This window comes from Adelges cooleyi, unplaced genomic scaffold (assembly GCF_023614345.1).
Source record: "Adelges cooleyi isolate 19-005CV unplaced genomic scaffold, UGA_ACOO_1.1 ACOO_flye_CR_arks_rails_tigmint_CR_PRNA_30, whole genome shotgun sequence".
Classification (NCBI taxonomy): domain Eukaryota; kingdom Metazoa; phylum Arthropoda; class Insecta; order Hemiptera; family Adelgidae; genus Adelges; species Adelges cooleyi.
This window is the reverse complement of record NW_026095971.1, coordinates 5041396-5259741: the sequence shown is the minus strand read 5'-3', so window position 1 is coordinate 5259741 and position 218346 is coordinate 5041396. Positions and strand designations below refer to the sequence as shown.

At 29.9% G+C, this 218346-nt stretch overlaps 18 protein-coding genes and 1 non-coding gene across 32 annotated transcripts; 8 read left to right on the top strand and 11 right to left on the bottom strand.

Moving 5' to 3' along the window:
- Positions 1 to 1833: 1833 nt before the first annotated feature.
- Positions 1834 to 10414, top strand: LOC126839064 (protein phosphatase 1 regulatory subunit 14B). Its single transcript, XM_050574009.1, has 5 exons — positions 1834 to 2192; positions 2271 to 2542; positions 8921 to 9019; positions 9092 to 9130; positions 9415 to 10414. The coding sequence occupies exons 2-5, from the start codon at positions 2294 to 2296 to the stop codon at positions 9454 to 9456; spliced, it is 429 nt and encodes a 142-aa protein (XP_050429966.1). The 5' UTR covers positions 1834 to 2192; positions 2271 to 2293; the 3' UTR covers positions 9457 to 10414.
- On the top strand, positions 7977 to 8048 carry Trnap-agg (transfer RNA proline (anticodon AGG)). Its single transcript has one exon. It is a non-coding gene; the product is annotated as a tRNA-Pro (tRNA).
- A 975-nt stretch (positions 10415 to 11389) lies between the features above and the next one.
- On the bottom strand, positions 11390 to 14050 carry LOC126839063 (myosin-2 essential light chain-like). 2 transcript variants are annotated; one of them, XM_050574008.1, is made up of 5 exons: positions 13840 to 14050; positions 13657 to 13684; positions 13195 to 13335; positions 11862 to 12026; positions 11396 to 11782 (listed from the first exon to the last, which is right to left on the bottom strand). In XM_050574008.1, the coding sequence occupies exons 1-5, from the start codon at positions 13849 to 13851 to the stop codon at positions 11676 to 11678; spliced, it is 453 nt and encodes a 150-aa protein (XP_050429965.1). In that variant the 5' UTR covers positions 13852 to 14050; the 3' UTR covers positions 11396 to 11675. The 2 variants fall into 2 exon arrangements, with proteins under 2 accessions (XP_050429964.1, XP_050429965.1); XM_050574007.1 differs by lacking the exons at positions 13657 to 13684; positions 13840 to 14050 and adding an exon at positions 13395 to 13570 and having other exon boundaries at positions 11390 to 11782.
- A 1167-nt stretch (positions 14051 to 15217) lies between these two features.
- Positions 15218 to 18302, bottom strand: LOC126839056 (ankyrin-1-like). The gene is made up of 2 exons (XM_050573995.1): positions 18068 to 18302; positions 15218 to 17344 (listed from the first exon to the last, which is right to left on the bottom strand). The coding sequence occupies exons 1-2, from the start codon at positions 18095 to 18097 to the stop codon at positions 15566 to 15568; spliced, it is 1809 nt and encodes a 602-aa protein (XP_050429952.1). The 5' UTR covers positions 18098 to 18302; the 3' UTR covers positions 15218 to 15565.
- A 1620-nt stretch (positions 18303 to 19922) lies between these two features.
- LOC126839058 (myelin expression factor 2) lies at positions 19923 to 30928 on the top strand. Of its 3 annotated transcripts, none has more exons than XM_050574000.1 (12): positions 19923 to 20092; positions 20259 to 20403; positions 21481 to 21635; positions 21708 to 21935; positions 22663 to 22816; positions 22913 to 23062; positions 24711 to 24845; positions 24907 to 25041; positions 25523 to 25627; positions 25815 to 26006; positions 27650 to 27713; positions 30819 to 30928. In XM_050574000.1, exons 2-11 carry the CDS (start codon positions 20262 to 20264, stop codon positions 27703 to 27705), a joined length of 1452 nt encoding a protein of 483 aa, XP_050429957.1. In that variant the 5' UTR covers positions 19923 to 20092; positions 20259 to 20261; the 3' UTR covers positions 27706 to 27713; positions 30819 to 30928. The 3 variants fall into 3 exon arrangements, with proteins under 3 accessions (XP_050429957.1, XP_050429956.1, XP_050429955.1); XM_050573999.1 differs by lacking the exon at positions 30819 to 30928 and adding an exon at positions 28118 to 28157; XM_050573998.1 differs by lacking the exon at positions 30819 to 30928 and having other exon boundaries at positions 27650 to 28157.
- On the top strand, positions 28372 to 36849 carry LOC126839062 (uncharacterized). 2 transcript variants are annotated; one of them, XM_050574005.1, is made up of 6 exons: positions 28372 to 30092; positions 30155 to 30541; positions 32223 to 32501; positions 32562 to 32633; positions 34009 to 34098; positions 36460 to 36849. In XM_050574005.1, exons 1-6 carry the CDS (start codon positions 29952 to 29954, stop codon positions 36517 to 36519), a joined length of 1029 nt encoding a protein of 342 aa, XP_050429962.1. In that variant the 5' UTR covers positions 28372 to 29951; the 3' UTR covers positions 36520 to 36849. The 2 variants fall into 2 exon arrangements, with proteins under 2 accessions (XP_050429962.1, XP_050429961.1); XM_050574004.1 differs by having other exon boundaries at positions 30144 to 30541; positions 36460 to 36848.
- A 3380-nt stretch (positions 36850 to 40229) lies between these two features.
- On the bottom strand, positions 40230 to 41957 carry LOC126838482 (heme oxygenase 1). The gene is made up of 2 exons (XM_050572965.1): positions 41697 to 41957; positions 40230 to 41014 (listed from the first exon to the last, which is right to left on the bottom strand). Exons 1-2 carry the CDS (start codon positions 41845 to 41847, stop codon positions 40383 to 40385), a joined length of 783 nt encoding a protein of 260 aa, XP_050428922.1. The 5' UTR covers positions 41848 to 41957; the 3' UTR covers positions 40230 to 40382.
- A 1505-nt stretch (positions 41958 to 43462) lies between these two features.
- Positions 43463 to 68456, top strand: LOC126838023 (WD repeat and FYVE domain-containing protein 3). 2 transcript variants are annotated; one of them, XM_050572102.1, is made up of 50 exons: positions 43463 to 43526; positions 43607 to 43744; positions 44837 to 45053; positions 45117 to 45365; positions 45662 to 46007; positions 46096 to 46282; positions 46897 to 47063; positions 47136 to 47597; positions 47693 to 47860; positions 47992 to 48329; positions 48404 to 48552; positions 49169 to 49313; positions 50411 to 50566; positions 50629 to 51160; positions 51247 to 51465; positions 51525 to 51697; positions 51816 to 52044; positions 52104 to 52240; positions 52324 to 52507; positions 52573 to 52841; positions 52909 to 53150; positions 53610 to 53822; positions 53940 to 54157; positions 54266 to 54456; positions 54517 to 54665; positions 54737 to 55100; positions 55174 to 55580; positions 56030 to 56122; positions 56201 to 56354; positions 57495 to 57662; positions 57722 to 58032; positions 58094 to 58214; positions 58276 to 58450; positions 58633 to 58787; positions 58859 to 59103; positions 59186 to 59302; positions 59851 to 59989; positions 61028 to 61239; positions 63086 to 63218; positions 63310 to 63463; positions 63543 to 63777; positions 63841 to 64073; positions 64142 to 64395; positions 64740 to 64973; positions 65083 to 65274; positions 65380 to 65714; positions 66302 to 66519; positions 66594 to 66705; positions 66772 to 66969; positions 67106 to 68456. In XM_050572102.1, exons 3-50 carry the CDS (start codon positions 44841 to 44843, stop codon positions 67209 to 67211), a joined length of 10401 nt encoding a protein of 3466 aa, XP_050428059.1. In that variant the 5' UTR covers positions 43463 to 43526; positions 43607 to 43744; positions 44837 to 44840; the 3' UTR covers positions 67212 to 68456. The 2 variants fall into 2 exon arrangements, with proteins under 2 accessions (XP_050428059.1, XP_050428058.1); XM_050572101.1 differs by having other exon boundaries at positions 43499 to 43744.
- A 3903-nt stretch (positions 68457 to 72359) lies between these two features.
- Positions 72360 to 74233, bottom strand: LOC126838357 (ATP-dependent (S)-NAD(P)H-hydrate dehydratase). 3 transcript variants are annotated; one of them, XM_050572714.1, is made up of 2 exons: positions 74082 to 74233; positions 72360 to 73452 (listed from the first exon to the last, which is right to left on the bottom strand). In XM_050572714.1, exon 2 carries the CDS (start codon positions 73436 to 73438, stop codon positions 72518 to 72520), a length of 921 nt encoding a protein of 306 aa, XP_050428671.1. In that variant the 5' UTR covers positions 73439 to 73452; positions 74082 to 74233; the 3' UTR covers positions 72360 to 72517. The 3 variants fall into 3 exon arrangements, with proteins under 3 accessions (XP_050428671.1, XP_050428672.1, XP_050428673.1); XM_050572715.1 differs by having other exon boundaries at positions 72360 to 73448; XM_050572716.1 differs by lacking the exon at positions 74082 to 74233 and having other exon boundaries at positions 72360 to 73125; positions 73266 to 73412.
- A 10974-nt stretch (positions 74234 to 85207) lies between these two features.
- Positions 85208 to 86242, bottom strand: LOC126839336 (golgin subfamily A member 6-like protein 22). Its single transcript, XM_050574613.1, has 2 exons — positions 86141 to 86242; positions 85208 to 86059 (listed from the first exon to the last, which is right to left on the bottom strand). The coding sequence occupies exons 1-2, from the start codon at positions 86207 to 86209 to the stop codon at positions 85208 to 85210; spliced, it is 921 nt and encodes a 306-aa protein (XP_050430570.1). The 5' UTR covers positions 86210 to 86242.
- Positions 86243 to 99629: 13387 nt separating this feature from the next.
- Positions 99630 to 100509, bottom strand: LOC126838403 (cytochrome b-c1 complex subunit 7). The gene is made up of 4 exons (XM_050572795.1): positions 100368 to 100509; positions 100255 to 100302; positions 100016 to 100182; positions 99630 to 99952 (listed from the first exon to the last, which is right to left on the bottom strand). Exons 1-4 carry the CDS (start codon positions 100396 to 100398, stop codon positions 99869 to 99871), a joined length of 330 nt encoding a protein of 109 aa, XP_050428752.1. The 5' UTR covers positions 100399 to 100509; the 3' UTR covers positions 99630 to 99868.
- Positions 100510 to 102319: 1810 nt separating this feature from the next.
- LOC126838331 (anaphase-promoting complex subunit 10) lies at positions 102320 to 103479 on the top strand. 2 transcript variants are annotated; one of them, XM_050572671.1, is made up of 3 exons: positions 102320 to 102748; positions 102813 to 103050; positions 103116 to 103239. In XM_050572671.1, the coding sequence occupies exons 1-3, from the start codon at positions 102622 to 102624 to the stop codon at positions 103183 to 103185; spliced, it is 435 nt and encodes a 144-aa protein (XP_050428628.1). In that variant the 5' UTR covers positions 102320 to 102621; the 3' UTR covers positions 103186 to 103239. The 2 variants fall into 2 exon arrangements, with proteins under 2 accessions (XP_050428628.1, XP_050428627.1); XM_050572670.1 differs by having other exon boundaries at positions 102327 to 102748; positions 102813 to 103479.
- An 874-nt stretch (positions 103480 to 104353) lies between these two features.
- LOC126838329 (BTB/POZ domain-containing protein 17-like) lies at positions 104354 to 110574 on the bottom strand. The gene is made up of 9 exons (XM_050572669.1): positions 110268 to 110574; positions 110068 to 110208; positions 109809 to 109988; positions 109615 to 109734; positions 107375 to 107449; positions 107170 to 107300; positions 106868 to 107106; positions 105032 to 105225; positions 104354 to 104965 (listed from the first exon to the last, which is right to left on the bottom strand). Exons 1-9 carry the CDS (start codon positions 110328 to 110330, stop codon positions 104507 to 104509), a joined length of 1602 nt encoding a protein of 533 aa, XP_050428626.1. The 5' UTR covers positions 110331 to 110574; the 3' UTR covers positions 104354 to 104506.
- A 1774-nt stretch (positions 110575 to 112348) lies between these two features.
- On the bottom strand, positions 112349 to 115781 carry LOC126838328 (uncharacterized). Its single transcript, XM_050572668.1, has 5 exons — positions 115619 to 115781; positions 114419 to 114654; positions 114003 to 114352; positions 113763 to 113932; positions 112349 to 112716 (listed from the first exon to the last, which is right to left on the bottom strand). Exons 2-5 carry the CDS (start codon positions 114623 to 114625, stop codon positions 112568 to 112570), a joined length of 876 nt encoding a protein of 291 aa, XP_050428625.1. The 5' UTR covers positions 114626 to 114654; positions 115619 to 115781; the 3' UTR covers positions 112349 to 112567.
- Positions 115782 to 116463: 682 nt separating this feature from the next.
- LOC126838202 (ras association domain-containing protein 4) lies at positions 116464 to 120327 on the top strand. The gene is made up of 10 exons (XM_050572402.1): positions 116464 to 116755; positions 116832 to 116926; positions 118408 to 118550; positions 118613 to 118688; positions 118750 to 118881; positions 118940 to 119080; positions 119209 to 119480; positions 119547 to 119779; positions 119864 to 120083; positions 120146 to 120327. Exons 1-10 carry the CDS (start codon positions 116716 to 116718, stop codon positions 120204 to 120206), a joined length of 1413 nt encoding a protein of 470 aa, XP_050428359.1. The 5' UTR covers positions 116464 to 116715; the 3' UTR covers positions 120207 to 120327.
- Positions 120328 to 123666: 3339 nt separating this feature from the next.
- On the bottom strand, positions 123667 to 144679 carry LOC126838018 (tyrosine-protein phosphatase non-receptor type 9-like). Of its 2 annotated transcripts, none has more exons than XM_050572093.1 (11): positions 144364 to 144679; positions 144017 to 144250; positions 143855 to 143944; positions 142613 to 142753; positions 128159 to 128293; positions 127904 to 128092; positions 127453 to 127552; positions 127150 to 127342; positions 124749 to 125142; positions 124473 to 124680; positions 123667 to 124402 (listed from the first exon to the last, which is right to left on the bottom strand). In XM_050572093.1, the coding sequence occupies exons 1-11, from the start codon at positions 144403 to 144405 to the stop codon at positions 124176 to 124178; spliced, it is 1953 nt and encodes a 650-aa protein (XP_050428050.1). In that variant the 5' UTR covers positions 144406 to 144679; the 3' UTR covers positions 123667 to 124175. The 2 variants fall into 2 exon arrangements, with proteins under 2 accessions (XP_050428050.1, XP_050428049.1); XM_050572092.1 differs by having other exon boundaries at positions 123668 to 124402; positions 127150 to 127345.
- Positions 144680 to 147308: 2629 nt separating this feature from the next.
- Positions 147309 to 150165, bottom strand: LOC126838260 (nuclear pore complex protein Nup93). Its single transcript, XM_050572552.1, has one exon. The coding sequence runs from the start codon at positions 149846 to 149848 to the stop codon at positions 147431 to 147433; it is 2418 nt and encodes an 805-aa protein (XP_050428509.1). The 5' UTR covers positions 149849 to 150165; the 3' UTR covers positions 147309 to 147430.
- A 214-nt stretch (positions 150166 to 150379) lies between these two features.
- LOC126838344 (bifunctional 3'-5' exonuclease/ATP-dependent helicase WRN-like) lies at positions 150380 to 156098 on the top strand. Of its 4 annotated transcripts, none has more exons than XM_050572696.1 (15): positions 150380 to 150473; positions 150809 to 150928; positions 151006 to 151149; positions 151251 to 151486; positions 151545 to 151652; positions 151720 to 151913; positions 152010 to 152147; positions 152853 to 153189; positions 153270 to 153490; positions 153558 to 153684; positions 153774 to 153848; positions 154059 to 154188; positions 154271 to 154412; positions 155417 to 155540; positions 155610 to 156097. In XM_050572696.1, exons 2-15 carry the CDS (start codon positions 150821 to 150823, stop codon positions 155887 to 155889), a joined length of 2364 nt encoding a protein of 787 aa, XP_050428653.1. In that variant the 5' UTR covers positions 150380 to 150473; positions 150809 to 150820; the 3' UTR covers positions 155890 to 156097. The 4 variants fall into 4 exon arrangements, with proteins under 4 accessions (XP_050428653.1, XP_050428651.1, XP_050428650.1 ...); XM_050572694.1 differs by having other exon boundaries at positions 150414 to 150688; positions 155610 to 156098; XM_050572697.1 differs by having other exon boundaries at positions 150434 to 150536; positions 155610 to 156098.
- Positions 156099 to 157182: 1084 nt separating this feature from the next.
- Positions 157183 to 200194, bottom strand: LOC126839114 (spectrin beta chain, non-erythrocytic 1). Of its 2 annotated transcripts, XM_050574173.1 has the most exons (60): positions 199627 to 200194; positions 177130 to 177287; positions 176897 to 177064; positions 176223 to 176339; positions 176052 to 176160; positions 175822 to 175986; positions 175626 to 175738; positions 175361 to 175548; positions 175063 to 175288; positions 174659 to 175003; positions 174372 to 174589; positions 174126 to 174303; positions 173855 to 174046; positions 173559 to 173771; positions 173164 to 173367; positions 172874 to 173099; positions 172498 to 172751; positions 172239 to 172429; positions 171955 to 172175; positions 171665 to 171888; positions 171320 to 171595; positions 171124 to 171263; positions 170792 to 171062; positions 170324 to 170718; positions 169973 to 170258; positions 169667 to 169885; positions 169395 to 169588; positions 169224 to 169326; positions 168778 to 169155; positions 168515 to 168688; positions 168243 to 168443; positions 168007 to 168187; positions 167518 to 167946; positions 167266 to 167453; positions 167001 to 167197; positions 166162 to 166921; positions 165824 to 166087; positions 165459 to 165743; positions 165138 to 165394; positions 164871 to 165057; positions 164588 to 164788; positions 164292 to 164522; positions 164039 to 164233; positions 163792 to 163971; positions 163552 to 163734; positions 163291 to 163481; positions 163048 to 163216; positions 162870 to 162989; positions 162594 to 162776; positions 162410 to 162532; positions 162251 to 162339; positions 161446 to 161553; positions 160987 to 161063; positions 160690 to 160914; positions 160488 to 160626; positions 160070 to 160208; positions 159807 to 159999; positions 159608 to 159724; positions 159456 to 159545; positions 157183 to 158362 (listed from the first exon to the last, which is right to left on the bottom strand). In XM_050574173.1, the coding sequence occupies exons 2-60, from the start codon at positions 177247 to 177249 to the stop codon at positions 158157 to 158159; spliced, it is 12216 nt and encodes a 4071-aa protein (XP_050430130.1). In that variant the 5' UTR covers positions 177250 to 177287; positions 199627 to 200194; the 3' UTR covers positions 157183 to 158156. The 2 variants fall into 2 exon arrangements, with proteins under 2 accessions (XP_050430130.1, XP_050430131.1); XM_050574174.1 differs by lacking the exon at positions 161446 to 161553.
- Positions 200195 to 218346: the final 18152 nt, after the last annotated feature.

Genomic DNA, 218346 nt, shown 5'->3' with positions numbered 1-218346 from the left:
ACAAAAATGTATTTTATAAAATGATTATATACAATTATTAAGTTTATTTTTAAAAGTTATTATCAGCAGTAATAAACATATAATATTAATCATTTGTTGAATAAAAACTAATAGTGTACATATTATTAACACAACGGATTTCATACAAGTTATTTTAATATTAAAGTTAAAAACAATTGTACATTATTAAAGAAAAATACTAAATTAATATAATCAAGTTTATAAAAAATGTTTACTAAATTATTTCCACTTGGCTTATAGTTTTTAAATTTTGAACATAGTTGGAAAAATAACAAAATATAGGTAGAACATTACAAATAATTATGGTATAAATCTACTTTACCGGGCACCTTTTTTTCCGATTTTTCTTTTAAATCGACAGTACTTTTAATGTGATTACGAATATGTAAAAAAATTTGCGCCGCTCGCACTTAGTTTGGAAGTTACAGACTTTTAAAGTTCGCCGAAATCGACATACGTGCGCGCCCGGCACCGCACGTCTACCCGCGCCCGCTGGGTACTTCGTCCGTCGATCGCCGCTCGATTATCATCGGATTCCTCGTCTACCTGCCTCTCGCCCGTCGTGGCCCTTTTTTTTTGCAAACATAATTTCATCACGCTAATATTTGACTTGGTTGGGATTTTGCTATAGCGAATAATGAACAATTTTTGACTCGCCTATGCACATTTTTGAGACTTGAGGATGACTTAGTAGTAAATATTAATGTTTTATCGCGCCCCGCTAATATTATAAAGTATTACGGGCTAATACATGTTAATAATTTTTTATAATTTGGTTATTCATTTATATTTTATAATTCTACCTAATACATATTAATACAAAATAAATATATAATGCTGTTTTTCTACAAATTCTAATGAAAATTGTAGGACACACACACATACATGGTTTTATTTATATATATAGATAATAAAAATAGAAATAATTAATCAGATAAAAAAATCCAATTTATATAGATGGCCTATGGGATATAACATAAGCTTAATGGGTGGAAAATATACACATTTGCCAATAAGCTAAAATTGTACTTTTTTTTAATTTTTATATCGGTATTTTTCTCATTCTAACACTCTTCTTCTGAGTTTTTAATAACAAATTCTAAGTCAATAAAAAGTAAAAACCTTTATCAAATACTTTTTAATTTTATATATAATATATACATGGATCATTCATTCCGATACTCATGAAAATGCACACAAAGTAACAATGTTTAATAACTTTATTTGTTTTATATTTAAAATATATTTGTAATTTAATTGAAATACATGAAAGCAAGTTACAATATTATTCAATTAATATCGTTGCAACATAAATATTTTTTTTACCTATGTATTATATTAATAAATAAGTATCAAAAATATAAAAATGTATAATTATTTATAATAATAGAGTAAAAGTATTTAGAAACATAATAATTATTAATAATAGCATGAGTTAACAATAAATCCTGTGAGTAAATTGAAATGTTTACAATGAACATAGTAACAGTGTTTACTATACAATAGGAGTTTTAATAAAAATATATTATTTTCTACAAAGTTACTCTGTTTTTATTTTTATTGACATACAATTTGGAAATTACATTTTTTGCTATTACTCCGTTAGAATACGTGGTGTCGGCCGCACAACATACACAATATAATCGTACATTTTACATAAATATTGTACATGTTGGTATCTCTTCGGGTGGCTGTTTGTCGAGTGGCGGCTCCGTGTCGATTTTCGGTGGCTGTTTGTCGAGTGGCTCCGTGTCGTGCTCCCGTTCGGACCCTCTCTACTATTAGTCCATTTATTTAAAGGTCTATGGGCGGAAGTATCCAGTTTCCAATTGCGTATCACTATTATGCTAGCATACCTATATATTACTTTGTCATGATTCGTGGATCGAGCTCCCAACGCTTAACGTTTCAATAATCAGTTTTGACATATGTTTGATAACGGGAACGGTTCTTTATTTGGGTTTTAATCTTCTAAGTTCCTAGTCAATGCTAATTCTAAATATTAATTATTATTACATTTTTACTTTATCGATTGTTTTGAGTTTGACTTCTTTCTCCCAAAAAATACAATTATTAATTGTATTTTATATACGCCAAGTTAAATATATACTTCGAGTTTTAGATATCGTTGTATGCATGTCGTATGAGTAAAACTAAAAACAATTTTAATTGTAAGCAAATTTTTTTATTTTTTTTAATAATTATTCTATAATTATTTAAATAATCTAACTCAATTTTGGTGTTAATAGAATATCGAATCTTTCTAATAACTATGGAGTGCAGTTTAGCTTCATCATATACTAATGGCAACAGCAAACCATCAAGTCAGATACAGGAAAATAGAAGTCCAACAAAATCAGGTCTACATGTAAACTTTACTGAAAAAGTTGAAGTAAAGGAAAAGCGAGAAAAATTTTTGACAGCAAAGTACGGTGCCCACCAAATGAGCTTGATTAGGAAACGATTAAACGTTGAAATGTGGCTGTTAGAAGAGCTTCAAAATCTTTATGATATGCCAAAAGTAAGTAAATATTAATCTTCAATTAACAATACACAATATGCCCTTCGTGGTCCATTTTTTTCCCGGACTTCCAGAGCCTGCTACCACAGTGCTACGTGGCAGATATCTCGCGCTACAATTTTGACGAAATCGCTAACCGGGATGGGTATGCTGTCGCCAAAGAGAAGGTATGACCGACTTCTTCTTCAGATGATTTCTCGACCGGCAAGTGGCAAACTAATTGAATAGTGAATCAGCGACAGTGAGCGCTAAACAAGCTGACGCTTTACCCACTCGACCACCCGACCTCTTATTTCTAATATTAAGTGAACGTTACACCCCCGAATTTCTAGCGTAAAACTTATAACTTCAAAAATAAGTCCGACCCCCAAAATGTCAAAAATGTTGAAAAAAGCAACGGAACTAAATTGCATTTGTTCCGCGATTTTAAATATTTTTAGCTAGCTTTTATTTTCATTGTGTATGATTTTGCTTTAAAACCTTCACAGGCTGAGTAGAATACATTATGCGTTGCCAAGTTTCACTTAATATTAGAAATAAAAGGATGGGTGGCCGAGTGGGTAAAATGTCAGCTTGTTTAGTGCTCACTGTCGCTGATTCGCCATTTGACATTCAATTATATTTGCCACTTGCCGGTCGAGAAATCATCTGGAGAAAAAGAGCTGTTATTCCCCTTTTCGGCGACGGCCAACCCGTCACGGTTAGCGATTTCGTCAAAATACAATCTCACTGTTGCAGGCGGCAGTGATTGTCGTTTGGGGGCTTCAAGTCCTGCTAAGCTACATGATATTGAATATTATAAAATATAAATATAGAACTCGAGCGTAATTTAATATTCCGTATTGTACAAAAATAGTGGTAATAGAAAAACACCACTCCAATTGCCTAAACCATAATTTAATATCTCTCTTTTGCAAATTTAATTAACAAACCTACACAATACATATTAAAAATTTGTCTGCAAATTATTTATGTGGGTAAATGAGGACTGAAGTACTAATATTTTTTCTATTATATAGACATTTATTTTGTTATTTGAAAAATTTATTTTTACAAAAAATAGTTCTTGATGAAATTAATTTTATTACACATTGTGTAAATCAAGTGACCTCTGTGAGTTCTTCATATAATTCATATGTACAATGTTAATGAAATGTGTTGTATATAGTGCATATATGATGTAGCTTGTATGATTCATCAACAAATTTAAACAAAGCAAATAAATTTTGTTCAAGCTATTTTCGTAACTTAGTATCGCAGTTTACATTTCATTCTAGACTGTAATAAAATTGTTTTGTACTTTTTGTAACCCAAGGAACTCAAAATATTTTTGGACATTTTTTTACTTGTGTTTCATGCATATTGACTTAAGTTCATAGTTTTTTGAAGACGTGTTTTTATTCATATCATTGTTTAATTCCTATTTTAAAGTTTTGTATCTGTGTGTGACTTATAGACGCAACTAGACCTACATTTTAGAGGGTGCTAAAATTATGTATACCTGACTAAACATAATTATTATCTTCAAACCATTAGATATAAAATAATATTTTTGAAAACAAAAGTATTCTAAAATAAAAAAAATTGAACAGTTATGTACTTATAAAAATTTTATGAGTAAAATTGAAGGATTGGGTTTTGAATTTTTATTTGTGCTAATTTTGAGTCTGGGGATGCCCCTTAGCACCCCACTACTCACTAGTTGCGCCTATGGTGTATGTCCATATATCACCATATTTCAATAAAAATTTAAACCCAGAATAATATTTCCCAAATAAATGACATACCATTATTTTATTTTATTGCTATGGCGGCGAACTTCTGACCCTCTTTTCCAAAAAATGTTTGGCTATTTTCGCGAATAATAATGCATTTTATCTTTATACAAATAAATTATTTAGACTTAATATAATTCATTACTTTAAAGATTTTGGTACTTTGCAATAGCAAATAAAGAATGTATAGCTTATATTATTTTGTCACCTTTAGAAATTATATGGCATTGGTTTGATTTTATTATGAGTTCATTTTTAACAATAGTTTTATGGTCTTGAGCATTGTAGCGTTGTAGATTTTAATATTTCTTTGTACACGCTCAATGACAAAGTCATAAAATACATTAAAATAAGAAGCATAGCTTCAAAAGAATATGGTGCTGATTATAACTATACCATATCGATATCTGGTTTAGTATCATTATATTTTATCAATGTCAATACAATTTACACTTAATTTCTACCTAACCATATATGCATTACATAACAATTTTTACGAAAAAATGTATAATGGTGTTTTTAGGAGAAAAGCTACAGCCCTCCCCAAATTTAGTATATAATATTTATATACTAATATAAATCATTAATGACAATTCAGTATGTCACTTATTGATTTTTAGTAAATCAAAGGTTCAAGGACTCAGAAATGAAATCCTGGCCATGCTGTTAAATAACTCGTCATTTTGCCCTAGGCAATAACTAGTATAGTTTAAAATATAGTATAGATTACTGTTTTTAGCTTTAACGATTTTTAAAATGTTTTAATATTAAATTGTTTATTGATCGTACCGAAAACTTAATGTATATAACAGATAAAGTGTTCATGAAAAACATAGTAATTAATAACATTTGGTATTTAATGAGTGGTTTCTCTATATTACGCACAAAAGTTCTAAGTAATGTGTAAATATAGCTATGGCAAGTAACACAGTTTTTTTTAAGAAGAATATATGGCAGATAGGCAAAAGTGTAAAAATACATAATAATAATAATAGGCTAACGATGTACGTCGTCTGATATATTTTGTCTCTGACTATTTTGTATCTGACTTATGAGCATGTTATGTTTAGTCAAAAATTATATTATTAAAAATAAAATAAAGCCTCGCGCATTAATGTTATATTTTTAAAACTAGAAGTAGGACCATAAAAATAAAATACAAATTCACAAAACTGCTATTCTAGCTATAGTTAAAGTCTTAATTCTTAACTATCATTTTTGATATATCTTGTAGACATTTAATATATTTGTTATAAAATGTATTGATAGGTCAAAACTAAATAAGAAAATTTAAAACATTAAACAACTTTAATGAATTTAATTACAAGGAACGAACTTTTTTTAATGAAAATCGGCTTTCTACATAACATAGTAAAGTAGCCGAAGAACTCGAATCCCTTTATAGAATTGAAATTAGACCATCCTACTATTTGTTCGAAATTTTGTCCTGATTTTTGGTCCAAAGTAAACCGAAATGGCATTTAATTACACCAAAAATTATTAAAATTAAAAGTAATACCTCGAAGTTTATAAAAATTAATCGGTAAATTAATTAATATGGACGAAATTTATTATAAACCTGTTTTGTTTTTAAATATTGGCCCTACTCTAGGCCACTATGTCGGTACTTTTCAAAAGTAAGTAAGTTTAATTTCTGAATCTTGATTGATTTTTGAACAACTAGAGACCATGTATATCTTTGAAGCTAAAAAAATGACTTTTGTTTTTACATTTTAAAGTTAGTAATTTTGACGTTTTTCTCGAAATCGACTTTTCTGACAAGAAGCCCTTTTCGAGATGCTTTCCACGTCATTTTTAGTGTTACTCATTTCCACGATTTATGATAATATTGTCTTATTTTGTGCTTATTACATGTCAATTATGAGAGCAGGTTGTTAAAATACAATTTTTATACATAAAATGTATTTATGTCTATGAGCAAACTACAAAATTGTGGTATATTGTCGTGCCAATGTGGAAATACAGGCGATATAAGGAAAGACTCCTCCAAATTTCATTTATTGCCCCATGTCTCTACCCCCCACGTGGCCATGTAAACACATAACTTGCCTTCGCATTCTACGCGCAGTTAGGTGAAATAATTTTAAGGAAAACAATAAAAATTCTAGTAATGAAACTTTGCTACATTTATGGAAGTATCAGTGTGCTTAGCGACCGTAATAATTGTTCTTATTTTTTGGACGATTTTGGTGAGAAAGGGTATAAGTCAAATTTTACGAGTTTCCAGGAGACAAAAAAAACTTAATAATTATTGCTCAGAAGTAAATATATTATCAAAAATAATTTTTATAATTTATATTAAATGTAATATTTTTACTTATAAAATTACAATGTCAAATATACTAAGAATTGACCTCTAGACATTTTATTCATTTTTTTTACTCTTGAGTTCTTAAACAATTTTGAACTTCTGTTAAACCGCCAGACCTTTAATTTTCATATTTAATGCATTATGCTGATAGTTACATTCTAAACGTAGACTACAGTACGTTATTATCAAATAATGGCATAGTCGGTGATTTCTGAACAAATTAAAATTCAACCAATATCAAGACATAAAACATACTACGTTTGATAAAGTTTTTTTATAGCCTATAGGTATCTACACTACAACAGACATTCGATATTTTAGCCTACTGACCTCTAGACATACGTTCTCTTTTAAACCATTGCTTACTAAACCCTTAAGTAAGCAACACCGGACACTTGATTTTTAACCGTCTGATTTTATACATTTCTTTTAATCTAATTAATCTAATGGTGCAAGGAGCACCAGCCACTCGAATTTTTATAGGTACATAGATCGTTTCTGATCTGACTGATAGCTAGACACACTACAGTTAATCAGCTAGCTTGGAAAATATTTTCTTAAACCTAGGTATGAATTCTGATAGCTAGATATAACTAGGTACTATGAATTATAACGACATTACTTTAAGACACAATGCGTTGGCCCAACACCCCCCTCGGAACCGCTGTGCACTGACTTCCACAGACTTACACTACAGTTAATCAGCACTTAGCATGCAAAATACTTTTTCGAAACTAGGTATGAATTCTGATTACTAGATACAACCTATGGGTACCATAAATTATAACGACAGTACAGGGAATCTGTGACCTACCCGCCCGACTCAGGGGCCTGGGGGCGGAGCCCCCAACTGTAGCGAAGCTCTAGTATTTTTAAGGCGATTGGGTACCGGCCTTAATTAAGAAGTTGTACGTAGGCAATTTCTGGTTTTTCTCTGTTACGCGCTATCGTTGTGTGCGTAGTAAATGAACATTAGTGTGAGTGTTGTTATCTTACACCTCCCGTTCATTGTTGAAGGTGACTCGTACGCACACGCACAAGTCGGTTTAAACGGCTACTGTTAAGGATTCGTACAATTTTATGCTGCAAAACTACTAATTTTCCTTCAATCAGTCCGATCGTTGTATTAATGCGATAAAACTTCTGAAAATAAACTTAAGTTCAGCGTGAAGTCTACTTAAGATCGGCCAGGCCACTTTTTCAGTTTCATTTAATAGTATTTTTTAAACACTACTACAAGATTTAACATTTTTCAAGAAATTTGATTAATTTTTGTTAATGATTTGTTCATTTAAGTGATATCAATATCACCGATGTAAGACGGAGTGGCTCGTTGGTCTAGGGGTATGATTTTCGCTTAGGGTGCGAGAGGTCCCGGGTTCAAATCCCGGACGAGCCCGTTTTTTTTGCTTATAATTATTATTTTGTAGTTCTTTTAAAATATATGATCATCGATCTACCAATAAATAAAAAAAAAATAAGTAGGCGGTATCAAAAATACAGCCATACGTTTTTAACGTAAATATGTCAGAACTCAGAAATAATAATTGGGAGCGTTAAAAAAAACTCAACTGTCAGCTTAAGTTATCTATTGTAAGATATAGTTATTTTACTTATAATGTACCGGCTTTAAACCTCCCTCTAAAAGATACGGAAAATTATCTTATTTTTTTACATTATGATTTCAACTATTTTTATTACTGTAGTCGTTTTTTCGACTTTTCTATGAAATGTTACCTCTTGTTTTGTTTTTCTAAGCGTTTTTACGAAGAACCCAATTTGAAATTTACATATTTTATGTAAATTTGTTCAGCTTTCTGAAAAAAATATTAGAAAAATTCCGAAATTTTGGGCAACACGATAAAACTAACTTTTTATATTATAAATTCAATTTTAATGCCTTTCTATTATTTTTTTCAATATATTCGTAATTAAATGGAGAATATGCTATGATTTTTTTATTCTTTTAAAAATGATTTAGGATAGTTTTTTTAACAATGTATCAAATATTTTCATCTATTTTAGTCCATAGAACTAGCAATTTCTTAATTTTTATCTAGTGAGTATCAACATTTATTTGTTTTTTGTATGCTGATAATTTTCGTATAAAAGATTTTGTTTTTTTAAGACATTTTTATTGAACCAAAAATACCTAAAATATTAAACTATATGATCTAAAATCTAAAATCCCTTATAGTTATACATAGCTATATATATATATATATAAATTTTAAATCTGAAATCATAATCATATTCTATTTTTGATTTTAGAGAGATCCAGCAGTTGAAGGGATCGAATGTGAAGTTGAAGTTGATATTGATGATTTATTAGATATGGAAGATGATTGTCAACGAACAAAATTCCTTGAAGTATTTCAGTTTAACTATTAAATTACATAATTTGTAATATCAATATTATTATACTAAATTTTTTTTTTCTAGGAGTTATTATCAGCAGCAAAGTCAAAGGATAATATCAAAGTATGTTATTAATTATTATAAATTTCAAACAATGTTTATTTTGTTTTTTAAGCAAAATAACTGATTGACCACTTAACATTTTTCATAAAATTAAACGTACACAAAACATAATAATTTTTATTATCAACTATCCTAATTTGTTGTATGTATGTCTTTATCAGTTACATGTTTAATTGTACTTCATTAACAAGAATATAACAATTTATTATAAGTAATAAGTTTTTGTTATATATTATAACTTATAAGTAATTAAACATTCTTGCACATTTTTTTTCTTTTTAAAGATCTTCATTAACAACTTGTTGGAGAAAATCAAGACTTTATAAATGATTTTAGACGGAATTCAAATAATTAATCCGTCCACTCCTAGCTTATAACTGCCAAGCAAGATTTGTCGCAACTACCATTAAAACTGCATAGCATACATTTTAAAAAATAATCTTATTAGTCATAAGTTAGTTTAAGTATTCAAATTTTTCCTATTTAAATATTTTATGTAAGATATATATAACTGTAGTTTATACACTTGGATTTTAGGATTTACTCTTAAATTAATTATTGTTTAACAAATATTTTGTAATTTGTAATTATAGGATTAATTTGTTTTTAATACGTTTAATTTTTAAAGTACCACATAATGATTCTGCTTCATAATTTAGTATTTATTATCTTGATAAATTATTACTATAGTCACAACGTACCACATTATCAGTTTAAAGGCTGACTCTTTTAAGAAGTTTTTTAATTAAATTTCTTACCAATAAATAAAATGTACTATAGAATAGAAAAACAAATGTATACCAATTAGGAGTACTATTTTGCCAACATAAAGCCTGCATGTTTAATTTTCAGTAAAATAAAATATTTATTCACATAACAACAACAAGTGTTGCCTATCTATATAATATATAACTTAATTTATGATGTCTCTATTTACTAAAAATGAATTAGCTTACGTATTAGAAATAAATATTATATGTATAGTTTATATGAATCACAAGTACAAACGCTAATACTAATATATATACTCTGGAAACTTTAAGAAGTTACCTGCGCGTCGGACCAAAACTCATCAGCTGCCACCTAGGTCGTATTTGTATGTACAGTAGGCATTGCCAAACTATGACAATGTTGCAAGGTGGAAACCAGTCGTCGCAGACTCAATGAGGCACCTTCTTAAAGTGTCCGGAGTATATATATATATGCAAGGTGATCAACTTATCATGAACCACTCAATATCTCATAGGGTTTAATAAGAAATTACAATAGAAAGTAAATACAAAATGTGCAAAAAAATGTGAAAAATTGAGATCACATTGTATAAAAAAAATATGAAAACAAAAAATTGTATTTCTTGTTAAACCCAGTGAGATATTGAGTGGATCACCCTGTATATATATATATATATATATATATATTATATACATATTTGTTTTTTTTATTATTATTTCAATATTATGTCTAAGCATTTTAAATGTGAATTTAAAAGCCCCAATGATACAAAAAGAATGTAAGTCCTAATGAATTTTCAGGGCTGTGTCTATTAGCTACCTTGAACAGTTATGGGAACTACCATTATTTTAATGCTGTACATGAAAGTAAATATAAAATATTTTTAGATTATTTTCACAATAGTTCAAATTTAAGTTGTATTAAAGTTTTAAATTAAAACTGCTTTTTATTTTGATAGAATTGTATTATTTTAAATGTACAAGACGTTATTTAGTAATCTGCAAATATAATAACAAAAAGAAAATTTTTTTTGTAATTGGTTGAAATTAATTTTAATGAATCGTGTAATTTACACTACATTTTTAGTTATTTTAGTAAAATTAATTGGATTTGTTCTTAATATATTTACAATGTTATTTAAATTCCAAAATGTACAGACTTAATTGATTTTGGTGTCATAATTAAAAAATTTTAGCTTTTAAGTAAGATCTTACTTAAGGTGTACTTAAATAGTCCGTGTCAAAACAGTGACATAACAAGATAATAATATATTCTCTTTCTCCAATAATAATGTGTTTTTCTTTGTTATTCAAAGTACATAAAAAGGTGCTTTATTGAAATACCTTAAACAATAATTGAATTTGAAGCTCAATGATGTTGATATTACTCTTGAATTATTATATCAACATAATTTATAGGGTTTTCAGCTGTTATCAAAAATTATATAATTAAGTTAGAACTTAAAAAATGTACAAGATAATATTAAAATATGTTATTTATTAATTAATGAATATGGCATAATAATTTTGATTAGTAAATAATATATAATAAAAAATAAGTACTCATACAAATATAATAAATATATAGTAAAATAATAGAGAATGGTAGTTAGAAAAAAGAATAATACTCAATACGATCAGTCATTTTAAATGCATACGCAAGGTAATTATTAAGTTAAATAATAATAAAAAAATTGTTAAAAAGTTTAAGCATAATATGTTTGTTGGTTTGTTTTAAATAGTATCACAATTATAGTTCTTTTTTTATTAACTAAATATTGAATACATAATTAATAAGCATTTAAATCCAGAAATTATCCAGACATAACCATATTGACAAATTCTTCATAAGACACATTGCCTTGGGAATCTTCCTGTCCAGCCAATAATTGTTCTACTTCATCATCTGTTAACTTTTCACCTAATAAATAATATATTATTAATATGTTATCTAAATTATGTTATTACAATGAGTTAATTAATTTAAACATTGAAATTACCTAAACTAGTGAGTAGGTGTCGCAATTCGGCCGATGAAATGTATCCATTCCCATCTTTATCGAAATGACGTAATCCTTCGTTAAAATCATCAGCAGTGTTTGATGAACGATTTTTGGAAATTGCTTGGTAAATGGGTAAAAACACTTCAAATGTTATTCTTTCATCTGAAAACAAAGATGTTTTTATGAATTTCCAGTTTATACATTTTGAAACACAACTGCTTAATGAGGATATGCCCGATTAGTTTTATTTTTTATTTTAATGTGCTATCATTAAACAATATTACAGCACAACAATTATACAACTATTAACAATAAATAATAATACAATTTACATGATTTTAAAACAAAACATAATTAAATAGAAAAAGTAGCTTTAGAAAGGAAGGATATTAAGAGGATGATAACGGAAGGACAACGAGAGTTTAAAAGAAAAGAGGGATCAAGGGAGGAATAGCCGAGAGTACAGAAATAGGAAAGTTCACTTTTTCTGTTGGAGTATAGAGTAGGACAGCCAAGGGAATAAGGTTAAATTTTAACCTGATTAGTTAAAGATGTTAGAAACTAAATTCAAGATGAGCGTAAACATTTTAGATTCAAACAAAATATGTTTTATGATCAAAACTTATATATTGTCTGAAAATTAATTTGTAATCTTTCACTAACTTGGCGTATTTAAAAATAAAAGGACTAAAGCTAGTTGCTGTTCTTTAACAAAATATAAAATATTTATGCTTGATTCATTAAATTTTAATTAACCCTATATCATTAACTTAAATTTCTCTTTTATAAATTATTATGTTTTTAAAATTTTAATTAAACACTTAAATTGGTTTATACAAATAAATAGCTTTTAAACATTGCAATAACTGAGATGTATTTTCAAATTATAGTATATAGATGAGTCATTGTCATGTCTGATTAAATTTATTTTTGTGCCTAGCTGAGGTGTTCACATAGAATGTGTTTAACCGTTAGGGATCTTTGCAGTGTTTACACTTTCAATGGTTTTTTTCTTCCTAATATGGTTATGTCTTTATTTTTAATTTAGTGTGTTAAATTTGTAGGTATAATGTAGTATCCAGTGATAAAAAAAATATATAAACAACACCTATTAAATATTTATATTTAATATACTTCAAGTCAAGTCTAACATGAAAAAGAAAAAAAAAACCATGTCAGTAAAAAACTAGAAACAAGTGGCCTACAATGTCAAAGTGCTCAACATCCAGGCCACTTAAGACCAGCTAATACTAATTGAATTTTTCTTAGACATACATTTTGAAAAATTAATATACCATAATGTTCTAGTAGGTAAATTATTAATACATACCTGCTTTATGCTGTTGTGTAAATTTATTAACATCCGATTCAGTTGGATTTTGACCAAGAGCTCGTAAAGCATTTCCAATTTGTGATATATGTATTTTGTTGTCTCCTCGTATATCAAACAACTGGAATGCTTCTTGCATTTCTATAATAAAGAAAAGTAACCATTAAAAAGTCATACTAATTTAAAGGAATTTATGTTACCTTCCATAGAAGTGATAACTTTTACAGCATCATAGTTATAAGAATACATTTTTATAAATTTATATCATAAAATAATAATTTTTCCTTTATTACAAGAATAAGATTGAACAAAAGCAATTGCTTGTTGCAACCTTGTTTATAAATATTTTTTCCCTTTTCCTATCACGAGGACAGGTTCTTTAATAGAGCCAAATAAGGTTATGAGATTGTAAATTTTGCAACTGCAAGTAATGTCCCCAGACACTAATATGTATTTACTCACCTGATAAATGTTCATCTGAATATGTTGCCTAGAAAAAGACAAAAGTTACGAATATTTCAAAGGATATACATAAATCTATCAAATATAATTATGTATGTAATTAATTAAAAAGTGCTTTTTAATGTATTTTTTAAATAAATATATATGTTTTGTTAATAAGTTATATAAATATTTGACACTTACTGTTTTACTCATTATGAAATACTCTATCTGTTATTCTTTCATAAACTAAATTTCAATTTATATGGCACGAGTTGATTAAAACTTAAAAGTAATTTGGTTATTACTATATATTGTTGTAGTGTTCCACCTATTACTAATGAGTAATGAATGTGACTCGTCACGACTCACGAGTGTTGCCTTTATTTTATGTTATTCTCATGAGTTATGACCTGTGAATTCTGTGATAACAATGATAACATGTTTCGCGTACGTTAAATCCACCTTGGTCATTGGTGCGTCATTATTCTATGGTGCACACTTGCTACTTGTTCGTACTTCGTGACACGCGACTTATATCTATATCCATCCTCAATACCAATATTATTTATTTACTCATATTCAAAACGGGCCATACCCCAAGGTACACTTGTATAATTTAAGAAATGCCACGTAATAAAAACTTTATAACTCAATAATTAATAAAACAACATATTTGTAGAAGGGAGGAATTTTAAACTTTCGAAATATTTAGTAGCCATAGAGGGCGTAGATAAATATAAATTTAATAATAGAGAGAATCAATATTTACCTATAAACCCTTTTAAGGCCTATATAATTTGATCAAATATCAGGTCAATTTTACCTATTATGAAGACCAAAAACTATTAATATTTTATGAATATGCAAGGTCTACTGTCTATGGTAGATGTATTTCTATAGGAAAGCTATATACCTACTATTATAAATTAGTGACAGGAAAACAATATAATAAGTATCTTATAATAAGTACTAATGTTTAACTGTTTACATCAATTGTACTACTGTTTTTTTTTTTGTAAAATAGTTAAGTTTGTTTTATTAAATTATTATGTGGGCTAAAAATGCACAATAAATTCACCAACATATTATAAAAAAAATGTATACTACAAAATATAAAAATATTTATAAATCTTAAATAGCTATCAGGTACTATTTGATGACAAGATTAAAATGTATGCGTATTTACTTTAGTTGCTCATGAATTAAGAATTAATAAAATCTACTTAACTAAGTTTAAATTAAAATATTTAATTTTGATTTAAAGTGTGTATAAGCAGTTTAACATATACACCAAATTTTAAAAAAATGATCTCCTAAATGGTAAAATCTGATGGTTTTAAAACATTTTTACAGGACAAAACAATAATATTAATTGCTAAAATTTATAAACGATGCTTAACACTAATTCACTTCCATTACATTGTAAAAAATCATTTATCAACTTTAATATGTAATAAAATATTGTAGCTTTTGATAAGTAAATAAACACGTTTAAAAATAATGTCTTATAATTTTAATCATTTGATTTTTTTTTTTTAATTTTCATATAAAATAATGAATATTAAAATAATATCCTGTAATCTAGCTATCAAGTATACAAAAAAAAAAAAATTATATAATAATATTAATCAAAAAATTTCACCACATAAATATTAGTTAATTTATTTACTTATATTAGTAATTTAAAAATAAAAAATGTTATTTAAAGTTTTGTTTTAAAATAAATTACTCATTATTTATAAAGTTGTTTGCTTCTGGTCGAATAATAGTTTACATTTATAATAACTTATGGTAAATCATTTAAAATAACAATATATTAATAACATACTACATCTTGGTCCAGATACTCGTACAGTTACCAAGTTGATAATCATTGTGAAAAATAGAGTTTTGTGAAAGTGATGTCTAACTTATCATTCTGGTTGCGTCAATTTATAGTTGTCTTGTGTAACAGTTCATACATTTCTTGATTCCCAATCTTGGATGCCGTGTGTAATAATATATTACTTATGTCGTTGGTGCACTCCATATCTGAACCTCGATCTATTAAATTACGTACTAATTCTACATTACCTTTTTCAATAGCATAATGAAGTGTTGTATAACCTTCTTCATCAATCAAATCTTCCCATTTGTCTATATAATTCAATAAGTATTGGGCAATGTCACAGAAGCCTAGACGTGTTGCATATCCAACTAAACTTATTAAAGACGAAGTAGGTGGGGTATTATGTTTCACAAACAGTTTTAAAACATCTAAAGATCCAGAAAAACCAATTACCTTGAACCAAAACACCTGATCATTTAATATTTCACTGCTGGTTTTTTCAATTATTAATTGAAGGATATCAATGTTACCAGAACGTAAAGCCACATGATAGACATCACTATCAACACTGTATTTACATGTATCTAGAAGATACTTGACAAGTTCTGTATTAGAACTAAGAATAGCATTATGTATAGGTAACATATTATTTTTGTTTCGACAATTCATGTTTAATCTATTGGAATATAATAATTTTACAACTTTAACTGCACCACGTAAACAGGCAAGGTGAATGGGTAAATCATTATCTTTATTTGGAATATTTATATCAGCTCCATTTTTAAGTAAAACATCTACCATTTCTTCATTTCCATTGCATGCTGCATAATGCAATGGTGTATTACATTGCATAGTTAAAGCATTAACGTCAACAAAATACTTCAATAACTCTTTTACAACTGAATGACGATCATGTTTGGCTGCGAAGTGTAATGGTGTTACTTTGCTATTAGTTTTTTTATTTGGTCTAGAACCAGCAATTAACAAAATTTTCACCATTTCGCAATGACCTTGGTATGCAGCATAATGTAAAGCAGTTAGTCCATTTTCATCACTCCTATGGACATCCGATTCCAATTGAACAAATATGTTAACAGCATTTATACTTCCAGAAATTACTGCATGATGTAAAGGAGTCATTCCTTCACGAGTTACACCATTTTTATCCACACCGATATTTACCAGCTTCTTAATAAGCTCCACAGAACCTTTAAATAAAGCAGCGTAATGTAAAGCATTCCATTTCTTAATATCTGTATGTGAAGGGCAAATACCACTTTCGGCCAATAGCCAACTTTGTTCTGTTTTGTTGTTATGAATAGCTAACATCAGAGGACTTAAACAATCTGTAGTAAATGTTTTATTAACATCAGCACCATAATTAATTAACGTTTTCAAAATTATTGGAGTAGCTATTAGTGTGGCATAAACTAATGGTGTACCTAATGAATTGGATGTTGCTTCCAAGTCAATAAAAGGATGTTCACACAAGGACTTAACAATATTTAAGTTATTTGACTTAATGGCCATATGAAGTGCTGTAAAACCAGTATTAGTGAACACATTGACATTGATCGTTGGAAGTTTTAGCAAAAATTGTGCCAAATGAAGATTGCCTGTTTCAATTGATAGATGTAAGGGTGTATAACCTTTTTGTAGTTTATTCACTTTACTATATAATGACATATAGTCATCAACTTTACTATTAGAACACTTTTCATTATTAAAATGTATTTCAAATAATGAATCAAACGCAGGTGATTTTTTTTCACTATTTCGCTTTTGGGACATTTTGAAATACCTTTGTTTGGACTTCTTAGTACTGAAATTTGTTGATGCTACATTAAAATATTCATAGTTATGTACTGACATATTCACCTGCAATTCAAATATTATTTATTTGTAATGTACATATGTTAATAAACTTCACATTTTAACTTACTACAATTTTTTCTCTTCATAATACATTTTAAATGAGTAAAAGATAAAGATATTTTTATTAGGTAGTAATGATCAGATATAACAAAACTAACTGAGTAAGGACCAATATATTTTCTGTTATATATTTTGTAAAAAAGAAATTTTTCAACCAAATTCTTTTATTTAATTTTCTAAGCTAGTACTTAAATTTTATTTTCATTAATTGGCCATTATACATAAAATATACATATTTTTTAACTCTTTTCAAAATTTAAAAATTTAGTTGATTTAATCCTGCTGCTCACACTAAACTAAAGAATTACTACTTATTAAGCCTTTTTTTGCATTAAAGCCCCATTGTTGCCTCAGAAGAGGAATATCTGTATACTTATATTTATAATTAAATAGTTTGTACAATTCATTGTGTTTGGATCAATCACATTGCTCTAAAAAAAGGGTTCATAGAACCAATAATAAGTTATTATACGAATATACTCGAAAAATCTACTCATCCAATTAAAACGTCCCTTATTTAATGTTCTCAAATAAGTGGCATACATAATATACTTATTATACTTAAAATTGACCAAAATAACATATATTATACTAAAATAAATATAGATAATAAAATAATTATGCATACTAATATCATAAAATGGCGTTGTTTTATATTATACTTACTTTAGTATTGACTATACGAGACATTGTCATTAGTTATAATATTAAATGTAGATATATATATAATACGATATTTGAGTAATTTATAAACAAAAATACATTAATACATAACTATTTACCGAATTTTAAATTTCGTTTTCAATTAAGTGATTGTTAAACATAAAAATAACTATTGCGTAATAAATAAATTAAATAATGAATCCACTCGATGTCTTTTAGACTTGTAACGGTATCCCGATTCGACAGATTTTACTGTTTGAGTCAAGGCCGTTATTGTTATTATTTTTTTTTTATTAATCTTGGATTTTCCAATATTGATAATATGTTTGATATTTTTATATGCGTGTATAATAATAAACTAATGATAATGATACCGTAATAATAATACCTAATCAAAATATTTTTATTTATATATTTATTATATATAATTTATAAACGCCCAAAAGAGCTCAGTACAATGACCAATAATGAATATTTAAAAACAATTAGTTATTAGTACTACAAATTATAAATAGTAAGGAGTAAAATTAAATTTATATATATATGTATTGCAAAAACTACCTATCTATGATTAACTTTTAACACAGGTTTTAGCCAAGTTGAGCTACCATTATAATAAATTTAACTTTTTCAAACAAAAAAACTCAAAAGTAAAAAACATAATGAACATATCACAAAACAACGTTCGTTACAACATTGTTGATTATTTCAAAAATAACTAGACATGCTAGACAAAATGCCTGATTAAAATTCAATGTAAAATCATAAAATAAGATGAATTATAGTTGTATTTAAAAAAAATAGTTGAGTGTTGTTTTATAGTGGAATTTTTTATTTTTTTTAATTCTACTTAAACATATTATACGTTCATAGTTTCAAAAAAGATCGGGGGGGGGACCTATCTCCCCATATTATTCTATGCAATTACGCCACTGATAAAGACGGATAATTAATCCTAGACTATTTTTAGAGATTCTTGCACTATTTTGACACTAGAATAACTGCTACCCGGATAACAATATAACGAATTTTATTGAATTTTATATGCAGTAACAATATAAAGTATATAGTAATATAGCTCTATGAGACAATGCATTTTTTTTTATGGTTATTTTTATAAAATAATAAGAAAGAAACGTTATTCCTGATTAGTTATTGTATAATATTATTTGTTATTTTTAGTTTTGTAATTTATTATAATTCGTGATAACCATCTTTTAGAATATTCATAAAATAATATTGAGATTCATCATCAGTTTCTAAAGACAAGGCCTTGTCGTTGTAACCAAAGAGTTCATTATTTGGTTACATGGTAGTTAGGAAATCCGTGGATCTTTAATGCAGTGGTTTCCCTGTTGCCTTCTGCATCCTCCAGCCGTTGACCATGACCATCTGATGTGGTTCATCCGCCTTTTCAAGGTAGTTTCCTACCTTGAGGACAAGAGATTGCCCCACTCTACGCAGCTCATCCGCCCCTAAGGCCGTTGGCTTTGTAGAGGTGTCTCCTTATCCCGGGAGACTTTCGGTGTTCCTATTAATCGCTTTTTACGATAGGGGGAACAGCCCGTGGCCTTATTCTAACCCGAGAGCCACACAGGCATATTGAGATTCTATAATAATTATTTATAATAAGTCTTATTAAGAATATTTTAAAGTAAAATAACTGTTTTATAATAATAATAAAATGTTTTTTTTAAACAGATTTTTATTTAAGTTTAAATTTGGTAGTTATTTCCCGCTTAATATAATATACCGTGGTACTACTATCAATAATTATAAACCATGGCAAACAAAATGACGCTTGGTATCTCTATCTCTCTCTTTCTAGTTTTTACATTCTGTCGACTGTCTAGTGTCTAATCCAAATCAAACCAAACATTACAATTTACATTCAATTTTCAAGTCGGGTCAGTCTCAGTTTGTTATGTTTTGGATAACAAACTTTTGAAATAATTAAATTATTTCGTTGGCGAATTTTTTTATGTTAATTGTAATTTCTTTGTAATTTCAAATTATTTAAATCATTCTGTAAGTTTTATACCAATTTGAAAAATAATAATTTGTACCTATCTAACATGTTTTTGTGTACACACCTAAATATACATAAAAATACATTGTGATCATACATTTTTATATTTATTATGGAAGTCTTTTAATTAATATATTCAATTATGTTGAATTTCTGTTTTTGTAGTTAATGATGAGATTGGGAGATAGAAACCGCGATCGGAGTCGTAGCCCACTTCGATCAAGAAAAAGTGGGTGTAAAAAAGTGTTTGTATCTAACATACCATATGAATTTAAATGGAAAGAATTAAAAGAACTCTTCAGAAAAGAAGGTAATTAATTAATTTTAAGTAAAAACTTTGGTCTATATTTACTTAATCAGACCTCCCTTTTTTTTAACCAAATTTTGATGTTTTTACGCTGAATAGGTATGGTAATAGTTTAGAAGTTATAATAGCTTCTGGAATTTAAGAAATTTTCATTGCACAGTTAAGGTACACATTGCAGTGTACCTAAAAGGTTTATCTGCACGCATTTCTCTACCGCACTCCACCTTCCATCCTACTCTTTAACTTTTAGTTTAAAAAGTAATTGTCTAAATCTGGTTATCAACTAGTCAACATTTTCAGCAAATTATTCTTAACAAAATGGCTATCTTTAATTAAAAAAAAAAAAAATTTTAAAAAGTAAAATAGTTTTGCAAAAAAAAACTTGGTGCTTTTAGCGCAAATTAATATAAATTAATTTTAAAAACAAATTCTTAAAATTATTCACTATAACAAAAGTTATTTCATTTGTCAAATCATTGTGGCCCTGTATACATATTTTTATTTGACAGGTTTACTATAAAAAAAAAAATTACTCGTTTAAAAATTTATCGAATTATTGATACTATCGTGTGTTCGTAATATTTCTTATTCGTGCTTCTTCCCTCATAGTGGTATAGTATGAATTATACTATACTTTACTAATTAAAATAATAGTTATTATAATAGTGTTTATTGTTTTTACTATAAAAACACACAGTATGATTTGGTAATGTAGCTGACTCTGTATGCAGTTGGAGAGTTGTGACGGTCACTCAAAGGCCTAGGCGCAGGCCTCTAGAGGTAAAGGGATGCGCAGAGGTGACGAGTTTTCGTCAACTTAGCAGAATTATCTTAAACCGAATATCTTGTACCGATTATAATCTATTTCGTATAGTGTTTTATTTTTACATTTTCATCAAAATTATTTTACTTAGGGTACATAGCTTTATAGTGTAGAAATATTTAATGCTTCTAAGATTTTGAAGTGGCTTAAATAGTATTTCTTTTTTTTTGTCAAAATTTGGATTTTCGGATTTCCATCACTAATAAATATTTTGAAACTTAAGTGCGTAATTGATTTTATTTTTATAAATATTTAAGTTGGTGACGTTTCCTTTGTGGTGGTTTACACGGATGAAAAGGACAAATCTAGAGGCTGTGGTACAGTTGAATTTGACAGGGCAGATTCTGCTCAAAAGGCAATAGATAAAATGCATCGATTTGATATAAATGGAAGAAAACTAGTTGTTAAAGAGGTTATTTCTTAAAGCATAAATTTGATTTATTTAATAGTAAGACAAATGAATAAAAAAATGTTTTTAATATAGGATGATATTGAACGAGATAAAAGTGGAAGACCTTTACCAAACGGACCCCGAAGTGGTGTAGGTGGAGGCGGTGGTGGTGGAGGAACTAGTGGTGACAGCAGGGTTAATAACAGAATGTTGTCAGCACCTGATGATTTTCAATGGGATAATACATACGGACTATCACCACAATTTTTAGAATCGCTCAATATTCGTGGACCATTGATTAATCGAATATTTGTTGCAAATGTAAGTATTTATAAATACTTAAGTATCCTATATTTTATTCAAATTACTTAAAATTATCTAGTCAAAAGTTAAATTAAAAAAAAAAAGTAAAAATAAACCTATAAATTTAGTTAACCCTCCGGTGGACGCGCTTTTTTTATTATCATAAAAAAACAATGGGATAACAAGCACTCGGTGTTGCCACGCGCCCGCCGAATGGTTAAGTATTTTAATCGGGGCTCATCAGTTATTGCTTGACTTCTATTCTATTTCAACTCTTACCTATACATGACATGGATTTAGATAGCTCTATACAACATTTATTTTAAAGTATAACGTACATTAAATATACCAAAGATTAGTTTAGTAGTCTAAGCATTGAACTGGCAATTAGGAGGTTCATTACATTTATTTTTTTAAGTGTAATTTCATTAAAATAAATTGAAAAGTAATTCAGGCAGTAATTATTGGTTCAACGATTCTAATACTTTATTTAAGTTGCTTGAAGTATGTGTTTAGGTCTGATGTGGCCCCAAACCTATAATTTTATAATGATATATATATAATACTTTATCTGTATTACATAAAATAGGGTTGTATGGGTACTTTGGGGATTTTAAGTACAAATGACGTGTGATATCTTATTTTTTTCACTTCTTAAAATTCTTTTATCTACTCCAGACTATTTTTTATTATTTGCTGATTATAATAAATTACACTACATGAATTTGTTTAAACTTATTTTTAGCTTGACTTCAAGGTTGATGAAAAAAAATTAAAAGAAATATTTAAGTTAGCTGGGCGTGTATTAGAGGTTGAGATATTTTCTGATAAAGAAGGAAAAAGTAAAGGTTATGGAATAGTCGAATATAACCATCCAGTTGAAGCTGTTCAAGCAATTTGTATCCTATTTTATTACTTAAAATTAATAATTTATGCATAATTATAGTTAATATTTGTAAAAGTGTTTTATTATTTCTTAACTATTGAGTACAAAGCTATGTTTAACAATCAGTTTTTGTATGACCGACCAATGTCTATACGACTTGATCGTACAGACAAAGATCCATTGGCACGACTTCCAGAAGGCCTTAAGTCAATAGGAATGGGTTTGGGCGCTGGAGGAACACCATTACATGATGTTGAAAGTAAGAAATTAACAAGTTCATTTTTTTATTTTTACATGATAATTATTTAATAATAATTAAGAGTATACCTTACTTAATTAAAAAATGGTGATAATGTTATTCTTTAATAATAGAGTCTGTCATTAGCGCTGACGGTGACGAAATTGTTGCCAAAATACAAATACTCATAGAGTGTATTATTTTATGGTTAAGGATTTAAATATTAATTTCTTTAATAAGGTTATTATTTGTATTATGATGAACCTTACTAATATTTCGAGACTTATGTATCTAGATAAACCCAAGGTATTTAGGGTTGTCGCTGTGTTGTATTATTCTTTATTCCAGTTTATGTGCAGACTTCTTTCTGCTTCACGATTCTTCAGGTAAAATGTGTATACTTGCATTTTCGACGGGTTTGGTGTTAGTCAGTTCTTTTGGTTGTGTATTGTATTGTGTAAGATCTTTTAGGGTCTTTCTTCAAACATCTTGCCTTGCGCTGTTAATGCCAAGTCGTCTGCATATATGCTATGTCATGTTGCTGTTCCTATAGGTTGGTCGTTGGTGTAGACATTAAACAACATTGGTGCCAGTAGGCTCCCCTGAGAGAGACCATTTTTGTTTTCTCCATTTGCTCTTACCATTTAGTGACACGTAATACCGTTATCCTTCAGCAACATTTCTATAATTTCTGTTATAGTCATTTGTCTTTTCGTAGATTTTCTTTCAAAAGATAGCATGGTTTACCACATCTTATGCAGCAGTGAGATCGACAAAAACTGCTCTGGTTATTTCCCCTTTTTAAATCCGTCCTCTATATATTGCGTAATATTCAGTTCTTGGCTGGTGCATGATAGCCCACTCTGAAACTAGCTTGTTCATGGATAATTTGTCATTCTGTTCATGACATGTCTTTCAAACAGTTTGTATAGTTGGCAAATAAGTGAAATAGGCCAGTAACTTTTGCTTCTGCAGGATCTTTACCAGGTTTAAGCAATGCCATATAACCTATGCTTCTCTCCATTTTTTCGGTATTCTTCGCATTTTATAGTATGTCATCCACACCAGCCTTCTTCTATTAAGGTTTGTAATTACATTTTCTACTTTAGTATCAAATTTAGTCATTAATGTGTTCATTTCATCAGACAGGTTTCTCTTATCTAATCTTTTTTGATTCTTTAATTGTGTGTTTTGTCTTCCCATAATAGTAATAAATAATAATGTTACTTTTGTATTATAAATAATATTATATACAGCAGTAACATTCCCATGTTTTTGTTGATAAAATATTAATGGTTGCAGTAGTCTGCGAAAAGGTGAACCGCTGTTAAACAACCACCACCTATTCCTATACCATCAAGGCACTGCTGCAACCGTTTATACTATAGTCTTAAGCACATCATGCGCGGAATCTATCATATTTCTTCTATGCTTAATTCACGTTGGAAATCGAATCGCCTTGCCTGCTAGCGTTACATACTATATATACGTTGCATACCTTGTCTGCATACCATAAATGCTAGGTGACAACTTTAAGTACGATATTATAACAATAAAACATTATGTGACAAAGCAAAAACTGTAAAGATTTAATCAATATCTTTCATTGTATACCATTAAACCTAATGTGCTAATTATAAGTTAAAATTTAACATATTTATGTTTTTAGGAAATCTTCCATCAAATAACAATTCTCCAGTTCAACCTCAGTCTATAAATACACCAGTAAATACGTCTGCGTTGGCTATGCTTAGTGGTTTAAGTGCTGATAGACTTGGAATTGAAACACAAAATCGACGATCTTGTAAGTCTAAGGACGTTAATCAAATAAAGTTATAATACCCCCTTTTTTTTATAATATATAGTTGGTGGCGTGAACGGACTGGGTTCTTTGAGTGCCAATGATTTAGGTATTGGAACAGGATCCCTAGGGACACCTTTTGGACCTGCCCTCAACACAAGTGGAACTGGACCTTTAAATAGCTCTTCTTTACATCAAAGTGACTATATTATATCAGTTATATATTATATTAAAAATATAATTTAATTGACAAACTTTTAATGTATTGAAAGTAATATAATATTGAAAAATAAACAGTAGTATCAAACTATTTGATCTGGATCATATTTTTATAAGACAGTATTTTTAATACACTGCTGAGTTGTTCAATAAAAAAATTAGATGAATTTGATGAACATATTTTTATCAAAAAGTATTAATACAAACTTTAGTGTTCCTGAAGAGGATCTTGCAGATTTAATTATACACTTTCGTAAATTTAAAGTTTATTGTTAAATAAATATATTTACAATATTGAAACCTTCACAAAATGAGTCAATATTATTAAAAATGATTAAAATTTTATTTTTTACTTTTAATTATTAAAAACTCAAATGTTGGTATTAAGATTTATTAGTTCCAATATAAAATAAATTAACTTATTCCTTTTTTAATATGATAATTGTAATATTTTTGCTTAGGTGCTCTAGGAGGTCGTGATTATGATTCTCTATCAGTATCACTAGGTGTTAGAGGTTCAGGTGGTGGAGGTGGTTCTTATGGTGCAGATTTCCGGTCTGGATTAGGTGAAGTATTATTTTTGAAAAATATATTAAATTTAAAATTTGCATGTAATTAGGTAAATTGAAGGTTTTTATATTAAAGCCAAATATGTTTTATGTTTGCTTAATGAGTTTTATTTTTTCTGTTCTGCATCTGACCCTTAAAAGTACACAAAAACTAACTAAGTATAATGTGATTTTTTTTTTCCAGGAGGAGGAGACATTGGAATGGGGCCAAAAAAATCTGACACCATTATGGTAAAAAATTTACCACCAAATACAACATGGCAAAATTTAAAAGATTATTTCCGGGACTGTGGAGACATCAAATTTGCTGAAGTTGGCAGCAAAGGGTTTGGAATTATCCGGTTTGCTTCTGAGTGGGATGCTGAAAGAGCTATAAGTATCCTTTTATGAACAGAAAATTCAAGTATTTATTAGGAAATTAAATTTTACTATATAGCTCTGCTTTAGTTTTCAAATTATACAAATAATTAAATAATTCTTTATATAAATAAAAAAATGTTAAATCTATAATTACACTATAAAATTAGTACTAAATAATATACCCGGTTCGGCTTTAGCCATCTTCAGATTATATACAAATTTAAACCTTTTTTTTTTTTAAGTCTAATTTTACGTATCGCAGTATTAATTTTTTTATTTTTATGCAGCATAACCTGAAGATAGCTTAAACTCAAACTGGTAGTTACAATATGATAAATACTTTAGGCTAATAGTGATTTTATTTAATAATTTTACATTGAACTTTTATTTATATATTCAAAAAGAATAATTTTATAAATAAAAATAACCAAATAAAAGTAATAAATATGTATGGTGCTGGCACTATACATTTTAGAACTCTGTGCCAACCTTACATTGAAAGTCAACTAATATAAACACTAAAAGTTATGAGTACTGTTTCCAGTTTTGCTTATAACACTGCGATTTACAGGAATTCACTAAGTTTTTCTGTTAACACTAAATTGGTTTATGTACAATCCAAAACCCGTACAAAATCGTAGGTGATAACTTGTTATATCTGTGACTTGTGTCTAAAAGGGCCAATCTCACTTTTTGCAACTTTCGGAAAATGAGCTTTGAAGTTTTTATTTTTCATTAGGCTCTATGTTAATTTTTTTACCAAACTCTTCATGAGTAATTCATTTTTTGGCCTCAGAGTGATTTTTTCACAGTATATAAAGGATGTTTCAATTTTTGCATTTAGCGGACTAACTCGCGTTTATGCCCAAAATTGACATTGGCCCTTTTGACCCAAGCCATAGATATATGCAGTGTATAGTTAGTTAAGATTTATACACCATAACTTACAGACTACTGTTATTCTAAATAAGGAGTATGTATATTACTGTTGTGGAAATACAATAGTAATTTTAGTAGCATTTAGATGCTATCATAAAAAAGGCAGGAAATATAGTAGAAGGACACTAATAATTTGTTTTTATTTCTAATAACTGGCATTATCATAACCAACAGTTTAATGAAATTATTTTTTTAAATATTAGCTGTTGGCTGATTTGTTTACACATAGCTACTTGAAAATTAAATATCAATGTGCAATTTTCTTTTAAAAATAAAATACAATTTGATTAATATATTTGATTGCCCCACTCTAAATCTACCTTCAGTCCAATTTTCAAATCTTAAGTCCTAACACTAGGTTTGTAAACGTTTTCAAGGGAACCTTTTTTCTAGTAAAAAAGATTTATGATATTTTTTTAGTCAATCAATTTTTATCAATATTTTTATTAATTTTTTATAATATCCCTTGCAATATTGGAACTCAATTTTTGGCTCAATAAGGTATCTCTAAAGTACTATTTCTGATTTATGCACATGTTACATGAAAAAATCGGTTTAACAGTTTAAGAGATATCCTGGGTATAGACACAAACCGCAAACATCATTATTTTTACAATACTAATTCAACTCTTTATCAAATCTAAAAATTATTAAATGTTACCTTTTCTTTTTGTAAGTAAAAATATAGTGTCTTTTATTTTTCTTTAACAAACTTTTCAGCTTTAAAACATTTGTCAAGATTTGATGGACATATTATTGAAGTAATATACTTCTAACTGCTAGTGTAAGTAACTTTTATTAAACTTCTTCGAATAAAGATACCACCATCATAATAGTGCAAAACATATTGTTTGTAGAATTGGTTTATTCAATATTTATTGTAACGTAATTATTGTTCATCCGTCAGTAATAAGAGTTAGGTAAACAAAATACTACTCCAGCAGCTTAATGACTGTGTGTTTGTGTTTTAGACCTCAGTACTAATAGTATTTGTATAACTTGCTCGGAGATTATAAGACACTTATTTGTCATTTTATTCTTGGTCTATTTTTTATAATTTGATTTTATTGTGTTTGAGAGTCAATATATTTTTCCATTGCACCTTCATAACTTGAGTTAATAATTGAAATAGTTTGTAACATTTATCTTTTTCTCATAGTGTGTACTCTTTTTTTTTCTTTTTTTTAGTGGTGTGAGAATAAATTACATGATCAGATTTTTTAAATCATTGCATTGTTGTTTTATATTTTGAATTATGTTCAACTTTCCTCTACCTTCTATTCTCTATTTCCAACAATAATTGTAGTTTAATGTGGCTTATGACTATGTCTGTATATTGTTAATAGGAATTAACTATATGGTATTATTAATTGTGTTATTAAACTATCACAAGGCAAATCGAAAACAAATATTTTTGTTGATATTCTGTTAAATATTTATAGGGCTGGTTAAAATTGAGCAGTTGTTATATAAGTGTTGAAAGTCAATGTCTTCAATATCTGTACTTGGATTTCAAAGATTGTTCAATTTTTATTATTTTTTTTTTTTGTTAATTTTCTCGCAAATACAAGATGTTTACATATATGGCTGTTGCTTAAGGGTGTTTTACAATATATTTTTATGAAAATAGTTATGGAAATTCTGTAATGTATTTGATCCAAGCTCGAAAGCACATATCTAAACTTATTCTAGTATATTGTAAATATTTGTGTTGATAATAAGTAATTAATAGTTTATTATATGTATATATTTATATCTACATTTTTACTTTATAACCTTAAATATTATTATTTAATTAACATTCATTTAAAAAGAATGCTTTATAATTTATTTCTGTACTACATCTTTAAAACGTTTGAACCAGTAAAAAGTTACACAACGACTTAAGAATTATCTTCAAAAGCCAACTTAAAAGTCCTCTTAGAATTTTTACTGATTTCAATACATTATCCAATAAAATCGCGGTTTTGTACAATATGTTAACTTTGAATACGCACTGTAAATAACTAGTTTGAAATAATGACTGGTTTTATGGGCGCCCTTCAACATCACGAACAGATGATACCATTGAACTTGTTCGAGAAAAAAATTTAAAACAGTGGACGACTGACTGTCAGAGAAATAGCCAATAACCTTGGCTATCAATTGGTTCTTGTCATTCGATTCTAACAGATGAAATGGGTATGAAAAGATTATATGCAAAATAGGTGTCAAAGCTGTTAACAGTTAACGGACTGAATGGAACATCACATTGAAATGTGTTTGGAACCAAAAATATCTAGTTGCTAATGAACCAAATTTGATCACACCACCATATTCACTTGACTTGGCCCTTTGCGCCTTTTTTGTTTTCTAGACTAAATATTACACTCAAAGGTCAAAGATTTGAAGACGTTAATGAGATACTTAAAGAATCGTGGTTTTTGTACATGTTATTTTTTAATACGTTATACGCGCTGTAAATAACTAGTTTGAGATAATAACTTTGGTTGTATACTAGAGTACTGGACATTATGTTTATTTTATTTCTATATAATTAGATCTGTTATAACATTAATAGTTAATCGGTTTGAATTTTAGTCTGGGTATTTTTTGAACACACCTCTTATACAAACTTTTGTCTATAAGAGCTATTTTCTTGTGTTAAAAATATATATTCACGCTTATAATTTTTGAAATATGCACATGGTATTTTTAAAAACTTAACCTATACTTAATTTATTCAAGTATTATAAAATACCTGAAAATACACATAATTTACTTACAATAAAAAACATTTTTTTATTTATTTCAATAAACAAAAAAAACCTTTGATACATGTTCAATATTTTAACTCACAATATCCCTGTCTCATTAATATTCTATACTGGTATGTGGAACAATAGATTTCTTATTTATACGTCAGAACCCTTTATAACATATAATTATGAATTGTGTTTATATTGATTGAAAGTTTAACACTTAAAAAAAAAAAAAGTATTGGTTGAACCATTAAATTCTACTGGCATTGTTTTATCTTAAAATGTCGAGTTGCTTCAGTGCTTTTTTTAAAAAGCAGTCATGGAATTTACATTTCTTGGTAGAATTCAAGTATTTATTTGTGTTAGGCCTTCTCTCGCTGTCTTCTAATTGTATTTTTTTGTTAATTTGGAGTTTACAAAAAGTAAGTTTTTCTATTCGTAAGGAGTGTTTTACAAGTACATTATTTTTTAAGTTTATTTTCAGAGTTATTTAGTTGAAGACTTATTAACAACTATCAAAGCAGTTTTAACAGCTGTCAGTTTGATGTTGTATTTTTTGTCTTGTGCCTACAACAGACACTCAATACATTCATGTTTTGGAAAATGTTCGGAAGTTTTGTCCTACAACAAAAACGCCTATTATTTGAAAATGTCATCTGTGTGGATCATAACTGCTATGCATATGTTTTGGTTGGTTGTGTTTTTTATATGGTCAATCACGACTCGAGGGCCTGTTCTTAATTTATTACTGCAGCTTCAAGACTTTATTTGCCTTGTCTTCGAAATGCAATTTTACGTAATATTGTTGCTGATAAAATCTTCACTTGAAATGATCATTCATAAGATATCTAACTTTTGTCGTATGATCAAGGTATGATTTTATGTATCAAATCAAAATTTTACAGTTTTTATATTAATTGCTAATTTAGTAATAACAATAATTGACATTATGTCATCAAAATAAGGTAAAAATGTGCAGAGTAATATTTTTACAAATAATACCAATTGTAAAAAATGTGAGTTTTTCAAACATTAAAATTAATTATACATTCTTATGGCTGATATAATTTCTAAGTTTGTTTTGAATTTAGCAAAAACGACATCATTTCTCATAGATATATAATTGATCGATATCACTTTCTTTTTAGCTACAATCGACTATTTGAATTATTGCTTAAGGGACATCAAATTGGTGGAACTATCAACGCGGGAAAATAACATTTTTTGAAAATATATTTATACTGGACAAAACGCCAAGTACGAACCAACCGCTATTTTATTTGAAAATTACACAGCATTTTTTTTACAATAAAAATAATGTTCTCAAATTTTTTAAGCTTTTTTTTCGATTATTTTGGTCATTGTTGTAAAAAGTATTTTTAGTTTCCTCTTGCCACTTTTTTTTATCATTGATTTATAGTATCTATTTATAGAAAAATTATCAAATTTCGGACAACACGAATAAACCAACTTTATAGATTACAAACTCAATTTTAATGACTTTCTGTTACGCGAAAAAAAAATTAACTTTTTCAGAAAGCTGAGATTATTTTACATAGGTAAGCAACTAATTTTTTTTATGGCCGAAGATACTATAAAAAAAATAATTAAAATGAACAGTAAAGAAAAAAACTATAAATACTTTATACGACAATGGATAAAATAATCCAAAAAAAATTGTGAATATTCTTTTCATTGTAACACATACGGGTAAGTTTAAAAAGTAGTGGGGGCGGGGGGGTATTCCAAACGTTCTTTCGGATTTGGCGTTTTGACCCATGCAATGGTATTCTTTTATAATATTGTACTATTTTACTACTGTGACCGGGGCTTAATAAATTGTCTATAATGTACATTTATTATAAGACTGGCCAATACCAATGCTCCTTTGTGAATTACTCCTATGATTGTTATATTTTTAATAAATTTACGTATTTTTGCTTGGTAGGATAAATTTACTTTAAATATCTTTATCCTCATATTCATATATCAGACTTATTTTCTGACATTTTTAATATTCTTGTATAGAGAATCGGAATTTGCTAATGTGGCAAATGTTAATACATTTTTTGAATGAAAAGCTTTCAAATTAAGTTAAAAGTGATTGATTGTATAATTTTTAGATCTACTTCATTTATTTACACTTACAATTTTCTACACTATTTTTTACCATATCCCTAAGTCTGTTTTGTTAATGATATTAGTTGTTTTTTTTGTTTTAATTATCTTTTTAAAAATCAAAATTAATAGATTTATTATGTTATACGCACATTCTATAAAAATATTACAGTCGCATAATATGGGCAACTTTTTTTATTGATTATGTCAGATTTTTTCACAAGCCATTAATTTTTTTAGCAAAAAACACTATACATTTTATTCATTTGCTAAATGACGGTATTTTTAATGTAACTAGTGAATTACCATATGTTAATTTTTTGAATGGGGAAATTTAATCCTTAGCGTATTTTTAAACCTTATTTAAATCTAACACCTATGTATAGATTATAATAATTATTATTTGTGTACATTATTTATGTAACGTTATGCAGGAAAACAAAATTGGTACAAAATATCTTTTGCCCAACTACTTTGCTAATTACTTAGAGGATGCCAGACTCTTGCATATGGAAATATTTGATATTATGATTAAAGCCAACCAAATTTATGGACTTCATTCTTTTGTCATTATTATTAAATCAAGAATTTTGTTTACAATGAATGTATACTTCTATATAACAAGTTCTAACTCAATGGAACTCATGGAGAGTATAGCAGCATTTCAGCGAATTGCATTGCTGTGTTATTGCAGTGAACTTATAAAAAGAAATGTAAGATACATTTTTATACATAATTATATAATAAAAAGTAAATACAAAAATAAATTTCAGGAAAAAAAAATCAAAAGTGGAATAAATGAAATGGACGTCTATTTTTCACACGGAAAGTATTATAATCATCAGGTAATAGAAGAGTACCTAGGAAGAAAACGCATTTTGTATTATTAATTTTTAGAAATTTAGTCAGTATTACTAAAGAAATATGTATGAAAACTAAAATAATAGTTGAAAAACAATTAAAATTTTTAAACAAACTGGCCTTGTTGACCATTAGCTATATAAGCTATATTTTAGTCTCCCTTTTTCTAAAACCTTTTTTTACTAACTTAATCTATAAGAATTCTGTTATAGACCGATTTGTTTTTGAGCCATTTTTCTCCATATTCTGCTTTCTTGCTTTAATTAACTCCTAACACTCTCATCCACTATAACTACATCATCAGCGAACAATAGGCGCTATGATAAATTTTTCTGGATGTCCTTACTAATTACAAAATTCATCTATTGCTAACGATAACAAGTATGGGTTTAACGCCGACACTTACTAAACACTTATTCTAATTTCTAACTGTAAATTCCTCCACACTCATAACACTAGTTTTCACTTCGTCATACATATTCTTTATTATTGAAAAAAAAAATTAATAAATGTATAATATATTCAATAAATTATATTCATATTATTAATAATTTTAGTACAACATTAAATAGTATTACTATTTACTAGTTAGGGGTATAAGAATAAATAATCTTAATTCAATATTTTCCGATAAACTTTGAGTCATATTTAATATCAATTAAATATCCACACATAATGACAATTGTCTTACAATTAATTTAGACGCGTAGCTAAAACGGAGCCTAGTGAGAAGTGGACCGTTCCTATGTGATATTATTCTTGCCAAATATCATAAATTATTAAAAAAAGGTAGAAAATTATTTTTTCATGTATGGGGGTTTTTGGTTTTTAAATATATAATTTGTATGTTTAGTCAAAACAAAGACTTTCAAATTCTGGCTTTCTCTCAAAACGATATATTTAAATTTGTTTTCAAAAATAAGTTAGATTGAGTGCACATTAACTGAAAGGACAAAAGGGTTTTGTTTTACTTTTTATGTGTTGTACGATATTTTATAGGTAACACATAATATGCATAATTAATAATTTCGCTAAAAAAAAAGCCCCATAACTAAACGCAATATTAAGGGTGGTAAGTTCTAACCTAGGTATTCATTTATGGATTTTATTCGTTTACTACTTTATGAAAATATTCTGGATTCGAATCTGAATTATAAAATAATTATAATGAGAACTGATGTTATATATGAATCAGTTTAAATTATACAGCCTATATATACTGTTATTTTTATCTATATATTTATAATCACAACATAATTTATTTATTTTCTATGGATTTTAACTTAATTTGCCATTTGGTTTTTCATTTAATCATGGGCTATCACTTGCGTGTAGGTTTAATTGTGTATTATATTTTAGAGGCTTTTGTTCAATTATCAAGTGGCTAAATTGAACTTTGATTTGGAAGCTTGTGAAATGTTTCCTATTAATTTAGAAACATTTTTATCTGTAAGTATACTTATATATTTTTACAACCTTCCCATCTTAGCATCAATACGAAGATGATATTTTTAGTATACATGGTATTTAAAATTATATTCCAGGTTAGTAGCGAGATAAATCGTTTTATTGAACTTTGTAGGTACATTTTATTGTTGCTATTTTGATTAATTTAAAATTTAACATAATCGCTCTACCCTTTAGGTTATAAATAAATATTTAATTTATTAATTTTAATTAAAAAAATTACATCATTTATTGAACTCGTAAACCATTAATATCGATATGTTACTTAAAATGTCCAAATTATAAGTTTTTTCAAAATTAGAAAATCAAATTTTTATACATATTCTTTGGTAGTTAAGGATAGTATTATGAACACTATTATATCCCCTATTTGTTAGATTAGGCAATCTTTTCGAAATTTGAATTTAAAGTAAAAAAATGATAGGTATGTTTTTATTAGTATAATCATGGCGATATAAGATTATCAGACCCTTACAATGCTCTTTTAACTTTTCTTCTATACTAAACAAAGCTTCATAGTATGGTAGTCTTAGAGCAAAAATATCTAGCTATTATTAAATCGAAGAAGATAACATTTTTATTAAAAATTCTTATACTTTTTTTAATATATTCATTATTTAGGTAACTTGATGCTGAAAAAGTTTTTTTTTCACATTTAACAGTGAAACATACTTCTAAGAAATATAAAAAAAAAAAATTATATTATTGTTTCTAAAAAATTGTTCCGTTTCGTATACATTATTAACACTACTCTATAGTAAAACGTATTCTGCGTACTCAGAATTTTACGCTACAAAATTGGAGATTCGATGGGTCGAGAAATATTATGGTAAGGTTATATTTGCAACTCAAATGACTTAGATAGCATCTTAGTACCCATCATTAAGTATCTACTCTTAAAACTTACAAAAAGGAATCTGACAAAACTTGAAACAGTAGATAACAAAAGAAATGTTTCCTTTCACGGGAGTTAATTGATTAAAGTAGGTACCTTTTGGTTTTATATGGCGAATCGTAAGAGGTATTGTCTGTTAAAAATTAAAAGGTATGTTTTATGTTATGAATCTTTAAATAAACTAAAACAATAGCTAATAGGTTGGATTATCATTTCTTAAATTTGGAAGTATTTTTTGATTAAAACGAATATATTAAATTAAGATAATTTCATATCTGATATCATTAATTTCAAAAACATTTTACTATGACTAATGTAAATTAAATTATATTAATAAAAAACCTAATAAATAGTAAACCCTTAGTTAATTGGGTGAACTACAGTTGTAGACCAGTCACATTGACCTGAGGGTAAGAAATGTACGACAGTTGCACTTTGTTAAAGCGTGACCGAAAATTACGCGACTAACAAAAGGTTAAAAGTAGTATGGACTTTTTTTAAGGGGCCTCTACACTAGCTTTTATTTTGATATATATATCTACGAGTATGTATATTTTTATATTTATAACCCATGTAGGATCTATTTTTGTACAAAAACATGTTTTTACTTAAAACCTACTGTTCCTAAGAATACTCTGATTTAAGTTTAGAAAAAATATTTGAATTGTTCAAAACATTTTCAACGTATCAATTGTGGTATAATTTGAAAAATTATTTTTTGTTAATTAATTATTTCAGTTTAAAAAATTTTTAAATTGCAGTTTTTTACATTGGAATAATTAATTAGTGTAACGGCCCTAGTGATTGGCACTACCCCAATTTTTGGCAATATTTTTTTTTATATGATATAAAATATCAAGATATTTTATACCATTAAAATACATTTTTTGTACAAAATGTATTGAAAAAAAATGTAAAATATGTAAAAAAATTCTGTAAAATTGCCAAAGACTGGATTATATAGTGCCAATCACTGGTGCCGTTACCCTAACTAAAAATAATTTTAAAATTGTGCCACGATCGATGCCTGAAAAATGTTCTGAAGAATTTAAATATTTTTTTCAACTTAATTCGAAGTATATTCTTAGGAACAGTGCGTAAAATGAGTGGTTTTCAACCAAAAATACGCAGGTGTAGAGGTCCCTTTACTGAAATAATATAGTCGTATGTACATAAAAATACCTGTTTTTTAGTTTCAATAAGTTAAAGCATAAAGACTAAAGCACAATTATTTAATATCATAACTTAATGTTGTTCTGTCATCCTTAGGGCTTAGACGATTGTGCAAAGTTTCAATTGGATCTTGACAACATAGCTATTTGTTGTATTATCCTAAATTTACAATAACCATTATATAAAATAGTATTTTTTAATTAAAATGCGCGTAGTTGTAAATGAATTCGTCTAATGTTGTTTTCATGGCTAAATTATTTTTATATATTTTTCAGATTTTAATTACTACTGCAAGTTATTTATTATTATTTAGTCAACTTAATTTAACTTTATAATTTAATGAATTGTTTATTTTTATGAAAAATTGTTCAAAGAATAATAAAACTTCAAGTACAATTTTTAGTTACTATTGTAAACCTGTTTTTGGATATTATATAATAAATATGCATAATAAACATGGGTACATGATGTTTTTCTTTGTTAGTTAACCAGTGGCGTAGATACGATTTTTTTTTTTGGGGGGAGGGTTAAAGTAGTGTTGGTGTTATTGAACACCGTTATCGCTGTTTTTGACGATTTTGTAATTGATTTTAGAAGTGTAAACACTCGGATAATTTCTATAATTATATTATATATGTAATTTATATTTGTATTATTTACCTATTGTCTTGCCTTAACCAATAAAAAAATGTATAATACAGGTACATGCGAGTCTATTTATACTATATAAGAGCGGTAATGTGTAAAAGACAAAACGCATTACTCTCAATAAGTTATGCTCCTATTAAAATAAAAATACCTTATTATAAAAAGGATTTTGGCTTCTATACGAAGAAAAAAAAATGGAACCAAAATTGCACCTCTGTAGTTAATTATTTACCTATGGCGGTGAGTAGTCGTTTTGCATTTAAATAACATTTGGTTTTCACTTTTCGTGACTGTTGATTTGTACGAGCGTGAAAAAAATCTAAAACTTATGAGAAACATTTGAGGAACACTTGGACTTTAAATAACATTCTAATTTATTATACAACAAATAGTCGTTTTAAAATAATATACATATAAGTGTAGAACTCGCATGCTTACTAGATGCAAGCTAATTCAAGTTTGATTCCCTCATGATGCATTTTATTTAAAAATGATCAGTGATTTTTAAGTTTTGAATCCGCATTATACATGGGCCTTATGTAATAAGGCCTTACGTAAGTAATTATACCAAATTAAACTACAAATAAATAAAAATATGTTTTTTCATTATTATTAGTAGGTACTAATTGTTTTTGGAAAAATCTGTATATATTATTATATCAATATTATAAGGTTATAATTCCTACCAAGATGGCGGAAAGTGGCTGCTTCAATCTTCTCTATTGGTGGCATGAACAGTTAGCAATCTAGTTTATTATATATATTGATGTGGAATATGGACTAATCTAATTGATAACAAATAATCAAAGTTACTATATCATAAATGATAATAAAAAATGTGTTTTCTCACTTATTGATATTGATGTAAAATCATTAGAATTATACTTTGTGTCCGTTAAAATTAATAACACAAAAAATTTTAATTGTAGGTTGTATCTACTTTTCACCAAATTTTCCATTTTCTCTGTATAGTAAATATTTTTCTATTTTAGATAATCTAATTTCTTCTCCCCCAAATGATGATTTTCTACTTTTCGGTGATTTTAAATGGCCAAATTTAAATAAAGCATCATTATAAATGCTAACTTAAACCTATCCTCTCCTGAATCTATTTTTTTTTGAAAATAGCATTACGTAATCTATTTTAAATAAATACAATCTTCAATAGCTATGGTTCAATACTTGATCTTATATTATCCGATATCTTATATTATCCAATTCTAATTCTCATTTTATATCTTTAAATAAGGATGCTATAGTTCCTGTAGATAATTATCATCCTTCTATTAATGTCAGTTTTACACACCCTCTCCCCTATCTTTTTCCGAAAAATCCTATGACTAGTATAAGGGTGATTATAATAATATTTTATCTTTCCTAGGTTCAATTAACTGGATCGAATTTTTCAAAATTACTAATAATATTACAATCATTGCTAATGAATTTTATTCGTTCCTATTCTATACTATTAACACTTTATACCTAAATAAAAAATACTTCCAATTTAAATTTCCTTGTTGGTTTTCTAAAATCTTAATAAATCTAATTAAATTACCAAAATTCTATCTTGAAGTTGTCAAACTTGTACGATGATTATTTAAAATTGTCTGCCACGCGTGATTTTGGTGTGAAATAAACAAGTCTAGACCGTAGAAAAACTAATTTTTCAAAAAAACTTTATTATTCACTTTAAAAATTAAATCAAAGTTAAAAAAAATATATTTTTAAATGTTAAATTTTATTTTTGGCAATAAAAAAAAAATAATAATAAAATTGTAAACATATAATATGCAGATTATAGTTTTCTACAAAATATTAGTTTTTACATTTTTTCAGTATTGAAACTTTTTGAGTTATGATAAGAAAATCTAAATACTTTTGCTGAATATTGGTTTTTTGACTTGGGTTGGGGGAAATATTTTAAAATTTTTTTTTCGGGGGTTGGCGAGGGGACCTAGCCGAGAAAAAATGTAACGCGTTTTGAAAACTATATGTGGTACGGTCGAGCGTGAGTGGTACCGGGTTCAAATCCGGCTCCCTCTCAACACTTTTTGGATTTTTTTCAACTTTTATGGTAATTTATATTGCAAGAAGTCTAAAAACTTATAAAATATTTATATTTTATTACTACAGAATACATTTTTACCCTTAAAAGTACTTGATAACCTACATTGCATTTGGTTTTTCGTCATTTATTATACTTCTCGTACTGATGATTGAATAACAATTTTGTTTGTATAATTGCACTATTTCAACAAACTGATGTTGTTTATACTGATTTTGGGAAAGCCTTTGATAGAGTAAACCACGCTTAATTAATCAATAAATTACAGATAATTGGCTTTGCCTATCCCCTGATATCATAGTTTAACTCTATCCTAGGTCATCGAACCCAATTTGTTAAATATAAAAATGTTATATCAACACCTATTTAATTTATTTATAAAGATGCCGTGTCCTCCATTACACACTCCAACATTCTATTATTTGCTGACGATGCAAAAATGTACAAATCTATTACTTTCCTTGATGATATTAAACTCCTTGAAAGTGATTTAGCTGCATTTAGCGAACGATGCATTTCAAATGGCCTTTCATTGAATATCGACACATGTCAAATTGTAACTTACTCTAAAAAGCACAATCCCTCACATTTTAATTATCTATGTGACATTAACTTACATCGTTCCGCCTTGATTAAAGATTTAGGGATTTTATTTCATTCTAAACTATTTTTCAATGCCCATGTATCAGCGATAAAAAATAATGCCTTAGTTGTATTTGGTATGATAAGAAGAAACTGTTCCGATTTTCAAATGTCTATATACCTCACTAGTCCGTTCCTTATTAGAATACGCTCCATCAATTTGGGACCACAACAATGCAGGACTTAATGATCAACTTGAAAAAGTACAAAATAAATTCCTTAGATTTATGTCATAAATGTAATATTCCAAGAACTCCTCACACTGGTTACGAAAACATTTTAAAATTGTGTTAAACTTAAAAACTTTAAAAATACATAGAAATGTATCATACATCACCTTTCTCTCCAAATTGCTGAATAACGAGATTGATGATTCATTTTTATTAAGTCAATTAAATTTAAAAGTTAATAACCACTACTTTCGCAACAATAATTTATTTTATATTCTTCATTCTTCTAAAAAGCATACGTCAAACAACCCAATTAATATTTTAATGTCTTCGGGAAATAGTAAATTATTTAAACAAACATTGTATGTATTATTATTGTTATATCTTATTATTTTAAATTATATTATATTATTGTTATTTATACAAATATATTGTGAATTGGACATTTGTCCGTATTAATAAATAAATTAATTAATATAATATCATCAATCTATCACTTTTATTTTATATTAATTTATAAATAATATACTGTACATACAAATTTACCATTTACACACAACTAAATTGTTGTGTAATTTTTCTTTAAATAAACTCTATTAAACATTTTTGTTTTAAATTAGTCTTTAAATTCACCAATAAAGATCATAAATTATATAAACATATGTCATATTAATTAAAATAACACCATAAGAAATGTTTTTGAAACTTTCCATAACAAAATTATAAAAATAAAAATCCCAATAACAAACATTAACCTCATTAATAAAACTTCAGTAGGAATTTTAACTTCTTTTACTAATTTGTTATTTAATAAATAAACCATTTTACTTTCTTTTAACAGCCTAAGTTTTGTTTCATCATCCAGTTTATCAGCCAATTCATTCATCGATTTTTTAAGTTCACATTTTGCTTCCTTTACATTAATATCAAAGTAAAATGCTTCTGATCCCTTTCCATCTGAAAAAGCCATTCTTTGTTTTGCCATTAACACTTGACCGCCAGACAATATTCCCATGTACATGTGGTAAATAAAAGGTGACAATAATGTGTGACTTTCTTTTTCTAACTGCTGCAAGTAGTTTAAATATTCTTCTGTAGCTTTAGTTTTTGTTAATGCTTTTAGCCATTTTTCACCTAAATAGTGGCGCAAACTGCTTTCAAATCGTTCAGTACGGAATAACCCATTAATTTTGGAAAATGTATGAAGATTGTGATTGTCTTCTTTTTTCATTGCAATTTCTAGGTAGCGATATACAACATAAAATCGACGTAATCCTTCCACCCATACCTTGCTATCTGTCATGCCTAAAAATTAAAAACATGACTACCATTTATATTTTAATACTTATTTTTAAAAAATAAATACACACATTATAAATGAATAAAGGTAAGGAACTATAAACTTAATACAATTTAGTGTTTTTATTTATAACGATGTGACAAACATAATTTTCAAAGTAGAATACATCTAATGTTTCAATTAACAAATTGGCCATTGAATACTAAAAAAATGAGTTAGATATTAATTTGTAATATACAAAGGACACAACAAACTACAGAAATGTATGATATCTCATTTTAAAGGGAACGCTGAATGTCTTTCATATCAATTGACACGTGTCATTTCCCAATAATCGATATTCTCAGTGGATGCTATGGCGCTACAAATTTTTACAAATAAATTGTGATTAGTTTAGACTTAAAAAGCTCTAGAAGATGAATGAAATAAAATCTAAAAACTAAGATTTTGGTGATGTTTTAAAGTCGATAAAATTATCAACAATTGCAGATGTTTAAATATTTATTATAAATAATTATTTTCTTTATCAAACAGCTCTAATGATGTGAAACGTAATTTTTTTTGTATACTATCTTATAGAATTTTTTACACCGATTACGAATCTGAATCTATAATAATATATCCTTAATCTATTTATATATACATGAATTTAAGTGATACAAGTAATGCAAGAAAATAATTATTTACCTATTGTCAATTTTGCATTAATTAAAGCATCACTAATGCGGTGTTCTTTTCTTGTTTCCCTCCTCATCCGTTCAGTAAAATTAACTTCTACAGAGTATGACTTATTTTTGTTGCAACTATTCTCTTCAACATTTGTTAAGGGCACCGACATGATTTTTCAATTATTTTTTTAAATTTTGGTAGCTAGGAAATAAAAAATTTACATAATTTATAATTTATTTGTGAGTAACTGACCATAATACGCATTGTATTATCAGTAATTCGATTAAAAAAAAAATCTTATTATCAGCTGTTATCATTGATGCATGGAATTTAAAAACGTGGGTTACCCCCTTTATAGCGGGCTTTTTAAATTCACCTTGGGGGCTATCTATCATAAAATAGTGAAAATAATTGTCACGTGCGCTACAAAGCGCTGCATAAATTATCATTTAAATATTTGATTGCTTCGCTAAAACTGCTATCTATTATTAATAATAACTATTAAAATAAATGCAATCGTTCTTGGATAGCGTATTCTACCACATTATAGATTCAAGGTTTCATTTATCCGTTTCAATTAGATACTTATAGATATTCTATTTTAAAATTATCATGGGGACTGAGGAGTGTAAATGTTGTTTGATGTTTTTTTGAACTTTGTCTTCAGAAATTGTGTAAATTAACACGTCATAGCCCATAACGATACACTTTATAGTTAATTTTGTCCGATTGTAAAAGAAACGGATTCTTAAAATTCGAAAAACTGAAGCCATAATTCCGGATGCGTTTTCTACCCCCTCTGGATAAAGGATAATTAAATGCACGTTCAATGGCGTTTTAACTTCTGTTCTCGGCAATTTATACCAGGAAAAGGTTTTATCGGATTTTATTTTAATGGAAACGTATCGACTATCGTCACATACAAAACCAATAAACAAATGGAGTTTAATTAATTTGCCGTGGCTTTGGGTGCGGGAAATTAAGACTACCGTGAACCGTCGAATAATTATTTAGTCAAAACTGTGTCCTTAAAAACTTCTTCATCAGTAATTCCTTCTTGATCGCCTGCGCAAATTAACACGAATCATGTCAGCGCCCCATAGGTCATAACGAGCCCATACCTGGCCGGACAAATTCCCGCAGGCCGCGTCCTACGGTCAACATGAGGAGGAAATAAGGGAAGTCCTCCTTGTTATATATATATATATTGCTATATATATATATATATTATATATATATATATTGCTATATATATATAGTAGCTACCCCATCTCAAACCGAGTTAAAAAAAAAAACTGCAATGATAACTGATAAAGCTGTATCGGGGAAACTCATACAAATCTACAACACCGCCTACGGGCTTATATACATTTTATAGACACCGAACCTAGTCACAAAGTAAATTAATTTAATAGAGATCACAATCATAATATTATAATTTATAAGCTATTAAAAACAGGCACTTGCTAACTTTAGCGGGGGCCTACATTTTGTTTAACCAAATGTGAAATTACTTATGTATGAGTCATAAATAATAAGAACAGTATAGTTATTTTAATCATAAGTTTAACTATAATAGTATTATAATTAATAGTATACTATTCTGAGTATTCTGTTCCAAAAGAGAATAATATACTATTATAGCGCAGAACTATAACGCATTCGGCGTTACTATCGGCAGCTCCGGGTAAAATAAATATACGTTGCTAGCTTCAAACTGACCTTCATTTTATTGATTATTTAGTTGATACTCGATAAAGGCGTTTTGATAAGAAAGTCCATAATAATATAACATACTACATTATAATAGTATTATTGAAATGATATCAAATAGGGTAGTACAAAATAGTATGTGTACTTTAAAGCTTACTAACTGCATTGTAGTTAAGTACAATACATGTTTATATCTAATGTCAGTATTGTCCTAGGTACCATTACAATATTTTTGATTTCATAATAGCAGAATATGCGCTGTTTGGCTTCAAGAAAATACAAATTATATTGTAAAAGCAAAATGTAAATTTAACATAAAAGCCTCTAATCTTAAGGATCAGTACACACTACAGGTATGACTTTTTTATAACCACTTATCTACTTATATTAATTATCTACTATTTTGTTTTAATACTAAGTATTTGTATTTGTTCAAGTTCTCTATTAGTATAAAAACATACAAACTTTGATTATTACTTATTCCAATCCCATATTCAGAGTTGGTAAAAAAATTCAGTGGGTATATTTAGTTTTGCGTTTAAAAAATGTTAGGTATTTGCCCAAAAATGTTTTATTGGATATTATGTGTATTTACAAAAAATCTTTACTAGGTTTAAAATATAACCATTTTGGTAACTGCTTACATTCGTAGTGTGAAATAGGGGCAAAGTGTGGTCAAGTAGAAAATAGTAGTAGTAGTCACATATAATTCCCAGCTCAACTTTCAGTTGCTAGTTTTTTTTTTTTTGGAGCATACAATGTACTTCATAAATATATTTCACCTACTCACAACAAAGTATATGTAAATTATTATCTAATATAAGAAATCAATATCAATATTTAAATATTTATATTCATTCAAAGTATTTAATTATTGAAAAAATGAACGTGATGACCGCTGTATAGCTGTTGGCCGCCTAAAATATGTGGCGATTAATCACTGAAATTTATGCCACCGGTTGCAGCAACTTATTATTTTTAGGAGGCCATACAACCGCTGGCGGCCGTGTATTATATCCCATTGTATTGTAATTTGATATCATTTTGATGGCGCTGTTGTAAAGATTTATACAACTGTACATAGGGGAGAAAAAAAATGTTGACTAAAACTATATGATAGTTATATAGCTGCTATATGATTATTGTTTCCCGTTATTAATGTCCAAATAATAAAAAATATTTGGGCTTTGGAACGGTATTTTTAGACCTCTTTTCAGATGATAACACTTTGTATGTTTCATGAAGTCAACCAAATATTATTGACAGCAGTGTAATAATAAACAACAGTACAGCTGGCTCTGGCTGTACAGTGGTCAATGTATTAAAATTATTATCTTTAGATTGTCAAATGTACAAACTGTGTGTTAAATGCAGTTTGCTTACTTTTATTATATTTTATTTAATAATTAAAATGCTGTTAACTTGGTAATTTTGGTTTTACTTAGGAAAATGAATATCATGCGAAAACTGCGTGGTAGCAATACTGCTCCTTCTGCAAGTAGTGATAATACTCATCCATTTGAAGATGATTCTAGTCAACATACAGCACTTGGTTTAATGCATTTAAAGAAACTATTTACAGATTATATTCATACATCACACATGCTTACTGATAAAGAACGTAATACTAAATTATATACTATGATTCCTTTATTTTGCAAGGTGAGTATACTAAATTGAAAATTACATTTTTTTTTTTATATATTATTTATTACATTTTTGTAGGTGTTTGGTAGAAGTCCTTGTGCAGAAATTATTGAAAAGTTTTGTGATATTAACAGTTGGTGTTCAGAAACATCTGCCCTAATGGTTGCAGAAATTCGCCATCGTGCATCAAATCAGTCAACAGAGACTGCTAGTAAAGCTATTGCAAGCTTTTTAGAAATTGAAAATTGTGAAGAATCTAGTAATGGATGGATGCTTTTATCTACATTAAATTTATTAGCAGCTGCTAACCAGCCGTCTATTATTAAAGTATCTATTGTTTTTTCTACAATATATTTTAGAGAATATATTTTAAAAAATTATTAAAATTTGAATGTAGTATTATATTTACACACCTTGCAGTTACTTCCATTTGATTATCTTGACTGGTTCACCAACGTTTTGGAACATTTGCATGTTCCATCTTCAGGGCTCTTGTTCAATGTAGCTTGTACCACGTTCTCTCGTTGACCGTTCAGTCTAAGATAATCAAATGAGAGTAACCGTTAGGTGAGTAAATAGTATAAATATTTATTTTAGTTACTTATCTCAATATAACTTTTTAGATAATGGTATCAGCTTCTCTGCCATCAACATTAGTCAAATGTTTGTATCTATTTTTTGATTTACCACCTCTTGAAAATGAAGATCAAAAAACTGAACAAAGTGATTTTACTCCAAAAGAACGGCGAATTTTGTTACAAAAAATATTTGTTCAAATATTGGTTAGATTATGTAGTAATCCTTTGCCAGCTGAAGAACTCGCAGCTAAAGATGATTTATCGTTATTATTTTCTGCTATTACAAGCTCTTGTCCAACTTATAACGCAACCTGGAGAAAGTCATCAGCTGAAGTTTTAATTACTATTTCACAACATGGACTTACACCTAAAGTGATACAATATATTCATGGTTTGTTTTGAAATATATTAATATAATTTAAATTTACATCGTCTTACATATTTAATTAATTATATTTTTAAAATACATTTCTCATTAGGTAAAAATTGTATTGAATTGTGTGTGGATAATTTAAGACAGAGTTCGGATTTGAGTCCATTAGAAATTGTTGATATGTTTGTAACTGTTTCTTATTTTTTAAAAGACTCATCTGATGTGGCTCAAGTGTTACTTGATGATTTCAACACAGCAAATGGTTATTCTTTTTTATCTGATTTTCTTTTAAGGTAATATATACACATATTTTAACTCATAAATATTTATAATAATTTAAACTGTTGTTAGTTAAAGTAGATTTTATATCTTTATTATAAACACAGCCGTAAATTTGAATAAATCTGATTGTTAGTAAATTATCAATACTTTAAATTTAACTATGTTTTCAAACCCAGCAACGGAAAAAATTTTAACTGCCTGGTTTTAAATTTCCAACTTTCATCTTGACTAGCTATTTTACTCTTTTTCTTCATGTTTATTATCTACTTCTCCTTATAAAATGAAAATGAGGCTTAAATAGTAACCCTTTCATTTTTTTTTTAATAAAATCCGTGATGGTTTATCCAAAATTGATACTATACCAATGACGGTGAATGCTAATAAACAAATGACACTCAATCATAAGCATTCTCTCTCTCTGTGTAGATGACTGTCTGAAAAGAAAAACTTTCATCATCTTCTGAAACTACTAAACTTAGGCATTTTAATCCTATTGCTGGACACAAAAAAACCCTATAATAATGATAATAGTTCTATCTAATGTTTAGTTCAGTACATATACTTAAAAAATTATGTTTTTATGGATTTAAGTTAACTATTTTTAGTTTTAAAATTTACCGTGTAGTTTAGAGAATGACGAAAGCAACGAAGCTCAAGAAGCAATGAGAAATTTAGTTTTAATTATCGCATCACTTTCAATGAGTGGCTATAGTGAATTAAAACCGGATCCAGATAACACAGATTCCAGGTTTCAACATTTAGGATTTACAATACCACAACCTAAGGGACCAGGTAAATTTTACCTAACAAATTTTTACCTATTATGTTATTAATTAACCTATAAATTATATTAATCTGAATTAGGTCAAAGTGTCCGTAACATAAGTGCATTTAGTGTTCTTCAAAATACATTCATTTGTTCAGAATCTAGTGTACTTTGTTGTACGATCCTTGATGCTATATCAAATGTGTATCATTCGGACAATGCTAACTATTTCATACTGGGACCACAGAATACATTACCCCAGTTTGCTGAGCACATCCATTTGAAAAACCAGCTAATACAAGAAAATTTTTTTAAATTGATAGAATTCATTGTTTTTCAATTGAATTTTGTGCCTGTTAAAGAACTAGTGTCAATGGCCCAAATTTTAAAAACATTTGGTTCTACAGAATGTACTAAAATCTGTTTGCAAACATTACTAAATATTTTAAAACATAATAGTTCATTTAAAGATGTGTACAGAGATGTTGGTATACTAGAAGGACTTTCAAATAATTTAAGAAACTACACCCAAGATTATATTTCTGACTGTGAAACAAAAGGTAGTAATCAAATCTTATTATATAATTAATTTTAGTTATAATATTGTTTAAATATTTAACATATAACATTTCAATATTCTTATTGTTATTTCTAGATGAAAAACATGATAGTGATTTGAAACGTGTTATCAATTTAACATCAGAGTGCCTAGTTAACATTATAATGTCTTCTCAAAAAAATTGTAAAGTTTTTAAGGAATGTGGAGGGGCCCATGTATTATATGTTATTCTTGAATATACATCTACTCGTCAATATGCTTTAGGTATTTTTTCAACAAATCTTCTTTTAATTTATTTATATATCTTTAATAAGTTATAAGAATAATAATACCTAGTTATCTCTATTTCTAATGTAAACTATAAAAAAAGATAAATAATGCAAATTAATTTTTAGCAATATTACGAGAAATGATACTGAGTACTGGCGGGGAAGAAGAAATTTCTTCTCTTTTGGGTATTCTACACTCAAGAAATAACTCGTGTATACCGTTGAAATCGAGTATTTTGAAGTTATTTTTAAACTGCATGAAAGAGAGCCATCGTACTAGAACAATATTTCGTAAGGTAGATGGTTTTGTCTATGCTATAAGTGCATTGGTATCAATGGAAGGATGGTTTATGGATGAAAACCCAGTTGACCAAGAAGCTTTAAAATTTGCTTTTACAATTTTCAATACAATCACTATTGCTATGCGATTCGAACCAGCAAATGCTAAGTACTTCCATCAAGAAGTAAGTTCCCTTATTATGATATAAAAAAAAATTTAACTAATTTATGAATTTTTAATTTTATTTGTGTAACTTAGATTTGTTTAACAAGCTTATGTGACACATTGCGTTTACTTGGATGTTTTTCTAATGAAACTCAGTTGGATGATTATATTGATGTTATAACCACGTCATTAGAAGATAATATTTTTCATAATATTTTCACAGGCAACATAAGTAATCCTGTGTAAGTTATTACAATGCTTATAAAATACAATTATATTGTTTTTGTAAAAACAATAATATTGAAGTAACTAATACACAAATAAACATTCTTTTCTTAATATACATATTTAATATACTGGGTGATTTTTTTAACGCCCTACACTAATTTACTCTTAAAATTGCAATTTGATAAAAGATTAAAATGTTAAAATTGTCTAATATTATATTATAGAGGAAGAGGAGTGGCCGAGTGGGTAAGGCGGCAGTGTGTTAGCGCTCACTGTCGCCGGTTCGAAACTCGGTCACGGGCGCTTTGTTTGCCGGGCGATCGTCCGGTGAAAAGGAACCGCCATCCCCCTCTCGGGTGACGGATTGACGACCCGTCCCGTATAGCATATTTGTCAAGAAACCATCTCATGATGGCAGCGATTAAGCTTTCATGGCCCGTTAAGCTACATGATGATGATTATATTATATCTGATATAATAAACAAAACTGGTGTAGATCATTAAAAGAATCGCCCAGTATTACCCAGTAGTAAACTAATAAAAAATTAAATATTTAAATGATATTTTATATTTACAAATATAATTAAAAGATTATAATCATAGCACTTCTATGCATATTATATTTTTCAGAATAACAGATCATGTTCCTAAGTTTTTATCTTATGCATGTTTAATGATGCGAATGCTTTATGATGTAGCACTTGATTTATATGATAAACCAAATATTACAACTATTGTATCATTCAAGTCACCAGCTCATAGGCGGTATAGTGAGGTAAGATTTGAATGCTAATATATTTATAAACTATATTTAACACATTAAAACTATTATTATAATTGTATTTGGATGTTAGTGTGGTCCTTATTTAAACTTATTTTTTGTACCCAACACTCAGTTTCTTTATTATATTTTAGAAGATGAGAATGTAAAATTTTAACTTAACTAAATTATGATAAAACATGCCCCAGGCCTCCAATATACCATGATTTATATTATATTTAGTGCTATAGTAGTTTAATAAAATTAAAATAAGTAATTAAAATTAAAATTTTGTTGGATATAACTTTATTATCACCTATATAAAACTTTAAAAAATATTCTAGGATTTCAAAATTTATCAGCTATTTTTATTTTATTGACGTCCCAATAAAATGATGTATCCAACAAAATTGTGTTATAAATACGGGTCATTCCATGCTAAATCACCTAATGTGGTGCGAGTGGATTTTTGAAATGCCTCAAATTTACATATTCTATGCAGATAGTTCCATAAAATCAGAAAAGTGAAGAAAAACATTTTTTTACATTTTTTTTGGACTTAGTTGATGTTATATTCCGAAAATTTGTTGTGAAAACATCTTAAGTTCACGATCAAGTTACTTAATGACTAATTATGATATCGTAATGGAACTTTCACTAAACAATTTTAATATTTTATAGAAGTGTCCTTTTTCATAATTTACTTGAACAATTTTTTTTTTAAATATTTAAGTACTTAAAACTGAAAAATAAATTCAAAATTTTATGAATTTCATTCAATTTTTTTACTGACTTCAGGTCAAAATTTCAAAACCTTTTTTTTTATTCTGATACATCATACTCTACTTGTTTGATCCTAAATTTATCCTCTAACCTGGCATCACTCGTCACATAAACCTTTTTAAACCATTAGGTTGGTTATGCAATTTATATTTTGATGTATTTGGTGATAGAGATGCTATATTCTGGCGCTAGCTAGATTTGCTACATTCGTCAAAACATAGTTGCTCTCCTGGGGAACTCTATGTATATTATGCTTTAATAAAAAAAAGCCAATTTATATATTGTCTTATAAACATAGTTAAATATGTAATATATTTTATTATCTACAGGTAGCAACAAAACCTTTAGATTGTCAAAATAATAATCGACGTGCAATACAACTTAATTTAGTTCCTTCAGCACCAGAACCAGTTATAGTTCATGCTGGTGTTATTATAGCTATGTTACAACTATTACCATCAATTTATAATCCATCAGTACCTAAGGTATAACATTATTAATAAATTTGTTTATATTTTAAAATAATACAAATTTTATTGTTATCTAGCTATCACTTACATTACAAGTTTATATTGGTGAAGTAATTCGATCTCTTGTACGTGGGGAAAGAAATCAACAACTATTATGTGATGCTGGATTTCCTACTACTGTACTTAAAGTAGGCCGCATAGCTTTATTGGAGGAAACACATCCACTTCATACAGTTTTTCAGTATATGCTTGAACGTTTGGCCATTCAACTATTAGAACCAAAAGATTTAAGAGAATTTTTGAGACTTGGAGAACCACTTTGTAGTGTACCACTTGATTTATTGGATTGTTGGATAAGTCATGGCAGTAAAAAACCAGGTGGTACAGTTCCTCTTAGTCGAGTAAAAACTCTTGTTTCTATGACAACCCCAAGAGATCCTTGTATGTTTACATTACCACCATTTTTTGAAATGGATTTATCTTCTGAGGGGTTTGGATGCTTATTTTTACCCAGTATAGCTCCTCAATCACCAATTAGTGGCCCTTCAGTTGTTAATGTTGCTACACTCACTACACCTGATATGAATGTAATCGGTGGGATTGGAACTGGTAAATGTTCTTCAATAACTTTTATTATATGATTTATGTTAAGTTTTTAATACTACAATATGTGTTATAATTATTATTATTTTTAGGTGATCGCATGTTTCCCCCACAGAGTGGGCTTAGTTACTCAGCATGGTTATGTGTAGAAAAGTTTTCAGAACCAAGAATGGATCCACATCCTGTTCGTCTACTTACATTAATACGAAATATTCAAAACACAAGGGATCACTTAGTTTGTTTGGCTATAGTATTATCAGCTCGTGATCGTGCACTTACTATATCCACTCAAGAGACTCCAATAACAATGAGTATAAATTTTAAAATACAATGCCAAATTTGAATTTAATAAAAAAAAAAAAAATTTCAGCCAATGCTGATTGGGAACCCGAAGTCATGGGTGATTCATGTGCCAGAATATGGTATCCAGATCTTGTACAAGAAGGTCAATGGCATCATATTGTGATAGTCTTAAATAGAGCCGTATTAAAAAACTCATCGTTTTCATTGTACATGGATGGTCAGCATATCCATACTCAGAAGGTACATACTTGTAAAATAAATTATGTAAACATTTAAAAATGTTTAATATAATATTAGTTCCTTTATAAAATAAATTTAAATCATTCTAAAACTTTATGTGTGTTGTTGTTTTCATTAGTTGCATTATATATCTCAAAATCCAGGAGGAGGAGCGGCTAACTTGACTATTGCATCATCTGTCTATGGTTACATTGGGACACCTCCAATTTGGCGAAAGTCTTCCAAGCTCACGTGGAAGCAAGGACCCTGTTGTTTATTAGAAGAAGTATTAAATCCGCATGCCATAAAAATTTTGTATCAGCTGGGCCCTCACTATTTTGGTAGCTTACAAGCACCAGATATTAAAGGTTAAAATATTCTCAATTTTATGTTTTTTGTATAATAATATCAATTTTTTAATTTAAAGACTTGGAACATGCTGGACCATTAGTATCTGAAGAAAAAATTATTTTTGGATTGAATGCAAGAGCAGTTTCTCAATTAACGTTGGCAAAAATACGTAAAATATATAGCAGAGTGGATAGCAAATCAATAGCTAAACAAGTAATTTAATATTATAACTTCATTTTTATCCAGTTTTTTATTTTTATTTTGTAAATTTGATCAAATAAAATATTGTATTTTAGCTTGGGATGTCAACTCATGAAAATGCAACTCCTATCCGTATTATGCATAACACTTCAGGCCATTTAGCTGGTTCTGCTAGAAGTTTAGGTGGTGTCGTTTTAGGTTATTTAGGGGTTCGCACATTTTATCCACGTCCAGTTTTGAAATTAATTGACAACATTGGAGGTTGTTCTGTATTATTAGGTAAAATGCATACTTATGTTTAAAATTTAGGTGTATAATTATATCATTACATCATTGGTGATTAGGACTTATTGCTATGGCAAGAGATATGGAAAGCTTATATGCTGCTGTAAAAGCTTTAAGTGGAGTTCTCCAGTTGAATGCAACAGCTAAAAAAGAGATGGAACGTAAACGTGGATATCAACTCTTAGCATTATGTTTGCGCAGACATAAGCATAATTTGAATGCTCACATCTTACACATCATATTAGATTTAGTTATAACAACACAAAATGTAGAAGCTCCTAGTATTCCAGATCCAATTGCATTCAATGATTTGATTTGTGAACTAAATGTTAGTGTAATGTAAATCAAAACTTAAATTAGAATTGTAATTATTTTATTGAATTTTACTTTTGTAGCTTTGGCAAGAAGTTCCATCTGGACTTCTAAGATCACTTCTTGAACAATTGTTTGAGTTAGTGTCAGATTCAAATGAGAAAAAAAATAATTTAGTAATTCTGAGAAACATGGAAATAGTACGTAAAATGGTAAATTTTTTACCAATTGTTTATAGTTCTTCACCTCCGTCTACTGTAGAAGTTCATTTTTCCTTTCTTGGAGCACTTCTGGAAAAACATCCTTTAACAGATGATTTATTGTGGTGAGTGCAAAATAATTAATAATTTATTGAGGCCTAAATCAATAGACACAAGTGGCACTAAAATTTGATTTTTTAATTTTTGAAGTCGTGCCTTATTAATCTAATCTAGTTTAATTTAGGTTATGTAAACTGTACTTGTACAGATAATTATTAAATTAAATTTGAATTATTTATAATACGAAGAAATAAAAATAAAAATTGATGTATTATAAATTTAAATACATTTTATCAATTTGCTCTCTAATTAAAATGTTTAGCGTATACGTAAAACGGAGTGCTTTTCATAGTACCTTGAAATAATGGTTGTATAATAATTGTGAAATATTAATTTACAGATGTATGAATAAACATTTAACTTTTAAAAGGGATTTAACGAAATACTTGCTTATTACAAAACGAATGTTTTTAATAATCTTTTAAAAAACACAGATATAACTAATATTAGTTTTTAATTTTAAGCTTTGGCCAATACATAGTGTTTACTTTAAACACTGGCTTGAATACTGAAACTAATCTTGAAGTAATACAATTTGAAGACAAATTTAAGACTATGGAAAACTTTGCTGATTTAACAAATGAAGAAAAAACTATAACTCTTATCTTATTAAGGAATCGATGTCTGCAGCTAATGCATTCTCTTTTATTTACAAATAAAAATCTAGTATGCACTGGGTATGTATTAATAAGATCATTGGTATTTATAGTTTACAATTTTACTTAGTTTTTAAGTTTCCTACAAACAGGGTTTTTATTTTGAAACTTATGTATTAACAACATTTTTTATTTTAGATTTTGTGAAGATTTTGTACGTATATTAGGATTTGATTGGGTGCTACTTTTTATGCAATCTAATATACACAGTTCATCAGTAATATGGGCTTATAAAATTCTTGCAACTTTGTGTTCTATTCCAACATTAATAATAAAATTTAGAGAAGCGTCTAGTAATGGAGGTTGGTTATTTAATACTGAAATCATACAAAATAACCGTGCAAATTTGATGCTAAGTAAGTATTACCATTTTAAAATATGTATAGAGATAAAGTTAGTCTTCAAATGCATTTTATAGTTGATATAAGTCTATAATTTGTTTATTAAACAACCCTGTGTTTTAGATTATCAACTTTCTCCTAGTATTCAGAAAAGTAATAAAGAGGTATTTAATAAAATGGAAGCTTTAAATATTCCTGGCTTTCAGCACTTATCTTGGTTTCTCATACATCATACTGAACTTCCAGAACTTTATTATTTTTTATTGGCTCTTATGTTAGGACAGCCTATTAAGATATTACCAAAAGAAAAAAAAGTATGTATTTTTGTAAAAAAAAAATTTGATTTCAGTTACAATATTTTAATTTATTTCCAGTTAAATTTGGATGGTATTTGGAATTTTATGTTTGGTGTACCTATGAGCCAATCACTTTCGGCAGTTAGTGATCGTATTATATTATGCCCTGAAGCTGTTACTGCAATATTGTTTACTGTAAGATTACTTTTAAATCAAGAAAACAGAGAGTAAGGTTTTTATTCATTGTAATGTATATATTTATTTTTAATGCATTGATTTTATTCAAATTTGTTTGTAGAATGAAATATGCATATTGGTTGGAAGATCATCCTGTTACTATAATCCAATTTCTTTTCTATCTTTACCACAACCTTTCAGATTGGATGCCAGCATTTATGACTTCTGAAATTTTACATTCATTAAGTGCAACACTTTTTCCATTTTCAAATCCAAATTTAAGCGAGCCAACTACACCAAATGATGACTGTTTTGTCAAAACACCAGAAGGATCACCATCTTCAACAGCCATAAAGGAACAACAGTCATTAACTTTGCACCCATCAAGGAAATTTGTAATTGACTTTTTAAGAGTTATTGTTGTTGATTCCTTATTATTACCAGTCAGTAGTAAATCATTACCTCCTTTAGATTTAGTACTTGATGTGAGTTAACATTTAGCTTACTTTATAACTTATATCATACAGATAATTAATTTAAATAGTAACTACCTTGTAGGCTTCTCCAGAAGGTGCTTCATCTTCACAAGTATCAAAGTATCAAACCGAACTCTTATCAACACTAATGGATCATTTATTAGCTGCTGATATAATGATTGGAGAACAAGCAGCAGTTTCTACAGTGCCTGGTGGTTGTACACAAAATATCCCTCAAAATGTATGCTACTTAACTTGTCGTGTTGTTGACAAACTTTGGCAGGGTGTTTTGATAAAAGACGCACATGAAGTATTCGATTTTATAATGAAATTGATTGTTCAAGCTAAACGACGACCGTGTTCTGTACCAATGGAAGGATTTTATCACTGTCTCAATAGAACAACATTGTTTTTATTGTCAAGAAATACTGATTCTATTGCATCACAAATGCCTGTATTAGAAGCTTTGCATAAACTTACTACCCACAGGTATGTTATAACTAGGACTTCCTATTTCACGTAAAATTAATCATGAGCTTTTGAGACCCATGACTGAAAATTGTCTGTGGATATATAATTTTATTCATGTGATCACGTGATCATGTTTTCATGTATTCGCGTATTTGTTTATAACAACATATAATAGACAAATAAAATATAATTTTTGTTTTCAAATAACTATATATATTTAAACAATAACAAGAAACAATTTTATTTTATTACAAAAAAATAATTTTTTATGTGATAAAGTATTCAAGTGAATAATATTAATATACGAGATCACGTGAATTTCATACAACAAATTCTCGTGAATGCTTCATACAAATTTGATTTTACTTTTATTCACGTGATCACGTTTGTATTAATTCATGTACATAACCGAGACCCCTAGTTATAACATATTATTCATGCATTTTAATAACTATTTTTATTTACAGAACTTTGGTATTTGGTGCTGGAAACCATGAACTGGATTTTGTTGGTTGTCTCATATATTGTTTACTACAGTTGACTTCTGATATGAAAATAATGTAAAAAAAAAATTTTTACTTTTATAGATAAATAATTAAATAAATAAAGAATATTAAGTTTAATTATTTTTTGAATAGTCTGGATACTAATGCAAAAACAACTTGGCATATAAATCCAAATCAAGCAGAAGTTGAAGAACAAACAACCAAACAAGGACAAAATTTAATGGCAGTAGCAGCCAAACGAGTTTGGGAGGAATTGTATATATCCAAAAAACCAGCTATTGAAGAAGTAATTTATTTCATTTCACGTGTGTATTAAGGGGATTGCATGTGGTCGGTTTTTCAGTCAAAACACATAATTTTTATCCCATTGGACAGGCCGAACCAGAGATCCGATAATCAATCTAAAAACAGATTTTAATTCACCATGAAGTTTACTTAAGATCGGTCAGGGTACTTTTTCCATTTTTTAATTTTAACCCTTTCCAAATTTGATTTTAAAATTTTATATAATGTTCAAACGTGTTTTATACAAAGTAGGAATAAGATATCAAAAAAGTACGCTGACCAATCTTAAGTAAACTTCATGACAAATTAAAATCTGTTTTCAGATTACTAATCGGATCACTGGTTCAGCCTGTGCGATGGAACAAAAAATGTATATTATATCAACTAAAATGGCTTTTACTCATAGACAAAATTATTTAAATTAAAAATAGTACCATGAAGCTTATAGAAATTAACCAAGAAATTAATTGATGTGGTCAAAATTTATTTAAACCACTGTTTTCTTAAATATTGCCTATATAAAACTCCTTAAAACCAACCGCATCAATCCCCTTAAATGACCATCATAATTAGGTCTATAATTTACACAATCCTACAATGAGTACTCAAAGACTATAAATTGTAGGGTATTAATCAGGGTTGGGGTGTATTATAATCAGATGTATAATTGATGTATTTCACATATTGTACTTTGTGTATTATACCTATGGAATTATAGTTTATACATTTTATACAGTAATATTTTAAGATATGCGGTAAAAACGTATTTTGGTTTTAACTTGGGTAGGATATAAATTGATATAATTTGATTGTTTTATTGATAAAATTAAAAAGAAAGTAGTGACTGGTTATAACATGGGATATCTGTAAAAAAAAAAAAAAGCCATTAAACATTATTATTAATTGATAGTTCATAATTGATAGTATCAATAAGTACATACAGCATCATACTTTTATAGAACTGCTATATTTTCTGTAGTTGGATTAAAAATTACTATAAAAAGCATGTCATGTTAATAAACATTGTTATTACCAATCCCCAACTCAAGCTTTGACTCTTTAGTCAGCCCAACTAGTAATGTTCCTAAGCATATAATATTGTTGTATTTTTTATGTCTTAAAAGTCTAATAAATGTTTCAGGTATTTAAAATTCCATTGCCCATGTCACCAAATAATAAAGCTCCAGATTTACATTCAGTCCGTGAGCTTATTTATGAAATTGCTCAAAAACATTGGTTGACTTATATAGATATGGAAAAAAAATCATTGTATAAAATGCCTTGGGAATTACAGACACAAATACAATCGGTATGTTAATTTAAAAAATAATAATTATTGATTTATTTTATTGCAACGTTTTTTTATAGAAAATACAAAAAGTCACTGGTGGTCTAACAAGATTAGCATCAAGGGGTAAAGTGCTTAAACGTGATGAAAGTCGTTGGCAAAGTGGAAGTCTTTCTAGTATTTCAACTCCTCTATCTAGAATTACAAAACAAGAATGGTCTACATGGGCTGGTCATGGGTTAAATGCAGTTTGTGATCTTGTCTCTATGCAAGTAGCCCGACAGAGTCAGCATCAATCTTTTACATTGCGTTATATTTTGGATCAGTGGTATTTAGTAGAACAAGAACTAACAAGAGAACGGGGTCTGTGGGGACCATTTACTCCTTGCAAGTAAGCTTATTTATTACTCTCCAATTGATTTTGTTGTAAAATTGAAAATGTATTCTTTTAGATTGGATAAATGGGTTTTAGACATGACAGAAGGTCCGTGTAGAATGCGTAAGAAAATGGTAAAAAACCAACAGTTTTATATTCATTATCCATATCGACCAGAGCTAGAGTCAGGAGACAATGTAATTAAAGTTTTTAAGCAAAAAATATGAATAAAAAATACTAAAATAATTATAATTTTAGAAAGGACTAAAGTATCGAGTAGCTACAAGTTATGATAGCAAGGAGTTTTGTCAAAAATATAAACTAACTACGCTTATAGACATGGAGAATTTAGCACCACAATTGAATGAGAACGATCAGCAAACCACACTGGATCAAGATATTTTTGACATTGATAAGAACTTGGACGATAATGGTAAATATAAAATAAATAGTTTTTTCCTTAACAGCTTAGTCATTGTTATAAAATAATTCATTATTTATGTAATATACATAATTTAAAAACATTTTAATTTGATTTTTATTAATTTGTAATTAACATTTTTAAAAACAAGTAAAAATGTTTATTAGTTAAATTTATTGACTTTTCTTGTATAGATTTACCATTTAAAGGACTCAAACGAGTTGTAAGACGATCAACATCTGAACCAGATGAAGGGATAGATGACAATGACATAGAAACTGGAAATGAGGATCAGTCACCTCCTGACGACAATCACACAATAATTCGACTTTTAGAACCAAATGAAAAAGTTTGTTTGATAATTTGTGTTTCAAATTTTATTTTTTTAAATTCTTATGTGAGTGATTTAAAATTATTCAGATAAGTCATATGTTCAGATGTGCAAGAATTCAAGGGTTAGATACTTACGAAGGAATGCTATTATTTGGCAAAGAACATGTATACATTGTAGATGGATTTACTTTACTTAAAACTAGAGAAATCAGAGATATTGATACTCTCTTACCAAATTCATATGAACCATTATTACCAAGCCCTGGAAATGGTAGTCCAACTCGTGTTCGAACGAAAAAACAAAGTTCTAAGTTTTCTTATGATGACATACGGTATACAATAATTTAAATTTTATAAAATTGAATTTTTATTTGTTTACTATTGTTGTTAAATATATGAATGTATATGTTACAGAGAAGTGCACAAACGAAGATATCTATTACAACCAATTGCAGTAGAACTGTTTTCTGCTGATGGACGTAATCATTTATTAGCTCTTCCTAGAAAACTGAGAAATAAAGTTTTTAATAGGTAACTAATACAGTTTGAGTATGAGTGGATACAGCGATAGTGTATTGTATTCACTGTCACTGGTTCGATACACAGACACGGGCAACTCTATTTCCTGATTAATAAGTCAGCTATAAAAAAAAGAGTCTTCTCTATGAGTACAGACTTGTTGTTACCTGTTCTAGGTAACAACAAAAAATGAGTCAAATGAGTAACATTTACCCTTCACTGCACAATAAATGGAACAATTGTATTTATTATTTATATCTGCTCATGCTATACATCTTTGATGCACAATGTTCCATATTTGGTACAATTCTTTAATTAGCATTTTCCATGAAGCCAAATTTAAAAAAAAATTTATTTTTATTTTTTTTAGTAGTATTAAGTACATTTATAGCATATGGTTAAAAAAAAAAATTCATGCAGTGAAGGGTTAAGAAATCTCCCGTGAAAGGAAAGTGATAATAGCCCTAAAAAAGTTGCTAAAGTTTAAAACAAAAAAAAATTAACTTTGAAATTTGTTAATTAATATTCCTTAAATAATTATTTAATTAATTAATTTATAGATTTATGGCATATTCAACATCAATAGCAGATAATGCTCATCAATCTGTTGCTGGACAAAAGAGAACAGCTAATGTTGAACAAAGTACAAGTCTTCTTTCAAATCTTATGGGAGAAACAACAGTTACTCAAAGATGGGTGGTAAGTTTATGTACTATAAATAATGTGAAGTTTTTTTATTATTATTTTTATTTGTTGAACTTCAAGAATTGGTCATTAACCCCTATAATCTATTCAACTTAAGAATGAACTAGTGCAAAAACTAAAACTCCTTACTTCTGGGTGCGTCAGCCAGTAGGTTTAGTTACTGCACTGGTTCATTCTTAAGTTCAATCGAGTATAGTTGTACTATAACAACTTTTAAACATATATGTACATTTTTAAGAATACCAATTTTTCATGCTAAATCAAGGGTTAGCATTTGTAATTTATAAATCTTTCTGAATATATAAACCATATAAATATGACATTACTTTGTCCATAATTTCATTTTATAATTGTTAAATATTTATATTTTATTAGTCGCTCAGTGGTAAAACATGGGGACAGTAGCGATATGCCAGGGTTTAAATCCCGTCCAAGCGCAAAAAGTTTTTAACACATTTTCAATTATTTTTTAAGATAAGTTATGTTTTTTGGGCTCAGTGTAGCATAAAAAATTGTAATATTAATTTGTTTTAGTTTTTTAAAAAAATGTAAGGTATTTGTTCAGTGATGACTGATAACAATCTTAATATTTTTCAGTCAACTAATAAAGTTCAGTATAGAATTTACTAAATGCCATGATTCAATACAATTAAATAGGATAAAATACATTTAATCCCGAAGGGCAAACGTCCTTAATATAAAGTACAAGATATAGTCTAATTATATGTTCTACTACCAATCTATCAAATTAATATCTATAAAATTTAAATTAGATTCAAATGAATCAAAATTAATTCAATTATTTTTTAAATTACTTATTTATTTAAAATTAAATACATTTTAATCACATATTTAATTTTTCTATTGGAACGGTATAGTTTTATCAAAAATCCTCCATCAACTAATCCTTTAAACACTGCTGCAAGAAAGTCTAAATATTCAACTTTAAATGATCTTCAAAGTCATCATTTTGTATATTATTTAAACAAAATAAATAAAAACTGTATTTATTTTTTGCTATATCTGTTACAGAAAGGTGAAATATCAAATTTTCAATACTTGATGCACTTGAATACATTGGCTGGCCGAAGTTATAATGATCTCATGCAATATCCAGTATTTCCATGGATACTCAATGACTATGAGTCTGATAATCTAGATTTTTCTAACCCATTCATTTTTAGAGACTTTTCTAAACCAATGGGTGCTCAGTGCCCTCAAAGACTTGAGCAATTTCTTAAAAGGTATTACAACATTAAAGATGATTAAGCTTTATAAGGCATTATAATAACTTGTTTTACAATTAAGGTGTTATTAGGGTCCTTTGATAATGAATCTATAACCAAAGATTCTGTTTAAAAATTGTATGCTAACATTATCTAATTACATGTTCTTACTATAAGATTAAAATTAACAAAAAATAGTGTAGAGAAGTGCAAAAGGTTAAAGTTTGGATGGTAGTATAAAAATACTACCATCTGCTTGACAAATAACCTAACCTGCATAAATGATGTATTTTCATTTATTTAAGAGGACATTGCAGTCAAATATTTCAAAATAGTAAACACTGATTCAGACTTCCTGTAGTACTCGGAAACTTTTAATCATTGAATAAATCTAAAGATACCCAAAGAAAGCTTAGAATGTCTATTATGTGTGTATAGAGTCATATTTTCAACAAAAACAAACTGTTACTTATAGTACATTCAACAAGAATTTTTACTTTTTTCAAAAGTTCATAGAACAAATGTCAATAAAGTTATTGAATAAAACTCGCTATAGGCACTTATAAAAAGTTCTATGACTAATAGCATTCAAGTATTATTAAAAGTTTGAAAAGATGAAAAAAAATTTAAATCACCGTCAAGGATGCTGTGATAATCTGAAAAATAAATTAACTACCAAAAAAAAATCCCAATTGCTAATAATTACATATCACAATTTAATCTTTAAAATAAGAATTTTAAAAAAATGTCTGGTACCGATGGCTGGCGGCCATCGCCGAGTGTATACATTTGATATGCAAACAGGAAAACCAAGGGAATGAAATAAAAATTTGAAAAAATTAGAGAAATATTTTTTCAACATTTGGAACCAAATGTTGGCCATTCAACCCCACGACAAACTTAAGGACCACCCTAATGTATACATTTATTTTCACTTATGATTAACCTCTCTCAAAAATTTATTGAAATCAGTGGCTCTGATATGATATAATCCCCTTGCTTAGATAAGAGACAAGTTCTTTTGTGAACAATTGAAATCAATAAAATTGACATAGGAATTAGAAAATAAACTATTTGTCTGTAATAAATTTAAAAAAAATTGCACTGTGTTAATGTTCAATAGAGTATTCTAAATATTTTCAACATAATCCACTTTACATGTTAATTACATAACTAAACATAAATGTTTGTCTGTATACATATGACATGTATAGAACGTTTATTAAACATAAATATTGCAAATATAGTACTATTATTAATAATTTTAATTTTCTTATGAACTCAAATAATAAAATTTAATTTTTATCTCGATAATATGAGTATAACAAATTAAATTTAACACATCTATAATTTCAGCAATTGACAAAAAAAAAAAATTCTAATAAATTCTTATTATATTTAATATTTAGTAACAAAATTTTATCTTAGAGGGTACTTGTTACATTCAAATAACAACATGCATATTTTAACTACCTATTTAATAGTTGCACTTAATGACAATTAAAATTGATCTTTACCAGTTTTGAATAAATGGTTTTAGAGGTATTGGCATTTAAAATTTAGGCGAGGAAGGAAGTGCTAGTGAGTAGAGCGTGGCTATAAATAACATTATAGTCATTCTCACCTCTTAATATTGCCTTTTAAAAAAACATTTTTAACTTAAATATTAAATATAATAAGAATTTTATTTGAAACTTTTTAGCTAAAACAGTTGTTTCAAAGAAAAAATTACCGTAACATGAAATTTAAATAACCCTGTATATAATATGTAGTGTGTTATTATGTGAGAAAATACTACCATATACTACAATTTTAGACTTAACAGTCTTGTTTTGTTAATTGTATTTATTTTTTTACTTTTAAGATATCGTGAATGGGATGATCCACATGGTGAAACTCCACCATACCATTACGGTACTCATTATTCATCAGCAATGATAGTGTGCTCATATTTAGTTCGAATGGAACCATTTACTCAGCATTTTCTCAGACTACAAGTATGTTTCATTACTATTTCTTGATTATATTTTTAAAATTCTTTTTATTACATGTTTATTTTGATACCAAGTACTAAAATTTTTTTTTTAGGGTGGACATTTTGATTTAGCTGATCGTATGTTCAATAGTGTTCGAGAAGCTTGGTTATCAGCTTCCAAAACTAACATGGCTGATGTTAAAGAACTCATACCAGAATTTTTTTACCTTCCAGAATTTTTCATTAACTACAATAACTTTGATCTCGGTATTATTGTTAAATTGTTGTTTTAGATTTTTTTTTTTTTTATTAGTTTATTAATATAATAATTTAACTAAACTATAAGGATGCAAACAAAATGGAGTACAGTTGAATGATGTAGTGTTACCACCATGGGCCAAAGATGATCCTCATGAGTTTATCAGAATACACAGAGCAGCACTTGAATCTGAATATGTTTCTCAGCACCTTCACGAATGGATTGATTTAATATTTGGGTATAAGCAATCAGGCCAGCCCGCTGTACAAGCTTGCAACTTATTTCATCATTTATTTTATGAAGGAAATGTTGATATCTATAGGTAAATTTTATTAAAAAATCTTAAGTTGACATATTTTATTAATAATTATAATTTTTTTTTTAGCATTGACGATCCATTAAAAAAGAATGCAACCATTGGCTTTATTAATAATTTTGGCCAGATTCCTAAGCAACTTTTTAAAAAACCTCATCCGAGCAAAAAACAACCAAACAACCGTTCATCAATGCTTGATGCTGCCAATCCTATTTTAAGTTCAAGCACTAATTTACCCATTGGAGATAAACTTTTCTTTTATCACTTGGACAATCTTAAACCTTCATTACAGCCAATTAAAGGTTATTTTTTGTTTACAAATATATTGACGCATATCATTTTATTTTTGATATTCTGTTTTGGGTTTTAGAACTTAAAGGCCCTGTTGGTCAAATTCTTCAAGCAGAGAAAAATATATTGGCTGTTGAGCAAAACAAAGCATTAATGCCACCAAGTTTTAATAAAACAGTCACGTGGGGTTTTGCAGATCATAGTTTAAGATTGGCTCAATATGAAACTGATAAACCAATTATAATTTGTGAAATTTCAAGTCAGTCACCTGGTGAAATCGTAACATGTGTTTGCCCTACAGCCAAGACTGTTATCACTGCTGGTACTAGTACTGTGAGTAATATATATATTTATATATAAAATTAAAAAAAAAAAATTTTTTTTTGAGATGGTTCATATATGGTCATATTATGAGAAGAGATGAGGCAGAGACAGTGAAAGGTGTTATGAAAATGAATGTAGAGAGAAAGAAAGGAAGAGGAAGATTGATGAAAAGATGGAAACTCTGAGTGAGTGATATAAAAATAGCTAAGGTAATTTAACGAAATTTAGAAGATTGAGCTCTTTGAAGGTGTAAAACTAGGGTGGCCCCTATGAAGTTGGGAGTGTAAAGCGAAGATAAAGAAGGAGAAAAAGATAATTATAAAATATAATTTTAATAGTTCATTATTTTCTAGGTATTAACTGTTTGGGAATTAGATTTGAATGGAAAGTCTTTAAAAATTGTTGATAATTTATATGGTCATACTGAAGCAGTAACTTGTTTGGCTGCAAGTGATACATATAATATTGTTGTTTCTGGTAGTAGAGATTGTACCGCAATAGTATGGGACCTGTCAACAAAAGCATTTGTTAGACAATTGAAAAAACACAGTGCTCCAGTCGCAGCTATTGCAATTAACAATTCTACAGTTAGTAAAAGTTATTCTTCTTAGTTTAATAAAATATTCTAAATTTAGTTTAATTTAATAACTATTGATTAAAATATAAGAAACAATTATAAGATTTATGTAAAATTAGGGCCAAATAGCTTCATGTGCTGGAACTATGCTTCATGTTTACACTATTAATGGTGAAGAATTAGCTAATGTTGATACAAGTGTAGGACGTGCTGATCGAATGCAGCAGATATTATGTGTAGCTTTTTCACAAGCTCTTGATTGGGATCCACAAAATGTTATAATTACAGGATCATCTGATGGTGTAGTTAGGGTAAATTTATAGTTTTAACTAATAAATTATTTTTAACCTTTTTTTATATATATAGTTTAAATTATTATATTATAACATTAATTATTACCTGAGTTTATTATTTAGATGTGGTCTATGGAATATGTACAAGTTCCTAAAACTACCTTTGACTCGTTATCAAAAGAATTATCAGCATCCAAAGAAAGTATTGGTGATAAGAGTAAAGATATAAGAGAAAGAGGAATTTTAAAAACGCGACCAATTGGTGTGCAAAGACTTGTTAAGCAAATGAGTGTATCTTCAGAAACCATTAATGAACAAGGATCTATTATAAAAAGTGGATCTGAAAGTAGTTTATCAGAACAAGAACCCAAAACTCCTATAAAAAAAATAGTAGAAAAAACTATTTTTGCTAATGAAAATGATTCAAAACCTCCAGTACCAGTAATGAGGAAAAAAAAGTAAGTTTTTAGTATGCATGGTAAATAAAAAAATTAAATTATCACCCAGATATTTATTTAGACAATTTGTAGCCTTGCAAATGCTGAGTATGCATATTGAATATAATATGTAAATACATATCTAAATAAATTAAGAATTTTATGAACAATACATTTTTATACAAACTTTAGACTAAAATAATATTAGTTACTGACAATATTAATTTTTTTAAATTTTAATTGTAATTTTCATACAACAATTTTCTTTCTGTTATTTACTCAATTTCAATATTGAACATTTTTAAGAACTAAAAATTGTATGGTTAATATTTTAGCAATACTTTGTTCCCTTTGTTGATACATAAGTGTTCCCAACTAACCGAACATATCTTTGTTACTAAATGTACAGTGCTCATCTAGGCACTAGCAGCTGCACTAGACGCAGTTTAAACACAACATAGTAAAAATAGGCTATCTGCATGGTTATTTGTGGGGATTGGGATGGACAATGTCTGTACACAATGTGCGGAAATTGAGCCCGATACCTGTTGTACAAAGTTTGGCGCCTTTTACACTGCAACATAATATTTGTTTTCCTTTAAATTTAGAGCATTAAAACCAAATCCACTACTCAGAAAATCTGAATGCAACCCATCAAGTTCATCTGATGAACCTAATGCACAGCAAAATTCTTTACCAATTAGTGACACTGCTTTAAGGTTAAGCAAGAGTGAGACTAATCTCATAGAATCTTTTGTTATTGTTGATCAAGATGATACAAGTCAAAAAGCTATTTCTGTCAGTCCATTATGTAGTCTCAGAGAGGGTAAAATAAAAATATCTTATTAAATGAACATTGCATTTAATTATAGTACATTGTATATATATTTTTATGTATAGGTTTTCAATGGCAGCGCCAACTAGTATTTCGCAGTAAATTAACTATGCATACTGCATATGATCGTAAAGACAACACAGAACCTGCTTCAATAACTTGCATTTCTATTTCTAAGTAAGTTCTCCATTGTTTCAAACTACTTATAATATCTGTTAATTATATTTTTGTTTAATACACTAGAGATCATCGAACAGTATATATTGGTGATGCAAGAGGGAGAGTGTTTACGTGGAATGTTGTAGAACAACCTGGCAAAGGTGTAGCAGATCATTGGCTTAAAGATGAAGGTTCAGAACAATGTAATTTATGTGAAGTTAAATTTTCACTGTATGAAAGACGACATCATTGCCGCAACTGTGGACAATTATTTTGCTCAAAGTAATTTAGGTGTTTATTAACTAAATATAAAACTAATTTTAAAAGTTAAAAATTAAATATGTTTAAAACAATAGATACATATATTATAACTTTATTTTGTTATAAATTTAAAAAACAATATTTTATATTTTTTAAGATGTAGCAAGTATGAATCTGAAATATCAAGATTGCGAATACTGAAACCCGTGCGAGTGTGCAAGCCATGTCACACCTCATTGCAGCCTGCCAAACACAGTTCCTAATGAGTAAGTTGTAATTTACATATAACCAAAAAAAACATTACCTTTTGTAAAAATGTTTAGCATAAGTGCTGCGATGTCATTCCAACAATTTAAAACATTATCTAAAATGTTTTAACCCACCCAACTTCTAGTCTATATTAATATTTCAGCTTAAAATATTGTATGAAATATATTTATTACTTAAGTGCATTATTAGTGTAGTTATAATTTAATAAGTGTTACCTTGTTTTTATCACAGCTTGACAATAATTTTAGTATTATAGTAAAAATCATTCAAATTAGGTACTCTAAAATATAGATACTCAATTAGTCTAATCCTTTATAGTGAATGTATCAAAAGTTAATCTTATTGTAAAATAGTATAATAATCGTAAACTGATTCTACCTTTTTTAAATAACGTACCGGTTACGGGAAGTATATTTATTTTTTTACATAACAATGTGTGTTGTGTGTAATAAATAAAAAAAATTATGTAATTAATTAACTAAACAAAAAGATATAAATAACTGATGTTTTGAAATATATTTAATTTCAGTGTATACTTTTTTATCCTAGTTTTTTATTATTTTTTGTACATTGTATTGTTAAATCATACACAAGTTCTTTTATAGACTACCTATAACAATTTTTATCAATTGTTTTACTCAAATTTTTTTTTTAAATAGAAAAATATTTTACTTATGATGTACCTATACATGTCAACACACCCTCGAAACTAGTATTATGAAATTTATAAAAATTGTATGTGTTGCTTTTTTATTTTTTTACCACTGTTCATTTAATATTAATGTTTTATCATTTTGATTCAATATTAATAACTTTAGTTTTTATTAGTAATATATTATATTATTTACCCTTCAAGTATTAAATGTAATATTTTGTTGTATTTAATATCAGATTTTGTTAATCTCTCTAAAGTCATTTTACTATTTCAAATGTTAAAATATTGTTATAGTAGTATATTACATAGTAAGGTAATAAATAATAGTGTGTGTACTCAGGTCAGATTGGCAACCCTTTCCATAATTAATATAAAATAAATTGTTCTTGTTCACTACCAAAATTATATCGGTTACAGTTCTTAGTTATACAAAATAAATATTTATTTTATGTTCATTTTCATGGGTGTCATATAAACATCTACTCAGTATTATTATTGATAGGTTACTTACTTGTTTTGTGTTAAAGTTAACTAATACATCAATTTATGTACCAACATCCAAATGTTCATTATTTATTTATAATGTATAGGTTTAATACTACATAATAGGGTTGTACTTATTTTAAACTTTTTTTTTCTTTTTTTTTTTTGCCTAGTACTCCCTATATTTTTTTTTATGAAATTTTGCATTTACAATTTATTTTGACAATTATATATATATATATATATCCCTATATTTTATTATTACATATAACAAATACATATTACAAAACTCAGCTATGCCAAATTTTAACTATTATAACACCTACCTTTATCATACCTATCATAGTACTTCATTAGCCAAATAACAGAAAATAAGAACTTTGTTGCATATAATTTTATAAGGACTTAAATAAAAGGTAAGAAAATCAATGTCATTGATATCATGATTTGTTTGAAAAATATAAAAGTAATATTAAATCCCAAAAATAAAAAATACAATTTTTGTTTATACTAATTTACTATTATTTTAATTCAGGATAAGTAATTTATTGATAACTCTTAATTCGGTGTTACGGTGCAGTGATGTCAGGCAAAAAGTCATCATTACACCGATCAAACGTATAAATTAATATCTATTATTTTATATTTTTACCTCGTGATTTAAACAAAATTCTTGTACTCTATGGTATTAATTAATATGAAGTTCCAGAAAAAATATTCCATTGTTTCTGTACAAAACCTGAAGCTTGTTGGGAATGATTAGTAAGAATCACTCATTTTTCCCTCTGCATTAAAAAAATGTAAATTTTTATAAATAATTTACAATACGCTCAAATTATCATAATGTCAAATTAATTATTTTGCCTTTAATTTTAGTACCAATAAAATAATATTTAATACAATTTAGGTGTTAAATAAATAAATGCGTTTTGCGTATTGACCGGGAGTGGCTATGGCTAATTTAATGCTAGTTCGGTCGCCGGGGTGCACGGAATTTCAGCCATGCATTCGGGGTTGATAGTATGGGTCGCCGCTAAAAATCCCGGGTGGTCATCCATCCGGGATCAAGCAGCAACGGACACAGCTTAACCTCAAGTGCCACGCGGCATCTGAGGTGTCCACTGCGTCACACCTCCCGATAGGTGTTAAAAAATTTTGCTGAACGTGTTCTTATCATTAAATTCTGCTAAAAGTTGGCGTACTCAAGTTTAAAAGGTAATAAAGAAATTAATAGAACACTATATAAAAAAAAAAGAGCACTCTAGCCGCCACTAAATTATACATAATTCAGTGTTCAAATTAGAAAAAATTAAAGCAGGGGAGGTTTCTATTTAAATAAAAAAGAGCCTACCCGACATTTTATATCCCTAAAAAACTACCACTTATAGTAGAGATATGCTACAATTTCTGAAAAAGTAGTTAGGGTACTTAATCCTCCCACAATTCGAGCACTATGTACATCTTTTAAATGTAAATATAAATAAATAAAATTAAGTTGGTTACTTTTTATTATATAACTTTAGATACAATTAGTTTAGACTTTAGTTTATTAAATTATGATCAAATATTTTTTTTTAACATTAAATTATTAATATGGTTATTAATCTGTATGGTTTATATTATATTACTTGTTAACATAATTGTTGTCTAAAGTATCTTCTTGCATACGTTTGATTGGATAAATATTGCGAATAAAAATATTAATTGTAATATAATTATTATAAACTATAGGTTGTGCATATTACTTCATTTTGTAGTTTCGGAAATGTATTAATTATTATATCCATATTGGAATTCAAATTATAAAAACATATTATTATTATTAGCTTAAAAATATGTTACAAAAACGTTTCATTTTTAGAATGAGATGTTGTGTCATTATATGTATAATGTATGTAAATGGTACATTTTATAGTTTAATCAGAATAGTTTTCATTGACTGACAATATAAAAAATAAAAGTATTAAATATTATTTGTCAACTGTGTACTCAGTTTTAGTCTAGATTTAAACTTATAATAAACAATTATGTAATTAAATAGCTGTCCGGTCTTTCTTGAGAAAATAATGATTGGGCAGCTATTTAAATATTTATATAACGTTTGGACAACTGTCACCGCCAGTAACAATAATTTTTCCAAGGGTCATAATTAAACGGCGGATTTTATGCACTTTGAAATGGTATTTTTAACAAAAATATCATACAGCAAATCTTAAAAAAAATTAAGGAATCGAATAAGCTCAGCATATCGAAACTTGCTTATTTTATGCACTTAATATGCAAATTGCATATTTCTAAAAAGACAGAATTACGCGTATTGGGTGTGAAAATAAGTGATCTAAACAATTAATAAGGATCTTATAAAACAATAGCATGTCCTGATTGGTGTTCTAGATAGCACGTGAGTGGCAAAAGTGGCTTTAATGTCATTTTCAGAAAATCACAATTTGACAGTGGTTTTCTATGTTTCTTTGTGTGCTGAATGTGGGGATAAAATGTTTTAAAATGGACGTGAATAAAAATAAAAATTTCTCAATATATTTTGTACAAAGTAAAATTTAGAGTGTAGACAAAGGCTATTGCGTTCAATTATTTTAATTTGTGGTCGACAATGTACTAATCTAATAATTTTTTCTAAACTTACGATGACTCATCAGTCATCACTGTTAACTGAAAGTCTAAACTCGATACTGTTTCTGTCATTCTCTCAATTTTCACTTATTTTTACGGTGCTAGGTACTTTTCGTAAGACGCGTCGTTGCATTCTTATGGGTACAAGTACAGACTTGTAACTTGTTTCGTGGCTGGCCTACTATTGCGTAACAAAGGGAATTGTCAAAATGTAAACTATGACTTGGCGTTAATGTAGATACATATTTTGCTCTTTCAAATTTTTAGTCCACTTAATTTAAGACTAGCCACTCTGTCGATGAGAGTATAAGCATCTGACGATTACAGTGAACCAAATCAATGTAGCGATTTGGATGTGTTGCGTTCTGACCAGTGATTGATAAGGAGTCAACAGTCTACACTCTCTGAATTCAACTGGGGGCTCGGTGAAAAACCAAAGAGTCGACGGCGAAGGAGCGCTGGGCTTTTGGTAGCCAGTAATCCAGGTCTATGACCTGGAACTCGACCGGAGGCGGCAGACTAGCAACTTCCTCACTTGGCAACGCCTGGTGGCTCGGGCGGTAAGATACCCTGAAAATCCAGGCCTCGTCCAGGATACGTGTGACGAGAGAAATCTCATAGGCGGAGTAGGAGTTAAACCCGCTTTAGAACGTGCCATACGATGCCCTTAATATCCACCAATTTACATTACTATTTCAAGAAGTTCTATACTTCATACGAAGTATCGAACACCCCAATAAACTGCAAACACTGTTGTCTTATTTAACATTTTGCCCCTAATGTGGGGTTACCTCCTTATGTACATATTTTATTGTAAATTGCTTTAAAAATACATATTGTAAAAAAAAATATAATCTTATTCTTATATCCTAGTATTCTCCAAGCAAAAAAAATATGATCAAATGATCTCCGTGTTATTCTTACAATAAACTAATTGAATACTTTTTTTTATAAATAGATCCTATTTTCCCCTACTTAGACTAAACTTTAAAAAACTAAAGAACAACCTTCTACACAGCATAGGTGATTATATAGTATATTCAGTGTTCAACTCAGCAATAATAATTGGGTATATACGTCATAGTTATAATTAAAATTAGGTATACAAATTTAAAACAAATATTATTACCTTTATTGCCCGTTTATGAATTTGACACAAATTTCTATCGTTTTTTGGATTTCATATTAGTTTTAACACAATGAAATGCAGAAATATAGGTAACTGCCAATTGTTACATTAGTGTTTACTATATATAGTATATTTTTAATCAACTTAAATAATAAACAATATGAATATTTAAATCATACAAATTTAATCAACTATACAATGTATTAATTAAATTTAATATAATATATTATTTAAATTGCAAATGGAAAAGTTGAATAGGTATTTTTAAAATTTAAATCAAGTACATAATTAGATATTTTTGTTACAAATTTTCCAATAAAATGTTGAACTAGTTAAAATTTAGATAGATTTATTCCTAAAAACCATTAATATCTTTAAGTTAATTTTATTCTATTATCACTTTATTTAAACAAATCTTGAAAAGCTGTAGGTATATGTTTAATAATATCTGTTGTTATCATATGTCTTTGTTTTAATTCAAACGTAACTTTATTAGAATGCTTAGTGAGTGAACTCGCTGCATAGGAAGCAAGTACTTCTGGACTTAAATTGTTGACATAATCATAATTTTCTACTTTTGTAGCCCAGTACGCAAAAGTACCCATGCTTCCAGCCAAAATGTCCCCTTGACCACCACATCGTCTTGCTGAACCTTGTTGACCATTAACTACGGCTCCTTTGTCATCAGCTATTATGTCTTTTTCACCTTTTAACACTATTACATATTTCCCATTTAGTTTGTTTATTATAGCTTTTACATTATCTTGGGTTGGTTTATATAATTCATGTCCAATTAATCTTTTTGATAATTTACTAAACTCTACTACATTGGGTGTAAGGTATATATGACCATTATAGTTTTTAAAACTTTCCGGTTCAACTAGGTTTAAAGATTCTGCATCAACTATAATAGGTAAATGTATGTCATTCATATCTGCATCACCACTTACATGTTGAAAAATTTGTCTTACTGACTCATGAGCAATAGGGTCATTGCCAAGCCCTGGGCCTACAACAAGTGAATGTAGTTTTTTTAGCCATGGTTTAATCTTTTCAACAGCATTTGGGCTGTCTAGATATGGTAAGACAATAAGCTCTGGTGAAAACGATTTAATGACAGGTGCTGCAGATTTATAACAAAATACATACACAAGGTCTGCTCCGGTTCGTAATGCACTAATAGCTGCATAGTAAGGAGCACCAGTATACTCTTCACATCCACCAATTATTCCTATTCGTCCATTTTGCCCTTTATGGAGATTTTGAGATAGAGGGGGTATCAAAGATTTGCATTTTTTAATAAGGTGTTCATGAATATTCATATCAGCAAATCTATCTAAGCGGCAAACACAAAATAGTAACAATAATTAGTTAATACAGGTAATAACTCTTACAAATTTATCTTATTTAAAAAAGTAATAATATATTCAAAAAAATTGTCATATCTAACTATTTCATGTCATTTAGCTATTTGATGTTCTATGTAAAGACTGTAATACTTTTAGTATGTAATCTATAAAGAAATATCAGAAAAATATTAAATAGGATTTTTATTATTACTACAATTCTTTGCAATATTCATTATTTAACTATAATTTGTATATAATCAATAACAACTCATCTATAGAACTACCTCTTTTTTAGTGTATTAAAATTTGCCCCTATACCATATCTTTTTAATACATAATATAAACCCTGAAGTAATGGATAGAATAAATAACAATTGTTGAATGTACATTTATGTGGTTATCTATGATAAAGCTCATTACTTAAGTTTAAAATTACCAATACACAAGAATTTAAGATTTACAAATTATAAGGGATAGATAAATGTAAATCTTCACACAAAAATGGTAGGAATAAAGGATAAAAATGCTTAAAAATTTGAGCAACATCTGTCTTGCTGATTTACACAAACATACGAATTTAGCAAATTACTATCGAGTAATTAAAACCAACACTTACATGGTATATTTTATTTAAAGAGTTGTAAAATAATCTCAATTTATAAATTATAAAAAATATAATTTACGAATAACGAATAACGATTAGCGACCATTTGGAAAGTGATTAGTGTTAATGTTATCATAGAAGGTACCACTACCGATGGTAGGAACTACCTACCATTCAATACAATAATTAATGGTTACACCGCAAAACGTCGCCCGACAAAACGTCGCCGGACAAAAAATCGACAAAACGTCGCCGGATAAAAAATCGACAAAACGCCGCCGGACTAAACGCTGCCCGTAAAAAGACCGCCTCCCAGTAATGCCAACACTAACAATATGTGTATATAATATACGATTATTAATGGTGCTAGTTGTGCTGCCAGCATGACATATTATTAAGGAGTAAATAGTAATCATCCATCTCATTTGACCATATTAATTTTTAAATATTTATTATTATGGTTAAATGACATTTTATAATTGAATTTTGAAAGAAAGAGCTTTTTGAAAATTAATGTGTAGCAAAAAAAAAAAAAAAAATAGAAAACACTGATCAAATACTTGTACCTCTTTTAATGTTTATTACAAATCAATGGTTATACAAATTTATAGTGACTTGGAAAATGAAACCAAAACTAATGCAATAAAATTAAACTTTTTTTCTTTTTTGAAGCCACACCACTTTTACAACGAACGAACCAATTTAGGTATACCTAATATAAAAACAATCTAATGTATTTTTCATAGACAATTTTTAATTAAAATAAACTGAAGAACTAAATTAATCCGTGCTCGCGACTTCCATCAGACTTTGTTTATTAAGAAAAAAAATACTTAAAAGTATACAAAAAACGGCAGGTCTTATGTGAATAATAACAACTATTAAAGTCTTATAAATAAAGTCTTCATCTGTTGTCTTTGCAGAACCACAAAGAATATGGACCGAAAGGTTAATAACAATTAAACGACGGCTATTATATTCCAATTCTCCATTGAAAAAAGAATATACGTTGAGATGCAGTGGCGCTAAAATCGTTTTAAGACGAAAACATCACATCTAAGTCACGTGTGTTGTCCGAAACGTTAAAGGATGATCGAATTAACCCCTTAGATAATTCCCTTTAGGGATACTATAGTCCCCTAAAAAACAAAATATTTATAAAATTGAAAATTTATAATAAGAGCTAAAACAAATTACGATTATATTCCAAATGTTTACTTATTAATACTTATTTTGACTTAATCTACCACAAACCAGGCAAATTTTACTACACTCGATAAAAAAATGCAATCATTTAAATAAAAATCGCGTTTGATTTAATACAATCATCATTTGGTATTGGCCCTATACATTTTTTCATTACTATCAACAAGTTTTAATAAACTGACACATTATTTATACACTTGATAAAACATTTAACATGTTAATTAATATTACATACCTACACTTTATAGTAATATACCTACTACTAATTTGTTTGCAAATCACTAATGCAATCATGTGAGATATTCCATATACCGATTACCGAGTACAATTAAATAGTACCTAACCAGTTGTACTGTAAGTATAAATGGCACTACTATACAACATATAAATAAGCATAATACAGGGTGATCCAACTAACGTAAGACACTCATTTTCCCTGAAAATATAAATATTTTGAAAACAATTTTTTTCCTAAACCCTTAGGTACATATTTTACTACATTTTTTAATATTTTAAAACATTTTATCGCCAATCCTTATAAGCCAAAAAAGGGGATTTTTGGTTTTTTTAAATGGCAACATATGTTTTTAATTACATAAGTTTGTAGACAAAAAATTTAAAAATGTGTTAGCGTTAATTTTTTTTATTTTTATTAAACTGTTCATTAGTTATGACTATGTTAAGATACTACATTTCCTCTTAATAATAATCATATTTCTTCGGTTTGTCCAAAACCGGTAGCACATCAAATTCATATTTATGTTCGCATTGTCCAATTGGCGATAACATTCTAACAACTAGGAATTCACTATAAAATATTTTGAAATAGACAAAGGTTCTTATCTACAGATTACTTAGATTATAGGTTATTTATTATATCTGATTATGGTACAGAGTACGGTAACATGTCAAATTATTTGTACGCAATGTAATAAAACTACTCGTCTTTGTAGTAACGATTGAAAATAATATGAAATACAGTCAAAAACTCAAATCTTTATAAAGTCATAACAAATGAACAAATAAATGAAAATTCAAAACTCAAACGCTAACATAATTTTTAATTTTTTGTCTACTAACTTATGTAATTAAAAACATATGTTGCCATTAAAAAAAACAAAAATCCCCCATTTTGGCTTATAAGGATTCGTGATAAAAATTTTCAAAATATTGAAAAATGTAGTAAAATATGTACCTAAAAGTTTAGGAAAAAAATTGTTTTCAAAATATTTATATTTTCAGAGAAAATGAGTGTCTTACGTTAGTTGGATCACCCTGTATAAAAACTTCTATGAAACTTTTGTGTGTATATTTTTTTTAAATTGCTCAATTTTACTGCCTTACCTTATAAAACAAAAATACTACACTTTACTATTATTGTCTTTGTTGTTTATTTACACGAATAAATAGGTAGCAAAGATGAGTATCAGTGATCCCTGGATTCAGAGTGACGGACAATCTCAATAAAGACTTTAGCCTAGTTACACTTAGCCTAAGTAATAGCATCATATTTTGATTTACAAATCGATCAAGTAGTGCAGGTATGTGTATAAATAAACACGGTTACTATATTTAACCCTTTTTTTTAATGACTTAAGTGGTACACTCTGAACTATGCAAAATATAACACCTAAATTATTCCATTTGAACGGCGCAATTTGTAGTGTTAATTACATATTCGAGATCATCTCGTCGATGATCTTTTCAATGGCAAAAACATATTGATAAATGAACCCCTTTCAGACAAGTTGGTTAATAGATGTAGTATTATACCTTGCCTGTCAAAGTGATTTTAAAACGCCTACAATAGAAAAGATAAAGGACAATATTACTTGTGAACAACTAGGCGTTGTTGTTATATTTCGGTGAGTATTGTGCAAACGATGAATCACCAACATTGTCCGATAGATTTTTTTTTCGCAAGCAATCCAAATGTGTGTTTAAAATATTGTCATAGCACGTCAAGTTTTTGAGAAAATAAATTTTTAAATCGACAAAAACCCCTAAAAACCCGCTATTTCAAAAATGAAAATTGTTCTCATCAAATTAAACCGCTATAAAAAAAAAAAAACATGAGATAATAAACACCCCATAAAACTTATAGCATGGATCCTTGACGGCTTACAACCCTGAAGTTACTAAAAAAATAAATATAAAATAAAATACATTGACAAAAGTAAATATTTTTTGGTTTTTTGAGTTGAGCCTTCTGTCTATTAGCGTTATCCAGGAGACAACACATGGAGTTTGACTGATTAGTCTCCCAAAACATGTGTGTGCTTGTGTACACTGTTTATAAATGGTCAAAAAAATGTTTTTCAATTTTAATAATTTTTAAAAATAATTAAAATAGTGTCAAAATTTAATAGTTGCTGGTAAAAATTAAAATTAAACCGATTTCACATAGTCAAATCTGCTAATTTTTTTTGTTGATGTTTGATAATCTGCTCCCGTAAAAAATGGTTCTTTTTCCAATGTTTTTTTTACATGGTTTTGTTGCATTGCTTCGTATTTTTATGTAGGTATCTGACTGTATGCCCAGAAGAGTGCCAACAAGAATAAAAATATTCGGATGTCCTGGGTGAAACAATGCATTTAATTTTGCATGAAAACTTTCACAACTGTTAGTTGTCCGATTAGTGTTTGCTGACAAATCACACCAAATTTTTAAGGGGAAACTGTCCAACTTCATTGTCAATGTAATTATCTAAAATGTAATCTGTGAAACTGTCAATTCAAATCACATCACATGGTTCACCATCAAATCTTCCGTGAAACATTCAACTATGTCATTTTCGTTTGAAAATGGAAACCCGAAAAAGTACTTGAGATATCTACTTTTCTCCGAATTAGACTTATGTTCTTTAGACAGACCCAACTTCTGAATTTTTCGCCACCAGCTTTATTTTACCAACACCATTTTTCGGGACTCAATTCAATATAGTCCGTCCAAATTCCCTACTAATAATAGCAAAGGACACTATGCTTACGATCTTATCTACGTAATAAAATCAAACATATTAAGATAATAAACAGGACTCAATTCAAATAACTAAAAGTAGGATGGACTCAATTTGATGTTATCCGTTTAGACGATCGTTTTTTCTCAAAAAAAAAATTGTTTTCCAAAAATTAAAATAAGTATTTTTTTAAGGTAAATAACGGCTATCACAGTGTGTCCGTTCTACAAATAATTTTCAATAATATACGGTAATTTTGCGTTCCCATAGGCGGCGGCACGTGACGGGACGCCCGGCTGGGACAACGGAACGGGGCAGGCGGTCGGCGCGACCAGGCCGCGGCGCGCGCGGAAAGCTCACCAGCCCGTCGCGGCGGCAATATACTATTATCAAAAGATTTCATCGATTATTTAAAAAAAAAATGATCTATACTTATTCTCCTAAGATATCTAATAACGACCGAAAAATAACTTTCATTTTCAAATCACATAATTTATTTTTTTACACAGCATGACAATATTAGATAGGTTATAACAATACAAATTCATTTAATACATATTAATAAATTTTACATTTTAACAAAGTTTGAAGTACAACATCACACAGTCACAAGTACAACATAATTAAATGATTGAAAATAATTATATACAAAACATAAAAACACAAAATTATTTATATCTTAAAATATTATACAAGGTTAACATGTGTACAAGAAAAAGGATTACACAATGAATTTATATTCAAAGTGTAATCCTTTTTACGATATTTACATATTAATGTATATAAATATCACTACAAAATAAATACATGGTTATCAAATATTTTACGTTTACCACCACGCCGTAAACAAATATAAAGTTGGTGGTAGCTACCCATATGGAATTTATTTCGCCTTGCCGCCGCACTTTCCACTCAGTTTGTGGTTGCTTTTGGTCAAAGCGTCAACTTCGTTTTGTAGTGTTTGGACTTTATTCGTTAACATTTCCGCTTTTCTGTTATGAACTTTTTTTTCGGAGTCCATCTTTTTGCGAAGCTCAGTTTCGGCGGCGAAACGTTTTGCTTTCAGAACGAAAATCTATCAAAGAAAAGAAAAATTCAGGATGGAATCTCCTTCGTTCGTTCGAGCCCTACCGGAGCCGGTGTAAATTTCTACTTACCAATTTATCTTTCATAAAAATTTGCGCATCTTTTTGCTTCGACGTTTGTTGCATCTTAGCTAATTGTTCTCTTAGTTCAGCAATGGTAGCCGTGCAAGAGGCATGTGGGTCGACGGGTTTGTGCATTTTAAACGGCGGTGGAAGCGAATAATCCGGTCCACCGTCGTCGGATCTGCAAACATGAGAAAAACCAAATAATTTTTATAATAATTTTCAGAGTTAATCATCAACCGACCTTCCACGTTTTCCAGACAACGCTGGCTTCGCTTCAGCGAGGTGTCCCTCGAAGGACTTGAAGTCACTCATTTTTATTATAGGTAAAAATGAAAAAACAAAGGATACACAATTTATATATTATGCGAATAAATTATGATATGTGAAAACACAACCAAGACTAACGGAGTTGCTTAATATGTAACAAACCGTGGTTCCTAAGACACCGGCGCCTTGACGATCCGAATAATGACAATAATTCGATTACAATAATTATCAATATATACAAAATATACATCTAATCGTAGGTCTTTGGATATTTCACACAAACTATTTAAATGTTGTACTGTTTTATTTAAATTAAAGCTGTTATCAATAGTTGAACGTGAAAATAAATCAATATGAAATGTATCGACTAATTCCATACCTCTAATCATAGGAGAATTTCGAATAGTACATATTAAAAAGTATTTTGTTGTCTAAATATTATACATGGCGTTGCATCTGGGCCAGGACACATCATGTTTTAAAATTTAAGCGGTTTAGATTTTCTAAAAAAAACTATTTTAACAGCATTGGACCAAAGCGATTATAAACTAAATATTATGGGAGATTATAATATCACCTAATAAAAACAAATTTTAAATTTACATGAGTGCACGAGATTGCCAATGACATAAAAATGATTATTATATACAGCAGAAACATTTTATTTAGTCCATAACCTCTCAGTTCAGCAACACTTTATTTAGTCCATAACCTCTCAGTTCAGCAACACTGCTCTTTTATTTGTATTATGACTTGACACTTGGCCAGTTTATTTATTACTTTATTCATTGAAATATCGATTAAAGAATAAAATTAGCAAAATTTAATTAAAAAACTTACCTCCATCAACACCTGAAAGGTGACAAGTAATTTTTTGAATATATAAAAACTTCTATGAAACTTTTGTGTGTATATTTTTTTTAAATTGCTCAATTTTATTGCCTTACCTTATAAAACAAAAATACTACACTTTACTGTTATTGTCTTTGTTGTTTATTTACACGAATAAATAGTTAGCAAAGATGAGTATCAGTGATCCCTGGATCCAGAGTGACGGACAATCTCAATAAAGACTTTAGCCTAGTTACACTTAGCCTAAGTAACAGCATCATATTTTGATTTACAAATCGATCAAGTAGTGCAGGTATGTGTATAAATAAACACGGTTACTATATTTAACCCTTTTTTTTAATGACTTAAGTGGTACACTCTGAACTGTGCAAAATATAACACCTAAATTATTCCATTTGAACAGCGCAATTTGTAGTGTTAATTACATATTCGAGATCATCGCGTCGATGATCTTTTCAATGGCAAAACCATATTGATAAATGAACCCCTTTCAGACAAGTTGGTTAATAGATGTAGTATTATACCTTGCCTGTCAAAGTGATTTTAAAACGCCTACAATAGAAAAGATAAAGGACAATATTACTTGTGAATAACTAAGCGTTGTTGGTGTATTTGGGTGAGTTTTGTGCAAACGATGAAACACCAACATTGTCCGATAATTTTTTTTTTCGCAATCCAAATGTGTGTTTAAAATATTGCCATAGCACGTCAAGTTTTGAGAAAATAAATTTAAAAATCGACAAAAACCCTTAAAAACCCGCCATTTCAAAAATGAAAATTGTTCTCATCAAATTGAACCACTATAAAAAAAAACATGAGATAATAAACACCCCATAAGACTTATAGCATGGATCTTTGACGGCTTACAACCCTGAAGTTACTAAAAAAAAATATAAAATAAAATACATTGACCAAAAGTATATATTTTTTGGTTTTTTGAGTTGAGCCTTCAGTCTATTAGCGTTATCCAGGAGACAACACATGGAGTTTGACTGATTAGTCTCCCAAAACATGTGTGTGCTTGTGTACACTGTTTATAAATGGTCAAAAAAATTTTTTTCAATTTTAATAATTTTTAAAAATAATTAAAATAATGTCAAAATTAAAAATAGTTGCTGGTAAAAATTAAAATTAAACCGATTTCACATAGTCAAATCTGCTAATTTTTTTTGTTGATGTTTGATAATCTGCTCCCGTAAAAAATGGTTCTTTTTCCAATGTTTTTTTTACATGGTTTTGTTGCATTGCTTCGTATTTTTATGTAGGTATCTGACTGTATGCCCAGAAGAGTGCCAACAAGAATAAAAATATTCGGATGTCCTGGGTGAAACAATGCATTTAATTTTGCATGAAAACTTTCACAACTGTTAGTTGTCCGATTAGTGTTTGCTGACAAATCACACCAAATTTTTAAGGGGAAACTGTCCAACTTCATTGTCAATGTAATCATCTAAAATTTAATCTGTGAAACTGTCAATTCAAATCACATCACATGGTTCACCATCAAATCTCCCGTGAAACATTCAACTATGTCATTTTCGTTTGAAAATGGCAATCCAAAAAAGTACTTGAGTTATCTACTTTTCTCCGAATTAGACTTATATTCCTTAGACAGACCCAACTTCTGAATTTTTCGACACCAGCTTTACTTTACCAACACCATTTTTCAGGACTCAATTCAATATAGTCCGTCCAAATTCCCTACTATAATAGCAAAGGAGACTACGCTTACGATCTTATCTACGTAATAAAATCAAACATATTAAGATAATAAACTGGACTCAATTCAAATAACTAAAAGTAGGATGGATTCAATTCGATGTTATCCGTTTAGACGATCGTTTGCTCTCAAAAAAAAAATTGTTTTTCAAAAATAAAAATTTAGTTTTTTTTAAGGTAAATAACGGCTATCACAGTGTGTCCGTTTTACAAATAATTGTCAATAATATACGGTCATTTTGCGTTCCCATAGGCGGTGGCACGTGGCGGGACGCCCGGCTGGGACAACGCGACGGGGCAGGCGGTCGGCGCGCGCGGAAAGCTCGCCAGCCCGTCGCGGCGGCAATATACTATTATCAAAAGATTTCATCGATTATTTAAAAAAAAAATGATCTGCCGCCGTTACATACAGTTAAAGGATTATTTTTAATCAAATTAAATAATTTGTGCAAAAATCGTTGAGGGCTCGGTCGATTTTTTTTTTTTTTTAGATACCAATCGAGTAATGATAATTGTATAGAAATTATAATTTAAAAAAAAATACCCTTCAAAGCGCTCTGTTTTTTTTTTTTTTGGTAGGTGGGCGCACTTTTGTTTAACACAACCGTCGAACCGTTTGATTTATTATCGTTGGACTGTTTGAATTTTGAATTTCAATACTTTTGGAAATTCAGCATAAAAAAATTTCCACGTGCTAAAAAAAAAAAATATATATATATTTCAATTAATCGCTTCTGTCTAAAAGCGGGTTTGATATATATTTTTAATGATTGATATACAAAAAAAAAAAAAAAATACTGATAAAATGTTCCAAAGCTTATTGAAAAAACAATAATTGTATCAAAATGATATACAGGGTGATCGATTTAACGACAGACAAACGTTTTCTTGAAAACGACTTAAGCTGTTGGTGCTCTTGAGCCGGATAACTGCTGAAACTCAATTATTTAAAAATAATCTTCTACCTTTTGGAATACTAACAATATTCCTTACCCAAATTGTTGACTGGCCGATTATCAGTTTTACAAAGTACCTAATTATTGTCCAGCGCAATATATACATGTAGTTAGTTAGATGTGTTGCATTTTCTGTCATTTTCAACGAAACAAAAACGTTGGAAAAATCATTAAGTATTGCTTAATCATTGAGTAATTATTTTATTAAAAATGAATATATTTTTAGGATACCTGTTGATTTTAATTTGAATAATGTGCACAGTTTTACATTTTTATTTTGGTGTTTTTTCTTGGTTTTTTTAATGGGAAGGGGTAAAATTTTTAAAATGTTCACTTAATGTAATACCTTTCAGGTAGGATTTTTGAACCGTAGACTCGCAGACTTTCTAATTGCATTGGTCGGTAGACAAACGATGACTAGCCTGGATATTCCCTCGGGAACTGCTATATCGGTTTAATGAGGGTTCAAGAGACACTGGGCAAAGTTCCAACAAGGGATAAAATATTGAAAATTGCCATTCCACGGCCGTCGACATTAACCGGAAAGGCCGGGATTTTGACCCAAAGCCAAACATTTATTCTTCTCAAAGCAGAAAACGAACGTTTACAAGTTACAAAAATGGAAATTGATAAATAACATTGAATAATAAAATAATCGACTCTGCAAAAACCTTATGGTTTTTTTGTGTTAAACATTTTTATAAGCAGATGTGTTAATACATAAACAGTACGACCCTCTAAGCTTCCCCTCCTTAATTGCACCTATGTTTATATCTAATAATTAATACATTAATACAATATATAATATCTACCTACACATTAACTATGATATTAATTAATCTTATTATCTATCATGTTATGTAAACTGAAATCTTCAATAATAAATAGTCATATTCGACCGTCGAGCTAACATTTTACCTCCTATTAATTGCTATGCAGTAATAATTAGGCATATTTTTTTTTTTGTACAATAATACTCATAAATTATAATGTACGGTAGGCCCCGTGCAAGAACTTCTCAATAATAACAAGTATATACAGTTATACATGGTTTATTTAACACATTTTTACATTGGTATTTTTAGAATATTTTTACATTTTTATAAGCTGTACATTGAATAAATAAAAAACACAATCTTAACGAAATTCTTGTGGCCGTTTTTTTTCTTCAAATATGTCATCGTTGAAACGTCCGCCGCCGCTGGGGCGGATTTCCACGAGTCTGCCGCATAGATCCGGCTGAACGAGCGGTGGCACGGGCCGGGTTGACTGCGAGGTCATCGGTGATGTCTGGCAGCATACACCCGCAACTCCGGGAACTTCCGCCGTGGCGTCCGCCGAAACCACACGTAGTCTACGACCGTATGGCTGAAAAAAAAATCGTTTATCATCAGTTACGCACTCTATTGTCGAGACCATTGATAACCAGTTTTTTCTCATCAACCACGAGGACGCGGACGACGTTTGGTTCCAGCATGACGGCGCCACGACGGACGTTCCGCACGAACGGCTCGAGGGCACGTGTTTATCTCTCGCAGAGGTCACGTTAATCGGCCCAGCCAGACGTTTTCCGGAGATGCGCAGGTCTATGTCGCCGCAATCGCCGGATGCCCTCAAAGTCGACACGACCCAAGCCATCGTGCTCAAGCTCAGCCGGATCCGTGCGGGGGCAGAGTCGTTGAAAATCCACCTGTCGCATCCCCGTGCCACCGTGCGAAGCCGCGGCCGACGTTTGAACCATGTCATATTTCATAAGCAACTGGCCTTTCAAACAGATCAAGAATTTCGTTAAAATCGTCACAAACATATTAATACTATGGATAACTTAAAGCTTGACATCGTCGACGCCCAAAAGCAGTGTGCTCGTCCGAGTGCGAGCAACCGAGTGCGAACAACCGGTTGTCAATTGGTTGGTCTATGATTACATAACTCAACGCTCACTGAAATCATCAAGGGGTAGTAGTTAGATTAATTGCGAGGCGTGTGTTATAGTCCCTAAAAAAAAAAAACTGCTATTATTTGTATTTTCACTTACCGCCTTTATTGGCCATCTGCACGTTCCTAGGGCGGCGGCGGGGACCATTTTCGAGCTGGTACAATGCCGTTTGGGTGCAATTTAAGCGATGCGTTTTTTTCCCTAATTTGAACTTTAAATCGTTTAGCTCGTCTGTCTTTATCTCCATCTCGCCCAAGTGTGCCGATTCTCTTTTTTTCATTTCTTTCTGCAGTACTTGGTATTTGTTTACTATGTCGTTGTACTTTGACTCAAGATTCTCTTTTTCTTCCTGCAGTTTTTCCAATTTGTTTAATATTTCGTCGTAGTTGGATTGTAGCTTTTCATTTGCTCCCTGCAGCTTTTGCCATATCGATTCTAACATTTTTTTTTCTCCCTGCAGCTTTTGAAATATCGATTCTAGCAATTCTTTTTCGCCCCGCAGCTTTTGAATTTGGTTTAGTATGTCTGCGTTATTTGATTCTAGCTTATCATTTTCTCCCTGCAGCTTTTGACACATCGATTCTAGCTTTTCTTTTTCCGCTTGTAGCTTTTGACACATCGATTCTAGCTTTTCTTTTTCCGCCAGTAGCATTTGAATTTGGTTTACTACGTCGTCATAACTTGATTCTAGATTTTCTTTTTTTGCCTGCAGGTTTTGACGTATCGATTCGAGCTTTTCGTTTTCATGCTGCAGCATTCGCATTTTGTTTACTACATCATTGTAACTTGACTGTAGCTTATCTTTTTCTTCATGCAGCTTTCTCATTGCGTCATTGCTATTTGAAAGCACTCGCGCCCATTCGTTGTTTAAGTTGTCGATTTCTCTTGCGTGCTCACGACGCAATCTCTCATACTCCGCGGCGTACTTTGCGGCGCATTTCCTCTGTTTATAGTTATAATTATTATTATTATTTAAGGAAGCACCGAGGCATTAGGGTAGGTTTACTGGACTGTCGATACTTACATTGTAATAGAGAAAACCAGCGCCGGTCACGACGCCGCCCGCTAATGCCGCCGCAATGTATTCATACATCCTTTAAAGACTTCGGTAAACTTGGAATGACTTGGAATGACTTGGAATGACTTGGAATGACTTGAAATGACTTGGATTGACTCGTAACAACAAAAAATACTTTCGCGTTGCGTGTCTGTTCGACGTCTGGTGAAACATTAGTTGTTTACTCGAGGTCGCTAACAAGTAATATTAATACTGAAATCGGCCAGCACAAAAGCCTAATAACTAAAAGCCTAACAACAGCTGTTATTACCTACACAGGTGCATATTGCTGTCGACCGAGTAATTAGTGCTGAACCGATGGATTTACGATTGGAAAAATAGACACATACCGTAGACACAAGCTGTAGCACATATTATATCAAACCCTTCGACTAGCATATACATGCATTTGTCGTCCCCTGAGATCTTTCCTTTGTCCGTGGCTCGACACCGTCGAGTGGGGCCAGTAAGACAACATTTTGTAGGCAACATTAAGCAACATCAGGCCGAGGCCCTGAGACCGGCGGAAGACGCGAAACTAGCAGGGTACGTCGTGGTTAAGCGCAGTAGTTTTAGTGGCAAATCGCGGCGCTAACAACCGCTGTTTCTTCGCGCGCCTGGCATCGTCGGACAGACCGTGATCTCGTGGATCTAACGAGGGATCGAGCGGCCTTCGATGCGCCCTAGCGGCTGAGAAATCCGGGAAAACTCCCATTTTCATTTGAAAATTAGTAATTTTCAGGCTTTGTTATTTTGCATAGCAACGGCCGCCGGCGGCCGGGTAAGTTTTTTGGTTTTGGCGGGTTTTCGGTCAAGGAGTGGATTTTTATGCCATTTTGACGTCGGCGACCTGTCTGAATCGCGCCAGAACCTTAATGTAAAGGGCTGGTGACCCTAAGACAAAGGGTAATGGCGAAAAATCGCGTTTATTGTTAGTGGGGCCGTAACATATGGGGTACAATCGACCATTACCGTACATGTTTTCTCAAAAAAAAAAAATGAAAAACCCTATCACCACTAAGTCTTACAACATAAAACCGTCGTAGTCTTTGCCCTTAAGTACTTGAAGGTTTTTTGGATTTTGAGCGACGATAGGTACGGGTTTTTTGTGACGTTTTTTTTTTAGGGCAAAGTCGTTTCGACGGCCAACTCATTTTTTTTTTTTTGACATCACCGAGAAACGCTGTCACGTCTTGTCACGGCTTTATATAATAGTACACAGTGCTTTGGTGTCGTTAAACGCCCTTTTACCGGTACGGGGTGCCGGTCGACGGGGAGTTTTTTTTGTTTTGTCGAGCTCACGAGTACTTAAAACCTATGTCCATATCTGTTATCTTTGCCGGTGTGTTAGGCTGATCGGATCACTGTAGTTATTCTTATAAAGAGAAAGAAAAAATTGTGTAATATAAATCCGCTGACGATAATAGATTTTTTTTTTGTCTAGAAGCCGATAGGTCAAGTTAAATTGATTTTTTTTGAGGCTTCAAATGTTTCTAACCGTTGAAATATAAATTAAAAAATTAAAAAAATACAAAATAGGTAGTTTTGTCTGACTCGATTCGAACCCGAAACCTCTTGATTATTAGTTCAAAGTGTTAACCGTTACGCCACTAAGACATACTTACTTTAATGGGTAATTGTTTGGGTATTTAACGTGGAACCGTTTAACTTCACTCAAAAAAAGTTGACATAAACAAATTTTAAAAAAATATTGAAGTCATTAATCGAGAGGAGTTTGCATACTTACACACGGACAGAAGAAATATATATATATATTAATATATATATATATATATACTTAATGACGTCAGCACTGTGAACGACCCCTGCCATAAGACATGTCCATGTAAAAAAAAAAAAAATGCAGTCAGAACGATTGAACGTGGTAACTAATAAAACGAACCCCAATCAGAGGGTGGACAAGTAATATAACAAAAATAATTTGACAAAATTGAACTTTTTCTTATTTATTTTCAAGTAAATGCATAAATGTCGCGGGTACGCCGTCTTTAGGTCAGAGAATTCGGTCAAGGTGGCTTTAAACTAGAATATTATGAGATAGGACAAACTAACAAAATATAATATATTTAAAACACTGACAAGATAAGAGTGCACTCTATATTCGAGAGATTAAACAAACAATATAATGTATTCCGAATGCACGACTCGGTCATGATCTGCCCTTATCTAACTTTTGTAGACCTTTATTTTATGGTCTCGCCCCATTCCGGTTTAATATTTTCCGGATCGTTTCTTTTTTTTACGATGCTATCAATATACCTGTTTATCCCTCCTTCTCTCTCTCTCTCTCTCTCCAGCTCATTTGCTTCCACGTACAAAATGACAATATTTTAGGTATAATATTTTTAAAAAAAACTGAACTGAAAAATGTCCGTTATATGGGTTGGAATGCAGTATTGTCCAGTATTGATTCGTTGTCTAATTTGCTTTGGTCGTTCATACCAAACGATACCTATTCAAATAGATATATGAATTATGACTATATAATATGAAAACATTTTCGAATATTGATTTAGCAGGCACGTCGTCGACCCTAATTACTGTTGTAAAAAATTCCTAACCCGTGCTGCCCGACAAATCCCATTAGAGAACCCCAAAAGGATTTATTATCCGGTACACGGCTGGATGTAGACACTTTAGCTGCTTTTACTATTCCGAACACGACTCGAATAAATAGGATTTTTGTCTTTGGAAAAAGGCAAATTTGGATTTTCTTCAAATTGCGAATATAAATGTTATTTATTTTTATGTTTTACATCATTTATTATACTTCTCGTACAGATGATTGAATCACACATTTGTTTTGTATAATTGCACTATTTTAGAATTCAACCTGTAAAGTTGTAGGACTATTAATACACGTTAATGATTAATTACACTTATGACATATTACTGACATATTATGACTATTACATAGTAAAAAAAAATGTTGTTTTACTCGTTTACTAGTTTTTTAAATTCAAATGTTACAATTTTTATTTAAATCGCCAAAAGCCGCGAACAAAAAATAACCTATTTTGGTTGTGCTGGAATACACTTATTTGCTTATTTGCTCGGTTGGGTTTTAGTGAGTTCTGTGTATACAATCTGTCCAATTTCTCCAGCGCATGTGCGAGTGTGTGTTCCACTTCACTGAAAGTTTTCCCCTGCGCAGTTGTCGCTAAATCGTCGGCATTCAGGAAACGACGAGTAGTTCCCATAATGGTCTGGTCATTTGTATAGACATTAAAAAGTATTGGTTATGAAATGTATTAAAAAAAACATTTTTGGGTTTTTAAAAAGCTCGGAATTTTGACAGCTGATTAAAAGCTATCCGAATAGAATAAATAATAATAATGGCTTTTTAAATCATTGTTAGGTATTATTGGTTGTTATTTATTATTATATAACAGAATTCAGTTTTACGTTATTCTTATAACAGTATTCAGTTTTTCGTTATTCTTATAACAGTATTCAGTTTTTCGTTATTCGTCATCACGTCTCAGCAACATACTCGATTTTGTGAAACATGATGTCACTTAAATTGTATGCGGCCGGCGGATTTGTGGCGGGGTTCGGTTGTGCCTACCTGGTTGACTATTGCTGCTCTCGGTGGTTACAATCCGTACGTATGAATTTCAAAAATATTTCATTGTCATACTTAGGGAAACGGTCGCACACACAACTCCGCTTGTCCAGGGCCAGCTGACAATCTTTACGTGTTAAGGTAAGCGTCCATATGTCCGCATCGGACGGGTCGTATCAATCGGATGTGCAATTTTTCCAGTATTGGCTATAGCACACTAAAATCCGTCCGATGCGGACTTGTGGACGCGCACCTTTAAGGCCGGGTGCAAGAAAACGATTATCTATTGAGTTTTTGGGCATACGTAAACCGCGCCTCGTTTATAATTTGGTTTAAAAAACGTATGTGTAAACTGCGCCCGAGTTTTTATCAAGTGGAAAAAGGTTAGTACCTACATGTAAGCTGCGTCCAGCTTCTCGTCATCGGTATGAAATGCAAACAGCGTCCGAATCAATACAATCACGGGAATATTAACATTTTAGGGTTTCTACCACTTTTACCAAATTGCATAAATTGCCATGACGAGGTTTCTTGTCAGCATGTGGAATTAGCATTGATAATGAGGACGGCAGATATCCGAGTGTTTTAGCACTCGCTCGCTATTTGGCCTCGGATAAACATACATGGATGTCGCTTTCATTTAACACAATCGTACATTATTATTATAATGTATATATATATAAGTTTAATACAATATAATACAGGGTGGGCCACGGAAATAGGGACAAAAATAGATGGGTTTTTCTCAACATTGAATGGGAGTAGGCAGGTCTAGATAAGCTCATTCGATCCGTCAGATGTCATTTAGTTATCACTATAGCGCAGTGGAGTGTCGTTCACCGTGTGTTTGCGTACGACGCGTTTGTGAAAAACAATGAATCGATAGTTAAGGTGCAGCGTGCCCCCGCTGCCAACGAATAGGGTCAAAAATAGATAGACATAACTCAGTATATTTTAGATGTACAAACATTTTATTAATATTTTATGATATGTAAATGAGTGCCATTTCATTTTTTAAAAATTACATCAGACATATGACGGCCATCTTCTTTATAGCATGAAACAAGTCCGACGTTGAAATAAAGCCCGAATGCACGCCTTTTCACGCCTGTAAAAAACTAGATATTAGGCATTTAACAGGAGTCCCTTCTCACCCGACAACACACGAATCTCCCGCTCAACTCATGTTGGGTCATTCGACACAAACACTATTTGATTTATTAATACCAAACACCAACGAAGTAGTTATTAATAATCAAGTAACACAAATAAAAAACGGGGGTAAAAGAGACTTAAATTTAGATAAGGAGGATGGTGTGTTAGTTAAAGATTACAGAAAAACAGGTGAAAATTGGCAGAAGGGTACAATTACTGATAATATTAGTCATAATACTCATAAAGTAGTTTTAAATGATGGTTCTGACTAAGGCACAATGATAAGATATGACCACACGGCCAAAAAGAAAATGAGTTGTCTCCTGCTTTTAATTATTCAGACACGCCTAGTGTTGACCAAACAAACTCCATGCAACATATGGTGCAATTGTCTACCATACGCCAGTGCTACACCGGCACAACTTGTCATTCGTGTAATTTGGGTTTCATAACAAACATCAGCGAATATTATTATTTATATTAATCTAACTGTGTATAACAATGTCCATAATAAAAATAAGGAATAGGAGAGGAGAAATGTGACCGCCTTGGGGAACTCCAGAGGTAGTAGGAAAACGTGAGGATAGATGGTCGTTTACTTTAACTTGTTGACATCTGTTTGACAGGTAAGAGCTAAACCAGGATCGAAGAGGATCAGAGATGCCTATGGATTTAAGTTTAGAAATAAGGATTGAATGGTTAACAGAGTCGAACACCTTACTAAAATCAGTATATATATATATAACGTCTACTTGAAGGCCAATTTCCGTAGATTTTATTAAGTTAGATAGAAAACAAATCTAATTAGTGTCAGTCGACCTGCCAGATAAAAAACCATGTCGATTGGAGTCTAAGGTATTTTTAAATGTCTGTGCGAAAGTGGACATTATGAGTTTTTCTAAAAGCTTAGGAATTGGAACGATTTTTGCTTTTGGTCTGTAATTAGATACTATAGATTTGCCCCGGTTTTAAAATAATAGACACATTCTTTTAGGCCGACCGCGTCTACGCATGATACCTGTTGCTCCAATTGCGAAATATTAATATAACTTATATACTACTCTAATTAATACTAAATATTTCAGGGGTTCATAACAGTGTATCTGAGTATTTTATAAATTTTTTAATGATATCTAAGCCCGACGACGAAAGAGTGACACGTTTGCGAATTATTTAGTAGATTATTATAGTGTGAAGAAGTCAGTATCCACCTGAAATATGGCTCAAGCATCAGAAGAGCCATTTTTAACCATCAATGCATGCGAGTCATTCCATACCCATTTTAGTTCTAGTTTTTAAACAACTCATCCAAATATTTTTATGTTTTTAGAAAAATTAAAAGCAATTTTAATAGAAACATACCTACATTAAATTAAATAGTATAAATGAACCTTAACTTCACTCGATAAGAACTCGGGCGCAGTTAACATGTAACCTTTTTACACTTGATAAAAACTCGGTCGCAGTTTACATATTGTATGATTTTGTGTTTACCTGTGCCTTGGGCGCAGTTTACAATCGCCGATAAGAGATAAGTGAGATAATTATAGATAAGACCATATTATTAAAGATTTATTTTTCGGATCTAATTACAAAAAATGTATCTACTATTTGGTATAATAAAACAATAGTACAAATATTATGTTTAATTTTAAATAGGAATTCCAAAAAGTAAATATGAAGAGTTTATTACATTTTATTTTATTAGCAGAAGTAACAAAAAACTCTAAACGTATTTTATTATAGGTACTACCTATACTTACGACTTCAATATTTCTAATTAAATAACACATTATACTGATAGGAGTCGATTACTTGTATATTTTCCTCATAAACTTATGTATGCGAACAGGGATGTTCTTAGAATATAAGAACATTAATATTGATAGTTAATTTTCTTCTTTATACTTAGTCAGCCAAGGTAAACGGCCGTAAACCACGTCCAGAAAGTAATCATAATAATTACAACATACAATTTTACTTAAATTATTTCTATATATATTTTTTTTACATCCTAAACTTTTCTGGTACACTGATCAATATAATTACCGTGAAGTAATATAGGACTAGAAGTGGAATAACGGTACAATAGGAGCTACTTTGTTTTGTTATTTGATAGTTAGCAAACTAGGTATAGGTATAGGATTTGTATATTTTACCTTCTATGTACTTGTCTATTTTGCATGATTTTTCGAACCATAATTCATAAGGAGATTTGCTTACTTGACCCGAATCACCTGTGCGTTTTAACACAAACATTGCTAAGTTAACTGCCTCTGCCCACAATGATTTTGGAAAATTCTTGGAATAGATTTGTAATAGAAGAAAAACAAGGGGGAAGTGGCGGTGAATGGCTATTTTAAATATTTATAAATTATTCTCTTAATCGGGGCGTGTATGTGTGTATATTTACTACAAGAACTCACTTCCTGCCTCTAGACTTACTATTACACAGTGTTATAATATTGTATATAGTACATATCTTGTCGTGTTTTCTAAAAGGTTTGTTCGGTCGCTTCGCGACTTATTGAGCTTACAATTTTATTATATTTTTTCAACTAATTATACATGTGTTATTATTTATGTTAACCTAGGATGATAACCAAAACGCTAAGGCAACCTTACCAAACACACATTACGCTGAAGCTTCTGTAGAAAGTTTGGAACAGTCTTCTGAATATAAGGTAAGTCTCTTCTTCTTCTTGTTAGTAACATTGTTATTTTATGAATTAGCTGAAAATAATGTTATCATCTTTTAATAAACAAATGCAATGATACAGTGCCTATTTACATTTCCCCCTTTTTTTACAATCCATAAATGCTTATAAGCTAACTTCCTAACCTAACCTAACCTAACGATTGTACGCCCCAAAAGCTGTAGTAGTCTATTACAGTTGTAATAAAAAAAAAAAATATGCCAAAACTGGAGTAGAGAAATATTAAACCTCGAGTTGTTACTCTACTGATTTACAAAGTTGTACTGATGATTAAATACAATTTTTTTTTATATAATTGCAATATTTTAGAATTCAACCTGTAAAGTTGTAGGACTAAATAATACTGAAATATAATGTAAATTAATTTTTCATGATACATATTATAATTTGGTTTGAGAAAATTATGAAAATTAATAATTATCATTGATATACGTCTAAAATATGTTACCTCATTACATTTCATTAAGTTAATAACCGTTAGTACCAAAGTAACATGAGTAATATTGTACGATCTCCGGCGTTGACTCGACGGTCAACTGAATCAAAAATAGGTGATCAACTAATTTTGAGTCTTCCGTCTTGTTCGAATCAATGAATCGTTTTTAACCCTTAACTGGGCAATGTATATTTTTGGATACTTATAAGGTAGCGCAACAACAAGATGATCAACTATATTTAAATATCGATATTTTTATTAAGAATCGATATCATCTCATGCAGGCTGCACTAGGAATGGGCGTACGTACAGTTCGAGTTTATTGATTATTTAATATCGATACAATCATCCAGTTGCAATATAATGTTAATAACATTATATTTTATACTTATCGATATTTAGATACATCGTTATAGTTTTATCAATATCAATAAAAATATATCAATCTATCTGGGCAGTGGCGTCAATTTTTATGGGCTGGTCAAATTTTCGATACATAAGGCCGTAAATTATCTGTTTTTTATGCAACTACCTACATTAACTTACCCTATAATAAACCGTCTGAACTGACTACCAAGTATAATAGGTATGAAGATTTATAATACTTGTATTATTACTGTTTTGAATCTAAGTGTTTTGGAAAAAATATTTATATTTGTAAAAATGTTGCCCCACCCTAAGAAAAACTGAAATGTCGCCCCTGTATCTGGGTCATTATTATCATGTAGGTCATGCTTAATAAAAATGGAATAAATAAAAATATGAATTTCAATAATAATAGTGTTTATATAATGAAGCTATATCATATGTCCTAAACTGAGATATTATATCCCTACCTACAATTATTAGACAGCTTTAGTTGTAGATGAAATAACACATTGGATATAATGTATTCCAAATTTGTGAGTTGATATATCACAGTGACACACCGAAAACGGCCAATTTTGCTGTGTAAAATCCTCCATTAGAGCAGAGGTTCTAGAAGTGGGTCCAGAAGCAAGAGCGTCAACTTCCCAAAATAATCTTTGATAATCTTGTACACTATGTTTTTAAAAAAAATGTAATTCTTTGAATTACTTGTTTTTCTTTTGATATTATGGAATTTTAACAAATTAAAAATCATTTTTGAAATATATTTTGGCGGTAATACGAGTAATAAATTGTTTTTGTCTGTAAATTCTTATATACATAATATTTTACGTGTTGTGCTAACGTATACATATTGTACATTAACTTATAATAATAATTTAAAAAAACATAAAGGATTACTAAAAAATAGTAGCCACACATTTTCATAGGCCCTAGGCACAGTGCCTATGCGCCAATACGGCCTGTACATAAGGGCCCCAGACCTCTCTGATACCTTCGCTTGTGGGGGCACTGGTATTTGGTGTCATATTGTCATGATATGGATATATAGTAGTAAACCACAAATAAAATACGTAGGCATAGAATGGGATGTACTTTGGACAACCATTGGTTACGGACATTATTATGTCCAAATAACTGAAATTCGGATTTTTTCTTGGACAACCTATACCCGCCGGAGACATCCTCAGAATAATCAAAGAATGACAGACATATTGCTTACAAGATTTTATGTAAAAAGACGGAATTCCGTCGCTTTAAATGTTAATAATAGAGTTTTTTTTAAAGAAAATTATCGGTGTACATTGAAATACTTAAACGAAAATTATTTTCAATAATATTATAAATCGTCAATATCCCATTATTTCTGTATGTATTAAATTCGCAACGGTTACAGACTATTTTTGGAGATTTATTAGGTTTCTAGTCAAAACAAACACCTTCCTTCGCCACCCCATAACCCTTCTGTTGTCCATTCGATTGGACGCCTCAGTCAGCGGTGGCTTTAAATTTTTGTTTTGTTTATAAGAAGATAAGTTATACAGAATGTACCTAACACCCAGTGACAACTGAATATTAAAAACTCATCACTACAAACAAATATTTTCGAGGGCTTAATTTCTAAACTCTACATATTATTATTTCAAAAATAATTTGTTGATTTATCTATTAAATAAAATAAAAATGCTGCGCTACCTAATAACAATATTAAACTTTTATTCAAACAAACACCAATCATTTTTGGGTACTTCTTTGCACGTTCTGTATACTATGTACAACATACATACCTACTTAAATTTTTGTGTATATAGTAGCTCAAAAGGGATGAATGGGGTTGCCTAGTAATACCAAAGAGTTACTGTAGTGTCAAATGTGTAATGTATGTATAATGTTGATAATTTGAAAACTTAAATAATTTAAAAAAGTTCCTTTTTCGGTTATCATTAGTACTAAAACTAGAATTGCCTCACCGGTGCAACAAACAGTTAACTAAACAAAATACAAAATAAAATTCACACACAACAAATTAACTTAATTTCTGGCCAAGGGTGTAGCGAAGTCATTGTTCCCAAGTCCATTCGGCCGACTGACTTAACAAAAACAAAATGTACACGCACAAGAACTAATTAGTCATTTTTTTTCCCCTTACTTTTTAATTTTCTCAATGTTCTTATGTTAAAATTTTAAAACTAATATATACGCAAAAATGGGAATACTTTTAAATGAATATATTTATAAAAAAAAATGCAATGGATACAAAAAGTGGTTAAATGTTATTTCATATTTTTTTTTAGAACCGCCATTGTTAAGACCATTTTTTAATAAATAATAATATAATTTTACTTAATACTAATAAAGAATAACAAATATACGAAGTAAAACAGGGCTGTGTATACTTTCGTACCTAAGAAGGTATATTTGGCAGGTAATTCATCCGGCGCGGCAACTTTAAAACATTAACTTCCATTTTGTACCTATACACTTAGCAATACGTACTAAAAAATATATAGATTATAGGTGATACCTACACGCATTTATAAAATAAACAAAGATAACAGTTCAATAATAGGTAAACAGTTTTCTAGAGATAATAAAATATCGTTTTTTTGGTGGTGAAAAATATACGTTCGGACTTTTTGTCTCTTTCAAAATGCCATCTGGAAATATTTTTTAAAAACAGCCTCGTTTGAGTCGTTAGCTAATAATTACTCCTTAATAATATGTCATGCTGGCAGCACAACTAACACCATTAATAATCGTATATTGTATACAAGTATTGTTAGTGTTGGCACTACTGAGAGGCGGTTTTTTTAGGGGTGGCGTTTTGTCCGGCGGCGTTTTGTCGATTTTTTATCCGGCGACGTTTTGTCGATTTTTTGTCCGGCGACGTTTTGTCGGGCGACCTTTTGTCGTGTTTCCATAATTAATACAAATAATATTAACAAGGTGGATTTAAAAGGTGTCAACCATAGACCTATATAATATTGTGGCGGCCCCACATACAGCACTGTAGCGGATGTATGGCCACGAGGCGCCACAGCTAGCGCAACCTAGCTGTCGGCATCGATACCGCCTCAACACATGGTCAGATCGCCCACCAGATCTCGGTAGTTGTGACGAACCGTAGCGAACTTCTCGCATGTGATCAAAGTCACCCAAAGCGCACATATAAATACGCACACGACAACTACCGACCAATGTCTTCGGACACCGGCCGGACAACCTTTTGCCTGCATCCGCCACAATATATTCTATAAAGATTTATAGGTCTATGGTGTCAACAATTTTCTTATCAGTTGACCTAAACAATACACCAGTTAAAATCACCACCAGGAGCGCTGTCGACCCGATGAGGGCTCAAATTGTATTATGATTTATGTACATACATCGGATTAATGAAATAACTAAATAATTAATAATCGAATATTAAATTTTGTTTCATATAAAAAAATATTTCATCCACCCGAGGTATACACAATGTTTAATCTCTAAGTATAAAATAATTCGGTCCACAAGAAAAAAGTTATCGTCTGTACTCTACAGACACAAAAAAAAACATAATTATAAAACCAATAATAATATTCTAGTTATGGATAAAATTAATGATAATGAAATAATTTCAAAAGTTGGTTGTTTGGAACACAAACATGATTTGACTAAGTACATTATTAAATTATATTTAAGCACAAGAATGATATTTGCTCGTAAAAGATACAATGAACAAGTATCACATAAAAAAAGATTTTAAAAAACGTCAAGATTAATTTAAAATAAACAAAACAACTGTAAAATAATTTTTAAATTTTACCTTATAAGCTAATACCTACTATACTAAATAATTAAATTTGTTAAATAATTGTATTATCGATAAAATTTGTCCACGTGTCAGCAGTCACACGCACGACGCCATCAATTAGTAACTGTTTTATGTCTCCTGATTTGTAGGTTTTAAGCTAATACTCTGTTTTAAATTTATCTAACTTTTTTCTTATAATCCTACACATCTTAGTAATGATTTTACAATGTGCCCAAACCTTTTCATGACCTCGTAGTTGAGTTGGACCTTTGTTTCTTGCCGTTGCTGTTGTTGTTAATATCAACAGCATCTATGATTGTTATATATTATTTGTTCTTATTATGTAATCTTTTTTTTAATAATGCATAGCAACTGATTTATGTACATACATCGGATTAATGAAATAACTAAATAATTAATAATCGAATATTAAATTTTGTTTCATATAAAAAAATATTTCATCCACCCGAGGTATACACAATGTTTAATCTCTAAGTATAAAATAATTCGGTCCACAAGAAAAAAGTTATCGTCTGTACTCTACAGACACAAAAAAAAACATAATTATAAAACCAATAATAATATTCTAGTTATGGATAAAATTAATGATAATGAAATAATTTCAAAAGTTGGTTGTTTGGAACACAAACATGATTTGACTAAGTACATTATTAAATTATATTTAAGCACAAGAATGATATTTGCTCGTAAAAGATACAATGAACAAGTATCACATAAAAAAAGATTTTAAAAAACGTCAAGATTAATTTAAAATAAACAAAACAACTGTAAAATAATTTTTAAATTTTACCTTATAAGCTAATACCTACTATACTAAATAATTAAATTTGTTAAATAATTGTATTATCGATAAAATTTGTCCACGTGTCAGCAGTCACACGCACGACGCCATCAATTAGTAACTGTTTTATGTCTCCTGATTTGTAGGTTTTAAGCTAATACTCTGTTTTAAATTTATCTAACTTTTTTCTTATAATCCTACACATCTTAGTAATGATTTTACAATGTGCCCAAACCTTTTCATGACCTCGTAGTTGAGTTGGACCTTTGTTTCTTGCCGTTGCTGTTGTTGTTAATATCAACAGCATCTATGATTGTTATATATTATTTGTTCCATTTCAAACCTCTGGATGGCATAATGCATAGTTGTGATAAGTAATTCTTTTAAGAATTTATTAGATATTAGACACCTAACACCTTATCACCTTCTGCACACATTTAAGAAATGAGTTAGTAGTATTATTTCAAAACATTGTTTCTGTAAATTTAGGAAAAATGAACTATTTTTCTATTAATTTACTCACACTAATCCCGGCACTGACAAAAATTATGCAATTACCTATTTTAGTGTTATAATAATAAACTAAAAAATGAAATCTATTATAAACAAATTTTACTGTAATTAATTTCAGTAGGTTTTACAAGCATTTGATATTAAAATGAAAACTAAATATAATATTCAAAATGAAAATATTAATAACACTAATCAACATAGACAAAATATTTTGATAACAATTTTCATATTCAATAAAAGGAAATTTATAATACAAGTTTATGTAGACATTACTTTTATTTAAATATTACACAAGACTATAGGTTTTTATAAAACATTCTTCTAATAATAATTTTTTTCCCAATATTCTTTTTCTTCCCTTTCCTTAATGACTTCTTCTAAATAAGGTTGCAAATAACGGTCATCCTATGTAAATATTAATGGGTATTTTAGTTATACTAAAAATATTATAATATTGACTAGCCTTACTTCTTCAAATTTGGTCCATTCCTCCTTGGGTAGTTGAATTTTTTGCAACTCAAGTTGCATTGCACGTATTAATCTAAATGTACGTTCATCAAATTTTTTTGTGGGAATTCTTCTTAAAGCTTCTTTAACATCTTCATTTTCTTGAAGGATATCATCATGGTGCAAACCTAATGTGATAATAAGAAATAAAATGTCAGTGTGGAAAAAAAACTACTTTAAAAGAATACAAAGCGTCCTACCATATTTGTTGAAACCAGATAGGTTATATGCCCAACGTCGAATTCCCACTAAAAATTATAATACATATATTATAAGTGGCCAACTATCTGATAATATAATAACTTATTCTTACCGTTAGACGCAATAGCTTTGAATACAGACATTTTAAATTACTAAAATGAAATTAAGAGGATTTAATAAAAAAAATAAATGAAAATCTAATCAATGTCCAATGGATCAATTTTGCAGTTTGTACTATATCTTAGATCTAATCTCATTAAAATGACCTTCGAGCTATATCATATTCAGCAGCCAGTGCTGCCATCCATAGACAAAAAAAGATAACTTTAAAGGTTAAAAAACCAGGGTGGGTAATATTTCTTCCACACATTTTTTCTTCCAATGAACATTTGTTCCAAAAATTTTGTGGTACAAAAGTTTATGGGGATAAAAGATGTGTGGAATAAAATGTTATATGTGTTATAATAATATGTTGTTTTAACAACTTGACAATTTGGAACAGATATTCTATAGGTAATAATACAGGTAGTAAAATATTAGTACTATATTATATCATAGATTAAATGTATTTAATCTATGATATAATATATTACTACTGAATACTTATTTGAAACTCATTATTAATTTTAATGAAATATCCGTCTGAAATAAAAGTTATTGAAATGTTTTGTTGTCTAGCTAACATGATAATTCTTTTGTTTTACTTGAGTGAGTGACTTGTGTTTAGGGGGAGGAAGGCAGCGAAAATTTAAAACAATTTCCATCGCCACTGATGTCAACAATATTTTTGCAATCTATAAAATTGAACTTCTTACTCTCTTACTTACGCCATGGCGCGTCACTTATAAAGTTGATACATTCATTTTATTGAATTTAATAATTTATATTTTACTTTCTAACTTGTCATTCTTTAAAAATTCAAAAACAGAAGTTTTACCCCAGAATAAAAAAAGAAGTACAATTAAGTATAAAAAATTACAAGCATCTATTACATTTTTTTTATTCTGATCACTGTACAAAACTAGAAAGACAAACAAAATGTCTATGTTTAAAATACTATTAAGTGTAATTTAGCGTAGTATTAAATAATTATAAAACAAAGAAATAGTATTTAAATGATAAATATAATATTTAATAATAAAAACAATTAAAAACTTTTGCATCAACAACAAAAATTCAGTAAAAAGACGAGAATACCAAATAGACATTATCAAAATAAATTAACAGCATTAAAATGTGTAGGTATAAAAAATCAATGGTAACGATAACTTGCAACAATTTATACCCTCATATCTTTATTACATCCTGTCTTTGCCCACTTCTAAGTATTTCCCTAACTACAAGATTTGTATTTCCCACGGTCTTATATAAGACCGTGGTATTTCCTATTATTATTATTGGTTTTTCACATGTAGACTCAACTACTTATAGTTTTGTCAATGCACAAAAAAATGTATACCTAATACACACACTCGGTCCTGCGATTAATTTGAGTCCACGAGCTCACATAACTTAGGGGAGTAATTTCCGTTATATGCTATGAATATTTTTAATCTATTATTATGACAATTTATAATTTAATGTATTTAATCTTTAGTATAGAAATTGTTTTAAAAAATTACAAAAATCGAGTGTTTTTGTCTATAAATAAATTATAATATACTTAATCTATAGACAGGACCGGTTTTGGAAGAGATGAGGAGGTGATCCCACGCTTTAATCCGAACAAATATGTTAAAATTTAAATTTAAAGCGAAATTGATTGACAAAATAATTAAATACATATCCTTGAATGCTTTACAACTTCGCATAACACAATGATAAATAATAATTAAATATGATTTATTTATTATATATTTCCATTTGGTGTATTGTCATATATATATATAAATTATTATTATTCCATGTCATTTCAATTTTTATTCCGTGGATAACCTAACAACTCTATCTATCCTTTCTAACGTTGTTCATAACGCGGCAGTATTGGCGGGGTGTGTGGGAGGCGCAGTCCATATCTTTTATGTCTATGATAATTTCAAGCATCACTGTTGTAGTTCGAGTGGCGTCACCGGTCACCTTATCTGATATCTCCTCTACATCGTGCCTACAGCGCTCAACTAATTATATACTTATCTATGGCTCAACGTTAATTAAAGTTATAATTTGTTAATTTCCGTAAACGGTTCTGCAACTGTAAACTGATAACAATGGAGCAATTGACTGACGTTTCTTTTAAGGCCGTCGATTAAATTTTAGAAATATAATTTGGAAATTGGAGTGAAGTAAAAGCATGTTACTACTTGAATCTTCATAATAATTTATGCTTCTGAGGTCATACTAGTGGGTCATATTTTTGTAACAAGAAAATGGCAACCCCCAACAATAACAATACTTCAGATGAAGAAAAAATCGACCCAACGAAAGACGTTCGATGTGGACTTGTGCGTGAAGTTGGAAGTCAAGCAATTTGGAGTTTATCTTCTTGTAAACCCGGTCAGTATTCCAAGCATTACTAATATGTTTACGGTATTTATTGATTTGCGTTGTAATGGTTTAGGTTTTGGCGTAGATCAGTTAAGAGATGATTGTATGGAAACTTATTGGCAGTCAGACGGTCAACTACCACATTTAGTTAATATTCAGTTTAGACGTAAAACAGTAGTACGTGACATATGTATTTATATTGACTACAGGTTAGATGAAAGTTACACACCTGGTCGTATATCTGTACGTGCTGGTACAAATTTTAATGACTTACAAGAAGTTGAAGTAGTTGAACTCAACGAACCTTATGGGTGGGTAAGAATTATGACTAAAGACATCAATGACATGCCATTGAAAACATATATGCTTCAAATAGCTGTTATAACAAATCATCAAAATGGACGAGACACTCACATGAGACAAATAAAAGTACATTCACCTGTTGAAAGAAGGGACCTTCTTATTGGTAATTTCAGTACAGTTGAAATGAGGCAGTATACGATAATTAAATAATTTCTCAAGTTTTTTATTTGTATATAACTTTAGTTTTTAAGACTTGTAAATAGTAAACAAAGAATTTATTATTTGATCTTCAAGTTAAAATAAAATTATGTAAAATAATTAAGTTATAATGAAGTACAGTAAAAAAAAACAATGTATTAAATATTGAAAAATCAAACTCATAGTTGTATGCAGTTCACATATTGACAGATAACTAATATAATTAGGGATAAATCTAAGGAAGTTCTGTTTTTCTGTTATTAAAAAAATGTACCAAAAAAAGCTACATCATGCGATGACTTTATGGTGTAGCATTTTTTCCATTTCCCGATTCCAAAGTCAGTATGGATACTTATAATGCATAATTCCAAATAAATCTTGTGTCCTGAAAATAATTAGATTCTCAAGTCTAAAACTGAATTGTTTTGGAAAGTAGAAAAGTTATATTTTATACCAAATATTTTTTAAAGCTAGTTTCATTTTTATTTCTACCTAAAATATGGAATTTTCTTTACACAACCTTAGTAGACAGTAAATGTACAAATAACCAAACAGGTATTAATAATCGACTCTACAACTTAGTTGGTCATGATCACTCGTCATTTTGGATTACAGAGTATTAATAAAAAGCTTTATGAAGTCTGCAAATTAAACTAAATTCAGTCACAAGTTCATTTTTGCAGATACTGGAAATTCATTTTTATATAACATTAATTTAACGATTTACTTTAATGTTACACATATTAATGTAGTTTTTAAATTTTCTAGTACTGGCCAATTTAGATTTTAGGATACTTCACTTACAACACCTTATAATTGTATGGTATAATTTCGGAAACAGCTTAATAATTATCTCATGTAATGCCATTACTGCCCACTCCTAGTAAATAGTTTTCTGATAGTTTTGCAATCCGGGACGAGTCTCTGAGGAGTGGGGGGGGGGAGGGTAACGGCTCATTTTTATGGATGGTTGCCTACCCAACTAACAGAACTGCAGACCGAGTGTCAGTTAAACTGTTGACAGTGAGCACAAACACACTTCTGCCCTAACCACTCGAAAGGTATCGTATATTATATAATATATTAATCGTATATAATAATTCTAACTCATAATTTAAATGAAACAGTCTTTATTTTTAATATATTACAAATATTGAAAAAAGAAAATTAGGACTTCTAAAGATTTAAACTACAACTAAATAGTATTTATAATAAAATATAATTATCACAGATATTTAAAAATAAATGATATAAAGTCAAATGTTACTAAAAATGTACATGTTGAATTCTGGTACCAATATGAGTATCTGTCAAACCGGATACAATTGGTGTAATAATAACATGAAACTTTAATGGTATAGGACGACCAGGCATATAATATGAGACATTAGTGTCATTTACATGTATCATTTCTTCGTCAGTCGTAAGAGAATTAATGGCTTCAAAATTCATTAAATCGTCTATTGTTATCATATTTTGGCTATTGTCAAATGATGCAACTTTTTGTACAACAGTAACAACATGGGGAATTTTATTTTGGACAGCATATACTAAAATAGCAACTCTAACATGCCGTGAAATTTTTCCAATTTCATCACTTGGCAATTTCAACTTGACAGTAGCACGAACAGTCTTAATTATAACTTCGGGTAACTCTACAGATCCACGCCATGTTATCAACAATGACTTTCCAAAACATATTCCTTTTAAGTATAATTCAATTTCCTAGTAACAAATTTATTTAATAATTATTGATATTGCAGTATTCTTTTTTTTAACAACGATACTTACCCACATAGATTCTTCATTTTGTTCTTGTTCACGATCAAAAAGATTATTAGATGTAACAATATCACGTTTAATAGACTGATAGTTTAGAATAGTTTTTGTCCGAACTCTGAACGAATTGCCCCAACGTTCACTTGTATACAACCTTGGTGTACATTCAAGCACATGGTCTCCAAAAGTAGCATTCAATTTTTTTTCTAAAATGTTTAATTTATTAATAAAAATATGTTCGCTGTTAGCAAACTATAGAGTGTGTAATGATTTGATCATGAAACATATGTTTGTCATAAATCTATTAAGAGGGCGTCGCACCGGTGATTTTCAATAGTAATAACATGTTTACGCAAACTGAAAATAACTCGCTTAATTTTGGTTTAAGAGTAAAATCACCAATTATAAAATTAAAAGAGAACAATATTCCGGAGGGAACCACGGTGCATTTAAAAAAAGAAAAATTGTTTTTTGAAAAGTTAGTCATTTAAAAATGTTAAAATAGTCGTTATTTCTAAACGATTTATTGAGCATTATACTTGGAATGAAAAAAACGCACCGTGGTGCCCTCCGGAATATTGTTCCCTTTTAATTTTATAATGGGTGCTTTTACACTAAAACCAAAATTAAGCGAGTTATTTTAAGTCTGCTTAAACATGTAGAGATGAAAAGACATTTTTAAATCGCTTTCAAGTATGCTGTGATAGTCCGAAAAATAAACTAACAACCAAAATAGAGTCCTAGTTATTGAACTAATAATTATACATCACAGTCTAACCATTAAATTAAGATTTTGTAAAAAATTGCCTGTACTTTACTCCTTAAAAATGGATGGTGCGACGCCCTCTTAAAGATTACAAATTTAAGGTATACCTATAAACTTTACAAAATCTTACTTATAAAATATTATACACATTTATATTAGAACCCGACAGAGATTGGGTTTGTGTGATAAACATGATACCTTGTAGAGATAAGGTATCATGTTTATCACACAAATAATGTTATTTACAAAATAATGTAAATTAGCATCGAGACTATATAAATTAAAAATAATTTGTATTTATTATTTTGATGCATTTATTTTTGTTTTTTTCCTTATTTTGTATCAATTGAAGAATTCATACCTAAATAGGTACTATATTTACTATGTAAAATAAAAACTTTATTATCTAATATAACAAATAAAATCGTACACCTATTATTTTGTTATATATAAGTTGCTAATTTTTTTTCTATATTATTGCCTTGTTTATTATTATTATTATTTCTATTCATCATCATGTAGCTTAACGGGCTATGAAGGCCCAACGCTGCCATCATGAGATGGTTTCTTGACGAATTCGCTTCCGGGACGGGTCGTCAATCCGTCGCCGGAGAGGGGATGGCGGTTCCTTTTTACCGGACGATTGCTCACCCAGCAAACAGAGCGCCTGTGACCGAGTGTCGAACCGGCGACAGTGAGCGCTAACACACTGCCGCCTTACCCACTCGGCCACTCCTCCTCCTATTATTTCTATTAATTTAAATATTTTCTTTAGTATAGTGAACATTAATTATTAAGTAAAACTTCTATTAAATTATTATTAATAGTTAATACTATTTGAATATTTGAATATTAACTATTTCGAAAATTTCCCATCACTAATGTTTCAAAATAATCAAAAGTTGTAATATCAGTTTAGTGAATTCTTGTTTTTGAAAATTAAGTGATTTAATTATCCAAAGTCAACGTAGTTAATAAGTTAGGTTCATTCATCAAATTTAATAATTATTTATTATTTATGTATATCCCCTAAATATTTAAAATAAATATATAATAAATAATAATATACACACTTAACATACCATACTTTACCAAAGTATACTCCATTGCTGCTGCCATCTTGTCAACAAAAAAATCTTTATTTTGTTTGACGATAGATAGCATCAAGAGCTGTGCCATTTGTCTAGGAAGTATCATTGGATACCTTATATAAGACATAACATGTTCAGTTAGAGAGCTCATATAATCATCAATTGCATCAGGATCATTACATTCAATTTGTTTTTCAGCTGATTGATAGTTCAACCAAGATGCAACACACCTAAAAATAATTAAAATAATTGCTTATTTTCTTCATAAAATAATTAATAGTTATTATACTAACCCAAAAAGTTGCATTTCGTCATGTACAACAACATCTGATTGCTGTAATAGACCTACTAAAACATCACACTGAAATGTATTGAAACATTTTGTACACGAGTCAAGATTCCACTTGATATAATTTCTACAAGCCTATATTTTTATTAAAATTAATTATTATTCTTTGTTTACATCTTCATAAAAACAGCAATACATTTTTGCCTCACTTTAAGTAGTTTATTCCATGGACTCTTTATATTCATGCATTCACTATCTTGCCAAATTTTACAATAGTATGAAGCCTAAAACCAACAATATTATTATTTTAATTATATATTATGAACTGTGTCCGTTCAATAAAAATGAAATAAAAAACTGTCCACAAAGATTGTAGCATCAAATAATAAAACTGATCTAAATTCTTCTAAGAGAAACCCTAATTATATTATATATCAAAGTACAATTCAAATTTCTCGTGGTTTTTATTCAATACTTATTAGTTTTATAAATCATCATGTATGACTTCATTATATGTTTCTGTTGGTAGTTATTGAGATTCAGAAGCTGTCATTTCGGATGATTAGTGTGTAGATGAATATTTAGCAGTTTTAAGAATACAAATAAGCAGGCTTTTCTTATTTGATATTTCTTCATAAAATTATTGGCAGGATTTATTGCCTTAAATAATTTTAATGACTAAAGTCACTTTTAAAGTATTGATCACTAAAGGATTTTTTCCAATAACTATTCATTAATGAAAATATTGTCTCCACAGTAGCATTGGATCCAGGAATTTCGAATGTAAACCCTACATCTAAAGAAAAATGGATATCAAATTTTAAATTATTTTCAAAAAATAACATTGATATTCTATGTTTTTAAAAGTTGTATTTAAATGACTAAATCTCAATACCTACCAACAGAATATATAATGAAGTCATACATGATGATTTATAAAATTATAAGTATTGAATAATAACCACGAGAAATTTGAAATGTACTTTGATATATAATATAATTAACTTATCATAGGGTCATTCCACGTGAAATTACTTAATGTGTGTGCGACTATAGTTCAAAAATGTTTGAAAATATATTATTTTGAGGTTCTTAATGACAAAAAAAAAATTTTTTTTGGGCCTAGGTGATTTGATTTTTAAAAATTGTTTTCCAAAAATACCTCATGTTCCCGACTCAGTAATTTCACCACCGATAGTGTTATCAACATGAAACCTGCACAGTTAAAATTTTAACTATATTTTGAAAAAACATTTTTTTGCAGCATTTAGCCTTAAAGGATTGTTAAGGTACATTAAGACGAGTATAAATGAACATAGTAAAAAAGCCAGTACAGTGGAGATGGGGAAGTCACGGGTCTACAGGAAGTATTATAATTTATAACTGAATGTGATAAAATCACTTTAAAATAAACGCTTTGATGCGAATCTGTGGATAAACCAGTATAGTCCAAACCAACCACAGAATAAACCAGCTCAGCAAGAAAGTATTATACATAAGTGAGTAATTAAGGGAAGTCCAGTGTGTTCACATATAAAAATACAAATATCGATAAAATCATTGTACCTAATGACAATTATGTGCTTAAAAATTAATTTTTTATATTGGGAGGGATACAATTAAGATTAATCTTCTGTCTATAAAAATGTATTACCTTAGTATCCCATATACCGTAATTAACAATATAATGAAAATGTTTTCATTATCTGTTGAGTGTCGATTATGTAATTTTTCATTTTTTGGGGGGTTTTTCCTTAATAAAAAAAGTTTGACAACAGATTATAGAGAAAATTGTATATGTTTTAGTTCCCTTATATACCTTTGGTCTAATTTTCAGACCTAAATCCCTAAAACTGCTCAAGAAGGAAAAATATGTACATTTTTTGGATGTTTTTCTAGATTTTGAAGGAGAAGGGGTTAATTTTTTTGAATTTTTGGCCCAATAAAGTATCTTATAGGTAAAAATTTCTGGTCTACTGAGTAGTTACACGAAGAAATCGGTTCAGTGGCTTACAAAATATTGTGGGTCCACAAAAAAAAAAAACCACATTGTAAATACAATACCATCTCAGCTCCACATCAAAGCTAAAAGAATATTAATACATAATTTATGTTTGACATATTTTAGTACGTCTATTTAATTTTTTAATAATTAAAGACATTATAGAAGGGGGAGGATAAAAGTGATAAATTGGTGATGGTTATAATTTTGAATAAATTGCAAACCTAAACTACAATGTAATGCAGATGGGACTTTTTTTTAGGTGGAAGTGGCCAACGTCATATTTGCAATACTACGGGGATTGAACACAGTACCTTATGTGCACCGAGTTTGACATCTTATGCAACTGGGCATCACATGTAGACATGTATTTTTAAAATACATATAAGTTGTTGTTTAAAAACATTAAAAATTTGGTTTTCAGAAATAAATACATCTAATACATACACTGATAGTAGTGGGTTGATTTAACGATAGAACGTACTGAAACCATGTGACAAGTTGACCTTGATCAGCAGCATCAGCTATATGGTCACACATATACTCTACACAGAGTGAAGTAAGATCCTATAACAAGACAATTAACAACATTGATGTATTTGTGACATTTTAACAAATATATACCTTATAAAAATATATACCTTAACATTATATTTGTCAGCTAACACTAACATTGGCATAATATTTGACTGTTCAAGTGTTATTACACCAGTATAAAAGTATTGTAAGAAAACAGGGAATACTTCAATACACTGTGGTACCTCTTGCAATTCTATGACTTCTTGATAAGAGTCACTCCATTTTGTATTCATAAGCATAGTCTGAAAAATATTAACTTATTTTTAACAATTTATCCTATAAAAGCAAGACGTGTATAAGACTATTATAGCTATTTATTACCTCAAACACATCACTGGATATGCATAACATAAAACGATGAGCAGGATATGGTATTCCTCCGACTACTAGTGTAATGTCATTTAATAATTTGTTTTCATAGACGTGTTGTATTTTTTTTAGTAAAGTATTTGAGTTATCGTTCTAAACATATAATCAGGCAATTATAAAACTAAAATCTTTCACAACAAACTTTTACTCACAATGTTTGGCATTGCATATGAATGATCCATTTCACATTCAACTGACATTCTTCGACGCTTCATACCCAAAAAAACCAAAAGAAATTGTGGAAACACGAACAATAAGTCAGTATTTTTTTTGTCTTAAGCCCTATTCATTTGTATTTAATATAAACATTAAACATCTTACGGGTCTAATTTTTAAACCACGAATACGTGATCTGAAGTCTGAACAGTAAACACCAATTGCAAATGCCTAACATTATCTTGTATAGTAATATCACGGAATAGATAAAACCCCGGGGTTAAATGGGCATTCGGTCATAGGTTCCTAAATGATAACAAGTTACTACTTTGGTTTCGACGGTCCCGCTCTACCTTGCCCATCGTGATACTTTTTTTTTTTTTTCTAGGTTATAACCAAGTTATACCAATTGACGAATACTCAATATATTGAGTTCGGGAACCTATGGCCGCTTATCGATTAAATGGCTGCCTAATGAGCAATAAAAAGTGACCACAAAATAGCTACTCTTCGGACAGGCTTTTCACTTTTGGCGCTCTTTATCAATAAACTGCTTCACAGCCATAGACCTATAAAGATAGGTCTATGTTCACAGCAGACTGTTTTATTTTTCATAATGATAATATGTAAAAATATTTTACCTCCATTAATTTAATTAAATACTATAAATTATATATAAACGTACATAGTGTAACATAACTATTTAATATAACTACTATTAAATAAGCAATTCGTTGAAAAATATTTACATGCCAACCACAATAATAATAAACAATTATTTGTACTTTGATGTATTAATTTACCAGTTATAAGTTACCCATAATGAACACATCATAATGAAAATATTTTCAAATCCCGTCAACTGTTAATTCACTCACACTTAGAAACATAAAAATTGACTACGGTCAAATTGTAATTTTTCCTTTTGTTTTGGTTTTGGTTTTTCATAAATAAAATAAGTTTGTCTACTGCTGATATTATTATAGAGGAAATGGTTTATGTTATAGCCCCATTTTAGATCTATTCGGTCAAATTTCAGACTTTAGGTCCTACAACTTAACATAAAAAAGCAAAAGAAAGAAAAAGTATCCCCCCCTTTCTAAGTAATTTATTTATTTATTTAAATTTCTTACTCCATAGTGGCAATTACAAAAGGCAATAATAGAAGGTAACAAACAGAAAATATTAACAGTGTTTAACAAAATGTGTACATAAGTATATGAAAAGAATTACAAAAAATAATTTTTAAACAATTTGAACATAGAATCATAAAATACATAAAAACCGATTATTTATTAATAATCCTCATACCTCTGTAATGAGGTGATACATAACCATAATTAGTGGAATGTTCAATGATGGGGGAACGAAAAATATTGTTTTCAATCTAGTATTGTAGCATGGTACAGCAAATTTAATAAACTGAGCAATTCTGGGGAATTTATTAGCCAATACACCAATTTATAAATAACTATAAGGCATAACGCCTATTTCTTCTGATAAATAATGATGGAAAGTAAAAGTTCAAATGACATTTAAATTAAGCCTAATAATTACATTTATTTTGGATTTGTTGAATTCTATTAATCAAGGTGACTTGTGTGCCATGTTGGGCTACATACTAGACAACCGTATTCTAATATTGACTTAACTAGAGAATAAAATATAATAATACAGTGTTCTAAAAACTATTGAATCATTAAAACTTGACTAATTTCTACAAACAAACCCTAATATATTTTTTTTGTTTGTCAACATTATTGGCTAAAAATACATTACTGTAAAAAAACAATATCTTCTCAGCTCTACAGCAAAGTTAAAATTTTTTTTTTTTTTAATTTGCATGATTTTAGACTTGAAAATCTCAGGCCTATTAAAAAAATATTCTAAGAAGAAAATGTGACTTATAAAGGGCCTTTAATTTTAAGATAACATAGGGTCTCATTAGTTGTAGCACCAGCAGTGTGTTTAAGGTATACAATATGTATAGAAGTAGAAGACCTAACAAAAAGAATAAATAATGAGTTATATACACACATAATTAATAGTTTAATGTAGAGTAATTAAATTTATTTAACATTTTTTTTTTCTATTTACAATAATATTTTGAAATAATTACATTTAAAATAAATTTAAGTATAAGTATTTTAGTGTAAGTAATACCTTAATACCAAATACTCGAGATTTAACATAACTTAATAAATAATATTTAAATAATACATTTGAACAAGCAAAATAATTAAAAACAATTAAACATGTATATTAAGCTAATTACATAACACTTTTTTTTTTTATCTTAATAAGGCAAATAAAAGACAAAACCACCAACCCTCGACTCTTTTAGGCGCTTTAAATGTCTTAAGATTGGAATAATGTTCAAAGTGGTTTTGTCTACTTTTGTTTCACTATATTTTGTTATGTCCTCAGCTGTTACAAAATATTGACCTAAAAAAATGTTAATAATATAAGTCAGATGAAGGTCAGGTCTATCTGTTTGGATAGGTCGTATCATACAGGCTAACATGGACCATAGTGTATTCATAACTATAATAGTATAATATGATTATTCCAGTATCTAGTGCCAACCAAGGGTCTGGATAAAGTTTTGGACAAAAATCGCATTTTACTCGGTATAACATATTTTAAAAACTCGGACAACTATTTTACACAAAAACTAAAGTTCTTAAAATACATTTTTTTTATTACAAAGTTATTCTTTTTGGAATTATTCCAGAAAAAACAGATTACATGACAAAGGCTGCCGTTAAAAGCTCTATGTGATCACCTATCTGAGGTCAAGAAGCAAAGGATGCTGCTCAACTTCATACGCCACTACAATGCTATATAATAAATTAACTGTTTCTATAAAAAAATTGTTTTAGCTAAAAAAGTTTATTATTTAAATTAAAAATATTATTTTAGAGATCCCATCCTATTCTTTAACCTTTAGTAACTTAAAAAGTAATTATCCAAATCTGGTTGTCGACCAGCCAAAATTTTCAGCAAATTATTCTTAACAAAATGGCTATCTTGATTTTTTTTTAAAAAATGTAACAAAAAAAATAAATTTTTTTTTTAAAAAGTAAAATAGTTAAGTGCATTAAAACTGTGGTGCTTATAGCGCAAGGGAGTATAAATTATTTTTAAAAGAAAAATCTTAAAAACATTTACTAGAACAAAAGTTATTTAATTTGTCAAATCGTTCCGGGTCCCTCTGTATAAAGACAACTGGTTACCAAAACTATGAGTGATAGCTATTATGAAGAAAGAATATATTTTGTGGTGGTTATTAATACTGAGTGTAGTTTTTTATGGATTATCCGTTATTGTGTTATAAATAATAAATATATGAAAAATAGTTAATCAATTTCCAAACCAATTTAGGGGTCGTCTGAAAATAAGGACCATCCTAATAATTAAATAAATAAAAATGTATATATATATATATATATCTATATAAAAGTATTATAATGTTTAGTAAAATTCTATACCTTGACCAACAGTACTTTGTTGAATTTTCCAATCATTATAAGCATCTAAATCTTTTTTTTTAAGTGAACTTTTTGGTTTTCGCAAAATTTCATATTTATTTTCTAAAGCTTTATTAATACTGTCAATCACAGTATTTATATTTAATGAATTTAAACGCCCTTTCATGTACCTGAACATTTCAAAATACAAAAGTATATAATAGTAGCATATTTCAATAAATATCATAACAAATATCTTACTTAGGAACAGAATTCATTTCATCATTGTCAACTAACTTTAGAAGAGGAGTGTCAAGTATTTGTTTTGAAGTGTGGAATTTAGAATGTCCCATTATGGCACTCATCATTGTATTATTAGACATTGTATTTTGATGTATAGTAGTCTCAGTAGGAGAATACATATCAGTCCATGAACTAGCTACAGGTGACATAGACATGTTGTTCATATTTACTTTAAAATCTTTCGTTCCATTTTGATTGAATAGGTGTTCTGGTTCATTAGTATGAAATGAATTCAATGGAATATTAGTAATCATATGTTCACATCTATCTACTATCATTTTTAATTCATCAACTTGCTTTTGAAAATACTATAAAGGAAAATATTTTAAAATTAATATTTAAATAAATATTTTTAATTTAATCATTTTATTTACCGTTTGACGAGCATTTTTTTCTTTGATTAACACATTCTTTAATGTACTTATTTGATCATCAAATGAAATAACTAAACTATCTAGTTTTTCGTAAGTACCTAGAATTTCTTTACCACCTTCGGGATTTTTAAGACACAACATAACATCTAAACATGTACTTAAATTGTCAACAGTACTAACCATTTTTTCAAGATCAAAATTACTCATCTTGATGATTTGTTACTTGATACTAAAATCTATAAAAAGATGACACATTATAAAAAAAAAATGAATATTTCCACATTAAAATTATTATATTATTATACAACAAAAATAATTCCGGAAACGTTTAGTTTTTAAGTTACAGCTACTTGAACTTAGAGAATTATCTTTGCGCGAGACACTCGTGCCGTCCACGCCATCATGCAGCATTGGACAACGTAAATCACAATTGAAAAATATAGTAGTTTGTGGGATTTCTTTATTTTCCATATAATAGTGTTTTTTATGGTAATTACGATTCCAAAGTCAGAATTAGACGGACTCCCTAATTCAATAGCTGCCGGCGCGACTAGGTCACCGCCCTTCATTTTTTTTCTGCTAGGCACTTGACACGGCTTCCAGAGCCTATTTCTCCAAGTTCAAGTGGCTGTAACTTCAAAACTAAGCGTTTTCGCAATTTTGTTTGTTTGCACCATCGTTTTCAGCATTAAAATACACATTGATTGGAAAAAAAATATCGAAGTTGGGGTCTGGGGTGGTCAAGTCGATTTGTTCCCAGGTGATACTAAGCATGTGAGGTTAAGCTGCGTCCGTTACTGCTTGACCCCAGTTGAGTGACCATCTAGGGTTTTAGCAGAAGCCTAAATTATGTCCTTTAGGCCATAACTCATATATCCAACCTACACAAATCTAAAACCCTAATCGAAACAAATCTACCAAGTAAGCCAAGGAGCAAAGCTGCTGAGGCTGTAAAAAAAAGTTTAGTATTATGTCCAGTTAATAACATATTTATAACCAATTGTTATTTCAATAGTTAAATAACAGAATTTATATAAATCATATTTATAAAAAAAAGTTGAAAACATGGCTTAACAAAATTGTCAATAATACTTGCAACATTATTGACAATTTATTTAATTTAAAAAATAACGGTAAAGATTATACTATATATCATATTATACAGGATCAAAATCAAGGTCATTAAGATGAAATACTTACATACAATTCTAAAGACACATAATTTCTATCCAAAAAGTCGATAAAATATAAATTGTAATATAATATTATAAATCACGTAACATTCAAAAAGAAACAAACGTATTTACATAATGAACTTGAAGTAACAGCCAACAGGTATGATTGCTTGATGAATGATAATAATAATAATCAGTAATCACTAATGAGTAATAGTAAGGATGGGCCAAATATATCGATATAACACAATATCGATATATTTTTTTGATATTTACAACTGTTAATTGTTTAAGTCTATCTTAGTCTGTGTACGGCATACCGCATAGAATTACAAAGGAATCTTTATCTTTACAGGGATATGATGTACGGTGTATATTTGGTCGAGATAGAGTGGCTCTATGTCAAATTTCGGCATATATATATATACAAATAACTTTAAATTAATATAAAGTGAGCTGCCCAATAATTCTGGTTGCCAATACAATACACTACACCGCATAATAATCAATTAAATGACATACGTTATTAAGACAAGAAAAAAATAAGTACATAAAAGTAATAAAAAAATTAAAAAAAAAAATTATGTTTTAAAGTTAAACAAAAGAAAACATATTTAATTATGATAGGTAATTAAACAATAATAAAAAACAAAAAATTAAAAATAATTCGGATTTAGGTACAATAAGTGGTAATAGATATATTTTATCTATTCTGTGATTTCGGTAGCTGTTTATATGGTGGCTTTTTGATTTTTGAAGTGTAAGTGTGTAACCTGTATAGACGAGCATAGACCTATAAAATTATAAATAAAGAATAGGTCTATGATAGCGAGGGCTACTCGGGGGGTAGGTAACGCTGCGAGTAACCCCTAGAATGCGCTACAAAGTCATCGATATGACGAATGATGATAAAGATATTGATATTGACAAATGACAAATTTGTTATTGTTTATAATAAAAATTACAACTGACAAGTAAAATAACTTTGGGATACACGAATACGTTAATACAATGCCCAAACTCCAAGTTTCAGTTCGAGTTTTTTAATACTATTAATTGCAAGTTATACTAATTTTGAATTGGTATTATATTTCATATAACGTTCGTTAAGTTTAACTAGCCATGTGGAAATGTCACAAATGTGGGAAGCCAGTATATTTTGGTAAGCTTTTGTAGTCTAATTTTTTTATTTCAACAAGTTAACAACCAACTTCCATTTAACAAAGTTTTGTGTTTAGCTGAGCGAAAACAATCTTTGGGATATGACTGGCATCCTGAATGTCTACGATGTGAAGAATGTAGTAAACGGTTGAATCCTGGACAGCATGCAGAGGTTTTAGCTGATACTTAATTTTATAATATTGACTAAATATCGAGGGTTTTTAGGCGGCATTACACCTCAGTTTTTTTAATCAAAACATTCCAGGTCTAAATGTGAGAAGATGAAACTGCGTAGTTGAGAATTTGATAGGACTGTTGGGTGTTCCTAGTTGCAAAAAAAAGTTATACATATTGCCCATGCAAAATTAAAAGCAGAATAAATGCCGCCACAATAGCAATGGTGTAACTTTCAAACACAAGAGCGCTCAAAGTTTAAACAACAAACTTGACTAATTTTATTTTTTAAAAATTATTTTATTAAAAATACTATTTTAGTACATAAAAAACAGGATCATTTTTATATAGTTATGAAAATTATTAATAAAGGATGTATAAAGAATTAAAAAAGAGTCCTTCAAGTGAAATGATTTGAAAAGCTACCAAAACAATAAAAAAATTAGGACTTGTAATTGAGGAAAAAAGTAGGTTTTATTAGGATTTCAAATCCTTAATTACCTAAATTATATACTTTATCATAAAATTATAAACCATAAAATAGTATAAGACTTGTATCTACATCATTGCTCCAACCTATAATTTATGTATAATTTTGCTTCAATGAGGAGCTGAGAGGTATTGTTTTTACAATGTTGTAATTTCGTTTTCAATCCAAAATATTTTTAAAAAGTTAAACTCATATCTTTATGTCAATAAATGTCTTGATCAAATAAATTGTACCTGAAATAAACTTAGTTAATCACCCCTTCCCCTTTTAAATCAAAAAAATTACCAAAAAATATACATATTTTCAACTTAAAATTGTAGCACGCTATAACTTTTTAAACAATTATCTAAATATTTGGAAACTTGTAATATCAATATGCGCTAACAAACCAAAAAAATAACATAAACCCCTTCACTCCAGAAAGTGTAGGAACTTTTTTTATTTCAACTTTTTTGGTAATACTTTAGGCTTGAGATTTATAGTTAGAAAAAGATACATCCACAAAGGTTCAAACCACTCTTGGCAGCATTAAATAGTATGATTTTCAGATTAATCAATATTTCTAAGTTAAAAAAGCTAAATTTGTGTTGTTTTATGATTATGAAGGAGAAAGAGTGAACTTTTTAAACTATTGGCCCATTAAAGTACCTTTTAGATACGTATCTGACCTAAAAATTGCTATACAAAGAAGTTCGTGCGCTTGATAAAAGATACCATGGGGCGTGGTGATGAACTTTTAAAATATTTTATTAACTTATTATGTATTATATATAACCACAAGTGTTTTTCAGTTTTTTCTAGATTAATTACTACAGATAAATAATTCATTATCTTTTTTTAATTTAAGAATAAAATTACTATATTTCTTAAAATAAATTTAAGGAATCAAATTACTATCTACTAATATTATTTAAGTTTAAAAATTAAACAGAATAGTATAAAATCTGATATCTTTTATTATTTATTAATTATTATTTTATAATTTATAGCATAAAGGTGTGCCATATTGTCATGTACCATGTTATGGGGTCTTATTCGGTCCTCAGTTATATGGGCATGGCACTAGAGTTGAGTCTCATACTAGCTTTGGCAGAGTTGAAAACAAATACCCATTTGGACCAAATGTTGAAAGGTGGTTAATTTATTAATAAAATCAAAGAATATTCTGAATATATCAATATTTTTTTATTATAGATCAGAGTTGGAAGAGAAACTAAAAAAATACAATAAATATTTTGAAGGACGTAGTGGGGAAATTCGGAGTCGAGAAGTAATCTAGGTACAGTTTAATTTAAAAATAATATTATTTTAATGAAATTACATGTTTACAGGTGAATGGTCGTCTAGTATTAGAAGGTGCACTAAGAATCTATTGGGCTGTTACTGATATTATTCACTTGAAAGAGGATGATGACCAAAGAATTAAGAACCGGATTCTCAAGGGCACAGATATACCATTAATGGTATAAATATTTTCTTCAAAATTATTGATACAACATAATATATTGATCTCTATTTTAGAAACTACAGGGAAAATATGTAACTGAAAACTCAAAAAACAATAACCATTATAATGGAGGTAACTTATCAAATAAATTTAATACATTGCCAAGCAGTTTAAATCACGTTGATATAAAAGATGAACTTGATGATTTGTTAAAGGTATTGATAATTAGTTTAATAATAAAAAAAATCAAATCATTTTATGCAAACATAGTAGAACTTGACCAGAACTCAACTATTGGTTAATTTTTAAATTATGAAGATTAAATATCTGAATAATATTTTAGGTGGAAAGAGAAATAGCTGATGATGATAAAGCATACAATACATTACAACACATAGATGCAAAATGCTCAGATAAAAGTGATGAGTATTCTACAAATTTTGAATCAAAATTAGAAGAGGAGTCTACTGATAAAAGTTTATTAAGGAGTCGTTCATTGGATGATGACGTTAGTGATAGTGATACAAATGAAGAAGTTCAATGTGATCATCATGATGATTTGATAAATAATGTAGTTATAAGGCGTAAATCTGGTTCAACTGCTATTAAAAGAAGGTATAGAAATTCAGATATTATTTAAAAAAGAAATATTTTTATGAAAACAGAAATACTATTTTATAGAACAGGCAGATTAAATGGTAAAAATCGGACTAAATTGAAACGCCGTTGCTCAATAAATGGCCATTTTTACAATCGCGAAACAAGTTTTTTTACCCCACCTTATGGCAGCCAAATGTCTGTATGGGTTACATCCTTGGTAACAACTCCAGAAGTTATTAATTTGATGCTTGACAAGTATAAAGTTGATGGTAAAGCAAACCAATTCTCATTATTTCTTGTTTTTGATAATGGAGGTAAATATTTGAGGTACTTATTATTATTTTTACACTTATTAATATTGTTGAAATACACATGTTTGATGTGTACAAATAATTTAGAACGCCGTAAATTACAAGATGATGAATATCCATTAGTTGTAAGACTAATACAGGGGCCCCATGAAGATGTTTCTAGATTATACTTGATGGAAAGTCGAACAACTGATGAAATTAGTTGTGATGTTGCGCAATTTTTAAATTTCAGCTTGCCAGAATGTAGAGCTATTCTAGCTGGTTATGATGCGGAAGAAGAAAAACTTATTAATGCAATAAAAGCCAAGTAATGTTTTTATTAAGAAATAAGAAGGACTATTTAAAATGTGATGTATGTTTATAAATCAGGTATGAAGAGATGAGAAGAAGGATAAAAGAACGAATGGAACAATTAAAAGTTCGACTTTGAAGATTAAATTGTATGATTCATTAAGTTAACTTTATATACTAGTAGGATTACCACATTCGACATAAATTATACTTAATGTATCATAGTTACATAACGATAAAATAAATCAAATGACAGACTTTGTTTTGCAATTTGCTGCATTTTACATAATTCCTGTTTAATACATTTTGTAGTTTGTTTTTTTGTTTACCTAATAAATTAAGTACCAAAAATACAAAGTATATAATACTCTATCATTTGATGTATTAAATAAAAAAAAAATTTCTTACAAAAATAATTTTTTTTTATAACTCAACATAATAAAAAAATGTCTCACTGTATTTTAGCTTCTTTGTAGAGCTGAGAAGGTTTAGGAGAAATCCTAAAATTGTTCTTATACACATAGGCGGAGATTGGAGGGTGCTTGGGGGGGCTTAGCACCCCCAAAATTATCAATAGCCCCCCCAATTATTTGATCACTTATCAAAGTAATAAATTCCTTAATTAATGGAGTAAAAACTAAAATTATTAATAAGAATAAATTATGAAAATTATTTTAGTTCCAAAACGGCAAAACATTATAACAATGTTTTTGATAATGTTATCATTTAATTTTAATTCAAGTGCTAAATAAAGTTATACATTTTTCAAAAAACGCAATAAATATTGATAAAATTTAAAAGGCTCTAACCCTAAATGTATATCCCAGCTTATTCAAATTATTTCAAGTCGCCTTGTCTTTGCCAATTAGTTCAGCTACATGCGAACGCAGCTTTTTAGCTATGCGCAAAATTAAGACATGGTTACCTGACATGGTTGCAAGACAGGTTTAATAATTCATCCATATTATACATAGAAAACGATTTAAATATTGATGTAGAAAAAATTATTGATATATTTGGATCTAAGAATAGGCCTTAAAATAATATGTATTTACTTAAATAATATACAAATATTATATTATAATTATAATGTTTTTTATTTATACATTTGTAATGTTATATAGTATTATATATAAATAATTTAGGAGTGTAAATCCCTTGCTGGTCATTTTAGGTAGAAAAATGCTAGCCCCCCCAAAAAATTAATGAAATCTCCGCCTATGCTTATACAGTAGTTGTAGTTTGTGAACTATCAACAAAACTAGGTAATTAGGTAATATTTATTTAACTATAAGTTCATGTTACAACGGTATAGTAAAAACGGAGCATGTTGGGAAGGTCACAGGTCTAGAGAAATTATTATAATTGAAAGTGATAAAAAAACACATTTAAGCGTATCTTGCATATACAAGCATTGGTAACAATATCCTTAAAATAGTATTTTTAGCATTAGTGTGGTTACGACTAAAGTTGGTCTGTTTACATATTTCATAATGTTTGTTGTTACTCGTACATCGTATTTACTATTTAGCAATATACTGAAAATATTTTTCAGGAACTTATTAGGTTTGTTCGCTTTGACAAAAAGTGTACACCAATGCGTTCGTTTTAAAATAGAGTAGTTGTGCACGCTGTTTGTTTTAAAAAAGTGTTGTATCTGTGTACAATAGACTATAATCTTTATAGGTCTATGCTTTATTCACACCGACACCCACAGTGGTCTGAAACGCCAATTTAGACGGCCAATAGTATCATTTTTAAAAGCATGATTAGAATTTTTTTCTCTATATCTTTATGAGGCTTCATATGACATTTCGAGACTACAAGTTGACATGGTAATGCTTAAAAGCTATTTAAAGAACATAGTTCTAAAATTTGCCTGTTTTCCGAATCTTTTTAGTTTTTTTTCTGCTTAAATAAAAGTTGTAAATATTTGTTTTTTATTTTAAAATTACGCATATTCCAGTATACACATCTTGTAGAACAAGTCATCAGCTAAATTAAAAAAAAAACACGCGTCAGATTGCGTTTGCAGCGTACATAATGAAATTACTTAGAATAATACATTATTTCTGATACGTTGATTTTATTGACTTCATCAAGAAATTTAAACCTTTATTACTTTCAATGAAACTTCATGATTCACATTGAATTATTTATTTAAATTAAATAATTTTTGAACTTTTTGACTGGTATACAGGGTGATTTTTTTATCATGGCCACTCAATTTCTCATTGAGTTTAATTAATAATTTAATTTTTTTCTTTCATAGTGTTTTTATATAATGTGATCTCATTTTTCCACAAATTATTATCTATTTTTGAATATTATTGTTATTGGAAAAACAAAAAATTGTCGAATAAAAGTCTATTACCTTAGTAAAAAAAAAATTGTTTTTACGGTGGATGAAGAGTGAAAGTGTCAAACGTTCCAAGTGCCAAAGTATAAAAATTGTACTTTATAATTTGATTTGTATTTTATTCATTACCGGAAACAATTAAGTAAATTTTTCAATTAAAGAATAGTTATTTATAAAAAAAACAACCATATTTAAAACTCAAAAATATGTTAAAGTGTTTCCGGTAATGAATAAAATACAAATCAAATTATAAAGTTAAATTTTTATACTTTGGCACTTGGAACGTTTGACACTTTCACTCTTCAGATAACTGTGGTTGTACCTAATTTTCGGTGTTGGTCATTATCATATTTTTTATCAACTCATTTTTATAATCAATTATCAGTTGATTAATCTACATAAAAAACGTTTGTTTTATAATACCACGCCTGATCACACCCCTTACACTTGACCCAGACACTACACTAATTAGTGTACACTTTTTATTCTAAACGAACAAAGCTATTGACTGTTGATTCAATGCAATCATAGGTGTTACTCAGTGTATTTTCGTCCCCCCTTTTTCTGTTTCTTTTTGATAAAATTGTATATTTTACAGCACACCAAGATAAATCTTAAGTGTTATTCAGGCTTTAGTTACTAAAAGTGCTGGAAAAAGAGAAATAAAGAAGTTTCTACCCCTTCTAGCGAAAATGAATTTTTTTTTTTTGTAGAATAATTCATACAATTTGTAATTAAATTGACTACTTAAAAAAAGTTACGGTGTAATTTTATATTTAAAAATACGTATTTATTCGTATTTATTTTTATTTTTAAAGGCAGTTGAATTTTTCAAATGTTTGGCTCAATAAAGTACCTTTTAGATATGATTTCCGATCTATATTTGTTACATGAAAAAAACGGTTCCAAGATTTAAAAGATTTCGTGGCTCCACACTAAAATAAAAAGAAAACATCATTGTAAAAACAATACCTTCTATAACTGCATCGAAGATATAAGGAAAATCATAAATATAAATGTAACAATAAAATATTTTTGGTGGCACATACTTAATATATTTTATTACAATAATTGTACCTTAAAATGGATAAAAATAATCATCTCATTTATACTATTTTAATAACAGATTTATGATATACATTAGGAAGTTTGATAATTGGAATGGTCAGTAATGATACAGTAGATTCACAATAATAAATATTTATACATATAAGTGTATATATATATATATATAGATATATATATATTTAACTTCCTGTAATATAATGTTTTTTAATTATGTAATACATAAATAAATAATAATAATAAATCCTTAAACAATATAAAATGAGTTCATTTTGTATAAGTTGCAGATTAGCCCTTATTATACTTGCATATTAATATTAATATGTAATTTGTGGGTATTCAAACTGCAATAAAATTATTGGGCGGGAAAAGAAGAAAAAAGAAAAATTTACAATATACCATATGGAGACCGGAGGGAAATATATACTTTGATTAAAATTATGAACTGCTGATCAGACAAATCACAAATATAAGTCAGATCTGTTATGTTTTTTTCATAAAAATAACCATTATGTAGCAAGTACACAATATATATATATATTGTATAAAAATACAATTGTTTGTTAGAAAACGATTACAAACAGACCAAATTAGGTCCATGCTTGCCCTTGGTTTCTGATTATCCACGCATACATTTTTATTTAAATTGTTTTAAAGAAACGTATTATACAGCTGGCCATCAATTCAGTCTGAATCATCAAGTGGTTTTAAATCGCTGAGATCTGGTGGTGAACTTAAGAATCCTCTGGCTAATGCATATTCTATCAAGGCTAAGTGACAAAACACGTACTGTTCAGAGGTCTGAATAGAGTAGGCACGCTGTGATCTGATTCGCTCCACTGTACCTTTTATATCAACAGTATTAGTCTCTTCCAGGCGATTTATGCATATGTCCAACGTGCAAAAAGTTCCTGAATAATAAAAAAAAAAGCATATACTTTAATTATTTTTATTTATTTATAAATTAATGTATAAAACTACCTGTTCTTCCGATGCCAGCTGAGCAATGCACTATAATTGGTGGCCCCCGTTGATGACCAGCCCATTTATCTCCTAGATCTTGTAACATAGATGATTGACATTTGCGCACTTTGCCGAGAAAATCCAACATTGCCACAGCACTGTGTGGTACACCAAAATCCGGCCACGAATTAAATCGAAAATGAGATACTCGTCTTACTTCATTAGTCTACAAATATGTAATGAGTAGTAATAAAAAATTATCGAAGTATATATAAAAAACAAAAAATTAATTACATTAGTATTTAAAACTTGGAGCCTTGTAACAGCATAATTATCAAACTGATTAATGGAAATGGTTGATATTTTGAAATTCTGATAAACTTGATCTTCAGACGATTCTTCCGGTGGCCAATATTGTTCACACTTAACTTTTCCACATTCAAAAACTTTTGTCGTCATTACAATTACCAATACTTGTTGTTCCCATGCCATTCGCCAGAAATCAACACATGTGTGTGGTAGAGGACCCTGAGTTGAAATGAAAGCATTTTTTTGTTTGTACCCATCCACAAAGTTAGCATGTATATAGTCAGACAGGGGATCTTTATCTGACTGGGCTAACAATACTCTTGTATGATCATAACAGAGTACATCCGTATAACGATTTTTCAGTAAATTTGGCCTTATCCTATAAACATATAATACTTCTATAAAAAAATAATGGGATCTAGGCAAAATCGTGAATATTTAAAGAGAAACAAAATTATAACAAATATATAATTTATAAGATTAAAAAAAAATTGTCTGAAGGTATGCCCATATTGTGCACTATATTAACACTTGTGTTTTCAACCTTCTTGTACCCAAATTCTCAAAATAATCTAGTACTTCAATTTTTAAACATACATTTTTGAATTTCAAATAGCAACCTAAACATTTTAAATACTTATTAATTTTACCCTAGAACGGTAATGTGTGTAAATTAAAAACGTGGTCATATTGTATTTTTTTTGGTGTTAACGATCCAAACCTTTATATATTATACAGGATGATTCTTTAAGAATAAGACGCTCATTTTCTCTTAAAATAATTGCAATTTTATATATTTTTTTTAGTTTATGGATGTTTTACAATAATAGACAGCATTCAAATTATCTTTTTTATTTCTTCCAGAGCTCTATCAACTTAAAATTTAAATGGTTACTTACATAATTCATTAACTTTTAAAATAAAGAATAATTTTCTGAACATTTTGTGTGGTTGATAAGCAGTTTTAGATAATTACTTTTAAGTTATTTAAATTGAAAATTTAGGACAGGAGGTGAAGTTCGGTAAAGCAATGCACACAGATAAAAGTAATATTTTACTACACCCTTTCTCTCGTCCTTAATTTAAAACTTGAATAACTTTATAAGTAATTCAATTTATTCAAAACTGTTTGTCGAACAGACAACATTTTAAGCAAATTATTTTTAAAGGGATTAGAAGTGGTCTGTTTTTTGAACATTTTTGAACTAAGAGTTTCACAAAATTATGCCTACTTAGGTTACTGCAATTTGAATTTTGTGGAACTAATTTTTGATTATTATTAAGATCAAAATTTATTGAAACCACTTTTTCTTTATTGTCTATATAAAACTCCTTAAAAACAGTTTGTTAGAATCTCCTTAAGAATAAGACAGCAATTTTTATACTGTCAATAACTGTAAAACACCATAACCTAGCGTCTTCAAACATAAAAACTACAAAATTGTAATTATTTGAAGAGAAAATGAGTGTCTTATTCTTAACAAATACTCTGTACTCTTATCTATTCATTGAGTTTAATGGTTAAGTGCGTTTTGTTGCATTTTACCTCCAGTTCTGTATAACATCTACAAAAACATCATGCGTAATTAATTATAAGCATCATTACTTATACATAAATATGAAATACATATTTCATATTTACTAATACGCCCCAAACAGCATGTGTTTAATTGAGGTATTCTGTATTGAATACATTTTTTAAACATTTTTAAATAAACTCAATTTACAAAACATATTTATAGATGGTTTGGTGGTGTTAAGTATTAAATAACAAAAAGTACATAAAAGGTTTGATATGCAGTTTTTTTTATTAATAGGAAAATAAATGGTACTAGGAAAAACAAATGACCATATACATTTTACATGATGTTATCTATAGATACTGTAATTAACATTACCATTCTAGGGTTAAGAATCATTTTCTAGAAAAAAGACTGATTTATTGACATCTTTGAACTAGTTATTACTAATTTTGAATATTTACTTAAATCTTTAAGAGGATAGAAAAATCTGAAAATAATTATAAAAATGTAGGTCCCAGAAATTCAACTTCGCCTGGGGTTAATAGCAGTAATACTATTCATACAAATGCTAATAACTTTAAAACTAATGGTTCCAAACTGTTTTTCAACCAAATATATAAGTTGCCTATTTAATTTACCAACTCGATTAAGGCACAAAAATAAGGTAAAATTTTGTAAATTTATAAAAAAAAGAAAATTTTTATAAAAAGTTACACAAAAGAAAATCTAGTTACGATTTTATCATTGGTCATAACCACCCATTCGCTTAAATATTTTTCACTGTGTTGTTAATACTTTTTTGCTATTTTTGCCTAGGTAAACCAAAAAATAATATAATATATCAATCAACAATAGCTAAATACCTGGCTGCAGAAAAAGTACCATCAGGTGATCTTGTTTTAATTTCTTCATATTCTTTAATGAGACCAGCTCTTTTTTTTTTTAACACATAATCAACAAATTGACTAATTGTTAAACTTTGACTAGAATCACAATGCAAACTGTCATCATCCGAAAAACCACTGCTAACTGATGAAGGTGGCATTGGAGAACTCTCTTCTAAAACATAAAATAATTGTATGATTTAACAGTAACTATGATGTATTTTAATAATGCAAATCAACATAAAAGATCTTAATCGAGTAAGTTTGGACGACTAAATATACCTCTTAAATTGACTGTATTGCATGACCAGGTTGATGACAAGTTATTTTTAACTATTGCACATTCTTCATCGACATCGTTTTCTTTTATCAAATTATTCACCTGTGTAAACAAACCAACAATGAAAATATGTATATTTGTTGGATTGATAATCATACAACTCTATGTAAAAATAAATCATAAGTGAATATGTAATGTTACAACCCATATGTTAACTTGACTTCAGTAAGCTTGTTTAATACTAGATGGCAGTTAAGAAGTATACAAGATGTGCTAACCAATTTAGAGCTAACAATAAGTTACAATGAAAAAAAATGTAATAATGTTTTGTTAACAGTAGTAACTTGTAACTGATTCATTTTTAGCTTGTTAGCTTTAAACACAGTACATGTTTAATTAATAATAATTATTAAAAATAATACATTTCAGACATTAATAACATTGCATATTTACCTTAGGGTCAGGAACAGAATCTTTTTTTGTATTATTTGAATTGCATATGTGGTCGGACATAGCCGAATTTCCATATTTATCACTGTTCGTCATAGAATTTAAGCAGTAAGCTAACCATTTATTATGTTCGATGTCAACAGTGCCACCTAAGTGTTTTGGCAATGATTCTTTAGGTATGTGTTGAATCAACTGTTAAAAAAACAAAATAAATATTAATACGTTAATATTAGCATTAAAACAAAAATTTAAAAGTACCTGTGGTAAGCTTATTGTAAAAACCCTGTCTCTTAACTTTTCCCGTACAAACAGTCTTAAAATTTTAAATGGAGCTTTAAACCATAATGGCGCTGTAACTATAAGTACCTTCTTTAGTTTTGCTGGATATCCTCCCTATAAATTAAAACTTTAATTAGTCATTAGTAATTGTACAGAAAAACAACACAGCAAAATACGATGCATTTTCACAAGTAAATAATAATTAATGGCTTGACTATTGAAATAAGTTGTAAATTGTCAATGAATATTTTCAAGTGTAAGTATTGTTTTTGCACTATGAGACCTAGAATGCTAACTGTTAAAAACAAGTAGCCTTTGCGTAAATATTTCGCTTTCTATTGGTCGCACAATAAACAATTTCAATCAAAAATTGTATAGGAGAGTTGCACATTGTAGGCCTATAGACTATAGTGCAAAAACAATAATTCGTACACGAAAAAGTCAAAAGATATTTTTTGTAGACAATTATCTCTTCTATACTTTTTGTTTGAACTTTTTTATAGTACGACCAATAAAAAGTGAGATATTCGCGAAAAGGTTGTTTTCGTGACCTCAAATAACCTTTGAAGCGCATAAAGTATCGATAAAAAATGTTCACACGTCGTTTAAAACAGCGTCATAAAGGTGTATGCCAAAATCCAGCTTGATATTGACTTTTCCTAGCTGAAATACTAATTTGTCTTGGCAAATTATCGAATTATATTAATTTAACTAGAATCTATGTAATAAATAAAGGATCGCAATTTTCGTTCTCGTAAATTGATTGATATGGGAATTTAATAAAAGTACTAACACATGGACTAGTGATAAGACCAGTTGGCTACTCTCTGATTACAATATATAAATAATTGCCTATAAGCTCTCTCAGTAAAATTATTAATAACGCGTTCATCTTATTTTTCGAGTCAGAATACAGGGTGATATTCATTTACGTTCACAAATTTTGTTCAATTCTAATTTTTTTTCAAGTTTTTAAAGGCCGGATTAAATAAAGCATCTTTTAAGTTAATAATTTTTTTCAGGGGTCAAATACTATAGAAAAGAGTGTTTCACGTGGAAACTACCAGCATAAAAAAGAAACAAATTATGACCTTAAAGGTTGATTTAAAAAAATTAATATTGACTGAGATACCGGCCCCTAAAGATGATATTTTTTAAAAATACTGATAAGACAATCCTATTACCCGTATCTTATATACGTATACCTATTTTCTATACCAGTATATTAACAGTATTTTTGAAAATATCATCTTTTGAGGTTTGTATCTCCGTTTATAATATTTTTTTCAAATCAACCTTAAGCGTAAGATCATAATTTGTTCCTTTTTATGCTCATCATTTTGATGCGGATCACTTTTTTATAGAGTGTAAAATACTAAAAAATTATACCACATACAACAATATTATAAAACAGGTAACAATTATTTCAACTAAAATTAAGTGTTTGAAATTAAACAATGTAATATTTAAGCAGTAAATCGTAGACGATAAATCTAATTAAGTTACATACCAAAATTAAAAAAAAAAATGTAATTTTGTTTTATTTACTACAATGTTATCCGGGGTTAAATACACAGCATTAGCGAGTTGAAAAAATGAAGTTATCAGAATTCAAATTAACTTGATAACTGTTTTACACACACATACATACCATACTTAATAATCGTATTGAAAATAAATTTCATTAGTCTTAAATCAACCACAAAATTAAATCGTGAGAAATGGTACAAAACTATTGTTTTCGAATTACCTTAAGTTAAGTTAGTAATATTAGGTTCAACTAAAAAAATAGTTATCATTAAACAGCCCTCAGGAAAAAGGTTGTAGTGTCTAAATTTAAACAACATTAAAATAATAGAGGGGACGTAACTGACGGGCATTATCATGCCGACCACGCTTTATTTAACATTGCATGCGCCAATAAATTATGTTCAAGTTACACACTTGAAAGTTGGACGTTTCAGGCCACACCAAGGTCGAATGAAAATCAATCCTCATGTGAACTTAATGCTATTGTTGTTCACAATGATAACTACCTGTAGGTTTTTATAACTTTATTTAATTATTTATCTCAAAATAATTATTAAATAGCCTTACGTCTTACATGACCTATTGACGTGTTCCATGTTTGAGAATTAGGAAGAATTTTTTAAAAGTAGGTTACATTAATACGTGGTATCATATTTCTATAGCTATAGAATTTATATAGTTGAAATAGTAAACACAACTAATAATAATATTATATTAATATTAATGTAAAGCAATAATATTATATTAATATTAATGTAAAGCCTGTGCAATTCATACAATATAAAACCGCAAAGAAAAATATAGTTGAGATAATTTTATTATTCAAAGGATTGGAAAAATATATACTTTTGTAAAACTGTTTAAATTATTCATATCTGGTTTGACAAAATGTATTCAAGTTGAAAAAATTTTATTTTTACTTAAAAATGTAATACTCACATTTTTTAGTAAAGTTAATAATAATACACTTATTCTTGAGTATCCACCCACATAAACAGTCAGAGGCAAACTGGAATAAAATATCGGCCTGGGCGATTATACAATTAGGCCCACTATTTATATAAAAATAGGCGTCATTGGTAATTAAGAAAAATACATCTCCCGAGCTCAAGAGCCCCAATATCTAGCCTAACCCAACCGCCACTGCTATAACCCGTCTAGTACATCTTGAGCCGAGCGCCATAACGTTTACAGTTCCGGTATATATTATAAATACAATCGCACATTGTACTCATGATCCCGCTGTAAAATATACAGGGTGTAATGTAAAGTTCTACCGAGCTTCAAATGAGACATTCAGGATGCTTTTTGGGTACAAAAAATGGTGTTCATTTTTTTTAACTTTAAAATTATTTAAAATAGAACTAGAATCTCATTCAAAAATTTTCTAACGAAAAAAATAATTTCAGATTTGAAATCAGGAGAAAAAATCTTGTTGAACTGATATGTAACATGATTTTTTCGTATTAGGCCACACATACGTCCACAGGGTGGCCATCGAGTGGTCATTGAGTGAAAATTTAAAAAAAAACACGCCACTAAAAAGCCAAATTGCTATTGAATTTGTTGAAATCCGAAAGAAATTTATGGTCACACGGCTTTTTATTGTAAAATAATATTTAATATTTATAAGATTTCCAAGTGGCTTAAATAACGTTTTTTGTAAAAATCCTAATTTTCGGATTCCAATCACTATTAAAGGCGTGTATCTAATTTTATTCTTCTACATTTAAACAGAATAGGAAAGGGGCCCTTTTAGTTTATCGCATTGAGGCCAAATTTTTATAATTACGCCACTGATGTAATCACTATCAAGAAATACGCTTTAACGTGCATAATTGGGTAGTAGGTACTAATAAGAAAATAAACTAAAAGAGCCATAGAACAATAAGAAAGTGTAATTTTATAATTAGGTAAATAAATTTATGTTGTATATTGTAGTACAAAGAGCCAGTACAGTGAGGTCGGGGCAAAGCGGGGATTTTAAATGAAGCATACTGGAAAAGGGAAGGTCACAAGACATTTTATGAACTGTAACAATTGAAAGTGATAAAATAATTTCGTATAAATGTTTTATGCGAATCTGTAATGGTAGAAATATAAATATCGATTACAAGTATTGTAAGGGGTCCATGCGTAGCTGAGAAGGTTTTTACAATATTTTTTTTTTATTATTATTTATTTTGTGTCTGTACCCACGATATCTATTCTAAACCGCTAAATCAATTTCTTCATACATGTAGCAGCTATATAGATCAAAAATCGTACTTTTAAGGTACTTTTTTGAGCCAAAAGTTAAAAAGTTCACTCATTCTCCTTCAAAATCGTAAAAATACCCAAAAAATTAACATACTTTTTAACTTTAAATTACGGCGCTCTTTAACTTTTTGAAAGTTTCGAATTAGTTATAAATTTGTATGGAAATTTCTTCAGACTTATTACTACCTATAAATGTTTTTTTAATGTGTAGTTTTAGGGCATAAGGTCTGAAAATTAGAATGAAATTATATCATATAAAATGTTTCTCAATAATCTGTAGTCAAACTTATTTTGTATTAAGAGGATGTCATACACCCAATGTTCGAACGTTAAAACATACCTACGCAGAATGCGTTTTACTCACTCCGTGATGATTTTAGAGTGAGAATACCTATAACAAAAAACCCAAACATGAAAACATTATACTTTGACCGTAGTCAATTTCTAGATTGCAATTTGAATTAACTGTCAAGAGGTATCCAAAGAATATTTGCATTAAGTTGTTATTTACGACATATAGGTAACGGCGGCAGCAAGTTGTCATAGACCAATCGTTAAAAAAAATTTACAGAGTGTAACGTAAAGTTATACCGAGCTTCAAATGAGACATTTAGGATGCTTTATAGGTACAATAATGGTATTCATTTTTTTTAAATTTAAAAATTATTTAAAATAGAACTCCATTTATTGTACCCATATAGCATCCTGAATATCACATTTGAAGCTCGGTAGAACTTTACATTACACCTGTATATATACTCATCGAAGCGTTTATTTGAAAGTGAAAAGTTTTATTTTATTAACTTCAGTTAAAAAAAATCATATAGACCTCTCCCGTTTTATTATGTCCCGTCTCCCCTATGCTCCAACTCTCCTGAACTGGCTTTTTTTTTAATAAAAAAAATAGTTTGACTAGAGATTTTTGAGAAAATTATATGTTATAGCCTTATTATAAATCTACTTTCGATCTAATTTTCAGACTCTGTCTTAAAACTTCACCTAAAAAAGCGAAATGAAGAAAAAGTTTCCATCATTTCTAAGCTTAAGGGTTTATGATATGTTTTTGGTTTGTCAACATTTTTCGGTAGTAATATGTCTGATGAACAACATTCCATACAAATTTAAAACTAACTCAACTATTTTTTTTTTAAAAATGTATAGAGCACTGTAATTTTAAGTTGAAAAACATTTAAATTATTTACTGTTTTGAAAGGGAAGGGGATGTATTTTTAAAAGTTTTGACATAATAAAGTACGATTTCTGATCAATAGACTTGCTACATGAATAAATCGTTTATCGTTTCAGGGGCTTAACAAGTATCGTGGGTCTACAAAAAACTGTCAAAACTGTAAAAATAATACCTTTCAGGTCCGCCTCAAAGGTAAAAATGTTTTCTGCGAAAAAGGTTTTTTTATGCATTTTTTTTTTAAATATAATAATATGCATTTGTCTAACTAAAATAATACAGATAAAACTTCCACTGAAAGACTTTACAGAAGCGTTAGCAAGTATAATTAATAGTTATTATAATTATGCGATCTGGTAGTGAATTCACATCGAAACTATGTTATTACTCATTAGTCATTTGCTCATATATATTAACTACGCACGATTAATGATTAGCTATCCAAACGAAATGAAAATAATCACGAACGATTAAAGCAAATTAAAAACAGAATTATCTACTGCGATGTATTACAATAAATTGATTTGTAGACATAAGCTTATCATTACGCAGTTATTTTTTTTTTAATGTAAACGAATTAAGATTTTACACGGTACGAGGATAGAATTTTCGGTTGTCGTTGATAGACAAACCGCAAACATCCGACGTCGAGTAACTATAAAAAATATACAATTTTGTTCTTCTCAAGTGTGTTTCCAAGATTTTAAAATTGTTCTTGAAAGTTTGTTCTCGCTTTAGATATTTTTTTTGGTTGGACTACATAAACTCTGAATCTTATTATTTCAAGGACCCCGGCGGACTTAGTGACAGAACTTTTCCGTCATGACAACATAATAATGTAATATTATTAAACTATAATTAGCACGTGTAAATTAAAACGTAAATATGATCAAAGTTGGTCGTAACACATTAAGCTTTAAGGTTAATAACTTTTCATATCAACATCATCGTATTAGAGCGGTTAAAGATATGTTTAGCAGAAGCGGAACGGGGAATATAACGTAATTTTTTCGAACGCGATTATTATTACACCTATACAGTCCAACTTACAAGTGTCAAGACGATTATGGAGAAGACTTTATTCCGGGAAGCCAAAATCACTTGATTACAATAATAATGGAAATTGTAACGCGTGGTGTGTAATAGGCTATGTAAATAGATAGCGGGTGGGTAATTAATAGTAGCTAAGTAACGATGATCGATATAATACATAGAATATTATTATACCTACATGTTAGTACGCAGGTCAAATCTCGACCGAATATTAGAGTATGATAATATTATAATGTGTTAAAACACTATTATTAACAAAGGCTCTATTCAATTTTTCGGTAGATTTTTTTACCCAAAATTTAATTTTTCATGTGGACTCTTACGAAACATAGTAATATACAAGTATCCTCCTTTGTTCGGCGGACTTATGACCGGCGAATATCCGCTGCACGCTTTTCGGCGGCCGTCACGCTTGACGGACGACAGTAGCCACAACCGAAACGGAACGACGATAGCGTTTGACGTATACGTACAGTGAAATATAAAATAATAATGCGGTAACAAACCTGTGATACCGCTGCTAACGCACAACCGACACCGCTGCGGGAAACCGACTGCGCGGCTAGCAGAACCGTGAGCCGCGAGCGTTACGATCGCCTCCCCTGCCGCTGCCGGTCTTCTTTCGGTTCGCGCGTCGCGTATTGACGACGCGTATCCGCACACCGCCGCCGCAGCCCACGACCCTACCAATACACCGCCGCCGCATTTGCCGCCTCCGCAAACGCTGCGAATACACACACACGCGCTTTAAAACACCGTTCCCGTTATTACTCACTCACTCACTCACTCACACACACACACACACACACACAACCAGGCTTCGTCTCCTTGAATGGAAACTCTCTACCCATTGACTACGTTCCGCCGGCTTGTACACGATTCACCACCGACTTAACCCTTCGGGCTTTGACCAATTCTCTATTACACAGTTTTTACCCAATATAACATTTTTTTTTCAATCCTAAACATACGAAAACCACCTAACAACATCGGAAAATATTATAATTCTTCCCTTTTTGTAAAAATATTTAAATAGGCTTGTTAGACCTCAGAAAGTACGCATTGATCAATTGATGTGGAATGAACATTTGCTACTCCTATAGCTAAAGAGACAATAATTTATTCGGGATGCATAACACGTTTATTAAATGTTAGATTAACAAAAAAAACTAAATTATTGTGAGTGTATAATATAAAATTGAATAAGATAATGGATAATATATTTTATTAATAAAATATACAAACGTATTTACGTTGGTACTGTGTTGGCGTGAGTCGTCTCTCTATAAAATCAAAATACGATTATTTTATACAATTTATCATTTGATTTAAGTATGGATTTAGTTTTAGCGTCCAGACTCCTGTTCCTACCTCTAAAATATATTTTGTATGTTGTATAGTTATTATTAGCCGCTAACCACATTGAAGAAAAACACGATTTTCACATTCACGTTCCCATTTTTTTTCCCAGAAAAAGCATCTCATCTATTCGATTTCAACTATTGTAATTTAGAGATCAATAGACTAGAGTACGGCCTTCTCTCCTCTTCTAATTGTTTGTCGTTACAACAGGTATCGCGTTATGTCGACTGCTATTCAGGTAATATTACTTCAAAATTGGGAAAAACAAACCATATCGGGAGAGAAAACTATAAACCTATTATACGGCAATATTTGCTTGGCCACGGATAGTGCGCGTAAATTGTTGCAACAAAATAGACAATACTACAAAAAGACTATAAATGAACGTAACAGATCTATTGTAGCGTAGACATCGTGTTGTATGGAAAGACAAGAGTCACTTGCATAATATAAAGAATCAATTACGCTGGATCTCTTATTAACAGATGTTTTCAGTTTTACAGACAATAGTATATGATATACTTGAATAATACAAAGGCGTCAATGATTTCAGCCCCTCCTAGGTTTTAGAGCTAGTTTACGGCCAGAAAAAAATTATCTTTTCCATAAATTTGAGAAAAACACACAATGAATGTACATTGTACAAATACTTTTCAAATTCGTGCGATATAATCTTTTTACATAACCAAAAAATACATTAATAAATATACTAGGATACCTATACTAAGTTTATTGTCATAATTTATAACATTTTAATAATAAGTAAACAATAAACATACTTTAGGATTTACGAATAAACGATATTGACTATTGAGCAATGTCAGTTTTTCATAACTTGTAATCCAAACAAATTATAAACTACATTATTTTCTTTAAAAAGAAAAAATGGATTTTGTTATTAGTAGTTACCTAATAGTATTTTTATACAACTAAAAATCAGTTGTTTTTGACAGAACGCAAACAATGAAGAATCAAACACCGAAATTGACATTTTGATTTCTGAATCGTATTACGCTGTAAAATAAAAAACATATTATAACAAGCGTCCTTTTTTTTTTAACTGATAACACTCGTTTTCTGTATTACTGGCGAAAAAGCTAGTAACTCAATAATTATTGTGTTATTCAGAACCTCATTGATCGATTCGAGTTACTACCTTTTTACTACTACTCCGAATGCGATTACAGTACCTAATATATTATATGTATCTTAAATTTGTATGGATATAGAGGCACAATTTTAACGTTTTTATATTATTTTTGCAATAATATAGACGAAAATTAAAAATGTAACTCGATCGATAAATTAAGCAAGTATTGAAAAATCCATATCCGTTTTCAAAAATCAAGACTATTGTCAAACTACGTGTTACAAAGTACGGAATTAGAAGAGTTGTTTTCGACCAACAATACGCAGATGTATTTTGTATTCCCCTTAATAAAAAAACTTAATTAGCTGAACAAACTAAATTATGTACATACAAAATTAAATTATTTTTATCAGTTATCATCGCATAGATTAAATAATTGTTTAACTATAATATAAATAATTTCAATATGAATATTAAAATTAAAATTTACGCTCATAAATCAATGCATTCAGATAAAAATGAAGGAAAATATAAAATACTAGACCTAGTAGTTTTATATCTACTAGGCAGAACAACATTTTTGTTATTCGTTTTAGTTTTCTGGATAAAAAAATTATACTAAAGAGGAAATAACTCTTGATTTAGACTTAAATTATTACATAATTGTGATTATTTTTTAAGGTGTTCTAAACTTTTATAATGGTAAAACAAAGTCATAACAAATAAAATACAGTAAAATGATTTGATATTTTAATTCGGCACAATTGAATTTGCTTTGCCTATGATGATATTTCCTTTACTTATAAAACATAAACATGACTAATCAAGATACTTCCTGTCAGTTAAGATTCGTTCCGTTTTGTAATATTTTGAGACAGCAGCAGATTTCTTTTTTTTTTTTTTTTTAGTCCGGTAAACGAATCTTTTTTTTTTATATATATTAATTAACAATTCTAAGAAAAAAACACTGTTTAAGTCGGCAAAGTGCAGTATTCCGTAATTCGCTAATATTAGAAGTTAGAAAACATTGAATTTTGTGAATTATAGTGAACAAATAAACAAGTACAATATATTATTAAGATTTAACAGACTACACCTAAGGAAAACGGTCTAAAATTAGTTATTGTTGATTTTGTGCACGTATGCTATTACTATATGCGTCCGAACTATTATACAGTTGGCCAACAGCCTAGTGAAGAAATTATATCACGTGTCAGGAAGTACTTCCTCCATTTTATGCCGACTTCATCTCCACCCTAAATACCTATGTACGTTATGTATGTTGTGTACTGTATAGACTGTATAGTGTATAGATTGTTAGGCTAGAATTATTAAAACATATTACTGTATAATATTACTATGTTGTACGTTTGCCTAGAGTAAAATATCAACCCGGGAGATTATAAATTTGGCCCACTAAATTCTTAAAAATTAGACGATCTCGGCTAATTTAAATAGAAATATTGGTTTTAATAAGTTCAAGAGGTTTAAAATATTAGAGGCCTTGAGGGCGATTGCCTTTTTGACTTCGGCCCAATATTATTAAAAATATAATGTTCGTGAATACTACTTTTAGTAGGTTACACAATTCAAATTGCTAAAACGTAGCTTACAGAAGTAGTTGAAATATTATTGTTCTAAGTCAAAACGTATAATATAAAATTATGACCACAGTAGTTATACGTATTTTTTTGGTGTTAAATTTTATGAAATTAGTTTGGGCCATACTGAACGGAAAATATTTTTTAAAGGCATGACGGAGCTGTGGCGAAAAATACAGCTGTGTCGGACCCTATATTAATATCGCCCTAACTGGAAGAAAATAAAGGGGACTTTTCCCTGCAGTATAGGAGTACGCGCATGTGTTCTCACGCGCATTTTGTACTCTTAAACATTATCGATCGCCCTCTCCCTCTCCGGTTTCTTTCATTCATGCGTTCTCTAAATGCGTTCTGCACTGTTTATTCTCCCTCTTAAAATATTTGTACCGGGTTAGTAATAACGTGAACCAATACCGATAGTCAATAACAATTAGGTATTATACTCATCAGAGTATAATAATATTTGTATCGAAAACCCATATTAAGTTAATACGGCAATGAGCATAATTAGGGTTAACCTAACCTGACCATAGAATTGAATTGGACTTTAAAAATCGTACCTAAAAAGTATTTAATTGAGCTAAAAATGTAAAAGATTCACCCTCTTCCCCTTCAAAAATAAGAAAAACACAAAAAAAGGTTAACTTGAAACTACGCCGTGCTAAAAACTTTAAAACTGAAAAACATTTTTATTATATTGTGTATTGCGACACATGGGTAACAACGGCAACAAATTAAATATTATAAACAGACGATCAAACCTGATCGTATCAAGTATCCACCCTAATACTTTAAGCACAATTTTAAGCACAGCTTTGTCATTAGTTCGCAGATATGAGCATGATAAGAACGATTAAGTTAGATATTAATATTTCTGAACATTTTCTGGTCATTAAATATTATAATGTAAAATGAGATTTTGCAAAATTCTTGGAAGTTTTTGTCTTTTTGTTAAAAAAATGTACGTTTATCACACGTTGACCTTATCTAATCAATTATGAATAGCGAGCAACTAAAAGATGCAAAAGAACTCAGTTTAGTAACAAAAACTAGGTTATGTGATAGTACTTACTACTTAGAAATAATACAAAATATATTCTCGAAAGCTTCAACATGGTACATTATTATATCTGAAATATGTTAAGTGATTTAAACCCAACTTAAGTATGCTAACTAGGGTAATGTACATAGTTTAAATTTATATATTTTTGTGTAATTTTATAATATTATAGTGAACTATAATTTATATTATTATGTAAAAGCTATTATATGAGTTCTATACATTATGGTCCTATCAGAGGACCATAATTTAATTTGAGCAATTTGAACAATTTTCAACAAAAAAATATATAATTACCATACAGTTAGAAATAGATAAACGACAAAGTCTTTGTAAAAACTATCATAATGCTCCATCATATTCCAGCTTATAGTATAGTCTTTAATTTTTATTTCTAGGAGATTCCCTCCTCCGGTTAACATATTTAATTGTTGTATTATATGGTACTTATATCAATATCCAATAAATTCGGCAAATGAAAACAGTTTACGGTAAATGCTTTGCGCTAATTAAGATTTATTGTTAGGAATCTTTAATATTAAACTAAAAAAAAAATGTATAATAATTGTATATATTTTTAAGCTTTTATATTAATATTTTTAGTATTTCCCAACATGACACCACATTTTTTTTAATGTCCAATAAAATCTGATAACGTTTTGGTTAAAATCACTGATTTTTGTTTTGGCTTCAATTCGGAGCTGCAAAAGTATTGTTTTTACAAAAATAATTGTAAAAACAATACCATTGTGTTTTTATTTTTGTTCTGGACCCATGTAATCTTCTAAACGTCTATACCGATTACTTCATGTAGCAAGCCTGTAGTTCAGTAATTGTATCTGAAAGCTAAGATTAGGCCAACAATTTAATAAGCTTACCCTTTACCGTTCAAAATTGAGCAAAACCCCTTAAAAATGTTTATAATTTTACCTTAAGCACTTAAACTTAAACTAAACCTTAAAGATTATTGAAAATATTTTTCTATTTCCATTCTAGATCTAGCTTCAGTCTTTTTTTCAGCTCTAAAACCCTAAAACTTCACATAAAAAAGCGAAATAATGAACAATTTTCCACCCCTTTTAAAAGAAATAATTTTTAGTATTTGTTTGAGTTGTCAACTTTTTACGGTAGTAATATGTCTTAAGAATATTCTATACAAATTTGGAACTAATTGGACTTCTTTACGAAAAGTTATGAAGCGCTGTAATTTTAAGTAGAAAAATATGTACATTTTTTTGGTTTTTTTTTTTCTATTTTTAAGTGAAAGACATGAACTTTTTTAATATTTGAATCAATACTGGACGACCTTACTGAATGATTTCTGTTTAATAGAGTTGCTACACAAAGAAATTGGTAGACGAAAAAAAAAAAAAATTATTGTAAAAAAAATACCTTCTGAGCAATGCATCTAAGCTAAAAAATTGTGCACAATAATGATTATTCCTACACTATACAACATAACTTGTTTCTTGCATGCAATGGAAATGCTAACAAAATGTTTGTTTAAAAATGCCTAGCGGTTTTAATAACATCAACTGGCAAGTTTCAAATAAGAACTTTAAAATTTTAATTTTAAAAAAAGCCAATATGTTGGGGACGGGGAAGTCACAGGTCTACAGTAATTGTTATAATTGAAAATAATGAAATTACTTTTAAATAAAAACATTAATGCGAATCTATGAATAGTAGGATCAAACTAAACACAGTAAGAAAGTAAAATACGTAACTGAGTAGTAGTAAGTAAGTAAGGTCCAATATTTACAGATAAAAATATAAATATCGACAAAACCATTGTATCTAATGACAATTATGTCATTAAAAATACATTTTAAACTAGGGTGGATTCGATTAGGGTTGATTAGGGTAAAAAAATGTATGGCCATAGTTACCCATATATTGTAAATAACAAAATAATAAAAATATTTGCATTACCTGTTGACTGTTGATCCACTCATAGTATTAACCTAGAAATTGACTATGATCAAAATGTAAATAACCCCTTTTTTTGGGGTTATTTTCTTAATAAAATAAAAATTTGACTACAAATTTTTAAGAGAATTGTATATGTTATAGCCCCTTTTTAGATCTACCTTCGATAAAATGTTTAAACTGTAATCCCTAAAAATGTTATACATAAAAGTGTTATGAATTTGATAAAGATTTACATATGATATTTATAGATTTTAAACAAGCGTACGATAGCATCAACAGAGAACAACAATGGATAGTATTACAAAATTTTGGGTTGCCCAAAAACACTAGTAAATAAAGCTAGTTAAAACTAGTTAAAAGCTGCAATTCTATTACTATATGCAAAATACATTTCTTAGGGAGTCGTGGGACTTCAAAGTGAAGTCCGGTTTAAGACAAGGGGATGCGTTATCTCTTATTCTTTTTAATATAGATGTCCAAGAATTTTGCAGTTATCGCCATAGATGAATATACATTTGAGCAAATAGACATTTTTAAATACTTAGGGGGTCAATCTGAATAATAGGAATGACATGTATAATGAAATAAGATTGAGGTTGAATGCGGCAAATCGAGGATATTATTCAATGAACAAAATATTTAGTTCTAAGCTTCCCTCCAGCGAAACTAAAAAGAAGCTATATATTTCCTATTTACGACCCATAGTATTGTATTGTTGTGAAACGTGGGCGACTACTAAAGGGAATGAGGTTAAGTTACTAACCTTTGAAAGGAAGGTTCTTAAAAGAATATATGGTCCCATATACAATACGGAAATAGGGCGATATGAAAGGAAAACAAATGCTGATATTGAGAGGTTCTTTAATGGACCAAATATCCCAAAATGTCTTGTCTCAAAAAGACTGGAATGGGCTGGACACATATGGCGAGATAAGGATAGTCTAATGAGACAAGTCCTGGTCACTAAACTAAATAAAACACGCCCCATAGGAAGACTACGTCAGCGTTGGCTAGGTCAGGTAAAGGGAAATTTAAGTCAAGTAGATGAAACAGCATGAATTGAGGATGCAGATAACAGAGATTCATTTACAATTCATATTAGTTAAAAATCATAACATGTTGATTTATTTAAATGAAATAATTGTTTGCTCTTTTATTTTAAATATTATTTTAATTTTGTTTTGATTTTTTTTTAAACTTCTTTTACCATACTACTCATAATTACTTATAAAGGAACTGTAAAATTCTTATTCATAATCTTGACTTACAACTCTTTGAAAGCAGCATGTATTTGTAAAGCAATATCGTACACAATATATTAGTAAAAAGTCAAGTGACAACTTATATAAAGCCAACTTACTTTTAGAAGTGTTAAAATTTTCTGGCTTAAATCATAGTCAAAATTGGCATACTTGGAATCTGACATGTCATAAATGAATACCAAACCACACTTCTGAGTTTTAATATTTTCAAGGGCAACGTCCAATTGATAAACAATACCCTATTAATTAAAAATAAACATTATACACTTATTATATTCACATATAAACAGTTTTCTAGAATGTCTATTGCACCATGTTTGTGACTTAAATGTTTGCATTCACTAAAATTTAACTAATTTTATTGACAGTAAGAGAAGGCAGCATACTTATTATAGTTAAATACATATATTTTTAACTTTGGTTGTATGTATAATTAGGTAGGAACAGAGTCAGCCTAATACCTAAAGGGCCTCAGATTCTAAATCTTTAAAAGGGCTCCCAAAATAAATTTTATTTTTATTTTTTACAAAACAACATGGATTTGTTTTTGGGCTGGATACACAACCAAAATTTGCGTTTTGTTTTTATGTCACGAAATAATGTTATTCAATGACAGAGTCTGGTGTATTTAGAGTGACCAATTGACAGTTCAATACCGGGCTGTATATTTAAACTTTTTGCATTTTTTTCGACCAGTTTTAAACTCTACTTAAAGGAAATCACCAAAAACACTTAGGTCCTTGAGAATAATTTTTTGTTAAAACACTCATTCTATTTCCAACAGTATGATACAATTTGTGCTCTGACGAGGGGTTTTGGAAAAAATCTATAGATTCTTCATAACTTGTAGAAGGGATCGATTGCGGCACATTAATGTCTTTCATAATGGAGTACAAGAAATCAAATATTATAAAAAATTACATTTAAAGTACAAATATTTAATTAATAGAAAAGTGCCATGATTAATTCTTTTGTACGAGTTTTGAAATTTTCAGAATCAAAATCAAAGAATGTAATATGGAGTTGTGTTGGGATTAGAATAGTGTGTTACAAGCAAAAATATTTCACACAAAAACTTGTTTACATGTGATTATGGTTTAAATTAAATATAACACTTTGATAAATGCTATTCACGAAGCCACTTAAAACAACTTTTAAAGAACGATTTCTTACAAAATGTTCAAAATAAAATTAGCCTCTACAAAAAATGTATTATTAATATGTCAGCCAATCTTGACATACTGTGTAAATACTTTATACAGAGTGATTCCTTAAACATAGTAGTATAAATTAATTTTAAGTTTAGTATCCAGTAACTTATTATGATTTTTTTTATTGACCTGTAGAGTAGTTTGATGTGAAGACAGATGTGGGATATGGTAGCGTGCAGTAAATATTGCTATGGCAGCACCAGTTGAGTCTCGTGTTGGCTGCAAAAATAAAAATTGATTGAACTTCTAATTTACCTATCTGAATAGTTTATGTAATTAATTATTACTTACTAAAATTGTAAATTTCTGAGTTTGTAATTCAGTTTTCAGTAGTTTATCGGAACAGTTAAAACCAAATAGACCTTCACGTAGTCTAGTTTCTTCGTGTTGTTTAAATAAAGTTATGGCTCTGGCAACATCAAATTTCCTTGCACATAGGAACTTAACAGCTATTGATGGTGATATTATTGTTTTATTCTGGACCTTTCGAGTATGGTTGATAATTTCTACAAATTCTACCACAGCCTTAAAAATTCAACAACTAAATATTAGTATCAAAGTTTATATGTGATGAAACAACATTGTTTTGTTGCACTATTTAAAATTATTTGATGTAATCAATAAAACAATACACTTACTTGTTTTTGCTCTTGTGTCAATGTCATAGAACCGTTTTCCATTTTATTCAAATTATTATTTCTGCTTTTATTGAAGGCAAATGTAATGTCCTAACCAGAGCAGTTCATTTTCATAAGTTGGCGTGCAAATACGTATATTAGAATGTTAAGAAGGCAACTGCATTAGACTGTTCAGCGTATAATGCATTTTTTTTTTTTTTCAATTTGCGAAATCAATTATGCGAATTCAATTCACTTAATTCGCATAACAAAATAAAATTAACTACAGCGGATTGTTTTTTCTAAGTTCGTGTTGTTTTGTTACTATACCTATATTTTTTTATCAATTTGGTTGGGCATTAGGCCGTAGATTACCAAATGATAACAAGCTACCACCACTTTGGTTTAGGCAGTCCCGCTCTACCCCGCCCTTCGTGGTCCCTTTTTTATATTAGCTTATAACCAAGTTATACCAATTCAAGAAAAATACTATAGAACATAGATATATATATATAATCAACTAGATTGCTAACTGTACATGTCACCAATAGAGAAGATTGAAGCAGCCACTTACCGCCATCTTGGTGGGAATTAGAACCTTATCACGCCATAATAATATTGTTTATAACACAGATATATATAATAAACTAGATTGCTAACTAGCGATAAGAATTGAAGCCGACGGTCCGCTATTCTGGTGGGATTTATGTGTGTTATCAATGCATAAAATATATATCTGTATATATAATTATATCAATATATTATATATATATATATGTAATTGTTATAAACATAATATATTATTCTCGTGTGATGAGGTTCTAATTCCCACCGAAATGGCGGAAAGTAGCTGCTTCAATCTTCTCTATTGGTGGCATGTACAGTTAGCTATCTAGTTTATTATATATATATCTATGGTTTATAACAATCACATATATATGTATATATAATACTGATATAATAATATTTACAGATATATATTTTATGCATTGATAACACACATAAATCCCACCAGAATGGCGGACCGTTGGCTTCAATTCTTATCGCTAGTTAGAAATCTAGTTTATTATATATATCTGTGCTATAGAATGACTCGGGAACTATTGACTCTGGGATCTATAACCATAGATAAATGTATTTAATCTATGGTGTTACTATAGACGGAGCATGCATGTAGATTGTAGTTCCAGCGAGCCAACGTGATGCGCTGACGGCGGCACTAGTTGACGTCTTGAGGCGATCTAACCATGCGTATTTGAGTTCCTAGTTTAAGAAATATGGTGCACGGTTTAAACATTTTTATATGATAAGTCGCGGCTCGTGACTGAATCAAATTTTCAATGGACAATACTGATAAAATCAAATTTTGAGTTGACGACTACTTTTCGGTCATTAAAAATTGACCTTGTTATTTTACCTTTGTATACGAACTGCTACCTGTATACGATCCATAGACCTATAAAGATATAGAGTATGCGCCTCCCACACACCCCTCCTATACTGCCGCGTTATGAACAACGTTAGAAAGAGATAGATAGAGTTGCTAGGTTTCCCATGGAATAAAAATTGAAAAGACATGGAGTAATAAAATTATATTTATATATATGACGATTGACGATACACACATGGAAATATATAATAATTAAATCATATTTAATTATTATTTATTATTGTGTTTTTCGAAGTTGTAAAGCATATAAGGATATGTCTTTCATTATTTTGTCGGATATCCAACACTTTCGTATGATGTATTGTTTTAAATAGATATGTATAGTATATCGGTAATAAATACTTAAAAAACATTACAATTTCATGAGTCAAAAGTCGACAGCCGATACACGAATATCGGGTAACATTGTATGGCATTAAAAAAATTGTGTGGGTCTTGGGACCCGCGGCAGAAGTGAAACTTCAAAACGGTGTGTTACTGAACCCGGTGTTATAAAAGATATGCTAATGTAAAGATTTGTATATTGATTAAAATAGTATTAAATTGGAAAAAACAAAAATGTTTTTTTAGTGGGGGTTGATCATTAACGTCTTTGCAACTTGAATGCATTTTGTACTATTATACGGTAGATCCAGTGGACTTTCGTGCGAACGTAAAATGTCAGTGACTCGACCAAGGCCTAGGCTACGTAAAAGAGTTTAGCCGCTTTTTCTGTTTAGACACAACCTATAGGGTAGTTTTCATTAAGTGTCCGACTTGTTACCTATCTATAGAGCAAATATTTGCCAGCTAATGACGATAACACAAATCGTCAGGTGTTTTATGTGACGAGAGAATTTCAGTGAGACTTAAAGGTAAATCATTTTTACAGAAATGCAGCGAGACCGACTATAAACTATGGTTTAGATTGTTGGGCGGACGGCGGTAGATCATAGAAAAGAGAATAAATGATAGACTAAATAGACGAGTTAATATGGGCATGTTATGAGGAGTGAAGAATCGAAAGTAGTAAGAATGGTAATAAAAATAAACGTAGGAGGAAAGAGGAAGGCCGATCATACACTTCTGGTGGATGCGATGATGATGTACAAGATCGTAACAAGTGGAGATTTAGGACAAGAGTGGCTGGCGGAAGATACTAATATCTTTGATTATAAATATTAATATTCAATGCTAAAATGTATTAAATATTTATAAAAAAAACTTATTTAACATATTAAATGTAATTTCGGCTTATTAAAATTAATGTATTGAATAGTAAATAACATAGTTAAACATATTTATTTGAATAATTTTCATTCAAACAAAATTGTTTAATTCTTACTAATACAAAACTCATAATAAATTGATAACCGTCATGTAATGAAATATACTACTGCTTGGTTGCATAAAGAATTAATTGATACACCAAGATGTATCCAATAATCCTATGGCATGTACACAAAATATATTATATCTATTAAGAGAGAGAGAGAGAGAGAACAATATTTTCTTCAGTAAAAAAGTTCAACATAGGTACACATTTATTATGAAATTTATTATTATAGATTTACAATGAAACAAGAAAATATGATCCCTTGATGTAAGAAAAAAAAGTATTTTGTCTTAATATAATATAATACATAAACACAATTTTTATTAATAAAGTAAAATTTCAGTTTGCACCAAGTGATTTATGACTTCAGAATTGATCTGGAACGGTACACGTCCAGTAAATGAAGTAATAGCTTTTGCTCTATCTCTGATGTATTCTAATTGTGCTTGCCTTTGTTCCGGATCTCTGAGACTCCGACTCGACTCCTCTTCTTTTTTCATTTCAGTATATTGAGAGTACAACATGTTCATGGTGGCAGTCATCACGCCGGGTACGATTCGCAATATGAGCTCATCAAATTTTTTAAAGGCACTCAAACATTCTTCCACCTGATCACTGGACAGAGGTATCAAACCGATAGTGTGAAGCACGTCCAACGCCAACGTGTACTTGTGTTCTTCGTACAATTGGAAAAATACAAACAAACTCTTGAGCATGTTAAAAGTGAAAATTATTTCTTCGGACGCATTAATTTCTGTACCAGCTAAGCGTTCACTCAATGCTTCCGAGTAGTCGTAAATTCTATTTTTCATATTAGGAGATTTGTCCAGCGCAGAGAAAGTATCTGGTTGAATGACCCTACTAAGCATAATATTGACCAACTCGAGTGCCTTATCGTGTTGACCAACCAGCTCGTACAATTGAGCCGCTACTTCTAAATCACATTTCTGTTCGGCGAGCGATGCTGTATTCTTTATAATTTCTAATTTTACAAAGTCAGCCACTACGAACGAGTCCAATAGGCCATTCAACTTCTTTCCGTCTGGCTTCAACTGTCCGAAAACTTTTTCATACTCTTCTGTTTCAATTACCAATGCTGCAACGTATGTAACAAATAAAGTCTTATCATTTGTCTCGGCATGTCTCAAACAGTAATAGTAGTTTATGGCCATTTTTAAATCTTGACTTTCAAACTTGGCACAATATATTTTTATCATTCTTGCTAAATTCAATCTAGCAATTTGTTTGTTATCTTTGGATAGAATCGGCTGATCAAAATCGTTAGGCAAGTATAATAATCCTATTTCATTTAAAGCTATTGCTATGTGCATTGCATGAGTTCGCAGCTTTGGATGACGAAATATAAACTCGATTGCAGATTCAAATTGTCCAGTCAGAAATAGCAGTTGGAAATACGATATTGGTTGAACTTCACTAAATTGTTCTCCATACTCTTTGTAAATGGTCGACTGGAGAAGTGGATATGTTAGTTTATTGTCATCGTTTCGTACTTGGCAAAGCTTTAACCATAAATAATCGTCCGCTGTTTTAATCACATCCGAATGTTTATTTGACACATCAGTAGCAACAACTATTGAATAAACAACCTTTTTGAAAGGGTCATTGCAATCCCATACTACGGTTGAAATTAAATTTTGATCGCTTAAGGTTACATATTGGTGGTTGTTTTTAATACTTGTAAATGCATTCAACAGTTCTGGCTGAGTATTGTTTTTTTCTAAGACACAAATTACAGACTCTAAATCACCACAACGAACTAAATAGTATAGAAGTGGCCAAAACGGAAGGTTGTCGTAAAATAATTGATCTGGATTATTGTACTGGTTAATGTAAACGCTAACAAAACTGCGTACGAGCGGATATGTTCCTGGAATACCTCCGACTTTAGCTTTAGACAAATGACTTTTAACATAGGTTTTCATAAATACAATATACCTTTGTTCTAAATAGGATCTGGCACTACTTATCATTATGTTTTGATTGTTTGCAGAATATCTAGAGTTACTGGAGCCGTGTTCCGGAACAATTTGACTCATACATTTGACGATTTTCCACATTTCATTTACACGATCATCATGAGCGCTTTCAGCAGCTTTGGCAAATGATTGTAAAATGTCTTTTTGTACTCCATGATTTTCTACATGCTGATTGTACTCACATAAATGTTGTGCATACGTCAATTCAGTTTGATCCATGCGAGCGTTCAAACCGAAATTGATTGTATTAAATTTTGAAAGAGCCGGCATTGTTTTAGAACTTGGACTGGATGAGTTTGGCATGTAACCGGGGAAAGAATTGACAATATTAATTTTCTTGTTTCTCCAGTTTTTGGCTATAGTTTCCGTCTGCCTCTTCTCAATGAAATCTTCATTGCTTTTCTTAACCGATTCAATAAGACCTAGAATAGCATTTTGCACCTCATTTTTAACAAAGCTATCTACGTCTGTGTCAGGTTTAGGGTCAAGGGTGTCCAGTGTGGCTACAGAACTTAGTTTTTCCAGCTGTTTGGAAACCTGTGGTGCATCTACACCCCGACTACATAGAAATATGTTACCTTGAGCTTCTACACCAGGTACGCCTACTTTCGTCCATAGATTTTCTGCAGCGTCTAGAAGTTGACGGATATTCCTAGTAACACTCGGCATACCAGTGTCTGTAGTGGCATTCGCTTGCAGCTTTTCCGCTGTCATCATAATGGAATCCCAGTCGGTCCCTGCCATGATTATAAAGTTAAAACTTCCTTAAATTTTCAATTTTTTTTTGAAAAGAGTAGTTTTTAGTTTTAACTATTATGTCATGTAAATTGTGTTCAAAATGAACTCTGCATTCTGTAGACGGTAGCTTGATTTTGTGGCGGTAAGATCACTAAGATAACGTTAAATCGTTTTTTAGAAATCCAATTTTGAGGTTAGAATATATAGAAAAATATAGTATATTGATTTATTTTAAAAATTAATTTCCTGCAGAAAACAAAACATTAGTTTTAAACTAATAATTAATAAAATAAATTATTCATTAATAAAGTCATTAAAGTAGAAATATTACTGAATGAGAGATAATATAATATAATTCTTAAATCTGAAGTATTTGATTTACGTTCGTTCTACTATCAATTTTCATACGTTTGACTGATATGATATCAATAAAAAAACAGAGGTATGCTAGTGACGTGCGATAAGCTCAAAATGGCTGCTGGCGCGTAATGCTTACCTGAGATATGGACATTGGCGTGTTATGAAAATTGATAACACGAGTTGTTGATATACTTGTTTATTTTTTGCCATGATAATATCAAGAAAAAGTAGAAACTCAAATATTCAAGTGATTCAACGGTCAAACACGTTGGTAATAACATGAAATTATGGAAATAATAATTTATATTCTGATTTCTGATTTCTGTGCCCTGTGGTAATATGTTCATATCTTGAAGTTTTGACCTGACTGTTCGAAAATCGAAATCGGGTTACCTAGACGTTATAACCGTAGAAAAAGAATACATAATATTATAGTCTTATGCTGTGTTATAATAAAACTACCATATCGGTGTCGCGTAAAAAACAGTAATATTTCAGTCTACTTTAGTAATATAATTAGTATAATATTTAAATAATGAGTTGAGAGTTGACTGTTGTGTATTCTTTGTGTTTTGTTGTACTCTAATCAACTTGATTTCTTTAAAGTGCTAATCGAAAATGTCTGCAAAACTACCTAGCCCCAAACATTTATCTGTACTTAGGAAATATTTTGGTCATTCTACTTTTCGTGCTATGCAATGGGATATCATCTATGCAGTATTGGAGGTAAAGCTTTTGAATTTATATATTAATACTTAAGCAATCTTAGGTAGGTATTTAATGTAGAAATATTGTTTTTTCAGGAAAAGAGAGATGCTTGTGTTGTAATGTCAACGGGATATGGAAAAAGTCTTTGTTACCAGTATCCAGCAGTTTATTCCAAAGGCCTGACTATAGTAGTCTCACCCCTTATATCGTTAATGAAGGATCAAGTACTCTCTTTGGAGGTTAGTGTAAAAAGTAACACTATTGTTGTTATATTATTTTTTAATAATTTAGTTTATTTTAAATATTTCTGTGTTAACCCCTTAAATATGGTATTGCATAGATGGCCAATATAAAAGCATGTCTATTGGGTTCAGCGCAGTCTTCAAAAGCAAATGCCATTAACGATTTATTTTCCGGAGATGTTAGAGTTTTATACATCACTCCAGAATGGTCGGCCACGGAATCATCCAAAGGTATACTTGCAGATTTACAAAAAAAAGTTAAAATTGTTGCAGTTGCTATTGACGAGGCACATTGCGTTAGTCAGTGGGGATTTGATTTTCGATCTTCTTATAGGTTGGTAAATTTGTCAGTCGAAAGTTTTGCATTTTAATAATACCTATTGTGTCTACAGAAATCTAGGAAATTTGAAGAAAATGCTACCCGACGTACCTTTTTTGGCTTTAACTGCAACTGCGACACCGTTAGTGCGAAAAGACATTTGCAGTTCTCTAAAACTGAAGTAATAGTTATTAAATATACAATGTAGGAGTTTATTTTGTAGGTTTATAGATATATTTTTTTAATAGCAACCCAAAATATGTCTGTACCGGATTTGATAGAAAAAATTTATATTTTGAAGTTTCTTTAAAAACTAAAAGTATATACTCCGACTTAAGCAAACTTATGAAAAAGGATGGTTTGAAAGTTGACTTTGAAGGTGCGACCATAATATATTGTCCTACAAAAAAACAAACCGAAGCTGTTGCAATGGAATTAATGAGTATGTGATTACATTTTAATTAATTGTAACGTGTCTATGTACCCGTTACATGAATAATAATTGTAAGTTAACCTTATTGAATTTAATTGGTTGCAGGTAATCGAATCAAATGTGACGTTTATCATGCCGATATTGCTTTGAGCAAACGGAACTTGGTACATGAGAATTTTGTGAAAGACAATTTGCAAGTAGTAGTTGCTACAGTCGCTTTCGGCATGGGAATTGACAAACCAGGTTTGTAATAGAGTTCAACAACAATTTAATAGTTCATTTCTACTTTTTTATTTTTAATTAAAAGTTTACTTTTAAAATAATTGCAATTTTTATCTTCTTTAGTATTTTCTAGAGCTCTATCAACTTTTGAAACTTAAATTCAAAATGTTTAGCAAATAATTCTAAATTTAAAAATTCAATTAAATATATATGCTATCATTATGTTTCAAAACTTGATAAAGCCCTAGAAAATACAACAGGTAAAACCTGGAATATTGTCTGTTAACGTAAATTACATACACAAAAATGTTTTCAAAAAGAATAACTATAAAAATAAAATTATCTTAAGAGTAAACTATTTTACATATAGGGCATTAAAAAAATCATCTGGTTTATATATTTATAATGATAATTTTCAAGACTTTTACATGAGCTGCAAATAAGTTTGTTTTTTTCCCACCATTATTTCTAAATTAATTGTTTTTGTCATATTTCTTTTTGTTAAAATTAATCAAATTGTTTAAAAAATTTTAACTTAAAAATAAAAAATAAAAATAGTTAAGTTTTAAGATGCATACATATTTTATGGGTTAACTGTTTAGTAGATACATTTAAAAGTGAATTGCGAAAGGGTTTCAGTGAAAAATGTGTTCCCTCGCCGTGTACCTTTATGATTACAGCACTGTTCATAGTATATAAACTGTAGACATTATTTTTGGTTGATAGATGTTCGCCGGGTAATACATTATGGTGCTCCAAAAGACATAGAGTCATATTATCAAGAAGTTGGTCGTGCCGGCCGCGACGGTTTGCCGGCAACTTGTCATATATTTTACAATCAGGCAGACATTTTGCTTAATAGACATATTATATTTGCAAATTTGACTAACAACGCTTATCGAGCACACAGGGAAAAAATGGCAAAAGTCATAGAGCAGTTTTTAGAAACCAGAAAGTGCAGACGAGAATTATTATTAACATACTTTGAAGATGATACTACTGTTACAAAGAGCGATGATAATATTGCTAAGAACAATAATTGCTGTGACAATTGTACTCACACGTATGATAATATATTTATTATTTAATGTTGTTGTCAGTTATTTTGTACAAATTAAAATATAATACTATTTTATACTATAGCCAATTGTATGGTGAAAAAAAATCAAATAGATCTATAGATCTTACTGACGATATTCAATTAGTTTTACAATGTGTGGACGCTGTGGAAGGAAGATTTGGTCTTATACTGACTGTGAATTTTATTTGTGGTAAAAAAAATGAAAAATTCTACCAACGTTTATTAAATCATGAATTGTACGGCAAAGGAAAATATAACACTGAACCTTACTGGAAAGCATTAAGTAATTAAGTTATGGCCCTAAGAGGGATATAATCTGAAAATTTAACCAAGAACAAATTTTTTTTTAGCCAAATTGTGCCTTAGAGAAAGTTTAATCCAACAAATACCGTGTAACTCATTTGGGCAGGGTAATACAAATTTTTTTCCGATTAATACAATTGCCGTTTCAAAAAAAGGTTATGAGTTTATGAAAAAGTAACTTTATTTAATATAAGAGTAAAATAAAAATTATTTAATGTAAGAGTAAAATAAAAATTATTAATATGAGAAAACAATTTTTTTAGGGGAAAAAATACTAATATCGAAATAGATCCATCGGATGAGGTGTTACGATTGTTTAAATCGAAACATTTAAACAGGTAAAATATTGAAGTGATAACAATGAATTGGGTATAAGTGAATTTGATAAAACTTGTCCAAGTGAGTAAAGTGGAGATTATATTTTCACTATGGATTTGTTTTTGAAAAAAATATCACATCCTTTTGGTTTTTGTTTCTGCTGTCAGTTCAATTAAAAAATAAAAACCATAAGTTAAAATCTTATTATCAACAGTTAAAAAATATTTCAGTTCAAATGAATCAGCCCACGGACGATGGGTTGGAACCTTAGAAAAGAGACTACAAGATCCGGTTAACAAATTTATTCACCAAAGTCAACAAGACGACAATAAACAGACTGAAGAAAGTAGCAATTTAGAAGTAAAAAACATTCAATCACAATTAATAAACTTATTCCTTTAAATTTAACAGACTTATTTTACACCGTGTGGATATTTTGTAGAACAAACTGTACTCGTCATTAGTCATGTACCGAATGACTTTGGCACGACAATCAGATTGTATGCCATACATGGTTGCCAGTAATAAGATGTTAATTGACGTGGCTAAGTTGAAACCTAAGAGTGTTGCTGAATTAAAAAACAGTAAGTGTGTAAAACTGAATTTTCTTATTCAACAAACAACTTAAAACAAAAGATCATAGCTTCAAAATTTCTTTATTTTTGAAATATTTTCTTCTAATATTCTAAAAAATTCAATGCAAATAATTTTGTCAAAAATTCAATAAAAAAAAAAAAAATTTACCCAAAGAAATTTGTATTCTGATGAGCTGTCTTTATAAATACATAAAAGGTAGTAAATATATATTTAGAAAACTGAAAACACGTTTGCGGTTCTACTTCCAATAAAGTTCTACCCCATTGAATAATAAATAATGAATTTTTTTTTGACCTATTAAATATTTTTTTGTTATTTAATAAAATGATTTGTTACTTCATAAATCATAGATAATCTGTTTTTTTTGTTATTTATAGAAAACATATTATTTTAGTAAATCTTAAATTTATTTAAAATAAATGTCCACAATTAATGAATTACAAATGTATATTTTTTAGATAATTTGCATCTGTATAATATTTGGAAAGAGTGAAAGAAGTTTTAAAAAATGTATTAAATTTAATTAGACAACAATTATTGTTTCATTATTAATTAATAAAAGATAATAAAAAATTGTTTAATTGAATAATAAATGTTTAAATAAAAGATAATTTTTTATTTAACGCTTCATCTAGAATAATGTCCAACTCTGCCAAAATGAAATAGTATTTGTAAAGAACTGCCCCACGCTTGCTGAAAGTTCTTACTTGAATTCCTTACCATAATTTCATTCTGAACTTACTGTTGCTATTAGAGAGTCTACTTCATAATGCATAAAAAATCATCTCTTCCCTTTTAAAATAGAGAAAAACACAATATTTCAATTTATAAATATTATGTCAACTAAAAAATAATTGTTTTGACGTCTAATAATAAAATTACTAAGTAAAAAAAAATTAGTGTGGTGTTTTAACTTGAAGTTAAAACTTTCATCTAGAACACTGTGTGTTGCTTAGTTGATTCAAAATTGAAAACAAAATATATTTTTTAGTCGAGGGATTTATCGATGCGAAAATAGAGCGTTTCGGTCCAGCAATAATAGACAAAGTAAAAGAAATCTGTAGTAAATTTGAATGGATTACAAAAGTTGAGGAATCAAGCCAATGTTCAACAAGGTAAACATTTAATTGATTCAAAGTAAGTGTTCGACAAAATAACCTAATGATTATTGTTTTAAAATTCAGCCAAGAAACCAGTGTTTGCGATAGTCTATGGGACGAGTGTGACGATGATATCTTTAGTGATATTTGCGAAGTAAAAGAAATTGAATTGGCCAAAAACCAGTGTGAAATTAAAGTAACCAGCGAGACTATTACGAATCATTCCACTTCTATTACAACAACCACTCCAAAGAGAAAGTATTGTTCCATCGAAAAGGACTGCTCGCAAAAAAGTATAAGTGAAATTAAACAAAAAAAGAAAGCTATGATAAATCAATTAAAAAAAAATACTCTTTTTAAGTAATTCAAATAATAAAAGAGTGCTGTATGTGTTCAACTAATATTATTATTATTTAAAAAGAAAAGAGCAATACTTTCAGTCTGATTATTTTTTATTATGATTATATAAACTTAAGCAAACATTTCTTTATATCTTATTGTTCTGTGATATTTATTTTATTAAGAAAAATGTATGTAAAACTTGTATATAGATTTATTATTAAGAGTAATTAATTCAACAATTTATTTTTATTTTTTATTTTTATAATCACTACTAAGAATTACGTTATTATACTTTAAAAAAAAATTAAAATATTAAACCTAAAATGTTTAGCTAGCAAGTTGATTTTAGTTAAATAGTCTGCTGTCTGTTGCATTCAATAAATACTTATCTTATTTTCAAATAAGAAATGGTTGTTGACTGGGCTATTTTTTATTTAAAAATCAAATTTTGTACTGGTTAAAAAAGTCATTAAAATCATATTATAACTGCTATGATAACCTGATTATAATTTAATTACAGATAAATTAAAGAATCTTTATTTCTGTACTTGTTAAAATTACATTTAGTTTTAGCTTATGCTTTTACCCTTAATCAATAGAATAGTAGAACTTCTTAGACGGATATGTATTTAAAATATATTTTTTTGTATAAAGAACATTTTTTCCCATAAAATATTAACTCTTACTATGTAGCAATTAGTATAAAACAATTATAACCTGTACCATTGGCCAGAAATGGGTTAATAATACCAAATTTTTACCAAACTCCTATTTTATAGTATACATAAGGATTTGATCTTTGTATCATTTCTTAAAGAAATTTTTATTTTTTAACTCTATTTTTTCTAAAAAAAATGTATTTGATTATTTGGGTTTTCCGTTATAAAAGCATAATTACAGATATTTAGATATTTCTTTGTTAAAATTTTAAATTGAGAATAATCTACTGAACATTAAGACTGGACGATTGTGAAATTCATAGTACATGTAATTTCAACAATTTTCTGTAGCGGTAATTTGTTTTTTGTTAACCAAAATACCATGTTGTTTTATAATTTTGTTTTTACAGATAAAACATTTTTTTTGTAATGGTAACGGTCTATTCAATTTTCGGACGTGTAATCCACTTAATAGTAATATTTATTCTAGAAAAACAATTTCATGACGATTTTACTGTATTAATAAATAGTATTAACTATTAAGGTTTGCTATTTGAGTCGTCCTTCTGATTCCCTTTGCATGCAAGTTCATTCTTGGGTTTTCTGAATTTCACCCTGAATTAAAATTTGAACTGGAATTAAATAAAAAGTATCAGTTTTTAATATAAAATGTAATCTGTTTTATTATAGTCAAATAACAAAACAATTGGCGTTTGTAAACAGAATAATAATAATATTAACACTACGGCATCTTAAATATAATAACAAAGTAAGGCACTACCTACACAAGACTATAATATGCATTATAAAATATGACATATTTGTGTAAATTATAAACTATATATATTATATATAGGTACATAATTTATAAATTATAATGATGATAATACATAGAATAATGATAAAATAATAATATATTTATTAGGCAGATGTAACACATATACATTTTAAGTAGTGCAGTATTATTATTGCATAAATGATTTATAACTTAAAATAAATTTCACAGGAAGTATCTAGAATGAAATTATTATTAATGAGGGACTTAAGTATGTATTCAAATAAAAAAACTGTTAAAAATATGATTTAAAAAAAATCAACCGCCCCAACATAACAGAAAATGAATAAATGGTTAAAAAATAAACGTTTCAATAATTTAAATATAAGGTATACAATATAGTTTTCTTTTACACAACAGTATACAAATTCCAACGAGTATACAATTGTTTGTAATACTGCAGGTTTCAATAAACTTAATTATAATAAAAAGACTATATGATCAAATAGGGTTTACCACATACAAAAATATAATTTAATAAAAATGTAATTTAATCACTATTCAAATTGATCGTAGTTTTCAATAACAATATTCGTAATATTTATTTACATATTTTACGATCTTAATTATTATTGCATTAATTATAATAATGCACCTACCTATAATTTAAAAATAAAAACTAAACATTGTTCTTGTCCTATATTTATGTAGTTTGCCGGAAACGGTAATAAATTAATAACAGCAATGATACATACATATTATTATCGTATTAAGATAATTAAATAGTTTGTGTATAACTAATGGCACACTGGATTAAATATATATAAACAAACAAATTATTATTAGTAACGACGATTAAAGATTGGTAGCTTTTTTCTTGCGGAACAGGCTGGACAGAACGCTGGACCGTTTGTCCTTGCGACCTATGGGCGACTGGTGTTCGCTCTCGCTTGAACTTTCACTAGCCCTGTGTTGGTTCAGGCTAGATACAGGCGGTAAGGTTGATGACCGATTGGGCACCATCGGAGGTTGTTGTTTGATCGCATCAACATTGGCATACACTGTAGAATTAAACACGATTTATCAAAATTCCGTAATTTATTGAACATTTTCTAATCTCAAGTTTAACTAAAATCAACGATCCGTGTATGTATAATGTCCGATAAAATAATTATGTAAATTACTTAAACACTAACTAATTGTTATAGTGCGCCATTAACCCGGCAAAAACTGTGAGTACCTATCGTTCACGCTGTTTTACCAGTTTTCGTGCTTTTTAATTGATAAGTTAATTATTTTAGTAAAAAATGTGGACAAGGTAGATTTACATATTTATATTGGTCCTGTTAAAATTGTAGTGCCTTTTGGTATTAAATAAAAAAAAATTAATTTAAATAATAATTTGTGTTACGAGTATCTCCTATTCCACATTTAATTAAACCAAGTATATGTAGGTACTATGTTAATACATTTAGTAGGTATGTAATGGTGTTGTAATGGGGTTTAGGCGCCCTCGGCTAATTCATCGATTATGTAATATTCTCTTTAATTAACACCACATTATAGTAATTAATACATTTAAAATTAACACATTTTAATTAATTTGGTTTTTATGCAAAATTATTCCAAAAGTATTATAAAATATAGAGTTTTGTTTACAAATAAAAATATAACTTGAATTTATATGATACTAGTTGTTTCGATACGCATTAATATTACTTAACGCAACTTTAGAATATCTTGTCCATAATTTCGTTAATAATATTCCATTAGATCAACATAATAATTATGTTAGTCTAATGGAAAATATATCTAAAAAAAAAACATTAATTAAGGCTATATTCTATAAAATAATTACAAAGGGATAGATTTTACAATTAAAGAAGGTTTGTTTTTTTTTTACTATGCTAATTGCTAGTACTAAATATATTTTTAACATAGTATATTATTGGAAAGGTATATATTTGAATTTTTAACGGCTCATAAACATTTAATGGTCTTTTTATGTTTATGTAATGATTTATTAACTTTTTAGTTAAAGTTCACGTAACTTGGGTTATGCATTAGTACCTAATGAGGATTATACACTATACAAATATGTATAGTTCTCAAATTACAGACTAGTCAATAGGTACTCAACAGAATAAAACGTACCTGCGCTGTTTCTATAATCTGACGTCCACGTGTCCCGGTTTCCCGCTTTTATTGGCGGTGCAGTTGTCGGTAATGGTGGCGGGGTAACGTCTAAAATGAAATCGTGAGCATACATAAATTACAAAATATTAAGTATGTTAACAAATATATACCAGGCGATTTGATGTGATGTCCGTCTTTACTCCAGTCGTTGTTTCCATTTGCGTAGTAAGAATGAGGCCGGGATGGGTAACCGGTAGGAGGTATTTTAGAAGCGTAATCCGTAGTATCTGGAACCGAGTTAAAACCAATTTATTTCAGAAATGCGAAACAATATTACAACCAAGATTCCTTTATGTCTCGTAAGAGTACCTTGATGGTTCTGGTAAGGGATGTTGTCAACTGATGGTGGACGGACAGGGATGGGCCGACGGATTTGGCCGTCTTTCTTGGGCGTGACTGTGGCCGGCATGGGTTTTCGGTCGGTTTCTGGCGTTGTGGCCGCACTTGAGCTGGTGCTGATAACCGTTGACGGTGCTGGTGTCTTGTCAGACTGAGGTGACCCCTGAAAACGAGAATGTATACCATTAGTTTGTTTCGAAAGGCAACCGACGCCGTACGCTCAAAATTGTTACCTTTTGGTTGTCGTCGTAGCTTAACAGCTGTAAACTAGGCGGTAACTGTGCATGGAAAGTTATTTTGTTGACCCACTCTTCCATTTCGTTGGAAGTTTCGGCAAGAAACAAGAATTCAGAGCCGTCAGTGCAACACAGCCTGTACATGATAAAGAAACTACGATTAGTGAACGAAGAACACATTTAGGGTGACGGAAACGCGAAGCTAATAACATTCTATCAAACATCTGTTTAGATCTCTGTGACAATAAAGGCTAGGAGGAGCAGTTTTATGAACAACAAGGAACTGAAGGTCTTTAAATAAACACTGAATTTTTTTTTGTGGAGCGGTTAAAACGATATTGATGGATTAAAAGATGTGCGCGCAAGACAGTTTACTGGTATGGGTTAAAAAGTTAGTAAATGGTAGTTGAAGTACCTAAACACGTGTTTTCGCTTTGTATAGTCGAATGCTTTCTCACATTTGGCTTTGAAAATTATTATCGGCGATGTCGCAGCTTTGCTGGCCACAAAGTCTTCTTGGTCCTTAAAAAAACATAAAAGCTGGCCACACAATACTGTTGTGACGACCGTACGGTTAGATTGTGATTGTCGTTATTAAATCATCTTACAACAATTACCTGTATAGAATGTCTTCCATGATCTAACTGCTGCTTTTTTGCCGCTGCTTTGTAACTCGTGTTTTCTATCTAGGAATCCTTGAATTTCTACCGGAGGTAGCTGTTCCAAGTTCTCTAGTTTCTGTAATTTTCGGAAACTTTGAGTCCTCCTACGTGTGGTAAAACTGGGTGTCCGTTTGGGTTTTTTGTATGTGTCCGCTTTCATGCTTTCGGCTCTCTTGACGTCTGTAAAAAAAAAAGGATAAAATTTAACGTATCAGCCTGTAGGCTCGATGAAAAATTATTTCGATTTTTTACCTTTCTTTAATCGGTTGCTGAATATAGATGAGAAGGTTCCACTATTACTCATAGCTGGCGATCCAGGTACCATAAGCCTAACATATAAAAACACAATTACAATTTTCACACTAATTTAATTTTGTTTTATGTTAGCGGTATCTGAAATAAAATAAAGTTGTAACGTGAATGTTAAAAAATTAAACCATCAACGATCCATGGAAAAAAATTAAGCGAGGTAGAAAGAAATAAATAATTCTCAAATTTGGAAATAACCCCGCGCCCCCAAACAAAATTCGACCCTGTTAAGACTTTTAGCTAAGCGCTTAATAAAATCCATATTTTAGGTAAACTAAACATTTGATGGGTTTATACAAACACATTTTCTGGGTGTTTTCGAGTTTAAGGTTGTATTAAACTCTGAAAGTTCTAGTAAAATAATTAGCGTTAACTTAAATCTTAACAGTAAAATTGACTTACGTCGTAGAGCCTCCCTCGTTAGGCCAGGAAGATCTAGTCGATACTTCTTCAGCCGTTTCGGTCGACTCTAATATTTCACTGTCATGCAATTTATTTTTATCATGCATTCTTAAGAAGAAAAAAGAAAACATAGAAGGTAATCCACAGTAAAATATAATTGCTGAATAAATCAATATTTTTGAGAGAGCCCGGAGTTATAGTAAATTGCATGTAAAAAAAATGTATCAAAGTTAAAGTTATTAATGATTTTCTAAAAATAACACCTACAAAATTGTTTAGAAAGTAAAAATAGCTTAAAACTTACTCCTATGACATATTTTGGGTTTGATATGTTTATTTATTTATTTTGTTAATTTTTTTTTTTTGTGTTTACTAATATTTGATTTATTTATTTTGTCTTTACAGTTTTAAATTTTAACTATAATTGATGTATAAAAAATATTGATAATTTTGCTGTCGTTGTTGAATAAACTTGCTTGATTAAAGTTATATCTCTCTAAATGACATCATATTAAACTTATAACTTTTTATACTTTTCAAGTATGTTTAACATTGAAAATGTACATTCATATTGAAAGTAAAATGCTTGCCTATGAAATTAATTAAACATACACAATTCCGGGCTCTAAGTATACACATCAAATATTGAATAAATTAAAGACTTTTATATTATAGTTTTATTTTCCATTAAAACGTGCTAAGCGAAAAATGTAATTTAACATGCAAAAGTTCAAGAAGACTGAAGACAAACAAATAAAACAATTAACATTTGCAGGCGTTTTAGAAGTTAAATGATGCCTATTACCTCATATTCGGGTCGAATTGATCGTCATCACCATTAGTCACTTCGCCGCCAGAGTTAACTTTCCACCTATCTCCTTCTCGCTTTCTTTCCTGTTAAACGGAATTATTTAAATTATTTTAAGTCCACACATAATCATTATACATTGTTATAAAATACTACATCAGTAATGCGTTGAACTTCGCGTTGTTTACGAGCTTCAAGTCTTTCTCGTTCAAGACGTTCCTTCTCAGCCACACGAGCTTTTTCTTCGGATTCTAACTGTTTCTTGAATGCCAACTCTAACTGCATAACAATTACTGTTATTTATAATACAAAAAACTACAACTAATTCGAAAAGTCTTACCATTGTAATTCTTTTCAATGTATTGAATTTGTCTTCTTGAGCTTCTATAGTTTTTTCGAAGTCTTCGTGTTTTCTGATGAGTTCCTCGACTTGCCATATGGAATCTCCTAATTTTTCATCATTCAACACCGGCTCACGGGACTGTATCCACGATTCTAATAAATCTGCGTCTCGTTTAAATAGCTGACAAAAAAATAAAAATAAATACATATTACATTTGATATGAACAAACAAATATATAATAGGAAATCCGTAATAACCAGCCATAATCAATACCTGCGTGTCTAAATTCTGTTCGTACAAGACCTTTCGATTTTCCCAAGTATTAGTCAAAATGTTATGTCTCTGTTCAAGAATATTAATTTTTTCTCTAATCTCGTCGGACATGAAATGACCCTAAAAGCGATATCAATCAAGTTAACATGTAAGATGTGTTGTTTTTACACTAATTTACCTTTTGGATGAGAATTTTGCCAGTCTGATAAAATTCCCCCAAAGCCTCCGACCTGCTAGTTATTTCTGCGTTGTACTCTTGATGTCGTAGTATCAGCATTTCCGCTCCACTCACGTCTTGGCTTAGCGTCGGCGATGTAACTTTAGCAATAGTTTCGTTAATCCACGCTCTGATAAAATACATTGGAAACAATTATTTATTTATAATTTCACGTGTACACGATTTATTTTTACACGGCCTTACATCAAATGTCTATACTGATCGAAGTAAGACTGCAAATGTTCTGCTTGGTTTAGCTTGCCCTTCCTTTGACTCGCATCTTCCAACAGTGTAGCCCAAGCATCAACAGCTTCTTCTTGTTTCACTTCAATGTGGTCCTTAGCATCGGGAAACATAGCCGACAGTCGACCGGCTTCTTGTACAACGCATTCCACCTAAATGTAATTTATTTATTATAATCCAATGGCTGAGATGATTTATTTTATTTAAAAAATAAAATATTACCTGTTCTTTGACTGCGGCCAAGTCGGCTTCGAACCCTTGGTGTTTTTGTATCAGAGTCTGTATTGTGTCTAGATCGTGACCATAATCTTCAGCTGCTAAAAGAGCACCTTTCTCTTGTATCCAACTAATCGTTTCGTCGGCTGTACGATCGAACACGTGTACTTGTTTAGCACCCATTAGAGCCTAAATAAAATGTTTAATTTAATTTCCTGCACGAAATTAAAAAGAATATGTTTTTACTTCTTGTCTGGCGTTAGCTAATTCTTTTAGATCGTCCCAAAGCTGTTGGGTATCTTCTAGTCTAATTCTAATCTGATCTCGTTCGGGGTTGTCTTCCTCGAGCAGCTTGTGGCCAGCAGCTATGCAGCTCAATATTCGACCTTCGCTACCATTCAATCCGCTGAGGAAACTCTCGAAAGCCTTAAAAATAAAATAAAAGCTCAATGTTAGTATTTTGGGTTTATGTAAAACGTGTTATTCATATTACTTGAATCAGAAGTTCGACGTGCTCGACGTCTCGACCGTAGTCTTCTGACGCGGCGACTGTGGTTTGGTCTCCTATCCATTCAGCCACGTCTTCAGCTTCGCGAATGAATTTATACAATTTTCGGCTCTCCATTAATCTGGTGGCTCTTTTTTTGTTTAACGTACACAATTCTGTGTACACTTCTTCAATATCAGTCTAAAAAAAAATAAATCTTTTAACGTTAAAAAAAAAAAAACAAAGGAAATTTGTTTACCTGTTTGTGTAGAATGTTTTCTGAATCAAAATGTGAACGGCCAACGAGATCCCGACTGAGTTTTGCTAGTCGTTCTAGCGTATGCTGAAACGTATTTAATTCTCTTTCTATTCCTTCAAGTTTCTTCATTAGCGTTAAAACCGAATCTTCATCTCTGCCATAATCATTGGACGCTAACAACGGATACTTTTCTTTCAGCCATACTTCAGCTTCGTTGGCTTCAGCGTAGAACTGTGCAAATTAATGTTCTTAGTCGATCGTTTTTATGTACAGTTTTTGTTTGTATTCATGCTTACCATTTGCGACTCATAGGCGTCTAGAAGTTTTTGTTTTCTGATCTTAGACTCTCGTTTGAGTAAGACCATTTTTTCTTGAAGAACGCTATAGTTGGCTTCAATTTGTTGCGCAGCAAAATGACCACCACTAACCATTTGCTGTCCTCGGCCTACTAAGCCGGTGACTACAGGTTCGTGGGATATTAATTCGGCTTCTAATGCCTTGAAAATAAAAAATAAATATTTAAAATGTGATGTCTTGAAACTTTTTCGTGAATCTATATAATGTTAGATAAATAAATACCTGATGTTTATTTTGTAATGCTTGGACAGAATGTAAACTTGTACCAAAATCAGTTGACATGATCAGCAATTCCTTATCGCCTATCCAAGTCATTTCTTCTTCTATATCTCGCAACAACCGATAGTGTATTAGAGCGTCTTCGAGATTATCCCTGCGTATTTGCATTGGCTCTTGCAGGGAATGATATCTATGATTCAAATGGTTTTAGTAACAAAGGGTCAGGATCAGCAAAGACAATGCTGATAATTCTTTCTTATAATTACGAACCTTTTTATAACCACTTGAGCTTTCTCTTGTATTTCATCCTTCATGAAGTGATCGGAATTTTGGAATGACAGAGCAGCATCTTTTAATGATTGACAAGCTTCGCCATGACTGTGCACGTCATTTTCCAACAACGAATGTCTTTTTAGTAAATTAACTACACTTTGTAAATCTTTGCCATGGTCCTCGGATTGAAGTTGCATTTCTACTTCTTCTGTCCACGCTTCGAGTTCTTCTAGCGTACGGTTAAACAACAGTGCCTAGAAAATGTATAACAATTAAATAGATTTACTTAGATAACATCAAGTACAGTTGAATATATACTTGGTAAGCGTCTTGTAAACGTTGTTTTTTAAGAGCGCTCATTTCTTGCAAGTTCCACCACTTTGTTTCGAGCTCGTCCAGCCTTACTCTTATTTCCATGCTTGCAAAATGACCACTACTAATCAAGTTTTCACCTTCTGTGCAGATCGCGTTGACTCGTGTACGGTTTGCGGTTAGTTCGGAATCGAAAGTAGCATGTTTTTGTATTTTGCGTTGTAAATTCGTAGAGTCTCTGTAGTTTTCATCTCCAGCGACTTGTTGTTTTTGAATTATCCATCCTTCAACCTAAAATCCGCACACATTTAAGAATTGTGATTGCAATTCATTTTATTATCAATAATATGGAGTGTATAAATCAAACTTACCTCATACATGTTTCTCAAAAACTGTTGCAAAAGTCTTGAGTCGTTAAGACGTTTTTTTCGCGAAGCAGTAGCCTCTTTTAGCCTATCTCTGCGATTACAAATACCCACTAGCCTGCTTTGCACTCCTTGGCTGTCATAATGCTGACCTGTTACAAGTTCTAAAGCATACTTCTCTAACTCTTCGACTTTGGCGAGCTGAGCCGTAAGGGTTTTTTCGAACGCTTCGTGTTTTCTTATTAGTTCTTCCACGCTCGACAACGATTCCTATAAAAATGGATTTTCCAAAAGTTATTAAAAAAATTAATTTAAATGAACTAATATATTTTTATTTCACTTACCCCTAGGTCATCGTTACTTAAGAATGCTTCTTTCGACGTCAACCAGTTATCTACTTGATCAGCTTGATTTCTAAATATTTGAAGTTCTAACGCTTGGCTTAAAATCATTCTCCTTTCTTCCCAGGCAGCGCTTAATGTACGCCGTAGTTCGTCTAAATGAGCGAGTTCTTTTTCTGGAATGGGATTAATTTTTAGTCCAGATTCTTTTAAATTTTTAAAATGTTCTTGACGTCCATTTATTTCCGCCTTTCTTTCTTGATTTAACTCGAGTAAAGCTTTGGCTTCCGCCATGTTTGCTGGCATGTCATGTGCTTTTATTTTCTTGATAGAATCTACAACCCAAAGTTCAGCTTCATTTAATTCTGACAAGAACTTTTCTCTAATGTAAGCCTCATTTAAAGCCTCTCTTCGTTTCTTTGATAGCATGTGTAAGTTTCTCCAATTATCTTGTATTTCCGACAACTTAGCTTTGATGGGAGAAGACATATCTGGATATTTTTGAATAAGTCTTCTGCACTCCAATTCATGTTCCTTTGTTTTTCCTTCGATTGCTGTCATGTCTCTTTCTAGCGTATCTTGCTTCCTTTGAAGTTGCTCGACACCACCAAGATTCTTACCAGTTTCGTTGCTAGACATTGCCAACGCTTTCTCACTAACACGCTGCAGAGTATCATCAACATCTCTATTAAACGAGTGTATCTCCAAAGCACCATTGAGGTGTTCTCTGTACTCGCTCAGTGCTCCTTGAAGAGCCTTCCATCTATTCAAAAATAAAGACGTTTTAAATATATTAACTACATTTATTAAATACGTATAAATAAGGTAGTTTAGTTTCATACTTATTGTTTAAATGTTGACGACGTTGTTGGATAGCTTGTGTGTCACTACGACCTTGTCTTATAAGCTTATCAGCCAAATTATTTATACTTTCTATTTTACTCTCATCCACTCGATTATCTATATCTTCAAGTTTTCTTTGAAGTGCTAAGCAATGTTCATAGTCTAAGCCCATTTCTCCAGCTTGTACCATCATTTCCTATACACACACAATTTTAAAGTTAATTCTATTATAATATATACTATTTTGTGAATGTATTCACTTACTTTATCTCTTATCCAAGTCTCTACTTTATCTACTTGGTTATTAAACTCCAAAATATCTTGTGCCTCTTCTAATCCTCTACCCTTTTCGTTAGTTTCTTGTAAAAGATTTCTCCACAGTACTAGCAATTTACCTAAGGAGTCTTGAATATCTTTTGAATTTTTATGCTTCTTTTCAATAAGCATATCGGCTAAAAATAAAATAAAATATATAGATACATTATTTATTATGTAATTTATATTAATAATAGATACCATTATGTTTTATGGAATTTATTCTTCCTTGATTGGCAGATAATTCAGCTTGGAATGCTTGATGCTTTTGTAATTTTTTGATTTTTTCTTCTAAATTGTTAACGTCGCCTTTACTGATTTCTACATCAAGTTTTTTACGCTTTTCACTTATCCACGATTCAGCTTCGCCAACATCACGCAAAAATTGTGCATGTAGTAAAGCGTCGTCCAATATTTGTTTTCTTAAAACACTAAGTTTTCTTATTTGAACTCGTCTTGCTAAAACTTCATTCAGTCTTCGGGAAATCAAATCACTTTCAAAATGATTTTGACTTAGTAATTTATCACAGTGTTCTTTTAATAAAGCTACTTTTTCTTCTTGCGTTTCAAATAATTTTTCAAATCCCTCATGTTTCTTTACTAAAGCTGTAACTTGGTCCACAGTATTTCCTAAAAATCAAAATTAATGTTAAAATAACACATGAATTGTATTTAAGTTTATTTACACACCATATTCTAAGCTTGCTGCTAATGCAACTTCTTGTGTATTACAAATAGTATCTATTTGCTTAGCGTCCCGGAGGAAGAACTGCAAATCTATGAGTTGATCCAGATGTACTTTTTTGTGGTGCCACGAGGCATGTAGTTGATGACGCTCTTCCAGTAAGTGATTTAGTTTTTCTTGAATTTCCTACATAAAGAACTAGGTTAAGCCCTTCTTATTTTTTAAACTACGAATATATTACATTTGCCGCAAAATGGCCGCCTTGCACAAGAGCCTCTCCAAGATCAGCAACTGTCTGGAATGTTTCTTCTCGCGCTTCAATTTCAGCTTTTACAGCTTCGTGTTCTCCTTTTAAAAGTTGAGCGCTAGTCGCATCTCTCACTTTTTCTTCTGTTCGCATAGTCGCTCTAAGACTATTCGACCAATTTACTAAATCTCTTACCTATAAAACCAATTTATAAATATTAAAACTAGTAACAGTACTGTTATAAAAGCTACATTTATTATATTTACTTGAGCTAAAAATCGATGTAAATCGCAACTAGCTTGTAGAGCTTCCCGTCTATGTGCTGAGCGATCTTGTAATAATGTCCAGCTTCGAACTACAGTTTCTTGTTGTTTAGCAATGTGATTGGCGTTTGACCCTGGGTAAAGTGTTTGTAATTTTACTGCATCTTCGACCAAAATCTAAATAAAGTATAATTATTAATATTACAATTTGTATTTAAATTAATCGTGTAAATAACAATAATCAACATAGTCAAAATATTGCTTACTTGAAGCTGCGCTTCTAGAGCCACCAGGTCATTTTCGAATCCTTCGTGCTTTCTGATTAATGTCAGCACGGAGTTGAGATCTCTCCCTAAATCATCTGATATTGTGGCATCCTTATCACTTATACGAGACAACGCATCTGCGACGTCTCTGTGGAATCTATGAATTTCTCCTGCGGCTTTCAAACGTTTTTCTCGATTTTCCAATGTAACAATTAGCTGCTGCCACAAGTCTCTGACTTCTTCTTGTCTTTTCTCGATTTCAGGTGTATATTCAGAATCGTTAGCTATTAATTTATTGGCAAGGTCTTCACATTGATTAAACCTATTAGAGCCGGTCTCCACCCGATGTTTCAAATCGTCAAATTTATTTTGCAACACCTAAAGATAATTTATTTTTGTTTAAAGCCGCTCTTCATTTATTGGCGTAATACTATTAAATAATTTACCAAAAGATGTTCAAAATCTTGACCATAATCTTCGGACGAAGCAGCTTGTACATTGTCCCTTATCCATTGTTCAAGTTCGTAGCTTTCGATTAAAAACTCATGTCTTAACAAAATAATATTATAAACAGTTTGCATAAGAAATATTGTTATAGCTATTTAATCGCAAAATACCTGCACATGCTTTCAACCAAATTATGTTGTCTTGACGTAGCTAGTTTTTGCAATAATTTAAATTGCTCACAAATATATTGTTGTTTTGAAGATATTGCTTTTATATCGGGATGCTTGAGATTAACCATTGTGTTTCCAGTATGACACATTTCTTTCACAATACCTTCATAGGTGTCGAGTTCCAATTCTAAAGCCTGAGAAGTAACCGAAAAGTATAAATGTATTAGTTTCTTCTTGAGTTAATACTTTCAATGATTATTCTTTGTATTTACCTTGTGTTTTGTTAAAAGTTTAGATGCTGCGTCTCGGTCCCGACCGCAATCTGATGATTTTAGTATATTATTTTTCTCGATGAGCCAACTTTCGATTTCACTTGCCTCAAAGAAAAATTGTTGTGCTTTTAAATTGAGTTCCAGCTTACGATTTCTGTCTTCGCTTTTTGCCAGCAAATCTTGCCAAGCGTCTTCAAGACCAGTACACAACGACGATACCTAAACAAATATTTATATTTTTGTCATAAAATTTGTTATAAAATTACATACATATTTTTGCAACATTTGTATATTTTAAGGTCTTACTTGTTTCGTTTCAGGATGCTTCTGATGTATAAGTGCTTGTCCTGTTTCGAGTGTTTTATTGATCATAGATTGATGTCCTTGTATTTCGGCTTCGAGTTTTTTGTGCTTCTTGTGCAACGTTTGGGCTTGATGAAGATTGGCGCCTAGTTCGACAGATTCAACTAGTGGCAAATGTTCACGGATCCAACCGAGTTCCGCTTCCAATTCGAATCCAAATTTATGGAAACGCAATGATTCATCCAGAGCTTCTTTTCTCTGTTTTAGTGGCTCGCTCAACCCATTAAACCTAAAATCGCATTAACACCATTTATTTCCTGTGTAATTTATTACAACCAATTTTACTATACTTACATATTTTGACAATTCTTGCTAGATTTCAATATATTTTCGCCGTCAAAATGGCCATCTTGGGCCATTTCATTTCCAGCAAATACCAAATCGTCAATTTTGGTTTTCCAATGTTGAATTTCAGTTTCTACGACTTGATGATTTTTCAAAAGTTGTTTGCAGTGCCTAAGATCTGTGCCTACTTCTTGTGACATTAAGTTCGATTTTAGTTCTTCGTATTTAAAGTGAGCATCGTCTAAAGTTCTATTATAAGTGTGTTGTGCCGACGCTTGTCTGAGACACCTTCCTTTAGCTACGCTCACTTCGACTAATTTCTTCCAGTCGTTATTGAGGTCACCTAACATTGTTTTGACTTCCTCTTTGCGGTAGTTTTCTTCGTTTATTAAACTCTGGCCACACTAAAGATAAACGGTAGGTAAGACATCTCGTACAGTAAGTTGAATTTATTTTGTACAAAAATAAATATTTTACCTTGTTAATATTTCTAAGCTGACCCTCGTTTGCTCGCAGTTCGCATTCAAATGCTTCGTGTTTTTGTAACTTCCGTTCTATATTTGTTAGGTCCCTATATGATTCGTCACTTGCTGTCTTCAGTTTATCAGTAAGCCACGTCTTTAGATCATCGACGTCTGCACAGAAAGCTTGATAATTTCTGCTGGCAATCAGAGCATTTCTTCTAACTGCCGCTTGATCCTTAACTAAATTTCGCCTTTGTAATACTGCTTCTTTACGCTTATCAATACTAAAACGGATAAAACGTATAAAAAAATCATTTCTTTACTAGTCGTGCTATTATATATTACTGTTTTTTGTCATAATGATCAGTCGAAATTAGTTTGTTTGCCATTTCACAAAACGTTTTCAATCGTTCATCCTGAGCATAAAGTGAATTTTCAAAATCTTCGTGGCGTTTCAAAAGCGATTCGACATCATCAATAGACCCCTAATATCAATTACAGTTTAATTAAAATTGCTCTCAAATAAATACTTTCAACTTACTCCCAAGTCAGTGTACTCCAAAAACATTTCGCTTCCTGACGTGGCAGCGTCAATGTGATCGGCCTCTTTATTGTATATTTGTAGAGCTAAACATTGTTTTATCCATTCTTTTTTTTGCGCCCATTCGTCCATAACCGTATTGACTTCTGCGATTAATTTGTCATTGCGTTCCTTTACTTCATTGCTGCTGCAGTTGCCACTAGATAAAAGTTGTCTGCCAAGAACGGTGACTTCTTTTATTTCATCTTGGTGAGCTTTTATATCATCACCTAGATCCTATAGGACATTACAATAGTGTAATAACCCTAAATAATTGTAATACAAAGTACTAGAAAAACTACTAACGTTATGATTTTTCAAAAGATTTTCGGCTGTTACGACATCACGAGCTGAGCTATCGGCATTAACTAAATCTTTTACGGATGACAACCAATTCAGTAGATTTTTTGAGCTGTTCATAAATATCTGCTGCCCAACAGCACTTTCTAAACGTGATCTACGGTCTAAAGCTTTGTTTTTGACATTCTGCCATAAAACTTGTATATCTTTTTGTCTTTGATTGACATTATCTAATAGAAAATAACATACATAGTAGAGTACCCAAAATATTAGTACGTCAATTATGAAATACTAACCTTTTTCATTAGGATAAGACGATTTTACTGAATTGGCTAACAAGTTTACCCTATTGACCTTTTCTTCAACCGGTGCCAGTTCTCTTTCTAAATTCAAATGTCGTCTTTGTAGCGCCTGGATAGTTTTTAGATCTAATCCTACCTCAGCGCTATCAAGTTTGTCCATTTTTTCTGTCATCCAGTCTTTGGCTTCGTCACACGTTTTTTCAAACAGCTCAACACTAACCCAATAAAATATATGTAAAGATGTTTCAGGTATGTAGTACATTTATATTTTATATTACCTAAGAGCTCCTTCCAAGTTTTTTTCTTTTTGTGCTTTTAACCAATTCAAATGGTCCCATAGCTTGTGAATTTGATTTTGTCGTTTTGTTATCATATCAAGTTGGCTATGTCCAAGCTTAGTAAACTCTTGTACACCTCGATCAATATCTTCTACTCGCTTATTGCTAGCAGATAAATCGGTTAGGAATTTCTAAAATACAATACAATCAGTAAAAAATCAGTTTTATTTTTCCAGTAAAGAGTTAAATAACTAAATACTTCATATTTGCGTTTCGCAGATTCCACTGTATCAAGTTTTTCTTCAGTTTTAAGTAATTTTTCTTTGTCTTTGATCCATTTTTCGAAATCATCACATTCTCGATAAAATCCGTATAAACAGATAGAATCTTCCAAAAGTGCGTGACGTTTTTTAGCCAAATCTTGCGATTTCGTGTATGTCTCATTTATTTTTAGTATTCGTTTTTCAATACTTCTTTCATTATTGAGATTTCCGGTATTTTTCTTTTTGGGTTCTACAATTCAAACAATATTTAAATTTAAATATTACATGGTGAAAATATGCATGATTATTTATACGTATATTATAATGTACATAGTACGTATTTATTATTATATTAAAATATATTTTAATTACCTTCTTTTTCAGGCGTCCTTGTTTTCTTTACGCGTACTTTCTGTTTGACCATTTTAACTTTAGGGACCTTTCGCGTACTTTTCACTACGTGTGGTCTTCTAACTGATACTTGCATAATTTTTGGTTCAATTTCACAAACATAATTTGCTGGAACAAAGCCATCTTGACCATTTACTTTTCTCACGCTCCACCAATCTGGATTTGTCTTGTTCAATAAAAACATGACCTAAAAAAAACATTAAGTTGCAAAATCTCGTTTCTTTTACATACAAATGTTAATAGGTAATTACTTCGCCTTTAGTCATAGTCATTCCTTGTCCACTGAAAGGATACAAACTCTTTACTTGAGGAACTTGGCGTTCTTCTACAACAGTTCTATGCTCAACGTGTTCCATAATTTCTTCTTCTAAAACTTCTTGGGGTAGAAGTCTAGTTTCAAAGACCCATTCTTCGACTGGCTCCGTTGGAACTTTTTGAGTAGCTTCATTAGACAGCTGAAATTACAACCACAAATCAACATTTATAAATTTGTGTAATAAGTTATAATAATGATAATAATTCAGTGATTTGTATTAATTTTATTTGATTTTTGTCGAAAAATGATATTATATAATATATATGTCTCAAAAAAACAGAAACATTCAATGACTCTCCTAACATAGCAGTTAATAACTATTTGAATTACCAAAATGTTTGATATTCCGGCCTTAACCAAATTTTCGCATTGTATATTTAATGACTGTATGTCTCCTTGGTAAGCATCCAGTTCTTCTTCTAGTATTTTATGTCGAGCTAGTAATGCTTGGGCACTTGGTTCATCTATTCCATAGTCGGTTGTACCTAGTACGGTTAACCTCTCATGTAACCAAGATTCAGCTTCATTTGCATCAGCGTAGAACTAAGGGTATTACAAACCAGGTAAGTAAATGGAAATAATTACTCGAGAATAAACAAAGAATAATTAATGTATATTTTCTGTACTTGATAAGCTTCAGCGGCGTCTTGAAGCTGTTTAGTTCTCAGCTGTGAAAGCGTGTTTAATGTGCTCCAATTACTTTGAAGAGAATCAACTCTTGATTGTATTTCTGTTGGTTCACCAGAACTTATGGTAAGTCCAGATTTACATATTTGGTCTGATTTCTGACGATGTACTTTCATTTCATCAAGTAACACCTATTTGTAATAATAATAACAAGATATAAATTTCATTGTTAAATGCATATATCTTACTCACAATTTATTTGTATTTTACCTTGTGTTTTTGTTGCAAGCTCATTACACCTCTTAGGTCTTTTGCAGAAATATCAGCTTTACAAATTCGTTGTTTTTCGATAAGCCAAGCCTCTTCATCCTCATGATCTTCGATGAATTGGTAAAAGTTCCTAGCCTCTTCCAGTCTTAATCTCCTCTCTTTACTTAGTTCTGTTAATCTATAACGAATTATCCAAATAAGTTGAATTTAACAATAAATATTTTTATCATTTGTATAATACCCTACCTGTCATATGTGATGTTTAATTGGCTAAGGCTTTCTTTCAGCAGTGCAGCGTCTTTATTTTTTGATGGCACATGTTGCTGGCCTTGTCTTGTTAATCTTCTTACTGTTTCGCCAATAGCTGTAGTCTGCATTTCAGTTAGATTTTGTTTCTGTAGCAAATCTTCCACAACTAATAAATGCGGTCCGACATCTTCAGACTTATACGTAGCTTCAATTTCCTTTAAAAACAAATTAATATTTTTTTATGGATAAGTAATACATTTTATAGGTTTTTAAAAAATAATTACCTTTATGGTAGTCATTACAGTTTCTATTTCTCTAAGCATTGAGAATATAGTGCTTATGTTGTTCAGGTTTACTTTGCGGCTTTCTAAAAGTTTTAAAAGATCTTTCCATCTTTGTAAAACTTCCTCTTCCCTCTTCTTCACTCTCTGGGATCCGTGGTAGTTTTCCTTTACGAGTTCTTCGCTCATAGCGTTCAAATCATGAAACCTTTCCTCTCGAGCCATTATATCAGCACTAATGGCTTCGTGCTTTTTTACGGTAGCGTCGACTTGAGTCAGGCTATTTCCGAATCTCGGATCATTTAAAACTTGTATCATTTCTTTTAAATAACCATCCCGAAGAACACTCTAAAAACAAACATAAATTATTTCTATTTTTATTTTCGTTCAAAAATATAGCTACTTACTTTTTTCTCAAATTTATAATTTAACTGTTCTAGCCGCTCTTGTCTTAAGAGTTCCTCTCTTAAGGCTACTTCTCTTTTGTGTTCAGCTCTTTCTAAAGATTCCCAGTTACGTTCAAGGTCGTGTATCAACTGACCTTCTTGGGGTATAAAGACGCCTTGGTTAAGTGATTTTAGTAATGTGTTTATATGGAAATAAAGAGCTTCTATTTCACTGCGTTCAATGTATCTATTACACGGTGAATAAAATATATTCATGTATTAATGATTTACGAGTTATAGTTGTTGTATTAAATCATACTTGGGAGGTTTTTCTACGGTCCGATATTTTTTGAACGCCAACAGCTCTCGTTGAATTCCCTCTAGGGAATTGGGAAAGTTGTGATTTTCGAGCTCTTTGATTTTCATCCGTATCCATTCTAACAGGTCGGAAGTTAGCTGCTCATAAATAATTTTCTTTTTATCAGTGTCCATGAGCTGACCGAGTATCTGAAAGCCAAATACAAAAGTGAAAAAACTGATACCACAAAATATTAAACAAGAATTTTGCTTAAATATGCAATTACATTTGCTATTCTGCGACCGCTTTTCATTTCATTCTTCATCCTTGCAAACGTGTGATAATAAGAGGCGACATAAGTGATCACAGATTTTTCATCAGGTCGGTTTATATCAACATCTGTTTTATTTTTACAATTTTCAAATTAAATATTATTAATTATAGTTAAGTTCAATAGATTACGGTTAAATTTTAGTGTTTACCTTCGGCATCAAGTAGCCGTGGGATTCCCAATTCATTGTTGGCTACGTCAAACGCTATGTTTAGGTTATCGATGTTAGTATTCTTGTCTAGTGATGAGTAATCAAGCAAGTCTGGCCTGTGAGAATGTATTAACGCATTGAATCCCAAACCGTTCCTCCAAGATCCTATAAATTTAGATCAAAGTTAATGACGAGTAATTTTTACAAATTATCATTAAATCATTATTTACCAGTAAAATCTTGTATATTGACACCTTTGTAACCGTTTGTTTTTCTTTGACACCACAATAGCAAAGCATCCTTAGCAGATTTTTTTTCACTGCTTTCATTTTCTTCATCCTGAAATTTTAATTTTTTAAAAAAATGATTTTTGAATGCACCGTTTTACTCCAACTACTTACCACGTCAATTTCAATTTCTTGAATTTGAAATCTTAAAATAATCGTCCAAATAAGCCCCAAAATTAATCTAGGGTTACCGTCAACAATGTCTTCGGCTCCTATACTTTCCAGTCTCACCTAAGTAGGTATAAAAATGTTAACGTTAAATATTAATTATTTATTATTTATATATTTATATATATATTATAGCTTTTATTATAAATATTGCAGCTCAACGATTACACAAATTAACGATAGATTCATCGAGGATGAATTTGAGGATAGATTGGACGATAGGAACTGAATGGGAATACAGAATATTTAAGGAGTTAGGGTCATTAACACCCAAAGAGGATAGGAAGTTAAAGAGGATAACTCTATGGGGAGAGAGTGTAGGACAATGAAAAAGAAGAAAAATCACAAATGGCTGTTAAATCATGCAAGGTGCAATGTGGAGAGGAGTTTAAAGAGATGAGGAATGAGAAAGCGGGAAGAAGGTTGTGTCCAAATCTTAAACGGGAAAAGAAAAAAATGTCCTTACGTGACAGATGGAGACCATGAAATCAGGGCCTGCGATGGATAATGTGGCAGATTGAGCGATGCCAAAGGGAAAATTTAGGTATTTAATAATAAATATTTAATAAATAACATCAGGACTCAATGTTTATCATAATAAAACGGGAGTCATTGATTACCTTTGTATGAAGGAATGCTAAGCTTTTGTTGACGTTTTCCACTTTGTGTACTCGCATGCGGCCGTTATTAGGTTTTCCTAACTTTTCGCCGGAAATTATTTCTAAGAGTTTGAGGAGCTTTCTGCCGTCCGCCAGGTCCACAAACAAGTCGTCCACTTCCATTCTCACCTATATTGGTTTTAAATTAAAATTTGTAAAAGACGCAAACTAATTTGTTAATTCCTTGTATTTGCCTTTTGCAAGAAGGAGTTCATCCATTTGGTAAAAGTCTTTTTCTGTATGTGCAGCCGCTCCTCTTGAAGGGCTTTAATACGCCCCTGTTCGAACTTAAGTACATCTTCCCTCTGCGTCATCTCGTTGCGTTCGAATGTCGAATGGACATTTTACAACACTGAAACAAATAAAAAAAAGTATGTGATGCCTATTCTATAATTTACACGAAACTCAATTTGAGTCGACCAACCCAAACCCTATAAAGCAATATCGTAATTTGTTTTTCACTGACGTCAAAGGATTTTGAAAGGAGCATAGTGCCAGAAAAGCGTAATCCACAAATTCATTATTTCAAGAAATGACAAATATATTTGTTTAAATACTAATTCCAAAATAAATAAATAGGTACTACCATGTAGTGGATCAGTTTTTTAGGGTTGGGTCAGTTTGGTTTTGAAATATTAAATCATTCTAGAATGTTAAATGTAATAAAAGAAATTTAGCTTATTGTGGGTTGAGCTTTTCCCGCGCTATGCGTCTCAACTCTCAATTAAAAATATATTCTTAAAACTAGTCATGAAAATAAGGTGAATTGTTCAGTAGGTGCTGTTTTGTTGTTATTGCATTACATAGATGAGATAAATAACTAAATAACATATTGCTCAATTAGCAGTCACGCAACGCATGAAGCTCTCAGACACAATACTATAACATTACGAAGTAACAATTCGTGATAATTTTTAGTATATTGTTGCTTCATTCGAAATATGAAGAAAATTCATCGCAAAAAAATGTTCATTGCTGTATTGAACACTATTATGCATTCCAAAACAAAATAAGGCTTATTTTACTCGACATTATGTAATATGAGTAATTTCAAAATGGATTCTTTATTTTGTTTTATATACATAGTAATCCTTGGCTAGCGATTAAATGCCACATCTTGACAGTTACGTCCTTCGTAAAAGTTTTGCGGTTTCTTTTAATTTTGAAGCCGGAAAAAGAAGTCGGAAAATAAACCCAATCAAATGTTCATCATCGAACGTCTCGTGGACGGTTTTTGGTAAGGACAAGTTTGGACGTGCGATTTGATTAGAAATCGCAAAACATAAGTATAATAATATAACATTGGACGACTCCTATTACTATACTGTTGTAAATTATTCAGATACGTTTCGAAAGTTGGATCTTATGAATTTATAGTATTTGTGAATTGCGGTAGTTACATCTGCTCCTCATTCAAGTCAGTAGTTGGACGATTTTCATGAAGTTGTTTTAATTTGATGAGTTTGTTTGTTAAATTTGGTTATTATTATTTAAGATACGATGTATATATTTATATTCTTGGATTAAAGCATAAAATATATTACATTTTCAATAAATAAAAATTAAAAAAATAAATAATTCGATTTTTAATTAATACAATTATTTCTTTTAGTACTACAAACGTTTTGATATGATAAAAAATTATAAATATATGTGCGATGATTGTTCTTGTATTGTTTTTTTTAACTATATATAATTATGTTCTATACATAGCTGCGTAAACCCTAACTTAAGTTATTTAGTGTTTTTACTTATTCGCACTAATTTATAATATTATTATAAATCTTAAAACTATGTTACATATTATCTGTATTATAGTTTTCAGTAAATGCCGATTATACAGTACGAATTACAAATAATTTATAATAGGTAAGTATTACAACATCAGTAACTTTAACAAGAATAACAGTAAAATCGTGCTATAAGCGAGTATACGATTTTCTACAAGTGGAAAATGTTACATAATTAATACATTTTTTTTATAGTTGGTAATGCCATTTGTTTGAAGAACTTACAATTTATGTCTGGTCGTTTGGTTTAATAGTGCTTGAATTATAAATCAATAAAATACAGAAGGGCACATTTAAGTAGGTATGTTAAAACATTTTATTAATATTTGGATATATCTAAAAAAAAAATTCAGAGAAGTCGAGTTTTCCTGTGTTCTCTTGTCCTAGTTCAATTGCTGTTTTTTTTTAAATTTATATAGTAAGTTTATTCAGAATTTACAAATTGTCTAGAGTATATTAATACTCAAATTTCATTTAGCTGTTATTTACCTAAATAATGTCATTAGTTAATGTTTGTTATACTATGCTGAACAGTAAACATTGCCTGTTTCGTTTAAATGACGGTAAATAATAGTTGACCCCTGTCAGTCAGCTCCGAAATAATGAAAATTCCTGATTAGTTTGTATCTATGTAACAATGTATGCCATCTATGCACAATAATTATCTACGTGTCCAGCTTATTTTTGAAAGTTATAGCAGCTCATTTATCTATGAATAATAGACCCCGTTCATTAAGTACTATGGAATAAACTATATAATATCTTTCTAGAAGATTACCGCCATATTTTATTACCTCACATGTCACGTGTAACCATAAATTATTTTTAAAAAGTATTTTTTTAATTTTGCATACCAACGAGCAATTTCACAAGTCAAGTGTGTTAATTAAAAGTAACGCGTTGAATGCTCGTTTTCAGTTTTATTAATATGAATACTTGTACATTTGGAGTTAAATGTTTCTCATTTCCTCCCGCAATATCGTCACCGGAGTAGAAATCGTATTAAGCAATGCACTAGGCTCATCGTGAAAATGGTTCGCTAAACGTGTAATTTGTAACCTAGTTATGTCATAACCAAAGGGAATGTGTTGTTTTTTTATTATAATAATTATGGCTCGAGGACCTTAGCCCGACGGAACATAGCTTTGCGTAAAACGCCCTCGTAGCATTTACAACAAACTCGACAACTAAAAATGGTCTTAGAAAATTTAGTGTTCGCGAGATAAAAGAATATGTTATTGTTGCAGAATTAATACTATATTATACAAATGACATATTATTAAGTAGGTAACTCATAAAAGCGAGCGAAAACTCTTCGTCATGAAAACACAATACGTTTTGTTGACTGCTACTAGTTCCAGAGTGAAACATCTGGCCGATAAGTGTCCTCCCACATCATATTCACTTTTTGTTTGGATACAATTTTTTTTACGATGATACGAGCGTGATTTTTGACAATTAAAGAAAATCACTATGAGATACATTGGTTTTGGTTTTTATACGATATTTCCCGTTATACATTAGTAACCAGGAAAACAACACGGCCGTATCAGATTTATAACGTTGATTCTGGCGTATAATTAACCATCGAAAATCAGAAAACGCGCACCATGGCCTCTTTTATTCAAGCAGAAAACGTTCTGTTACTTTTTGTAAAAAATCTATCATAATGTTTTTTTAAGATGAAAAAAAACCTGTTAACATTTATTTGTACGGAAACAACTTTAATAAATATAGCGAACTACCCAAGTCACGAGTTGCTTTTAGACGGATCGAAATGCTGTTGTGATTATGATTTTTAGTAAAATAATATTATGACTGCAATTGACAGGATACATATCAGAAGTATGTTCAATGAAAATGTCAGTTTTAAATTTAGAGATTCAATGTTTATTTTATGAACGCTTATTTGAATTTTGTATGAGGATAAATGTTTCAGAGAATTGTCTACGTTATTCGGTTTGCGCAATAAGTGTCTATCTTTATCTGTTAACCACTCCCGAGATGTTTTCTGGGTAAATAAAATATGTAAACAAGAATGAGTACCGCATACACTAAATATTTACCGCCTTCAACTGTTAGTACAGATAAATAAGTCAGCATTAGTGTGATAAATTAATATACCAAACAAATAAAAGATAATTTTGGTCTATGGATTTGTGGTTTTCAAAAATGAATTCTGTAAAATTAATGGACGTCTTGACTTGTGTTTTAAACATATAACGGATGAAATTAAGTCTATAAATGTGTTAGAATACACACATCCCGAGTTCACGAGGAATTCGTTTCAATGTGTCGCGTATTTAATGAGACATAAAACAATTTTTACGACTTTCTTACTGCGTTAAGACATGTAAATGTACAGATAGATTCGATTTCGGGTTTCGTTTATAGCTCTTCTCAATAGAACTTTTAAGGGAGCAGTTAAACATCTAGAATGGATTCCATTATCCGGAATAGTTTTGGTCCGAAAGCGTGAGAAATAAGTTAACGTTTATTTATAATATATTACTAGGCAACGGTATATTGCGCCGATCGATTTTGTCTACTCGCAATTAACAAGTGAACTGCGTCGCAAATGTATCGCATGTATTATCGGCTAGTTGATCACGACAGAAATATTATCAGTATGGTAATAAGTATGGTAAACTACACATACAAACGTTCAGCTAAGTAGTTTCTACTATATCAAAAAGCTATTTTTAAAGGTACTTTACACAAATATAGTCAATTCATTAAAAATGGATTTAAATATTGTTGTTCGGGCGAGCTTCTTAACGGCAAAGAAAAATATGAGACTAAATTACTGGAGCGACACAAAACAGTAAACGTAAAGTTTTAGGCGATATTTCTGATCCTCCGTCAAATATATTGCACGGATGTCTTAAGGCGCGAGTTTTGCTTTGTTTCTTAATAAAACAACGCTTCGATGCGAATCTATAGAGAGTAGAAATACAAAAACCGATGTAACCATTGTAAAAGCTATAATGAAATCTAATTGAGTAATCAATATATATTTTATATCTCAGGTAAAGAGTTGAGTTCAGCGAAATTTACTTTAAAGGGAGCAAACAAATTCTGTGCAGTTTACTACCACCTTTTTGACAAGATACGAAAAAAAAAAGTCTTAGCAATTTTACTATTGACCTAATTATTTTGGCGCAATTTACAATCGTCCAATATTACTTCAAATATAAGTCATAGCCCTCGATACAAACCGAAACAAACAGGCAAAATAAAAACAACGTCTTATAATTTTTGATATTTCTGTAAGCTATGAACACGATACTAATACGAATTACATTACACTGCCTAATCGACGAAGAAAGCACTGCCCATCCAATACGAATGCCTGTGCAAGACTTTCCGTTCTGATTGATTAGAAGAATAGACCTATACTGGCCACGACATTTTCGAGCAAATGTATTTATATAGCGCTTGTCTATATTGCCTGGACGGTGGTCGTGTCAGGGTAATTCATTTACCTTAACAGGTATTGTCGCGATCTTGTCAACCCAAAACCCGTGGGACTATTGAGGTAATTACTACTTAGCGAAACTCGAGCGCTTATTATTACCACCGTTATCGTCATCAACATCATCAACTCCACCAAAGTACAAAGTGTCTAGTCCTGTGATACGTACAGAATGTTTTGGTGAGACGCGGCGTTTGACGTGCCAGCATTATGTCAGAGGCTCACGACTATAATAATAGTAATTATATATTGTACACACAATGAGGCGTTGGAGCGTTGCTTCCCAAAACCTCGTTAGTGGGACCAACTTGTCGTGTAAGTCATTTACGTGTGAAAACGTGGTTTTCTGCGCACAACAGATTACCCAGAATTATCGGCAAGCACACAGGTAGGCATACAACCGTGTACGTATAGCTAATATTGATTAGAGCTAAGTCCATGTCCTTATTGTGTTTGTGTGTGTGTGTTGTGTTGTGCGTATCGTGCGAGTATAATGTCAGTGACCCGGGACAATATTTACCAGCGACCGTGGCGGGGATACGACATAGACCATACAATATACCTATTAATATAGAAGCGAGAGTTGTTGTCATCGTCATGTGTGTGTGTGTGTGTGTGTGTGTGTGTGTGTGTGTGATATTGTTGTTTTGATATTATTTCGACCGTAAACCAACCAAAATTGCGATACGAAAAGACCATCGGCTGAGCCTGAAGGGTGTTATTGTTGTTATTATCGATGCGGAGTTGTTTTATCAGTCGGCCATTCAAGCATAGATTTTTTTATACATTATCATACTCACAAGGATATCATTGATATTTCGTAATTTTACTAGAATTACATACATGGTCGTAAAATGATATCATGATATACATTTCTGTAGAAAGAGAACAAGAAGACGACGCGACGCAACAGTAAACAGAAGAAGAAATGTACACACGAAAAAGTAGAACAAACAAGTTGAGCGTACATTCGATTAACATAAAGTTACATTAAAGTTTATTGTTTTATTATTTAGTTGTGCGTCTTTTTTTCGTAATGCTGACCGGGTTTTTTTTTATTACTGAATTGTTTGTTGAACATACAGTTATTGTATAATTTTAATATTATTATTATCTAACATTCACTTCTCTTAATATGCTGTATAACTAACGAGTCATTATTAATCAAAGAGTAAATATATAGAATTTGAATCTAAGAAGTAAGATGAACATAGTACACTAGATACGATGGACTCCTCTTCTAAAATTGAAAAAAAAATGTTTTATTCTAGATACCTAAATGATATAGATCGATATCATAGATCACATAAATAAAGATTTACTGTCATCACCTAAACACGTTACCCTAGTTCTTTTGCAGCCACGTAAAAAAACCTCATAAATTACTTCCAGTGACTCTTTTTGTATTATAGGAAAACAAATAAAAAGTGTTGTATTAAATTTTATAGTGATTCGATAGGCGACATCAGTTGTTTTAGTTTCTCATTTTCCTAGTCAGTTGACTAGTTTATTTATAAATCAATAATCAGTATGTTAATGAAATAAACATTTTTTCATTAATATAAACTTCAAAATTGCTAATATTATGATAAAAAATAATTTACAAAGCAGACAAACAATTTATAATTTTCGACAACGTTGCGAGATATTGGAAAAATGGTAGTATAGAAAAAATGTATAAGAGTGTAAAACCACCTGTAAAATCTGACTGCTGATGATGTTAAAAAAGCTGCATTTATGTTTTGCCTTAGAGGCACATCCTACGCAGATGAATTTCGAGAAACCATCAATGTATTTTGTGTTTTAACCAATATAGACACATACACGTGGTCGTATTTAGGATAGTTGTGTATCGGAAGGGTCGTAAAATCAAATGACCTAATTTAATATTATAATTCCTAGCTGGTGTTATCAGTGCAATACTGATCCGTCGGATTCTGGAATAAAGTGGAAACAGTATTGGTTTTTTTTCTCGACGAGTTATAAGACGATCTGAGACGGTAAATGATCATTTTTCGTTGTTGATATAAAATTATGACACCCGAAAGACATCATCAACACGCGTTAAACGCCTCCGGTAAGTTTCATCTATGAAAGCTCGAGGCAAGACGATTCCTTTGAAGCAGAATAACATCACAGAAAATGTTTGCACACATACATATTATTATTGTTTTTTTTTTATCACGTTGATTTAGAAACGAAAGAGTACCGGAAATATCGTTTTAATGTTACATATATATATATCTATTATATTAAAATAAATATAAAAGAAGAATTATATTATTGTTCCCGAGCGTGTTTTAGTTCCTACAGCCGTGCCGGCATGCGTTGAGGTTTTGTCAAAAATCAGTCACCTGGAACCACATTGTTGTTTTACCGTGGTGCGTTTAAATGCATTACGTTACCTGTAACTACATATTTTGCGGTTAAAAATACGCGTGGCCGTAATTAAAACAAATAATGCAATATCCTGACCTCGCCTGACTACCCAAAAGATCTTGACAATAAAAAAAAAAAAACACTAGAACGTAATACGTTATACTTATAACTTTTAAATACTCTAAGAACACTTTTTCAATGCGCTTGCACTAACAAGAACCAATTGTAAGTAAATATTTGATGCGATTGCTTGGGAAAGTACAAGTTAACTCTAAATTGGCAAAGAAGGAAACTATAGAATAATCTCCTAAACTATATGGTATTGCGCGGGACAATACAGTTGTTTTGCGAATTAACGAAATAAAACGATCAAACCATACACACAACACTGCGGTAGGCTACGGCCACACCTATTCGTATACTGCTGCAGACATTACTTTCATATTTTGTCGTTTGTGTGACGATTAAGGCAACAACAACGGTCATTCATTTCTTTCTATCCTTTTTTAACCAATATTCTACCTCCGATAAAAGTGAACGCTCGACGGTTTGTACACGACCTGTAAAACGTTGTTTGTTCAACACGTACGGTCTCGTTAGGCAAAACGGACCAAAGAAATATTTTATAAAACGCTCTAAGGTAAAAAAAAAAATGATAAAAACTTTTATCGTTAGAAATCTGACCAATACATAATTAGTCGAGTTACTGGTATTCTATAAAGGAGACGCGACGCACATGAAAACAAACAAACCAACAGTTCCACCGATAAACTCAATATTTCTAGTTGTAAAGTATACAATATAATAGTATAATACAATTCGACGATTTCCGATACAATCGCGTTGACGGCATCTCACGTACGCTGTGACTTTTTTTTTTGTGCGTTTGTACGCGTAGTCATTCCTCGGCCAGTCCAAAATAATATAACGCGTATAACAGCTCACACATACACATACACACTGCACACTCGGCTTGTCCGTAAAAATTATTTAAACACATATTTTCTTCTGTCCGAAAAACCACCATCGCATCTGGTGGACACATGGCCTGCAGTACGGGTCTCCAGCAAGGACACAAATATACACATACGGTCGCTTCGTCACGTTTCAGCGAATAGATCGAAAATACATGTGTTTGCACAGCATACAGTAGTGTAGCCGGTCGTCCACAGATGTAGCAAACCAAAAAAAGTTCACTTGTACGACACGCAAACTCGTGTTTAGAAAATGTCCGTTTTTGACAATTATAATCACAAGTACTACGTACGAAAACAGCTGAACAAAACGTTGAATGAACACTAATTAGTACGTGTTACGGTTTGGTTTCAGGCGTTCATTTGAATTCGTGAAAAATATTACACGTCGTTAATTTAATAAAACTGTGTACGGTATTTTGATATTAATGTGTTTGCAGTTTGAAAAAACACTGCAGGACAACCGACGTTAAATTAACATTAAGTATAATTTTAATTTATTCTTCTGTAGTCGTTTAACTCAAGTTGTTTCAAGACTTGGCTCATTGAGCTCATTTATTGGCATTAAAAATAATTTTCACAATAAAAGTAGGTTTCTATTTTGTTTTAACATGATTTTAATTAGTAAAATGCAATGTATGTATGTACAAAATGTACACTAATGACGCATACTAAGTTAATTATAGTACAAATGTTAGCGACATGCATTTTTTTGTTGTGGACTCAGTCTACGTCTAACAATAATTAATAACATCAAAAGCGTTTAGACTTTAGATTAACAAGTGAATATAATATAAACTACAATGTTTGTCATATCGATTTTGTTGAAATCGTTTTTTTATTGTTTAGTTAAAACTTATCATACTTCCAAAACCAAAACGATGAGCCCACGAATTCAAATTTCCTTGGTCCAAAATTGATTAAAAATTGAGCCGTACACGTACCGCGCTTAAATTATGTATACATGTTTCGTAAAGGTTTTTTTTTATCTAAGAATATATTAACAAAAAATTCGTATTAAAAAATATGGAAACTCCTTATTAGTAGGAAAAAAGTAAGTATAGTAAGTAATTATTTTTAAATATAAAGGAAACACGATAGTTGTCACAAACTAAAAATAGTAAGTAGTATGTTAAATATATTTGCATAAAGCTAATTCCTAATTAGTAATTTCTATGGTAATATTATTTAGAGAAATGATAATACGATATTAATTTAATAATTTTTCGTGTCAACCTACGAAATGTCGTGACCGTTTGTTATTACCAATTTGTAATAGCGCTCCTTTCCATGCGGTACAATCCATAGTAACAATAACAGTATGTCCAACCAAAATACACTGCGATATTTTTTCGTGGCTTTGTGGATAATATGAATTTTTTGGAAAATCAAATTTAAACGGAGTTTATTGGTAATATAGAAGTGGAGCATCTCGATGAACTACTATATGGATCGGTATATGATATTTTTAATGTTGTAATTATTATCGTATAAATTTAATATGCGCTATCTTAATTTACAATCGCTGGAAGTCACGGGCCGCCAACAGCAAGACAATACCGCTAACCAAACCAACCGTATTTGGCACGAGAAATTGGCATGTCTTCGTTGTGCATGCGGCGAAATTCAATTTCAAGACATTTGTTTTTTTATGCATTTTCGGTACAGCACACTCAATGAAATTTCACAACTCCATACGGAATACATAATAGTATAAACTACAATAAGACCGCCGAGACGTCCCCCAAAAGTTTAACACTTCTACTGGCAGATGACAATTCGGAACTTTGGTTTCAAAATGCGGTGACGTGTTTTTTGTATAATGTAAACACGTTTTCGTATTATCATGACAGCATGAGCGATGGGCTTAATTTATTATAATACTATGCTAAAATGTAAAAAACAGTGTAAGATTGAGAAAATGACTTGTTGGACGATTGGTAAGAGAAGTTGGTCTAAATATATGCACTTAAGCCTTATTAACAAATGTCATTAAATCGCTTTAAAATGTCGAATAATAAATAAAGAGTAATTATAGTTAATTTAAAAATAATCGATGTATATAATATATTTGACGACGGATTAATACGAGATTGAACAATTAAAAAATGCATTTGTATGACCAAAGTAATGTGTTATAATATGATGACATGAATATTGTAGAAAAACTACTTTATGATTTCTTTATGACAAAAGATAATGTACAAAGAAAAAGTAAAATTTACAGAACGCTTGAGCTAAATTGAATTGATTATTTTAATGATTGGATGACAAAGTTGTTAAAAATATAAACTTCAAAAATAATAAATTCGATATTATATTAGAAAATATAGGTTATGGTTATTTTTCCTTATTTGTATTGCTTAAACTTATGTTTAATTTTGTATAATGGTAGTAATAATAAAGGTGACGTTAAAAAAATATCAGTAATTGAAGATCGACTTATGCGTAGTCAATCATAATTATTATAATGTATTGTATTCAACGTTAATAGTTAAATGCCGTTTTATTATATTCAAAGCGTAGAGTACATATGCACGTTATATGTGTAATGCGTTTGATTTTTACACCAATACAGACAATAATAATATTATTATAATATCTACTACCAACGCCTTTTATTTGATCACATACGTAGTTCTGTTGCAGCACAACACAATTGTTCTTTAAAGCACATTAAAATATTGAGCCCATTAATGGTTTTTACACATTTTTAATACCGGGTTGAACGTCATAAACGTTGACATACATATTAATATAATGTACATAATACAAAGTTGCTGACTGCGATTATAATATATACATGTACGTATGACACTTATTAGCTAAAAAATACACCTATACTCGTATAAAAAACCAATACATTCGAGAATCGCTAGTATTTTTTTCTACACATAACTTACGTACTCATCTAAACAGCAATTCGGCCGGTCAACGTCGCCAAAAGGTTAATATATCATGTGATTTGTTACTTACATAAATTATCGACATAACTTTTTATAGAGTCATATTGTAAAACTGGTTGCTAACGTTGGCGTTTTGGATTTTATTTCGAGTTCCTTATCGCTTTATAAATATTAAACATTTCAGTTTAAAGCAATACAAAATTATTGAATTGTGCTAACGGATCTAGTCATATTTGAGTTTTCATGAACGATTGTAAACAACACAGAATTAACTAATAATAATTTCATATTTTTTACCGCTCGTTTATCATTAGGGAAAATGTAGTTTTATTTTTTTCTATGGATTTGATGATCGATTTTTATATTGATATAATTGTTTCGTAAGTGGACTGTCAACAATTGCAATGTAATAATTAGTCTATTAGCAACGTAATCAATTAAATATTTTGATCTTTGTTTGTATTATTTAGTTGTGACTTATATAACCTGTTGTTCAATTAAATGTTAATTGGTCATTTATAAGCATAATTAAGTTAAACTACAAATACAAAGACTTTATGAGTAGAATTACAGCACACAATTATAATAATTATTGCTATAAAATAATAGTGGGCGATTTATTAACAACGAGCCAATTTTAGGTAACCTTATTCGTGTGTAAATCACTCTATAAATCGAATACAAACATAATAAAAACATTTGCTCAAACATGCACATCAGTCTGCGATCATTTATTAATTTTGTGTTAAAGCTATTTTCTAAATTGCATACCGTTTAATAATCGTTTGTGTTCGATGGAATTTGACTGGGTTATTATGGATAAAATTGTATTTGTATCCAAGTTTTTTAAAATCCGACACCAAACCATACGTGATGCGATTGTGTACACTGTACAGCTGCACGTACAATATTTTCTTAATTTTACGGTATTTCTCAATCTGCCAACCCATGGTAACCGTGGTAAAGGACGCTGTAGCGTGGTGCAGAATTAAACTACGCCATTGGTAGATACATGTATGTTTTTACTAACGGAAATCATTCGCGTCAATAAAAACTACAAAATTACTATTTAAAAAAAAAAATTAAGTCTTACGTTAAATTGATTTCTGTATGACTGATAGAAGTAATCAAATATTTGTGTTTTTAGTTTTTCGATTTTTTTAAATAAAAAAAAATTGTATTGTTATAGGGACTACACTAGATTTACCTACAGTAGAATTTTTATACCTGTAGAGATTTCCAAAAACTACGACTACCAAAAAAATGTATTATTAATGTTTTCACTCCTTTTAGGAGGATAAGTTGATGATATTTCCTTTTTTCTCTGTAAAATAAGCCTACACATTATTTTTAAAATACCTTTCAGGTATAATTTCTGATCTACGACTTCCTACATCAAAAATGATCAGCCCAGCGGTTTAAAAAATGTCCTGGGTACAGACACAAACATAAAAACCAATAAAAACACATATATAATTATAAAAACATTACTTTCTCAGCTGTGCATTGAAGCTAGGTTCAATTGGCCTTTGAATCGATTGTGGCGAAACTGGAAAACGGCTTTTACACAATTTCACTTGTTATGGTATAGGAAGAACTCTATTTTTTTTATTTCTCGAGGTCACAGTCGACCGTACGGCGTGACAATCGCACGGGGCAATGAGCGCTGTGTGCATATAATAGTAGCAGACGTCATAATTACATCAAAAACTCAACGTCCTTGAATTTTTCTACCCGGCGTCGTGCATGTGTGTGTATAATGTGTATACACGTGAACCAATCGACTATGGGTGGCAGACAGGCCTATAGTGTATAGGACTTGGTAATACATAAAACATGTATAAAACTATATATTATATTATAGTTTCGGACGGTTTGTTTTCGGTGTCCTGCTCCTGGATTTTACTCGCATATACATTATAAACCCAAAACAAATGATAATGGTAGTGGTATTAATAATAATAATAATAACAATGATTATGATGATAATGAAAAATAGAGTATCGATGGATCGGTATACACTAGGAGAACGTCGTTCAAGGTCACGCGGCCAACAGACTAATTAGATACTTTGCGCGCGCTCCGGGACTTCTCTGCCGCCTCTGGTACATCAGCATTCCACCGAAGACCGTCATTCCTCTCTCTCTCTCACACACACACACACACACACACACAATATACTAACTCACGGGTCGTCCGGAAATTAAAATCATATATATTATGTACATTTTACGATATCACAATTTTATATTGTTGTTGTTGTACGCGAAGACGTCATGATTTCCAACAGTGTTATTATTGGTTCCCAAAGTGCGTTGCCCAATATGCTCGACAATGGACCGCCGCATCACCGGGGGCCGAGGATATTACGGTAAACGCGTGTAGGCTATACCACGGACTCGTATTTCCAGATCACCGAAGAAGATCTTCTTCCCCTGACCCCTTCTCCTTCTCATCCACTCTTACGCAGCCGACGAGGATGCTCAACCTTGAACCGCTGATCGCGAATAATTTTGGTCGCTTACCTAGTTTTTGCGGTAGCAAATAAAACGACGAAAACGAAGCGGTTTGCATATATTTATACCTATATTACTATCGAGCTTCGGTAAAAATGTTTAGGGAAAAAATATACAACATATAAGCAAATTTAAACTAAAGTGTTTAGGTTAACATGTCAAGTAATGATAGAAAATTATAAATTTTACAGTGCTATATATTTTATATTTTTATTAGGATAAAGCATAAATCAGAAAGTTATTACTAAAATATGTAACTGTCGTAACTGAGTAAGTATCGACAAACATTTGAATAGTATTTTTCAGAATACTTATTTCTAGCATATAATACATTATACTTTTAGTATTACTATTTGCTATGTAAAAATAACAAATAAGTAGAATTCTGATTTATATTATTATATTAAGAAATAAATAAATAATTGTTATAATTATTGATATTATAACATCATAATATATATTTATGGGGACAATTTTAATGAAAGATAAAATAGATCAAGATAATCTTTTGATAATACGAGTATAGGGCTTTCTGATCAGACACTATAATATTTTTCTTTAAACAAATCTTCTATAATCCGAGATTTTTCTAGGTTTCCCTAAAAACTTGAAACTTATGAATAAAAAATGTAAATAGTAGTTCCAAAGATTTTGTAGAGTAGACAACTGACAACTGTCGTAGGAAAGGTTCTACATATCCTAAAGATTTACTTACTCACAGTCCTGTTGAGCAAATTTCAATAATTTCATTTCCCTTGGATGAGTTGCTGTTCAGTAATCAAATGCACGTTATGAGACAGCTGTTACGGTATGTTTTGTAACCCTGTAAGCTATTTAAGGTTATATATATATATATATATATATATATATAAACTATATCGTACTAATCGTATGGAGTGTGACAAATATTTCAACTATGCAACAACGCAGGTTGGGTCCCGAAATTCCACATTCCTGTAACGTGACAGTATTTGCAACCCAAAGTTGTTTTTACCATAAAAAATGTAATCTACCCTTTCGGGAACAAAATGAAATAACGGTTAAGTGAATGTATATTATTCATACATACATATTTTTTCGTCTGTTATTCAAACCTTTTTAGTTAGAGTTCTTAAAATATTAACATATTTAATCATACGCCTACTTGAGTATCAGACGTATTTTTCATAATTAAATTTGTTATCGATAAACTCACACAAGGTTTAATTACTATGATACTACTTATGTAAAAAAAAAACCAGACCAAAAAAAGAAAACAGTTTTTATTTTCATTTCAATCATAAGTCAGTTACAAGTCTTTCTGCTAACTCGATACTAGTTTAACACGTTTTTGTATGTATAACTGTTTAATTTCTACCACCACCTTGTGTTATATTAATTGTTGAGATATTTATAATTTCAATAGTACCGTTCGATAAAATATGTGTCATTCGCGTTTGTTTCTAAATTAAGTTAATTGTCGAAGTAATTATTGAAAGTATAAATTTTACTATGCTAGAAAATATAGATGCTTAATTAACCAAGTGTAGGAAATATAAATTTTTTAAATTAAATTACGTGTAATAAAATCAGATATTAAATTAACGGATCAGCCATAAAACAGTATAATTAATAAATCAAGATAGAGTTTCAAATAAAAATAAAACATACCTACTAAAATTATTATTATTTTCGAAAGGTTTAAATCCAACAATAACAACATAAATAGATACCATAACAACAACAAATACTACAATAAATGATATAGATAATATAAAATTATAAAATTATAATGTTTAATGAAAAAACAAAGACTGATGTTAGTTTTTTGTAAACAACACATTTTATTGTCGTCACAAACTAGGTATTGGTAAAGACTCAAACAATAGATGTTCATTATAATATAAATTTCACTAGTTCGACTATTTACATTAGAGTGTACCAATAGTATAGTATAGTATAATAATTACTTGTTTTATATTTTATTGCTGTGCTAAGCACCTATTTCTGATTAGATTATAAGTTAGGTGTTTCTACACACACATCAACATCAATAACATTTTCTATATAGTGTGTCTTATAGATTATTATATGGTTAAAATAAATGTGTTAATTCTTTTATGTTTTTATATTATTGATAATTAGTTATCCCATATAAGTATTGACGAAGTACACTAAGTGTAAGCATCTGTCATAATATCTATACAAATTCTTTAATAATAGTTTTCGAAAATTATGTGATGTAATTCGTTTTAACGAGTTAGATATCTTATATCTACTACTTATATTTACTTGGTTAATTACTTTAGTAGAAAAGTTACATGAGTCTATACTATGTACACAAGAAAATGGTTTATATCAATGTTATGACCTTTACAATTTTGAATTTTTAGCGATTAAAATGTAGTTACATACTAATAATATAGAATATGACGTATGTTGTGTAATATATGTACGCATACCTATCCCTGAAAAGTTTGACCAACGAGGAGATAACCTTATTGCATGTGTTACGCTTATTTCGAATTATGTATATAGCCTAACTATGTTAAACGGTATACGCATGAGATTTATTACTTTACACGTCGATTTAAGCATATCAAAATTGCAAATGTATTATAATATGCAATTTTGTAACTGAGCTTGAGAAATTTTTTTTTAAAAATAATCACGCTTAAATAAAATAAAAACAAAGTTTTATCGTTTATGCGATAATTCATTAAATGTTTAAAATTAAATGAAATAATAAATTAATTAACCAGTATATAGAGTAGTGTAAAATATTTTAGGTTAGGTTATCTTTTTAGAAACATATAGCAAACGTTTAAGTACATTTACTAATCATTATAAAATATTTAAGTTATATTATTCCTTTTGTAGCTCAGTATATAAAAATAAAAAAAAATGAAATATTGCTATGCTAACCAAGTAAAACAATGCATTCGATAAATATCCCATCAAATTAAGGACAAATACATATTTTAATACTTAATTGGATTTTGTTGCAATTATATTATGTTTGAGTTTAGACTAATTGTCAGCCAACGAGAAACGCATAAGGTAATCTATAAAGTTGTAAGAAAATTGTCATAAAAACATGTATTTGTTTTATTCTAGCAATTACATTTTTAATTTGCTTTTATTAAATAAAAACAAATTATAATTACCGATTTTACTCTGCATTTAAAATATAAATCGTCATATTTCGAAAATTTAAATCCAAAAATGAAACTCATGAAACCTTAATTAAGACATTTAGCTATTGATTTTTTCGAGTGTTGGCATTCCTAAGAACATGATCAAATAGATCAGAAATAATCACTATTTAAGAGTCAGTAGGCTAAAACATGTTCAATGTTTATAATTTTAGCCGTTAGGTTTTAAGTAGACTGTAACTTTTTACACTAATTTGTTTGTGAATTAATAAAAAAATTAAGTCCATCGACCTATGGTAAAATTTGAAAAATTAATGTTCATCAAGGTAAATTTGCGCACTAGATACTTCAATTAAGTTTAAAGCAAACAGTATTATTTCATGTTTAAAAAAACTTGACGGTTGTTCAATTTTTTATAGCGTCGAATTATTGTTTTTAATATTATTTATTATTTCAATTTTTTTTTTGTGTACCTACTAGTTTATTAATTACAAATTTAATTACATTTTTCTAAAATCAATTTATAGATTATGCGTTCCTAGAAAATAGCAGAAGCACAGAGAAACTTAATGTGGGTTTGCGTTTGTTTGGAACTTTCGTTTTAATGGTTTTTATCTCTTTGGCCACTCACCATTCATTAATATTCATAGTTAAAGACATCGCTGCAACCCCTCTGATATGACTCTATTAATTCATTTTTTTTACAGAATAATTATACATATTTTTTTTAAACCCCTTAGACGATTATTATTATACTTTTTTTTTATCATATCACAATTTTTATTTGATTGAATTCTTTATTTTTAACGAAAAACTTATATGCATCGTTAAATTGAGAAGAATTATAAGATTAATCGTTTACAGCTACTCTTGGTTACTTAATAAGTAAATATATGAAACTCGGTTAGTCGTTATGGTTATTAATATAGCATGAGGTACCGACTGATTTGTGGTCTGAACCACCGATACGAGTGGATAAATGAAAAACAAAAAATCTACGTGCATTAATTAATATTTAGCTAAAATATTACTCTGAATTGATGTAATTATTTTGATGGTGCGACGGTTGTATCTTGAATGCAGCGTTAAAGAAATCTTGGTAGTTCATATAACACTACACGGATACAATAGATAACTTCTGGGGGCCGCATTTCATTGAATCAATTGTTCAATAAGTCGAATTGTCAGAGATTGATTTAAAGTGATGTGTTTTGACTGTATTAAACCTACTGTTTTATAGCACAATGAAAACAATTTTGTTTAATATTATAATACTTTAAAAACAATTTGAAATTTCTATTATGCATCGATGTACCGCACAGCTTGAAATCAGCAAAGTATTGTTCTTGCTTTAAAGTTTAATCATTTTCTATTTAATCGCGTACCTTTTAGGAGATTATATATTATATATAAATATGCATTTTTTACTTGAATGGTTATTTATTAATAATTATTTATGAACAGAAAAAAGAACAAAAGCCAATACAGTGGGGACGGAGCATATTGAGGTCGGTGTAGTCACAGGGCTATATGAAATAATTCCTAACTGAGAGTGATTTGATCACTCAAAAATAAAAAAATCTTTGATGTGATTTGTAGATATTAATATTAAATATCGGTAAAAATCATTGTTAAGGGAACAATGCATTGTATTTTTAGAATTATGGGGGATACGATTAGAGTGGATCGACTGTCTATGACAATTTTTGGCCGTTATTAACCACAATGTAACGTAATAAACAATATGGGTAATGGTAATATTTTACAGATACTTGTTTGACTGTAAATTATTCACACAAAGCAACATGTAAGTTTAATACGGATGATGTGCAATTTATCTGTTTTTTTTAGTTTTTCTTTAATAAATAAAATATTGACTACGTATTTTTGATGAAATGTAAATGTTATAGCTCTATTATAAATATGCTTAAAATCTATTTTTAAGATATCGAGTCACTAAACTACGCTTAAAAAGTCAATTAAAGAAAAGGTTTTCACCCCTTCTAGGAAAAAGGATTTATATTTTTTTGGTTTTCTAGTTTGTTGATGTATATCTGTAATACAATATCTAAAAAATGTTCCATGCAATTTATTTTGAAAACTACCTTGCACAGTTTTTAGCTGTGTTATTTGAGTTTTTAACTAAAAAATTAAAATGCCATAGTATTTTGTATTACAGATATTGTTGATAAACTAAACTCTTGAGATGTGTTAGGTCAAATATCGGTAAGTGTTATGATTTGTATGGTAAAAAATCCAACATCCAGTTATAAATAGGCATACAAATAATTAAAAAATATTAAACATATCAAAGTTTTATTTTATAATAGTTTCTTCTATATTATTATATATATGGTCTTCGAATAAATAAATTGTTTCAAGTTCTGGACTGATAGCAATTAGTACTAATTTTAAAGTCACCAATTTAAGATCAATAATAGGTACATGATTTGAAAAAATATGTATTTTCTTATAACCAATATCATCTTAATTGAATATGGCATGATGTTAGGAAATTTGTCTTCAACATTAGTATGGTTTATGTGGCATATAGTTTATTCACGGCATTCACCTAAGCTAATTTATCTTGAGACTATTTGATCTTTCACGAATATATAATCCGAATAAACATCACATTTTTACCACAAGATTTGTACTTCGTGCATTTTTTATTCGGAGCTGCTGGAGCTCTATAAATGACTAGATAGTATTTAATACTACCATAATAATATTATAAAGTACGCATAAACTGCGTTATTAAAATGTATGTTAATGAATTATTATTATTAATACAAACCTACTTGGCTAGCAATGCATTTTGTGCAAATCAGAATTTATTATTATATTGTTGTCTTATACAAAGTTGATTAGATTTTATTAGAGTTATAAAGTCAGTTTATTATAGTCTGACACTATGCGATTTCTAAGCTGAAATTTGTCTGAGGAGACGTCCGAAATGTTTCAGTAAGTGTAACTTTACTTAATTTCAACATTAAACGAGATTACACTTGAAAAAGTAGTTATTTATAATATCCGTGTCGTTAAAAATCACCAATGATTTATTTAAGTAAAACGGTAGACTTCGAGACGATTTTGATTAAATCGTTTCTTTGACAATTATTTCAATTCGAGCCAGAAAGTGCCACCATGTTTTAAAACGCCTGAGTTCATTGGTTTGAAAAATTATATTATAGTTTTATAAAGTAAAACTCGTTTTTATATTAATATTGTATGATATTGTATAACAATTTGAAGTGCTTTTTAATGTTGAGGTCGACCGCTAATGTTAATGGTCAATGAAACATTTATGGTCCGTGAATATTGTGAGCAGTAAGGGAAAAAAATTTTGGAAAATTGGGAAGAAAGTATTTTAATAGTTGAATGTAAATTGTATTCATTGTACTTGTAGTTGAACGATTTGAAGTTGAGCTTTATTATTATTATTTTTTTTGTGAACCGATATCGGTTATTTTATTTTTAATCCGTCTCACTCTGTGAAAATCGGTCTACATATGCTTTTAAGCTCTATTAGTCATTGAGGGTCATCATGAATCAAACAATCCACGTTAACTCCTTTAACGAGCGTGGTTAATGACCGGCGTTGGTGGCATTTGGTTCCGTCACCGGTATATGTAGGTCTTCTAGTAGTCTGCTGACGCATTACATGAGCTTCGCCAGTATTGCTTTTAATAAATCGTTAGGCGACTACCGCTATGCCGTGCAAGTAGTTTTGAATATTAACAAGGCCCGCATACGTCCAATGAACGGCAGTAGGGGGCTATTGTTATGAATTAGCATATTTGATTGTTTAAAGACGATAAGACATTGAGTGTGACAATCCATCGACATATTCTCTAGTCATGATTTTGCCGGCAATACTTACAAGCACTTTTCCATTTCGATTTGATGGCCAATGCCGGATGTTCCAATTGTTAGCAATTTGTCAGACTTTTTAAAAACAAGAAGTGTTCTATCGCAGTACCGAGAATCGCTTCCTAATAGCATACACACTTACATATCGAAAGTATGTTGCATTTAGAAATTGAAGGTAGTTGAATTGACCAGAAGCCTAACTTATTTTTTTCCGTTTACCACAGAGAATGTCGGTTACAACAATGTAGTGTGCAGGTAAAAACGTTAAATGGTTTTGTTTTCGTGTGCGGTCAATAAATGAATTTCGATCATAGGTGCATGCTTTTATTTAATATGTCAACAATATGGTGAGTATTTTATATTGCTGCTGATAAGTTGAACAGTCAGATACCGCGACTTTAATGTACGCTTACAAGATATGTAGCCAGTAAAGTGTGTATTATTGTTTCCGTTAATCAGCCAAGTATGGTATGATGTTGATTTGAGTTATCCAGTCGTATCGAATAAAAACTGCACCCTCGATTCTTGAAACTCCACGTAAAACGTACAGTCTTGAAACAATAGAAGATTACTTAAGGTGTGCGCGATAGACGTAGCGCATGGTTCACCAAATAATGGTGTAACGGAAAAGCGATTAGATGTTTTCTTCATATAGATCTGTTATACCTGCTCGTCCCTTTGCGGTCTATGCCCGAAAAGTGGAATTTCTTTATAGTTACATACCTTTAAGGAGGTCAGAGTTCACGGGGCTAAAACTACAACGACTTCACGGTCGCTTATAAATACTACAGTCGGACGTGACAAACGGTACCAATTGATGATATCGCTGTTTATTTTTAATATATGTATTAATGGGGTGTCTTTCGATTTGTGTCATTACATCTGGGTAATGAAAAACGAAAGGCACGTCGCTGTTGTATGGATAACCTACTGAAGGTTGCTTAAAGTATGCATGCGATCAAAAGGCTGGGGTTGGGCAGAAGCATATATGTAGTATTGAGTAATTATGTAATTTGGCCTTAATAATAATTAACCGCGCTAATACGCGAACCATATTTCCTGTTATTGTCCGCTCGTCATTGGAACGTTTTTCCTCGTTTTAGCGTTAGCTATATTATCGCAGTGTATCGTATTCACGTGAAAACATCATAATAATATATTCCTGACGATTAATCCCCGACTTGAGGCCGTCGTGTTACGGGACAGCGATAAAACCGTAGCGCGTTCTATGATGATGGGCTTTGAGAGACATCTCAATGGTGTGCCGGTGCCATTCACGAGCACAATGTGATTCATTCGAAAAGGTTTTGAACGTGTGGTTCACCGAAGATAATTGGACGGACTCGGTGTACGTATTTTTGCATACCAATGTCACCGTCGTCGTCCGAATACCTTTCCCGTCGGTTTTCGTGACCTGACGGTCGAAACGAGAAAATCGCAAAACCGTTTGAACCGCTACCTTTTACGTCAAAACGTTAAATCCGCGCACGCCGTCTCCGACAGGGGCGATCTTGCAGTCGGCACGCGCCGCTTTTGACGGCCGCGGCTGTGACTTTAAGGTCTACCCCAGGTCGAGATGAAAGCGTACGCGAATCCCGCCGCGGACCTAGGTATTTTATTAATGTAAATCAAAATTCAACGTACCTAATGAAAGTATAAAGAACGTGTTGGGCGCTCTTTTTATCGGCCTGTCCCCATCGTTAGCGGGTACGTTGCGCGCGTTAGTCCGAGTAATCCACAGCGTTACGCTCAGACACGACGACGGACATCCACTCCAAAGAGGAACGCCGCGGGTGGAGGCGCATTTCACCGACAGAGGTCAAAACTCTCAAAATCGCGGTCGCGCACAAACACACGGTATTTCGGCCGTCGGGGTCACTTTTCACCGGTCGTTGAATTATTATTATTATTGTCGTGTAAACACTCACGCGAAAACCGGGTATGGTTTCGAAAAAAAAAAAGTAACGATAATACACACCCAGACCACTTGAGACGCGAGACGTGTAGACTAGAAAGGAAAAAAAAAAGCGGTAAACACCGTACTTAGAAAATCAAAATTTGTACCGTGTCGATATTTTTTTTCCCCAACGATATTGGCGAACGCTAACGATATTCAGAGTGCTGGGTAAAACGACGCGACGGTACGCGCCAACAACGACAGCGACGGCGACGTACAACAGGAACGAACTGCCGGAGTGGCGGCGACTACGAATTACGATTTACGGCGAGGGACGCACGCACGCACACCTGTTGATCTTCTTGAATCGGTTGCATTCTTAACACACCGCATTCCACGCTAGACTCTGCCGGTTATCAGTGTTGTGCGCACTGTCCATGTTACACACATAATAATACGGTCATGGAAGAGAAAACAAACCGGACAATCGACGCGAAGGACCTGCTGTTCGTAACGCAACGTCGCGTTGCCGGCCCAGTCGATAGAGGCGCCACCGTCGCCGACTGCGACGCGCCGCCAACCGGTTTGGAAATAATAATAATAATATTGTTATTATTATTATTATTATTATAATACCTATTGTAGTAAATCGGCTTCAGACTTGAGTTTCTCCGATCTGGTTTCGCGGGTAGTGTGTATTTCAGCGTACTATCGTCGATGTAGTATAGATTTTTTTTCCAAGCCGACTCAACAAGACAGTCGTCTTCATTTCTCCGGTGCACACGAAATGCGCCCGTCGTAGCTGAAACCTAAAGCCAATACATTTCGCACAGTACAGCAGGTATTTGAGTAATTTACACGAATTGCGACTACAGATCTATGGTGTGCTATCAAAAAATTAATCAAGAACTCCTAAATTATTTTGGGCGGATCGCAGACACTGTGGATAACATAATTTTTAATAAATCATTTAAGGTTATCCGGTACGTTAAAATAGTCTTGAAAAAAGTTTATTGACCTTTTGTTTATTAAATCTTCCTTCTCAAGTCAAACTTATTATTATATAGTAATAGTATGTCGTATAGAATAGTCGTATAATGTTTGTTGTGCCTACTTTAATGTCGTTAACACTCGACTTACAATTTAAGGTCAAAAGGTTAGATTTAAACAATAGAAAAAAAATTGTAAAATTGTATGCTGTCGCGATTTATGCGGTTGCTACTTACAATAATTCTATCATATTTCAGTAAATATTTTAAGTGAGGAGAGACAATAGGTATGTAATCAAAAACATTATTTATAAATTACGTGTTTCACTATCATTATAACTGCATACACTTTAAAATCTTAAAATAATTGAAAAATAAATAATTTGATTGACAATACATTTATTTAAAATCGCGTAGTTTGATTTATTAGATTCTTCAACACAAAAGCGCGACTAAAGGTTTTTTAATTTATTTTTATTATTAAAAAGCCTCGACTACAGGGCCATTGGCGTACAGTAAATGGTATATAATATAATAGGAAAATTTAAAACACACAATAGTTTAAATTAGAGAGAATAAATTCGATTTTTTAAGAAATTGTATGGCGTTTCGTTCTGTTTGAATGTTAGAGTGAAGTGCTGCCTGGAGATGATCTGGGATGTTGAATTCCGTTCGGAGGTCTTAATATTTCTTGCAATCAGTTTTTTTATTTATTTTGTTTTAAATAATAACTTTTTGGGTTGAGAATAATATACTGAAGATGAAGATAGTTTGATTAGAAAATTGTTTAATATTTAAAAATAAAGGGTCCTTTCTCGGACAAAGCAGAACTTATGTGTCAAATAACTTTATAGTATTAATCTGTAATACTTATGTCGTATTAAAATTATGTACGATCATGTCCAATAAAGGAAAATAATTGTTTTTAAATAAATTTGTGCAATTGATTGCTTTATCCCACTCATCCATAGAGCCCGTCCAGCTGTTATTTTCGAATCGAGTGTAATTTATTTTATCGTCCTAGTTAGTGGCCAGCACGATCTTATCATGTGAAATAATTATTAACATAATTTGTTGATCAAGCACGGTCTCATAGCATCGATAAAACGCAGAGTGAATTTGTAGTTGGACTCTTTGCAATTTGTAAAGTGTTCATTAAACACGGTTAGCCGCGTTAATTTCTTATTTAATTAGAACCTATTAAAAGTGCGTAGAATACATTTAACGTACGTTGACTATCCCGTATACGTTTTAGGCGATGCGGTACATTTTAGTTTTGGTATATTTTGCGCTGTGCCCGATCAGTACGTTTGCATGGAATTATTCTAGATCCAACATCGAAGCTGTGTTCCGGAAATTCATTGGGATCATGTAGGTATACCAAAGTCGCCAATTTTATATTGTGTAAAAGAAATATACCGATAGAATTTCAACATTTGGTCAAACACCAGCTGAATAAGAATGTCGTCAAAAATACCGATACTAGGGTATTTCATAGACGTAAACGAGAAATGTTTAATGTTTATGAAACCCTTGTTATCTGGGTATTTATCAAAATATTAGAACAACCCTTAAAACTAACAACTTCACTGGCAAAAATGGCCAGAGTAATGAAACAAGAAACAGCTAGGCGGCCTTACAAAGAATTAACAGACAAACACGTCGAACGTATTGAAGATCGACCCTTAGAACTAACAACTCTACTGCCAAAAAAGGCCAGGATAATGAAACAAGTAGTATTTAAGAGTCCTTACGAAGAATTAATAGAGAAACACGTCGAAGGTATTAAACAATACCTACATAAACTTCAAAATACTAATGAAACTTTCCCTGATAAAAAAAGAGGTAAAAATAGAATGGAATATCCGTGAATATCTATGTGGTTATAATATCTACGCTAAAATAAAACATTCACATCAAGATGATACAATTCTACCCTCGAAAGTTCTCAAGTATTATCACGAACGTTTAGGGCTTCTAAAAAAACCCCTATTGTAACTTCCAGGCCGTTAAGACATTCGACTGATAATTATATATTATGTTTAATTATTATTATTATAACAAAGTATTGTTATTTTTTTGTTGTTCTTTTATGCTTAATTATTTATTATGAACTTAAATATAGTTATTATAGTTTAACTATTACTAACGGCTAAGTAAAACATATTATAAATTAACATATTAATACTGTATAGCTGTTACAATATTGTACATTTTAAATTTTAACATTAAAACTATATAATAATTGGAAAAAATAGATAAATAATTTAAAAACGTAATATTAGAGAAAAAGAAAGAGTTCACAAATTTATTGGATTTTTTTATCATGCAGTATAAGTTCACGCTAGAAGGTAAATACGTGTTTTCTGTTTTAAAAAAAATTAAAACATGACGTATAACATTATTACCCAATGTTACATATTAAACTTATATAAAAACAAATATGTATAGCAGTGGAGCGAGCAACACGTAACCAGCACTCAGGATAGCCCTGAAGATGGAAGATGAAAGGCTTTGCCAAAACGTTAGCAAAGCTAATTTATAAATATAGGTGTAACTGTAAAACATGTAAATTTATAACCAAAATATTGGTTATAAATTACGGTAGATTACAAAGAATTCTGTAGTAGACCACATTTTTTTTATGAATACCATTTTTCCATAATATAATTATAATTTATTGTTCAAGTGCATACTTAATTTATAATCATTTTTAACGTTAACAACACAGGCTTACAGAGAAATTAATAGCTGTAAGCTGTAACAAACAACAACAACACTATTCAAATAGTATCAATTTAAAATAATTATTGTACTATCACATATGATATTTGATGTTAAAATATATCTGTTCTTGTAACTAGGTATATTATTTGTAAATTTAATATAAATATTTTAAGAATCTATTATGTTTTAAAATGTATTTTAAAGTCATACTAATATGATATTATATCAAAGGTTAAAATGTAATATACATCGATTGACCACGGTCAATGGACAAATATAGCTACCGTTATAATAGCGAAATGGACGCAATGAATACATGGTTGATAAAGGGTTGCGTCTAAAATTCCCAAACAAAATAACTTCAGCATTAGCATTAGTAGTATTATTAAGTATAATTGCAATAACAATTTATATTTATTGGTGTTAGATAATATATACCACTTTTTAAAAATTCAATTTAAATTAAACTTCATTCAATCGTTTTAACCTTTTAGGGTGTCTGGCAACTGACAATTTAACTTCAACAAATTGTGGTAGATTTATTTACGCTTAATATGATATAAATTAATTCGATACATATACAATTATTTGATCCAGAATAAAAACCGCTACCAGATCCACAGTCATTTCTTCACAACGGCCGATGATCCTCGCGGTCACTAGTATCGGCCGAGTAGCCGTCGTCGTCCGTAAAGTTCTTATTCAGCTATATTGTGTGTTAAAAGTACAGATTGTTTTAAGATTCAGTAAAAAGACTGCCACCAGACCCGGATTCATCACAGCGGTCCGCCGAAATATCGATCTACAAACGAAAAAAGTAGTAAATACTTTATAGCATACGTAATATATAATGTATGGAAACGTTACTTATTTAAGTGGTGTTTTGTCAGCGAAAGTGGTTGGAATGATGACAGCCTACACGTGGCCCAAATTACACGCAGGATCTTTATTATCTCGTGTCAATGTCATCGTCTCCGGACATGCATAAAAGTCTTCCAATAACCAAAACTGTAAACTTTTATACTTATGTCAACCACGTTAAAAAACCTAAATATTTCCTTTTCGGGACGAGCCCTGAGAATGACCCTAGAAGCACTTCAATAAACATTGAAGGATTTTCAAGCATTAAAAGTGATACTTTACAAGACATGTACCAAAAAAAAATGTATGCGACATCATATGCATTCAAGAAACACACACTGTCACAATAACTCTTGGTGCTACATCGTAACGAAGACTGGGAAGAGAGAAATGGACAAAGACAAGCGACCTAACGCCTAACACTGATACAAAGCTTCTATCGTCATTCAACAGCGGTAAATGGAAAGGAGTAATAACAAATAAAAATAGAGACGACGCAAATACCAAACTCTCAGTATGGACCAATAACATGCATTTTATTAGCGCTATGGCATTGTAATAAAATACCACAGTGTTCGGTGCAAAAATTATACATATAAAACATTTTTTTTTTTTAAATGATCATATTTTATTTAATTGCTATTGTTAATATTAATACATATGACATGTAAAACTGATGGATACAAAACATGCTTGTACATATTAAACAGTAAATCGTTTTGGTGGTGGTTGTAAAACTAATAATAAAAAATTAAATGGACAAATTATATTATTGCCTGTAGTGTTTCTTATTATTTATTTAGCCGCTTTTAATTAAATTTACGGTCCAACCCGTCACGGTAACAATTAATATACATATCATCCCTAAAAAAAAAAAAAAAAAATGATGGCGATTTTTTTATTTTTTTATTTACACAACGTGTTTTGGTCAATTATACACTTTAATGACAATTCCAGTCATTTTAACATATATATAAAACGGAATTAATTCAAAAGGATTTTAAACGCTCGTTGCTGCAATAGCTATAGTATAAACATAATATAATACACCATATATTGGCATGTATCGTCGGACCACCTGGTCCCTTGCCCGTAGAATACTGTAATCGCTCGTCGTATATATTTTATGAAACGAATCCTGTACACTTCAATTAATTTATTATACAATAAAATAGCATAATTTATCAGCCTCCTGGAACTTTCGGCGGAACAGGCACAACGATTCGATTACAGACTTGTCTGCGAGTAATTACTATTTCATCGTCAATACGGTGATATGGCATAATGAACATTTATTATTTACCTATATACAGGTTTTGTTAAAAAAACTCGTTGATATCCGATCACTGACAGCGTAACAACACCACCCTTCCAAATTTTCACGATATGCCCGTCACGGTTTTTATATAAATATAATTGAATCATACATTTAGTAGTTGTAATATGGATCACATATTGCAACAATAATTATTATTAAACTGCACGTTTTACGCGTCATTGAGAAACACATTAGGAAACTAACGCAATCAGTATGGAATACACCAGCTTTTGTTTTTTTAATTAACGCTAGCACCTTATTCCTCCTCAGGGATAGAACGTATTATCAGTAACACTAACACGTGCATCTTTCTATAACTTTGTACCTTTTCCCACGTCGTTTGGCCATACAACTTGATCTTAAAAAAAAGCCAACCTAGATCGGGCATAGCAGGGAAGGATATAGTGGTGTTGGAGAGGTCACAAGTTTGAACAAACATTCATAGAAACGCTTCGATGTAGATGATAAAATATACATATACCATGAAAGTAAGTTTTATTATAGCAATAAAACCGTGACATAATAATTTAAATTCTAATGAAATTTAATGTTTATATAATTTTTGTGAATATAAGTTTAGTGCTCTAGCAATTGTTTTTTTACTTTTTTTTAGCTGAGAGTTTTTTAGTTTAGTATTTCCAACCACAATAATATTTATAGTATTAGAAAAGATACATCTTAAATAATATTATAATGGAAATATTTTCAAATACCTGTTGACTGTTGATTCACTCATATAGGGTGTCCCATTAAGAACGCCAGATTTAAATTGTCCAGTATTTTTTCTTTTTGTGTCGGCTGACCTGTTTTCCTTATCATTATCATCTATGAACTCTCCGCAATAAAACACTGTGAAGGTTTTATCGAGTTATTTTGTTTTATTTCGATTGTTTCTAACAACGTCAAATGCATCCTGAACGGGTAACTGTATGTCTGCATGGTGCGGCTTTTGGAGTGGAGGTGTTATTGGCCCATATTTTTTTCAAGATTAAAATGAAAACACAGTGGTGGTAACCGGGGAACGTTATCGAGCTATGATAACAGAGTTATTGTGGCCAGCATTAAATGATATCGACATAACCGATAAGTGGTTGCAGCAGGACGCCTTTTGTATCGTAGTCTTAGAACTTAAGGTCTGAAAATTAGACTGGGTAGATCTAGAGTGGAGCTACTATAGCATAGTCAATTTTCTTAATAACGTGTAGTTACGTCAATCGGTTTAGAGGTTTAAAAGATATCGTGTATCCAGACACAAAAAATAAAAAACAAAACACATCATTGTAAAAACGATACTTTCTCAGCTCCGTATGGATGCTAAAATCAATTATATTATAGTTCTATTTTTTCTGAATGCATTTATTGCAAAAAAATAAATCGACATTAACGATAATTTAATAAAGCAAGAAAAACCGTTTTATGATTAAGGGGCTTTAAATATTCTTTATTAAAAACCCAACGGTTATCAAATTTGGAAAAATATTTGTAACTTTCGTTTAACTAAAATCTTACTTTTTCAAATTTCACTCGAATTTTCCAAAATACTTGAGTTTAAGTTGAGATTTTTAAAAATAATTTTAGTACTAATAATAGTATTTATGATTTTTATTACCAGAATTTCTTAAGAATTTTTAAGTCATTCGTAACTGTGGTAATAAACTATATTATAATATCTAAGGAATTTAAGTTAAAATTTCAAAAAAACAGATACTGCCGTTATCATGTACGTATAATTTTCAAATTTTAAAGTAAGAATTAATTTAGATATTTTTATTAAAACAATCTATAGAGAGTAAAATGTATTAAAAAAAAAAAGACTAAGGTTCCCCTTCAATTTAGTTTACAAACAATGTGACATGTTATATAAATATAATTTAGTTAAGTAATAACAATAAATGCAAAATGTAACATTGAAGCTATAATTTGTTTGAAAAAAATTGATTTATAAACATTGAAATGAATTATATACATAAATATAGTGGATATTATTAGTACCTAATACAAAGGTTTGCATTTGCATTTTTTGTATTTTAAATTAGAATAAATTCATATAGTAATCGATTTTAACATTTCTGAAGTTATATTTAATAAGTGTAATTAAATAACATTACGCTCATATTTTTAACTTGACGTTAAGTAGGTAAAATGTTTATCCTTAATATAAATTTATAAATTGATTTAGACATATTATAAATAATAAAATACTCCACAAAATTTGTATTCAAAGCATAATTTGAAAACAAGTAAAAATATTGCAATATTGATTCACAAATAGTTATATAATTTTAGTGTTACTTGATTTATAATTCAGTAATATTAATAATTCATATTTTTTCTCTTCTGGTTGAAATTCATATCATAAAAATGACCGCCTTTGTTATTTTCATCTACAAAAAATATAAATACCGATAATTTATTGAAATAGTTTTTCATTTTTCATATTGCATTCATTAAAAAAATGACGTGATTGTAGTTTTTTTAATATTACATTGCTGCTGCTGATTGGATGACGCGGAATTTTTTTATTTATTGGAAGAATAATAATATTATTTAGTTTGTATTTCTTTATTTTTTTGTTTCGGAAATAGTCATTTAAATATTATCATCAACAGCTCGTTGGACAAATCATGTTTTTCACCGGAATATAAAACAAATAATTTGTTATAATGCATAATATTAAAAATAAATAAATTCCGCAAAAAAAATATTAATCTTTAATTAAGTACCGGTTGTCATTTGCCATGCATACTTTTTAAGTGTATAATTTGTTTAGAAAAATATTAATTAAAAATACCGAATCATAAAAATGTAACTGATTTAGCTTCATGTATGCAGAGTTGAAAAAATAATAGCTTTCCAATAATGTTTTTAGCTTTGACTTGGAACTGAGGACGTTGGTTTTTTTACATATTTTATTAGTGTTTAGTTTTTTTTCATATAGCGTCTTGAACAGGAGTAAGCCCTATTCGGGCCTAGTTCGGTCGCCGAGTGGGGCGCGTGGCATTTCTGCCGTGAACGGGGGTTGGCTCTACTCCTAGCCAGGTCGCCCTGCACAGTTATTGAGACCGCCCGTGACCGGATTCGAACCGGCGACACTACTGCCTTAATCTATCCAGCCACTCCGTCCCACAAAAAAAAAAAACATTTTAAAATACGATACCAAAAAACATTTAAAAAATAGTTCTAAATTTGTTTGGAATTTTTAGAGCTATAACTCGACCGACCGATTTCGATCGAATTTGCAATTAAAAACTAAACGTATTAACATTTATCACCAGAAGGGCTGAAAACTTTTTCTACATTTTCCTTTTCGGGTAGAATTTTGGATTAATTAAGGTTTGATTTTTATTGATGTTTCATGTTTTATCATCAAACGCTTCGCATTTTCTAGTAGGTGGCGGTATCAACAAATTACAAAAAAAAAATTTCTTTAGATCTGTGATCGCCTAGTAACATTATGCTCAGTCTGCTTAATAGATACAGCTTGTGGCTACACGTCATTAAATAACAAACTATTTATGATTATTTATAAAATTTGACTTAAAGGGAGGGGTTTTTATTGAGCATTAGCTACCAGATGGTTCAATTCCTATGGGTTTAAACAATATTGTACGCCCTTTGTTTTAACTCTAATGAATAAAATTAATTGTCCGTTTACAAAATATTTGCAATTATGGCAGATTAATGTAGCATAGCGCATTTTAAGTTCTTAATTAACAAAAAAGGTTTGAAAAAGGGGTCGTGTCAGATTGTGTCATTTTCACGACGGTAAACGTCATCTTTAGATGGTACTAATTTCTTCAGGAAAATAACCATTTAATTAACTCTCTTTATGTTTGAATAATGGTTGAATATACTTGGAATAATAACCAACGCAGTAAAAATTATTTTTAACTTATTAATACCTATGCTTAATAGTTAAAACAAATTAAATTGTATACGAAATTTATTCTCGTATGCAAGTATGAGTAATCGAAAATTGTTATTTTTTAAGCTTTAGGAAGTATACATGATAATTGTCTGAATAACACAAAAACAAATCAATTATATATGTTGATACAACACAATTAAGAAATTGAATTTACTAGAAATTATGTATACATCAATGCTGAACGCTGTTGATGTATTCCATTATGATAACACTTTCTATTATTAAGTTGTCATTCCATGTGTCTTTTAAGATCTAAGACCTTATTCAAATAAAACATTAACACCTTTTTTTATAGACGTCAATAAAAGTTTGAATGGCTTTGACATTCCGAGTGTAACGTTTCTCCTCCATATTTAAAGATTAAGTTAAAAAAACTGTTTTTTTCACAGCCGCTTTCAGTACAGCTATTGTAAATTTTATGGCCGTTCTAGTTCGAATTGTCATTATAATCTAAGTTATATTCGACGCAGAGAAGAACATCTTCTATGTATGTACTGAATAAAAGCATTAAGCTTCAAGTGTTCTGAGCTGTCCATTAAAAATGTAAAATGTCATGTAGCAGAAATTTTCCGTTCACTGCCACTTCTATTAAATAAATGATTGCTTGTATCTTTTCACTGCAAAAATAACTTTTCCTGGCAACGTAATTTTCATTACTTCTTAAAATTCTTTATTCTATTATTGATCTAAACAATTTTGAGTGAGAACCTTATATTTTTACTAAACAATGTATACATATATGATGAAAAATATAATAAATGCATATAATCATTACTTTTAAACACCACAAATACCAGTAACTGTACTTAAAAATAAAGTACAGTTGAAATTCAATTCTTCCTTTAAATCATTTGAAAAAACCCATCATAAAAATGAAACAATAGGCACATAATTCCTTAAAAAAATTATATTGAATTTATTTGGTTATTTTTCAAACATGAAACTTCTGATTTTCAGTAAAAACTAATGACATATGATAAACCCTTTCGGGCACAAGTACCTAGTGGATGCTATTGCTTTTTTTTTTGTGGCTCCTTTTTTTTGGATATAAGAGCTGAAACTATTATACTAAATATAAAATTAGTATGTATACATATAAAATATAAAGTAATAACATAATATTAAAATATTGTTTAATATTTTTTATATTATCAGGTTTTTTTCGAAGCGTTCGTTTTAAATTGATTTATCACTTTCAGTCATAATAATACTAATTACTCACTTAACTATGTGACCTACCCGATCTCACTATGAACTGTCTCACGGTGTTATGTGTATTTTAAATTACATTTAAAACATAATTTTAATTTCGATCATTTAGATTATCAACTAAACTACTATAGTTATTATTGCTAACTAGTATTGATATCAATGTTGTTTTGATACTATTTTGCTGACTTCTTTGAAGGAAAACAATGATCATAAATATAGCATCTTTCATAGCATAATTGAGTATTTTACTTTCAATATCATTATGACCTGCGATTAAGCTAGATTTTTACTTTATTTTATAATATTTTTTATTAAGATTAAAGAGTTAATATATAATTTCGATTTGCTATTTATTATTATCAAACTATGGTCGTACGGGCTGGTATTTTGTTTACTACGACAGTTTTTCGCTTTGATTTCTAATCGACAGCGGCATCATCGCATAGCTGATTCTGCGTTTATATATTACCATGAAATTATAATACGATGCCAGTTAGACGCTTCCCAGCATGTATTTTGAATGAAGCATATTATTCTGAATTTAAATGACAATCAGTGCGCGTAGTAAATAGACGATAGCAGCTAGCAAAACTGGACACAATGGGGTGACCGTTTACAATTGGGTTTAAATAACACACGTCACTATATATTATTACGAGCATTAATACAAAGACTCGGGGTATAAACATTTTTGGAAAATTGCAAGCACCGAATAGTGTTATCCAAAATAGGCTCCACCTCATGTACACAATACATAGTAATTATTTAATCATACCTGACAGTTTTGGGCCGGCTTTGGGAATTGGATGTAAAGTTATATTCGAATATGATTCGATATATTATATTGTATATACAATGAAAGGAGAAACATTTTCGGACTCTGTAGGGTCCTGTTTGTTCTAACAGCCACTACTAAGTATAAGGTTGAAAAAAAGTTATATAAATATCATATTCAAACTCCCAACGCGTAATCATGTTTTCATAACGAGTCGAATCATTTTCCTGATAAATTATAAGTTTCGTAATAAGGAGATTCTTATTTTAATAGTTAAAATCCTTTGATAGTGATTATGATACAATTTTATTTCAACTAAAGCATATTAAGTTTATAAACAAATTGAACAGGGAAATAATGAAAACAAGTGTTTCGTTATTTCATTTACTTTTATTTTCACATAATTTAATTCATTTACTTCAAATTCAATATAAGACATAATATTAATAACTTAAAACGTATCTAGTATACCAGGACTTTGATCATGTAATAGTGTGGTACAGCGGTTTAAATCTACTTATGAGTTCTATGTGTTATATTTTACTTAATTTTTATAATTGCGTTTTATAAGCATCCAAATAAACATCAAAGAAATCGATTCTTTGATCTGCTAAAAACGGCATTAAACGTCCACGTTGTGTTATTATTATAGCTATTTATTTTGTTTTTTAAAACATCATGTATTTATAGTATCTAATTAATATAAAGTATATCATTAAATGCGGTTTAACATTTATTGTGTTGTAGGATAAACAGAAAAAATGCAAGATAATCTATGATAACTGTAAAACCTATTATTATAATAAATACTTATTTTTCCACACAGCAAACATTTAAAAATATTTTTACAATATGGTTAACCGCATTTTAAAGTGTCTTAAGTTTGTTTAAAACACGTTTCGCGCATGTAACGTTTCAAAAATGTTATTTACAAAATGCTTAGTTATATAACTTAGTAAGACGGCGTTCGGCATAGGCAATTAAGCTACATTAAAGCATACGTTGTTCGATAGAGTATTGAAGCTGATATTGCCTTTGATAATAATTATGTATCGTTTCACCTAATGTATAATATTGATATTATTACCCCGTAAGGATAATCCATTAAATTGCATTTAGGGTTAACATAATGTAAAATTATTTTGGTTAAATATCTCTGTTTGTTCGTGTATCCCGAATATTTAGACAGAATTGTTTGTTTATATTTAATATTATAATTTATACATTCGATTTTTTAGGGATATATTTACGGTAAATTTTCAATGCATTAGAACAGTAATAACGATATTTTTAGTAGATTTATTTTACATTATTTATACTGTATTAAAAAAATGAATTATTTGGTCATGTTGTATAGGTTTTAACTTTTAAGTTTGTCGCCTTTAATGTACCTAATTTAATATTACGAATACGACTGAAACGCAAAATGATAAAGACAAAACGAAAAAAATACATTTAGATGAGAATAGAAAAACTTAAACTTTCTTCGAGTATACTTATGTGACATAAGCCCCAGCAGCATGGTTTCGTGTATATTTTAGTTAACTGTTTTAAAATTCAAGTCTTTCTTTGTACTGTAATTCCTCAGTAGAAGATACCACGCGCTTTTAAAGTATCAAGTGCTGTAATATTAATATTATTGCTACATACGAAAGGTTTTTGTTCAAATGCTTGACTAATAATTGTTAGTCTAAATATTATTATTATTAACAGTTAATATCTGTGCGGTTTTCATAAGCGATTTCGTCTCGGCTGTTGGCAACAGATCTGAGTTTTACTGACCTCGACATTTGAAATGTACTTGTAACGATAACTTTGGTCTGAGCGTGTTATTCCTACAAAGCAATTGCTATTTACATCGCACTTTCCCCGGTTAATTCGCACTCATAAAACGACACTGACACCCGTAATGTGTATGTAAATGTCAGCATTAACATAAGTATACGTTTGGCGGATACAGTCGATTTTACGAGACAATTTGAACGCATTCACTCTAGGTCATTAAATCTTTTTGGTAAATCCTAAATGTTCGTTGGCATATAATATAATAGCGTAGATTTGTTTCTATATTACCTTCAAGTTCTGCAAAAGTATATTATACGAAAACGCTGCAATACATTTTATGTTTCTCACGTGTTTTATGTGCAGTTCGTAATACGTTCGATTAACACGTTTTGAAACGGCGATGTCATAAAGTTACAACGATATGCACTAAAGATAAAGTGGTCTTAAATATCGAAACAAGACACCACGGTGCGTTGTGTGATTAATGTTTGCTGATGTGTTTAGTCCGACTAACATTTCCAGTCCGAGAAGTCATTTGTGTACACTTTCGACTTAACATAAAACGCAGCTATCAGATAAACGAGCTTACTACAGTCTACATATGCTTCTAACCAGTACTCGAACTGAAAAAAAAAATAGGGAGACGTTTTTTCTTTGAGAAAAAAGAGCACACCCGACATTTTTTTGACGCTACAATTTCTGAAAAAATAGGTCCCTCCGCGCCAACCCCCCTCAATTCAAGCTCATTTCTATTTGATTTATATATGTTATATTTTCCTAAAAATATCATTGACTTGAAAACTTGAAAGCAGTCTTTTCATGTCTTGTTTTTTTTTTTTTTTTAAATACTTGTAATTATTTTTAATGGATTAGTGAAAAATTGTTTGGTTCTACAGAAAAGAAGAATTGTTCATATTCTATATGTAGCTATTACTTTTTTTTTAATTGACGTGCATTTTTAAAAAAATTTTATAGCCTTTATTAAAATAATACGACGGCTAACGTGCATGTTTACAAATTCATATTAACCGGACGAATGTTGTTACTCGATGGAGTATTATGATTATTGAAAGTAATATAAAATGCAAAATATTTAATAGTTTTGATTAAATAACAGTGACTGAATTTTACTGTCAGCAACGTGGCGCTGCTAAAATTTATGAATAAACTAGAGTGAAAAACCTAGTTAAATCCACTTATTTTTCTTTATACTTAAGCAAAAAAAAAAATGGTATTCGCATTGTTATGTATATTGTGATTGTTAATCAGAGATGAATATTTATCTCAAATTATCACATTCAATTCAAGATAAGATATTTCTAAAGCAGGTGAATATTACTCGAACAGTTTGTTCACTAAAAGTAAACCTCAGATTATAAAATTTTTTTCGTGAAAGCATGAAATTTTGCGATCCGTTTACATGGCTATAAAAAAAAAGAACCTTTTACTTAAAACGATGCATTTACCGATATTTGTTGTTATCATTAATATGCACACATAGAGCTGAGTGTAAATATGTTTTACTGTGGTATAGTGTGATGCTAAGTCAAAATGTTCAAATTGAAAAAGGTTCTTTATTCATTTACCCAAGTTTAATAAATTCTATACTGTGTAAGTATGGTTTAGTGTGTATTACTAAAATATTATTTTTATTATTAAATTGGATGCTTTTAAAAAGACGTGCAAACTTTAAAAAAATACAATACATTTAAAACCTAAAATATTAAAAGTATTCTGAAGTAATTATCGTATTATATAATTAGTTTGCTTTTTATTTTTGTTTGAAATCAAAAGGAACCGTGTTTTAATAAAACGGAAACCTCTTTTTTAACCGAGTAAAGTGCTACATACAATTATAATGACTGATATTAATTAGAGTAATTTAAGTTTGTAGAAAAAAGGTTACAAAAAAAAATTCTTACAATAATTTACTAAACTTATTAAATTGCGTGTAAGGCGAACTTGAAATAACTTTAATTTTCTCACGATTGTGGTTCGACATCCAAAATAGTTATAATTTTTTTTGTTTCAGTTTTTTATTTAGTGGCCTGGATATTTAGGGTGTTATAAAAAATAAATCTAACTATAAAACATGAAATGAATTAATTACCGTTGTCACCAGATTGCTTGTTATTTAACTGAGTCTATAATTTTAGTATTTTTAAACTAAATTTAATTTTTTTAAGACAACCATAGTGAGAAAGGCCAATAGTGTTGTATATAAACTCCCTGGAATCGAATTAAAATATAAATCAAAACGTGTTATTTACAGACAGTTTGTTCCGATACATACTGATAAACTTTAAAGTATTATTTTAGTACGAATAGTATATTATTTTTTATGTATAGCTATAAAGGGGCTTCACCTTGATCGACAACTGAAACATATCCATTGGGCACTCGGTTTGACGTTATGGCGGTAGCGAAACCTCAGACTTACACGCAATCGATGCGTATCAACAGGGCACCCGTGTAATTTCGACCAAACTAGAGGTGGCCTCTGTAATTACCGTCATGCTATTTCTGTCTAAAGACGAAGGGACTGTCTAAAATAGGCGTACGCCACAATGGTCGGTATATTATGTATATTTATTAATTACCTGAATATTTTTTAATAACAAAAAAACAAATACTCAAGGGAAGTTTAGTGTTTTTCGGTATGACTATAGAACTTGAAACACTAATTTAAATATACATATTTACCGGCTTGTTATTTTAACATTTTCCACGTCTTTGTATTTTTGTATCGTTAAAAACAATTTTCTTGATAATTACTTTTTTCAGAACTCATCATTAATTATTCCAACCCGAATTATATTTATTTAAAAAACTCATTACATTGAAAATAATCAACTGAACATTTTAATTAGCCAACTATAATTTTGAAATTAATACTTTTGGGATAACTATATTAAATTGTAGGGATAGGAATATTCTTATGCCTATACATGTTTTTTTTCTCTACAGAATTTCTCTCTACTTCCATATTAACAAATTAACATATTAAAAGTCAATATCTTATGAGAAATACGCCCTTGGACAGAATGATGCGCGATTTCAATAATAACCATCGCACTTAAACCATATTTGTTGACAATATTTTATTACATTCCTGTTAATCTTAGAGCCAAAAATTACGTATTAAAGCCGTTAGGCGTCAATTATGTAAAATAAAAAATAAATATCTCCAAAATATTATCATATTTGATTGTAAGAATCCCGCAAAACTTTCTAAAGAAATGTTTTATATGGTAACCACGAGAGATAAATTTGAAATTTAAAGTACCCCCATACGATTATATAATATTTATAAATAAAATATACAGTCAGAGCTTATTCGTAGAGTTACAGTAAAAATCACTAAAATACCTTTAGGGTTAAGAAATTATTCGTTTATACAATTATTGTTAACTATAGCGTTTATAACGTGAGAAGTACCATAAAGTTGTTTTCTCCGTTGTAAAGCATACATTTACTGTTTGTTAGATTTTTGTATTGCGTATACGTAATAGTTTATTTTATATTGTATCATTACGATTATTATATTAAGTGCACTGCATTGAGCGATTGCCGATAGGGCATTACATTTTAAACGGGTTATAATCTACATTTTGTGGGTTTTTGTTTGGCTGTGGATAAAAGTCTCTAGTAATGATGTTGACGATTATGTTTTGAAAATTCAATAATTCTTAATACCAAATATGTACCTATAAAAGCCCAAAGGCCGATGAACTTATTGAGTAACTGTGGTGTTACGTTTCGACTGATTTGGTATTCCATTATATTAGTATAGTCATTTACAAAACAACTAAGTTCCGTGGCTTTTACAATAATACCATAAGCTAGTAGTTCGGAAGAATAATTAAAAAACCATTCATTAAGTAGTATTTACTATTCTAAATGTAATATATTAATTTATTATAACGCAGGAAATAGTGCCATATGTGTTTTAAGCCACAGTTATTGCCTTAATTTGTCAGGTGAATGTATTACCTAAACCACCTATGTGTGATATAATTATAAAGTGTGTTTTAAACATTACTAATTTATGGCGTATTAAAAACCTTTTTCAACTTGACTTTATTTAAATTTATGATAATATTATATTATAATGTCTAAAATGTGTATCGCTGGAGTACCCGAGTTATTGAACTCGGTAGTATCAATTATTATCATATACCGAGTTCAAATTTGAAAGTCAATACATAAGTTCGTCTACCCATTTCTTATGTTATAATTGTTATTTTTATTTTTAATACATAGTTGAAAAAATTGTTATTCTAGGCGTACGGATTCGACAGCCGAGGCTTCTCGTGATGTGGCATAGCGGATTGCCAAAAGAAGAGAAGGTATTCAAAAAGTGCGTTTCAATGTCCCTCCGCCGGCTTATAGTTAGGCGAAGACAGACGACACGAAAAGGCTCTTTTGTATGGTGGCGCGAACACAAGTACATACACAAAACACACACACACACAGACTTCTTTTCCCCGGCGCCATCGACGGTCGTTCCCTTTTTTTGGTAACGTTAATGATCACCAGGACCACGGATCCTTATTCTTTTATGGCACCCGTGAGTACGTGTGAGCGAGCTGGTCTCTAAAGGTACGCTATCAAGTATATATATATATATAACCACTGTCAACACAAAATATAAAACTCTTAATTCCTATGTACGTGGCCCTAATGGCCTTTTGGGAGGACCGGACGGGGAAATGGACTTTTTATTTACTCGGTCATGTGATGCGCAACAAATTCTGTAGATAATGTGGTTTCGTTGAAAAATAAAATGGAAGAAAATTGCTATTTCCCGAGCAATGGAATTCGACCTTTTTATTTTATTATTTTTCATTTTTCCTTCACCGTTATTATTAG

What these genes read in the sequence shown, in the direction of transcription:
- LOC126839064 (XM_050574009.1), top strand. Translation starts at nt 2,294, where the DNA reads ATGGAGTGCAGTTTAGCTTCATCATATACTAATGGCAACAGCAAACCA. An exon ending in ATCTTTATGATATGCCAAAA is followed by an intron (nt 2,543 to 8,920) that starts GTAAGTAAATAT and finishes TTTTGATTTTAG; the next exon opens with AGAGATCCAGCAGTTGAAGG. An exon ending in AGTCAAAGGATAATATCAAA is followed by an intron (nt 9,131 to 9,414) that starts GTATGTTATTAA and finishes TTCTTTTTAAAG; the next exon opens with ATCTTCATTAACAACTTGTT.
- LOC126839063 (XM_050574007.1), bottom strand. Translation starts at nt 13,443, where the DNA reads ATGTATTCTTATAACTATGATGCTGTAAAAGTTATCACTTCTATGGAA. An exon ending in AGTTATCACTTCTATGGAAG is followed by an intron (nt 13,336 to 13,394) that starts GTAACATAAATT and finishes TCTTTATTATAG; the next exon opens with AAATGCAAGAAGCATTCCAG. An exon ending in TACACAACAGCATAAAGCAG is followed by an intron (nt 12,027 to 13,194) that starts GTATGTATTAAT and finishes CTTTGTTTTCAG; the next exon opens with ATGAAAGAATAACATTTGAA.
- LOC126839056 (XM_050573995.1), bottom strand. Translation starts at nt 18,097, where the DNA reads ATGACAATGTCTCGTATAGTCAATACTAAA. An exon ending in CTCGTATAGTCAATACTAAA is followed by an intron (nt 17,345 to 18,067) that starts GTAAGTATAATA and finishes TTTGAATTGCAG; the next exon opens with GTGAATATGTCAGTACATAA.
- LOC126839058 (XM_050574000.1), top strand. Translation starts at nt 20,262, where the DNA reads ATGATGAGATTGGGAGATAGAAACCGCGATCGGAGTCGTAGCCCACTT. An exon ending in AGAACTCTTCAGAAAAGAAG is followed by an intron (nt 20,404 to 21,480) that starts GTAATTAATTAA and finishes TAAATATTTAAG; the next exon opens with TTGGTGACGTTTCCTTTGTG. An exon ending in GGATGCTGAAAGAGCTATAA is followed by an intron (nt 26,007 to 27,649) that starts GTATCCTTTTAT and finishes CAAACTTTTCAG; the next exon opens with CTTTAAAACATTTGTCAAGA.
- LOC126839062 (XM_050574005.1), top strand. Translation starts at nt 29,952, where the DNA reads ATGTCGAGTTGCTTCAGTGCTTTTTTTAAAAAGCAGTCATGGAATTTA. An exon ending in TAATTTGGAGTTTACAAAAA is followed by an intron (nt 30,093 to 30,154) that starts GTAAGTTTTTCT and finishes GTTTATTTTCAG; the next exon opens with AGTTATTTAGTTGAAGACTT. An exon ending in GTGAACTTATAAAAAGAAAT is followed by an intron (nt 32,502 to 32,561) that starts GTAAGATACATT and finishes AATAAATTTCAG; the next exon opens with GAAAAAAAAATCAAAAGTGG.
- LOC126838482 (XM_050572965.1), bottom strand. Translation starts at nt 41,847, where the DNA reads ATGTCGGTGCCCTTAACAAATGTTGAAGAGAATAGTTGCAACAAAAAT. An exon ending in TAATGCAAAATTGACAATAG is followed by an intron (nt 41,015 to 41,696) that starts GTAAATAATTAT and finishes TTTAATTTTTAG; the next exon opens with GCATGACAGATAGCAAGGTA.
- LOC126838023 (XM_050572102.1), top strand. Translation starts at nt 44,841, where the DNA reads ATGAATATCATGCGAAAACTGCGTGGTAGCAATACTGCTCCTTCTGCA. An exon ending in TGATTCCTTTATTTTGCAAG is followed by an intron (nt 45,054 to 45,116) that starts GTGAGTATACTA and finishes ACATTTTTGTAG; the next exon opens with GTGTTTGGTAGAAGTCCTTG. An exon ending in AATCGGTGGGATTGGAACTG is followed by an intron (nt 51,161 to 51,246) that starts GTAAATGTTCTT and finishes TATTATTTTTAG; the next exon opens with GTGATCGCATGTTTCCCCCA.
- LOC126838357 (XM_050572714.1), bottom strand. Translation starts at nt 73,438, where the DNA reads ATGAATATTCATGAACACCTTATTAAAAAATGCAAATCTTTGATACCC.
- LOC126839336 (XM_050574613.1), bottom strand. Translation starts at nt 86,209, where the DNA reads ATGTATGAATACATTGCGGCGGCATTAGCGGGCGGCGTCGTGACCGGC. An exon ending in CTGGTTTTCTCTATTACAAT is followed by an intron (nt 86,060 to 86,140) that starts GTAAGTATCGAC and finishes AACTATAAACAG; the next exon opens with AGGAAATGCGCCGCAAAGTA.
- LOC126838403 (XM_050572795.1), bottom strand. Translation starts at nt 100,398, where the DNA reads ATGTCTGTATTCAAAGCTATTGCGTCTAACG. An exon ending in ATCTGGTTTCAACAAATATG is followed by an intron (nt 100,183 to 100,254) that starts GTAGGACGCTTT and finishes TTATCACATTAG; the next exon opens with GTTTGCACCATGATGATATC. An exon ending in AATGGACCAAATTTGAAGAA is followed by an intron (nt 99,953 to 100,015) that starts GTAAGGCTAGTC and finishes ATATTTACATAG; the next exon opens with GATGACCGTTATTTGCAACC.
- LOC126838331 (XM_050572670.1), top strand. Translation starts at nt 102,622, where the DNA reads ATGGCAACCCCCAACAATAACAATACTTCAGATGAAGAAAAAATCGAC. An exon ending in TTTATCTTCTTGTAAACCCG is followed by an intron (nt 102,749 to 102,812) that starts GTCAGTATTCCA and finishes GTAATGGTTTAG; the next exon opens with GTTTTGGCGTAGATCAGTTA.
- LOC126838329 (XM_050572669.1), bottom strand. Translation starts at nt 110,330, where the DNA reads ATGAAGCGTCGAAGAATGTCAGTTGAATGTGAAATGGATCATTCATAT. An exon ending in GACGAAATGCAACTTTTTGG is followed by an intron (nt 107,107 to 107,169) that starts GTTAGTATAATA and finishes AATTATTTTTAG; the next exon opens with GTGTGTTGCATCTTGGTTGA. An exon ending in GTATACTTTGGTAAAGTATG is followed by an intron (nt 105,226 to 106,867) that starts GTATGTTAAGTG and finishes TAAACATTTTAG; the next exon opens with AAAAAAAATTGAATGCTACT.
- LOC126838328 (XM_050572668.1), bottom strand. Translation starts at nt 114,625, where the DNA reads ATGAGTAATTTTGATCTTGAAAAAATGGTTAGTACTGTTGACAATTTA. An exon ending in GAAATGAATTCTGTTCCTAA is followed by an intron (nt 113,933 to 114,002) that starts GTAAGATATTTG and finishes TGAAATGTTCAG; the next exon opens with GTACATGAAAGGGCGTTTAA. An exon ending in ACAAAGTACTGTTGGTCAAG is followed by an intron (nt 112,717 to 113,762) that starts GTATAGAATTTT and finishes ACATTTTTTTAG; the next exon opens with GTCAATATTTTGTAACAGCT.
- LOC126838202 (XM_050572402.1), top strand. Translation starts at nt 116,716, where the DNA reads ATGTGGAAATGTCACAAATGTGGGAAGCCAGTATATTTTG. An exon ending in TCAACTGCTATTAAAAGAAG is followed by an intron (nt 119,481 to 119,546) that starts GTATAGAAATTC and finishes ACTATTTTATAG; the next exon opens with AACAGGCAGATTAAATGGTA. An exon ending in TCTTGTTTTTGATAATGGAG is followed by an intron (nt 119,780 to 119,863) that starts GTAAATATTTGA and finishes CAAATAATTTAG; the next exon opens with AACGCCGTAAATTACAAGAT.
- LOC126838018 (XM_050572092.1), bottom strand. Translation starts at nt 144,405, where the DNA reads ATGGAAAACGGTTCTATGACATTGACACAAGAGCAAAAACAA. An exon ending in CAATACAGTCAATTTAAGAG is followed by an intron (nt 127,346 to 127,452) that starts GTATATTTAGTC and finishes TTTATGTTTTAG; the next exon opens with AAGAGAGTTCTCCAATGCCA. An exon ending in AGCTGGCATCGGAAGAACAG is followed by an intron (nt 124,403 to 124,472) that starts GTAGTTTTATAC and finishes TTTATTATTCAG; the next exon opens with GAACTTTTTGCACGTTGGAC.
- LOC126838260 (XM_050572552.1), bottom strand. Translation starts at nt 149,848, where the DNA reads ATGGCAGGGACCGACTGGGATTCCATTATGATGACAGCGGAAAAGCTG.
- LOC126838344 (XM_050572694.1), top strand. Translation starts at nt 150,821, where the DNA reads ATGTCTGCAAAACTACCTAGCCCCAAACATTTATCTGTACTTAGGAAA. An exon ending in TCATCTATGCAGTATTGGAG is followed by an intron (nt 150,929 to 151,005) that starts GTAAAGCTTTTG and finishes TTGTTTTTTCAG; the next exon opens with GAAAAGAGAGATGCTTGTGT. An exon ending in TCAAGCCAATGTTCAACAAG is followed by an intron (nt 155,541 to 155,609) that starts GTAAACATTTAA and finishes TTTAAAATTCAG; the next exon opens with CCAAGAAACCAGTGTTTGCG.
- LOC126839114 (XM_050574173.1), bottom strand. Translation starts at nt 177,249, where the DNA reads ATGACGCAGAGGGAAGATGTACTTAAGTTCGAACAGGGGCGTATTAAA. An exon ending in CCGGAATATCAAACATTTTG is followed by an intron (nt 173,368 to 173,558) that starts GTAATTCAAATA and finishes TTGTAATTTCAG; the next exon opens with CTGTCTAATGAAGCTACTCA. An exon ending in AGCTTAGAAATATTAACAAG is followed by an intron (nt 170,719 to 170,791) that starts GTAAAATATTTA and finishes GTTTATCTTTAG; the next exon opens with TGTGGCCAGAGTTTAATAAA.